A 282070-nucleotide genomic window follows, 5' to 3' on the forward strand; every position below is an offset into this window, starting at 1 on the left:
CTTACTCATTTTAGACATCTGGATAGAAACTGTACCAAAAAATCAAAGTGCCACATGCCAACTAATTACATTTCTGAGTAGCCTAAACTGTCCAGAAAATAAGCAATATATCACTTTTCTGGCCAAGACTTAGTGAATAGACCATAAGCCTGGAAATAAAATGAATGAAAAAGAGGTCAGGTTGATAAAGCCTGATTATTGCTGATTTTGCCTCAGTGGCTGATAGTGAGGAGTCCAAGAGGGTCTGTGAAAAATAGAGCAGATTATCATGATATGCAGCTCCATAATACCTAAGGGCCCATTTACCCTTGTCATTTCAAGGGTCTTGTATCCAGATAAAATCTAGATGAGATGTAACATTATTTCATTTACACTAAGCCTCATATATATCTCTGATGGCCATATCACAATTCAGATTGCATCCAGCTTACTCTTCTTTTTGATTGTTACAAAAATCTGAATGAGGCAAGCTGATGAACGGCATATTTCAACTGTAATCTGCAAAAGTCAGCTGTCTCATGTGTAATGTAGTCTTTCCACTGTCTGTTAATATTACAATATAACCAGACTGTCATCAGCTGTTGATCAGTGAGATTTATTAAATCAGACCAAAGCTAAATCATCTAAATCTAATCATCTAATCATCTCAGTTTATAGCACAATGGTATTACTGACAAAAGTCCTCTGACTTGGGAATATTGATGTTTCTATTCAGTTCTAATTTGACCCATTATTGTTAAGAAAACAATAACTTTGGGTTATTCATTGAAACTAAACTTTCACATCCACCTTGTTTGGTCTGAACCCTCAGACTTTTCGGTTTGATCTGAACCAAAATAGAAGGTTTGAAATGGTGCCTCAGATTACAGACCAAAGGACCAAAATTTAGTCTGTCCAAAAGAGGTGGTCTCTGTCCAGAGCAAACTCAACCATGATGTGGTTAGTTTGCCACATGAAACCATACCATAACCATAAAAGAAGAAAAAATGAGCCTTGGTAGTGCATAGGGAGAGGAGGAGACAAAATATTTCATTGTAATTTGGTGCGACAATGAAATCAAAAGGCAGCTTGAAAAAAAAGCATAAAAATGTATAAACATATAAGTTATCTTCGGAGACGATAAGTTGAATTGACAACATGCAGATGTCAGATGCATGCCTGTCTGTAAACCAACAAATGTCAAGTACAGGGAGATGCAGCACACACAGGTGATGGTGGCAGGATGAAGGTTCTTGCAAAATTGCAATATGAAACCAAAACTAACTGGATCAAATGTATACAATGTAACAGAAACATAAATCTTGGTTCAGACTTTTTTTTTTTTTTTTTTTTACATTCTTACCTAACCCAAATCAGATGCATTGACCAAAATGGAAAAGAGTGAAGACACTCCAAAACACCCTAAATATGCTCTCCATATACAGTTATGTGTCTATCATCATATGACAGTGTTTCTATCTAAAACTTGGATATAGTCTTCCTTTAGGTAATGTATTGTACTGTACTGTTATTAATGGAAACATCAAAGCACCCTGTCATCTCTAACATGATGATTTGACTAATCTCAGGCCAACTCCTGAGAACACGGTGTGTAAAACAGTAAATCAAAGTCTATAAAATCTGACAAACATTAAGGAGTCATACACGTTTACTGAGTAAGATAAATTAACTTTCTGGCACAGGGCCTTTGCAGTATGTACTCTCACTCTTTTATCTCTCCCGTTAAGTCAATCTTAGTGTGTGAGCGTGTGCGTGATTAAAAGGTCATCCTGTCACACCTGTGAGTACTACGTTCTGCATGCAACACATCTCTTACACACCTCTCTTGGCCCGTAGCCACATCCAGCTGAGGGAGATTCCTTTAAGTGTGTGTGTAAGTGTGTGTTTGTGTGCGTGAGCCAGAGAGAGAAAGAAAGAGAGAGAGAGGGAGAGGAAAGCACCTGTGCCGTATTTTCTTTGCATTTTGTTTTATTAAGGCTCTCAAGTTCCTGACTACGCATGATGTTTCCTCACACACACACAAATACACACAGAAAAATTAGTACTGCACAGAGTTGTACTCTTTCTCTCGCTGTCTGCCAGGTGTTAACACTGTCAACAGCTGAGTCAGTTCAATATGTGCCTGATCAGCTAACACAGGATCAAACACCTTCAAGTTTACTCACATCTATTAATGCAGAATGACTGAGAGAAACCATCTCACCAAGTTAACTGTTTTCATCTGGTTTTAGTGCTGTAATCTTCAAAGGTGCTACATTTAAGTTTCTTCTATGTAGCCAACATTAGCATTAACAGCTGTTTTCTTACTTACTAACCCTAAGCTAATGCTAATTCTAACCTGAACCCAAAAACTAAGTCTTAACCCTCAAACAGCCCTTTAAAGTTTTGAGGATCAGTGAAAATGTCCTCATTCCGATCTAAAACTCAAACTGGTCCTCACAAAGATAGTACAAGACCACACACACACATGCACGCACGCACGCGCACACACACACAGGCTACACCACACATGCCTCAGGGAAACATCTCTAAAAAGCATGCTCATGTCATTCACAAATACACCATAATTGGTGGAAAAACACATAAAATTGACACTTCTCAGAATGTAATTATATTATACGACCACTGTGGAGTAACAGTGTAGAATGCACTGAATGTAACCTACTGTTGCATTGTTTGTTATTTACTTACCTCATTGTTTTTTTTGATTTATGTGAAATGCCTGCTACAACACTGCAGTTTCCCTTTGGGATTAATAAAGAATACTATCTGTCCATTAAGGCTCTTTTATTCCTAAACATCTGACATTTACTGAGATTCTTCTTTTTAGTTAAAACCATCTTAAGCACTAAAATTGTGATGATAGGAAGTATCCTGAGTATTTCATCCGTCTCCTTTGACTCTGATTGTTCACACATATTTAAAATTCCTCTCTCTGCATAGACTGCACATGCATCTTCTTTCAGAAGCATGACTTTACTAGAAAGCTAATGCGGAAGGATCAACAATGGGGATGTTTTATGTGGCCTCTTCAACCTTCTCTTTACACTTTACACACAATAGTTGCAGCAGATTTCAGTCTCGTGTTCGTTCCCTCAGTCCATTTTTAATAATGCATTTTCAGGGGTTACAGTGCAGACAAAAATAAAATATCTTGCGTACAGGGGATAAATTGCCATACCTCACATTTTCCTTGAAAGTTGCTTGGCATGCTGAAAATCTCCCTGTTGTGGCTCAAATTGCAGATGTAGCCTGAAAGAATATAGAAATAAATGTAAATCTCTCCCCCTGTGCCTGAGGAAGCTCTATCTGTCCTTTGATTCCAGGGTGAGACGGTTGCATTTCAACACGGCAGCTAAAATTGCAGCGGTTGACTAAATATGGAAGTGCAGCCGCAACATTAAAGAGGGAGACATAATTGAAGAACATAACTACAGGACATCCCAGAATAAGGTGGGGTGATGGTTGTCGCGGTGACGAATCGGTCACACGATGGGGTTGGGGGGGGGGTCCTGCTCCTCTCTCTCTCTCTGTCTGAATCTCTGTTGCCCCATAATTTTCATGTCACTCTACTTCCATCTGGATTCCTCTCTCACTCTAGGAACCTTCCCAATACAGATGCAAACATATATGTTCATAGCAGATCAAAAATGGTATATCTTGCACTGGCCTTCTTAAAAAAAAAAAAAAAAAAAAGGTGCACCTTTAAAAAGTAGCATAACTGCCACCAAGAGATGCTAAAACACGTCATTTTATATCCTCTATATTTATCCTTCCTGTCACAGGGTAAGAGAATTATTAGACATTTACAGATGATCTAAGTAAACAACATTCAACAAAACTGTCAATCTAACAATGACAAACACACCATGAAAGACTGAAAAGTGTAGTTAAAGTTGCCAAAATTATCACCATGACACCAGTACGTTTAATATCACACTCTCCATTTTGACCTATTTATTGTCTCATTAAATGCTAATGATCTTCTGTTTGATTTGGAGGAAAAATAAAAGCCTTTTCTACTAAAAATCTCACTTGAATGTGCTAAGCTGCAAGCAAAATGCATCAACACTCAATAAATGTAACCAAATCCACATTCATGCAGTTCATGCACACAGGTTAACAATTATATATACATAATGCACAAATACATTTTTTTAATACTAGTGATAAAATCTAGAGGCTTGTCACTCCATCAGGCCATCTTAAACTTACCATTGTGCAGAGGAGTATTTATCCATCCATCCATTATCTATACCAGTTATCCCTTGAAAGTTGAGGGGGAGGGGTTGGAGCCAATCCCAGTTGACACTGGGCGAGATGTGGGGTATACCCTGAACAGGTAGAAGAGCATTTTCCTAAAGATAATAATAATAAAAAAAAAATCCAAATATAAGTTGGGCATGTATAAAATCTAAGAGGGCAGTCATTTCACCTAGCTAATTTGGAAGATGATCATCCTTTCAAGTAGCACTGTAAGCCAGACAAGAACCATGGCTCATTATTATTTTTCATCAGTGGCAGATAGAGGGATCAGGGCCATGTGATACTGCTGCTGAAGAGGCAGCGACAGTGGATCAAGCAGTTCTGATTGTGTGGTTAGTCGAGAGCTGATGAGGCTTATGGGAAATGATGAGTTGATACCTTCACAGTCAGTGATGACACCAATCATGTAATGGGTCCTTACTTCACCTAAGAAAAGGTAATACTGATCTACTTGATATATTGTAGATCATCTGTAATCAATGATAGCATTAACCTGAGTGGATAGCTAAATCTCACATGTTGAACCATGTGACCGGGCCAGCTCTGTGGAAACTATAACAATGCAGGTTAAAGCTGATTTGACTTCTTTCATCTCTATCACGGAAAAACACAAATTAAAAAGATATTTTTAACAGAGTTTCAAACACTCCATATTTACAAAATCAGTGCCTGCATAACTATGGGGATGTGTTTGGGCATGAAGCAAATTTTAGAAGCAACTAAACGGAAAAACCAGGTGTGAACAGATGCAAATCCTCTTAGTAAGCAAAGATGAGTCCAAATGGAGAATGTTTTAACTTTAACTAATCTACACTTCAACAATCAACAGTGAATTCTGAATGAATCTGCTTCATAAATATACAAAGACTTATGTTGCTAGCTAGCTACAGCAAGCGTCTGTAGCTGGTATATTGAGTGTTTTGAGTGAATACACTCAGACTGACTTAAGTAGTCAAAGTCAAAATCAAATCGAAACTGTTGCTTTTTAGTATGAACTTTATGTAATAGCAAAGCTGTTCCTCAGCTAAATATGTTCCAAACAGCCTTTGCTTTGCCCAAAACTCACTAAATACACTTCTTCTGGTAGAGCTTTGAAGCTATTAGAAGGTGATAGTGTGATGCAGATGTAATACATTTAGCTCTGTTGTGAAGAATCTGTGAGTGTAGGGAACATACTGAACTTACAGATCATCTGAAAAGAGCTCAGTTATGATGCAGGAGTGGTTTAAGGAATTTCAACAAACAGTTTGATTTTTTTGCCCTGACTCTGGGCTGCCAGTGGAATCCAGTGGAACTGTTGTGAACTCAAGTTGACTACAGTTGTCCTCCCATCTACAACAGAGCAAGCTACACACTTTTCAAAAGCACTGTTTTTGTCTACATGAGATGATTTTATTCTCTTCTATTTTATTCATAACTTCCTTTACTGTATATTAGGAAAGACGTACATTAGCAACCACCAAGATAGCTTCAGGTTTTTACACAAACTAAGTAACACAACCTAAATCTTAAAAAACTGTAATGAAAACTAAAAAATAACGCTCAGTAAAACAGTTTGTTCTTGAGTAACCTTTTGACCTGAAATTCAATTATAGTTAATGTAATAAATGTAATACTTTCTAAGGTCCTGCAAGCACTGTATGATTAGCAGGACTGGACATATTTCACTATCTTTGGGTACACACACACACATACCAGTATGAGTTGACCAATTGCCAGCAATTGCCACTGTGAGAACAGGAGAGACCCTCAGCTGTGTGTGTGTGTGTGTATGTGCGTGCGTGTCTGCGCATATTTGTCATAAATTAATAAACATATCTGACAAGTGCATTGCAGGCACCCGAGGGCATCATCATGTTTGCAAACAACTCCCCCTTAACCCCATTTACACACTCTCCCACCACTCACACACACACACACACAGTCACAAGCACACACACTCCCTGAGGAGTAGCGATTGTTTAATGATTCAATTAGCTGTGTGGCGTGCTGAGAGCTAGAGGCAAGATGGAGTGATAATTGATAAACATGTTTAATCCTGAGAGAAGAGAGAGAGAGAGAGAGAGGAGGGGTGGAAAGATAAAACCGGACAGATAGAGCATGCACACACACACACACACACACACACACACAAATGTTTTTACATCACAATGGGTCATTTAGTTCTGACTTATGTTCATAAAAGAGTGGTCTTGGCATTGAACCAGTTTAGGCTACATTAGGTACATCTCCATCCACCTGTTCTTATCTGCTACATAGAAAAAACTTGGAGAGTTGACATATACCATGAAATAAAGGCTGACAAAAACAGAAAATTGTTTTTTTTAAATATGGCTTAGTGGTGCAGCACCTGCCTCTACGTTTATTGAGGACCAGTCAGACTGTCACTCACTGTTACTTGCCTCAACTTCAGAAATCCCCCCAAAATAAAGAAGTGGGGGGTATGTCAGGGGTGTACATAACAGCTATATACCCTTGTTTTATTTCACCACCCTCTCTATCATGGTCATGTCTAACAAAAACACCATAAGTACATCTTGGTCAGAGGAGATGAAGTCATTCATTCAAAAAAAAAAAAGAGCTTGATGAATTTTGTGAAATATTGTACTGAAAACTACTTCCACCACTGACTATTGTCTTGTGAATTCAGAGTTGAACACTGACTTCATTCCTCAATTTATTTTCTCATACTCATTGTATTTAATTTGTCTTTCTGAAAAACTGAAATATGACCCTAAGGTTTTCTGTCACTTTACTTCTGTACTACATCTCATTTTAACCAACATAAAACAAAAATATTTTTCTTATCATTCGACAGCTAAAGCTCCCATAAGGCTTAGACAGTGTTCCTTTGTCTACTGTTACCTTCAAATGAAAGCTACACACATGGGAAGTTGAATACCCAAAATGCTTGGCATTCAAGCAGTATAAGTCATGAGAACACTTGCCTCGATGACTGAGACAAACATTGTCTTTATTCCTTTCAAGTGGAACATTTTGAGACTTCATATTTCTTTAGGAGTGAGAAATGGCAGACACAAAAAACTGATTAAAAAATAAAAGTAACTTCCTTTTGATCACAACAGAAACTAGAGTGGGTCTGTCAAATGGACTCTTCTCATGAACATGGTGAACATGACTTCAAGGACACATGTTTTTGATGTTAATAAACCACTGATTACAGTGGCTATAGTTTTCATTGAGAGAATTTAGAAAGATAACCTGAGTATCCAGGACATTGTTTCTAGACAGAAATATTACTGAAACATAAGGAGCGTTAACAGAAATCTCAGCAGCACATATCTTCAAATCCCCCAACACTGTAGTAAAACCACAGCATTAAAAATGATGACTGTAATTTAAGTCGTATCAAGTCAAGTTTTATTTATATAGCACTAAATCTTAACAGAACTTATCTCAGGGAACTTTGGATATAGAGCAGGTCTGGATCATTCTCTTTCCAATATTGTATACAGAGACCCAAAAATTCCCACCATGAGCAAGCACTTGGTGACAGTGGCAAGGAAAATAGATCCATTTAATTGTTAGAAAATGGTGGCACACAGAGTTGGAAAGCACTAAAATAGATGTAATGTGTAATAAAAAGAAAAGACAGCTTGGCTTAACTTTAAATTGAATGATAACAAATAATACAAAATATGATTTAGGACATTCAACTGCTGTTATGCACATCTATACCTATTTACCAACATGTCGTCTTATCCGCTGCAGCTTATTTTGTTGACTTGTTTCTGTTCGTGTTTGCAGCGAGGTTGGGTTGCCTTTCAGCACTGTGCAGTCTCAGTGGAAAGACAGTTTAAACAGCTGCTCTGTGTGTATGTTTGCCTATGTCTACAAGTGTCTGTATTTGTGTGTGCCCATGCATGTGTGTGTGTGTTTGCAGGGGTGGGGAGTAAACAGGGGAAGTCAGCGAGATCTTTTGTATTTAAGAGAAACGTTGACTTCACCTTCCTGGTTGGCCTTTGGCTGAGGGATTACGGTTAGAGCTCGTCATGTGACCCTGGGATCTCAAAGGTCACCAGAACCAAAATACTAATTTGTTGCCACATGAGTGAAAAAATATCTGACTTCCCCATCGTATTAGTAACAACTGAAAAAAAGGACTGTGTTGTCAGAGAAGACGTTTCCCTTTCTGAAACACTCATTTGTCAGGGCAACAAGTCTCTAATCCAAAAAACACTGACTGATTTTATCACTGACTTCCTCAACAAACCTTATGAGCCTCATTTGAAATAATTCAGATGTGCATCAGTAGACTTATTAGAGACTTTGGACAACAGGCAAAGATTGTAGTCACAGTTAAAAGAAACTAGTGTTGACAATTGGTAGTAAACAAACATTGGTTTGTGTTACACGGTCTGACACTCTTGAATCACAGATGTATGTACTATAGTGAAGAAAATGGCACTCACTTTCTATACACAGTACTGAATATTTTACTTCTGAATGTCACTATCTGCCAACCTCAGAAGCTAAGAGAATACAACTTGATATTTGTGCAGCTATGACGATTTTGTTTCTCAGTAAGCATGTTGTAACCATATTCAGACTTTTATTTTTGCTTGATATGCAAATTTGATTTTGACAATACATTTAAGAAAAAATGTCTTTAAAATTGAATAAAAAATAAATAAATTACTTACATTGGCATTAACATTACACCCTAAGCTGTTTCTATAGGTAAAGCATTTCACAATGAAAAGTTGTAGAATTTACATCTTCCCCTATCTCTATAAACTATTATATACTGTTATAATCAGGCAGTTCCACAGTTAAATCATATCACATCTCCATTGTTGCTGTTGTCAATGGGATGATGTTTATTTGGCTGTGGAAACACAAACTTTAAGACATACAGTATCTGGTCCACAGAATCACACTCCTGCAGTGACAGTGGAGCTTGTTGAGCTGCAGCTGAAGCTGTCTGTGGGACCACATTTAATCTACTTGTGACCCAAATCAGGGTCCCGACCCAGATTATGAAACACACTGATGCCGCTGATTAAAGGCCAAATCCCAACATGTCAGTTTCAGGACCCCGAGCCCCCAGAGCTGTGCCCACCCTGAAGAGAACCCACTGTTCAGACGGAGACACACTCACTTCACCCTATTAGCCCCCTCGTAGGAGAGAGAGAGGGATGTTTGTGTGTGTGTGTGAGTGTGTGTGTGTGAGAGAGAGAGAGGGAGAGAGAGGGAGACAGAGAGGGAGAGGGAGGGAGGGAGAGAGAGAGAGTATGTGTCCTGCTGGGTGGCAGAATTAAAGGAGAGGTCTGTTCGAGAAGAGCCTTTGAAATGGACACACATGAACTTGCTCTCTCTCACACACATACATGCACTTTGATAACTCCTGAAGCACCCTTTATTGACCATAACCATCTGGCCACCCTCAAAAGAGAGAGAGAGAGAGGGAGAGAGAAGAGGAGGAAAGGAGAACTACAGTACACTTGGCTTTAGTGGAAAGTTACTCTTCTTTAACTGCCTCTCCTTTCCTCTTAAGCAGCTTTAAAGCAACAAAATGTGACTTTGCTGAACAACAGTGCCCTCTGCAGCCACATGTGAGAATTAATTTTGTTGTTCTGTTCTGTAGCAGTGCTGTCACTGTAGCAAACATGTCAAACTCTGTTTATAATTCTTGATATTTTAAAAGTTTCCTCGCTGGATATAAGAAATCACCAATGGTTTTTAATGACTTCCAAGTATTTTTAGGCATGATTCTGGCAGTTTAAGCAGCTGACTATCACTCAGTTATCCACCTCTCGCGGGAGATTATACCCATTCACCATTCTCCCTATTACAAGTCAGTGTACTATCAAAATAATTTTGAAGCTGTTTTTTAGCAAATGGTTGCATTTTATTCCACACTGTCTATTATTATTATTACAGAGTATTTTGTATCATTTTGTATCTTTGCATTGAAGCTATATTATGTTTACACTGTGTGAAATATTCATAGCTAAGACTCGGCTTTTATGGTTGCACCTTTTGATCAAAACAGAAACAATTTTCACAAAATTCAACTTGGCATATTTGGTATGTTTTTGATCTCCACCTGAGGGTTTGCACAATTTTTGGCTGCACAGTCTGAGTTTGTTATCACTAACCTGATGGCAGGTAAGTGAGTTTTAATGGTTTAAAAACACTGCAAAAATGCTTGATATATTCTGATAATAAAGAAATCTACTACTATACTGGCTGCTTCTTACTTTACTGTTTGCAGAAACCCTATCAGACTCTCTAGAGGGAAATGGGGAAAGTAACAGAGGGAGATAAAGTACGAAAGAAGAAGAAATAGGCTTCATACAGGTCACAGTGTTTCTCAATATGTCAATATGTACTTGTTTCACACAACAACAACAAAAACTTGTTGTTTGACAGAATCTGAGTATTACCTTTTATCTGATAAATTTCAGGTAGCACAAATTTTCTATTTTGAACATGTTGAACAAGTGATACAGTTTTTACTTTAGCAAGACAGAGTATGAGGGATGAAAGAAGACAGCAAACTCGGAAGTGAAACAGGTTAAAAAAAGGGGGGGGGGCAAAGAGCAGGAAAAAAATGAGCACAGGATGGTTGGCTGAAAAAGAAAAAGAATCAAACTGACCCACCAGCCCCCTGTCTCTTATAATTGCAGCATCTCCAAAACAACCAAAACAAACCAAATCAGGCCTAATGTATTTCCCTGTCACAACTGCCTGGTGGGAGCCAAATAGCTGCTGAGAGAAATGTCTTTTTGAAAAACACCACTGGTAAATATGCCTCTCTGCATGGCAGATAGCAGTCTGAGCCCTCCCCCTCTCTCATCTCTCCCCTCATTTGTTCTCTTTCACTTTCCATCTGTTTATTTCCAAGGTAAAGAGAGATGGCACTCTGTAAATGTCAAAACATGCTTCTCACTCAGTCATACTTTCTGTCTCACTTTCTCACTCTCGTCATCTTTCATTTCAAACATTAATTTTAACTTACACGTAACACAAAAATGTTTTATTTAGCAATTTCTGCTATTTATTTCCATGTCTTCATTTCTTTGAATCATCATAACATCATTTTAAGGATGTTTATGATAACATCCTTAAAATGTTGCTTAATCATATTCACAGCACTTTCATTAGGTATTCATTCTGCTATTTAATATATTGGCTGAAATTTAACACAAGGACTGTTAAGTTTTGTGAATTATGAGCTTCACAAATCATTACTCAGTGTTAATGGAGTTCTAGTCTCAAACACAGAGTAACCTTGGTGTCTTGGAAACTTGGATTCAATGCTGTATAGCGTTTCCACTTTGTTATACATCCTCTATACATCTATACACATCCTTTGTGAGAGGCAGAAATTATATACTTTCTTGTTTTTACTAATCTCTGATGGCACGTTGCTGAAAATTGTCTTGAACAACAATAAATGTCATTAGTTCTAGGAAAAACATGTATTTGTTTTTCAGTGTTTAATAAAAGTTTAAAGGGATAAGCTTCAAAAATGTATTTCAGCCACATTTTTGCTACCACACTATTTTAAGTGGCTAAAAAATGTTTTTGCTGCAGCAGTTCAGGGCTAAGCCTCTGTGCCAGTACTCCTGGCTGCTTCTAGGAGCATGGTGACTCAGATCTACTACAGGCAATAAACTAACTATGTAGAAGTACCTCATACAGCCCCATTTCAAATAACCTGAACAATTACTTTAAGGCATTTAATTGAATTTTGCATGAAGGTAATGCTGTAGTTGTAAAAAGTTGTCCCAACAGTATAAAATGGTATCATCTGCATAAAGAGAATAAACAAATGGCATTTACAAAAAAGAAGCATTTTCAAATGTTTCTGAGTATCAGATTGGAAAATCTATTAATTTTGTGGGATACTGAGGGAAAATAATGCACCAAAGGGTTAAAAAAAAATCTGTGTACATTTAAATTTGTAAGAGGAGCAGTCAGTTAAATGCTTTTCCTCCTTGCTGTTGTCCTCCAAGGCTGCAGCCAACACAGAGCAAAGAGTGATTGTTTGTTAGCTAACAAATGCCTCCTCTTCAATTCAGATATTATTTGAAACATGGAGAGCACCACTTTCAGGAAAGTGACACTTTCTGGTAAGGCCTCTGTTCAAGGATAAGAGCTATGGGATAAAAACGTTTTTTAAAATATGTGATCACTTAAATGTTGGAGATTGTGTGCTAATAGACTTGGTGATGCTGGGGACATGAACAAGACAACTGCAGTTCAACAAACAGTCATAGTCTCGCTAATGTCAAGCTAATGGGGGTTAATGATAATACAAGAGGGTGGAAGTAGATTCAGGCAAATACTTCTCCCTTTGTATGAATTAGAAAATCTCACTTTTAGATACAAATTATGTTCTACAGCGCTAATCCTAAAAACAGTTTAGGAAATTCTGACAATTTGGTGGGATAATTTTTTTTATATAGATCAGTTTCTTTCAAACATTTTCCTCTAGTAATCCAGTAATCTAGTAATATATAGTTTTAAGGCTGTAAATACCCAGTTCTGTGTTTTCTCAAAATTTCACTCACCCCCATTAGCTCCCACCTCCAAACTAAAGGTCTAATGTTTTACAGAGCAGCTTTCAAGGCTGATTATGACAAATTCACCTGAATGACAGAGCACCTCCCTAATAACAGGCATACATTTTTGCATATGTGACTGTACGTGTGTGTTTGAAGACTGCATGTCATGTGAAGGGATTAACAGTATTTTAATGAGGGTTTAATGTTTACATTTGCTCAACTGACACAGGCAGACAGACATACAGTACGCTCAACTGATGACAGGTTTCACACACTCACACACACACATAGAGAGAGACAAACAGATCAGAGTGTTTTAATGCCTCTCAAACAGTATTAATGACATGACTAAAGCTTATTAGTGGGTTAGAGGATGTTAGCGAGTCACTCACACAGAATTATGTATTTGATGTATGTTGATGTAGCTAATCTAATTACAGAATTGAAACAGAACTCACTATCATCTCCTTGTAAAGTAAGTACATTTAGCTGTCCATCATCTTTTTTTTCCACTTTTAGAGTTTTAAATATTCCTACAAATGTTATTCTCAGAGAAGTTAAATTAATCTGCACCAACCAGTATGATTATATTGTTCTATTATACACATGCAGCATTATTGTGAAATGCTTGTTGTATTCTCTAAATACGACCAGCAGAATGTCAGTCTTGTACTCTCTGCTAATTTGTTAGATTGCTATTTTTTATCTTTAATGTTAAATTAATTACTTGTATCTGACTATTTGTACGCTGTTGTATTGCTAAGGTCTGAGTTCCTCTCCTGCCATTGTATACACCTACTCTACTCTTATCACACAGCCGAACTGAGCAGGTTATAGTGGTGGTAAAATTACATGATTAATATAGCAAGCTGTTAGGAACATGGTAAGATAACAATAATTTAGGGCACTCAAATCGTTCCTGTCATTTTGCTCAGTGTGGTTCTTGTGGTTGCCATGCTTACACATGACGGCAAGTTGAAAGAGGTTTAACTTGTTCCGGCAATCATGCACTTTATTTCATATATCTGTCATATATCCTTACCTCAAGGCTAAAAAACCATTCATCCAGGCTGCTGCTTACACTTGTTTTATGTAAATTTTGCTTGTCGTTACCATGGCAATCTTTCTCATTGGTACAGATTCTCAGCTTTCCTAAAATGTGTTGCCCTGTATCTAATGAAACTTTTTCTTAAGTAAAACAAAACACCTGCTGGACACAGAACAAAGCTATAACTAGAATGACTACTTTGGTAATATTTCTTTAAAACTGCTTGCCTTTCTGCCCCCACCCTCCCCACCTGACCAGGTAAGTGAATGTGGGCCACGCCTTAGATCAACCTCCTAATGCCTCTCACACTCTCTGTCTGCGCTGCAAACTGTTTCCCTGCTGCAAGAGCCAACCTGCCCCTTACACTTTGTTTTTCTCTGTAGGTGCGTGAGCGTGTGTGTGTGAGAAAGCGATGCAGGGCGTAGGGCGTTGCTCCGGCTAGTTTACTCTCACAGAACAAACAAATCTCTGATGTGTTTTTCTAGCCCTGATAGCTGTGGCTGACACCATGTCAACAACTGGAGGAAAAATATTTCTTCCTCTCCTCCTTTCTTTTCTTTCTCCTCCATCCCTCTATTCTCTCCCTCTCACAGTCTTTGTGTTTTATTAAGATCTTTCATTTTCAGCATTCTTTTGTCTGCATTCAAATCTTCCAGTTCCTCCCTCAACTCTCTCTTTCTGTCTTCATGCCGACTGCGATCCTCCCTTCTCTTTCTTCTTTTGAGGAGACAGAGAAAGCAGTAACCACAGAGAGGTTGTATCTAAAGGAAGTGGCTGAGCCCAGCTTTACACAACTGTTTAGTGATCTCTGTTGCCAATTTGTATCTGTAAATCTTTAAGGATCCTGTTTGTGTGTTTGTTTGAGCCTGGCCAGGTGTGCTGGATGCGAGCCAAGGCAGAGATTAAAACCTCAAATCCCATTTCCTATTATACATATTGCTGTTATAATAGTTTGCTTTGATGTATTTTTTCCACTTGAATTGAAAGTTTAGTTTGCATAGTCATCAAGGTGCTGAGTAGGTTTCGTGGCCCTAGGGTTCATGAAAACCTTTCAAAACAAAAGCGTCACATTCACTGATGCTGTGTTACATAAAAGGCTAGCTAACTGTGACCATCACACCACAGCAATAAGGTATAATATCAAAACTGGCAGCAACTAATTATTGTTTTCATTTCCAGTTAATCTGGTGATTATTTTCTCAGTTAGTCAATAAATTATTGAGTAAATAATACATCAGATAATAGTGAAAAAAGTCCATCAAAAGTTTCAAACACCCATGCTGACATATTCAAACATGTTGTTTTGTTGAAGCAACAAACCAAAAGCCAACCAAAAAATTTGCATTTTACAATGTTATAAACAGAGAGAAGCAGCCAATTACCACATCAAAGAAGCTGAAACTAGAGAATGAATGGAGTTTATGTTGTAGCTACAGTAATTGTTCTCTCTCTCTCTCTCTCTCTCTCTCTCTCTCTCTCTCTCTCTCTATATATATATATATATATATATATATATATATGTGTGTGTGTGTGTGTGTGTGTGTGTGTGTGTGTGCGTGTGTGTATACACATTACTTTTCAATTCAAAACACTATCCTACAATCTTATGGCATATTTTGTACCACTTGCAATAGCAGACACAACATCAGAGATATCCTTCACCAAAATAAAAGGTTGATAGTAAAATATATTAAAAGTAGGCTGTTTTGGCTTCAACTCTACTTTTCTTTTCAAACTTGTGTGTCATATGTGTCATGGTCATGAAATCCAGTGATTCAGTTTGGTTGATTTGTGTCTTAACTGGACAAAATATATTGGGAGACACTAAAAATTCTTACACTTAAATTCTCCCTGCTGTGTTATGTAAAGATTAAAGCTCAAGCAAATGTCTTGAGCTATAATTATGTTTACATTTTTTCACTACAGATCAAGGATTTAATTCCATGACTGAAATAGAAATGTAGAAATCCCATTTTTCCCACCAAGGTGGCTCTATCCCCATAACACCCTCCCCACTCATAATGCTGGTTGAAACCCTAAATAGTGGTATGTTAAAACCTTGTTTAACTGTTATGAGTTCTGAATCATACCCTCACTTCTACACACATGCACGCACATACACACTGTTCTGTGTTTGTGTTTTGACTGGTATGTCAGAGTTAAGAGATCAGTGCAGACCACCCCAGAAGAAAGGAGAGGAAAGGAAAGGAAAGGAGAGGAGAGGAGAGGAGAGGAGAAGAAAGGAAAGGAAAGGAAAGGAGAGGAAAGGAGAGGAGAGGAGCAGAAAGGAAAGGAAAGGAAAGGAATCAAAATTTTTAAGTTCAGGGGTACATTTTGGTGCAAAATGTAATACACATTGTTGAAAGGTATGGACAGATGGAAAGTTTTCCTTTACTTTTTTTTTTTTTAAATAGATGTTTAGGAACTAAACGCTTGAGAGACAATGCAAAAAAGAAACCACTGGAAAATGTCAAGAAAAGCCAAGGTCCTCCACTCTGTGATGAAACTTAAAAAAAACATTTTCTTTCTGAGGCTCCGCTTGGTGATAAATGCACCTGTGTTATTAAAATGTTGGGTATTAGTGGGTAGAATGGGCTGTAGAGAAGTACAGAAAAGCAGCAATGAAAGGAAGAATGTTCCTTGACCTTTTTACCCTGCAGCAAAAAGATGAATCAAACAGTTTTGAACTTTTTAAGCATTGTTCCCAGGCTTTAACTTCAGCCGTGAACAGCAGCCACTACATTAAAAGCTTAATCTGTGATCCAGTCTTTAGAAAAAAAACCTTAAACCTTAAACCTTTGACTTAGAAAACAGAAAATGAGACAACTGCTTTGTAAAGCTGATTAACACATTAAATACATAAGAATTAAAAACAAAGCATTTTTAGGAGAAGTTTACTTTCATATAGGTGTACAGTAAGTGGTCAACAGTAGACTGTATGTGACATAATATCAAAAGTGTACTGTTTTGCCGCTCAGTCCAGTTTGCGTCTTGTTTCCCCTGAGCTGTGCTAAGCCTGTCACTGTGTACCTGTGTTCCCTCCTGTTTAGTCTCAGGGCAGAGCCGCCCTCACTCTGGACAAATACCTTCCGGAGAACTTCCGCCCCTCCCCAAAACCACTTCTATCACGGGGCCAGACAATACACACTCACAAAGGGCTTGAAAAGGCCAGGACTACACACAAGCATGGGCACAGGTAAAATGTGCAAACATTGCACAAATCCTTTTTTTTTTTTTGGTAAAAGTAGAGATACCATTCTGAGATATGATCATATTTTCCCTCTTCATGAGATGCTTGTACATTTCAAAATCAGAAACGACCCCCACAGCAGTGCACCTGATTATTCTTCGGTCTCTACCTCTTTACCCAGAAACAACCCAAGGCTTAAGTCAAAATGTGAAAGGGCTGTTAGCACGAGGATGCCGACATAATGGAGAAAATTATGAGAGTAGCACAGAATGGCAGAGATTTTATCCTCCTTTAAGTTGTTTCTTAAAGCATACTTGTTGGAATATTCTTTTAATTATTTGTTTTAATATTTAGTGTGTTTTTGTTGGAATCCTGTTCCTAATCTTTTATCTAACAGAATCACAAAACACTGTCTTACTTTGTTTTGAAAGTCATACATTTGATATTGTATTGCCAAAATGTACAATTACTGTATTCATATTTTAACTAAACATAAACAACTTTTAAAGGTAAAGTGCTCCAAAGTGTACTTAGTATATGTGCTCAATATGCAGAATAATCTTTGTAAGAATGGAAAAATGATTTTATAAATTTAATTTATCTCCACATCTAACTACTTTTCATTCTTTCTGACTATTTTATAGATTTAACTCTACAGGCTACATGAATTACATAGACTTAAAGACTCAAGACTTAAATAGTGTTAAAATGCACTTTAAAAGACAGGCTTTTCAGAGTTTCTGAAATTGACAGTTTCAAGAGTTTTACCTTACAAAAGTAAATGATATTTCAAAAGCCTATCTCAAGTTGAATGTAATCTGTACAATATACCCCTATGAATTGTGGAAATTAATAAAAAATTAAAAAGCCAAGTACAGTACAAGCACCTTTAGAATACATTTGTAAATGTATTTGTATACTTTCGCTCTTTAACAGACACACACAGACATACACACATACACACACAAAAGCAAAACAAACAACAACAACAACAACAACAACAACAAAAAAAACTAAACTTGGAATGTGTTTACCTGCCTAACTCAACTCAAAACTCAACTTAATATCCAAGGTAAACGTGACAGATCCCTCCCACACCCCTTATCAATGTGTGCTGTCCCCCCCCCCACACACACACACACTTCCAGACCAGACAGTTTGGAATGAGACTGCAGTATGTTGACAATCACACCAGTGACAGACGAGGCTTTACGCTGACATCAATCTCCTCTGACAGCCCTGACCTGATCTCTGACCTGATGTATCAAACCTGTTCAGGTGCATTTATCAGTCAACTCAAAAGGTTCCCTGGCCGGCCTACCTGATACTTGGTTTCACTTGGCTTGTGTCCATGATTTCACTGTGCTGCATGCAGTCAAACAACTAGGGACTGGCAAGACATCACTCACATGCCAAAAATTTGATTTATATCACCATTGTCCATGTTTAATAGGCTGTATAAGTTGTTTAAGGACTTTGGTTTATTTAATGTGAAATGTTTTGTTGAAGATAGTTCAGAGTTCAGAGCATTCAGTCTTTCCTTTGGATGGAGAGGAAGAGAGGAAGTGAATCATTATAAAAATGGCTTATTAAATCAGCACCTCAGGTATCATGTCAACCGATGGTGTGAATGATAAACTCTAAATTATCCATTGTCACCATAAATTTTATCATTTGGTATGGCGTCCTAATTCAACACTGGTGATGTGGCCTCTAAAATTGTGGTTCTGATGATAACAATGTTACATAATCTTTATCCTTATCAGGAAACACACGCTGCTGGAATCTTGATGTGCATCAGAATATACCAGCCTTTGATTTTCTGATGTTGATGTGTGTCAGATCACCAGAGTAGCTGCAGTTTTATCATACAGTATATCTGCTCTACAGCGACTGTACCCTGATAACTTCTTCTATCTGTGCATAGCATCCTGTGTGTGCTATGGGTGTAGTACTAGTAACTAAAGTAGTCACCAGTTATTCAGGACTGCAAGATCTCATCTTCTAAATCTTATAGTCATCTTCTGTGTATGACTTGGTGCTAAGCTTCAGTTTCACCCTAGGGAACCAATCTTCCAAACACTTACAGTCCTTTCAAGATAAAATCCACAGGTGTACTACCAACACACACTGATAACTGACGTAACATCTTTAGTCTCTACATTCCCCAGAGTGCTGAAATGACAAGTTTCCAGTTTAAAGCAGATGAACTAAAGCACAATGTGGGTGATTATAGGTAAAGACACTTCTTGGGTAATTTACATGACATGATTAGGGTATCACAATAATTACTAGGGGGACACTCAAACCAGTAATGTCAAACTCTGCGTAAGTGTCTTGTAATAATGATATTACGCAATTGTACATAAGCTATTTTTGTTTGTGTTTTTTTTCACAGAACCAGCAGTGCGAGTTTGGTTTCTATGTCGGAAATGTTTCGCTTTGTTTACATTTTAATTACTGTCAGTTGTTTGTTTCAACCTGCCATCGTGCAAACCACAAACCTGAAGGGTGACAGAGTGTGTGGGAATATTTCTCAGGGTGAGACACTGTAATGCTAAAATACCCAAAGTTTCATTCATAAAAACAGCACCGCTAAAAAGGCAACATTTTGAAAACTAACCTTTTAAAAATGATCTCCTCTGTCCTTTACAGTTCAACATATTATCTGGTTGTCATTTTTATACCTTCAACTTTTCATCTTTAGGTTTGTTGTCTGGGTGCCAACTGCAGCTTCCTGTTTTGCCTCATACAGCAATAAGCTGAAGTGGTTCCTCAACTTCGAAGAACCCACCTCACATTTTGATGTCACTGTTGCACCTGAGGGAACTGTCAGAGTCAGGGTGGGTCAGGATTGGGCGTACTGAACCAGGATTAAAGTCTAAAATTAGGCTGAGGGCAGAGGAAAGTATCGGGTAAGTCTGAACCTTCTGAAAAACAATTATTATTTCCTGTCTGGGTTTGGCGTAATATCATTGTGGATGAGTTGACTTGAATGGAATGCACAGTTAGCATAAAGTTTTAAGGCTAGATTTGAATGGAATGCACTGTTAACTGAAAGGATTAATAAAAGATTTGACTTGAATGGTTGGATGATTTAAAGGAGAGGAAGAGAGTGACTCGTCTGGGAGATTCCTCTGAGGCTAAGCAGTGCTCACACACAAAATGCACACACATGTGAATGCATACACCCAAGTTCCCCATGTTCCTCTCTCTCTCTCTCACTCACACACACACACACACACACACACACACAACCCCGATTTCCTCCTGTTGTTGTGTGTGTTTTGTCAGTCTAATCTCTGGTCTAATCCTCACACTGCTGCCAGACAGACAGGCCCACCCAGGTGAATGAGCCTGAACTTAAGTATAAGTGTATGTGCGTGTGTGTGTGTGTGTATGTATGTTCGAGAGACACACGCAGCTGGTGGATGCCTCAGATCATGTGACTTAAGATGACACTTGATGGGGATGTGTGACATGGGGAGATAGAGACACAAAAACAAGCAACATAGAAATAAGTGTAAGGGAAGAATGGTCTGGTCACACAGATTCAAAAATGGCACAAATTTATGGTAAATTCAGTTCATTTGAGTGGAATCTCTACAATTCTGTGTATTGTGAAAAATCTAATGAAATCTAATGCTTGAATATGAATCTGCCATTAATAACTGCTCTCAAGGAAAAAATAAATCCACACAAAGTTTTTGTATTTAGTTCAGCTTAAGTGAATTCATGCTGAAACCTAGAGAGCTAACACTGGTACATTTCTGGCTAGCAAACATGGTCAGAGGTTAGCTCACGAGCTGCAGCAGTTCAACAACTACTTACCTCAGCTAGTAGTTGTTTTGCTGTGCCACTTTGTTGGGTGAGCAGGTCTCAGGGCATTTTCCATGGCAGTTGAACCTGCAGCCACCAGTCCTGGATACAGAAGCAAGGTGTGATTTTCCAAATGCATAGAGAGAATTGATGCTTTTTGCTTATCTGATCTACAACCACTGTTATTGATATTAATTTCTACTTTTTCAAAAAGAAAATTACATTAAATAAAAAAGGCAATATGATACTCACAAGGTTCATTTGTGCAACAGGGCCAGTGTTCACATGATCAGGCAGACTCTAAAAGAAGCAAACACAAACATATTTAGGCAGACTGAATTTTAAATGTCTAATAGAACTTCATAATGCATAGATAACAATGAGAAATTGTATACTTTTGGCTTCATTACCAAATCAGTGTTTTTGAAAATATGGTTTGACTGAGATTTGACTGCTGTTAGTTGTTCTGTGTTTGCATGCCTGCTCAAGAACATTATTATAACTATACACATAAGCAGGCTGCTATTAGTTTAACCTTACAGACATGTTTGTTTAATGTCATATTTTCCACACCACCTGAATTAAAATGCCATTGCATTCAAAAGGAGAAAGGCTAGAATAGGAGTTTGAACTCTTGCACTTTCAGGTGCATAAGTAAAGGGCATATTTTCCCTTTACATACATGAGAATGTTTGAATGAATAAATTGAGGGGTCAAAGACTGGGTGAGACAAAAGGAAGCATTAAAACCACTGATCAGTTTGTTGCATGTTTGATACCCTGAAACAGACAGACAGTCTCTACCTGCTCCAGCTGCCTGGAGTCTTGCTACACTGGGAAACTGTGGAACATACATGTTCTGTATGTCTGACATGCATAGAAAATACATTTCTAATTATACTGTGTCATGTGGTTATCTGGTGCTTCAGCCTCCCAGCTCCAAAATAATAATAATAATATTCCACAGTAAAGTGTAACTTTGAAGATTTTCTTTTTTTAATTTAATCCATGTTCTAGCCATTCCCAGCTGACATTAAAAGCTGAGTTGCATTTTATATTCAACTGAGACATGCTGCAACTATTCTATATACCACATATGACAAACAGCTAATCCTTATTTATGCCTTGCCAAGCCTGTCACATATTAAGCTGCAGTTGCATTATGGCCAGTGGCAGGTAAAGTACAGTAAGCCTGACTGGATTTGGCAGCAGCCTGAAACACAGACGGTAAAGAGTTTCCTTCCAAAATGAAAGATATCCCGTTTGAAAACCGACACCTTCTCGATTGTTGGCATGCAAGTAGCACTCATTATGCAGTGGCAGGAAGTCATAAGTTATCTTGAGACATTTGCTTACATCAGCGACAGTGGCACTGCTGATGTGATAATCCGTTGTAAATACTAATTGATCAAGTCAAGTCATGTCAGGCTGAAACAAATGAAGGGAAGGTAAATTTGGTCTGCAGCCAGGGTTTTAAACACCAGAATAACAAACAGCAGAATACAAAACAATAAAACTTTATCAAAGCAATTTACAAACAGTAAGTATCATAAAGTACCTGAGATGACAAGGTTTAGGATAAAGGGTTGGTATCTGTCGAAACAGGAGTCAAAGAAGACAGCCTTCTAAGTATACACACTGATCAGCCACAGCACTGAAACCACTGAAGTGAATAACATTGATCATCTTGTTACAAATACAATGTTCAGCTGGGAAACCTTGGGTCCTGGCATTCACCTGGATGTTACTTTGACACGTACCACCCAAATAAACAATATTGCAGACAAGGCACTTTGCACAGGAGGGTCAGAACAGCCTGGGGCAGCCTAGGTCATCCTAAGGACTCACTGTAAAAAATTAATGAACTAAGTCTGACTCAACCCATCCATCTACTATCTTTACTGACTATCTGTCAGTCCATGTTGAGATTTCGTAATCTGTCAAAAAGCAAAAACAGTTTGTATAAAAGTTGTAGAAAACAGAATCATCACCACAAGAAACATTAAAAGTATTAACTTTCCTCAAGAAGAAAACATGTTAGTTTCATTTTAGATTTTTTGACCCTTTATAATAATCACTGTGGGGTTGGTTGAAGACTTCCCAAAGCCATGACCTTTTTGCTACATTTAGCTGGAGAATGGACTTGTCACAGTGTGACAGGGAGATGTCTGGTTATTTTTAATTTAACAGGCAAGTTAATCAATAGACTGGTCTTCCCCAAAAAAGCATTCTTCTGTATATCTATGTAAAGATACAATATTAACATAGATACATTGACTAACATGTCTTATCTTAAGCTACATTCCTGGATGCACAGCCCCCACCTCCATTTTGCGGAGAGAAGTTTCTTGTTGAAAGCAGGTTGGACTGAAGCACTGTGAGGCTGATTGCAGGTGAAGAGGCCTCTTGGTGTGCTGGGTAATTTACATGACATGATTACTCCGGCAGCCCTTTCTTTGTGTGTGTGTGTGTGTGTGTGAGACAGAGAAAGAGAAGGAAAAAACTGCTCGGGAAACAGGGTTTAGTGGTAAAATGGTGCTAAACATCTGTGAGCTTGATGACACTCACTTAAAACAACGGGAGGGAAGGTGGGAGGTAGGTATGATTGAAGGAAGAAAAGAGGGAGGATGGGGAGGAAGATGAGGTGGGATTGAGAGATGAAGAGAGGAGAAGAAAAACAGCAAAGGGAAACAGGGAGCAAAGATGGAAAAGTAGTGATAGAGGGAGAAGCTGCAGAATTATATTCATCAGACACCTCCAAGAAACCAAAGCTAAATGTACAAACATCAAAGACAGAGAAAAGTGTGTGTGTGGGTGTGCATGTGTGTGTGAGCATGAGCGTGAGTGCATGTGAGTGTGTCGGGGGCAGACAGGGCAGGCAGGCTGCATGGTCTAACTTGCTGCAAAAGCACCTGAAGAAACAACACAAGACTGGCACGATAACATCTACCCTCACTGCCTTTCCAGCTGTGTGTGTATTTATGAATGTGTTTGTGTGGGTGTGTTCAGGAGTCTGACACTCAAATATACGTGGCTTTGTCATATCCTGCACTACGTCTAACCTTTTAACCTTGAGTTTTCCCCTTAAACTTTAAATTTCAGTGACTTTAAAGTAAAGAAAATGAACTTTACACCCTTAAAAACTGTGTATACTGTTAAGTGTCCTCTGTATCTGCTTGTTTCAATGTTTCACTGAAGCTTACATGGAGTTCACTGACATGCACATTAGTATCACAGTTTTGAGACTCTGGTTTTAATACCCAGTTTGGTTTCTGGCTGCCTGGAAGCAGCTGGTTTTGTTTCTCTATTAGATCACCAAAGAGGTAAGACCAGACTGTAGACTCAAAGATGAGAATGTAACATGCACATGGTGATCCAAAACCAGAACAGGTACTAGAGTACTCCATTTAACACTATGGAACCAGAATATTATGTTAATATAGTATTGCAGGATATACAGCAAAATCCCAATGAAAGCTGTGTTTCTATTGCATATTATATTATTATTATATTGGTTTTCTGTAGCTGCACCATTACATCAGATGAAACATATTAGGTTATATTTGTCATTCTTAGTGTCTTGAATCCACATAAAATCTGGATGTAACTTAATACACTTTCATACAGTATATGCAAATCTGTTGGTCACATCTCAAATCTTCATATTTGTGGACTACAAGTGAGACAAAAGTTTTGGCCATCTACAGGGCCGTCATTCAGGCAGCTGCATCATCCACACAGATCAATGCTCTCTCTCACCCTTACAGTTGTGGTATTTATCTGATCCATGATCAGTGCAACAGCTTTGCTTGACCGCATATGCACTGGAATGACTGCAGCTGCTTTCTTCCTGATGCCTCAGTGAGACAGGGAGAACGATGGCTAATTTCAGTGTAACCTGAGCTGCCATTATCGCAGGGGACAGGCTCCGTAGAAACTATTTTCACAGAGCACTTACTGACATAGTTACACTTGGGAGGAGTAAAGATTTAATACATGCATCTTACAGAGATGGATGCACTTACACCTTTCTGACAACAGGCTAAAATGCTTTTGAATTAAATTTCAGTTCCTCTTGATATCTGCCAGCTGTCTTTTCCTCCCAAGAAACATCAATGGCAAAATGTATGTATGTTCTAGATATCTTGTGTATCACACAATTTCCAAAAATTCAGTCAGGTATATTTGGTAGCTCATGGTGAATTTCTTAAGGTGTAAACAATACTTCACTGCACAACACACATTTGTAATGCAGTATCATTTAGTGACATCTTAGTGTTTAAGAAAACACTACTACACCTAACATCACTCTGCTCTTACTTCACCTCTTGCTCTCTCTCCTCCAGGCAGAGGTGGATTAGTAGAGTTCTGCTCCGTTTACCTCCACCTGTCAACGCTGCCAGGCCTTGTGTGTGTGTGTGTGTGTGTGTGTGTAGCTGTGCGCATGTGTGTCCTGTGCATTCAGCCATGAGAAGCTACGCTAAGACCCTACATCATGCATTCTGTGTGACAGCTAAACAGTCCCACCCAGGACACACACATATACACACACACACACACATACACACTTAATGTGACACTTTTAGACAGTTAAGCCAACTAAATGCTGTGAGTATCAAGTACTATCTGTGGCAGTGTCTCAGAATATGAAAACCTCATCCTGCTTTTAAGTTTCTTTTTCTACTTTCAGCAGCTGAGAGGAAAAGGTAGAGAGACACAGACACAGAAAAGGGGAGGGAGAGAGAGAGAGAGAGAGAGAGAGAGAGAGAGAGAGAGGGTTTGTTGACTTGTTGTGTGGTCCTGTGTGACTATGAGGGAGCTGCACCTCCATGCCTCACTGCCATCCTCCTTCCTCCTGCCTCCTCCTCCTCTCCCCCCAGCTCTCAGAGCCTGCTGTGGCCTGTTAGCAGGAAGTGTCCTTCCAGCTGACACACACATGCACGACTTTGAAATGTTGGCAAAATGCCCCGTGTCAGACCACAAGATGCAAATATTTCACAGTTAAAGTTGAAGATGTCCCAATATGTCTGCATTTGTTCTTGGAAGAGGGCATGGATGAGTGACTCATGAAATTTAAACTACTGTAGGAAATTAATGAAGTGAGGAAAGTAAGTTTCAGCAGGTGGTGCTCTTTTGTCTTTTTAGCAAAGGCCTGACACTGCCAACTTATATTTTTTAAATCAATAAACATTATCTGGCCAGGCTCAATAGGTATTTTGGTTGCGACAGATGTCCAACAGGAAAAACATATGCTGGAAATGTAGAATTTGTTTTAAAATACCCACCTAAAGCAGTTCCTGAATGATTATGAGGTAAGAAGAAGGCCATGCAGTTGCAGAAATATTTTGTAGCAACAAAACCTTGTTTAAATAGTTGTTCAAGGTTCACAGTTTGAAGGGTTCATGAGAAGCTGAGTCATATCGTTACTGAAACACTTCAAAGCAGTTTTCCAGTCATAGCAAGAACTGTTTGTAATACATATGCTGGCCTTTTGAGGCAAAGTGAGAATATGTATCTCCTCTATGAACTGAACAGCCATGTACGAGAGCAACAAACACTGGGGAAAGGATATGGGATATATAATTTCTCCAGAATATTATTGGTCATTGAAGTTCTGAATCCTACAGGACGTCAGGCAGGATCTTGCACAGCTTATCTTCTGACAAGATGATAAGATAATGCCGATTGTTAGCTTATTGGTTAATATGTAATTTTGGGGTTTTTTTTGCCCCCTTGTGGTCAAAATTTGCTTCGTGTAGCTTTAATATAAACTGTATTTGCTAACTTCTCTGCAAGAGCAGTGTTTATGGTGTATAAATAAACAGTGAAGAGCCATGGAAAGACAGAAACGCAAGTGCCAGACACTCAGCTCAAATACCTTTAAAAGTCCCATCACCTGCTTGTGATAAATTCAAACTGTGATGCTATGAACACAGAGTACATACTGTAGACATCAGGTCAGCTGAGTTATTTATTCATTTTACTGTAACTTTTCCCCTGTGAATTCAGTGACGGGTGGTTTGTCTAAGTACCTGAATTAGAGAAAGACACAGAGAGAGAGAGAGAGAGAGAGAGAGAGAGAGAGAGAGAGAGAGAGGTAATTAGAATCCAGTGATTAATGTTCTAATGAGTTTATTCTCCAAGGGGATTAACATGAAGGCTAATAGCAGCTGTGCTAAAAACATCCCAAAAAACCCAAAACACAGGAGACAAAAACACAGGCGAAGGATTTACTAGTCCAAGAGAAGAAAAACATTAGTTTGTTGTTGTTGTTGTTGTTGTTGTCGTTTATTTCCTATCAACTCAAGCAACCTTGGAATGACCTCAGCTCAACCACAGAAGTTTATCTTCAACTTAGCTGCAGCATTAAAGCAGAGATGAAGTATTGTGGAGAATAAACCCACTAAAACTTTTAATATTTATTTACATTTTTTTAAATGTGCGAAGCCAAGTATCCATGGTGAGATTTAACTGAATTTCAATTTCCTTCAAAATGTAAAATGAATAAAAAACTAGTCATAAACTCACATACCAAGTGATCCTCCATCACCTTGATGGTATGCAGAAGCTGTTGTTTCTGCTTTTTTTTCCTTTTAAATGTCTGTTTACCAAGAACTTTACTCAACTCGTTGATAAGAAATAAACAGGGGAAAGAGAGACGAAGTTGAGGGAGAGGTTAGAGGTGAAAGAAACACATACGAAGGCAAGAGAAGGGGGGAAAATATATATCCTTGTAACCAATTGGTTTTTGAAGTGATAGGGAGAGTGACATCCGGGTTGGCTTAGCCCTTTTCTGAAGGAAAAGGAGAGATTAAGACAATCCGCAGCGAGCCACCTTCCCTACGCCAAGGTGCTTAGGGACCCAGGGAGCAAAGAGGATTGTGGGAGAGAGAGGGGGTTTCTGGGATAGCGTTGCAGGGATCTTAGAGGGCATTAGCAGTAACGTACTCTACCTGAGATAGACAGAGAGGAGACCACACCACCTGCAGTGGACCCCTTTGTTGACTGGCTTAGTGGTCCTGTGGTACACAGTACACGCACACGCACACACTTGCAAATGCTAAAACACATTTATAATAATAGGCTATAGAATATGTTTTCAAAGGACAAACTCTAACTATTAACATAATTAGCGTTAATAAATAATAGCAGTTAAAATGCCTGCTAAATGGGGGAATCAAAACAAACTGTTACCACCCATATGAATTAAAATACTGTAAATGTGGAAACACCTTCAATGTTCATCAGCCTTTCTGACTTATGTATTAAGGTTACCATGTGGTTTATACATCAAACAGTCATAAATAATCAGCAATTAGATTAATCAAGGAGGCAAAGTGTCATGATATCAAGCTGCTGTTGGCATATACTTAGGTGTATTTTCACAGTGATTAAAGGGATGGAAAAACTGTGATTAAATACTAATATTTAAACATCTGCAGAGCAACAGATTCAAAGTTGTGCTCTGACCACTGACTTTGGCCCTCTCTGAATGGTTAGAAAGGTCAGGCTTACTAAAAAAGTCCAGGTCACAGAGGCTTTTGACAGCATCTTTACATATTAAGACATGTTTTGGAGCATATTTCAACATCAAAATGTTTTACAATTACATACTGTAGCTTTATTAGATTTATTTCATAACCTCCAGGCAGCCATTGCTTTTCATTCATTTCAGGACATTGTTGAGACTGATTTGAAGCACTGTCATTGTGACCAGTTTGTTGCCTATCGTTTTTAGTAAAATGTTTTTGGTTATTTGGTAAAAAAAAAAAAAAAAGTTGAGCATTAGAAACCAGTCCATTATTCTGACATAGTAAGAAAACATAAATGTCCTACTTTGGATCAGAAAATAATATATCTTCAAATAATTCATTGGTGACCTTCAACTGATATACTTTATAGCATGTGGATGTGTTGTATTTGGAAATGAACTCCTCATTAACATACTGCATGCACCTGCACTGATTCTACAAAGTACAGAAATCTCACAGGTAAACGTCAGACTAGTAAACTAGTGCAGATTTGTATTTAAATCCAACAACTTACAGTATATTTGTGTAGTCTGGTATTTTGTGTTGCATGCAAAAAATATCACATTACATTTCTGACGCTGTGTAATCACGTTGGATTTACTCACAAATCTGATGCAAAGGGTTGACTCAGTATTTTTTATCTTAATTTTTTTTCTGCTGTGTGTTGGTATTTTTTAGCACTGCCACGTTGCCAGAGTGCAACCCTAAATCTAATCTGGGTTCTGCTGGCTTGTACCTTTGCCTGAGACATTGAGGAATTAAGGTGGAGATTAAGGTGTGTCTGGTAATCTATAAGGATGTGTTGATTTGTAAGGTGGAAACAGGGATAAGTATTTGTGTGTGTGAGAGAGAGAGAGAGTGAGAGAGAGAGAGAGCTTGTGTGTGTGTATGGACTTGAGGGTTATGTAAGGAAGTTTGACTTTGGGAAGAGATCTGTCTCTTCTGAGTCAAGATGTGTTTACAACTGACACACAAATACGCACATACTGTACATACACACAAGTGCATATCAAGACATACACAGATGCTCTCTTGAACACTGCCATTCATTTACACTGTGATCTGTCTCGTCCGTTAAGGTTAGTTGTCACTGTCTTTGTTAAGAGGCTGATTTATGAGTTAGTTGTAAGGCCTAATTGCCTTCTGTGTGTGTGTGTGTGTGTGTGTGTGTGGGTGTACAGCCTCAGGGTAAAGCAGCACAACAGCTGCGAGAGGCCTCAAAGTGATACACCCTTCCTGCTTTTCTCTCTGTCCATCATCTCTCATCCTCCCTGTCCAAAATGTTAGAGTGATGGAGGTCTCTCAGTAGTGTTGCTTTGCTTAAAAACACTGGTTTCAGATGAAAGTTCTCCAAAGTGTCAAGGTGTCATCTCTTGATCTTGAGAAAACACAAACGTCAAACCTACAAATTGCCTGGTTGACATCAAAAGATAGAGGGTGTCGTACGTGAGCATTGTTTCTCAACCCGTTTCTAAACCTCATCAAAAAGGGTCAATTGAGGTTATTGTCACAACTGCTGAGCAGGGTACTGATTCTGGAGCTGCTATTCCACAGGGCCTTCTTTCTGTTTGCATTCACACTGCCAATAGGAACAATGAAATGATGTAAGCTGGCCCAGCAGTTGGTATAGTAACATCAAAATCGCGCTGTATTTCCCCTGTCCCATGTATATTCAATAAAGCCTGTAGAGTGTACAGTGTAACAGTATTTGTTTTGTTCCTGTTTTGTTCCTATGCAGATGATACTTTACACTGGTAAAGTGGTGGTTGCTAGTGATGCATTGACTTGTGTTTGACCAATGCACTCTAAGTTGCAGAGCAGACCCAATGAAAAAAGGGAGGGTCTCCTAGCTGTTAGAACAATGAAAAAGTTCATCTGATCTGAAAGTGTGACAAGATACTGACCAACATTTGCCTGTTCAATTCAATTCAATTTTATTTATATAGCGTCATATCACAACAACTCTCCCATTCTACTCTTGGAAACTCTGGGAACCACCAGTAAACCAGCATCTTGGGAGCGCAGAGTCCTGGTGGGATTGTAGGGGACTATAAGATCTTTAAGGTAAGATGGAGCCTGACCATGAAGGGCTTTGTATGTGAGGAGGAGGATGTTGAATTCTACTCTGGATTTGACTGGGAGCCAATGTAGAGAGGCTAACACAGGAGAAATATGGTCTCTTTTCCTAGTTCCTGTCAGTAATCGTGCTGCAGCATTTTGTTGACCTCACTGTATATCCTATTTATTCATTCAAGATTGAAACTGTCTTCAACAGGAAAGCAACATTGGCCCTTTACTCGCATGCCTGAAACAACCTATGTTTAAGTTCATTGGACAAAGAGTTCTTCATCCTTGGGAATTATGACCACAATCTTTCTCACACACACACCTGAGTCAGGTACCAACTTGAAGGCCTCTACCACTGGAGTTTCCAATCAACTCTCCCATTTCAATACCTGCATTTCTCTACTAGTCCACTCACCATTTTAAGTGCTCACTATCCTTCTCCAACCCTTTCTCACTCATCCCTTTACTTTGTTTGCCCCTTTACCTTTCTCCACCATCCTCTCATCCTGTGTCCTCCCCTCTACTACACTGTTTTATGTTTTGCTAGCTGCATCCAAATCCACCATCAAATTAAAAGTCTCAAAACAAAACAATTCACCACAGACTGTCTAGAAATTGCATACTGGATGTTTCTGAAGCACACAATTTACATCCAGTGCCAGCGTTCAGTGCCAGTGCAGGGAGTAGTGTGTCCTTTATATAATAAAATCTCACTGGGGGAGGTTGTGTCCTGCAGACCTGCAATTAATGTTGGCATTTTTTAATCAGAACCACAATCTTTCCCCAACCTTAACCAAATGCTTTAGTTGCCTAATTTTAGCCATACTGTACAAGTCATGGCCAGATTCTGTAGGAATAAATGATGAAAAAGTGCTGGCACAGAAAGTTCAAATTGTTCCTGAATATAATCTGGGTTTTACAGAATCTTCAAATATCAACTCTCTATTTTCAGTTTTTCCCACTTTAAAGACCTCTACTGTTTGATTTCCAGCTTTAGCAATGAAATGCATAATTGTTTGTGCCCAAGCAACTGATGCTCATGCAAACAATAAGTACTACCACTGTACCACCATTGTACCTCTACTGCTGGTCAGTGCACCTCTACAGACAGCACTGAATTATCTACAGTATACTGGAATTTTATCACAAAACTGGAATTAGAGCTCACACTTTCTATTGTATTTGGCCTTTGCCTGTCCTCACAGTCTGCATTTTGGTAGTGTCACTAATGGTCAGCCACTCCACAGGGTACCTTTAAACCCCCACATAAAAGCAAACCAAAACTGTGCTTTCTCAACTCTACTCGCTGTCTTTTGGGTGAGTTTTCTGTTATTTACATCCTGTTATATCCACTCTTATATAACTGTAACAGGTGGGCATGAAAGGGGGTCCCCACAGGGAGAGAGAGCGAGCCGAATGATGGATTGATGGTGGGCACGGCTGATGCCAACTCTCAGTGACAAGGAGAGGCAGCTGAAACAGACGGTCCCCTCCCCTTTATTTGTGTGTGTATGTGTGTGTGTGTTGTCACACTGCTTTGGCAGGGGTGGCACAACCATCTGCCTGGTCAGGGTGGTGTGTGTGTGTGTGTGTCTGGGGCATGACATGCCGAGATAAACGGGTGATTGAGTGTCCGAGGCTGCCTGGTGTAAGTGAATGGAGCACTGGCACTGGCAGCAACTAACACACACACACACACACACACACACACACACACACACACACACACACACACACGTATACTACATACAATGTGTGTACACGATGCTGGTAGGCAAACATGCAAGGGATAAACACTTGCACAAACATGTGCAAAGATACATTATTAAACCTAAACTTGGAAAAGATACTGTACATCTATAGTAACAACAATAACACACACACACACACACACACACACACACAGAGCTGTAAACAAACATGGTGCCCAGTCTGTCTCCAAGCAGGTCAACTATAGCCTAATGTCTCGTGCATACAGCTGACCGTGTGTGTGTGTGTGTGTGTGTGTGTGTGTGCTTGCATGTGCATGTGCTATGTGTGTCCCTTACACTCTTTCCAACTCTGTCTCTAGGCCTTGTGTGGTGAATAAATATTCCCTCTATTGAAGAGTCAAAGCGGCCATAACATCTGTTGTTTCTACACTAAAACTGTGTCACACAGCCAGAATTAGTTGTCCAGAGGCTGTATAATAATACTGCATGTGTGTGTGTCCCACTAGTACTTAAATGTAGGTATGTTAGGATAAAACAAGACTATGAGGAACAAGTACTAGGTACCTAGAGAGTACAGTACTGGGTAACAAAAGTCCTGTGCTTTTCACTGTTCAATTACACAGTATGAAAAAGATTGTAAATAAGGTTCCTTAACTTCAGTCTTACAAAAAAATACTTATTTTATAGGTATCTGATTCAATTACATTGATATTAAGTGTTACCAAATGATTCAGTGTCTAAAGATTGCTTGGAGATGGAGAAACTTAACAGCAAGTCTGATGTTTGACTTTGTACTGTAACTCACCGAACAGAAAGACAGAAGAGCACAAACAACTAGACTGTTCTTTTTATCTCTCTCTCTCCTCTCCCCCTCTCTTCATTTCTCCCTCTCTTTTTACTTCTTTCTCTCCTTTCCTACATCCCTAATTGAGACAAAGACAGAAATCACTCAGCAGTGAGAGCAACAGTATCTGCTGTAATCACACTTGTCTGTCTGCAGCCTATTGACTCTCTGGTTAACTGAGATCTGCTCTGTGTGTGTGTGTGTGTGTGTGTGTGAGTGTAGCATATACTGTATGTCCCAGGTCTAATACTGTAGAAAAATAGTTTTTAAATTGGTATTTGTTGCATATAAATACCTTTACATAGCTTTGATACTTATATTTTCTCTTAAATTATCATGAATACATTGGTATTTATGGCTGCAATTTAGTTAATACTTTCTTTTCACTTTACTGTCTAACCTACACATTTTCTTGAAAGTATTCTCTCATGACAAACATTTTCCAGAGGGATCATTAAATCTTCATCTTATCAGCTTTCATCACATATTCCCCCACAAACCTACAGTGCCAATACAGATGTAGTTAAACCGGTGATTTGGGTGTGTAGCCTGAGTCTCCACATCCTGGCCTCTCCACACACTTTGCCTATCTATCTGTCCCTCCCTCCCTCTCTCTCTCCCTTTGTCCAGCATCTCTCACTTATCTCCTTCCTCACTCCCTCCTTCCCTCCCTCCCTCCCTTCCTACCTGCCAGCTGCTGCTCCGGGCCTCCTGGCTCTTACAGTTCTCCCTCAGACAAAAGAATGGATAGAACTACAAAAAAAAAGAAAGAAAACGAATGACAGCTATGAACTCCTTTGTTCCCTCTACCACTCTGTCCTCCACATTACCTTGTTTTAGTCTAGTCCCCTCCCCCGTTTTATCCCTGAGGGAGTCTTCATGTGTCTCTAGTGTCTCTGCCTTGTCTAACGGTCACTCAGACTGTCTTGTCTGCACAACTTGAACTACAATGGACCACTTTCTAACACAGGGACAAACACAGGTCCAGCTGGGGCTTCTTCAGTCTTGTTTCCACTCTAAGGTTTGAAGAAGGCTTGTCAAGGTTTATTCCTCATAAACTTGATTTCTATCATAGGGCCAAACAAGACTAGAGAGGGCCAGGTCCATTTCAGCTTTCTCCAGACACCCTCACATCTCATTTCACAATGAGTCTTTTAACTGCATGAGCTGTGATATCTATATGACCTGGCAGACACTGGACTTGGATGGTGGGCTTAGCAACTGCATGACTTTTGAGACTGTCCTGTACATAGAGTGTTGATAGAAACAACAACAATTGACGGAAAACCAACAACAACATTAAAGTAGCTATTTGTATGTTTTGTTATTGCTACATTAAAATTACTTGCATTATTTGCAAAGAACTTTCTCTAACAGTGGAAAGCAACACCAATGTTTTGCTTCTAGTTCTCTCACTTCTTTTCTTCTACTGAAGTTAGCATGCAAACCAGCTAGCACTGGCCCGACCATTTTAAGTAAATAATAAAGTAAACTCTAATATGATGTGTAAATGGTATGATATTTGGTAAATATTAACTTTCAGGCAAAGTGCAAAAATCAGATCCTGAAAGTACAACATTTTTCTTTTTCACTGTATCAACTATAAACTATTGAACTATTGAGTTTGCATGTAATACAAAAAAATATGTGGGCTTTTTGAACTGTATAAAACCAAGACTGTCTGACAAGGCTACTGTCAGTGTTTGTCTGAAAATCAATACAGTCCTTTAATGGGGATTTGAGGGGATTTGATTGGTTGAAGGGTATTTGGAAGGCTTTCAGTGTCTTGAAATTGTCCTTGAGTTCTTTCAATAGTGGTGGTGGATATAATTACTTGGACAGCAACATATTATTTAAGAGATAAACACAAATAATACAAATCTCTCTCAACTCTTGGCTAGCTCACAAAGTTGGAGCCCAACTTACGATTCTAGCATATTCAACAATTTATGGTCATGTCACCCCCTAAGGCTGAGAGACATTTGTGTGCTGCGTGAAAGACAAGAGACAGTTCATATGTGATTTTTTTTAGGGATCAGAGTTAGAGAGACACTTGATCATAATAGTGGTGTCAGGCAACAGAAAGCACTCTACCTTAACCGTGTGTTAAATGTGTGTCCGATATCAGTATTGTCTCAGATATGGCAGAGCTGAAAACATCATGAAACATAGAAACACAGTTATTACATGCTACATACAAGCACTCTGATCTGTTAATAGGATGTTCTGTTATTCTGTCAGGACTTTAATTGAATTTTTATTTTACATTCAAATTAAGTGATCTCATACAAGTAAACAATTCAAAGCAGTTTGATAATCTGTTAACAGGACAAATTTACTTCCAATTATGTTGTTTTTCCTTCTGTTTGTATGGATACAGCAACATGGAACAGCCATCTTTGCTCATTTTGTCAATGGCTACCCAGCAGACTGAGAGCAAGCGATAAATCTGACCTGCCATTGCAGTCCTGTAGTCTGACCTTGTTTTTAATGTACTATCTGTACTATCTGGTCTGCAGAGTAATCATTGGACAGAGCCAGTCAAGCTGTTGCCCCTGTTTTCAAGTCTTTCTGCTAAGCTAACAAGCATGCTAAGCTAACAGACAGGAGAGTGGTATCGAGTGGTATATCTGCAAATGTCAAAGTATTTCATGTTTAGTGACCACAAATCAGTGTTGCAGCTGAGCCACTAAACCTCTAGTCCGCATCAAGTTTAGAATCCCCAGTTTGTAGAGTCCAAGTCACCGAATGTGAATGAGAGTTTGAGCCAAGTCTGGATTACCTGAGTTCAAATTCAAGTCATCCATTACTGGCTGGTGAACACATGTGCCTGCCCTAGCATGAAACTGAATAACATTACGATATTAATATAACTATTAATATTTTATGCCAGCTTATTACGCCCTATTACAAAACCTCATCTCCAACTTCTGAGTCCAAATGCAATCAATGCTCGAGTCGAATGCTACAATACTGCCACAAACAGGAAACAAACCTGTTCAAAATCTCTTTCTGCGTCTGTCTTTGTCACCCACACCTTCACCCTTTAGCTTGATAAATAAAATGACATCTTGCAGCTGGGAATAGCTGCATATTTTCTCACTTAAGTTCAACCATTTCTTCTCATGAGGATGTATTTACCTCACTTCACACCACCCAGAGTGAATCCATATCTGTTTGCATCCACTTACACAGCCATATGTATTCTGATTCACACTGCTTATAGGCAATTATCTGTTGTTTCAAAGGCACTGGGAGCCTGATGACTTATCAGATGACTAATCAGATTAATGTAATCCCATTCCATGTAATCCATTCCATCTTCCTGATTGACAAACTGTCTATATGAACTAAAAAGATGTTTTGAGGGAAAATATTTAAAGTGACAGATGAGTGCTGTGTGTATCTGTCTGACTTTTTGTGTGCACTCGTGTCTGAGTGTTTTATCAACCCTCTACCAAGTGAGATCTGATTGGATTTCTCACAGGTGAGATGAAGTGCATTGTGGGAAATGTTAATGTTTAACTCTATGTACATATGAGGCAACAGTGAGGTAAGAGAGGAAAGATAGACAAGGGAGGGTAAAGAAAAGTGAAGAAAGATGAAGATGAATCTATCTATCTATCTATCTATCTATCTATCTATCTATCTATCTATCTATCTATCTATTGTTACAGAGTTCCTCTTATTAACCTGTTGCCCTCAGGGATGTTAATAATACAGGAGGAACTAATTTTGAATTTGACACCAAGGATTACGGGCCTTTAGCTTTACAAAATACCTCCGCCATCAATTATTCAAAGAGCAAATCCAATATGGGAGGGCAGGCCGCACTGACGGACCGACAGAGAGACAGAGTGAAAGATGGACTGATGTGGAAGTAGACTGATACACAAAGAAGCAGACAGGCATAGGACACCTGATTTCTCGAGAATAAAGCTGAGTGAGACATTGTGATCAAGTTTTCCTTACATTTTCCCAAGGAATGTGCACTATTCTTATCTTGGACAGGAAGTTGAGTTAAATGGTATATGGTTAAACACCTGTTTTGACATGTTAACTTACCTAAGCAAAGATCAGTGCTGTTAGAAGAAGAAGGAAAAGGACAGATAGTAGACAAGGTCAGCTCCTCCAAAAACTCTAATCCAAGTCTCATGTGTGTGTGTGTGTATATATATATATATATATATATATATATATAGAGAGAGAGAGAGAGAGAGTTGGAGGTTTTTTTTTTTTTTCTTTTTTCATTTTTGACAAGGCTAGGCTAACTGTTATCCCTTGCTTCCTGTATTTGTGCTTGGCTAATGCAGCAACCCATGTATAACCAGTAAAACCAGTAGTTAAACCAGCTGACTGTTGTTGTGAATAAAAGGACGGATAAACCCTTCCTGAACTCAGTTACAACTGAGAGTTTGTAACAGAATGTGTCTTGCCAAATTGGGTCTCATTCAGTTTTCCTGTATTTCATGTAATCTTAATCTCAAAACTGTGTAGTTAGAGCAACTATAAAAGAAGATGGTGAATGGAATACCACATTGACTGATATTAAAATCAAGTGGGGCGTCAGACAACTCCTCACTGGCATCTGTCCAGCCTGGTGGTGCTCAATCACACCTGCCTAGTTCACCTTCAAACATGCAATTATCTAATTAGATAAAGCAAACAAGCCTGAGGTGCTAAAAAAGAACATTGTTGAAAAATAAACTTTACAGATCACTCACTTGCTTTGGTTGGAATTTCTTACTTGAGATATACTGCAGAGGATGTAGAATTAATGAATGCTATTTGCCAAGGCCAGTGGTTATTCTTCTTTTCTGTCTGGCACTGACGTAATGTAAAGTTTCTGTAACACACTGAAGCACCCAGCAGCCCTGGGTGCACCAGAAAGAAAGTTTGAAACATTCAAAAGTAAAGCCTAAAAATCAGTGGTGGGAAGTCAGTACAGCTACAATTTTTCGGTACTTTATGTGTTTACTCCACCTCATTTCAGATGTGTTATTGGTACTTTTTACTCCATTATGTTTACCTATTATCTCAATGCAGGACTTTTACTTGTAGTTGAGTATTTCTATGTTGTGGTATTTTTACTTTTACTTACAATGAGTAAAGTATCCAAAGACAGCTTTCATCACTGGCAAATATGGCTGCCAAGGGGTGGATTATTTACCCTGTAAACTCTCTGCTGGAATATTTTCCCAACTTAAACCCCCCAAGAGCAAGTTGTGAAACACTTAGAAGTGGGACAGAGGAAAAACTGAATGTGATCTGTATGGGACTGGTGCGTGAGTATGATGTGGTGTGAGGATTACTGGTGCTAATACCAGGTGTTAGAGAGCAATCACCCTACCCATACACATACACACACACACACACACACACACACACAAACACATACACGTCACAGCCCGTCTCCAAGCACCTCAGCTCTCCATCAGCACACAGATAAGACAAACACAATGCCCACGCACAACTGTGTGACTCACCTCACACGCACACACACCTGCGAGCTCGCAGAAACGCGTTCAGCATGTATGCATCATCAGCAGCACGCTCGTGCACACACACACACACATCACCGTGCATTTACAGGGCTGGCTGGCTGCCTAAGCTGCTAATTACAGCTGTGTGTGTGAACTCTCACTCTCACTGACTGAACAACCCAATATTAAACACTAGAGAGAGAGCGAGAGAGAGAGGGAGAGAACCTCAGGGTAGTTCCTCCATAATCCATATTTAATGGCTTATTATGGTACAGCTTGTGGTTGTGTTCTGCTTGTGTTTTCATTAGGCCGATTAAAGGGATATTTACAGAAACCTTCTGTTCTGTAAATAGTTTGTGTGTGTGTATGTATGTGTGAAGATGCTTTTCTCAAACGGTGCAGCGTTTGACCTTCATGCCCTTTTCTCTGTAATATACAGTTAAAAAGCAAGTTATGTGCAGCTAAAAGCCCTTAAGCCATAAAGTAGGCTGAGCAGAGCGGCTCAGAGGGCTTGGGAAAACACATTTTATTCTCTGCATCACACAGAGTGCGCAGATAATTCAATTTAACATTTCATTCCCATCAATGACCATCCATTTTTAAGAGGCTGGGAATTGATTACAGTCAGAAACTTATTAGTGTACTACCTGATCTTATTTTGGTTTTTAATACTAAACCACCCACTCAATCATCCATGCACCCTCCTCAGCAGAAGTACTTTTTGAGACTTTCTCTTCAACTACACATTTCCTCCTAAATTACTTTTGTAAAACTCAGTTGATTATTTTTTTCTTCATTGTCCCATACTGCAGAGTGCTGGAAGGTCTTAATTTCTTTCCCTTATTTTCTCTCTCGCTTCCTTTATCTGCTTTGGAATATGATGTGGACAAACACAGACGCCTCTAAATGATAAAGGTTTTCACTCTGAGTGCTCAGCTGCTTCTTCACAATCAGATTCATCGTGTGTCCAACCTCTGCGACCTCCACTGTAGAAACATGCTTTTATGAGGAGTCAGAAGAAGATGGGGAGATGTTGAAAGCCGAGGAGAGAGGAGGAGAAGTGGAGTAATTAAATGTGGTGCAGAAGAGAGGTTTATCCTTGAAGTCCGGACACAATAGCTGCATGTGCCTACTCTGACACCACAGTACCTAATATACCCTGTGCCCTGGGCCACACACTCAGTTTAGTAGAGATGCATTTTGTTATGCTTTTTTTCATATCAGTTAAATTTGGCTCAAAGCTCTGGATTTGAAAACTTTTCCTGCATGTTTTTTTTTTTTTTTAACCACAATTTAGGCCCAATGTGAAAGACTTTGAATGTCATTATAACCAGCTAACCCTGCAGAGGCTTAAAGTATAATGGTTTTCACTCTTCTCTCACAGTCTCTCAGAATCAATGAACTAATACAATCAGCAAGAATTTATTTTTGACACCAGTTACCATATATATTGATAAACTCATCAGCAACTTTTGTAAGATGTTCATTAATATAGTCTTCTTGGTTTAAACTAAGCACTGAGGAGCGTTCAGTGGCTGTATTCAACATAGTATCCATGTTTAAGTGGAACAAAAACACCAACAAAATCTTTTTCTAAAGTCAACCGTGGAAAATTTTTAAGGCAGGCTGATCCTTCACTCTATAATTTTATACAAATTATTACTGCAGGTTACTTCCATTAACTGCAAATTATGTATCACTGTTATGTACAGGTTTGTGCAAATGCTCATGCGTTCAGCAGCACACCTTCAGTTCTGTTTATCCACCTTGAGTGGAAACTTTAGTTTTTGTTCACTCACGCCAGTATTTCCTAATGACTTAGTCAACACTCAAGCTATCTGCAGGCTTGCCCTGGATGTGTGTGTGTGAGGGTTTGTGTGTGTGCATGTCTTACTGTGCCCTGGTGAGGCAGCTAAGCCTTCACTTTACCTCAGACATGTATGGAATTTTCCCTCTTCTCCTCCTCCTGACATTGTACTCCACTCCCTCTTCAATATTTATCTTAGTTATTTATGTAGAAATGATCTGACATTTGATGACCTTAAATTGTGTTACAGTAAATCCTTATGGCTGTACGATGTCCATCTCCCCGAAATGTATTATTTGGTGTAAAATGGCTATACGATTGAGAGAATATCTGTTTTAATCTTCTAACCCTGGTTTACACTTGAGTTTAAAGCATTAGTTTGAAGTTGAGTCTGTGTTGTTCTGGTATTCACTGAAGGAGAGAATGTGTGTGCCTTCTTGTACATTGTGAAGGCGGATGTGTCCTTCCTTCCTCTGATGCTCCGGTCTATGTGTGTGTGCAAGCATGCGTGTCTCCCGATTATACCTATTCTGTCTGTTCACCTGTGTGTGTGTCTATACTGTATGTGGGTGTGGGTGTGTGTGTGTGTGTACCCACAATACTGTTAACTTGAGGTGGTGACAGAAGAGGAAGGTAACAGTTGCAGAGTTTTCCAGATGACTGCATACAACTGATGTACACTGATGGCTCAGACTGATATAATACTATAATGATCAGACTCAACAGGACAGACCGTGTGTGGCATTACAACCCTGACTCTGATGAACTGATAAACTGAACTGCAACAGCAAGTGCATTTTGTAGGAAATGCAATTACACCTGGATTACATTTTCTGTACATGTAATGAAGATATGTTGTTAATTTAAAACTGTAATGTTTGCCCTAACTGTATCCAAAATGCTCCTGTTATCTACACCTAACAACACAGGGGGTCTCTGAATGGAAACTGCTCTTTGCTGGGACAGTCTTGTGCCTTGTACACCTGCCATCCACCTCTTGGTGATTCTGCTGCCATTAATAAACAGAACGCTCCTTCATTCAATCAAAAAAAGTTGCCTCTGAAAATAATCCAACCAGTGATCATATTGCCTACAAATGAATCTGAATGATCCTAAAATCTGCCTTCTAACAGCTCCAAATCTGTCTTACTTACATGTTATATCTTGTTATCCAGCAGGTTAGCCATAAATACATCCAGGACTCATCTCTGCGGAAGCACAGAGCAAATTCACTATAAGGACAAGACTTCTGAGAAACTGGTCCTTATACAACAATATTTCTCCTTGTTATATGTGCATGTGTTAAACACACTGCATGGGAACAATGTGTACATGAGACAGCCTGACTCAGTTTCCCTAAGTGGAAAGCACTTCTTCACTCTGTTACACAGTAAACATACAAAGTGCAAAACATCTCAGTGTCACAGGAATTTTCCAACTTCACAAAAGTGTAACCTGCCAATTAAGGATTGAACCTTTTGTGTTGAGTCCGGGCCAGCTGCCGTGAGTGTGTGTTTGTGTGAGTGTGTGTGTGTGTACATGAGGAAGTGATGGGGATGAGGCTCTGTCAGCAGGCAGGATTAGACCCAGAGCAGCAACGACAAGAAGAACCTTTTCAGTGCTTCTCATCAAAGAACCTCAAGACACAGACACACAGACACACAGACACACACACACACAGCCAACCCTCCTGTACTGTTTCACACTCTGTGCGAGTAAATCAGTGTTCACACTGGGCACAGCACACCTGTTGGCATGTGTGTGTGTGTGTGTTTGCGTCTGTGTGAACCCTCCTCCAAGCAGCAGGGTTTTAGCGAGTGCATTTAGAGATCAGAGGTTTCTCAGGGCGATAATACAGCAAACTCCACTCCCTCCTTCCCAACCAAACCAAACCAAATACACCTGAAAACACTCACACAGGTGTGTGTGAGTGTTTGTGTGTGTATGTGTGTGTATGAGAGACAGGGGGTGGCGGAGGAAAGGGGAGGAGAAGGGGTGTGGAGGGGAGGGGAAAGTGAACACACAAGCACTTGCTCTAATATATGAAAACAAACACATGCAAGCTTGCTCTCATATCTCATATTCTCTCTCTCTCTCTCTCTCTCTCTCTCACACACACACACACACACACAAACACAAACACACACACACTGATCCAGGGTTGGCAGGCAAAGGATTACGGCTCTGTGGTGCAGCTTAGCTTCGATGTGAAATGTGAGGAGGCCTTGGATTGAACTTTCAGACTAATTCAATAATTACAGCTGTTATGAGCAAGAGGACCAGCCAACCTGTCTGTCTCTCTCTGTACCTGTCTGTCTGACCTACCTGTCTTAACAACTTGTCTCTCTGACCTGTATGTCTGTCACTGTACATGTCTGTCTTCCTCTATACCTGTCTGCATGTACATGTATATCTGCTTTACCAATCTAGAAACCTGTCTGTCTTACCTGCCTCTCTCTGTACCTCTCTGTCTGGTCTACCTGTCCATCTTTTCATACTTTTCTCTGTCTGTACCTGTCTCTTAACCTGTCTGTCTCTGTGCACGTCTGTCTTCTGGTCTCCATGATCACCTGTCTGTCTTGACTAACTGGGCAACTCTCTTATCTGCTAGACATCCTACCTGTTTACCAGCCTGTCTTCCTGACCACCTGCCTAACTTCTGTTTATCTAGTTATCATCCGTGTAAGTCGGTGTGTGTGTGAGTGTGTGCATGTGTGGCCTGGCAATTATCAGGTCACACAGGGTTTAGTGGTTGGCTGCTAGAAACATAGGCGCATTGTAGTTGCTGTGGTAACATAATATGTAGAGCATGCTGAAGGTTTAAAGCCCCGCCCCCCTGCAGACCTCACCTGGTTTCATACTTTGACAAAGTTTGCATGTGGATTTCTGGCACAACCTCGTTCGAATGACATTTACTAATGACTTTTATGATTTTGTAACACCATGTTCATTTACCACACATGCAGTACAATGCATGCCAAGAAAGCTTTAGACAATCAAAGGAAGCCTTGATGACTGATGGCTTCTCAACCTTATCTGATACAGTAAAGGTCACCCACCTGGTTTCATCAGGGTAGATGTGGGTCCTTCCGCAGGTCTGCAGTTTGTACTTAAGTCTGTAAAAAGGGTTAAATGCAGCTCAATATTATTGTGTAATACAGTTTCTGTATTTCATTCTGATACTGTTATAAAAATGCTACTGCACAGAAAAATAACAAAATGGTTATTAGACCCATTCATAAATGACTATAATCTCAAAAATCCATGCTGCCAAACCCACACTAAGATAACACTGATGATATCATCAGTGTTATTTTCTCAGACTTAACAAAGCTCCTCCTAAGTCATTATAGAACAAACTGAGTAGTACTGGTACACTTACCTTTATGTGTAATATCTGGATGAATATTGGAATGGCATTGGTGTGAGTCTTCTGGATTTTCTTGGTTTTCTGAAACTTGTACCTGCAAATGAATGTTATTAAATTTAAAAATGTTAAATTAAGATTAATCAAAATGAAATTAATTTGAAAAATAATTAAAGCCTGACTCTGGTCGATGAATTTACATTTCAGAGCATTAAGCTGATGCTCTAATCCTGAGTGATTTGCAGCTAAACCACACCCCACCAGACCTAAACTAACCAACAGTAAAGCAAAGTACTTACAGCAGAATGGGTGTTTGAATTAAGAGCTGAATTATTTTTATTTATTACTAAAGTTGTGTTATTTTTTAAATTAAAATAAATACGTAATTAAAAACAAAAAACACTGTTAAGCATGAAAGTGTGAATAAAGTTTGAGAAAGAAAGATCGGCTTCAAGGCTTCAACAGAGCCTGTATTCAATATTCTACTCTACATCAAAACAGTAGTTAGTAGAACTTGAACTGAGGTCATGGAAAAGCTTGTACATAAACAACAACAAAAGTATAATTGAGCTCACATTGTTTGTGTTATTACAGCAGCTTTGTGGTCTGTGCATGTGTATGTATGTGTGTTTATGTAAGTGATTTCATACAAGTGTGGCTGTGTGTGTGTATACATGCGTTACCTGTGTGTCTGCGCTCAGCTCAGTGCATGGGAAGTGTGTGCATGTGGATGTTGTGCATACTGTATGTGTCTGTGTGTGTGTGCAGAGTGTGTGTGTGTATAAAATCAGATGAGCTCATTGTAGCACTATGAATGGTAATCATACAGCCCCCTCTCAGCAGCCGTGTGTAACCTACTGAAACCCAAACAAGAGATGAAGTGTGATAATACACACACATAGACACACACACACACAGAGACACACACACACAGTATGATAGGATATGCAGGGCTATTGTGGAACTTGAACCCTCATGTCTCACTGCCAGGTGATCTCATGTTTTGGCCCAAATAAGAGAGAGAGAGAGAGAGAGAGAGAGAGAGAGAGAGAGTGTGTGTACACTGAAGGAAACAGGGACAGTAATAAATACACCTGCAGTGATACTGTAACCTGATATCCCTTCTTACTGTTGCAAACGTATCTTCACAAAACTTGATTGTCTTTTACAAGCACTTGATAAATAATATATGATGAAATGAATAAATAAACATTAATATACATATCTGGCAGAGACGACAGGTGAAAAGCAGCTTTTAGTTTTATCTAGCACAATAAACGTATTGTGCTTTGTTCTTGTAAAAAAGTAAGTCATGATATATCACTTTATGATATTTTAACATTTTGACACAAACATTTTTTATATTACTGAGAATTCCTTTCACATAATCACCTGAGTTTTCACCATTTCATGACTCACCCTGTAATTATTACTGTCCATGTAGTGTTAAAACAACAAAATCAAATGTATCTACATAATCCAGCCAAAACACAATGCTTCATACGAAAAGTATGAAAACAGATGGACTGAAGGTACTTCACAGTCACACCCATAGTAAAACCCCACAGGTGTTTTCACTTACTTTGCCTGATTAGACCTCTTCTCCTTCACTCTCCTGTTACTCCTGTTGCACCTGTTCGGGCTTACACAACTTACGCCCTCATCATTTTCCCTGGTACACTGAGTTGGGTAAAACTTGTCACGTCTCTGCCCAATTTAAACCTGAGCAGAGATGCAATCATCCAGAATAAAAGAGTACACCTGTGTGGCCTTGCAGGGCCTACAGCCACACAAAGAAAAACAGATAAATGTAATAAATGAAGCTATATGTAATAATGATCATCATAATAAGCAAAGAAGTGATTTTAATCTACTTTCATGGGCTATGCTTAGAGTTCAGAGGTGATAAATGAGTCCTTCATCTGCATTTCTTTATCTCTAGCTCTCCCACTCAGTAAAACAAAACCATTTTAATTACATTTCCTGATGAAAAGCAAAAATTATTAAATTTTCCTTTTGAGGGAAAAACATCTGCTGCTACAGTAGATGGAACAAAAGCCAAGTCACGTTTTTGTTACATAATGGACACCTCTTCTGACAACCCCCTTACAACCACACACACACGCATTATGACCCCTGTGAGCCCCCACAACCCCTCAAGTTCCCTGCTAACCCTTGCCCTCTGACCTTAGGCTGTAAACAGGTGGAAGCTGGGGAAATGGCCGTGGCAAGGAGGGGGAGGTTGTTATTCGTTCTAATTAGTTTGGTGCCCTGGAAAAGCCAGACTTCGTCTTTGGTTCTTCCAGCTTTGAAAAATAATAAAAGAAATTTTGTGAACAAGATTCATGTTTTTCAGCTGCTTTACTAAACACTGCTGTGTCAAAATCTGATGACATCTCATTTAAAACTGGAATGAATAAAGTCCAAGAGCTTTACTGGCCCTCTGATACACACAATGCTATGAATGACATTTTTTGCAAATCAGTCATTTGCTAAAAATTTGCCTTTGACTAGGCAAAGGTAATGGACTGGAAATGAAACAAAGGAGGTCTTCTTAGGTAAATGAGTAAAAATAGGAGTTTGTGTGTAATTCAAGTTTTATTCATATCTAATCGCTACTGTTACCACAGTCTCACCCTCTCTAACCCTGACCCTAACTTTAACCCAACAAGTCCTCCAACCTAAATGACCATGCAGGTTGCTTGTTCCTACCCTCAGGAGCATGCCAGCCTCAAGCGTACAGGAGCTTCATTGTCATGGTAATAATAGTGAAAAAACAGTTAACGCTGTGGAACAGCCTCAGTTTGGTTAGGCTTAGGAAGAGATTTGGTGGTGGTGGTTTGGGTTAAAATAGTTGTTGAACGATCATCACTTAGAGAAACAACAATGATGGAGACCAAACAGTGTCTGTCTGTTGACCCATCCATCCACACCAACCTCCTTCGACCTCTGATTTTCTCGCTCTCTATATGGCGTCATCTACTTTGTTCCCTGTGGGCTGTAATAAACTGCTGCACAGATTACCTACAGGAACATTTTTTACAGGAGCACAGTCTCCTTTGACCATGCTTGTGTGGCATGCTTTTTGAAGACATTTGTCAGATAATCAGTAGTTATACTTTGCTGTGGTTTTGGTGGCAGTATGAATTTGCAAGGGATTATTAACAACATTGTAAGTTTGGGCTAAACTGTTCCTTTAAGAATAGAGAGAGGCACTGAGGTGAGAGGGAAGACGAGGAAAAAAAAGAGGGAGGCAGGGCAGGAGGGATGGAAAAGAGGGAGGGATGGAGGGCAGTCACCTGTGGTGTGGGAATGGAGCAGTGCTCTCCACAGGGGTTGGTGGTCCCCCCCACTCCACTTACCTCATCCCCCTTTTCACCTCCTCCTTTTTTGGGGGGGTGGGGGGTGCAGCTGCAGGGGTGGGGGTGTGAATGTGGGCGAAGTGGATGGGTGCATGGTGAGGGGGATAAACTGGCAGAAGAGTGACAAGAGACAGAAAAGACAGAGATCAGAATGGATGAGTGGATCAAGCAGGGGTACACTGCTTCACCTATGACTAGACTACACTGACTATGCATGTGTATTGTATTACAGAAAAACCTGATGCCAAGCTAAATACAGAATGTGAAATAACGTTTTTTTTTCTTAGTATGATTCTTAACTAAATAAAATCATAGAACTGTGTGCAGCTACAGAACCAGTTAAAAAAAATGTTTAAAGTGTAACAGTTCAAGATCAATTTACTCACGTGTTAGTGTGGCTAAATATGTTTTTTGTCACTAAGAATTGCAGCAAATATGTCTACAGAAATGTTGGTGACAACACATGTGTATGTGTGCTGCCCTCTGTCCCCTAGGCAGCTGCTTCCAGATGACCCCCAGCGGCGAGCTGTCACTGGACATCTACATCACACACACACACTCAAGTTTGTGTGCCTGTGCGTGTACATATGAGTGTGGTGGCCTCTTTTCTGCTTGGTTGGGATTCTGTCACAAGTATTTGAAGTGTCTCGTAGCCACACACACACTGACAACCACTGACACTAACCGCAGGAGATGGACAGACAGGTGTGTGTGTGTGTGTTTTGCTGATGTTAATGATGAGAGAAACAGTCCTGTTACTACAGTGCCGCCGAAATCACGGCCCATGACCCCTTATCAGCAGACACATGCAGAAATGTAAAAATTGTTGGAAATAACATAATAAAATACATATTTTTCTTTTATATTTTCTGCATCAGCTGCTGTAAACTAGATCTGCACATTGTATAAAACTTCAAGCACCCAAGTTGTTAGTGTTAAATAGTGCTATGAACTGAATCAGAGTGATTGTCTCACTTCTGATGAAAGTGTCCAGAGGTGCAAAATTGACAGAAAAATGCCAGAAATGTATCGTTTAATGTGGTTTCATCTTGTGTTACTGAAAGTGTAACACAACAATCTTGTTGTTAAAGTTGTCATTTAAGAGTTGGATAAACTAAACAGTACCAAGTACCGAAAGGGCAAATAACCACCAAGATTACAAAAATAAACACAATCTTTATAAAACTTACCATATCTAAGTTACATAAAGTAGTGCTATCGCTTGTACTGTACACTAATCATGTATTTGACACTTATACTGTTTAATTAATCCTAGTTTAGAAGTGTGAAAAGGAACAAGTGACTCAGCACTCAGCAGACCAAGATAATTTATCGCAGACTTTAACTTAAATGTATCTATCATGCCTTCTTTTTTTTACACCTCTAAACTACCACAGAAATGTGGTTTGTTTGAATAAATGAAGTCGAAAAGTCCATGATGTAGCTTGTTAACCAGACAGTGAGTCACAAGATGTTTTTTTTTTGTTTGTTTTTTTTTTTTTAGCAAAGGCATTTTTTAGCTTCAGAAAAGAGTTTAGAAAGATTACCTGTCCCTTTAAAATTACAGTGAATGAAAGCATGAGAAAGTCATCAGTGCAGAAAACAAAAAATAGACAGGGACAGACAGACAGACAGACAGACAGACAGACAGGAAACATTTCTTCCCAGTCGTCTCTGACTCGTTCTGCTGTGCACACAAGCTGCATGTCTGACAGAGTTTTCCGGCAATCTCTCTAATCTGTTGAAACAATGTGCTGAGGTGTGTGTGTGTGTGAGTCTGTGTGAGTAGGATAAGGTAGGGTAGGGTCCCACACCACCGTGATTGGGGTCAAAGTTCATCAGGGAACCAGGGAGCTGTCATGCTCCATTACACTGTGCTCTGGGACAGAACTAAAACCAGAGTGAAGCACACTGAAAACTTTTTTTTGTCCACTTAACAGCCCCATTTTACACTCATCTGGACACTTACAGGTTATGCATGACCACACATGCACTCACATAGTCACACAGATGCACAGTACTGTATATGCAGGGTTCAAGCTGAAGATGAAAACACAGATGTCATATTGCTGCTAACAAACAAGAGCATGCATTATGTGGGCGTACATAGTTACTTTTTCCAAGAACAACATTTTTGCATTTTTAAAAACTGATGCAGAGGCTATTTCTATAAATGATTTAAGTCATAAAACCAAGTTTCAGAAAGGGAAACTGCTCCGCTGCTCTCCTACACTGTAGAGGGCAATATGGACAAATGTATAGCAACAGGCTGCTGTAGAAGATGAAAGCAAAAGCTGAACATGATTATTTTTTGTTAAAACAGTTACAGGTTCTGTATGTCAATGTTGTATGGCAAGTGCTCTTGGTCCTATTTGCTTTAGTAGTATCAATAATCAATAAAGGATCAATAAATTAATTGGTTATCTGATTGTGTATTTTAAAGGAGGCGGAAAAAGAATGACTGGGTCACAGACCAATGAGATAATCATCAGTGGGGACAAATTTGGTGGCTGTATTTGTCAGTCCAGTTTTTGTGTTCCTGTATTCATTTATTGTCACAATACCTTTGGTCTAACTCACATACCTGTCACATACTTTTCTGATTTGTGACCCCTACTGTTGAATTTGTCGAGTTTCCATAATTTCACAAGTGCTTCCACAGAAGCCAACTCCATAGTGAGCACCTATACCCATGGTGAGGGCAGAAATGAGTTAGTGAAAAGGGATTAAGTATTACAAACCTATTTTCTTCTTTGACAGGAGTCTGTAGTGTAAGAACAATAATGCACTACAATGTGAAAAATTCAGTACTTCCATAGTGACATGACATTCCTGCCCTCCATCTCATCTTATCATCGTATCATCACTGGCACATATGTATACGCTATGCTTATGCTGACGGTTGAACCTACAATGCCATTTAGATAACTTTCTTTGCCAAATATCACTGATAGAGTAGTATGGTGGAAATTGCCCCACAATTTCGTTGTACTTAACTGTACAATGACAATAAAGCCTATTCTATTCTATTCTATCCTATTCTATGGTGACTGTTGCAATGGAATAAAACCGAGCCAAAAAAAACTTCCCTTTTTCACACTGAAGGGCTAAGCTGCACTGAGGATGAAATCAGAATCTACCAACTTCCTTTCTGATGCAACATTCAGCCTTACAGCACTGTACATGGAAAATGACCACTGAAGAATGCTGATTTGAAAAGGTTATAATGGGTTTGTCCCTTCTATTCTGAGACAACTTTCCACCATCTACGTACAGACTGTTTCCTTGACAGGAGGTGCTCTCAGCTGTCCACAGCCTATTCATCACTCCAACTGGCTGGCTGACTTAATGTCTGCTACCTCTGCAGAGAGACACATATGTGATGATGGAGCACACAGTTGGCCGGGGCAGCAGGTGTGTGTGGAGAGAGACACAGAGAGGTAGTCTTTTATCTTTCATCCTGTCTGGTAGATACGATCGATTGTTTGAATGACTGAATTTACTATTAGCAAAAACTCAGGAGTGGTAGATTTTGCAGGTAAGAGTGGTTCTCCTCACTGCTTTGCCAACGTTTGATTAGAGAAAATTGCCCTGTTCGAACAAGAAGTGCTGAACTGCCCCTCTGTGACATGTCGCAACTAGACCAACTAATGATATCTACTGCAGCTTTTCAAACTTAGGGTTTGGATGAGATTTATGGTCCAGTGAGGGAGGTACAGTGTAGTGCATCCAAATTAATGACGTTAAACTCCACGTTCAGTTGGCATGCTCCTCTTAAGACCAAAAAACATTTGCTTAATTGCAAAGAGTATGCTTCATATCTCTGAATATCTGTCCACAGCCAGCAGCAAGATAGCTTGGCTTAGCATAAAGACTGGTAACAAGGAGAAAATCCTAGCCTGGCTCCATCCAACACCAACAAAATCAGTCTACAACCACATCTAAAGTTCACCTACTCACTGTTATGTGCCACACTATTTCTGTCACCAGGCAACCAATCCATTACTGCTGACTTGCAATTGGAAGAACTCAACTTGGCCTTTAGGACTTGAGACTTTACTTGAACTTGTCCCAAAAGAACTAAAAACAGCCCTGCCAGGTTTAGAAACTCAGCCATCCCAGTGTCATCTAATGGTGTTGAATTTCTTCCTGTGTGTGATGCACTGCAATTCTGCAGCCAAAAAATTCCAAATTCGCACATTTTCCAAGATGTTACTTACAACATTCACATACCTTCAAACTCTTGAACAACATTGCCCTGTTGAGCAACTTTTGCTTGCGATAAGCGGACACAAAGGTCAAGTTGTGAGAACTGCTGTTGTTGAGATGTTGGGATTTCTGTGTGAACTGGGGGGTGATGGTGCAAGCTGCTCCTGAGCAAGCAGCTCATGTTTAGTCCCCGTCTAGTGGAAAAAAACCTGCCTAACCTGTCCCACACTCTCTCTGTTATGTCAATGTGTGTGTGTGTGTGTGTGTGGGCTACTTACCTCACTGGGTGCTGTAGGAAAAACATCCGAACATTCATCAAAACAGCAAATCACAGATGAAGATAAGACCGTTCTGTTTTTGTATGACAAGTCTGTTTTTGAGAGTGTTCCCCTCAGAGTTAAGAGAAAGAGGGTTTCCATATGCATGTGTGTGTGTTTGTGTGTGTGTGACAGAGAGAGGGAAAAGACACAAGACAGGACATAGACAAAGAGCAGGCTACAACTAGTTTTAAGACCATATGCTGCCACCAAGTCAAATTTCTGTCTTTGATTGGAGCTCTCCTGGAGACCAGATAAGAAAAACCTCAGCAATGTTGCGTGTACATGGTTTTCAAGCTGCAGCTTTCAAGGCATCTCATTCTCCCCTGAAGTCTGATAACACACATTAAAGGCAGTGTAGGTGGGCAACGCGTCCTAGCAACAGGGGACCAATATAAAGCAACAAGTTCTGGTTATACATATACATGTTGCATGTCTTGCATCTTGCAGCACATAAGAGGTAGCCATTTGGAACAGCTAACATTTCTGCATTAATCCACAGCTGAACGACACATCATATGAATTTGCTCTAAGCCTACCCCTGTCTTTAACATTCTTGGAGATTCTCAATCTCCTGCTAGCTTTAAACAGTTTTCTGTCTGTGTGCACAAATTACAGATTCACGTGCCCACATGACTAAAAGAAATTTCCTCTGACACCTGCCAGGTGTTGAGGAAAAGGTCCTTTTTTCAGACTTACTGTCAGAAGTAAAGAGCCATTCTGTAAGTTCACGACAATTTAATACTGTCCCTCTCGGCTCCTGTAATAATGTTGGTCTTTGACCAGCATAACCTCTCATCATTTCTCCAAAACAGTGCCCTGTATGTCATGGCCTTAACACTAATAGAACTGCAGCTTCTCAACAATCAACCAAATCTACCACACTTTCATGTTGGCAGAGCATTTCCAACTACGGAATAGTATTTAGTGAAGTGTGAGTGGGATTTTACATATCCACATGAACCCTTCTGTTCTTTTCATTTAAGAAAGCTAAACTTATAAGTGAGAGTGTTAAAATGTTTGATGAGGGATGGGTCCATGACTTTAAACTGTCTAAAGTTTTTTTTTTTTTTTTTTTTTTTTTTTTAAAGCCTTTCATCTCTCTCTCCCGGAGACATTTTAATATGTTACACATTAACTGTACAGATGGAGTCGGAGGCGACAGACCAACGTGTGCGTGGCAGAGGCGTGTAATTGTGCCGTCGCTCGACTCTGCGGTTTGTTTTCCAAGCTGGGAGATGATTGGAGCCGATAAGACGAACCTCTAAATATAAAGTTGTGGAATCATTAAAACCATGTAAATATTCCCCTCCAATCCCTTTACACTAATCCTCACCATGGCCAATGAAACCATTCATTAGAAAATCATCAGCTTTGCAACATTCCAGGATTTTTCACTTCATGTGTGAGAGCCTGTGCATGTGAGCGTGTGTTATGTAGCGTAGCTGCAATTATACATCCATTTGTGTGAGTATGTGTGTGTGTGTGTGTGTGTGTATATGCATGCATGTACTGCTTATTTATGCAAATTACCGTCATTTTTATTTAGGTATAACTGACAACATTAGGTCTAATCCTGTGTAGAAAATATCAGACATTGTTCCTGGTTTATTTTGCAGATTGGTAATCTGTAAACGAGAATTACTACCTGACAGAGTCTCAAGAAACTATTGCATTTTCAAAATCCAACAACTATATTTTTTATATACCTGATTAAAGTTTGTCTACAAGGTCTCCAGTCTTTTCAGGGTTAAGGTTGCTAACTAAGTTTTAGACTGAGGATATAAAAGCTTTGTGGCAGGCAGTGATGTAAGAACTACCAACACACTTGTGTACATGCACTGAGAATACTGAGTAATTGAAGGTAACTGGCTTAAAATGAAAAGTGAGGCAGGGCTACAACTATTTGATTAACCACTTGATTGTTTTGGCTATAAAAATATCAAAAGAGATAGAGACAGAGCCCAAGGTAATGACATTAAGTGTCTTGTTCAAGACATAGAAAATAAGCAAATTCTCAACTGTGAAGAGATAACATCTTAATAAAAATGTTTAATGCCTGTGTCAGTTCCACACCTGTTCTTGCTCTGTGTAACTTTGGTGTGTGTGTACGATGTTTTGCTTATTTACTTACTTACTTAATCAGCAACTTAAACTGCTGGAATCACACACATCAAGTTCAACAGTAATGCTAGACTGTGAATTAGTTACAAAGACTTAGAAGTCGTTAAAAAACAGCATTCATCTCCAATATCCAGCAAGGAAACTTAGAAAATATCAAGAATTCTAGACAGACTCTGTCATGTTTGTTAGAGCAACAGCATTTCCTGTTAAAGGGATGCAGCTGGAGCTCCAGTTAAGCGATCAGTAGACTTTTCTGTACATGAAAACCGCTAAAACGCTCAGACTCAGAGCCCAAAAGAATCATGATCAATGATCGTGTGTGGCTGTAGAGGCCACTGTTGCTCAGCAAAGTTACATTTTGTTGCTTAAATATTTCATGTGGAAAATTTAAAACAGAGCTAAGTTGATTGTGGTTTGGTGCAGTGCAACGGCAAACAGGTACACCAGAAACTCACACCAACCTGCCACCAAGATGGAGGAGAGGGCCTCCATTTCAGGCCAAGCAGTGGGTATCGGTGAACCTTCCCCCAGGTGTGAGTAACAGAAAGAGGGAGAGAGAGAGAGGGAGCTGAGGCAACCTCCTTGGCAGCCAGTTTGAGGAAAGATTATCTTGACAAATTGGATAAACATCTTGTGTGTGACAGGATGCTGATGGAGTGTCCGCCTGCCTACACACACACACAGTAATGCACACATAGTTACACACACCTGGGGTAGTTGGTTTGTTTAGCCACAGACCATGTGTGTATTTGTGTGTGAACCCAGCCTGAAGGCAGGTATCAACAGGTCTCCCTCCTCAAACAGCATGCAGGTTCTCAGGTGTGTCTGCCTGCTCTGCTTCAGTTACTCCGCCTCTTTACTCTGTGCATGTTTGTGTGTGTGTGTGTGTATGTGTGTGTTTTTGTGTGTGTGTGTGGAGTGGTACTCAACAGAGGGCTTAAAGTGACCTTACTGGTGTTTTGTTGGCATCTTACTTCTTGTTGTAATTTTCTTGTGAAATGTTTATTGTGTATTTTGTGTGTAACTGTAAAATCACTCTATAACAGTATGTAGATTTGAAGTATTGTTCTCTCCTAATATTGGTCTTATATTCCTATAATGTACTGTGTCTGTAGGTGTATTTACTATGACTGAACAAAGGTCTGTAGTTGAATTTGAACTGTGTGCATTAGTGGCCTATGTTTTAACTAGTAGGCTACCAGGAAGCCTGAGTCTATGAGCTAGCCAGCTGAACTAGTCAGACGTGCATATATTTTTAGTTAGCTCTTATGGGGGATTTAGGGTAGGTGGAATTTAGATACACACATGCATGCTCATACAGTATATGACCACAGACACTGGAGTCAAGGAGAGGTTAATATATCCACTCCCACCCTCTTTAAGTCCTACTTTGATGGGTCCATCTCTTTTTAAATCCAGGATTTGGCGATTCGTTATCGCTGTCCCTCTCTTCATCTATCTTTCCGTGGTTCTATTTCCTCTCTGCTCCACAGGGGGTTTGAAGCTCTCACATTTGGAGGATTTTCAGGGCCACTTTTGTCTTAATTAAACCAACAGCCTGGCTCCGAGCTTCACCAGAAGAACAGAGAGATGACTGTGGTGCACAGAGGGGCACTGAACACTATACATATGTGTGTGTTGTTTGTGTGTGCCTGAGTGCGTGTGTGTGGATGGGTGGCAGAGAGAGGTCACAAGCTTCACTGGTAGCATAGAAATGCCATCTTTGATGTTTATATTCACACTTTCCATTTTAGGCACTTAGCCAACACTCTTATCCAGAGTGACATAAAATAAGTAAAAGCTAACATTATAGTTCATCTCCTCATAGTAGCTGATAGTAAGTATTAAAATGCTACAAAACACAACATGACCAGCAAAACCAGCAGGGTGGTAGTTTAATTGGGGTAAACTGTAGTAGAAGTAATAACATTTTCATTTTATAAATAAATGTCAGTTTTTCTTGATCTTGAAGGCTTTTACATTTTAACAGTCAATTTTTAACAATGTAGCTGTTCAAATTAGCTTTATTGGCATAAAACACAATGGTGTCTGTTGTCAAAAGAAAACACAACAATACGTAAGGAGTATCAATAGCAATAGCAATTATATGGGCTTTGTTAAACAAATATCTGTGCACCAACAAAAGTTTAATCTATAGAACAAACATAACAAACATCAGCAGTAATTAAAACCTGGTGTTTCTTGTTATCAGACAACCATTAGTAGCTGTTCAGCACACACTCCCACACAACTGGAGAGGCCTGGCAAACCATTCTGTATTCTGTTTCTCTCCTCTCTACCATCTGGTCACAGTTACTATTTGAAAGTGAAGCAGCATTCGACTGCACGCTAATGAAGTCCGGCAACAACTAACAAACCAAGCACAAAATAAACCAGACAAAATCAGTCTGAGGAGTGTGGATTACCTGTCAAACTACAGCAAACAGCCTGTAAGGAAGAAGTGCTCAGGGAAGACGGATATCTATCCCTGCCAACGTCTTTACTGTGGTCAGTCACAGCTAAAGCTAAGCAGACGCTGCACGGAGTCAGCACGATTTTAGCTCATAGTTTCGTTATAAACTGTAGTGAGCCTATTTTAATATTACTTTGTACATGTAAAAGGTAAAAGGAATTTGTTAGATTACACACATCAAGAACTGGGAAGTTAGCATTAACAGCTTTAACAGGCTTTAGTTTCACACCTGGGAGACGCCAAGGAGAGCAACTGTGGAGATGATGAGTTGTGCCATTTGTGGCAGTCTTTCAAGGATGCATTGTTTAATTTGTTTTGTTTGGATTGTAGACTAATGTTTTGCTTTATAACAGAAGGTTTTCGCCCTGAAGGTTCTTTCTAGGGATGTGTAAATATAGCACTGCAAATGAATCTTAGTTTATTCCTCAAATATTTTGCATTAAGTAGATAGATAAGTTGGGTCACACTGAGTTATGTGTTAAAATGTCAGTGGGCCATGGGGAGGCTACAGACTGGTGGTGATAGGATTCTCCTCACTATAATACAGCTATTCTGGTTTTGGCAAGTAGTGATGAATGTAGATTCTCAACACACATATTCAGTAGTAAATTCACACACAAGTAGTGCTACTCTCTGTGTGTTTCACTCACACACACACTTACACACTCTAAATACAACCACTGTTGTCAAAACTACTCAATACAATGTGCCCAGTCTGTGCTTTGCTAAAAATACTCCAAGTGAACAACATAGTCTGTCTAGTGTGTGTGTGTGTGTGCACGTGTGTGCAAGTGAAAGAGGCCAGTAATCAACTAACAAAGAGGTTGTGGAAGAGAGAGGAGAGGAGAAAAGAAAGAAGAGAAAGAGAAGAGACGAGAGATAAATGGTGACAAAATGCTACAGAGGAAGGTCAAAGAGAGACAAAGAAGGTAAATGAATAGATAAGAGCTGGGAGCTGAAGACAGCAGAGTCATGATGAGGCAGAATAAATGGCATTTCTACTGAAGCACAACTTAAGTATATTTGAATGTGTACACTACATGTTGTATAAACAAGTAACTCAGACCTGAACTTCGTTTAAAACTGTTCTTCGAAAAAGTATCACAGGGTACACAGGGACATTAAACCCTGAGCTAATGAGCCCATCTTGGTTCTGATGTAAGTTGATGAGGTAGTTCTGTACGTTGAGTTCAGCCGGACTGTGGTACCGGGTCTGTTTTTCCCCTGTGGTACTGCAGGGCTAATTTACAGCTTACACACAGGAAATGACCTTAATCCCCTGAGCTTCCCTTAATCTGCAAACTCTTTCTGTTCTTCATGCTCCAAATGATCGGGCAACACACACATCCTCATACACACACCTACACACACACACATACACACAGTCCTGAGCTGCTCAGTGGTCAATGGTAAAGGAGATCCTGTTCAAGGTGATTAAGCCTTGTTTTGAGGAAAACAAAGAAATAATCCAAAACACTTTGACATTACGCCCACTGGGACTGATTGTAATATCTTAGCGGCTGCTGCTATTTACCCTCCAAGCTTAAAGTGAAGAGGGTAACCCACAACAAAAGGCCCATAAATATGTATCTTTGTAGAACTCTACAGGTTTAGCTTCTGTCTGCAACTGAGCCACTATGGTGGTGTTGTTATTGTTGTTGTTTGCATTGTTTTCTGAGATAAAAGGAGAAATCTTTCCGTTTATTAGGCTGCACCAGAACCATGCATATAAAATAATGTCTGGCTCTCAGCAGCATCTCTTTGTATCTGTGCCAGCTGATTTTTCGGATGTGGGCCGTCTCACCTTGGTGATGATATGGAGGATGCTGGTAAGAGCCAACAACACTTAGCTCTGAGCGCTGCCAAGGTACACGGTGTCCTCCTGTGAAATGCCTTTCGGCCTGTTTCTAAGTAGTTAATGTGGTGTTTGTTGCCAAGGCAACACAGCAGCCACCAAAATGATGTTTTAGATTTTGGCCAGCGCCTAACATCCATTTTGACAAAATAAAGCATAAACGTGCACACAGATATTTGAAGCGGAGCGGTTTGATATTTTCACACAGACACCCCCACTGAGACGTGAGACCACAACGCACACTGTTCAGTGTAGTCATGTGATTGCAGCACTCGTCCCAGGTATTATGGCCATTACAGCATTTTCACACATCAGCTAATATGTTTTTAATGGACAAATGTGCTTTTAAATTACAATAAATTCCTCCTGGCTGGCACAAAATCAAGGCAAATTTGTGAAAAACAGCTTTTCTGTATAATACCACTCAAGCACTTGGCCATGCTCCCGATACAGGCTGTCCTGTGATGGAGCATGGGTTAGGCATGCAGAGGCTGTATGATTTGAAAACTAGACACTAGTGGAGAGATGGGTGGCACTCTGCCATCTAATCATTTTATCTTCTTCCCTCTTTTTCTCCATCTTAATGTCTTATTATGATTTTGCCTGAGAGAAAACTAAAGAGATTTTACTTTCTCTTAGGCGGAAGCTTTAAACACTGTTTCACCTGTCCTCTTCCCAACCTTTCCTTCCTCACTTTTACGAATTTTCATTGATAATACATAGATTTTCTGTTCTTTTTATGTCCTTATGACGTAAGTTATTGTATGTTTACCACTGCAAAGCGACACTGATTGGCAACCTCTTGAAAAACTCATGTGAAATTTATTATTACCATTATCATCATCAGTTTACAGTATTGCAGGTCCTCTTGCAGCAAGCACATTTCGGAAAATGTCTCTGGTCACAGAGGAGATGGATCATCAACCAAATTACCTCAAAGTTAGTAAATACAGTTGAGCTACTACAAAGTGTCTGTGCTCCAAATGGTGTTTTTAAAATCTGATTTGAATGTGACTGTAATATCAAAAACTGAAAATAACAAGTCCTGCATGTCCCATATGTTTCTGCATCTAAAGAGGAAATAGATGGTGATTGTGAGAAAGGACAGCAGAGGAGAAGGCCAGAGGCCGGAGATGGAGGGCGATGGGAGGAAAGACGGAGAGAAAAACAGACATGTCTGTGAGTTCTTTCCCGTTGTGATGAGGAGAAAAGGGTCTTGTCTGCTGTTGTCTCTCACACTGAGACTGCATTGTGTTTTTATGTATGTGGTAATCAATGCCATCAACTCCAGTCACTGCCTGCACTTCATTAGGACTCTGTTCTGTTGCTCATTCAGCAAGGAGTGAAGATGAAGTGACATGACACAGTTTGATGTGACAAGATGTGAAATTGCATTAGTTTAGATGAGAAGAAACAACATGAGGTTATTTACTGGAGATGGGAAGAGATGAAATGATAAAAAAAGTAATGAAATGGGTTAAAATGGCATTAGATGGAAGGAGATCAATAAAGGAGATGATATCGGATGAGAAGAGAGGAGATAACAAGATATTATACATAAACAATATGTCAGCTATACTTGTGCCTGATTTCCAGTGAAACAAATATCAGCATTTACAGCACACATTTGCCACTTGGGACACAATATATGTACTTTGTTTTAATGAAGGTGGAGGGTGGCCAGTTATAAATATAAGATTTAATTCTTATATTTTTTAAACTAAAATCAGCATCTATCTAACTTGTCATAAGAGGAACAACTTTACTGGCTTTCTATTGCCTTAATTTTTCACTAACGCGTCATCAACCCAGTGATTTTTAAAGTTACACTGAAAATCAAACAAAAATAATATATTGTGCCTAAAATCTTGCCAGCACAGTGATGATATTTTGACCAAATGAAAGTTTTACAACTTTGTATGCATGTCTGTATGATGAGAGCTTTGAAAAAAGGGTGTGTGTCATCATTGTCTGAAGACACAGTCGTGTGATTCTGAGAGCTGGAAGCTGAGTGTGTAGCACCAATTCACTCTCTGCCTGTTGGGGCTATTCAGCTTTTTTCAAATGAGAAACTGATGACTTACACACACTCACACACTCTCACTCTCTCTCTCTCTCTCTCTCTCTCTCTCTCTCTCTCTCTCTCTCTCTCTCCCTCACACACACACACACATACACATGCATTTATCAACCAAGTGAGTAGGCAAATTTGTCTCTGTGTGGAACAGAGAAAGCCTGGGGAAGGCTTTAGAGAATATCTGCTATGTATTTGAATTTTACTAAAGTACTGTAGTAAAAAAAAAAAAAAAAGCCATTATTTACCATATTTACTACCACCATGAGACATGTGTGGACATATATTGTCACTCCCCAGCATCTGCTACCTTTAGGGAGTGACAAGATCAAAACCTAGAGGCCAAATATCAATACATCCTCCCCACAGGTCCCAAGCACCTTACTACGACCCACAGTTATGCTATATTGCTAGGTGGCATCTAACTCAATTGTTCAGCTCCATTTCTTTAAATCTGAAAAGCTTCATTTAAGGCTTTAAACCCCGTCTGAGTATTTGTCTGACAAAAAGGTTCTTAAAACAGCCTTTACATCTGTACAAACACTAATAAAAGCCAGTCGGCCGCAAACAATCTTACAGTATACTAAACTTGAATTTTTTTGGAAGCCACCAAAGAAACATGAAAATATTACAGTGATAGACTTACTACCTGTACTTCAGACTTATTTCAATTTGATGTAACCACTGTGCAGTCTCACACAACATACTGTAGTAGCTTGTGTTTTGAGTATTTTACTCAGGTATACAGCCTCAAATGAGTGTTGAAACAAGCAGACATACGCATTCTTATACAATGTTTATGATATATTGAAATTAAAATCATAAAGGGTAAATTAAGACTTTAGTCGTATAGACAACTGAAGGGTTTAGTGTCTTATTCTGTGTCTTCAGAGAAGAGAGGAGATTGTTTCTCTGTGTTACCGTAACCTGTCTGTCTGCCTGCTCGTCTCCCTCCCTCCAATCTAACAGATAATTAGCAGAAGTCTCCTTCAAGGGTGAAATCAAATTTTTAATTTTATGCTTTAGCTAGCCAGACAGAGAGAGAGAGCAGTGAGGAGTGAGAAAGACAGGTGCCTCCTCACTGACCTTATAGCTGAACTATAATAATGTTAAACCATTTTTCTCTTGCTTTCTCATTCTACAGTGTGTGTGTGAGAGAGAGGGAGGGAGGGAGGGGGAGAGAGAGAGGTGAGATGAAGAGAGTATTCCAGAGGGCTTAAGGGCATTTCACAATGTTAAAGGGGTAGGTTTTCAATTACAGTGTGTGTGCATGTGTGTGTGTTCACATGACAAACATCCAAGCCACCTATACTTCTGTGCCACTAGCCACCCTGCACAGTAACACACACTTTTTGTGATACCATAACTGACAGGATAATATACCACACTGTTTGTTTTTTTTTAAGTATTACATGAAATGTGAGAAGTCTGAGACATCAGTGTGATTACAGTAAATACAGGAGATCACCAAGAAGCTGGCAGTCTCTGCTGTCTCCCACACTGCATTTTACATTCTGTGCCACAAGGTCGGATATGGCAGAAAATCTGATGCTTTATGGAGACTGTCTTCAATAGAAAAACAACAGCACTAGTTTGTTAAATACTGGTTTTAGAGCAGGTCTTATGTTTAGTCATGGCATTTGAAAGAAATGCTTTGATTCAGATTTGTTCATTGCTAAATGAAGAAGTTTAACGTTAAAAGAAAGGAAAAAGGAAAAAATTGATGAAAATGAATAAAAGAATGAAAATGGATAAAAGAATGACAAGGAACAAATGCAATAAAACTTGAGTGCTTAGCTAGTCACTCATCAGGGTTGGTCATTTCAATCTTGCCTGTGTGGCTTAAAGAAAGGTAGGCTCACCCCTCTCCATCCAGACTTTGCCGCCTTCTCTTCTCTGGGGAGATTTTGCCAGAGGTTGAAGGTCTTCATCATCTCTCTTTCTCCTTTCCTGGATTAACCTGGACCGGGCCCCTTCTGAGCAGCTGTGGAGTTCTAAGAAAAAAAGGTGTTAGTTTGTTTACAAGCTAAAACTCCCTCATCATAAATAGGTAGACTGACCAAGACTGACCCTATATCTAAATTTATTCCTATCAAATATCTTCCCATCTCATATCTAGCAGTTCTGTGGAGGGGCCAAATATATATTTTTTCTATTGTAAGCTATAAGAGGATTTTATTTTACAACAGATCAGATTCTAGTTGATTTAAAATAAATTTATCCCTAGTGTGTGTGCATGTGTTTCCATAGTTCAGCTTACTTTTGACACAGCCTGTCACTTCTTTATTGAGGCTTAAGCTTCTCCTGTTCTTGGCTGGGGTGCTGTCATCTGATGTCATGTGGAGATCTGCGTGGTGACTTTGGTGGACTCGATTGCCCATTTATCTCTGTCAGTGTGGCAGCCAGGCATTGACTCCTTCTTTTCTTTGCTGGGGAGGAGTCTGGGCTTTGATGGCGATCAAAAGTTTGGAATCTGCATCTTCAGCCCTTTTTCTTTTTTTTGTGGGACTGTTTTCCCCGGTGATGATGGTTCTCTGGGGGACGGGATGCTCGTCGCTGCTCAGTCCACCAGGGTCGTCCTCAGCGGGGACGTTTTGGATGACTGGGATGGCAGTGCTGGTAGATGTCTCCTCAGTCAGGAATGTTTGCAGGGTCATCTGAGCCTTTTCTTCTGTATTACCAGAGCTCAGATCCTGGCACATGCACATCACCTCCATGCACGAGTCCACACTGGAAGACAACCAATCGCTGAGCCAAACAACTTAACCTCTATATCTGAACTTAAATATCTATCAACACAGAAATAATACACACAGCATCTAAGCAGACACTTACTAGAAGCTGTTGCTGAATTTGCCAGTGAAGTGGCTCACTGTAACAAATGGATGTTGAAGCAGCTGGCTTGGTGTAATTCTTTTCTGCTGCATCCAACATCAGCATCTGCGTTAAAAGGTCCATGAAGTTCACCAGGTCACATTTTTCAGCACCAGCTTCGTCTTCCGAGAGGTTACCAGACACTGTCATGAGATTGTTCAGGCTGGCAATCGTGTACAGGGTACAGATAAAATATCCCATTTCAGGTGGTGACTAAAAAAAAAGTTTTCGCTAATTTGTTCCAAAAGCAATGGACGTCTGAGAGGAACAACTGAATTGTATGTTTTTATTTACCTGATTACAGGTTTATCAAAGTCGTCCATCTAAACCAGTAAATGGGATCTACATTAAGCCACGCTAATTTGACTGTGGGGGTTGTGTGTTTGTATTCCGCAAAGGTGCAGTTGTGTATTTCCATCAGGAACAATGATTTTGCTTGTGTTTGTTACAACTTGACCTCTCACTCTCTGTGTCTCTCTCTCTCACACACACACCTGCACATAGGGGATGGTTCCTGAATGAGGTTGGACGTTAGTAGTTGGTTACACGTGACTAGTCATGGCTAATTCCAGCAACACAAAGGGTGCTCTGGATGCCAGCAAACACACTCTCAAACACACACCATGTCACTCAGATCATCCTGTCATCCCACTGGTCCAGAGACTGAAGTTAACTGAAACTTAAAGATATGTATTTGACTCTGGCTGTTGCTCAATTAAAGTGCGTTATCCACTAATCTTAATAATATCCAGGCCTGAGCTGCGCATGGTCGCTCACTGTCATTGGTGAGAGAGTGATTGTGAGAATAAGAGGCCATGGATAAAAACTCTATATAAATGCAGCCAGTCTTACTACACACTATATACTTCAGTCACTTTATCTATTGACCATGAAACAGGAAACAGATCTGCTGCTAGCGAGGCTAACTAAGCCTTCCTTGTTATATTGACACTGTTCATGTCCAGTGAGGTATTGAGGGACTTTTATGTATTCAGACAAGAAATGGCTTCCTACTGTTGTATAATACAGTGTTGCCTTAGTGGCTACATAGGTCTACAGCCTATATCTTATCAGGCTCCCCTCCATATCTATATATAAACATTATAGTATACATAAATCAGTTGCATTTTAGATCCTCTGTGACTGGACAACTCCTACTTAGTTTCTCAATGTGCACTCTGCTTCAGTTTGGTCCAGTTCTTTCATCATCAGCAAGGAGCACACATAATTATGGGAGGACATATTTATTTAAAATGTATTGTTTTATATTTATTTTTACATGTAATCAACAACAGAGCATAGAAACTGTAACAAGTGAATGGTTAAAAGTTAAAAATTTGACAAAATTGTCCTGGTGAGGCTTTTGAAGGTAAAATGTAGGTATATTTTTTATTAGTAGTATGTAGTCCTAAACATATTATATATGTCATATACTGTAAATGAGTGCTTGATTGATTGACTGATTAGTAATTACAGCAGACGGGTGTGGGTTAATAAAGACTTTTGAAGGACAATGTGACATCTTTTTTTAGTACAATAATGTCTTTGTTAGAGCTGTGTTTACAATGCTAATTATGCTAATAATAATAATAATAATACATTTTATTTATAAGCACTTTTCTGGACACTCCAGGACACTGTACAATATACAATAATCAATAAAACAACAATGGATAAAATAAAAGAAATCTAGGACGGTGAAGTTGCAGTAAGTATAGTTAAAATGGTTAAAATGAGTAGGTGATCTTAAACAGATGAGTTTTGAGTCTGGGTTTGAAAACAGGAAGAGAGTCAATGTTTTGGAGGGCTGGTGGCAGAGAGTTCCAGAGCTGGGGAGCGGAGCTTTCAGCCACTCTGGTGCTGAGGCTGGCAGAGGCCACAATGAGGGGGATCGAAGAGGAAGCTCTGAAGGAGCGGGATGGGGTGGTGATGTGTAGGAGGTCAGACAGATATGGAGGGGCAAGGTTGTGTATGGCCTTGAAGGTAAACAGGAGAAATTCAATTCATAGTTTAACCGGGAGCCAGTGGAGCTGCTGATGGGGGTGATGTGATGGTATGAGGGGGTTGTGGTGATAATACAAGCAGCAGAATTTTGGACCAGTTGAAGCTTATGGAGAGACTTTTGAGGGAGGCTAAAGAGGAGAGAGTTGCAGTAATCAATGCGGGAGGTAACGAGGCTATGGACAAGGATGGAGGCAGCATGGGGGGTGAAGGAGGGGCGGAGTCAGATATGCCACTGTACTGCATATGCAGCAACTGTTTTGATTTGGTCTTTCATGCTCATGTACATATTGTTGCTGCCATGTCTCACTGGTGTTTTTTTGATGAAAAGGTAAAGGTGATGCATATAATTCTTACATCATCCCATAGTGAAGGAAAACTGTATTGTCTTGGGCCATTAACACATTAATCACCTGAAATTTGAAAGAGAAATCTGACTGTGTATCAAATGTTTTTATCAGTTACCCACAATGAAAATAAAGCCGTTGTCACTGTGTGTGCGTGTGTGTTCACTTCACCATGTTTACTGATTAATCTGTCATCCATCACTATCAATTCATCTCCGCCCTGTAAACAGAGATATCAGTGATGGATCACTCTGATTTCTATCCATAGACAGGACCTAATCAATAAGGTTAAACACACTAATGTGGTTCTAGAGTGTGGGCAAACAAGAGTGTGCGTGCGTATGTGTGTAGATGGGTGGAGGAAAAAGGGCAGGCCCCATTGCCTGTTGATCTGATGTAACAGAGTCAGTTTCATGACCTGAGGCATTGATGAGGATGAGGAGGAGGAGGAAGTCAAGAAGAGACAGAAGGGAAGGGAAGCAACATGAAGAGTCTAAAATGACAGACACACACACATGCACACAGAAACACAGAGAGACTTTGGGTGTCAGCTTCCATCAGTAGCCTGTATGGCTGTGAGTTATGACCACAGCTATGCGATCATTTACACTTGCTGCTGCAGATAGCCAGGGGCTATCATTTGTGTGTGTGTGTGTGTGTGTGCTGAGATTACACACTTGCCTGAGTGTATTAGTGTGTCTGAAGCACATCGCTGAAGAAAAACCTAAACAGAAAGTTTTAATCATTTTTTTTTACATTCCAGCTATAAAGAAATAAAGACACATACTTTCAAAGTTCCAGTAAAGCTTTGACTGAATAGTTTCATCTTTATTGAATGTGTATGAAATAAGTTCAAAACAGCTTTTCACAAAGACACATGGGCAGCATGTGAGAAAATCCACTGGGTACAAACTTACCTGTTTGTTTAAACTAATTTGACTGATATTTAAATATTTGTGCATATTAGGAATACAAATACTCCAAATATGCTCAAATATTAATACCACAGTAATAACCAAGCTTTGTGTAGCTGTATTTTAATGCAGTTTTTAGATAATCTAATAAGTTTGGGAAGGATTTTGAAACAAGAGTGGTATAAAAGAGAAGTTTTTTGCTTGTAAACCTTCAACTTCACTGAATATGTAAAAATCAGCAAAGTTGAAGATGTGTGTGTTTCACCAAAAAGCAGTGTTGTGCTAGTTTCTCATGCAATTCTGGAACAGTCCTGATACTCTGTTCAGGATGCATCTTTAAACGTGTGAAATTTGTGACAAAATTAAAACTGATTTTAAAAAGCTTCATTTAAAAGACAAAGTGAGATATGTGACTTCCCCAAATCTCTATAATAAATATCTAGAAACTGAAGCAATTCTTCTGGCTGTGGGTAAAAGAAACTATAGTTACAGTGGCTTTAGACTTTTATTTTTATAATGTTCTTTACTCCATTATGACCCTTCATTGAGGTATATGGCATATATAAAGTTACATGTAAGAAATCTGGCTCTGTAGTGTAGTGAGTGAGACATCTGACCTTTGGTCACTGTTTTGAAGCCACAACGGACAATGTGAGAGAGTGAAAACACTGGCTCTCAACTGAAGGATAAGTCTTTAATGGATGGGTGCTCGTTGTTCTCCACTGATCGCAGGGTTTGGCGGTTTGGTCCCTGGCTCCTCCTGTCTGCATGTCGAAGTGTCCTTGGCCAAGATACTGAATCCAGAGTTGCTTCATCTGCCAAATTAGTAATTGTAAAAATAAGCTAGATGGACATTGGCACAAAGTTTTATTGTATTTTTGATTAATTAAGAAAATATACACAAGAGATTGATATTGTACAGTGTCAAAATCTGCAGTTGAAATGTTTAATTCACATTACAGAACAGTATATAAATGTAAATAAATACCACATATGATAAGTCAAGCAAGGAAACCCCCCAGAAACAACATGTATAAATGTTTGGTTTTCATCTGTATTATTTGAAGACATTCCTCTACCCTCTGCCAAAACTGTTCCCAAAACCTCAGAGAGGTGTGTGTCCTGTCCGGCTGAAACCTTCTTCTTTTCAGTTCAGTTCAGGTAATTCCAGTTCAGATCAGTTCAGCTTGATTCAGTTTAATTCAGTTTGCTTCACCTGGAAATGACTCACACCACTGACAGCAAGCTTTGGTTTACTGCCGTGTGTGTGTGCGCGCGTGTGTGTGAAATGTCAGCATCTTCTCCATCTCCTGTACTCCTGTTGGTTTTGGTGTTACACCATCAGCAGCACCTACAGGGAGACAGAGACGCAGGGTTATTGTACTTGAAGAAGAGACAGGGGGGCAGACAACACTCAGGTGTGTGTACATGTAATACCTCTGTCTTACTGTCTCTCACTCTCTGCCGTAGTCAGACTGCTATAATATGAAAACCACACACCTCCAGGATGTCTGCTTTTGAGGAATAAAGGGGAAAACTGGGGTGTTTCGTTAAATGTTTCTGTAAAACAAACATGCATTTTTAAAAACATGGAATGTTTTTTTTAGCTCGTGGTCATATTTTGCTTACAGGAAACTAATGAGTGCTTAATTCAGCCAATGACAGAACAAAAATACAGAGTGGTGGAGGTGCAGCAGAGGGATGAGGCACCCACACACTCACACACTCAATGACACACACATAGAAAATTCAATCATGTCTCTGCTGCTGCCTGGGGGAAACACACTGTGGAAACCTCACTATACTGGAAAATCACCTTTTCCATGTTATTTTACACAGCAGCACCCACACTACACACACACACTACACACACACACACAGTCTGGCTTTTACACAAGGAACCAAAAGATCTGATTTTTATTTTTTTTTTTAAAGTCTTTATGGTGTAGATCTCACGCCGTCATGCTCGTCTGAAGCAGAGGAGTCAGTGAGGAATGTGATTTTTATACAACCGTGAAAAAAAATTACATCTATGCCTCAAAGAGCTTAATGTGATCTTGTGACAATGGAGGGTTTGGTTTGTGTCATCATGTTACCTGATCTGACTGCCAACAGTGGCCTACATAAAAATATAACTGGCTCAAAGTGCAGGATTTAATACCCACTTCTGAATGATTGTTTGGCAGTTACCTCTGTGTTATAATGACAGTTACACAAGTACAGGGAGAGTAACTGTGATATTTTATTGTTAATTTATACATCATTTATGTATTATTGATCTTCCCATGAAACTGTTGCCAGGACATTTCATCATTACTGCACAAACCAAATCATAATATAAATAGATGAAAGTAACTGTGGAAAGGGACGTTAACTCAAATGTAACTTTAAGGGCTATGGGTAATGAAAGCAGCATACACCTACAAGCTAATAGTTCATATACATAGAACAAAGTCTATCAATCGCTCAGGTGACAAACACAATGTTCATTGAATGGGTTGATAAATGGTTCAATCAAAAAGGAAAACATACTGAACAAGTGAGTAAACAGAGACAACCCAATCGACGTCCATATAACCACTGAACTGTTTTATCAACTACGCTGTGGTGACAGTGTAATCACTGGCTGGATTAAGTTCTATTCATGGTTGGAAATTCGTTAGATGGTGGTTGAGGTGGATGAAGGGTATACAAAGCAAATGACAGTTACACCAGAGACTGAGGTTCACATTCAGAATCTCATCTGTGGTTAGGTTTGGGAAAGATCATGGTTTTGGTTACATGAAAATAAACATGACACTGTATTAATACAGATCACGCTTCTTCTTTAAACCTAAACAAGTGCTATGAGAGCCCAAACATGATCCTGAAAAAGTTTAATAATGTTGTTACTACAGGTGGATAGTATCATGACAGATTGAATATTTTGGCAGGAAACAAATGTGTTGTCTGTTAACATTTTACTGATTCATGTAGTGTCAAAGTATTTGTGACTTGCCAAATACATACATACAGGTCACAGTCCTCAAAATCTTGCAATAAGACAAAATCTCACACGATTGTAAAACAGACATGTTGTTAATACATGCTGCTATGAAGAAAATGCAAAATTTAAATAAGATAGTGGACAGAAAAATTTAAACTTTAAACTCTGCAAAAAGAAAGAGGATGACAAGAGGTAAAATAGTTACAGAGTAATCAACAGGCTGTTGAGGCCCTTTTACAGTGTGGAGTGAGGGGCTAACAGGTACTGCTAAGTGTCAGGCACCTTTGTAGCAGTGCTGCTAAGTCATTTTTCATCAAATGTTTGTGTTATTTGTCTGCAGCATATATACGTTGATGTAGTAAACTGGTCGATCTACCAAAAAAACAGCATGTTATTAGGACAAAGAGAGTTCACTGTTGGACTGTAGAGATGTGAACCATCAGTCAGTGGAGATCTGTGGTGTTCTGCTAATGTTACAATCAATTCAGAGGCCTGTGGTGTAATTCAAAGTGTCAGAGAGGAGAGAAATAACGTGTTGAGCATCTCGTCAAAATCGCTCCAGCTTAAACGGCCTCTCTCCAGAGTGTGTTTAGGAAATTAAAGGCCACTGATTTTTTTTTGCATAATTGTCTATTTTATCATTTTATTACAGCTAGCTTTCCCCTGATGGGCTCCCTTTATGATTTATCAAATACAATTACTGCGTGACTTATTTCAGGAGCCTCTCCATGGCTGAGGACCATTAATGTGTGTGTGTGTATATGTGTGTGTGTTTCAGTCTTGGTGTATTTAAATAGCATTAAGTAATTGGAAAAACAGGAAAAGAGGCCAGAAAAGCTAAATTGTCTTTGTGGATTTATACTCCCCCCCCCCCCCCCCCCCCCCACCCCACCCCCACCCCCCACCCCCTAATTTCCTTCTCTCTCCCTGATTTTCTCTCTTGACTCTCAGTGTATATTCCAGAAGCTGAAATTTTAAATGTAAAATAAGAGAAAATTGTGTGTTAATTGACACAGAGAAAGTAGTTTAGAGTAGTTTTATTTTTCTGCTACAAAGATATTTCTCAGGAAAGCAGAAGGAGAACGACAGAGAAAAGGAAAGAAACAGAGACAGAGAGAGAGAGAGACAAAGAGGTTAAATCCATACCTTCCCCACACCCTGTTAATGAAGTGTAGGTGGTGTCCTGGTCAGTGCCGCTAATTGAACAGTGGAGATTACAGCAGCCGCCTGCCCTCTGTGAAAAGAGGGCCATGTTCATTAGTCGTCGCCATATAATATTCATTCTCAGAAATATGTAGATAGTAATCTATGCAAAGAGCTGTGGGGATGATTTTAAAGCTCTCCACATGTACTGTGGTAGCAATAACTCAAACAATCATCATCAGAAGTATTGCAGCTGTTGGGCTGCTTATGTTCATCGTATCTTAACTTCCCTGCTTGAAGATAATAAATTGAGCTTGGTGTGTGTAATTTATTTTACTCTCAACATTTATAAATGCCTTAACCATCTCTTTTAAAACAACACACAGCCCTCATTAATGTTTGAGAATTCATGTGTGAAAGGGATCTTAGATCAAATTCATATAACACCTTGATCTGTCACAGGGTACCAGTCATACACCTTGAAAAAGAATATGCATTTATGAAAAGACCCATTATTTGTGCTGAGAAGACATCCAAATATTATTATATGAGTTATTTAGTAAATATTTGTATGTACACATACTGCACTCACTCTGACAGGGTGTGTGATATTAATTTTGAGGCATGTCATGACATGAATGCTTTTTGAATTGTAGCTCTGTGTTACATAAAATAGTACAGTATATGCAAAGCAGAGATGTCATCAAGTCCTGTCATTGAAAATTCAGCAAACCTGTAAACAAGATTTGGCCTCAGTACTGGCACTGAAAAGGTGCATAGCAAAATCACACAGGAGCCTTAAAGGTTTGCTGTGTTTATCCACAGAGCAGAGCTCTTACAATAAAGTTCAACATGTTAACGTCCCCTGCAACCCTTAACGGATAAGCGGTATAGATAATGAATAAATAAATGAATGAATGTTAATGTCTCACCAGACTTTTCTACTAAATTCTTGTCTCTGCAAGAATTTAATGGAAAAGTCCATTGTGTCTTTTATTCCACAATCGCTCCTCTGTGGTGTATAAAGACTGCTATCGTCACTGCACACTGAGTCAGTGATGAGTCAGTATGTATAGAATTGCATGAAGCACATTGGGTCAAAACTTAAATTAATAAACTGCTACAGTGTGAATCCTAAGGTATGCTTCTATCTAAGTACAGTGTAGACTTTAAGAGAATAAGTATGCAAAACAAGATTTCATCATTTAAGGAGCACCAACAACTGGTAAATGTTGGTGTTTCATTGCTGCCTCTGGCATTTCATGTTATGTACCTTCACACCATGTGATGCCTGTGTCTGTGGTCCTATATATTTTTTTTATATCTGAGGGGGGTTTGTGGTGAAGTGCAGGCATGTAATAATAGCTGGGAGCAACATGCTGAATCCTTCCCTGCACTGTCAGACATGAGAAGAAGTCGCAGCAGGTGCCTCAGCGTCTTTTCTCTGAATAAATAGCCTGCATCTGTTCATCAATTTTTCAGCTCAACTCGGGACATTTTTTAAAATGTTTATTTATTTTTTTTTAATGTCTGGGGTTTCCAAATTCAAAATGTGCTTGAGAACAGGTGGATTAGACCCTGGATAGGACAGAAAACAAGCAGGCGTGATGCTGATCCATTCATCGGGTTTCCTGACGCTGCAGTCACTGCAAATAGAGTTCAGTAGAAACCCAGCATGTCTTTATCAGGACAAAAACAAAACTCTTCTCTGCTTCTGTCACTTTTCTAACCCCAGCGAACCCCCCTTCACTCCCCTCTTTCCCTCCCCCCTTCAGTTGCCTGTCCAGCTCAGTGGGACCCTCTCTCTCTCTCTCTCCCCCAGTCTCTCGCTGTCTCTATGCCTCTCTCGCCCCCTCCCTCAGGGCAGAAGTAAACCACGCCTTGAGGCCCTGCTCCCATTGTGTGTCCTCTGCTACTTCTGTTTGGGGCCTTTGTGTGCCGCTAATCAGCCGTGGGGCCATGCTCAGCCCTGAGTGTGTGTCTGCGTGTGTGTGAGTGTGTGAGTGTGTGTGTGTCTGTGTCCCTTGCCCTCATTACGTAGCCACACTGGGAGGCCTGCATGGGAAGTTTCTGCTGCACTATACACCTCCCTCCATCCCTCCGTCCCCCTCCTTCTCTCTTTCCCTCCCTCTAGCTGTCCATCACTCCCTTCCTACCCACTCTCATCTCACCATCCCAAGACTTAAAGCTACACTGGCCATGATTTTTAAATAAGACTGCACCTGTTTTAAACTAAATCAAAGAGTGGTGCTACAACAGAGAGCATAGATTCTTTAGTCACAGAATATTATCTGTATTATTTTGGTCTTGGCATGGTCGCTTGCTTGAACTGCTGTAATTTTCTCCCGTAATTGATGCTAAATGTAATTCTAAAAGTTTAAAAAAGATGATTTAGCAAGAACCCTGTGTCGAGAAAGACAGACTCCTCCACCCCAACACACACAGGGGATTCTGGGTATAGAAATTCTCAAAAATGAAAAACTTTTTGTCTCTTCTGTCATTGAGCTTTTACATGCTTAGGATGAGTCAAATGATGATGAATAGCCTTCCATGTAAAACTGGTGGATGACAATAGCAATGTTGTTAGGTTGCCACTGCTGTACCTTGTTTTAAGTGAGCTTGTGTGGTAGATTTAAGCTTATGTTTTACATATTTTCATAGTATGTTTTATGTATTTTATTATGTTTTTAAGTTCAAATGTCAGTCTGTATTTAACCTGTATGAAAGACAAATTCCCTCTTGGGATCAGTAAAGTTAAGTTGAAAATGTTTCCTGTGGTGACATTTACCAGGCTCAGTTTTAACAGAAAGCTGCAGGAAACATCACAGCACGTGACACGTTTTTTTGGCTGGTGATCTTTAAAGAAATTTAACAGTAATGAGAGCTCAGTACCACAATGGAAGGTGAAGAAAAAACTGAAACATTATCTCTTAAATAATCTAATCAATTTCACCGTTAGTTAAATACATGAATACACTGGAGTAACTGAAGTGTCTATTGCTCTTTATGGCTCCCCTCTGTCACCCACAGGGTGCCCCCTAACCCTTCTGTTCCCTCCCACTCCTCCTCCACTTCACCTCCTTCTCATCTGTCCATCCCTTCTTTTCACTCTCTCAGCCTCCAGTCTCCCCTCCTCCTTCTCACATCCATGATGTATCACCTGTCCGTGTGTGTGTGTGTGTAGTGTGTGTTGTCTGTCTTGGTGCCCGATGGGGTTTTAGCCACTGGAGCTCTTTGACTTGAGGACAAGCGTTGTCTGTTCATCGCTCATCTAAACACTCTCTCTCCCTCTCTCTCTCTTCAGTCAACAGCTACACTGCTATCTCAAATTTCAGTGTGGGACTGGGAACATCTTTCTCTCTCTCTCTCTCTCACTCTCTCTCTCTCCCTCTCTCTCTCTTTCTCTCTCACTCCTTCCTCTCTTCCTTTAGAGCTCATTTCTTCCTTTACCGGAATTATCACAGTTTTCCTGTCCTGAGTTCCTCTCTTCTCTCCAACAATTTGGCTCCAGATCACCAGGTCTCCACCTTGACAGAGCAAAGCAAATAGCAAATTATGTCCAATTCAGTTACTTAAGAGCATCACTTCAAATCAATACACTAGTTAGTACAGTGCAAAGGGAGTCAAGTGCCTTTGAGAAAAACAATAAATCCTCAGTTTGTCCAAGTGGAGAAGTAGAGATCATCAGAAACCAACCTTAAGTAAGAAGTCAGAGAACGTAGATCAACTGATGCTTCCTAATCATCCCAAATGCTTCACACACTATGAAGCCAACAGAACTATATCATCTGCATAAAAGCAGAGCTGCAACAGAATCAGCAACATGTAATAGCCTTGGTAGCCCTCAATACCCACCAAGTACGTATTGGACTTATTGCCTATGAAAGGTCTAAGTGGCTAAGAGCAGCAGTACTGTCACCTTGTTCTCATATCTTTATAAATTTTCACCAAAGGGAGGGGAATGAAGAACCTAAGGAACTCAGGAGTTTTACCTGTGTTTCAACCAGAGGAACTGAGGACTAAATGTAATTCCTCTATCAAACTTCTAGGCTGCTCAGGGGGTGATACTTCACTCAACATTGTTCACTGATCAAACACAGACTTCACGGCTGCTATAGCTTGTGTCACTTCATTCACAATGGAGAAAATTGTTTGTTAAATGTTGCCATAGTTTTTTAAAAATTCATTGGTTGAATTTGCCTGTTTTCCAAATACAGTTTTACATAAAATTCCCCAAAACTTTCCTGGTTTTGTTCCTGAGTGTGTCCACCAAATACAAAAGACCTGGTCCACTTCTCTGTGTCTAGGGTTGAATGTGTAATGCTCATGCTGAGTGTTAGTTTTTACATCTCGTCAAAGCCTCATTTCAAGCACCCTTGCATAAGCTTTCCCAAGAAGGCAAAACAGTGTTATTAGTAAAATCTGTAGCAACAACTAGGGCTAAACTTAAGCTCTTTGAGTGCAAAAATAAGTTTAAGTCAAATGCTTTAAAGTACAAAATGGCTTTAATGTGGATATCTGCACTGGAAATCCAACACAGAGCCAAGAGAAAGTGGTATCCCAAAATAATGACTACGGTACCTGCCCCCTAAACAGCGACTATAAAGGATTTCCACTCACTAAAGCTGACAAAGCCACTAGGACCTTAAAATATCAATTAAATCTCTTGAGTTTGGTGCAGGGGGAAATATGGGAACTGTGTGTGTGAGTAAGAGAGGGAGAGAAAGAGAGGGAAATAGATGATAATTAGTGGTGACTCAAGGCTTCCCTGACCATAATCCCCTGAACAATCTACATTCATACAGGTGTTCACTAAATCCAATTACCAGAAAAGAAGAAGAGAGGAGAGTGCTAAATTATTATTATAAGTATCAAATAACAGTTCAACCTCTTCCTTTTCCTTTTTTTAGTTGGTAAATAATTCAATTGTCTGGTGCAGCCTTCATCTGGTAGAGTGTTGTAAATATGGCATTTTTCATTAGCGCAGGAAAATAGAGCAAAAGAAAATATTAGCAGGGCATCTACACTTCAATCAGACTGGGAATTTTATAGTGTTTTTTACATTAACAAGCACTTTACAGATGTTTTGTAGAATACGGTCAATAGCCTGAACAAAATATGGATTACATGCAAGAATAAATGATAATCTGTTGGTCCTAGAGCTCTTGTATAACAGCATCTGTGTTTACAGAACCCAACAAAAACAAAGCTGCCTATTTATGCCAGGAGAGCTTGTGTTCTTATAAATGGTACTTGAGCTTTGGTTCGGTGCATGGCTAATTACCTCTGTAAGACTGTCTCTGCTATGTCTTTTGTAGTCCTATGCATATCAGTTTCAATATGTAAGTCCAGATATTGTGTACAGTAGATCCAGTATGTGTCACTGTGGTATTGTGCAGACCTCATCCTCTGATCCCCTGTATGGTTAGCAGACCACAGAGCTCTGAAGGGGCTTTGCAGCTTATTCAAAGCAGTGTACTATTCTATGTGAGCTTCTGTTAGTTAGTTTAGCTTATAGTGGTTTGTAAGTGAAAATCCAGTCTGAAACTAGACAGAGTAGAATCAAAGGCCATCACTCCATGTTCTTATACTCTGGTTCTGGTGCTAAATATGACAAGCCAGACTGGCATGAAATGTTTGCCATTTTGGTATAGTTATTCACAATCCCCAGGAGGATAAGTCTTCATGATTTTGACTATTGACTATCTGATGTTTCCTCCAGAGGCACCATCACACATACACAAGATATCTTATATTCTAATAGATAGGTTGTCATGAAAGCTTTTTCTCTTTGGTGCCAAAGAGGACAAACTCTGTGGATTTTAATGATGTTGTTGCCTTTTCTATAGTGCCACAGACACCACTGATTTTGGTGTCAGACCATGAGTGGGGCTCTTAAAGGCTTTTAGCCATGCTGAGTTCTAAACATTTTAAAGTTGTATTAAAATGTTTGACATGTTCATTTTGAGGTAACATCAGATGTTGCATTTCAAACTAAAATAAGAGTTGTGTTCCCTACTTGGAATTCAGACTCAGAGTGGTTCTAGCACATTTTGGTTGTGACCTGCAGCCAGTATATATTTTATGACATCCTCTGAAATGCAGTGTACAATTTTCATGCAGCTGCCAAGTTGTTCAAACTTATACTTTGATAATTTCAAAAATTGCTGGAAAGTTGCTGCAAAGTGACATCATAGCAACCACTGAAAAACCTTCTGCAATGACTAATCCATGTTGTCAAATCATGTTTGATTTCAGTGTTTTATACTTGTTGGATCAAAGTGTGGTGTCATAAAAATGACTCTGCCTTCTTCTATTTTATAATTCCAGTGTATTACACACTGTTAAAAGTTGAGAGACTTTTGGAGAAGATGGAGGAGCAGAGGGAAGGTGAAGGAGACACACTGAAGTGAGTAGAAAGAGGAAAGAAGAAGAGGACTTGAGACTCTTGCTTCATTCCATCCAAACTTGTAATGGAGGTTTGATTAGCAAGCATGTAATGTACTTTACCCCCACGGCTGGAGACAGAGGGGGAGGAAGGAGGAGAAGGAGGGGTGAAAAGAGTCGAGGGATGGAGGGAGAGGTATAGCAGGAAGGAGGAGGAGTGTATATAGGCTGCCCTCTCAGCAGGTCTCCTCATCTCCCCTCCTCCCTCCACCTCCTCCACTTTATTCCTCCACTCCTTCAGAACAGGACACAAGTCCCCACCCCCCACCCCATTCTAAAATCTAACATCACCTCCTCTGCCTACACACTACACACACACACACACACACACACACACACACACACACACATCGCACCCCATAGCTGCACCATGCTGTGTATGTGGAGGGTGTGGGTGGGGTAGGATGGGGTTGGAGGTCAAAAGCAGGAAGAGTTTTAGTTTTTTGTTTGGCCGCCCCCGTTAACAAGCTGCTTGTCTGTATGCAGGAAGTTGTTTGTGCACAGACACAATGCAAGTTTATTTGAATCCAGCAGGGAAAAGTCGGTTGTGTTATCTCTCGGCTGGTTTTAGGGTTAAAGGCTAAGGAAAATGTTGAGGTAGCATCCATCAGTGTGTTGCTTTTACAAACAGGAGAGAGCAGAAAAGTCATCAGAAAAGAAAAGGGACATGTACCTCAGTCAAAAGAAATGTACATAACTTCCACCTTGTATTTATGTAAAAGTCTACTTTTTAACATCACCATAGATGAAAAACCAAATCAAAACCAGTAACTGTCACAAGTTTCAGAATTGTACTACGCTAAAAATCTACTTTCCTTCTCCAGAAAAAGTATTTGAATCTCAGTGGCTACACTTTTATCTAGAGGAATATTACATTTGTGACCATTCTCCTTTTGTGTAAAGCCTTTTTCAACATGAAAGACTTTAAATTATGGAGGCAAGATACAATCAAAATGTAGTTTTTTTGCATTAAGTACAACTTCCAAGACAAAATAAACAAGATACAACTGTACAGTCAATAGTCATTTAACCTTATAAACACTGCTAATAACCCACTGAATTTGAAAGGACTCTTTTTATTGTTAGGTAAGTCCACTCAATCTTTATAAAAATTAAAACATATTTTCAAAGCTTATTTAGTGTATGAACAATACAATTAAACATGGAATTTCTCTCCATCCGTCTGTGCCTCCCACCATGCCAGATCAGCATTTCTCTTTCCCCCTCTGCCTCGCTGTGCTGTCGGCTCAGGGTGTGAGCAGAACAACGTTAATGTGTGGAGACACCTGACAAGCCCGCTGGCCTTTAGGGCACAGCCTAATCACTCTGGACCCAAACCCATTGGGAATTAAACCTGCAAAACCAAACAGTCACTGTGGGAGCTGGCTGGCATCTGCTGGAACCACTCGAGCGGCTGCTGAGGCAAAGGACGTTACGGACGGCATGTCAGTAAAAATGTGCTTTTTAAAGTGAGAAAAATCTAAGCCCCAGATGGATTTATACACAAACCTGTAGTCCTTTCAATTCCCCCGGAGACTTTATCACTTGCATACCCTATTTATATGTATGTTGGCTGCATTGCAGTTGCAAGACAAATTGTTTGGAGGTTTCACTGAAGTAAAATGCATCACGAGGAGATTCTATTTCTTTTACTGTAGCTGTCTCTACTGGTCATTGATTTTTAACTGTGTCAGTAAATTTGACAGCATTAAGGTCTAAGGGTTGAATCCAGCACACATGCACCAACATAGTCACATGCCACTGTATTAAAAAATGTCCAGAAAATTATAATTCTGCATGACAAGGCAGAGTCTGATAAATTCTGGCATTTGACAACATAAAGGAGGTTTGACAGAGAGAGGCCAAGAGTCAGTCTGAAAATGTCGCTGTAATGTGTTTGAACTAACATTAAAGCACTTTTCCACCATTCAGAGTACAGTAGTGCGTTAACTTTAAAATTAATAGGGATTTTCCAGTGTTTAAAGTACAGTAGCTTGTTAACTCTGGTATCTGTTAAGCCACGCAGGGCCCCTCTCTCCTCTCTCTCTCCCTCTCTCTCTTCAGATGCCCTCATTAATTTTAGATTGGCTCTAAATGAGTCTCCTTCATCGTGGCTGTGGTTTTCTAAATTAGATTCATTTATATTTAAATTGTGAAACAGGCGTGGTTAATGAGAGAATCGTTATTTTTGGGGTTATTTCAGATGGGCTGATAGTTGGGCAGCTCAGTGCTGTGTGAACTGAAGCCACCAGAGGAGGTGCACATGATGTGAAGTGCACAGTATTTGGGCTTTTCTTAAATCACCTATTGACAGGATTTCAAAATAAAGCATTATGAGTGGAAATATTAATAATCTATGAGACCACCGTAGTAGCACAAATACTGCTTTGAACAGTTTAAATGAACAAAAAGGGAGAACAAATAAGGGACTGATGACTTTCTAAAAAATAAAACCTTTTGAATAAGGATATCTGAAATCTTTTCAGTGTGAAGCAAATAAATAAAATTGGGAATAGGGAATAATTTAATCTTCTGTAAGTTTGTTTCTTGAGAAATCAAATGCAAAACTGCTTAGAAAATATTTTTGTTTGTATTTTCTGCATCATTAGAAGAGAGAATATATACTCATACCACATATCCTTGTTTGTTTCTTTTGTTAACACCTAATTTAACACTTAAAACTAATGTGTCACTTTCAACACATCTGTGTAGTTTTCGGCTCCACATGTGCCAAAAACAAATTACAAGACACACATGTTGACTTAACAGGTGCCTCCATTGACACATGATGCCCCGACAAAGCAGCAGGACGCTTCTTGACCTAAACTGCTAAAATTGGAGTGTTGAAAATGTCACATCTGAGGAAACAGAACGTGAGGTGGAACAACAGAGCATCACCCCATCCCCATGAACCAATACATTCCTCTCATAAAAAAAACACAAATCACACAGCGCTTTACAGCTGTACGTCTCCTTACACGGCGTCTTACAGCTCTCAGCGTCCTATAGCAACCCCCAGCTTCTCCCCGCCAGGAATTTGACTGTTAGGAATCTAAGTGCCAGGCGTTTAAAACCTGAGGAATGCTATTGTTCTGGTCACAGCTGCACTAGCACTGGCCTGGCTACTGCTGCCACTGTGTGTGTGCGTGTGTGTGTGTGTGTGTGTGTGTGTGGAGAGGGGAGGTGGAGGAAGGAGGGCGGGAGGAGTCAAAGGTGTGAAAAAGGCAACTTTACGTGTTTCCAGTGCTCTGCGGTCTCATGACAAAGCAGCATATATCTGACAGCAAGCTGACACATTCCTCAGGCCTGGGCAGTTGCAAAGCTCTCTCCACCTCCCACCCTCTCTCCTCTTCTATCGCCTTCCAGCATCATATGTCCTACTTTATGTCTATCATTCTCTTTTTGTGATCAGATAAATGTACACAACACACATGCTAGGCATTACAAAACACACTGAGGTATGTATGCAGAGATGAAGGGGATGATTAAATCCACTGAAAGTTCAGTTGGTGTGGGTATGTTCATTGTAAATGTACTGTAGCTGAGGACTCAGTAAAATATATATTCTATTCACTGAAAATGAACAAAATAAAACATGTTAATATCAGCAACTGACCATTTTATTTTCTAATGTCATCAACACATAACCTTCAGCTAATTAAAAATGCCACTTAAAAAAAAACAAAACAAAACAAAGCAGGACCTTTCTTACCTGTTATCAAATGTGAACCTCATATACTTCCTACTACCCTCTAACAAAGGGCCTTTGGGTTAAGCTTTGGCAAAGCTGCTTTCATTTCCCCTCTGGTGAAATAACAAGATTGCATTAAAAACACTCAACATTAAGATTTAAAATGAAAACAACATCTTGTCTCCTGCACATTGTATTAGCTTTGTTGTGTTTGCAATCTAAACTCTATTTGATTGAGCATCTTGGGCTTTTATTCTCTCTCCTTGCACAATATTCCATGTGATTTTTAAAAATATTTTGTTCTTTGACTGGAGCCACAGTTTCAACGCATTTCGATCAACCACTGCACCACTGGTTCTGTACATGCAAAGTCCATCCTCTGTTGTCTGACTCCCAGCTCTTTTTTTACCATATAAATCAGTTTCCTATATGATACATGCACCGGGAGAGGAAGCACAAGCAACAGTAGTGAGGTGGCAGAGCCCCTCTCTCTCTCTCTCCCCCTCTCTCTCTCTTTCTTTCTAGTAATTACCATCCAGCTGCTTGGAGGAACAATGCTTGGCTCTCTTCCAGACGGCTGACTTCATACACTCTGTGCCACGCTCAATTTGGAGCGCAGCGGAAGCTGGGCATGACTGGCACCCTCCAGGGCATTGCTGTGTCTCTCTATGGGACTCACTGTGTGTGTGTGAGTGTGTGTGTGTGTGTGTGTATTCCCCAAACCTACCGGTCCCCATTTGCCATCCGGTTCATGCAGTGTCCTGGTCTCTTGGTTGCATCTTCACTCTTCTGTTACGTCACTGAGAAAGTAAGACAAAACAAAAAAATTTACTACAAATATTGCCTTAAAATTTTCTGATTTGTTTGCAGTATTTAGATGAAGATCTGGGTAGAAGCAGCAGTGATGGCCAAACAGCACAGGAAGACTGGCACCTATAGAAGCTCAGCCTTCTTTGATGAGTGATTGGCATTTTACTGAAACAAAAATAACCACAACATTATCCATTCAGTGTATTTTTAGTAGAACTGGAGTGGTTGAATTTATAGGAAGCGAATTAATAAAACACCCAGCCTTGGTGAAAAGCTGCTGAGACTTAAAGGTCATAGTTCACAGTGAATCCTTGTACACCCACAACAGTTCCCAATGCTGCCAGATGCAGAGTTGTGTTACCAGGCAACAAGTGGCTACAGTTCAGGCTAGTAACTAAGTTTTCTTCCCTTCTGATGCACTGTAATAAAATTTAGTTGCAGAAAGTTAAAGCCGACTCTGTGGTGTTGTGTTTAACTGATGTGAGGTTTGGCTAAAACTAATGTAGCAGCAAAACTACTAGCAGCCATCTGAATATGAAGAGCTCCCTCATTATAGGGGTCAAAGGAAGCTATTGTTGCCCCCCTTCCAACACATACACACATACACACACACACATACACACACACACACACACACACACACACACACACACATACACCCAGAGAGGATCTGGAAGAGGGATGAGGGTGCTCAGATAAAATCCATCCCCCTAAACACGCATAGTGGATGTATGCATCTAAACCTCCCAGTAGTTGTTGTGAACTCCTGAGCACCAGTGCATACATACAAAAGCATGCATACAAACAAACACACATAGTGCCCCCCCTCATTCCAAACTTGGCTGAATAGAGCGCAGTACGACCCAGCTCTTCCTTCCCCAGCACAATGAGGACCTGTTTGGGTACAGTATGCCCAGTTACCCCAATCTCACTGCCCAAAAAAAGCAACACACACACACACACACACACACACACACACACACACACACAAACACACACTACCAGCCCTCGTCTGGCTCTTACTGTTTCGGACAGAAGGGCATTTAAAGAGCAGAGAAAAACAGCAACAGTTGCTAATTGTTGTGTAACAGTTCGACAAGGAGATAGCTGCATTAAACTTGCCTTCTTTCAGATGGTCACACCATCCAGCTGACATGGTGTGATCCAACTCTAATTTATGACAAGACACTGATTTAATCTACAACAGAAAGCTGTTTAGATAATACACATTAGTACCAAGGTTTCCATTTTCACCATCAGTTTTTATTGTAGGTCATCTACTATAATGAATAGTATAAACTAACTCCACCATCTGAACATTTACAGATGAACAGAACTAATTCTGAGTTTGGATGAAAAGTAAACAGATTATATCGATTTTTGTTCAACAACACTACATGAATACTACTATGTTTTTGGTGGTGTGACTGACACAACAAAAGTGAGGTGTAGTTAAGAACCTTTCCGACCAGGACTTCTAGCCTCTTCCTTCTCTATCATTTAACTATGCTAACAATGATCTTCCATATTTCACAAAAAGGCATAGGTACAAAAACAAATGTATCTATTAGCAGTAGTGGCAGTCAGTGAGGTTTAAGAGTTGCATCCCCTTGTACAGCAAAGTAATATTACTTGACTGAAAAATGTAAGGGTACACTTACACACCTACCTCAACCTAACAGTGATGGAAGTAAAGAGAGTGATAATGAAAACCTGTAGAAAACCAGTGTTACAGGTGTTGCCAATATGTTGTTGTTGTTTTCAGCATCTGAGTTTTCTGTCATCAGTTTGAGCTGACCGCCTAAAGATAACAACAGCCTATGTTATGTAATCTAAACACATTATCATATCTACAGTATATTAACATCTGCCTCGGTACAGTCACTGTATATTCATATGAACTCCACCACGAATACAATAACAGTAATGTCATCCCCCATTTGCAAGGCATGCAGTTGAGGCTGGTGCAGCGTGGCAGAGGGCCAGGCCAAAGCAAACAGAGGTGTGTTTCTGATTTGACTGCTCACTCGCTGCTGTTACAGAGTTAATACAGTGACATAGCACAGTGTCCAACAAAACGGTTGTCGGTTTGTAGGAACCAAATGAGAGTCTTAATGACTTATTCCAAAGTTTGTGTCTGTTTTGCTTTTCTAAAAAAAGTGTTGAATGCTTGGTTTTGAAATATTAAATGGTTTTACTTTCCTTAACAGTACATCGCTTTACAGTTGGTTTCAGTTTAAGTTTCCAGTTGGGTTTACAGTTGGTATTCGGTTTGTATTAAAGACAGCTACTTTTACCTTCATAAAAAATACCTCACTTTACAGTTGAAGTTTCAAACTGTATTTTACAGTCGGGTTTACTTCAGTGTAATTTACAGTTGTTTTTTAGTTTCCTAAAAGTACTTTCACTTTCTAAGTTGGAACATGTGTACAAACCAAATAATCCTGTTTTATTCCAGTGTAAATGTATATGTAGAAAGACTTTTGCTTATACAAATGGTGGCTAAAGAGGTATACACTGCATGACTGTATATTATTATACATATGTCAATGTATAATTGGGCATATGTATACATGTACAGTAGAAGTGAGTGTACGCTACCTATACTATGTCCATGTGTGTATGCATTACATGAATGTGTTTACCAAGCTTGTTAACGCAAGTGCATATGTGTTAATTTCTGTGTGTGTGTGTGTGTGTGTGTGTGCATGTGAGAGAGAGAGCTTGTGTTACTGTGGACGTGTATGTGTGTTAATAGCACAGGGCCCCCAGGCAGGGCCCCCCACAGTGTCCAGGGGGATTGTGGGTAGTTGGGAGAGGGTTTGGATTCTGGCTTTGTTTGTCTCTGTGTGCTGACATCACTGTGCTGATGGCACCAAATCCCCCGTTCTACTGCACACAGCACTTTCTATACAAAACACCAACACACGCACACACAACCTAACACACACATACACACACACTCAGTACAAGTTATGCCAACTTGGCCAAAAAAAGTGCTTTCTCTTTTTAACACACATGCAGACATCCATGTTTGCACATATGAACACAGACCGGGGATGAAGTGCGATCATATATTTGGTCTCCTGCAGAAACTTAATTTGACAAATGTATATTTTCAAATACACATTTGACATTGTCTTCCACCTGTTGATAAAGTTTTATGACCCAGTTACGCCTTCTCTTATCAACATCAACAACTAGAAACTCAATCAATCACTCTATATATTTATATATTCATATATACAGACCGGTGATAAAAAGGAAGGAGGAAAAACCAACATGTGCCACCAGAACAGTTTTAATGCTCCTTGACATTGTGGAGGCATTGTCATGGTGCTTCTCCACTCATTTTTCAGGATTCTCCTTTAATTTGTCTGTATGTATACACATTTTGTTTTTAATTTTGACCTTATCAGATATAGTGTAACTGATACTTCAAAAGTACATTTATTACATCATAATTCCCACGGTCACATCTACAGGTAATACACTACACAGCTCACGGTATTTAATCATATTATATTTACATGTTTTTTCTTTGTACATAAAGAGTATTTCACTGTCTCTTCAGAGCTGCAGTATTTCCATACGTGTTGTCCCACACACATACGTCTATTTGCTAATAAGCTCAGTTATCTGACTCTGTCTTTACACAGCCTGGTTAAACATTAACTAGGAGCCTTTCTCTTCCCTCCAGTGCTGTCTTTGGTATGTATGGAGTTCAGAGAAGAGCGGGAGTAGTCGGGTAATCTGGTTGACGACACTTCCTGGGTAGTGATTTTTCTTTCATCACTGAATTGTTTATTGAGAAGCAAGGACTTAGTCAACCTTTTTCACTGAAGAACTAATGCACTTTCAGTCTAGCAGCAGCAGTGTTTATAAAGAAAAAGTTTTCAGAACAGGTAAATGAGGACACTCAATAGCATGTATGAAGCAGCTGTAGGTTGTTATGTTAGACGTAGTCTCTTCTTTGAAAGGAGCAAACACACTGTTTATAGTGTGTTTGTTGTACAAATATAGTATTATTTATTTACTATCTGGGGATAGGGATTTAATGTCTTGCTCAGGGGCACTTTAGTAGGGCAGTTGCTTGCTGAAATAGTTTCAACCTGCATTCTCTGTCTGAATTGCAGTCTCTAAAACCACTCAGCCTCCCTGATGCCCTGGTATGGTTTTGTAGTTTGTAGGGCATACAGGGACTTAATATGGTCATGCAGGCACCTATCTGCGCGTAGAAATTGCAGAGACACAGAAAAGACATGGGCAACACGCATACATACACACACAGAAACTCACACAACCCGCTGCTCCTAAGGACCCGGGAAAGCTGATGGGATGGACCCAGCACTCAGAGCCACTCAAAGCCAATCAAAGCTGATGATAGTTCAGACATTTACACCATCCATCCACTGCGTCTCTCTCCCTCTCTCACTCTCACACTCACATGCACACAAACATTTTATAAAAATGTCTTCAGGTGATCGCCATTATCGTTACCGTACCAGTCACACAAGGAGGGAAAGGGAGGGAAAAACGAGAGAGGCGGCAGATGTAGACAGAAAAGGGAGGAAAAAATGGAGAGGATATGAACATTGAGCTCTGTGAGGATTTGAACAAGCGATTGGTGGTAGAATTTGAGCAGCAAACTGAAAGCTGACTCATGTTTAATTAGATGTGTTGTGAGTACTTCATATGAACAGATCCTTATGGTGCATTTGTTGTGTTGTACATGACTGTCCATACAGGGCTCTGCAATTATTGTATCTACACAAAAATAAGTTATATTTCCACAATATTATCATTTTAAGTAAACAACTTTGACATGCTCAAGTGGCTCCTGAATTTTTGCACCACAAAACATAAACAGACAAATCACTGTCTTTTAACACTCAACTGTCTGCTGTACTTTTGGGGGTTCAGTTGACACTTTGCTGTAAATCACTCATAGGCTCAAAAAGACACAAGTTTAGTTGAATGAATGATGGTAAACACAAGTGTCATTAATCAACTTGACTCAAATTACCTCCAAGTAGCTGTTTAGTGTCTCCCAATAATTTCACTCTCTTGTTTTAAGAAAATTGTGTTTAGTAAAGTGTTTTTAAGGTCTGTTAGTAATGACTATTGATTCAAGGTCTTTATTAATGGGTAAGAAAAAATTCAATCATTATATATAATGCTGTGTGTCAGATGAACAAATAAGATCATGATGTTTGAAGTTTTTGAAGAGACAGGGTCTGTTTTCAGTGCATTTGAGTCAAACTGAACTATCAGTTTATTCAAAACTCAAAAGGTAATTACAGTAACAAAACAGTTCATTAGTTGACTCAGAGAAGACTAATGAAGCCAAAAACTATTTCCTAAAAATCTAATGTATAATTAGTTATTTCAGAAACTGTCTTGGTGATGTTTCAAGTCATTTTTAGGAATGCTAGCATTACCAACTTACAATTTTTATTTTTTGCAATTTATTATAAAGAAAAATACAGAAGAATCTGTACAAGTGATTCAAAATGGTCTACATATACATCATCCTGATTAAAGATTTATCATCATTATTAGTTAACTGTAATTACAGTTATCATATAGTTATTATAGGTGCCTGTAATAAAGTGAAAATTACTTCTATAGTACTCCTGCTTTCACTCAATGCACATGATCTACCACCTCAGGGGGTGACTTGCTACATTTCCCAGAATGCTTCTAAACAACCTGCAGAGAATGAGCCTGAAATATTTTAATTTATCAACTAAAAAAAGCAACAGTAATACAAAAAACATACAGAAGAGAAACTGATAATGTTTCTGAGGTGAGGAAGCAGCTGTAGTAATGAGCACGCCCACAGACACACACACACTCAGTATACACAATTGCATCCATGCTCACTGATACTCCAACCCATTTTCCCAACGGTTGAAAACTTTTTAATAAACTTTTAATGACCACTCCAAGAACACACCCTATCCGCTGAGTACTGCTTCTCAAATGCTTTACTCTCTCTCTCTCTCTGTTACTCACACACACACACACACACACACACACACACACACACACATAGAGAGGGTCCTGTCAGGGCTAACTAAGCAGAGTGGCGGGCAGGGCAGCGTTTGGATTGGCTGGACAGGGGTTGCCGGGGGTTACTGTGGATTTGGTGGACCACCTGCTGAGACTCAGCCGCCAACTGACTGAAAACATTTACATCAGAAACCACCTAGGATAGAGACGGAGGAATAGAGAGAGAAAGGAAAAGAGAGAGAGACAGAGAAACTATGAGAGAAAGGAAATTGAGAAAAAAAAGACTAAAGACTAAAGTTTGTACTAAATATCGGAAACGCTGTTTTCATGTTTAGATAACCTGATTTCCTCTTCCTGTTGCCTCAGAGCTTAAATAGTATTGATGCTGCCATACTGGCCTTTAAAAACAAATAATTCATATTTGGCAGTGGGGCAAGAAGAACAGAAACTTAATTTATGATCAGTTTCCCACAAAAACCCAAAGAAAATGCTAGAAATCTTTCTAACGTTGGTATTTTTGTAGTACAGAAGAAGGTTCCAGTAGCTTGTTGTTTCATAGACTTAAGCTCAGTTTTTACAACCTGCCTACTTAGTTGTGTTTTACAACATGTGGGGCTGAGGGGGCTGCACCTGCAGTGGCAGTGTGGTGGCAGTGGAGGACTTCATGTGTTTGCTCGTGGTGCAGCAGCAGTTTTCTGAGACTGATGAGCTGAAACTACATTCCCAAAGCTGGGGAGTGTTGTTCAAGGTGTCCGTGTGAGTCGAGTCTACACACAGCCAGAGCTGTTTATGTGCCCAGGGAGTGTTTGGCCCACAGTCAAGGCAACAACAAAGTTTCATTGACAACAACACAAAAGGTTTGGTGACCGTTGGGCCTTGGCTGGGCCAGAATTAATGTTTTTGTTTTTTGGGGTGCTGGTCCTGTACCAGCTTCTGTGTCGTTTACTTCCGGAAAACATAACTGTACTTGCTTTGGATGGATTGAAGTGTCAGCTCACTGCCAAAACGGATTTAGGTTCATTCTCCAACTTAAGCATTTACTTCTGCACATATATTTTTACTTTATGTTACATTAATAATATAATACATTTTACTACAAAGCATCTATTTGATTGTTTCTACACAGTTACTAAATTTTGATAAAACAAAAGTATATGAAGTACTTTAAATAAGCTTTACTTTGACGAGCTACAATGCTAAAATTTTGCTAACATATTCATATAAAGGTAATTAACATCACCAAATGAGTCATTATGCAAAATGAGCATTTTTACCATGGTAATTTTGTTAACACTACTGTAGTTTTTCATCAGTAAAACTTTCAATACTTGTTGCCTTTTAGAAAATTAAAATCTACTGAAAATTAAAGAAACTTTCATGAAAGTAAATTTGACTTTAACTTGAAATATATTATTTAAAACTGTGGTATTGACTCATTTACTTTACTTTCCCTTTCTTTAGGAGGCACAGTTTTCTTTCATGTTATATGAGCATAAAAGCAGCAGTCACTGAGGTTTAAGTTTGCTGATCATCATACTAAAGGGATGGAAATGAACACCAGAGTAACTGAACTGCAAAAAATCCAATTATAACAAAGAGTAAATCCGAGTCAGATATCGCTCATAATCAGCTTAATTTCAATCCCAGAAATTGAAAAAGTTCTGGTACCACAACTGTTTTAGATGCAGGGCTTTGCAGTGGCCCTTTGCCCCTCCAAAAACATCTATTCCCCCACCTCATCCCCTCATGTATAAGGGCCCAGGCCCATGTGGGGGTCCCCTCAACACCCCTACTCTCTGCTTAGGCCCTGTGTTTGTGTGTGTGGTGTGCGGTGTGTGTGTGTGTGTGTGTGTATGTGTGTTTGTGGGTGGGGGATTGGGGGGGACTTACTCTGACCCGCAAACTGACCTCCTCAAACTTCAAACTGAATACTTCTGGCAGTTACCACGACGACAGAGCTCTCCAAGCCTTATCCTACTTACTGAGACGAGACGAGGAGCGAGGAGGAGGAGGAGGAGAACAGGAGCGAGAAAGTAAAGAAGAGAGGGACAGAGAACGGTGTGGACAGAGAGAGAGAGAAGAGAGAGCGACAGAGCGAGAGAGTGAGAGAGAGAGAGAGAGGTGGGGGGGCACAGAGGGAGGGCAGCCAGGCAGAAAGCGAGAGTTGCTGCTGTTGCATCTCTGTGTTTTTCATGAGTAGACAGTTTACTGGGAGATTATTCACAGTCTGGTATTTAGCCTTATTAGGCCACTGCTCCCAATACAGACTTCCCCTCCCATCATCCACGGCCACACTGAGGCTTTTTATGTTCATTTGTTTGTTTGGAGATGATATGTATTTTCATTTTTCCTGTCTTCTTAAAGTATATATTAAACTTTTATTCAATGCACATTGTGTCCTTCCTGCTGTTACCTTACAATAGAGTTGCAAAGTGGGGAAAAAAGTTATTTTGGGCATCCGCAGACCCTGAAGTAAAAGCCCTGTTCAATTTCTCCATAGACAATGTGTGAGTGACAGGCAGTTGGAGCACATCCAAAACTTGGACGGACATAAAACTGTTCTGGTTGTATAATCACTAGTAAAGATGAGCAGCTGTGTTAGTAAATATCTGATAAAGGCCTCACCCTGTGCACATAAAAACTTGAGGAGAAAAGTCAGCTATGACTATTACTACCCTAAGAGCATTTCAGTGGGAAACTTCCAGTCACAGACTTTAAAGTTCTATTGCATGCTTTGCTAATGGTGAACTGAAACTACAAAGTACGCTTACAGTTTAACATCACACTGTTTCCTAATTTTGCTCCTGCTTGACAAGGGTTACGATAGCTACATCCACTCAAGGTCTTTGGTTCCACCATGAACTCTCTTTTTCCTTGAGAGACCAGGGTCATTTTTTGATGAATTTGGAGAACTTTATGCCACAGTTTTTGTTCCTAATTGTAATGACAATTTCTTTTGAATTTGCTACAGCTCTGACTGGCTTCTTCTCCAAAGCAACCACTTCCAAATCTAATGGGTATTGTAGTATTAAGTGCTATCTTCCATACCAAACTGACTGATAAAACATTTTCCCAGAAACAAAGTTGAAATATTTATATAAACACAAACCCCATGCACTGTTATTATCCGGAGGATAATACGTCAGAGTTGAGGAACACTGCAAATATCACTGAAAGAAAGCTTTGACATTGGATTTTGTAGGAGAAGTTTACTCAGATCAGATTAATAAGATTGGTTTGCCTTGAATTCACATTTCAATTTTGCCATTTATAGAAATGATGTTTGTTAGATCATTTATATCCACAGTATTTTTCAGTAATTTTTAATATTAACCAAAGAGTTTTTCAGGCTGCACCTCTTCACGAGTTGTAAAGTATTTAGTATATGACATTTTATGGTTAACAGCTTCCTTTAAGTGCCATAGAAACCTCCCTCCTTGCTGCTAAATATCCTGTAGCCCTGTTAGAAAACATGGCCAGAGGGTCATTCCCGCTAACAGAGATTCACACACAGCAAGAGTCCTGTCAACCAGACTAAGTGAGTGCATGTTAGATAGAGACAGTGACAGAAAGAGAGACAGACAGAGTAAAAGAAACAAGGCCTCTTATCATTGTATGTGTATATGCAATTGTGAATGCTTGACAGTGTTGACTTGAGAAGAGCAATTCAGTGAGATCTGATAGAAGGCGACTTGGAATCAATAGTTTCCGTGTGTGCTACCCGAGGCTAGCTGTCACTCACCGGCCCCGAAGACTGAAGTGATTGATCCATCTCTGCTTTAATCGGTGCTCAACAGCCTCACCTGGCTCGTTCCCAAGGCCACACACTCTCTATGTCCACAGGACGAGCCAAAACTCTCAGTACTGGGACAGTTGGGAGCAGTTAATGTTGCCAAATGTCCCGCCTGTCCCCGGTACTGCCAGTGCTGTTGACTCACCACAAGCATAGGCACATAATGCAGCATGTCCTGTCCTTTTCTGCACTGACTTATTCAGTCCTTTCATGTCCCGTCCTTCATCTCCTGTCCTATAATGCGATTTTGTCCTCTCTTGCAGTGTCCTGTTCCGTATTATCTATAACAGCTTGTCCTGATATATACTGTTCTGTCCTTCCTTTTCTCCATCATGTCCTGTCCTTTCTTTATCTTTCTTCTCATGTCCCGTCTCATCCTGCTTGTTCCACCCCTGTCCTGCTCAGTCCAGTCCTTTGTAGTCCTGTCCTCATCTGCCCTGTCCTATCATAACCAGTCCTCCTATGCCGTAATATCTTCTACGTCCTGTCTTGGTCTGTTATATGATATATTGTCTTATCGTGCTTGTTCTTTTAAGTCAAGCTTTATCTTGTCCTGTCCTCCTCCTACCATACTGTTCTGTTATGTCTTGTCCTTTCCTTTCCCGTCCAGACCAGTACATGCTTGTTTTGTCCTGTCCTTCTCTGTCCAGCTGTCGCTCTCCTGTCCTGTAGTGTCTTATTCTGTTATGTCCAGTCATATACTGTCATGTCCTATACTGTAGAGGTCATGTCCTGACTTGTCCAGCTTGTCCACTTCCTGCCATGTCCTTTCCTGTTGATTAAGTCCACTTCTCTCTCCTCCTGTCCTGATCTGTAGAGCCTGTCCCCATGCTATATTTGTGCACTGACAATATATAAACCATTTTACTTTCAACATTATTAAAACTGTGCTTTTAAAATGAAGGATGTTAGTAGAATCTTTTATAAATATTCACCTCCATTAACAAGAAACTGAGACCCAACAGGCTGCGACGGTGAGATAAAAACCTCTAAATCAAATTTCCCATTTTCTTTTTTGAAATGTACCTTCTTGTCACCTCAGTTCAAATAATTCTTCACAGTCTTTAACAGCATGTTCTTATGAAGACATTTTTCAACACAATTTTCTGTGTTGAATCTTGCTGAATAAAATCCTATATGTGAGAAGGAATCATTGACCTGTGGCTCTAGTTCTTGCTATATTCACTCCATTTTATATGCTGTACCAACCTTTCCCGTCTTCTTATATTTTGATTTTTTTTAATGTCCTAATTCATTTGTCCGTTCCATCCTGTTCTGCCACATATTGTCACATTTCATCCTGCTTTGTTTTATTCTATTCTTTTATATAATACTTTTATATACACAATATATAATACTATATAATATTTTTTTGTATAATTTTGCACTATTCTGATGTATTTTTTTCTGCTGCGCTTTGTTCGGTCATATTGTCCACTGTTGTTCTACTGGTAGCCACCCACAGACTCTGTGTAGGTTGTAAAATTGTTTACTGCTTCTATTTTAATATGTTTTTAAAGAAAAGGCTGCTTTAACAACCTAGTCTAATTTGGTTTTTACAATATGATACAATTTTACAAAGATAATTGCTAAAACTGAGTAGAACTGACTTCAGGTGTAAACTACAGAAATTGTGGCCAGAAATAATAGTATTTAACCCTCTTATTTGTTTGGTACACAAACATGACAACCAGCACTCACTTAAATCATTTTTTTAGACCTAACATTTTATTAGTACTAGGCTGTGTATCATGATGACTTAATCTGCAGTTGGCTTTTGTATACAAGTTATTGTATTGATTGTCCTGACATCAAAAACGAGCAGCGTAATCTAATGTGCGTCCTGTGGGGTCACAGTGGGAGAGAGAGATGATGTTCACATTAAAGCAGCGGCTATGAACATCAACTGTCCGGGCTAACGGGCCTCAAACCTCCCTCAGGGCTGCGTCGCACGTTTTGAGCTCCGTCAGTTGGTAAATCGGTAAGTGATCCTGGCTGTCATTTAATCAATATGAACAGGCAGCAGCTGTCACACATCATCGTCTACCCTGGGGGTCATTCTAAAGACGCAACATAACAAAAAAAAAAAAAAAACCTTGTGTGTGTATGTGTGTGTGTCTCTTTTCATGTTTTATTTGATCCATTTTTCATAGGCCTTTACTGTTACAACCAGGCTATTGAAGAGCAAGCTCAGGTTTCTTTAGTGTTATGGTCGAAGTACAGGGGGTTATTATTGAAGTTAACTACTTATATATTAAATTAATTCATTACGTATTAAAAGAAGCACTTATTTCATTTAGAGTCAAAATGATTGACTGATTAATTGTTCATGATTTAAGAAACTTACCAAGCAAAAAAGCCAAATATGTCCTGTTTTATATCATTGTAAATTCAATATATCGTGGACTGTCAGTTCCTTGAGTGCTTATGGAGTTGTGATGTTCATTTTAAACAGTTTCTGACATTTTACAAAATTAATGATACATTTTTAAAAATGAGAGATTAGGTGATGGTGAAAATAAAAGAGCAGAAAAGTTGCCCTGTCGTTAAAGGTAAAACTTAAAATTTAAGATAAAGTCTTGACAGTTTAACAGAGCACTGCATAATCGTTTAACCATGAGAGCAGTATAGAATAAATAGAATAACATGGCAGTAAACTTTACCTTTCTCTTAAAGATATATAAAGACATTGGATTCTTTTAAAATCCCAAATGATTCAAAGCATGCAGCAGTAAAGCATTCTGTGTTTCCCTGCATTGATTCTGGACAGACAACTGAGCTGATGACAGGAAGGGTTTCAGGATGTTATAGCACTGCAGGGGCTATTCCTCTCCTCTTTCCTCTTCTCCTCTCCTTTCCTTACTTTCCTCTCCTCTCCTAACGTGAGACAGTGAAATCTCATCCAGCCACTCTGCCTGCCCTTATAGCCAGCAGGGAGGGACATGTCATTTCACTTGTGTGCATGTGTGTGTGTGTCCCTTACTGTGCAACACACAATGACGAGAGCAGAGGGAGGAGGCAGGTGGGGGGGTGACAGGGCTCTGATCTCTCAGATAGGGAGATAGCCACCTGATTCAAATGGCTCGCTTGTTCCCGGCAGTCACTTGATCGGCGTGTGAACTGACTCCTCTCTTATTTACAATCAAATGCTGCTACACTGACCTGCCCAACCCAACCCAGGCCAGACCTGTCTCCTTCTCTCCCTCTCTCTGTCTGCCCTATATATTATATTGCCATGTCTCTCTCTTTCTCTCTCCCTCACTCCCTCACACATATACACATATACACACACACACAGGCACATACAAGTATACTCAGAAATGCTGTGAAGGAAACTTCCAGAGATGAAGCTTGTTATAATCACACAATCTCTTGAAATACAAGACTAAAACTGGGAAAATGCAGATCTTTCTGAGCATTTGACATCATGTGATAATAATGCTTCATGATTCATGCAGTAGCAAAAGCATTTTGAGAGTAAACTGAGGGAAAAAGTGAGTGGTTATGGTGACAAGAGAAATTAAAGTATATAGATTACTATATGAACGTACTGATCAAAAGTCACAGTAACACTCAGGCACATCACAATTAGCTCTGATCTTTGATGATTTCCCTGAAGAGAAAAAAAAAGAAAAAAGAAAAGTTTGTTTTGTGATTTAAGATTGAAGACAAAGTTCAATTCATATTTAAGTTTCTGTTTTACATTTCTAATTACTTGGATGATTATAATAATGGTATTATGATGATGTAAGAAGTTATGTTGACACATTGCACCACTGCAGTGCTGCACTGCTGTGTCTTATGGGCACATTGATGTGCCAATAAATAACTAAGTACGCCATAAAATAAAATAAAATTTGAAGGGTTTCAGTGAGTCTAAAACTTTTTATACTGCACAAATATTCTTACTTGTAGCTCCATTTATATTTGTTTTACTATAAACATTATGGAAATGGTTCTATTTGATGTTCCTGTACTGCAAGAACCCAATTTCCTCACTCGTACTATTGAGACTTCTTGTTATCTAATCTAATCGGCGTTTTAATGTTTCATGTCTACTCTTAAGATGATAGTGAAGATTTTGCAAAGACTAAAGTTAGTGTTATGCATTCCTTATCCATAAGTATAAGTGGGAATTTCGTCATCAGAGGGTGTATGCAATGCTCTGTGCGGATGCAGCCACTGCGTTACAAGGGCAACAAGTACATATGTGCTTCTCTGAGTGGACCAGAAAGTAGTACAATAACAAAATCTATGTGTCCACAAAGAAGCAAAATCACTGTGTTGCACAGATTAAACTGCAGACAGGATTTAAAGACTTAATGTTCGACTTTGAAGGGGGGAGGAAGTGGAGAAAATAATACACATACAATAAAAATGTAAAAATTAAGTTTTTTTTTTAACAGAAGTATCTGGTGGACAATCACAAATGCCCATTTAAAATTCTTCCAAATGTGTCTTGGTCTGAGTCAGGGAGAAACAACTTGCATCTGCCTGCCTGTCTGTCTGCCTGTAACTGTCCTGTCTGATTATCTCTCCCAGTTGGCCCCGAGGGGACACCCACACTGAAAGAGGCCACTCTTCCATTCAACAACAGCTTCTGTCAGAGAGACTAGAGAGGGAGAGGGAGAGGGAGAGAGGGAGACCTCAGAGTCACCAGCTCCAGAATAGCCTGATAGTGACTGATGCAATCAATCGAAATCTACACTACAGTCAACACGATCGACTGGGAACGAGGTTTTACGCATAATAAAAGAAAATTGCTCTTCATACAGTGGGAGCTGAACAAATGCAGAAATGTTAAGATGGAAGGGTCCGCACAATGTTTTCATTTTTAGTTTCAACTGTGCACATCCTCTGTCTGCATCTCAGGAAAGCAGCAGAGGATGAGGGGTATATTATATATTAACACAAAATTAGATCACATACAATATATAACATAAGTGTTTGACTCTTATCAGCCACAGCAGAGTCTACACCAGTCAAAACAAACTGATGTATAGATATTTAGTGTCTAAATGAGCTCTGTGTTAGATTACAGATGTGAGATACGCTATAATCTGTAAGATGACAAGCTGTCTGATTCCATTACAGCCTTAATTATGATATTATGATGACATTATTATCATCTTAAAGATTGATAGTGCCAGTAAACTGACTGTGTTACAGCTTTCAGGAGCTGTGATGTTAAATGGTCAATAATTAAGAGGGAATTCCTTCTTGATAACATCTCAGCTGTAGGTGTGAGTTAGTAAAATGTATTTTATGAAGAGAGTTCACTCATTAAGTTTCATTAATCGAGCTTTTTTGAGAAAAGGTTACTTAGAGAGTGAAAAAAACGGAGTTCAGTCAGGTTTCACAGCTATAGATTCTTCATTTTTGTGAAAAATACATAATGTTTAAAGAAACCTATGACCCATACTTTTAAAAATTTCAAAAATGCTGGGTAGAAATGGTGATTCACTTAGCGAACAAGGAGAGTGCAATGTAAGTAAAGCAGCGAAGGTTCACGGGTCAGATGAATAATTCACCAGTGAAAGAGATATGGCATTTCCACATGGAGAAATGTAATCTGGGGTGATGTTCTGTGTGTCAACATGATTTGTTAGAACAGCCCGGGTGTCTCTGCACTGAAGGGTCTAAATTCATCAGCATGTGTCTGTTGCTGAGGCCCATGACACAAAAACATTTGGCAAATGACATTTAGAGGATGCTTTCATCCACTGAGCACGGATGCATTTATCTGATGTGCTGATTCCTGAAGAGAGGAGAAAATAAGTGGAGAAAACACAAGTGGAGAGTGCTGTCTGAAAGATGAGCTTGGCCTACATACTGTATATGTGTAGCCTCTGTGGTGTGTGGTGTGGTGTGTGTGTGTGTGTCAGTGTATGTGAAGCTGAAAGTGCTGTCATGTTGATGTCAGTGACAAAGCCTTTGAACAACTACACTATCTCTGTGACACCTTGTAATGTAAGCCTACCCTTAAAACACATTAACACCTTGTCCTGGAGATCTGCTTTAAAACACACACACACACACACACACACACACACACACACACACACACACACACACACACACACAGTGCCGACAAACACGTGGAAATGTAATCTCCTCTAAAACACTCATGCTTCCAATTCCCAACAAATTAGAGTGGCCTTAATCGTTTATTTAACGTGTTAGCAGCATTGGCTGGCTTGGCTTTAAAGTCTATGGAAAAAATACACAGGATCAATAATGATGAACACACTTTGTTTAAAGCGTTGGCACATTATTAAAGGACAATTATATGTCTGTAAAGTATTTTAAAATCATATTATGAAGACAACCAGTTTCAAAAACAGCATAATTCCATATAAGCACATTATCAATATAAATGAAACTCCTTAAAGTATTTTGTTAAAGTTTTAATTTTGGTAACAGTGCCTTATTCTGTAAAGAGACAAACTATAAGAATATTTTAATGTTGTCAGGGTTCTGTCTGTTTGGGATCCTGGAGACAACCAGCCCTCTTTGAAAGCTGCAACAACATACTTATCATTGTTTTATCTGTTTGTACTTTCATCACTTGATTTTGAACTGATGACATGTTTCATCACTTCTCTATGTCAATTTCAGAAACTTAAGAGGCCCACTTTGATACAAAACAAAGGTCATCATTTCTGTGCTTTTACTTTGCTACACTGGGTTTTAATAACGTCAGAGGACAAGAAAAAACCATTTGAGGAAGAAAAGATTGATTTTGTAATTATTAGTATCATTATTATTATTTTACAAGAAGGCTACAGCACTGGGGTCAGTTGGATAAAGCCAATGTTAACAAAACACAAACACACACTTCCTCACTACTGTTTTCTTTAATTAATAAATCCATTCTGTAAATCTCATTTGTAGCAGTGTAATTCTAAGCACTGCTGCATAAGAAAATTCATACAGTAGTTTTAATTAATAGTCCAGATCAGGTCAGATTAGATAGACAGATAGATAGATACACTAACTAACACATACACACTCTCACGAACACACATTCAGTTTCTCCAGCATCCATTCAGAAGGCTCCCGCATGTCCCCGAGGGCTAGAAAGGCACGCGGGCTACGGACCCCCCCTTTTTTCCACTGCTGCACACCATTTCTAAAGCTTTTATTCTGAAAAGCAACACACGCAGTACAAGCGAGCAAACTGTGGCTACTGTTGGCACAATATAGGCCTGCTGAAATATGCTGAAATAATAAGCGCAATGTTTATTCTAAACTGGAATCATTTATTCCCTTGGGATATTTGTTGAACTATATTTTATCTTAAATTAATATTCAATATTTGCGAATTATTTGTTTTATTTTAAATCTCTTTTGGTCCATTGGTGTGAGTAATCCCCCACCCCCTAGAAATGTGCCTCTAATCGAATAAAATGCTGAGCAGCCACACCTTTTCAGCCAGTTTAGACCCACTTTTTTTCAACACGCATTTCTAGATGTGTCATATTCTAAAATAGGACAACCCCCGCCGTCCCCCCACCTCCCCGTTTAATGTGCGAGTGGAGTTGTTGGTCAACAGTTGGGTCGGGGGGCCAGGCAGAGGGAGGGAGGGCCGGGAACAATGGACTGTGCTGTTGTATGCTGGAGTCGGTGGAGGGAGAGAGAGAGAGAGAGTCAGGCTGATGACAGAGTGAAAGAGGTTAGTGTCTATGCTGGGAAATGAGACCAGAGGAGGGGGGTTCCTGTGTCTGTTGGCTTGTTAATGATGATTCAGTCCCATCAGCTCAACAGCCTTCTCTATCAAGGAATCTCTGAATGCCTACAAACTGCCTCCAGCTCAGCGGTGCCATCACAAAAAATACATTCAATCACATATTTGTAATAGTTAAATTATAATTACAGCAGTCCACTCTGACAGAATAAAAACGTACATATGCAGAAATTAAAAGCAATGGACTAAGAAAGATAAAACAGAATTCCTCTGATATATATCCTGTAAAATCGATCAGCTATTGCATTTTACAACTGTTCATAAAGAGAAATTGTCTTACACCCTTTCTACAGTATCATATATTGTAGAAAGTTCACAATAAGGGAACAAATACGCATCAAATTTCTCTGCTTTTCTCGATATTTCAGAAAATGATAAAGGGTTAAGCTTTTAAGTTTCGTTGGCAGACTGTATTGTGAAACGAGAAACGAAAAACGGCAGTATTTATCTAATCGCTGAATCCAGAGGCAAAGAAATCGAGACCTCCGTTTTTTAAAATCATCCTGATTCAACAAGTGACGGTGCCGAAAATCAAAGCTGTTCATGGGCCACACAGCTGCAAAACCTGCAGCCAACTGGATCGAAATCTGCAACCGATGTGTGTGCGTGCGTGCTTGCGTGTGTGTGTGTGTGTGTGTGTGTTAGTGGGAAAACCCAGTCACTGCAGCGTTTTAGACAGTCCAGCAATGATCGCCTCTTTCTGTGTCTCTACCAGGCATCCCACCCGCGACCCCCCTCCCCCCTTCCCCCCCTCCCGGAGCTGCCAGGCTCCTTGAGCCGGCCATGGGTGGCAGTCAGCCGGGAAACCCGCTGATATTGTTCCAGACGAGCGACTGGAGGCAGAGAAATTGTTGTACTGCTTCAAAGTCTAATGAAGAGGAAACGCAGAAATAGTTTTGTTCTGTGTCTATCGCCTGGACTTTCCAACAGAAACTATTATAAGCAAGTGCATTTAATTTCTGTATCTGATATCAAGAAAGTATTGGATTTGATCTTTTTCTTTTTTACTTACACTGGATCTACAGATTAAATACTACCCCCACCCCCCATCTCCCAAGGCCCGAGGAGGGACATCTGTAAACACACACACACACACACACACACACACACACACACACACACACACAGTGTCCAAATTTCCGGACAACAATAGACCAGCAGACCATGCAGCACTTTCACTTGTAGCTGCGTGATGGGCCGGTCCCATACAGTCACCTGTTGCTTCAAGCTGCCTCAATGAGCTAAAAGGCCGAAAAAATCCTAAAGAAAACAAGAAAACGATTTAAAAAAAAAAAAAAAGTGAAGATGTTGGCGTTGTCTAAAAGTGCCTTTATTTTGATTTAATGTAAAGATTTTGATTTTATTTGAAGCTAAAAGGCCTCTCTGTGCCTTTTCACCTTCAATCTGTTCACATTTCTGGCAACTGCTTTAAAAGCCTCTGTCCTCTTCTTCCCTCTGTATTTTTTTTTCACTGACCATATAGCCCATGAGTGAACCTCCTGAATTGGAGCTGCATTGTCCTCCTCGCAACAGCAGCCAGCAGGCTCAGCAGCCAGCACAGCCAGCCAAGCGTTTGACGTTATTAAATAATAAAGAGATGCTGATCTGGTAGCATTGTTGTGAAGGAAAAAAGGCCAATTAGCGTGCCGTTATACTGTCATTATGGCTGTATTAACTCGAATTAGTTATAAGACAATGCGCATATTGACACTTGCATTTTTCCATTTCTTTGACTATAGGGAAAATTAGTCTGTACAATGAAATAACACCATGTAATTGTAACAGTGATTGTAATAGCCTTAATAAGTGTAATGGCTTTCAGTCTGAATATTTAGGAGAAACACTCTGATACTGGCCCAAAAAAAGGTTTGACAAAACAAAAAATGAAATAAACATTCTATAATTAAATCATTTGTTTTATATTATCATATTTGAATATTAGATTGAAAATGATGGCTGAGTACAAGTTAAGTTATGGAGTTTCTAATTCAATAAGAAGCAAACTAAGTGGTCTAAAGAAGTAATAATAATATGACTTAAAAATTAGAGAGTAATAGCAGCTTTTGAGCAATGAGCTCAACTGATTTAAAAGCGATCCTGTTCTTTTTTTATGGCAGAGCTCAGATCAGTTTTAACACAGAGCAGACGGATTTCCCTGGCAGGCTACAGTACAAAAGGCCTTATATTGTTGTTTGTCGGCTCCTCTCAGAGAAAAATCCCCCTCCACTCCCCCCTCACCCCTCTGTCTCTCTGTCTCCCTTCCTTCTCCCCTCCCTTGCACTTTCCCTTGGCCTGTACTAATCTCCTCAAGAAGCAGAACAGACACATGTTCTCATCAGAGGAGTGAAAACTCAGCTTTCATCAATAATCTCTATTAGAACTGATCTTAACTATTTTACTTAATTTCAGGACACCTCTGAAGCACTGTTCATCAGATCACATAGCCCAGTTATGACTGTATTAACCTACAATGCTGTCTAAACTGTGCATTTCCAATAATTATTTTTCAGTTTAATTAGTGGTTGTGTGGTGGGAACCGAAACAGTAAACAAGCCAAACGAAGTGCAGGAATAATTTAAGTTTTATGCAGCCACATCGGGGGAGAAAGATGATTTTATAATAGTCAATCAAAGCCAAGGACCACAGCTTTCAGACGTGACACAGAGTAAATAATGATACATGAATCTTCTCCTCAGAGAAAAGGGGAAAAAGTGAAATAAATGTATGTAAGCGGCTGCATATAGGCTGAACAGTGGTTTATACAAACATGTAACCAGCATTTTACTGGTGTAGCTGGTGCAGGTGGAGCTAAGTCTACTATAGCCTATGTTGCATATAGTTTCTAGCCTATAGGCCTCACCATTAGCTATTTACACATCATGGTGACTTATTTGACACAGTGTGCCAAATGCTGTGATATGAAGAAGAGGTTAAAAAATAACTTACAGTCTACAGTATTTGAGTAAGTTACATGTGCTTTGTTATATCCTCCTCCCCCTCTGTGAGCTACAGTTACATTAAAAAGAAAAAGTAACAACATTGTTGGTTGTTTTTTTTTCTGGAGTCGTGATCCGCTGCATTCCTTTAATGATGGCCTCTATAAAGCTGTCAGCATCAATGAGCAGAAATGATAAACGGAGCCTGAGCCACTGGTGATGTGGGGGTGGGGGCGCAGGATGGTGGAGGGTAGTGGTGGTGGTGGTGTGGCAGAGGCCTCGAGCCTCTGAGAATGCAAGCAAAGAGCAGCGCGAGGCTGATGGCATGCTGGTCTGTGTCAGTGTGTGGTCCTATTCAATGGAAGTGAGTGTGTGTGTGTGTGTGTGTGCGTGTGCATGTGTGGATGAGAGAGAGAGAGAGAGTGAGGGAAAGAGAGAGAGAAACCCCCTCCACACACACGCACACACACACACACCGCCCGCTTCCCTTCTCTGCACCTGCGCTAGATCAGCAGGCTACTGGCTGCCATTCAGTCCCTCTACGCTCCACACACACATTGAAACACACATACACACACTACAACACACATACACACGACAGCTCTCTGCTCTGACAGTTTTGCTATTCAACTATTCTTGCAGTCTTTCTCTGTGATGGAGGCAGAGATGTCGGGGAGACTTAAAAAAACTTCTGGGTTGCAGAATAATAATGACACAAGAAGGAGAAGAGAGGAACATAAACACTGTGAGGGTGATTATTTTTAGAAGTTTTCACATTTTATTCATTAAGCACCAGTCCTACAGGAAGGTTCATTGTACTAACTTTTTTCCCTTTAACTTGAAGACCACTGTCATGAGTCTACATCCATTAAAGGCACATTATGGTAACTTGTGTTAAAGTATGTAGGATACTTTAAAGACCTAATCTGCATTTCACACGTTAAAACCAGACATGGTCTTTTTTCACAGAATGGGAAATTGTGGAAAACAACATGAAAACACCTGACTGAATTTTGTGCTCAGAGGTGAAATAAATAAATGAATAAATTAACAGTTAACTGCGTCTGAAAATGTATTTAATCGCTTATTCGTTGTCTAGTTTTAGTATTTCTACAAAAAGGCCTATCAGTCAATAAGAGTGATACGATCCTGTGTTTTAAATCTTGACATATTGTGTCTTTAATGACAATAAATAGCCTTAACTAGTCTGAAAATGCTAAAATAAAAGTTTTTGAAAATATATAAATAAAGGCCTATTTCAGCTATTTCACTCCGCTCTAACAGGCCTGTTAGACACCAGCGGACTTAACGAAACATCTCCGTTTTTATGTTAATAATTGTGTTAGTTTATTGCAATTAAATACAATATATAGGACCACTGAAGTAAAACTATCCAACGGAAACACATATAAGGACCAGTGGACCGCTTTATCTGAGGGTGACGTCATGCCCCCTCCTCCTTATTATCCGCAACGTGGTGAAAAAGGAAAGTGGCTCTCGTAGGATTACAGGGCCACTAAGCTCGTCTTGTTTGCTTGTGTGTGTGTGTGTTTGCGGGTGAGGGGGGTCATTTGACCTAATTTTAAAAATCATATAATCTCAACAACAAACATAGGATTTGGAAAGCGGCCAGTATAAGCTGTGGAGCGACACACCTAACCATGTCCTCACACTGTGACTAACAGTATCTTCATTTTTTAATTGAAGTCAGTGATGTTGCTTTATTTTATTCTTTTTACTTGTTACCTGAGGCCTGATAAACTTCCCAGCCTTGTTTCATGTTTAAAAACGGTTCGTGACCTGCTGCGACCGACCCAGATAAAATACACTTATTATATCTATATTATACCATGTGGAGAACTAAGTTTTAGTCGCCTACAATTTCAATAATTTTTATACTTATGTAATGAAACACTTCAATAGGCCACTTGAAAGCGACAGAGGCCCGAGCTCTCCACACACACACACACACACACACACACACACACACACACACACACACACACACACGCCAGGTTATCATAGATAACATCTGGGAGCTTTTCTCTTTTTTTTAAACCGGGGGCAAAACAAAAAAAGCAGAGGCGCGCGCTTACCACCTGTTGCAGTCCAAATATCCTCGAGCTGCGACAGCCAGACTCTGCACGCGAGCAACAGAAGGGGAGATGGATGGTGGATGGATGGATAGATGGATGGATGGATGGATGGATGGGTGGATGAACGGACGCACGGACGGGTAGATGGATGGATGAAAGGAAAGGATGGAAGGGGAACACCTTCACCGGGCCTCACAGCTTCTACCTATATCACACAAAACACACCTGGTTGTCCGCGCTGTAAATGAACATTTACATACCCCCCCACCCCCCCACCCCTCCTCTGCCTCCAACAGCTATGGTTTAAACCTTTGGCTTGATAGAACAAGCAGAAACATTTAGCTGCGCCTCTTACCGCTCCTTTATTTTTTAAACCAAATGGGTTTTACAGAAAGTATCATGGTGGATTCAGGTCGCCGTTCACACATTATCGCCGTATGAGGTGTAACATTTTAGACACTTGATTCCCTGCCTCACCGGCAGCGCTGGCTGTGCTGTGCAGCGCCTTTATTTAATGTTTGAACAGGAGCGCCAGTGAGCTTAAAGCACCTCCGAGATTAAATCACATTTTGGAAAGCACAGGGGCTAAATGCGGGCTAATATTTTTCTACTGAGATAGCGCGATATCAGTGTTTTCAGAGTGAACATTTACCGTGTCCTAGTTTGTGACTGAACTTGGCCTCACTCACATGGGAAAGAGCTGTTTTATAACGACTGATTTATTTTTTTTAAACAAGAAAATACGAATAAAGAGTTTAAAAATGTGGAACATGAATCAGCCAAAACATCCTCTCCTCCGGTATCAAATACAACAGAAGAGTGAAATACTTTCGCTCTGGTTTTGTTTTTAACAGCATGATCGTGTCAGCATCCGTCTTTACAGGCGTTACAAATAAGCCACAGCGTTTTTTATGACACTCCACAGAAAATATATAAGTTGATCTTCAAATACATCAAGTATTCTCTGCATCCATTCAAAAAAACCTTTCCCATCACATCAAAGCTGCAGCTCTCAGCCGGGAAAAAATAATAATTTCGCGGGGCCTCGGGGCCTGCAGGGGCCCGGTGTTCATGGAAAGAAGAGAAGGGGGAGACTTTAATGCGTCTATATCCGTCCGACCTTTAAAAACTATTTGTTTATCACCGATGTTCTCGGCTATTACAACCAATTCAGCTGCTCGGATCAATAATTAATGGGGCAACCAACGATCCCTTGACCTCTTGAAGGTCCGGCTGAGAGAGGGAGGGAGGGAGGGAGAGAGAGAAAGAGAGAGAGAGAGAGAGAGAGTGGATGGATAAATACCGAGGGGCCTCTTCAAATATTCATCTGCCGGTTAATGTGAGCTCCGCTCCCCCGGGACCCAGCCTGCAAGACACAACGGCCCTAATCTATCTCTCTGTACACACACACTCACACACACACTCCCCCCAGATTTAAAACCGTTAGTTAAATTCAGAGCGAGCTGTTAGCTCATCATAAGGATTATTATTATAGGAGGGGGAGAAGCAGCCTGGCTGGCACAGAGATGCATGGGAACGGTGTTGTTTAAGGGCAGCAGGGAGAGAGGATGTGGTGGTGGTGGTGTTGGTGGTGGTGTGCACCGATTCACCGGAGAGCTTGAACCGTGAGAACCAGGGTTAACGGGAAACAGCAGGGTCCGTTTGATTAAACATTAAATTAAAATGGCCACACTCGTATATGGAATTATTACATCGCGGGAGAAAAGCATCATGGACTGGTTCCGCACACCTGGCTCTTTTCAAGAGGGCTCACCTTCAATTTAGAACTAATTGAACATTTAGGCTGATAAGCCAGCTCTGTGATTTGGAGAGGGGGAAAAAACAGCAGAGGACGCGTCCAAAAAAATACCACATCTTATTAGATAAAACTTAACAACAAGAGGAAATGTTACAGCATGAAAAAAGGCCTGAGCTCATGATATTAGGCTCATAAATACCCAGATATGCTGCTGTCACAGTCAAGTGTCATTAGAGAATAAAAATCCACCAGTGACATAAATTCTCCTGTCAGTTTACACAAATCCAAAAGAACTGTGAGTGAGGGTAATAAATCTGATTTATGCCTGTTTATAGACAAGATATTAGTATCAGCGCTGCCTGATTATTCCTCCCACTGCCCCCTGTCCCATTCAAAACCAGGCCCAAAATACTTATAAGTCTGCAAATAATGAGTAATGCATTTTTAAATACTTAAAAAGAAATATTTTAAAATGTAAACTGGGCCTCAAGTGCAAAGCTGCTTGTATTTCTTTTTTGGATTGATAATAGAAGAGGAGAAATGACAGTCTATACCTGGGGATGTTGGACATTTTGATGGAAAAATCTTCCCCCTTTTTAGGAAACAGGCAACAAACTTTGGCTTGATGGGGCCATCCGCAGGCACTAGAAAATAGAAACGTGGTTAACCACGACGCACAAGCTTGGATTATTTGATCAGTTCTGAGTAAAGGAACAAACTCCCCCAAACTATAATATTTGCAAGCTTAAGTCTAAGTAAAACTTTGTATTCATAAAAATGTAAGGAGTCAGTCTTGAATTTACAGAGAAGAATTTAGAACTGCAAAAAAGACAGATGACAACTCAACATGTGATGACTGCCTGCACACACAAAAAATGACTGAGAGAAATAAAATCAAAACTCATACAATTTCAAGTATCCAAATTTCCAAAATTTATTCATTTCAAACTGCATATTGAAAAAAAATATACTCAGCTGAAACTGTAACTGTTATAAGGATGGTATTAGTTCCGGTATATATATACATGGAGTGGTTGGCTTCTGCGTACAGGCCACAATTTTTAAAATACAACTACGGGAATGAATTTTGAAATAAAAACTTAAAATATCACAGTAAATATACAGAAATTGTACAAATCAATTAGAAAATAAAGAGCACAAGCGTCATACCTCTAACAGATGAAAAGTGGGAGACGGAAATATAAATTAACAACCTATATTTTAAGCTGTATGAGAGAAAAAAGTGTCTTATCTTTTTTTAAGAAATTAAAATGTTTAGTAACATTGACCTTAAATGAAAAAAACAGTATTACCTGCTTCGTTTTATGTCCCTTTTCTTTCCAATGTTTGCAGTAATAAAGGAGCATAACTGATCGCTCCATATAATTCCAGTTCTGCCATTTTCACGTTTAATATTTTCTGCAGAACTGGCGTTGCTTTATATAAAAAAAGAAAAGAAAAATGCAACCTCTTGCAGTTTAACAAACAATTTCATCTGATTGTAATGTTTCTTTGATAAATACTGTACAAAAGGTGATTGCAATAATAAAACATTTGATTGCGACTCCCACTTTCTAGTCTTCCAAACTTCATCCACCAGTGAAGAGGGGGATCTCCTACCGTTTCCTCTAGAGCTTCCTTAGAATAAAATGAAAGAAAAAAAGAGTCGTGTGTCCTTTTCCTGGAGACTTCTATACAACTTTTCCCACCCCGAAATTTTTCTGTACAAAAATAGTCCAACGTTAAGTAGTCCACAGTTTCTCTTATAAAAGTTCATTTTTTTCTCTCTCTCGCTTTGCTCTGTGTCTCTTACATGTGTGTTAACGGCAGCGTGCCGTTGATCGTCGTCCCGGGCACGGTGCTCTGGTAGTGCCCGGACATGTGTAGCCTGGTCTGGGCGGTCTGCTCGCTGACCTCCGCCCCGGGCAGGTACATGCTGATCATGTCCCTCAGGTCTCCGCTTTGGCAGCCCGGGGCGGCCCGGTGGGACGACGAGGTGACGACGGGCGGGCTGGAGCTGCTGGACTCGGACTTCACCACCGAGGAGGGCCCCATGGAGCCCAAGGCGGTCATCCCCGGCGTGGTTTGCTGGGAATAAGACATGGAGTATGTCGGGGAGCCGTTCATGTAACTCTGGGAGCTGGTCATGGTGTTGTACTGCAGGGCACTCATGTCGTAGCGGTGCATGGACTGCATCTGGCTCGGGTTGTGCGCGTTCAGCCCGGGGTGCTGGTAGCTCAGCTGGTCCTGCATCATACCGTAGCCCCCGTTGGTCCAGCCGTTCATGTGCGCCGCATAGCTGTCCATTCGCTGGTTCACCCCACCGCCCAGCCCGGCTCCCACCCCTACACCGACCCCAGTTCCCATACCGTTTCCTCCCGGAGCCAGCAGCCCGCCGGGCAAGGTGTACTTGTCCTTCTTCATGAGGGTCTTGGTTTTCCGCCGGGGCCGGTATTTGTAATCCGGATGCTCCTTCATGTGCAGGGCCCGCAGCCTCTTGGCTTCGTCGATGAAAGGTCTCTTCTCGCTCTCCGACAGAAGTTTCCACTCCGCGCCCAGTCTCTTGCTTATCTCCGAGTTGTGCATTTTGGGATTTTCTTGGGCCATCTTCCTCCTCTGGCCTCGGGACCACACCATGAACGCGTTCATGGGTCTCTTAACCCGCTCCGGACTGTTTTTCTGGTTGGTGCCAGTGCCGGACGTGTTGGTGTTGCCCGTGCCCCCCGTGTTGGTCTGGGGAGCTGGGGGCTTCAGTTCAGTCTCCATCATGTTATACATCAGGAACAGCTTTTAGTTGGAGCTCCCGAAGCAGAAGGAAAAAAAATACACAGAGACAAACTCCACAAGCCAGAGGCAGGACAGTGAGGAGCGCAGGGCTGCAGCTGCTAAAAGTTACCTGTCGATTTTCTCTCTGCAACTTTTTCTCTGGGCAAAAAACAACAAGCACCAAGCCGCGTCTCCACACACTCTCACTCTCTCTCTCCCTCTCTCAGTGAGTGTGTGTCAGAGTGTGTTGTGTGAGTGTGTGTGAGACAGAGAGGCTTCTCCCAATAGGTCCCTGCTATGTTGTGTCCACAAAACTTCTCCCGTCGCTTCTCCGAAAAAGCATTAACAAACTGTACTTTTTCGCCTCTGTCCGCCTGAGCCTTGACAACTCCAGATAGTTTTTGAACAAGTTAATAGACAACCATTCATGTGACGAGGCTGTCAGCGAATAAATGGCTTCGACCTGGCCAATCAGAGCCGGCCTGCTCCCCTGACACACCAATGGGAGACCTTAATTAGCATAAAGGGGCGGGGTCTGCCCTGCCCCGAGACACACACGCATACACGCACAAGCTGTCCATATGAGCCAATACAAAGTACATATTTACTATTTCCAGGCTCATGGAGACATTTCTCTGGGAATGTATAGACCTAGATATACACGGTGGCATTTTATGAACATTTTCTAGCATTAAAAAGAAGAAGAGGGAGTTGCTGAGGCTTGCTGGATGCTGTAGCTTAAATTAGTGTTGTCTTGCAAACTTTATGCCTAAAATGAGACAAAAAAAGTTTCCAAATAAATGCAAAAAACATACCTAAGAATTTCTAATGAGTAGGTCAATTTATTTATGTTTTGGTCATTTGTTAAAATGTGTAGCCTGAGCCACAGCAAAAAAGCAAAGTGCCACAGGTAAAAAAAAAAATCATAATTAAGTTGAATAAAAAAAGAAGTTTAATAACTTTCTTACTAATGTTGTCGTTAATGGTGTCAGTGCTATCTTAACTTGAAGGTAACAGCATTGTTCTGACATAAAGTCACGGCCCACGACACTATGACACTTCTCTTGTTCAAAATCAAAAAGTCACTAATTCCCCCACTTACGGCCCCAATAACATAACAACACTTAAATAAACTTTGTTAGTTAACTCAAAGTGTTGAATGGAGGTGATGTGTGTGTGAGTTGTGTTGGGGGGGGGCACGGCTGGTTTTTAACGTTGAAAAGAGGAAAGGTAATCCAAGATGTTTCCCCCTAGTCCTTTTGTTTAGTGAAGTTGAATGCCAACACACAGAAGGCAGACGGGCTCATCTCAGCACAAATAAGCGGTTTTTGTTTGGGATGTTGTCGCTACATCTGTCCGGACAAAGACCCAACTCCACTCCACTTCCACCGCCACAGTGGACTGCTGTTGTTGTTAGGGGCTTTGTAGTGGGGAGGGTGGTGTGCGGTGCTGGGGTGTGTGTGTGGTGGTCGTACGGCCTACCGGGGACACGAGGGGAGGAGAAATAAAGGTGAGGAATATTTTAAGATAAAGTGTGTTTACACAAAAGGCACAGCTCATTCATATAAGCCTGAACAAGCGTGTCAGCCAATTAGTGTGAATGAAAAGCGGCCTCCACCTGCTTCACTGTATTATTACGGATCAAAACCGACCGGACCCGCGATTATTATGATATGAAACCGGCATCACGCACTTTAAAGTCCAAATAATTCACTCATGCGCTTTTAATGTCCAAAACGGCTGAAGTTTTGTTTTGGTTGGGAGTGCTGGTGCCACTTGTTTTGCTTTTTTCCTGATTGTCCATCTGAGAGCAAGGCGTCCTGTTGCGTGACACCAGTGCCGCCTACTGGACACAGGCGGAACTACAACCAACTCCAAAAGCCTAGGCAGGGATTTGTCAGAGTGGAGGGAAGGAGCAAGGGGTGGTTGTATTTAGAAGTTCAGTTAAATATATAAGAAATGCTAAAAATATTTTTTAAAATTATATTCATTACCCAGCAACAATCGGTAGCCTGAAAATAACTAAAAACCACTGAAGTATTCAATCACAACACAGCCACTGATCTGCCTGTCTGGATCTGCAAGCACAGACAATCCCAATAATTAAAGATAGATCAAGTACATACACCTGAAATAATTTAATTTAAATGCGTGTCTCCAGATTAAATCGTAATTGAAAGTGAATAGATCAAGCCATATTATTTTGTTTTAGTCATTTGATAATAAATGGAGGAGCGGAGCCCCCGTGCTCTAATTATGCCGGCCCCGGCAACCTTACATAAGATTCATCTTGTGCGTAATAGGCTGCGAGAGGCGACACATGCAGCTCGGTCCATTATAATGCAAGGTTGAAATGGGCCGCTCGGCTGTTATCTGCATCTGAGTGTGTTCCCCGCTACCTCTAATCTGCTTATGATAATAAAGGAACAGCGGGGCCCTGCAGCTCTCTGAAAGCAGGCCCCATCCAGCCGGGAATGGCCCTGCATCCACAATCATCCTGAATTAAAGCCGTTGTTTGACAAAAACCAGGAGAAACTAGCGGGGCGGCTCCCTCGGACCACTTGTAAGCCCCCTGCGACACCAGGTTGGGATGGATACAGCAAATATAGCGCGCGGCACGCTGTGATATCAAAATACTGTTTTTGTAGTTGCACAATTTCAGGTGATAGGATCTCTGCAAAAACAAGCGACAAAAAGAGCAAAATAAAACTGAGATATTATTCCAACAGCAGCCACGCAGGAGAGACCTCCTCTCTGAAGTCTCATGAAAAGTAAAACTAAAATCTAAAATAATGTTTTTGGTGTGGTGATCGCTTTGATATTTGGACACGTCAATTAATCCAAATAAAATTTAAATTTCCAGACGCCAAAATCTATAAAACGACTAATCCTGTCAAAGCGACAAAAATGATAACCGTAAATGGCACTGAGACCCATGCAGATTTCAGGTGAAATGGAAATAAACTTGTCTGTTCTTGCCACTAGGGGCCGTACCAGGGGCTGGAGACGCAGCCAAGAAAATACTTTATCAAAACATTAATAAGACCTGCCTGAAAATAAACGTGGAGGACATATATAAGACTTTTTTCTCAGATAAATGAAGGAATAAATTAATTTTTGAAGACACAAATAAGGCTTTAGACAAGATGCTTAACTTATATGGTTTGTTATAATGTGACTATATTTTGTTATGTACTTTCTAAAATAGATTCGGAGAATATTTATTTGGTTTAGTGCGATGATAAACTATAATAAATTATATTATAGCATAGGGCACAGAGGTCTATCAGGCTGTAACATTGACAGTATCTAGTTCGAAATATTAGGCTGTAATGAATTCAATTATAGAATAAAAGTAGTAAAATATAATTAGAGAGAGGAAATTAAAGCATAATATTCGTTGGAGTGTAATAAGATTTTTTTTCTAATGGTCTAATAAAAACGCATCTATTAAAGTAGGCTAAAATAATCCGGAGGGTTCTGTTAGATTTGTAATTCAACCGTTGTATAATTTAACGTTTTTGAAAATATTTAGTATAAGAGGAAATAAATAAATGCTATTAAATTACATTAAGAAAACTAATGTCAAATTTGATGATCATATATGGCACAAATGATTCCTGTGTATGTTGAGTACAGAAAACCAAACCGGCCAGCAACTACTCAGGCAGTCAGTCAAGCTCATGATGCCATGCGGTGTCATTCCACAACACTGCATGTTTTACACACACACATACACACACACACACACACACACACGCACTCACACACACATCGACTCAAACACACACTAACATACACACCGACACACACATAAACACACCCAGGGCTTCTCTCCACCGCACTCCAACTTACTGCCAGTTTGGGAGTTGTCTTCCTCTCGTGTTGAAATAAAACAAGATGCTGTTTCTCTCAACCTCCTCCACATCTTCCTCCCGCTTCGCCCCCCGGTGAAGCTGCCTCGAGCCTGTCCGGGGGTAGGCAGAGCTCCATGCGCCGGCCGTGAAAGAGTCCAACCGGCAGCAGCCTCCGCATATTCTTCCCCTCCTCTCGGTAGTCCGCGCGGTTTCGATACCGCAGCCGGCGCGCTTTGGCCGGCGTGCAGCCCCGCGGTGCCCCGCTGTCTGTCTGGAGCTCCGCTGTCTTCTCTCCGCTAGCCCTGCAACAAGAAAAGCCGTTTATGGCGACACACAATGTGAAAAGGGGGCCGATTTAAAAAGGAGAAGAATGCAAGCAAGAACAACAAAAGTCAGTTATAGCAAAGTCTATGCCTCTCCTCTCCTATCTTCCACCCCCTAGCTTAGCCCACATAATGAGCAGGAAAAAGCTTTATATTTTGTTCACTGGGTATTCACAGATAATTTGAAGCCATTGTTTCTGCCACAGATGGTTCTTTTTAATACAATAACGGTGCTCTTTGTGAATAGCGAGCCCACAATAAAAATCTAAAGCGTCCTCCTGAATAACCATTTTGTTCTCTCTTGTATAGGCCGAACAAAAGCGCCAGTGAGGTAATGGCCTGCCTTATTGAAAGCCTCAGAATGGGGATTTGATAAAGATTTTTTTCGCTTCTTTTTCCTTTTGCACAAAGTACATGGCAATGTCAAAGAGAAACTGACACGGTATGAAAAGGAAGGCTCGAAAAAGTGCTTGCTTTTAAAAGTTGCAAGATTATTATTATTATTATTATTATTATTATTATTATTAGAGTGTCAACGTTTCACAACTTTGTGCAAAAGTCAGAGGTGAGAGGTTGTTTTTGGGGTTGCAGCAGAGCAGGTCAGGTGCAGGCGTGTTATGGGTTTTACAATGGAGCTTAAATCCAGAATACATTAGCCTCCAAAGGTCTGCTGTGGATTTGGCACAGTCTCATAATTTTGCATAGGGTGAGTCAAGTTGTGCTTGATAAAATTAAGTATTCAGGGCATATCCTTGGTGTCTCGCAGAAACCTCCTGTTTCCAATTCTAGTACCCTTTTCACTACAATCACCCAGAAAATATTGCATGCCCCTAAAGCATTGATAAGGCACTGTGAAATGTCATAAATGCATGGGTGTTAATAGGGGGGAAATCAGGTAGACTAATGTAACCTGCTAAGGTTGAGATGTGCTGCCTGCAGGTGTGTGTGAAGTCAACATGTATTAGCTCCTCCAGGATGGATCCTGCAGCCGTGTAGGAGCCACCTTACTCTACCCACGGTTGATGTAATTTGTAATTAACTCATGGCTAATCAATAAAGCGTTTAACAGAAAGCACAATGGACACACAGGGGATGATCCCAAGCCAAACATATTGGATGTCAGTGATCGTTACAAGGTAAGGACATCCTGTCTATCACAGGAGGTTGGGGGGGTGTGGGTGGGTGAGGGTGGGTGTGCAGCAGTAAAAGATAGGAGCAGTAGATGAGGGGATGCTGGGTGAGGAGGAGAGAGAAACGAAGGCAGGGAAGGAGAGAAGGGCAAAGAGGAGAGAGGGGATAAAAGGGGGAATAATGGAGGGCAGGAAAGATGAGGGGAAAAGAGCAAAGAATCCCATTTCAACTTGCCTGGCATAGTTCACAGAGCTACACACACACACACAGAATCAGTTTCCCTCTGTAACCATTATCTCTCAGCCTTACACCAAACACATGTATGTACAGTATATCAACACACACTGGATTATGGACAAGGCCGCACATCCTACAACAGCCTTCATCACACTGGAAGCATTAAAAATATATATCTATGTATTTGGCAGGATTGTGTACTAAAGTTGAATCAAAGAAAAATGTCCACACCTGATGTTACATGAGATTCTTCAAATGCAAAAATATCACTTTGTTTCATGTGCAAAAGTTGACAAAATGTGAAAAAATCTTGTTGTTGTGAATTAAGCATTATTGTCAGCAACTTTCTGTCTTTGTGCAGGCTTTTTTCCTGCACTATGGGACTGTTTGCTACAAACACCAAGTCTTGAAAAGCCTGGATTCAAGAGCAAAAGCACTTTTCTCCATGTCCTTGCAAAGATAAAATACAATATAAATAATTATTAAAGTTACTGAGCATTTTGATACAACTGACAATGACAGGGGTTTTTAAAACAGATTTTTTCAAAGCAAACAATCTGCATTATTTCCATAAATACGTGCCTATTCTGTTGAATTTCAATTTTTTGCAAATTATTTATTGCCGAGCAGCGTTTTTCAGCAGCACCATGATGACTGAGTAGAAAATCATAAGAGCACCACCTATAGATACAGAAAACCCATGAGAAAGACAGACATATACTGTATACTCTAGCCAATGCTGACCCATCACTGAGCTTATATGGGAACTACGTCTACATCAAACCATCCAAAGACACAGAGCTGTTGACAGGTGATTCCTGGACTTGTAATGTAGAAACACAGCAGAGACCACGCAGGACCACTATAGCCAAGTCAGAGTGAAAAAGGGGGAAAGAAAAAGCAGCAGAATCTAAGTGCTTGAGGAAGATTTGAAGACTCAGAGACAAACACAGAGGCAGAGAACGAGGGGGAGGATGACAGAGAGACAGGCAGAGAGAGAGGGGATCAGTGCTCTCAGTGTGAATAGGCTTAGCAGTAAAGAAATATGACCTTGGCTCTTTATCTGATCAATCTGTGCCATATAGTCTAAACCACAGTTATACCACTCATATTAGAGAGCTGGAGCACTTTTAATTAGAAACCCATCCACAGAGGCCAGAGAATATGATGATAGCATGTTGAAAAAAAATGTGGGGAGAGAGCAAGAGAGAGAAAGGGGGAGAGAGAGAGAGAGAGAGACAGACCAGGGCACCATGAGAGCCTTTAGAAGGACCAGCAACATGACTGAATGCTAATGCATTTTACATTGAAGTTGGCCATTGACTCTCTCTCTCACACACAAAGCATATTTCCACACACACATTCATATTACACACACATTAGTATTTCCATATGCATGAGAGCGGACACATTTGCTGCGTCTGTTTTGTGTGTTTTCTCGCAGCTCAGCCTGATGGGAGATCCACAGTGGGCTCTATTCCCTTTGTGTATCTGCATAGCATTGTGTTAGTGTGTGTGTGTGTGTGTGTGTGTGTGTGTGTGTGATGCAGACACATTGACACAGTAATCAGTGAAAAGGGGGGCCCTGTTGAAGGAGACATGGCCAGCCAACTGTCAATCATGTCAAACACACAAACATTACCACACACACACAAAATATTCATTCATTAACACTGCTACTCTCGCCTTTGAGCAGAAATAGCTTCGCCTAATGGCTGTTTTGAGGCTCATGCTGGGGCAGTATTAAGGTTCACAACATGAGTGTCATAAGTATGTCCAATACAGTGAGTTCAAATCTGCTTTTCAGGCCACGTTTCCTCACTCTCACCCATCCCTCCTGCTTTGCAATGCATAATCTTAAAGGTTGATCAGTATTTGTTTTGCTGAGGGACATTCCAAGTTGATCTGCAAGCAAGATATTGGCAGATACTCAGTATCTAGATTTGGCAAATTAAAATGTTTTGGAGGATCGTTTGTTTGGCTTCTCCTTATCTCTGGTTGTTGTGATGCTATTGTAGCAGCACTCTTTTCTGTTTTCCCAAAATCCACCACTAGTGAGTTAAATGCCTTTGTGAAAGCACTGAATCTGATGCAAAACAACCCTTCAAAAGCCAGTAACTTAAAAAGATTTACTTTAAAAAAAAATACTCATCTATTGGCCACGAAAACATCAATAGGAATAAAGTAGCATGTCAAAATGGCAACATTTTAACTACTACAACATTAACAACATGAATCAAATACAAAATTTTCCTGAAAAGACAATAATACAATGTACAGTGGTAGCATAGAATTTCAAAATGTTTTTTTCTTGTCTTTATTAAAATGGCTCTTACATTAACAGTGATATAAGCTACTATCTCTTTTAAATTTTGATGAAATATTGGAAATCAATTTAAAAACAACTTTTCCTCAGTAAATTAAGTCAATATTTTTCTCCTCAGTAACTGTGACAATCACAAGTAGTTTTCTTAGTACAGCAGTACAGGGATTACTGTCCTTTTTATCTGGCCTACATTTATAAACTACAATCAAATCCCTATTTTATACTCTTTAAATTGTCTGACAACAGTAAAATATGCAAAATTCAGAATTTGGCCACACTGAAATAAAGAATATGTCATGATGGAGAACAGTAAGTGACAGAGTTAAGGGTTTTGCTTGCTCAGCAGAGTAACCGGCCTGTGACTGTCCCACTCTACCAGATGATGTAATGCACAGCTTTGATGTTGCTTTACGAGTTTCAGCGTGGACAAACTTTTCAATAAAGACTAGAAAATGCTAGAGTGGACACAAATTTCCATATGTAAACATTTTTCAAATTTATCTGCTGTAGTCCGGACATGGTCAGATTCAGAAAAGTGCAGGACAGACACTGTAAAGTTGAGGATTAGAGCTTTAAAAGATACTAAAATGCTGACCACCACCAGAGTGGAGGTGGTTGGTCAGTCCTGCCAGTCCTGTTTGTTCAGGAAGCAGGCAGGAAGAAAGACACGCAGACACAGCTGTCAGATATTTACAGAACAACACTCTCTGGTGGGATCACATTAACAAAGAATGCAACATAAACAGTTCAAACAGAGCAGATAGAGAAAGTTTCTGCTGGTCTTCTCTTTTAAGTTACCGTGCTTAGAAATAGATTTGACCCTAAAATTATTATTTCCCACCCATGATAGTGGTGTGGCTCTTAGCAGTGTGGATCTGGTGCTCGGTCAACCATTGTCATAGATTGTCATGAATTTTGTATGGCCATTCATGGTCCCCAGAGGATGAATCCTAAAAGATCTGCATCCACATTGACATGTCTAGGTTGTTCATTAGGCTACAGGCACAGCTGCAGTGTCCTCCTGATCTCTGTAGTGACGCAGCCAAATTCACCATGTAGTTGTTTTCATTCACATATATTTCCATTGCTGTTGTTCAGACAACTGAACAAGTGTGAAACAGTATCACTGACCATAAACACTACATGCTAACCAGCATTCATTCCGAAGCTGCTGCACTGCAGTGATAAAATCCTTATTTCATAATCATGAGGGCAAAAATCAACATAAATACAGGTTTATGACAACAGCTTTGTCGTGCATTCAGTCACAGTATATTGGCCTTTACAATGGACAATCACAGTGAATGTTAGAAGCGACTAAAGGTCGTCTTAACTTTACTGCCACACAGCCCCCAACCCTCACATGACTGACTTAGGTCATCATTTTGCAAAATCTCCATTTATCCCATACACACTGAAATATGCTGGCATTTTCAGATTTACAAACTCCAGAGGCTCAGTCTGTTAGGAGAAAAAACACAGTTTTAGTCTAGATGGAGGGTTGAAACGGAGAGAAAAAAAATGCTTTACAAGCTAAATGTGGATGTATTCCAAGATGGTGAACATGGAAATGTTACACCTGCTAAACATCAGCATGTGAGCATTTAGCTCAAAGCACCACTGTGTCTATGTACGCCCTCAAAGAGGTGCTAGCATGGCTTTAGACTCTTGATTTTGTTTCTAAATCATCTTTGATACGGTTAAGTTTCTCAAAAAAGCTCAAATAGATAAATATATAATTATGACATTAGAATAATGTAATAAATGTCACTAATGAGCTACTCATTTTCATCACACTCAGTGTCATAATCACCATCTTCAACAAAGCCATCGTCTTCACTGTCATGAAAGTGGATAATTGTGACAATCTTACACAAAGTTTGGTCAAGAAACCGACAGAGAATCACGTCGACTATAAAACATTAAGCTGACTTCATGCTTGTGTTAATCACAGCCATTCCATATACAACTGCTGCAACAGTGGTATGTTCTCAGATAATGATAAAATGTTGCATTTTGACAAAGAAGCCTTCATTTACCTTCTTTTACAGTGATTAAGCAATCATCCCCAGGTGTGTGGGGAGGTATGAACAATAACCAGCGACAAAGAACAGGCACATTTCATCGAGAAATTACAATGGCACATTCCATTGTGAACAGAAACGATAGAAGATATTTGTATATGTTTTCTACACATAGAGTTCAGTGATACTGTTAAAATAAAAACCAAAACACCAATTTAAGAACCAGCGAAACATCACTGTGTAATGAGAAAAGGTTAGATTTAAGATTAAATGTGAAATCAAGCAGGGTGGATGAGTGAACACAGTAACCACTACAGACTTTGATGATGATGAAAATGTCATGTTTGTAGATTTAGTAGTTATTGATAGTTTTTATAACATGTAAATACTTTATTACAAGTTAACTCTCACCATTTAAGGCTCACGTCATGACAACCAAACCATTATCTTTGACTGATGGTTACTAATGCTCAAGTCAGATTATTTGACCAACTGCATGACTGACATTATAAACTAACATAGTAATCATCATCTTTGGACTGATCACAAATACTGATGATCAGATCATCTGAATATTCAACTGACATCATATTAAAATTATGATTTATATAATAACTCAGTTTATTTGATTGACAGCTAATAATGATCAAAACCAATAACAACCGATTACTTAAAAGACTGACAAGAATCAGAAAAAGTGACTGACTGTTAATGTGCAAGAGCATTTGGTGGCATTTTAAAGCAAAATTAAGCCCAAAAAAACTAAAAATTGAAATCGAAACATCAGATCCTCACATCAGCCAGATGAAGAAGCCTACTTTAAAATAACTTATTCACTGAGCTGATTGATGGTTGTTAATGATCAAGTCAGATTAGCAGAGGGACTGAAAGGACGACTCTCCACATTTGAGTGACTGTTACAGTGGCTGCATCCGCCACACTGAAAAGGGAAGAAAATGAAAACATCTGAATCTGGTTTACAGCCATCTGTCACGCCAAACAAGTTGACAGACTGATATTTGCTTGACAGTGCACACACACTAAAGCAGGTTCGCAGTGCACAAAACACAGCAACTTCCCAAGCAAGTGCAGGTAAGGATATATGTAAATGCTTCAGCTAAATAAAAAAATAAAAAAGTGCATTTCATCCTTGATTTGGTTTTGTATGTCTGTTTGTATGTAGTTCTGAAACTTGTGCCTCCACCCCAGTACAAAGGAGGTGAAATGCATTTCATCTGTGGAAAATTGAGCAGCAACATCCATTTCCTGACACAATGTCTCAGTTACTCTAAATTAGTGGTTTCAAAACTGAAGGGCTAAGGAGGTGGTTGGTTGGGACAAACATGGCCAAAGAGAAAATGTGGAGTGAAGCTAGAGTTCTCTTGACCTTTTACACAGCAGACATTCTGACTTATCCAACCACAGGTGTAAGCAATATCACTATTAATTGCTGCATTGCATTGAAGTGGAGCTGAACCATCATTAATGTTATTAGCCGTCAGTGCAGTCAGTTTTACTGAAAAAATATTCCCCATGAAACATGCTATCCTGGGACAGTGACATGCTACTGCTGAACTTTTAAAATGTTATTTTGTGAAAGAAAGGGTTCAATTACCACTTAAGACAGGGAATATCAGAGCTGCAATATTTCAGACATAGATCTTTGCCAGGTATCAAATTTACAATAATTGATGACAACATCTTTCTACTAGAACTGTGAACTATTGTGAAAATCTGCAGAATATATTATTTTGTCTGGCTAAGTACCTGAGCATTAGATGTGTTGTCTAATGCTAACGCTCAGGTGAAGTTTCAAGCACCAAACCTGAAATTCCATCGACCCCCATTGTCCTGGGGTGGCGCCAGAAGTCTTAGCCGCAGATATCTCAAAACCTGAACTAATAAAACAAAACTATGTGCATGGCTAGATACCATAAGTAAGTGAGATAACATGCTTTTTAATCATTTTAAATATACTCTGGGCTCAAATTCAAACTCTCAGTCCACTTCTATGCCTCTCTCTCACACACCCTTTGATTCTGAAGCATCTACCCCTGTACGAAAACCTTCTCTAGGTCTCAACACACACAGACACAGATACACAAACTGCAGTTATATTACACATGTATACATAAAAGATATTTCACACTCACTCCATCATACACTCATCTCTCTCCTCTCTCCTCTCTCATCTCTCTCCCGGCCACCGCTGGTTTTGTTTACAGGCCAATTTGAATGAGAATGAATCTCTCTCGGATGTTTCTAGAAAGCGGTCTAATCCGCACAGGCTGCTGCGAGGCCCCAGCCCTTTGTTTGGGATTACTGCAGCTTAGCGCTAGCTAACAATGAGGAGATGAGCAGCTCACCTCGTCGCCACTAATGAAGTGTGGAGAGTCATTTAGCCGCGAGCTAGCTGCTACCGAGCCGGGATGATACCTTCACACACGCCTGCACACACACAGATACATACACACATGTTTGTATTACTATATACGTGAGGACACCAACTGATGACATTTATTCTGAACTATTTATCCCAAACCGTTACACACTGAACCACTTCAACTCAAGTGTTGACCTTAAATTTCCTCTTAAGTAGCTTCAAAGTTGGAAAAAGTGTATTATCGCACCGTGTATGACAGTGTTCAATTCATAGTCTGTATCATACATTTGTTTAAAAGCTGAACTGAAAATACAGTGGGTGTATATAATAAAAACTCCAACGTGTGATGCCAATCTTACTGGCTGCAAAATTTCCCCAGATGGGAAATTTCATGTATTTAGCACCATTTTGCTCTGTAATTCAACCCGACACAGTGAATATCTGTAGAAGATTGAGCACTTGACTACACTTGAATAAACTACAATGACAGTTTTGAACTTGTAGATGTGTAGTGTCTGTGAAACTGAAGAGGTTAAAACTTTTATTTCTGATGGAAAGTGTAGTCCCAACCCTAAACCACAGTCCCAGTGCTACAGTCTTTGTATTTGGCTCTTGAATGATAAACCTTGTGGACTTCAAATTGTTTTCTTTGTAATACAAGTTCTGTGTTCTCTAAAAGTACAAAGATTAGATGATACCCACTTCAGCTGCTGCTCCTCAGGCCGATATTAGCGATGATTTGAAACAATGCCTCACATGACTAAACATTTGCCCCAACACAATGCAGTGTAACTACATTGGCCAATTAACGCATGCACACAGTGTAATTTGTTTATCTTGCGATCACTTTGACATTAGATGGAACTGTGGCTGTGGTAACTTTCCATGCAAAATCTCAGTCACAGTCACTGCTGTGCAGTCTTTTTGGTGTTACTCAAACTGGACTTCCTGGATCATGTTTCATTTTCTCCTGTACCCTTTAACTAAGCATTACTGTCAGTCTGAATGCCCACTCAGACATGGACATGGACATCTGAGTAAAGTGCAGCACTTGTGAAAGAACCTGAACAATACTTTCAAACACAAGTGTCTGATGCTGTCAGTTCCAACCAAACACATTCATGTTCAGGCTTACTACAGTAGTTTGTATGTGTGTGGGGGAGAATATAAGCCATGATCACCAGGGTAAAGAGGCACAGAGGCAACAGGAGAAGCAGGAAGATTTAAGCTTGGCAGAAACACACACAGATAGCAGTGGTCCACACTGAGAGTATGTTGGCTAGTCTTCTGACAAAGTGACTGAGCCTGGTGTCTGATTAGTGAGGACGGAGGAGAGGAGAGGAGTTTTTGATATTTATCCAGGTCTGGAGATGATCATGGCAGGATCAGACCTCTGCGATGGACTTGGATGGCTAGCAAGGGAATGGCTCTGCTTTGGTAACATACCAGGACATTCCCCTGGCTACACACACACACTGAGACACACACATATATAGGTACATTGATGCATTCACTCTGTAGCTAGGTTCATTACGTTTCCTCTCTTCTTATGTCATTTTACTTTTACTACCATTATAACAATGTTTCTGCTGCAATCTTCACATATAGTCTTGGGAAGAAGTAATCTGCGCTAAGGGTGCAACTAATGTTCTTTTTCATAACTGATTCATTTTCCAATTAAATTTCTCAATGAATCACATAATGGTTAGTTTCCTAGAGCCCAGAAGGATGTGAAATGTCTTGTTTTGTCCAACAAAAAGTCCAAAACCCAAATATTTTCAATTCACTATAATGTTAAAGAAAAGACAGTTGCCAATTAATTTTCTTTCTTACTCTTGCAATTAACTAATCAACTCATCACAGCTCTAATTTGCACACAACACAAACAGAAGAAGTTGTACAATCTGTGCAAAGGAAATAAATAAATTTAAAAAAAAACAGCAGACAACAAAACATCTGGAGGCTGAACACAGTTCACCTTTGCCACCAGTCATCTGTCGGTCTAAGTCGTCTATTTACCATCACAGTCTGGTGTCATATTTACTGCAGGACATCAGCTTGAGAAACTAACACTCCTTACATACATGTAAATATTTGAGGTTTGCTCTGTTCCCCCTTTTTCTTGTCTATTTAGCAACTGTTTACAAAACAAGTTAAACAGGGAAAGAAAGACCTCCAAGAATTCACCAAGAGACTTTGCTGACTGCACAGAGAGAATATCTTTAGGATGAGAAAATAAACTGTTTTACTTCTTTTTTTTAAAAACATATAATGACGTTCAAATGGTACGGTTTTCAGTCTGAGACCAGCAGTCATGAAAATTCACCTTCATTCAGGCCTTCACAGACCTGCTTTTGATAAGCAAGTTCAGACACTACTTGATCTGTCAGAGTCTAGTATTTCCTTGGGTTAAGTGGAAAACATTTTAAAACGGAATCCAACAGAGCTCATTTCTGTCCCATTACAATGAATGTTTTGGTAAACCTTCAGGTGTACAAGATCCAGCCTGTAAAAAAATCACACAATACGTAAAACACAAAATTCTCAGTTACTGATAGAGTGAGAATATTTGCTTTTTTTTTTGCAATACCTGTCTACATGCACACACACACACAGTTATTTCATCCTACAGTCTCTGGCAGGCCCTCAGAAAGTCTAACAGTCAGAATCACAGAGTCAACAAGCTGTAAAGTGAAGAAGTCATAAATGTTCAGTGTTTATCTTCAGGCTGAGAAACCTAGCACCTCACTGATAATGTGTGTGTGTTTCAGGACAGCCTCAAACACTGGTCAGAGCAAGTCGTGACTTAACACTCCCTGAACACACACACACACACACACACACACTCAGACACAGACACACACTCCCGTCTCCATCCTATTTAAACAGCACCTGTTGAATTTCACAACCAGCTCATAAAGGACGTAGAAATGCGTTGGGATCCACGAGAAAATAAATCAAGACTGTTTGCCTAACTCTGTGTGTGTGTGTGTTCTGTGTGTGTATGCATGTGTGTGTGAAAGGTCATGTCAGAGGCCCCGTAGGAGTGTCCATACCAAACATGTATGTGCATTTGGAATTTGTGCATTAAAAGCTTTCATTTGTAAATTTATTATTTATTATTATTTATTTGTAAATATCAGAAATAAATACTGCAAGGTTTTTATAGGTTTTTTGTTGGTTGCCTGAGGTGAAAAAGTATTGATTACGAGAGGATGTGATTAATGGTGATGTCAAATATATTTTCTCTAGGTAATGACACTGCAGGACATGCTTTCACTTCTGCCTCCACCTGACAGAAAGCACACAGATGAAAGATGAAAGGGATGGCTGACAAACTAAAAATTTAGATTTTTTAAACTCACTCTTTTTCACAGGAGGATTTTCACTTGTAACAGTTGGAAAATCACAGGTGTAAAAAATGAAATTAATGATGGCTGAGCTCCATTTAACTGCTTCAGTTTCCTGTCACACTGTCATGGCTTATTGGGATACTTAAATGGAATTAAGCCAATGTTAATGTCATTAGTAACACCTGTGCTTTTCCCACTACATCAAATCAAAATGTCTGCTTTGAAAACAGTTCTGTTATGTTACTGTTTTACACTGACTGATTGGTTTACTTTTGCCAACGTTTTGGAAAATTGCTTAAAATTTCAATAGCATTCGGATTCAAACTGATATATTTACTAAAATATTTTCCACATTATAACTTTGCATGTAAAAAATGATGCAAGCTTTCTTACTGAGGATTAAAACACCCATCAGTATACTCAGACTCAAGGCCAAGATATTGTCTAAAATGGACACATACACACACGCACACATCTGGTTACCGTATACTTGGTATCTGTAAACTCTGCGTTTACCACACAGGTCACACCGTCATACACTGTGGGCTGTGGACGGTGAGCAACTCTCACAGGCATGGCCAAATTTACAACAAAGCTGTGTAAACGAGGAAGTACAATCTGGACTTCACCACCTCAACCAGCTACATAAAACTATCATTTACAGATTAATGCATCAATATTAGATTACTCTAAAGGAGCCAAGCTCTTATACTTTGATACTTAATATGCTGCATATTGCAGCTGATACTTCTCTACTCTTACTTAAAATAAATTAAAGGATCGTTTCTTATAAAAAAGTATTTTCTGTTAGTGGTTCTGCTGCTGTTATATAAGCAAATGATTTGAGAGCTTCTTCAACTGGCACATGAAACAGTTGGAAACATCTCTATATGCTGCATAAATGTGTATGGGTGAAGGTGTTATTCACTGTTTGATACATACAGTATTATAATATGAGAATATGTTCATACTTCTGTGCTGGGTTGTATCAATTCATGTCTGCATTCCACTGATGATCATCGTGTGTGTGTGTGTGTGTGTGTGTGTGTGTGTGTGTGTTTGCCCCCAATGAAAGGCTCCAAGCTGTTATGTTTTAGCCTCCTACAGTTAACATCTGCTGCATTTAGCGCTGCCATGTCGCTCAGTGATACACACACCATCTAATAGAATCAAATGATCACTCGCTGCCACAGTTTATCATGTACACACACACACACACACGCACACACACACACACACACAAGCTCATTATTCTGTCAGCCAGTGTACCAACCAGTTGCTATTTTTCTTAACCACTGATACCTGTCATGAAAATACAGCACTCAAATATGAAACATTAAATTCACTATGAAATTAACCATGGCATTCTATTAAAAAACACGAGTGAATATTAATGCCACTATTCGGTATGTTTTTCACTTTCTAATTTATCTATTTTGGTATTATATGTGAGTTTAATGTGTAGGTCTTGTGTGTAAATCCACATGTACACACTGAGAGTCTCATTCACCAATATCTCTGTATCACTATGACCCATCTGTTCATTCTGGCTCTGATGACATCCAGCTAACAAGGCTCCACAAACAGTGAAATAGCTTTTGGGATGACTTTGCCGTTTCTTTTTGGTCAATTTAAGGGCTTCAGACTTCAACACAGCTGGACTCTTTTGGGCTGGAGACTTCAATAATTTCAGAGTACCTAAAAATCATTCTGCTCTCTCTCTCTCCCTCTCTCCCTCTCTCTCAAACACACAGACAACCAAAAATCCAATCTTCATAACAGCTTTACACCTATTAGCTCTGATGTGGAAAACTAGATGACTCCACCGATGTTCACATCATCAGCCCCAATACCAAATATTTCTGCGCTCCCGAACCCAAACAATGCCAGCATCTGCTGCCAGACCAATTCTTTAATGGAAAACTCTCTCTCTCTCTCTCTCCTTCTCTGTGTCTGTGTCCTTCGCTCGCCCGTCCAGGCACTAATGTAAATGAAAAGCAGTGAGGACAGGGTGTGTTGTTAATGTGTGGACAGGGACAAAAAGCCGGGGCTACGGGGGTATTGTATTGGCCCTGTGACACACATCTCCAATCTCAACACACACACTTACACTTATACCCCCCCAACTCCTCCCCTCTCTTCTATTGACGGCTCTTCAAAATCAATAAAAATGATCTTGGAGTCCATCCACCATTTGGCTGCATCATCTTGGAAGTGCCTTCTTTTGAATATAGCAGCCATACTGTACAATGGGCCAGGCGAGCGCGTGTAATTTGCCATTGATTTCCCCTCCTCCCCCCCTCTCTTCCTGACTCCTTAGCCCCTAGTCACTGCACACAACACAAAAAAACTAACTTCATCATATACCCTGTTAATGCACACGCACAATAACCCTCTTTTCTCCTGCCCTCTGGTAATTTCACTCTTTCTTTATCTTTTTCGCTTTTTCTCTCTTTCCTCCTTTATCTCCTTCGTCTTCCCCTTGCTTCGTGCACCGGCCCTATTCCTGAAATCTCTTCACAGGTCACTGTTCTTTCACTGCAGTAATGGACAACCTGTGCAAATGTTGTGTGTGTGTCCAACCAGTTTTCTTTCCCCCCATCTCTCTACCTCTTTTCTTTTTCTACAGAAAATATTCCACATATTGATGTTGTCAACCTCCTGTCTCTCAACAGATTTGTGCTTTTATAAGTAATATCTTATTTATCTTATCTTTCATTTTCACTGTATACTGTCAACTTTTTCTTCAGCATAGGTCTATATTTAGCTTTTCTTTGTCTCAGATTTCTTAATCTCAATTCATCATCTAAAGCATTTAATCTGGTAACATTTATGTTCCTCTCTTCCTATTACAATTTACCATTATGTCAATATGAAGCTTACATTCTATGACTTATGATGTACACATATTATATTTTGACTCTTACCAATGTATTTGTCACAGTGTTGAACCAGTAACCAAATGTCAAAACAAAAGCATTTTTAGCCTAGAGGAAATCTGTAAAACTAGTAAGCAATCATGCTATGTGGCTCATTTACAGGTATATGAAGCAACAGTTCTTGCTCTGAACATTTTTAAATTGACATATACATATATCTCTGAATGAGGGCATAATGAAACCAGTCAGCAGAGAAGGTGCATTTAATACAACCTGTGATTAAAGCACAATGCAATATTGCTCCATGATTTTATGATGTTTAACCAAATTAAACAATTAAATAAAAGCTGTGTTTTTGATAACAAAACCTAAAAGTTTGATTATCATCTGTCATACCTGAATCAAACAGCCACTGCAGTATATCTAGTTCATGATTGACAGCCTTTACTGAATCCAGCTAAAATCATATTTTAGAAGCTTCTTCATAAACCCATGTGACTCACTGTAGTGTCATAGACCCTTCATATTTGGCATTAACATGCGACTCCAGTGGCCACTTGTGATCTGATTTCACTTCCCTGCTCTATATGAAAATAAACGCATGCATAATTTCTGTTTACAAAGACCAAATATGTTGTTGTTTTTAACCGGCAGGAGGCAGAAATGCACCTCCCGTACAGTCTGCTGGAAATTAAAAGAAGAAGAAACCAAAACAATACAGAGTGGGTCTATTTCTGGGCGTGTTCCATGCAAACCAAATCACCCCTGATGTTTGATGCACTCTTCAAAATTTTAAGACGGACTAAGCCAGCTAAATCGATTTGAGAACTAGTAGAATGAGTACAAAGAAGTACAAACTTCCATTTACACAGAGGACATCAGTTGAATGCATCAGTTCAGTGTGGCCAACGACACACTCACATATACACTGCTAAAAGAATGGGGCCATGTACTGTCCAGACTACCTCTGAGTGATCAGATCTCAATGCGTCCTCAGTGCATCTTGGGTGCATTTACATCTGTACTTAGAGCTGGAGACATTGCTGCAGACGAATGGTATATACCCCAGTCATACTAGTTCAACACATGTTTCTGAGGTTGAAATCAGGTTGAGTTATGCTGATAATTCTCTGATCTCACAAAACTGATCTTTACCTAACATGAACAATAAAACTGACCATGTATTTGATTACAAATCAGAATTTGGGAATTCCTACTTATAGAAGAAATAAAAGAAAACAAACTGCCTTAGTCAAGCGTTTCAGTTTGGTCACACCCAAAATATAATGAGATATCGAAGGAACACGATTCAATCAACAGTAAACCAATATTACTTTGAGGACTGCAACTACCAATAATTTTCATTACTTATCAATGTGTCAATTATATTACTCTGTTAATAATTTACGAAATATCAGACAGCAGTGAAAAAATGGCCATCATATCCTCCAATATATATATCATCAAATGTCTTGTTTTGTTCAACCAACTGTCTAAAACTCCCAAAATACCTGCATTTACTAGAATGCAAAACCTTACATTTGTGAACCAGGAACCATCTGATTTTTTACTTTAAATTATTAATCTTTTATCAAAACACTTGCCAAGAAATTTTCTTTCTATCCATTAATCAATGAATCAAAACTTTGTTGTGGTACAGTACATTTGATGTGTCAAAAAAGTACTGGTATTAAAACTAGGAAATGGTTCAAACATTAATGTTGTGAAAACAAACCTCAGATAAATGAAAATACTGACATTGTATTTAGAGTTCACACTTTAAATTGTTTCTGATCATGTCATTGCATTTCCATTTCTGTCATTGCTGATGTTGTTTCTAGTCATGGTGGTGACATTTTTGTCACAGTGATGATGCCTCTGTTTACAGTGATGACCTTTCTAAAACTTGGTGATGATGTTTCTCACCAGGGTGATGAAATTCCTACTCACAGAAATGACATTCCTCTACTTAGTGATGATGTGTCTGAGGTAATTGCTCTATACTTGATTAAAACACTATTTGCCTGCAGGTTTACATGCCTGGTGTTGGCCTTTCTGGGTTGGATGACAACATTTTTAACCTTATAGTGAGAGACATTTTGAAGATCTAGATCTTATTGTAAAACCTGTTGTACGTTGGGACAAAGAACCACACATGTTCACGTTCCACCTGAATCTGGAGAGCTTGTTGCACACTGAATCACAAGCAACGCTCATGTATGCACACATACATACTGTATGTTCACATCCGCACACACACAGACAGCTGTCAGTCAGTCTTTAAGAGCAGTGTGTTGTTTGTTAAGTCTGATACTCTGCCTCAACTGCTCTAAGCCTATTACTGTATTCTTTCTCTGCTGTTCACAACACACACACACACAAACACACACACACAGTGTTGCTATCAGTAAGACCTTATTCAATAAGCCTAGCATATCCTCCAGCCATATCACACATCATTCTCACTATAAACACACCCTCTGTCACACACACACACACACGATATCTGAATCTTTTTTTTTCCTGGTGTTGTCGTCGCTGTTTGTTGAGAGTATCATTTACAGCCAAGGTATTTGAAGAAAGACACCTCTCCCGTGGCGTGGTGTGTGTGTGTGTGTGTCTCTTTAGAGTGGGGCTTTGCTGCTCCTGACACCGTTATCAGCTCTAGTCGAATGTATTTCTTATCGAGGTGGAGGTGTGGAGGGAGCTTGGAGGGTGGAGGTGGTTGGGGGAGGGGGGGGGCGACGACCGACAATACAAGCTTATCAAACGTCCTCAGCCACGATTCGGGCCTGTCACTCAAAACCCACGTGCACAATTGCACATGCACATACACACACATACACATATACAAAAACACACAGACAGCAGGACCTTTTTGATTGATAGATGGCTTTCCCAACAAATAGAAAGCTGGGATCAACATCCTTGTTGCCCCTTTTTACTTTACACACACTCATGTGGTAGCATAACCTATGTATGGATGTATGTGTGTGAGTGTGTGTGTGTGTATGTGTGAGAGACAGAACATTCCTGAGTAACAAAGGTGGGATTAGGGATGCATTAGTTGGCCATGGAGCGAGAGGCCTGTCAATAACAGCAGCCAGAATAAACCCCGAAACCTCGATAAGAAGACAAAGGCCGAGCCAGATAGCAGCAAGCGGGGAGAGAGAGGGAGAAAGGGCGGGGGGGGGGGATCAATAGAGGGAGAGAGGAGGGGCGAGAGCGAGAAATGGATGGATGGAGAGGGAGAGCATGGATCAATATCAAGAGAGACTAGAGAAAGTTTTCACAAAGACAACTGAGAGGGAGAGGTTGGGTGAGGGTGTGAGGGAGCTGGGACCTAGGTAAGAAGAAGGTTTTGACTGAAATGGGTCGATAATGAGAGCAGTAATGTTGCACCACATACTGTTGCAGCCAAAAGTTATTCTGAGTATATTTATTGACACATTTCTCAAAAAATAATGCATCTGGCAGCCTGACCAAACTAGAAGTTGTTTAATAGTGTGTATGAGAGGCCTTGTGATGGATTGGCCACCTGAGAATCCATTTTCCTATTACACATCTTCCTTCACTTCACTTCACTTTCAATGACAGGAACGATAAAACTACCAAACTATACCACAAGGCTGCTACCATTCGGGTAAAACTTCATCCACCCCAGGAGCCACCAGTACAGAATTTACAGTAGATGAAAGGGTGGACATTTATCGTAACGGTTGGTTGACTGGCCAAAAATAACAAGATTGAGGTAGAGAGTTTGTAAATGAGAGGAAGTGACAAAAAACTAAGTTTATTAAATAAATAAACTTAGTCACATTAGCTTAGTCACATTAGTATTTTGAATTAATAATCTGCAGTAGGTTTGTTAAATTCTTAACTCTTCTTAATTTTTTTTACATGAATACCATGCAGGTGGCCTTAAACTAACCTGAAAGAACCTTATTATTTGTGCTAAATCAAATAAAATGTCCATCTTCTTTGAGCTGTGTGTGGTGAAATAGCAGATTGGGAGATTTCAGTAAAAGCCTCCTCTCTCCATTAACTCACCAGACCTCCTTCAAGGACAGCACAGAGAAACGGCCTTCACCATCAAACAAAAGGATGCATACACAAAGTTTCTCTTGTTTGTACTTGAGACTCAGTGAAGACCAAAGTGGTGAGAGTTTGAAGCAAGGTCTGTAACTGCTGGTATTGTCAGAAAATCAATCCAAAAGCAGCAGATGGTTCTCGCCTAATATTTGTGTTTAAATGTGAAATCCCCAAAACACAATCAGTGAATTCACAGACCCAAATAAGACTATTGATCTCATTGTCACCACTGGTGACTTTCGGGTTAACATTAACAAAGCTACGTATATAATATTTAATTTCTTCTCCAAGACATGCAGTAAACAGCAACCACACCATTTAACAGTACAGCTTTTCCAGTAATAGTATATCAGTATACTTAGTAAACCCCAGTATTTAATCCAGTAAATGTTTTTTCTTTTTCTAATTGCCTCCTCTTCTTTTGTTCTAGTTTTTTCTTTGTGCTGTAAAGTTCTTTGGATCAGCTATGTTTGTGTGCAAAATGGTATAAGAATAAAGATGAGTTCAGTTGGATGTGAGTTCATCTATGCAGGTTGATTTATTTGACAATAGCAGAAGTTTCTGATCATGTAAATAATGACTACGAAGAACACAAATATTTAGGATTCAATATCTAATTTTTTATCACTGAATTCAAATGCAGTTTTAGTTAAGATGAATGTAGGAGCACTAACGGCATTTTTAATCAAGACATGAAACTATGTCACTTATGCAGAAGTGGAATTTTCCATCGTCTTCACAAAAGCAACATTTTCAGCTATGTTTCTGAATTGTTGAGATCAATATATATATTGCAGACAGCAGACCAGATTATCATAGTGCAAAAATGGTTACACAAAAGAGATTCAACATCAAGTCGAGCCAGAATAAAGTTGACGTGCAGCTGCGGCCCGATGAGCTCTGTTCTGATGGAAAAGGAGCTAAATAACTCGCCTGTATGCTATTTATCATCCTGCCAAAGAGATGCCATCTTGAATTGGTGGTTGAAGACTGGCGGGCTCTTAGTCACAACAATCCTACAGAGGCTTGAACCAATGACAGTAGGGCGGTGGGCAGCGGCGGGCTGGGAGGGGCGAGTAATTGTTTCACCGGCTCTCATTAATTAATTTCCCTCCTTCATTTATACTGGAAACACTACATAGGTCTGGGAGGTATAGGTAATGATACAGAGGGAGAGACATGCATACAGAAAGAGAGAGAGAGACACAGAGAAAGCAGAAAGTGAGAAAGAGAGAGAGAGAGGGAGAGAGCATCCTGTTCCCATCAGCGTGGCAGCGAGCAGCTAGCTGTCACACAAAGACACAATGAGGCCCGGCAACAAACAGCCACTTAAAAAACAGCCTGGCAACAGAGAGCAAATTCAATTAGAGAAGTAATTAGTAGATACAGGGCCAGGCAGCGGGCTGCGGCGACGCCACAACACAGGAATTAATAGGCGCGGATAGGAGGAGGACGCTGTCATAATTAAGAGGCAATCACCTATGTCAATGAATACCTAAAAAAACACAGCCCCCCAACGCAAAACTATTAATGCAGTGATCAAAAATATTTCAGGAGATGATTAATACAGCAAATTCATTTTAAAAGACTAATTTCTGGAAAGATAGCAAGACAATTGCACATAATGTTCTCCGCCTGGCATTTATATTGCTAATTAAATTTTTTCTTTCTGATAATTTGTGGAGGGATTGCTCTTCCCTCTCTGTCTCTCCTCCTGTGTGTGTGTGTTTGCTAGAGTTATGAACCAATGGAGGCAGTGTTGTAGCAGTAAATACACTTGAACACACTGCAGAGGCTGTCGAACAGAGCTGTGTCTTTGAAACGCCTCCCTGCAAAGCACCGCCATGCATGGGCGAAAAAAACAACAGCTACACAAAACAACAACACAAAAACTTGCCGCTCCTTCTCCTTCCTCAACTCTGCAACATCCCTCCACCCTCGCCTTATTTATCGTCCCCCTCAACAACTCAACCCCCCCCCAAACGACTCCACAGATACAAAAGACCCAGCAATTAAATTAGATGATAAGGACGTGAAATAAATCAGCAGGTTATTGATTGATTTGTTTCTCTTGGGGTGGGGGTGGAGGGCGGTGGCAGCTATATTTTCACACCAACGGCTCCTCTATCACTAACTAATTACTCTGTTTCTAAAATCCCTCAGATGAGACACTGGGGTTTCAAGCAACATACAGAGAAGCATTGAAAAAAAAAAAAAAAAGAGAGACAGAGGGATCTGAAGGATTAAGAGAATCATCAGAGAGTGTAAACAACACGAGAAATGTTTCTGCAGGGTGGCCTTGGTATCTAACAGGCAGTAAGTGACGGGATGTGGCCTGATGTTGCTGTCATCCCTGTCAGCGTAGGAGACCTGATGCTGTCGGAAAGTCATTAGTCTGAACAATAACATCCCAGCAGCAGCCTGGAGAAGCTGCAGGGTCAATCTAATCCAAGGTTTCAAGCGAGTCTCACCATCTGAAAGGAGAGGACTTGAATGCAATGAAAACTCAGTAATAAACATATATGCAAGCTTAGAGGCCACACAGCTGCTGACAGAGGTACAGTAGCTCAACATGAGAAAATAAAAACTGTAACTAATGGGGAAAAATCATAATAACACAATGTTGTTTTTTTATAATCCAGAAACTAAACTTGATTTAAATTTGTCTGCAATGCCCTTCGGAAAAATGTGAGATGCACTGCAGTCACTGAAACCTCTAAAATATAGCAAAATGAAATTTTTATTTTTGGTGTCCAAGGTCAAGATGAACCCTCACATCTAGAAGAAATGTGACAGCACAAAGTACAAAGGGATTTATTGCTTTTATTTGAGACATTAGTTTGAGACTTCCTGACCATTTTAGAGGAAATATTTTGAATTGTGAGACCTTAAAATGAAGCAGTCTACCTTTGTCACACACTACATAAAGTATGTCTTTGAGTTGTAGCAGCTCCACACATACTGATTTTCTCCTCTAAACTTCTTAGATAGTTGATAGATGAATATTTTTTGTTAACCAGACTATGTAAAAAAACAACCAAAAAGTAGATATTTGAGATTTTTTCATTCCTTTTCCATTCAACAGACCCCTTAGATTGTGGCCCAAGTATTGATCTGATGATAAACAAACATTAAGACCCTCAAACCATTTTGCACCAAAATTATCTCAAGGTTTCAAACCAACTCTTCAAGGCTTAAAGTAAGAAATTAAGTTAAGAAATAAATCAGATGCAGTTAGACTCATCTGCATTCTCATTTATCTATTTTATGAATACTCATGCAATAAACAGAAGTGAAAGCTCTAATAGAATTAAACTGAAAGAAAAACCAAAAACTCCTGAAAGAACACTAAAGCAATAAAGATGTGGAAGAACTGCAGATGAAACTATTTGCTGTTGCCTCAACAGTCTCAATTTCCACACTAGAGAGAAATACCTTCACATTTTATTTTATCTTCTATCCAGAAATGAAAAGCAAGGCCCACGTTGAGGAGGGGGGTAAGGCTGTGATGATGAGCTGAATTTCCACATCCACATCTTTAAAATACAGATTTAGTTTCTTGGGCTTGGTTAAAAAATGGAGGGAGATCTCCATACGCAGAATTTACATATTCATCTGTGACAGTTGGGGGTTATTTGGAGCCCCATTTTGGAGTGATGTGAGAAAAAAATATCCACTTAGCCATATCATCTCCAACGATCGGGACTCATAAGCCTGGCAATAGGCTGAGAGGGGAGGATAACACTAATATGGCCTCAGATTTCTATGCAGGACTAGTTAATGCTATTTACTGAGGAAGGTAGATGATCGACTGGAGAGCAGAGAGGAGAAGGGAGGGAAGGAGATGGACATTAAGTGGCCTTCGGAGTCTGTGGCCGCTGCTTTAAGAGCCAATTACCAGGCTAATGGAGTTAATGCCAGAGATGAGATGGGCTTGGGAGATGAGAGAAGAGAGAGGAGAGAGGATAGTGGGGGAAGCCTGACACGGAGACAAACTGCAGCAGAGAGAACGATTAGTGTTTGTTAATCTGATGGGCAAATCATAAAGCATCAAGCACACTGTTACACATGAGGAGGGAAACCAAAACGGGACGGAGGGGCAAGGAAACACGCCGCGCAACACACACACGGACGAGATCTGTCTCGGTTTCATGATCCGTCATGTTAGACTGCAGATTAAAAGTGTGATCTCCGGGCTTATAAACGATTTAGCCAATTACAAACGTTATCTAAAAACGCTTTAATTTGCCATTCAGAGCTGCAACAGGGGCCCTCAGAGTCGTCAATGAGGGTGATTAGAGCCCAGATTGCGGCTTCGAAAAGGCCCCAAACATCTGCCGTCAGAGTGACTTGGAGACGTCAACGCAGGAAAAAACTCCTCTTCAGTGCCTGGCATCTGATTAGTGAGGAGAAGGAGAAGACAGGGGGAGAGGAGAGGAGAGGAGAGGAGAGGAGAGGAGAGGAGAGGAAGAAGGAGGGAGGAGAAGAAGAGGGTGAGATTAGAAAAGAGAGGAAAGAAGAGGTAGAAAGACCTGAGTTGGTCGGCTGCCAGCTAGCTCAGTGTGACAGGGAAGGCCCATCTGCGCTCCCCGACACTCAAGATGGCAGATGTAGAAGCAGATTGATTTTCATTCAGCTGTCATGATACACAAGTGGGAAAAAAAACACTTGCACACACACAAACACACACATACACACAATCATGGTGTTTGAGAGCTCTGTCAAGTGCCTGGGCTGCTGTTGGCTGTCGGTCTGCCAAGCTGTTTCTCTCCTTCCTGTCATTTCCTCATTCTCTTTCCCTCCCTGTCTCTCCCTCTCTCTTCCTCCCTCTATCTCTCTCAACGAGCACTAGCAGAATCTAAACGCCACATCTGGCGCTCAAATTAAATCATTTACAGTCCATAGAGAGAAGCAGCATTTAGTGACAATACAGCCGGTGGGGAATCAGTGTGTTTTCTCTAAGCTCTGACACCAGCGTCTCCTCTGGCATCTGATTAGATGTCATCGCGGCGCTGTTCAGATGTGCGAGACGTGTTTTCTCGCCGCACGTTATAAATCGGAGGGGTTGAAAATGTCATGGAGGGAGCTGATCATCTGGTGGCGTCGCCTCTGACACCTGCACTCCTTTCTCTTCGTGTCATGGCTTCCATCTGCGGGCCTCTTAACTTCAGCAGATTTTATTTTGTTTGGGGATGCATAACTGCGCGCCTCAAGGTTACTAGAGGAAGAATAATGAAGTTGTTTTTTTAAATCTACTTCCACAGCTGTTTACAAGGCCGCTAAGGTGTTGGCTCGCACTGATTAAACACCAAATGTGTGAAGTAATTCAAAGTGATCTGCCTAAACACTGAAATTCAAACTGCAGGTGGAGCTGGGGGCTGTACTGGTCAGCTCCCAGTTAGGATGTGTACAACTTCTGAAGCAAAGTGCAAATTAGTTGTCATTGCCTGTGCGAATACATGGGAGTCCTTACAGGTCCAAAATTTTGGATTCAGTAGGAAAGAGAAAATATGTCTGCACCGAAATATTTAAGAAAGAGGCCTGATCCGAAAGGGATCAAAGGACAGTCAGGCCCTGTCCTAAGAGACCCAAGGATAATTAGATCTGATCTCAACTGCAGTCAACCCAAACAGATCCCAACAGAGAGACAACACCAACACTGGAAACAGCATGATGCTACACCATTTAACAAGCTCCCACAGTCAAAAAGAGCAGCTATACATGTCATTATTGCTCTGTATCTGAGTGGACCAGTTATCATGTGCCACTAGATCAGACCTGGAAACCAGTTCTACTACGACTACAACACTATCTCCATCTCTTAACCTCTTTTCAAACAGCAGTTTCAAAAACAAGAGTTATGTATGTAACTATGGCTCTATGAATTCTGGATGATAAAAAGAGACAGGACTTTGATTCCTACCTGATCTGTGGTGGTCAGACAGAATGTAACAGAATTGTTCACGCTGCAAAGACAGCAAGACATTTCAGTTTTTATCAGCCCAGTATCTGCAGGAGTTACAGCCATACTGGACAATTCTACACCTCACACTTTACATCCAAAAGCCAGCATTCAGTGCCAGCGTGAGTCCTAGAGTGGGCAGGGTGTGGAAGTATGAGAAAAACCAGAGTTCACATCCCATCACAGACCTGTAATAAATGCTTTTATATCAACGTTAATAACTATTTTCTATTATCTAGAGGACAGAATTGCTCTACTTTATCTGGAAAAAGGCAAAGAACTGCTCTTGCAATGACTGTACAGAATGAGGCCACAGTCAAAATGATGGTATGATAAAGTTCCCCTATATCTATATATATATCTCATCAGCTCAAAAAACAGATTTAATGTTAAGTTAGTCTTTTAGAAAATCCTTAAAACCTGGATTGGATAGCAGGAAAGCTAACAATGGCAACGGGTCTGGTACACTCTAAAATAACACCCAACATTACAAAATTAAAAGCTGGAAAACATTCTCCTAATGTCCTTTTTTTGTCTTAATGACTGTAAACAAAGGACATGTGACAGGAAATGAGGGAAGACATGACATGCAACAAAGGTCCCTGGTCAAACAGATAAGAGCATTTTAAACCCCCTTGACCACCAGTGCAGGCTTGGCTTTTCTATTTGTTGTATTCCAGAAATAGCCAACTGGACAGAATAATGGCAGTTGCTGCAGTAGTACCACGAAAAAATACCTTTTATTATTATTTATTATTATTAATATTATTCCAGAAAATGCTTTAGATAAGGTGATTTGATTTGTGATAAGTGCAATAATACCGCTCCATTGGCAGCTTTGCTTCAGCTTGTCTTAAGAAAACACAACTTTTTGACTCAGATAACAGACTCAGATAATAACAGACCAAATGACTTGTTAAGACAGAGATTTACACCACAAAAAGGTATCACGGTAATGTACTCTCACTAAAAGCACAAAACGCACTTTCACATGACAACTGCTGTGCATAATATGTCCACACAGTCCCAAAAATGAACAATAGTGACCACTGGGGTTCTGTCAATCAGCCAATACTGACACTAATAAAACATTCCACTCCCTGCTAATCACATTCAGCTGTCATTAACTGCTGCTGTATCAATGGCTGATTCAAGCCCTAATAAAATCATAAAACATTTCTCTTTTTTTCTCAAGAATTCGGAAACATGTCATTTTAGAGATTGTGGGAGCGCTGATAGAAGGCTATTGACTTGTAGCTCAGCCTGGGAACAGACTGACTCCTGTGAAATCCCTATAAAATATGAGACTGGTGGTCATCCATCATTCTAGTCAGACGTTACAGGCCTTTGTTTGTCCAGCTCTGGCCTACACTGGCCTGCATTGGACTGGTCTGGCTACTGGAGAGACTGTAATATATATGTGTGTGTGTGAGAGAGAGAGAGACAGAGAGAGAGAGACAGCTGAAACAGAAAGCAGTGTGTGTGTGAGTGTGTGAGAGGGAGGCAGTTGACCTGGTGTCAATTAGGAGCCCATATCGTTCCATTCCCCCGGGGGCGAGGCCGACTCTGAAACATTAAATCATTTCATTCACTTCAAACCGATCCTGCTGTTTCACCCCTCACACACTGCCTGTGTCTGAAAGCTCCTGCTGCCTGCTGGTCTGACGACATTTTCACTAAACTGTGGATGAAAGTAGCTTGAATCTCAGAGGCTGTGACACTGGTTTATCAAGAGGAGAGGTAAAATAACAAAAATAATATACTGAATGGATACAAAAATGTTCTGGCAAATTAGTTATTTGATCAACTTACTGATATTTCTTTGGTTCTTTTAGAGGACAACAGGGGGCACGAGTCAGGTTTAAAGACATTTCCCTGCAGAGTAGTTTACCCAGGAAATATTACCGACTCCCCTTTAAATCTAGCATAAAAAATAACAAGTCAAATTCGTGTATTAAATGATATGTGACTGATGAAAAAGGCTAAATGACAAAGGATCTTTGAGGGAATAAACCCTAAATGCTGCACTGCTAATTAGCAAAATACCATAAAAACTAGTGCACAGCAATGAAGCGGGATGACAGAGGAACAAGTGACTTATTATGGATCTGTATCTAGGTTCACACACTGATCCAGGCAGTTTTTACAATATTTCTATCCTATGTTTTCTTTTGTTCAATTTTGAGGCAGATTAGAATCCAAATTCAGAACACATTGTTTTTAAGATAACAAAATCAGTTTGGCCTTACTATGAAGGAAGGATATACAGTAGTTTATTTCCCAACTCATATAGGCTGATACCAATTCTGATATTAAAGCTGACAACTAAGACTGCATTTTACACTTCTTGTTCTCTTTTAATCATGATCAGTAAAAGCTAGAAAACTAAAAACACAAGACTCCAAATACTGATGTGTTGTGTGGGTTAAATGTGTTGAGCATGTGTACTGTATATCCTGTTCAACAGCTGCTTCTGACAGAAATGTGTCATTACCAGCACCTGCAGAGTGTGAGGGGCAACACGTTAATGTGTTGTAGCTGCAAAAGTTTTAATGGAAACCCATGTTTACACAGCCGGAATCATTAATAATGTAAGGACATGACATTAAGCACACACACAGGAGTTAGTGCAAAGTAGTTAGTATGAGTATACTACATGGAAGAAATACTGACACAGTGCTCATGCATCCAAACTAAAATAACTTTTATATCATGTTTAATTTGCATGAACACACACACGTTCACATTTAAAAGTATCACACACACTTAGGCGTCATTAAACTTCGTACAAATTCTCAAACTGATTTAGTAATAAATCCCATATTTCCGATCGTTGTTTGTTGGTGGCAGACTCCAAATCAGCTTTTCCATAAAATCCTCTCTGACAAAATGTGACAAACTATTGTTGTTCTTTGTCTCCATATCACTCTAATCCTCTTTCTCTCTCTCTCTCTCTCTCTGTCTCTCCATCCCTCCATCCACACTCCCCAACCGCAGGGAAAGGCCTCAGTACTGACCGCTGTGAGCACACACACACAGCTATGCCTGGCTCTGTGGGTCTTACTGGGAGGCTAAGCTGTGTGGTCACATTTTACATATGTGTGTGTCCGTGTTAAATGGGGAGTTGGCCTGGGTGTCACTGGGTTTTTGGCTGATGGGCAGTGTGTGTGTGTGTGTGTGTGAGTGTGTGTCTACAGTAGATGGACTTGGCCAGACTTAGGAGAGGGCTAGTCGGATTTGGCTATTCTGACACTGAGTGTGTGAGTTATTGGCACGTGCTCAAGTTGATTGGGGTTGCTATATCCATACATGTGCATGCCTGCATCCGTGTGTGTGATTGTGTTTGGCTGTTGTTGTAGGTATGCTGCAGATCAGTTTAAGCCTTATAAAACCTATTGTTGTGCAATAAACCCATCCTCTCTCATGTCTTATAACCTCTTTGTTTGACAGTCAATCCATGCTTCTGCTAATATGCAACACACACTGAGGTCTAATACTCCACAATACACTGCTGCAGGCAGGTCTGTGCTCAGTTTTCAAATTAAGATATTAAAAACAACAAACAAAACATACACATTGATGTTACTCAGGTTTTTCTTTGGTTTGAGTGATGACACAGGGTATGAACTGTGTGTTTGACACGTTCAAATGAGACTCCTGTCACGTGTTAATTTCTGGTTGGTACGTTTCTATACAACTGCAAAAACAAATACATTTAGTACAAAATCTGATTGCCATCAATTTATATTTTCTATTAATATAATGAGGACAAGTCACAAATACAAGGGGTGGATGAAAGGGGTGTGGTCCAAGGTAGAAGGGGATGACTTAAACAGGTCTTGTTACATGCACATGCAGTTCAACTCTTTGAGTGATTATGCAGAGTTTGAACTTCTGAAGAATTTTAATGGAAAATTGCAAGTCAGCAGCACTGTCAGAGAAATGGTCCACGGCAACAATGACATCATCATCACTGTCAAAATGGCAACCACTGAACTCCCTCTTCATCTTGGGAAGAAGTAGTAGTCTGAGGGGTCAAATCAGGTGAGCAGGGCAGGTGTTGGATGAGTTCAGATCCACATTCAGTGGATGACTGAACAAAGGCTGGTGTTGTCCATTTTCTCACATCAAGTCACATGCAGAGAGCTGCTTAACTCATCTACTTCTACCTTGGGCCACAAATCAATCATTCAAAGGTTGATGCTGAAAATGTGTAAAATATTTGGTTTTGCATCAAAGTATCAAATTTTGCAATATAATATCCACTTGTAGTGTCCAAAGCAATAATGAACTTTTTAGTGGTTATGTTTTGGCCCTCTTAGTTCACCTTTAATGAATGAGCTTGTAGCCAGAGTACAATCTTGATCTGTTAAATTGTTTCTAGTGAAACTTTAGCTTCATTTGTGTTTATTGACACAAATACAAAAGTGTCAGTAAGTCTGTGTTTATTCCCCCGACACCTCAGAAACGTCCCTGAGCTGTGGTTGCTGTGAAGTCTCCTCAGTCAATAAAATAACGCTGCGCTGATTAAAGCGGATTTGGAGCTTGTTGCATTTGATCAGAGTCCAGCTGATATCAGAATCGCAGACCAGCTAAGCTCTCAGAGCCAAATCCATAATAATACTCCTACACCACCCACAACAATGAGGCAGCCGATGCAAGTAAATAAACGTAGGCAGAAAATATCATTTGAAGACCCCTTACATCTGAGTGAAGTAATACCACCAAATACAAACTGCTATAATTGGTCTGAGAATTAGGCTGATAAGGGATGGGAGTTGGACAGTAAATCCATTCAGCTCATCTGTTTGCTATTAAAGCTTTTGAAGAAAAGTGTTTGTCCTTGATGGTGTGTCACAAAGATTAGTGTCACAAAGAGTTATAGATTTGTAAAATTATTTTTGCTTTATTTTTTTTATTGATCTGAACAAAGTAAAAAAGCTTTATGTTTCTGACCAGATACAAGTTTGATTGTGTTTGCATATTAGTGTTTTAGGACAGTGAGTTTATTAGCTGAGCTGCATCTTTGAAAGCAGTTTTATGAGACCTGTGAGCAGCACTTTCAGCTCTCTTAATGTGCTGCGTCCAACTTCACTGTCAATATTTTCTCCCTTAACATTAACCCTGACAACAGCTGCACAGCAGGGACGGTGAAACACTAATGTATAATGTCTTAATAGAAGAGATGCAACCTCTAAAAGAAATGCACGCACATACTCTTCCAGCTCATCCACATGTTTGCCTCTCTTCCTCTTAGAGAGCAGAAAAGTTTTCTCCATCAGCCTTTTAAGTGTCTGGCCTTCAGCTATATTACCCTCTTTTCCTCATCCCTCCACCTATCCCTCCATCACATCTTAATGTGTTTGATAAAACATCAGGCGTAGCGGGAAGGGCACAAGGCGGATGATGTGCTTTTTTGGCCAAAACAGGCATCAGCGAAAGGATGAGGATAAAGGGCTGAGTCTGCTCTGTCTGTCTATCGAAGTCTGTCTGTCCACTTGCTGCATTAAGAAGCCGTCCGGCTTCTTTTCAAAGCCAGCCACTCTCGTCGGACCGCTGCATCTCAGGCCTTTTGTCCCCCCTCAATCTCCCCATCCCACCACCGCAGCCACCCACCCCCGCCTCTCAACCCCGCCGCTGAGTGTCTGTAATGGCCCAGACGTGGAAGGGGGGGGGGAATTAAGGAAGTGAGAGAAATGGAGGAATGGAGCGAGAAAAAGAGAGCAAGAAGAGCGGGAGGAACTGGAGGGTGAAGGAGGGAAGGGACAAAAGGAGGAGAGAGGAAAGTGATGGAGAGAGTGGTGGTGGAGGAGAGAGAGGAGACACAGGAGTGAGATGCACGGGGGGAAAGGAGGCCGAGTCTTTAGGAGGAAGCCAGGCGGCACTAAGCGTCTCTGTCGCTGCCCAGTCAGGCCTGCCTTCCCTCTGGCCACGAAAACCTTCCCTCCTCCCCCGCACCACATCCCACCCTGACCACACTGCACTCCTCTCCTTCTCTGTTCACTTCATCCTCGAATCCTCTCACACTTTCATTTGGATTTGCTACTCTTGTAAGGACTTTGCATTGGATTACTTTAAACCTATCGAGTTTGAGGCTGTCTTTCATTCTTTATTTATAGGCTTATGGCATGGTCACTACATGTCCCAGGGAGACAAGTTATATGTTGTTGTAATGAGGACAAATTAGCAACTCAGGAATGCCTTCATTTTGTATCTGAGAGGTACTAAACAAACAAACATATTCTAGAGTACATTATATGAATTCAATCATAAAATTATAAGTACTTTATGTATTTATGTAAAAAGTGTAGAACCACTTTTTATTAAAGCATTCTGATGCAGTTGTATCACATTTTAATTTGTAATTGTCCCAGATTACCTCTAAGATTTATGGACAATAAGCAAAAATGTGAGTACTTGCAAAAAGAGCAACAGCCTTCACACTGAACAATTTGGGATTTGGCTCAAAATCTCTACATTGCTTTACAACACACAACACTAGGAACTGGGTACTTTTCTTACAGTGTAATTGTAGATTCAGTTTTTCACAAATGGTTAAAAAAGCCAGAGTGAGGCAAGTGACAACAACGCTTCATGAGGTAATAGGTCATGAAAACGGCATCTTAACTTTGATATTTAACACAGACCAATTTGTTTGCAATAATTACACCAAGTTAATAACAGTAACCAAACACAGATAGATTAATATTTAAAAAATCTACTTATAAGAGGAAAGAGCAAAATCTACAATTAGTTGTTTTTGGTGCAAAATCTGTATTACTTTACAGCACAAAATCAGAGGATGGTGCTGTTCTTCAAGTGTAAACAGAGGTAAAGTTTCTCATAATTGGAAAGATATTTTAAAAACTGACTAGAGAAAGAAGGACAAGAAGGAGAAGGAGAGCAGCAAAGTGGCAGCATCCTCTAAAGACGCTCGGGGTAAATGCAGTCTTAATTTTGAGAAACCCTTCCAGTGGTGTGAGGATAACAATCATCTCTGCCTTGGACTAATTTGTTTACAATAATTACGAGAAGGTAAAAATATTAATTTGACAATGACATATTGATGTCTTCAGAGACACAAATGAAGAAAATGATTATTTGGCTGTCACCAACTTCAGTCTTCCTGTTTGGTCCTCACAAGAAGTGGAACACAAAGAGCATACACACATACACACACACACACACACACACACACAGCCTGGCCTCAGGACTAATTGCTAGATTGGAGCAGATTTTCTAGTTCAGTTCAGGGCTGTAATTGTGAGGAGAGCAGGGAGGAATGACAGGGCTTCAAGCTGAGAGGACAAATCACCAGGGGCCGCCGATTAGACTGCACTGATGTTCACATGTCCGTGTGTGTGCGTGAGTGTGGGTGTGAGTGCACTGGGGGTGAGGGGTTAAGCCAACCATCTCTCAATTCCAGGTTTCCGTGGCACTGACCCCAAACTGCCACACACATGCACCATGTTGACCCCTATAGACCTCACACAAGCCAATGAGAAGTGTCAGAAACTACTTGTGTTACACTCACTGCAAAAGAAAAAACTCCCACTCCATTATGAGTGCTAATCTCTCTGACTGAAAATGAGTATGAGGCATTAGGAATCCATGAATGCCACACATTTGTTTATATATTCGGCTTGTGAAAATAAGAAAAGGATATTTACTGAACTACAGAGGAAGTTTTAGGTTGTTCCTAACCTGTTAACTGTTTTATCAAATTAATGTTTGACAATTAACATATATTCAAAGTAAAATATTTCTTAATTCCTCTGGAAACAGGTCAGGGGAAGTAACACAACAGCCATTAAACTTGTTAACAGAAAAATGAAATGAAAGAAAGAAATTGCCAGTTTACTTTGTGTATAGACTGATAAAGGCAAAATGTGTGCCTTTGTGGCATTAGACAATGTTGGTAAGTTATAGACTGGCCACTGTTATACATACTTGTATATTTCAACTCTTTTAATATTTGTATTTTTGAGTTGTTGTTGTTATGTGTGTAAATGAACTGAATCTGTAACCAGAGATCAGTGGTTTAAGCAAAAGAGAAACGTGACCAAAAATGTGTCTCAAAACCATGCGTGTGTAATGTGTAACAGGAGGAGTCATTCTGAAGTCAAAATTTGATTGACATACGATGGGATTGAATTGTAACATTTGGTGTTAGTGTAACATGATAGAAAAAGTGACTGCAAAAACACTATTATAATATATACTACATATAATATATACTGTATGACTAATGACTTTGTCTTCTTTAAACAATCAATGTTAATGTGCCCTCAAGCAAGGCATGTTTTCATCCTGGTCAGCTGTGTGAATGTTTGCAGGATAATTGTGAAGTTTGTTCCAGGCTTCTTCTATACTGTAAATCAGCTTTAAAAAAATGAAACACAGATATTTTTTTTAAAATCCAATGCTGCATAAAACACCTAAATTAACACAATGTCACTCTGCTCTGACTCCAGGAGGAACATGAGTCATCTGACAGCAGTCAGCTTCAACCATGGGGTGAAAAACCTTGTATTGACTTCATCCAATCTCTGTCTTTCTCACCCTCTCCCTCTATCTGCAGGAGCCTCATCAGACACAGCAGGACAGGAAGGAGACACACAGAGAGAGACCACAGAGATGGCAACACATGCACACACACACAGACCACAGAGATGGCAACACACAGACAGAAACCTCACTCTAAGCAGCACTACAGGCATTTTGCTACTAGATAAATCCACATGAAAACACCAGCACAGCCAGGAAGGCCTGTGTGGAAACACTTCAGTTATTCCTCACACACTCTACATCTGCACCCACACCTGGATTTGTTCTTGGGATAGCTTGCTTCAAGAAGAATGAGGGAGAGAGAGAGAGAGAGAGAGAACGGTTGAGAGGACACTAAAACTACTCTCTGTCACTCAATCGGTCAGTAACACAGTCAGTCAACCGCTCAGGCAATCTTTCAGTCAGCTTACCTTGCAGTGATGTCATGGTTGTCATTATGACAAGGCCTGCAGTCCTGTTGTCTGATTGGACGTCACCCGCTGCTGTCCAAACCAGCATTACATCCATGGCAGGAAAAGGAAAACGGACCCTCCAACAGACTCCTACTGCTAGAAAAATGCTTTTCTTTGAGCTTTTTCTGTTTTGCTCTGTGGTTGTCTTGCTACCTATCTTTTTCCCTCTTTGGCCCCTGTTTAGTCTAGTTTCTATGCCTTAACCTAACTTTTAGACATCATCCTCAGTTTAAATACTGTCTTTTCCTACACCTAACCACCATTTCTAAGCGGGAAAAGTAATATATTTCTATCCTTTTCAACCCCTTGGCACCCTAGTCTCAGCTGACTCTTTCTCCCAGTTCCCAGTTTTTCTTTGCTATCACCTTATCTTTCCTACCTGGCCTTCTTCATCCCTCCTCCAGCTATAGTATCTTCATCGTGGCCTCTTCTCAGCCTCCACCCTCTGCACCTTTCTCCCACCTTAGCTGGGTTTCCCTGCATGTGCCACCCTGCCATCCCACCTTCACACTTCCCCCCTCACCCCCCCAGCCTCCCCCAGGCCCCGTCATTCCCCTAACCCCCCGGCCTCAGAGCACCCTACCCCGTGCCCGGCTCTCCCTCTCCCTGCCTCTCCTCCAGCCTGCCTTTCCCTCTACACTGCCTCCTTCAGCCCCAGCCTTCTGCTCAGTGTTCAAGGGGAGAGCCAGCTAGGAATGCTGTGGCTCTAGACGTTTTGTCCAAGCCCTAGGTCTCTTTCACTGAGGCAAGATTAGTTCATACAAAAACTCAACAATACACCACTGAAAGCCATTGTTGATATTCAACATTTTTCACATAGCGGAGCAGAATAGACAATGCGGCAGCCGGGAAAGCCCGAAGCGGACTAGCAGGGTTGATGGCTGATGGTATCTCAGCTGAGCGAGGGCCTTAATCCCTTTTATACACATACACACACACACACTCAGACAAGTACACACACTCTCAAGAGCCTGGAGACAGCAAAATCAATACTGTTCTCTCTCCCTCAGTGTCTGCGTGTGGATCAGTGGGTGAGTGTGATAGGGAGAAAAAAAGAAAATACTAATGTTTGTACCTCTGTGTGTTTCCATGTGTGTGTGTGTGTATGAATGTGTAGTCTGTCTCAGCACATAAGCATTGTTAGATCTTTGTGTGTAAATTATATCTGACTGTTCTCCATCACAGAAACCGATTAAAAACAACTTCACTTCAAAAACGTATTTGGTGAATTAGAAATTTCAGCTCCTATTAAAAGTCTGCAGAATTAAGGATGGAGTCCATGTTTAGTAAAGTAACCCGTAGTCCTAACCCTAACGTTTTAGAAAACAACAAAAAGTTTTTAAAAAATTGTTTATGATTAAAAAACTTACAGGGTTAAGGTGTGTTAAGGTTTTACTTTTCCATGTGGAATTTCTGAAGAAATTAATTTCAATGAAACACAGCTGACTGTATGAAACATCTATTCATATTCTGTATTCAATCTATTACTAGGGTAAAGGTACAGAAGTATTATCTCTGTACCTTTAGGCAGCATAAGGTTTAAGTATTATAGGTTAAAATATTAAATAACAGAACAGACCCTATTTGAATTACATTACAGTTTAAAATTATGTTATTATTACTGCGTAAATACGTAAGAAGTCTTTTTTGGAGCTGGAGCTAATTTCAACTACTTCATACACTGCTAAGCAGTTTAATCTTTACTACTGGATCATGTTTCATAAAGTGATCATATGTTTTGGAGTATAAAATTAGAAATAAAATAAAACCCAAAATATTCCAGTATAAGTAGAGTTAATCTACTTTCTACTACTACGTCTGGCTACCACAGTCAGTGTCAGATGTTGGTAGAGATTGAAAATAAGTGAAAACAAGGTCTTCAGTCTAACAGCCTACAACCACAAAACAACTTGGTAATTATACACTATAACACAAACCTAAAAAGCAGTTGAAATCTGACACACTTAACTCAACGATTATTATTATCATGGGTTTTTTTTCAGTGGTGTACACTATAATCTTCTAAAAATGAGAACTGAGTCAGCATTAGAAAATTTACTTTGGCACTGGAATGTGCTGCAGAATGTAAACTGCATTCCTGGAAGATTAATAGCTAAGGAGGCAATAAAATGACAAATGATTGGATGGGAGGAGAAAGCACCATCTTAAATAAACTACTTCCCAATTTTCAGTCACAAGGATGGTGCAGGATTCTGACATTAGGAATCAGTCTGCAGCAGCCTTTATGATTACAGCTGGTTAATGTAATGAACGCCATGTCATGTAAAACTCATAAATCATGTCACGTCGGCGGAAACATTTCATAAAACATGATTAAAAGTGTCGTGTAACATTGGGAGCGACGGTGTCAGAGTGAGACATGTTAATTGTGCACTAATGATATGTAATGAATGTCATCAGCCCTGAGGCTTCGGCTAACGAGCTAAATGAACTGGCACTAATGGGCCTGTTAGCTTATCTTAGCGCTAACATTAGCTAGCATAATAAAGGGTTCGTCCTCTGCTGACAGCAGCCAACATTTCCAGAGGTGTCATATTACAATTAGATGCTTCTTTTAAAATTCTTTTTGACAACAACAACAAGAAGAAAACAAAGACTCAGAGGGCTTCTTGTCACACAGACAGCGAATCATGAGGACTCAAAAACAGAGTGTAAGAGACTTATTTTTATGCATTTTTATAACATAACCCCAGATCTTCCCCCTGCCCTCCACCTGGACTCCAGATCCTGATCCAGATCCAGGTGCCGGGCTTTCCCAGGACCCCCAAGTCCGCTAGGTAGCAGAGAAGAAGAAGGAGAGAAGGGAGGGAGCAGGGGCCCTCTCTTTCTCTCTGTATCTTTTTTTTCTTCCAATTGACCAATTGACAGCTGATTGATGGCTATCTCCTCAGCCCGACAAAGAGCAGCATTAGCATAACTAAAGCAATGTACAGTAGAGTGGGGCAAACAGTAAATTACATGTTACCCCCCCACTTCCCTCTCTCTCACTTTCACCCTTTTCTCCTTACCTCTCTCGCTCTCTCCCTCTCTCTCTCCTCCACTCCACTCACTCCCTCATTCAGCCGAACACTACGGCAGGCAAACAAAACAAAACAAAGTATGCTTTTTGTCCCTCCTGTGAGCCCTTAAACAGTACAGCTTGACAGCTTCTTTAGAGGGAGACACACAAAAGACCTGACACAGAGAGAGAGAAAAAAAAAAGAGAGAGAGAGAGAGAGAGAGAGAGAGAAAGCACACACACACACACACACACACACACACACACAGTATCACTTCAATAAGATACTGACCTTGGGGAGGGTTTCTATGGTGTGGTTTGAGATTGTTCTGCTGTGCATGTGTGTGTGTGTGTGTGTGTGTGTGTGTGTGTGTGTGAGAGAGAGAGAGAGAGTGTTGGCAACAACTGGGATTTCAGAGAAATAAAGAACACATCAGGGGTGTACAGAGGGAAAGATACGAGAATTATTACAGGCCAATCAAACCAGAACCCCGTTCTTCATATTCTCACTTAACTAATCAACATTGACTGTCAGTAGCAAACAGGAAGCGAACTGCAGTCTATCGTGCCAAAGTCACGACTCTTGTACCCAACAACTTTACACTACTTCCTCCTCCAGGCATAACTGCTATAGCTTCTTCTGGCTTTTGTCACTTGAATGTAAACATGCCATTGTTGGTAAATGGATACAACTAATGATGTTATCATTTTTTAATAGTTCTAGCCACGATTTCACCAAGAGACATGACCTACACTGGACCATGACCACTTAACGCTTATTGTATTTCCTAACTTGCATGATGTACACATATGTCCAAACCGTGCTTCCATTGTCTTCATACACGGTGTGAAACTAGAAATTGTCATGCTCATGCTCCACACTCAGTTTTGTTCCTGCCTTTGCACCTGCAGGTTGGGCTATCATTGCCCTGATATTGAGTAGTCTGATTGCAGCTTTAATCATGGATGTAGTTATATCAGAAAGTCGAAACTATAATCAGCACTTATGAGCTTGGCTGGTGTGGCTCTACTGCAGACAGACACAGCTGCTTTCGATTGCAAGTAAGCAGCAAATAAACTGTGAATAAGCCTGTAACTTTTGCAGGAATTGTTGTTTTTTATTTTAACCATTTGCGCATCAATAATGATCTTTTTTTTTAAGCAATACACAGGGCTTCCCTGGATGGATGGACAAACAGAGTTGTGACCACATACTGGCCTCATCTCCTCTCTCCCTGTGTCTTTTCCTGTCTCTCCCCCACTCAGGCCGGCAATCTGTTCTCTAATTGTTCATTCATGGTGTGAATCTTTAAATAGGAGGCCCAAGCCTGGCGCTAAGATAATGACTCGCTCTGTGTCGTTAGCTAGCAAGGCTAAATTACGGCTCGGTGCAGAGTTACCATGGAAATAGGCCACAATGAGAGTGATTAGTCTTGTGTCTTTTACACACCGAGACACTTTGCAGTTCAGCAGGAAACGTGGAAACCCTCCTTCGTTTCCTCTCTCTGCCTCAGCATCTATGGCAAATTGTATTTTCAGAGTCAGTCTCTTTAATAGCATGGCGAGTATACTCAGGTTGCCTTTTGGAATTAATGACAATTAGCACAAACTGCACAAAAGTGCAACAGTGTTCATGCACACTGACAGAAAGATTTTTTTTCAGCTGTTGACTGGGTTTTATCTTTTCCTTATCTGATTGGTCAGGGACGCCTGTCAAATACACATCAGATAAGGAGATAGTCAAGGCTTTATATATAAGGATATCGGTTTCATCTTCAGTTTTGTTTTGTTTGCAGTGTCAACAGACACTTTCACATGCTTCTTTCTCACTATGAGTTTCTATGACAACCTTTTTCAATTACCAAGTCACAGTGTCTGATCCTTTGTTGAGGGTTTTCTTTTCCTTTACTGAGGCGAGGACTTCTTCTAGATTTTAGTCTTCTGTGGAGATATGTAGCAGCCCACTGTGTGTATTAATTTACGTATTCATTTATAACATTATTGTGCTATGTGTCTTTTTTTTTTTTTTTTTTTTTTGCTTTCCTTTGCCTCTGCCCCACGCCCTCCACCCCTTTTTATGCATGATTGTGTATTTGTTGCTCTTTTTCCTGACTCTCGTTTGTTCCTCTCCTTTATCTCATCTGTTCTTTTCATCTGTTGCTCAACATATGACTCTTTCTATGTGCAGGTGTGTTTGTGTAAATGTGTGTGTGTGTATTTGCTCATCCACTTGTGAGGATCCTCGTGGTGAGTGTGAGTGGCATGCCGCTGATACACAACGGGAGAGTATTCTGCCCACCTCCTATCTGCCCCTCTCCCAAACAGGGGAGTGGAGGCAAGAACAGGCGAGGACAGGCGAAGAGAGGAGAGATTATCTGCCTCAGTGTGAGGTTGCCAGTCAATGTGAACATCAGGAGTAGAGAAACCGAAATAGCCATCATTACCTGGTCTGCTGCTGGCACCCACTGAGAGGTCTACATGTGTGTGTGTCTGCCAGTCAAACCAGTGGTCTCCAGAAGACCAGTGATCATAATATTTCTCACCAGAGGAGGACGGATGCAAATCAGTGGAGTGATATGATGATTCAGCCCATGAATACATACTGTAGAGCTTGTTGTGATCAGTGTTATCTTAAAATATTTCAGAGTGACTAAAGGTTGCACTGCCACCCTGAGAGTAAAGTTTTAATTTTCCCATTTAAAGAAAAACGTAACCACTGCCTGGATTGTTTTTGTTATTTAGCTCTCAAAATTCATAGGGAGGTAGTCCAGCTGCCTTTTGGATCTTTCAAAATGTATCTGCTGTTACAAATTAGTAGTATATAGATGCAATTTTAAGCTGTCAGGGTTGTCATTAGACAGCTGAAGCAGCCCTTAGAAATATGACATTTTATTCAAAGTACAAAAATTCCAGCAAAGGCAACAAACCCTTTGTTCATTTAATAAAAAATTATCAGTCGGCCAGTAAATTATGACAAATTTCAATCAAATTGGGCCCTTTGCTGAGAAGAAGTTCTCCAATTTTTAGTTTTCATACCAGAAATGACACAACAAAGAGATTCTGTGAACTCTAAAGTAAAAAGATGAACCACACTGACTGATTTTCAGCCTCTAATGGCGTAAACAGACTAATGTTTTCACACTACTGTGTCTAAATGAAAAAAGGCAAAAGGCCAGTATATATATGTAGTGAACTATAAATACTCTAGACAGATTTAGATCGATAATGTTAATATACTTAATATCACACAGAGGCAGCTTGATCATTCAAATAGTCTTCTATCTAAACCTAATTTGAATCAGAATGTGAAATATGTCAGAAAAAGAGTCAAATTTTCTAACCTGGTATTCACATTCTCTCTCTGTTACCGTGACTTCTTTGCCAATCAAGTTCACAATGTAAATTGTATTACTCTGGGTTAAACAAAACTGAATTCCCCATTCTTATTTTGAGTCAAATTTCGCACCAATAAAATTTAACCTCCTGTTTGTCAGAATGCCAGTGAGGCCAGTGAATTTTGGCTCACAGTTGAATTTAGTGGGTGAAAACCAAGGTGATGCACGGCACTTTCAATCACAAAAGCAGTTTAAAGAAGTTTATCCACATTCTTTAGATGGCCTTCCTCTGTACAATAGAAGGGGTGTAATTATAAGCACAGCACATACAAGTGCAAGGCTATTAAAGAGTCAGCATCAATACAAAAAAGTAAGCCAGCACACTGACTCCAAACCATAAAACATTGCCTTTTTTTAAATTAATTCTGCGGCTTGGATTCAATGTGCAGGTGTTACCTTTTTCCTTGATGCTTCCTCTGTGCAATCCCATGCCTGCACAAATGAAAGCCAAGTTAACATGTTTGTTATGTGGTCATGTGAAAAGGAAGATGTCCTTCAGTTTTGAGTTCTCTAAACAGTGAAAGCAGACTATTTATATTATAATGAATATTAACGACCTATTAAAATGAACAACTTCCAGTCAAACTGTGAGGTCAGTGAATGCAAACAAGCATGTAATTTTCAAAACTGATGAAACTCGTGTTCGAACAACATGTGCCCACGTTTTGAAAGAGAAACAATAGTCATCAAAATCTCAGCTGAGTCTGTTACAGATTTCTGTTTCCAGATTTTAGATAAGCTGATAAAGTCCACTTTCCTCTGCTGTTTCACTACCTCTTGGACGGTAACATTCAGACATGTATGTAACAGACGTAACTCTCAGAACAACGGTCCCTGACATACATGAGTTTTATTCAGCAAACTTTTTAGTTTTTTTGTTACTAACAATTTTATTTAATTAAGGCAGTTCCTGGTTATTGTCTGTTGTTTTTTAAAAATCTATTACCCACCAAGGCTAATGCTCTTAACACACATTACTAGCAGTAATCCTCATCTCCAAGCTAAAGCTGTTGTGTCTGGACAAGTGAGTGGGACTGCAGCAGTGACAGCAGGTGCTAAAGCCTCTGCTAACCCTGGCTAATGCCGCCTGAGCTCTGTAAGACAGGAAATGCTGGGAGGGATACTTACCTACTTACAGAATTACGTACACACATGCATCACACACTCTCTCTCACTGACTCACTCGCCTTCTCTGTCCCACACATGAGCACACAAAGGGTGTGGACTTAAAACAAAAGGTGTCGTGCTGAATGGAGGAGATGATCGTTGGGTCACATCTACATGACAGTGATGCACTGCAGGAAAACAACGGGCCTTCCTAAACCCCTGGAAGGGCTACTGTTAGCCCTGTCAGCCCTCAGGCCAGTATTCTCACACTGTAATTGTGTGTGTGTGTGTGTGTGCGTTAGCTAAAGAATAATACATTTAAATTTCTAACTGCCTTCACTGTTGAGATTAACGCCGCATAAATCACTGACATTAGCACCTAGTAAAACTTTAACATCTGATAAAAAGGTGATATTAACTGTTAAACAGCTGCTAAACCTCAAACATCAAGAGAGTCAAAGACTAATGTGCTGCTGTATTTTGAGCTGTAACTAATATTTTCATTATGGGTCTGTTCTCAGACTCCACCCTGACATCTTAAAATGTCTTGTTTTATTCAATAAACAGTCCAAGAAGTAAAAGTATTCAGTTTGCAAAGATATAAAACAGAGAAAATCCGAAAATCCTCACATTTGAGAAGACACCAGATAATATTTGGCTTTCTTTAACTATTTTTGCTTGTAAAAAGACTAGAGGGAGAGGTGATGATATTTAATGTTTAATGTTAATAAATTTAATGAATCAGTGAGATCTTTTCAGAGCTGAATATTCAGATATTTACTTTCTGTGTAAATATGGATTTAAACAAAGTTGAGGGAGAGAGGAAAGTCTGTTTTTAGTGTCAGTTAAAGAAGCCTGGTTTTCCCCAATTGTCTCTCTATTGTTCTAAAAAAGTCCTTGCAGTCATAGTAATATAAGAATAAAAACCCAATTGTTCAAAACTCCAGCTATGTCAATTAGAGTGCTCCCACTATATTGATTTGCTCTGTCAGAAATGGTGGAAAAGGTTAAATTATCTGAGTTTGGAACAAAAAAGTCAAATGACAACCTGTCAGCATGACAGGAAAATTCATGTGACAGTAATTCCAAGAGAGCTGAACCCAAATATGCAACAGAGGAAACTTCACTCAGACTTTAGAAGCAAGAACAAGAGAGTGAAAATTATTTTGCAAACCCTGTATGTCGTAAATCTTTATCATGAGGAAACAAGAGGACAGCTGATAAATCTTGGTAATAGTTAGGGAAGGACTGTCTATTACTGTGTCTATTTTCTCGATTCTGGTGATGAAGTTTAGACCTTCCACATCAAATCCATTTTTTCTCTATAGTTTATGAAAGAGCATAGGTTTGGTTTTAGGAGTGGAAGGAAGGAGAAGATGGGAACACAATGAAGTAAAATAAAAACTACTCATGTATGACAAAACTGGTTATTGTGCTTTCCATAATTAACTGAGGTAAGAAAAAAAGAGGAATTCTATGTAAACCTCTGTATTGTTATTGCACTGACCTTACTTAAAATTATTTCCAGTTTCATATATACTGTATATTGTACCTCACATTTTACTTCAGCCAACAAACTGTCCTTGTTGTAGTGATGTGTTTTGATGTGGCTGCTTATTTATTTATTTTGTAGTGAAGTAATTTGGCCTTTCAGGATTTCATTGTTTAGTTTTATGTCATATGTCTACTGGGGCCACAATAACATGTTATCCACTGTTTCTTATGCAAACCAGAAATAAAATCATATTATACAGTCAGATCATATATCTGGATAAAGGAAAAGAAATATTGTAATTCTAGTGTGACTGGATAAAACAGAGGCATAGAACTGTGCTCTGTGCAATGTGTATATTTTGGTAAAATTGTATCTAATATGTCCAACATTACTGCTGCTGAATGAAGATGAAGAAACATAACCACAGCTGACTCTAACAACAATGTGCTCTTTACTGACCAAACATGGAGAAATATAAGCAATGAATAATCATGGAGCCTACTGCCAGGCAAATACTGTACCTGGTGTCCAGGTAAAACCAGATAAAACAACAGTCCAACATAAACACATCACAGCACAGGAAGAGACACAAGCCTGCTGTTTTTTGCTACAACCTCATCACCACCTGCCAGTGAAAACAAGAAAATAAGGTCTGAGCTATTAGATACTGCCTTGATTCCACTGATGCAGATGTGACAGATAAAAACATTCCCCAAATATTTCCTCTTCATGCCACTCTGAATTTCAGACTTTTGGGAGAGGATGTTCTGACCTCTCTTTGTTGGAGGTCGGACCAATTTCTTTGAGGTGAAACTACCTATCAACATATTGATTAGCACTAATTAGGATCAATCCCACAGTGTTTAGCTCAGCAGGTGAAGTCTGCTGTGTGTGTTTGACCAGTCATGCATGTATGTGACTATGTGTGCGTGTGTGTGTGCATGCGTGTGCATGTTTGCCTGTATACATTCCTTTGACCGTGTGTGTGTGTGTGTGTGTGTGTCTGTCTGTCTTTGTCTAGGCTGTCACCCTGAAGGTTATCTCCGTGGTGGCAGCATCGTCAGGTGACAGCCGTATCCCATGATGCCAAGCGAGACGTCAAACTGTCCTTCCAACCAGGGTTCCCTTGACGACTAGAGTAACACACACACACACACACACACACACACACACACACAAGCACGCGGGGTAGACACAAACCCAAACACACTCCTCTAGTAGTAGGTGAAAGGTATATATGTGTGTGTGTTTATGTGAGTGTGCGTCAGTGAGGCAGAGGGGCTGCTCAGACTTTGATAAGCTATCACATGTCCCAGGTGATGGCCTCTAACAGCACATCAGTTCAAAGGCACTGCCTGACAACCGAATCAAACGCACCCAGACCAGACACCCTGGCAACCTAAACCAAACAAACCCAAACTGACAATATATATTATACATACATTTCTCTCAAACGCATTTGCAAAAAGGAAAGCCCTTTATTTGTGACTGGTTCCCCAAAAAGGAAACATCCCTGATAAGAAAGTGTATTTTCAGGACACGCTGGTGGTCCAGTTTACTAATGTGTTCGCATTGTCAGCCAGGAAAACCACAGGAGGGCCTTATAGTGCAGCAGGCCATATTGATGCAAAGCCCTCTCTGCTGCAAAGTCTCTGCTCTGCACTTCCTAATCATCCCTTCTCAGTCAAACATTTTGGCATTTTTTTATCCCATTCTTTGGGCGGTGTTCTTATTTATCAATCTTACTTATCAATATTTTTTAGTTAGTTAGTTTTACAATTAGTTTTTGTAGCCTGGGTCATCAATTCCAAGGAGAACCAAAGTCATGATACAGTCTCTAAAGGTGGTACTGCACTAATGCTGTTGTTTTAGGGGTAATTTGTAGATTCAGGTAGATTTACAGGTGTAATATGGATGTATTAAAAGAGGAAGCTGCATATGTAGGGTCCAGTTTTTTGTGCTACACCACTGTAAAGAAACATCACAGATTTCTCGTTTGAGCTGAACATTTACTTTGTGTTTCAATGCCACATAATCAAGGGACATTGCAGAGAATAATTCACACCTAATAGTATAACACAGACACACACAAACACACACTCTCAGCATGCCTTGTACAATTACAGAATTACAGCATCTTGGAAATGAGACATGACAGAGAAAGCATGCTAGCACTGTAGAGAGCTGTTTTCTCTCTCTCTCTCTCTCTCTCTCTCACACACTCACACACACACACACACACACACACACACAGAGCTATCCAATAATGAAGTGTTTCCCGTACGTGTGATGTCAGTGACACAGGTTCCATTACCTGGCCTGTCACCACGTCGCCGTGGTGATGGCCTGTCAGATACTGTTTGGTTGCCATGGCGAGAGACATTGAAATCCACATGATTCAACAATGCAAGGCTTTGATTGGTTTAGCTGTTGAAAACTATGCAGCCTAAAGTGGCATGTGTGAATGTGTGTGTTCTATTGAAATTATACTCTTGGTATAATTTGAAAATGTCATTATTTCTCCAACAGCTTACTGCTGTATGGGTTTGGTCAACATTACAAATGGGGTCTGGTCACATTATCTCAACATGTCTGATTCACACTAATTAAATAAATCAAACCCATTCTACTAGTGTTAGCGGAGATAAGGGAAATCACACACTACAAGATTCCTTCAGCTCTGTATGGATCACTGATAATGTTGTTGGTCTTGTCAGTTCACAGCTTTGATCCAGAGTAAAATATCAACAGCTGCTGGATGGATTAAGAAGGAAACATTCATGGTTCCTCGGCGATGAAACCTACTGACATCAGTTACTTTTCCTATAGCACCACCACAAGGTTCACATTTTTGGTTTCCAATTAACTGTCTTGATAACTATTGCATATGGACTGCCAAACAATTTGATGCAGATGTCCGTGCCCCCCTAAGGATGAATTGTAATAACTTCACTTTTCATCTTGTGCCATCATAGGTGTGTGCAGTCCTTGTGGATTGCCAACAGTGACTTTTTGATCACATTTGGATGCCGGTCAGATGGGTCAGAGAATGACTTGGCAATAGTTTAATTGATTTGTTTCCATTTTGAGAACCACAGTCCCAAACAAAATCCAGACGTAACAGAATCTGTGTTTTTCATCTCGATATCATCAAAATGAAGCACCTGGGATGTGCCACGACTAAAACCGAGGCTGAAATCTGCAGCATCACCCCAGCTTTCAGTAACTTTAAACCCAGGGGAGTAAAACACATCCATGTTTGCATTTATGTTTATGTTTATCGCTTTGATTCAGACAAGTATAAATGTGTCAAAAGACCATTTATGACATGGAAAACTGATCTCTCTCTCTCTCTCTCACTCACACACACACACACACACACACACAGTACAGAGGGTAATGAGCTCTAGATAAGAGAGGAGGAGGAGTTTTGGTTCCATTCAGTTGAGCTCTACAGTGGCTCTTGTGTTTTTTTTCCCCCACCGGAGGGAGAAAATAAGAATAATTGATTTCACTGTTTTCTTCTGGTGTCAGATCTGCTGCCGTTTATCATCATCAAATCTGTCCCTCTGTCCTTCTTCTCCCTCTCTCCATCCCTCTCTCTCTCTCCCCTTGTTTGTTCTGCTAATTAACTTTATTACCCTGATAGCTCCCCACTGCCTCTGACGAAAACAATTACCATCTCTCCCGCCTCCACCTCGCTCTCTCTCTCTCTCTCTCTCCATCCTTCGCTCTTTCTCTTCTGGCAGAGAGCAGTAATTAGTCCTGAGGCTTTGCTACACTTACTATCTGTCTTTCTCTCCCAGTTATTTCCACTCAGCTATCAGGAGAATTTTTGAAAACTTCAGATATGAGAAAAAGTTTAAAACAAATTAGTTTTGTTTGGTTAAAGCAAATACACTTCTAGGAGAAAATATACAGCAAGGCTTTGTACAAATTACACAGAAAATAGAGACCATGTTCTGAAAGAGTTATTTGAGTTTAGCCTGTCGTGTTGAATTTTTGCCAGTTGTTTCCAGAGGAATTGCTCCATTTAGCATTTCCCTTATTATTGTGAACTTTACTCTCTCTATATGTTTAATTGTGTGCTTGCCTGAGGACGAATTTCAGTTTTGCAGCCTGAACACAGTATGAACTACTGTGCTCAGACTAAAATACACTAGCACTTTGATTGGAATTGATTAATTGGAAGAGAACCATTTTCCCTTTTTAATTAGGACCAGATCACATGATCCTCCCCAGGAACCTTCCTATGAATTAGAAATAATACATAAAAGTTTCAAAACTACTTCCTAAATTCTAGTGGTCCAAAAACTACAGACGACCATTTCTTTAGCAAGGGGGGAAAAAAAAGTAATACCCGTTGAACAAGATCACTTTGCAAGAAGCCCAGTTAGCAAGTTCACCAGAAACTAGCCTACAGGTGGCAGCAAATGCACCTTTGGTTGTTGAGGTTTTGCTTGTTGTAGCAGTTTAGTACGATCCACAATGCAGACAAAATCTAAATGACAAGAACACTTATTAATGCCAGATATGAATACTAATGTCCATGATGAGACATCACTGTCCAGATAATGTATCTAGATACAGATGGCATGTTAATACCAGGCATAAATGGCTTCTTGATCATTGACCTTTGGTTAGAACTGTTGCTGTATGAACTCAACTTATTTTCCTTTTGCTGAGGAAGGGGTTGTTTTGCCAGGCTTGAAACAAGAGGTGGCATTGGCCAGATTTTCTTCTGCAATGACACTAATCTGTATTTCTTTTCCTTACCTAGATGATGTATCCAGACTCAGACAGCAGGTCAATATCAGGTGTAAATGAGATAAATGTGTCAAATTCAATTTATTGCATAATTTTTAAGCTTCCATTTAAAGGATACATCTAAAAACTTTTTTGTAACATTGAAGAAATGATTACATTTTCCATTAAGGTTTCCATTAAGCTAAATCAATGCATCATGATTTGCATGAAAATAATAATTTGCATGAAACCAAACTACTTTCTGTGTCGCGCACTGTCTGTTACTCCCTCTCCCGCTCTCTTTCTTTCTCTGTCATGTCCTGGCAATCCCTCTCTCTCTCGCTCTCTCTCTCTCTCACTCTGGTGGCAGACAGGATAGCATTACATTGTCAGTGGTAATTTACCTCTCATCTGTCTTCACTAATTATTGTCACATTCATCAGATTCATCAAGGCAAGAGGGGCTCTCGCGGGGATTGCACCATTTGCCGTTAATACAGCATCAACTGCTATTAGGCCCGAGAAGCTGAGAGGTGAGTGTGAGTGTGTGTGTGTGTGTGTGTGTGTGTGTGTGTGTATGTGTGTGAGACAAGAGGGACAACGCGTATTCATCTCTAATTAGACCAAGCTGTGTGATTAATTATACAGTCCGCCTTTTTTTACTCCAAGGGCTGAGGATGATGTTGTTGATGGGAGGAAAAATAAATATAGAAGAGGGAGAGAGGAAAAGATGGAGGGAGAGAATATGAGGAGAGAGGGAAGGAGGGGCGATGGAGATGAAGGTGTGGGCAAGGAAATGCAGAGAGGGGAAACGGGACGCCGACATCAGAGGGAGGGAGGAGAGAGAGAAGAGGGAGAAAAAGAGGCAAAATCCAAAGGGAGAGAGAAGAAGCGAGGGAACGAAGCAGAGAGGTGAAGTGTTTTGTCATGTGCTCTCAGTGTAATTCCCACCTGACAAAGAGGCCTTGAATCAGGGGGGAAATTGCAACTTGTCACCCAGCAAATAAACTGCCCTGATAACTGATTAATAACGCACACCTGGGACAGCTGCACACACGCACACACACATACACAGATGCAGGCACACGCTGAGACACTCTTGTAAACAGAGTAAGCGCCAAAACATCTCTCGTACGATTTCCGTGCATATGTTAGCACGTGCACACGTGTGTCGGTGAGCACACCGACACACAGTTTGCACACACACACACAAATATGCACATTCAGATTTTTTTTTATAGGGAACCAATCATAGCCACATATGACTGGAAACTAAAAAGTAATGTGATGCTAATTTAGCAATCTTTCAGAACAAAAAATAAGAGATGTGAAGTATTTCAAGATAAATAAATAAATTAGTATGTAAAATATATGTGCTTAAATGATAGACCTAAGAAAATCCAAACCCATCTTAAGACAATACTTACATGTACCTATGAGAGTTACAGGTCGATTTAATCATCCCTCTTTGTAATGTGACTACACTGTGAGAAATGAGGGACAGAATCAACAGTGCTAGTTCTGGTAACTAACAACAGTCTGAGTTAGCAAAATCAAATGGGTTCAAATAGTTGAATGTAGATTTATTGTTGACAGTGCAACAAACAGGACATGTCCCCAGCTGTAAAATCAAGTGGACTTGGGGTTTGGGCAACTATGGAGGGTGTTATTCACAACTGGCTGAAAACTAATCGAAAAATAATTACCATGAGAAAGATGCAGCCTTAATTACTTTTTGTTTTTTTTCTTCTGTTCAAATAAAGATTTCAAGTGCTTGTTGCCTGTACTTCTTCCCTGTGCCTCTTTTTCCTACAACCACTTCTCTGCTCTGTGAGGATGGCAGGCAGCACACATCGGACGCACAACACTAACAGAAGACATGGCTCACAGTACAGTAACTGAGATGTGCCGATCTGGGCAGCAAAAAGTCATAAAATTAAAGTGCATCAAGACGCTACTCATGTTGGACTTTACATAGATAACAACAGGTGTGGGTGCTTTGAAGCACATCATACATTGTCAGCTGAATGTGATTACAAAATAAGCTTTGTCATGCTCCTCTTTTAATTGTTTGCTGATGTGGCTGCAGCAAACAAAGCCCTATTTCTAACAGTGGGGAATTTTTTCATGGCTAATATGGGAGAGGACAAATGATGACATATCCCTGTGAGTATGGTGTTAAAATAGGCTTGAAAACATCTGAATCCATCCTTGTGTCACTGTGGAGCGTGGGATTTTTTTTTTCAGGTCATTTGACCTTCACGTCAATAGAAAATATATGGGATAAAGTGCTGCCAGGCTATTTTTGTAATATATCTGTAAGGTAGAACATAGAAGCTGTATAAAAGCCCCACCTGAGAACAGAAAAAAAATAAAACATCTGACCATCCAGTCCCCAGAGACAAAGACAACAACAATGGGAGAGGGAGAGAATTCAATTATAGACGGATAGAGCTTCTGATAGACTGAGAGGATCAGCTCTGTTCCTTCTTTTCCTTTTTCCTCCCCTGAGATGATACACAGCCTTCCACACATATACACAAACACACACAGTCACACACATGTCTGTCAATACTGGCACACAGTGACCCACCCAGGAAAAGCCATTTAGAGTGACATCTACTCTCAGTGTTTATTATACCCTTACACCTCTCTCTCTGCCCTCATACCCCCACTGTATTTCTAAATGCTTGCACGTTCCTGGCCTCTGATCCTTGCTGTGATTGGACAACAACAGTGGGACCAGGACAAGGCCAGGCCAGGCCACACTCAGTGCCCCCAAACTCATACACCCCTCACCCTCCCTTCACCACACACACACACACACACACACACACACACACACACACACACACACACACACACACACACACACACACACACACACAAGGCTGGGCCATCTCCTCCAAACAAAACCTCTTCATCTACAGCACAATGGAGGCTCTCCTGAAAGCCTATCATTTTCACTGGCACTGGGTCGAACAGTGACGGAGAGGAGGAGGAGGAGGAGAAGGTGGGAGGGATGGAGGACAGGAGGAAAGGGACAGTTTCGAAAATTGGATCAGAGCCGAGTGTTGTCGTTTGGAGTTTTATCAGTGGAGCCTGACGCCCAAAAGGTCATCTGACATAATGGCTGATGAATTTAAAAACGCACTGAGCAGGATTTTCATTTGCAGTTTTCAATTTAGCCAGGCGGAGCCTCTCGCAGCAGCCCTCTCTGATAACCGTCTCCAGTCTGTCAGCGCTATCGCACTGCCTGTCACAAACATCAAGCAGCTGTTGCAACCAGAGAGGGACTTATAGAGAGATAGAGACAGAGAGAGACAGGGAGGGAGGACAGACAGGTGAAGAGGAAAGAGAGACTGCCAAATCAAGAGAGATAAAGAGAGAGAAATAATAAATTGTTGATGAGAATATAAAGATACAGATAGGTTGGCAAGGTCAGAAAGGTTAAGTAGTAAGAAACAGTGAGGGTGTATCAGTCACTGATGCCTCCGTAGCTGTTGTCATATCCTAACTAGTGTGTGTTACATGATCTACAATAAAAGCAAGATTAACAAATGTGTACAGTGATTTATGGGTAATCTGTTTACAAATGCACTGTCAAATCCACCAACACGTCCCAAACAATATGAACAAATACATATATACTACGTAGTTAACATATATATACTCAACATTAAGTTCATGAAAATCATCATAAAAATCATACAATTTCCTTTTGAACAGCTTCTTTTGCATATAAATACTGTGTGGTACTTCTGTAGGAGTTGTTTTGAGTCCCTCTTCACAGTTTCTGATCAACAAATGTATGCTATGTTCAAGTGCCAGGGGAAAACTTGGACATCTGGCTTTAATTCATGAGTAATTTCAAAATGAGAAAAGCATTTTATTTACAAAAACTTAAATAGCTCCTCACCTCGTGATTAGACAGTAAGTGAATATTTCTACACTGAATATTCTGGTGTCATGTGGCTTGAACTTTAGCTATTTAAAATTCACTGACCCATGCAGAACTTTGGTGGAAGCTTTAGAAAAATGACTGGCCTGGATTTGAAGTTGCCATTTTGCATTTTTTTTAGTTCATCTAATATGTTTTGAAGGGGATTAAAAGTAATGTAGACTTGTAAAAGACTTGTACAATCTGATACAATCACATAAAACAGCCCTTTAACTAATAGTAATGATATGAGTGAATAATGAATAATGTTTGGGGCATTGGCTTTACAGTAATCTGCATCTTTAAACTGAGAAATCAGCTGCCCTAATAACCTTATACAGATGTGTTTACACATCTAGCACTTTCTAATGATAATAATTGAGGTGTATTACAGTACCTCAAACACCAGTTGTGCCTTAAACCTGCTCTGGTGAGAGAAAGATGAGAATTTCCTCTTCCGATGTGCCATACATTATCAGGCCCTATTGTGCTTTAATTATACACAGCTAACCATTTATGTAAAGCCTGCTACTGAAAACAAAACTACTGCTGTTCAAAGGTGAAATAATCATGTTTATGTTAGGCCTTGTTAAATTACAATGTATATAAATCTGATATAACTGAAAAGGGGAAAATTACTAGTCTTTCTTTAAATTGCTTTATGATGTCTCCAATTTCAACAATCTTGGTTTTGTTCATAGTACATTCTTTGTTAATTGTCACCTAAGCATTCTACGGTGGCCATTTCAGAGGACTGGAGATGACCACGATCTGCCCAGACATTTAGTTTGTATCCATGCAGGCTGGAAGATAAAATCATGGCTCTTAAACGGGCTTGCTGTGCAGGGAACTGGGGCCCAGAGCCAAGGTTTCCACAGCAAACAACCTCACATAGCTGCTCCCCATCACTGCCTATTCATCCCTCTACATCCCACCTGACAGAAAGAGAGAGAGATGCAGACCAACAGAGAGAGAGAGGGGCTCCTGGCAGTGAATCCAGGCCTTGCTGGGCTCAGTGGAACAGCTGTGTCTAATAAAGTGTCTCGCCTCAAAGAAAAAGGGGGGAAAAACGGAGTACTTCACAGCAATCCAGCGCTAAGAGAAAGACAGCAGAGGAGGAAGAGGGGGATGAATGATGGAGAGATTTTGTTGAAAAGCTTAAATGACAGGGGCCAATTTCTCCTAACCAGGAGGAAAAGGTACAATGAGTCTACTGATTGGTGGATACTCAGGTTTAAAAGCTGACTGATTGGCTCAAAGAGGATCCTCCTGTGCCCGTTTAGATCGATAGCATGTCGAAAGTCCTTCCATCCCGCATCCTACCCTGCATAAGGACTCCAGGATTTGAGAATAAAATGAAAACAATGCAGCTGTATTGCGAGAAGCATGTGGGAAGATGAAATATTGTCAAACCGGGATAATGACACAATGTAGTGTACTTCTGAAGATGAATCATTTCAAGTCACAAATTCTGCTGCTGGAGAGATCTACATGCTCTAAACCTGACCAGAGAGAACCAAGATAATTCAATATCTATTGCTCTACATCTGCTGTGTGCAAAATGGTTATTATTAGGTACCAAAACTATACATGATTTGTGTATATAAGCACAAGGCTCCAGCAAAAATCAACACACGAAAAGTTCCACAGCCACGAAATCCTGTCTCAAAGTATTCTCAATCTCTCTGCAATTCTTTGGTTTCTAATAAAGCTTTAAACTCAAACTGGATTATGTTTTTATATTGTCTCACTGGTACCTGAAGCAAACACCCACCCCACCATTACAGGACTATTTTCAGGCTGAATGATGCTGAGGACAACACGAGCTCAGCATTTCTGACTTCATCATTCCTAATTGAAAAAAAACTAAATGCTAAAAAATCCTCTAGTCACGTGGTTTAAGTGCAGTGTAAACAGATACACAGGTTCCTTTTCTACTTTTGCATTTCTAAGAGCCCATGAAAGGCAACTTTTCTGCCTCCAGTGTTCAAGAACCATGTCATTAGGAGCTTGGTTTCAGGGTTTTACACTGTTTAGCTGTGGAAAGACATTTATCAGTCTTATTTATTTTTAGCTTTTGATTTTGGATTCGATGATTTTGGATGATGTAATGATTTTTTTTCCTTTTAACTGTCCACACAGCTGCAACAGTGACAATTTTCCAGTCAAGTCTTTGTCATGATCATGGACTCATATAAAAATAGTGTCTCACACAGAACTAGATTTGTTGTAATCCTCTACCAAAATCAGGAAAACCAGGTTTCTCGTGTTTTATTAATCTAGTTACTGCAGTAACCCAGCAGTGTGCAGGCTATGTGAGTTACCTGCTGGACTCATGCAGGTGTATCAAGCTCTAGAACATGACTGGATACTAAAGTTACAATGGATTTCAAATGCAGACTTGAGTTATTCAAACTCTCTGGGCTGTTATAATCAAAAATCCCCAAAACAATAAATCTCAGCATAAAGCCTCTGCTGAAATGAAGCACACCTTAGCAGTTATATTTGACCATTTCATATGGATAAACTGAGGAGAAACCTGGAACAAAGTGTGAATAAGAGCTGTTTCATTTTAAGGCAGAACAGGGGAGCAGGACTAGAAGAGAGAAAAACAGCACGATGGCCTTGAGAATATGGATCCTCGCTTCCCAACACCTTTGTTTGTCTCAGAGCACCACAAGAGAGCCCTGCATGTGTATGTGTGTGTGGCTGAGGGGCTTGAAGGGTGGGGGGGGGGGGGGGGTGCTGGGCTGTGTGACAGAGTCTCTCTCTGCATTAATTGCTTAAATTGAAGCGCTGCCACGTCTCTGTGAGAGACGCTTTGATATGATAATGGCAGCCTTCTCAGCACAGGAGAGGCCTGCTTTGTGTGTCTGTGCATCTGTGTGTATGTGTTTGTGTGTACATGTGTGGATGGTAATTTGGTGGCATGCACCTGCCAGCACGCTACTGTCTCCTGTCGCCATCAACACGGCCAGGGGAGACAGGCAGAGTCACACAAACAGAATCAAAGAGAGAGAGAAGCCTCAGCCATGTTCATCCGGTTTTGGTCAAGACGATGATCAGGACAAAAACGATGATGGGTGATGATGAAGATGACACTGAGGGTGATGATCACGTGACTGCTTCCTGTGCAGTACAGGCCATCTATGTATTTTTAGGCTGTTTTTAATGACCTAATTCACCTTAAACACATCACAGGCTGAAAGTCGAATTGTCACTGAACCTGAATTGAAATGTAAAAATAGCAACATTTTGTTTCAGCTGGGCTCACTAACTGGCAATGAGGCTATTAAACACCTCTCACAATTCCATGTAGTGTTCAGCATGTGATACCAATTTTTTCATCCTAAAAAGACTCAATATATCAGTTGCTTAAACAGCAATAATTTTGGGGACTTGTTGTGATGCCTGTGACAAATAATATAACAGCCTCATCATAAATGAAGTAAATGAAATTAAAAACATCTCCATGACAGCTCATAATTTTCCAGGGCATGTTGCATCTGCAATTTTCTGTACTTTTCCATGACTAAATACCTATACTGAAGGTTTTCCAGGATGTGTGAAAACTCAGGCTCCGGTGTGTGAAGTACCTGGGAGTCACAGGTTAATTTTGCCTGGTATAGATAGCAAAGCTGTTAACCCCACTGAAGCACAGCTGCGACCTCCTCACAGCTGTCTGAAATACTAAAACACTCTAAAGGCGAATCTTGGCTCATCACCCTGATGTAAAGTGTTTTTACAACTTTTATTACCTCTATGTGGTGAAAATCGCTTAAGCTCCCTGCACTTTTTCAACAAAAGTATTGCTTCAGGTCAAATACAGTCCTCTGCTGCAGCTCTACTGAAGCAGGAAGAACATTCACTGCCACAAAACTAAGATTGTAAATAAGCAGATATGGAAGACAAAACAGCCGGGCACTGTAGCTGAACTCAACAGGAGCTCATAGACATGTTTTTAACTGATGAATTGGCTATAATCAGGCTTATATCACCAGACCTATCCTTGGAGACCTGGCCCTCAAAGTCCTCAAATTCTTTTAGCACACCATTCATCGATGCGTCTATTCCAAAGTGCTTTAAAAAAGTTTTAGATACTTCCTTTCCTCTTGTATGAAACTCTAACATAGAGGTATGACAGTTAATCAAAAAATATCAATGTACTAGTCTTAAAAACAACCCACACTGTTATTTAATGTGAGGACTGTTGGGCAACTAGTTTCTTTAGCTGCTATTCAAGGATTGTAATTCTGTAAAATTTTACTTTTATCTTAATCTAATTAGAGATTATCAAAATAAAATAATCCTGATGAATAGTTTTTTTTTAAATGACTGTCTTGTTAGAAGGTGATTTGTTGTTTGTTTATTTATATTTATTTGTTCTTGGTGTGTTTTTATCTCGAATCATTAATTGTAAATTTTTGTTTTTGCTTATGTCCTCCTAATTATGTCTGTTTTTATTTGATTGTAAACATTTCATCTCTACGTAAAGCACTTTGGTCAACATTTTTTTATAATCTACAAATAAACCAACTTGACTAGTCAGTAAAGGTTTATTTAGGACGTTAATTCTTACAATTTTAAACCAGTGGTGAATGATGTGCCTTTTTCTTTTCTTTTAGTGACTTTAATTTCCAGTCATTCCAGTTTACTGTGTCATTCCCACAGTTACTGACCCAGTCCATCTCCTGCTAGTTAACAGCAGACCTGCTCATCATGCGTCATGGTTACCAGAGAACCAATCAACTGTCAGATCGCCTGATGATGTCACAGGTCAGCGGGCCTGCCATTAAAACACAGAGGAATCGTCATGGTAACGGTGAATGTGCTGCCATGGTGGTGGTCGTGGTAGTTGTGGGAGAAGGTTTACTGGAAGGGAAGTGAGTGTGTGTGTGTGTGTGTGTGTGTGTGTTATTCAATGGTGTCTGGGATGCCCAGTTGAGTCAGCCGTTACCCAGAAGCCATTGCAGTTTCAGGAGGAGAAAGGAAGCACTGTGTCCTCAAGTCTGACACATGCACATATACACACCCACACACACACATGCAGAATGGCCTGATCAAACACACACCACACACAGACCTCCTGGTAGCTTGCTAAGCCAGCTGACCTTTACACAGCCCACCCACAACTGACCCGTCCTCCACCATGTGACGGGGTGGGAGGCCGAAACTACTACACTGTCCCATGGTACTACGCACACACATACACACACACACACACACACACACACACACAACAACCCCAACTCCACCCATAATTGTTTCACAGCTGTTTCAGATGGTAAGACACCTTATATAATACAGCCAAAACAATGAACAGCAAAGTGTAAAGTGCTCACCTACTGTTGAGAGCCGTAACAATTGTCATACTACAAAAACAGCCACGTCCATAGCATCACAACAAGGCACCTGCCACTGTGGGTTATGGTGTCTGCAGGGGCTGGCAATACTGGTTCTCCTGGGTGATGATTATGAATTCTTTATTGCCACAGAAGTTTTGTCAGTTGACAGGAATTAAAAACATGCATGTAAAAACATGCAACTCAATTTAATTCTGTTCCCAAGGCCACAGTAAGGGTTCTGGGTTTTGTTGATTGCTCAGTATGATGTACCATCTATAGATTAACAGTCCCACGCAGGATTTTAGGTTTTGTTTCATTTCACTAGATTACAAGTAGGTCTACCCGACACATACCATACAAGGATAACTTATTCACCTTGAAAATGGCATAAGAAAGAGGGTGACATCTTGAAACCTTTATAATTTAGATAGGATGAGAGGCCTTTTGAGGTATTTCCACCCATGCGTCCAACATCTCACAAACTGTCAACCAATGAGAAGAGTGGGAGAGAGACAAGACAGGAGCGGAGGAGTGGAGGGAAACTTTGGGATTCACCCAAGTGCTCTTGGGCCATAAACACATTTATAGTTTTCAGCAGACTGTGTGAAGCAGAGAAAGTGCACATCAGAAAATATGTATTTTCAACAAACACTAGCACTGACTTAAACTGTCACATACTATTAATAGATGCTGGGGTTGTGTCACTATGAGTTGCTCCTCTTGTTCATACTGTATGCGTGTCTTTAGTGTGTGTGTGTATGTGTATGTGTGTGTGTGTTCGCCTTTCCCTTGCTGCCAAAGGCCCCATTCCCATCCCTTGATCTGGAACAATGTGCTTCAGTCAGAGAGAGAGACAGAGCAGCCTTAGAAACAGGGGGCCCCTTAACACACACACACACACACACACACACACACACACACACACACACACAACCTAGCCAGTTTCAACCCACTCAAAAAAACAGCTGAGTAGCACTCCTGCATGCAGTCATTAATAAACCTAAACATGAATAGATTCCAGTTTGCCATAGAATCACAGTATAGAAAGATTCCGACTCCCAGCTCAAACACTCAGACACACATTTTCACAAACAGGGTCCCGTCCCATGAATAATAAGTGTCCAGCTATGCCAGAGGTCACATCCACGCTCCACTCCCCACAGCTTTCCCAACCGACCCCCTCATTAGGGAAATGTTTGTCCCAGTTGGGAAGGTGGGATGGGTGAGAAACAGCTGAGGAAAACAGGGAGGGAGGAGACAGGGAGAGTTTTGAAGCCCTTGCTAAAGAAAGTTAGGATGTCTGAGAGACTTCAATGACTAATTGCAGTTGAGTACTTTCTTGCGTCCACAAAAGGTTGAAGACTTTTTCAGTAGTGAGAGAAATTCTAATGAAAATGCGAGTTCTCCTTCCAACTGAAAACTACTATTGCAGTTAACAAGTCTTATTTCTGTGGGAGACCATGTTTGTGCTCAGTCATATTCATCACAACACACACAAACAAATCGACAGTCAGCAGTTTGCACTGTGTTTGCAAAATTGGGCGCGTTGGCAAAAAATGTTTACCTTTCAGAGGGACAGCAGAGCTGCAAAGGCAGGAATGAAAACACACACTTGAAAAGCTTGTATGGATGTGCCAAACATTTACATTTAGCAATCTAACAGTGAGAAATTAAATGAAAGTGTTATTCATGGGTGTTCAATTTAAAGGGACAGTAGTAGTTCAGGTGTTTCTCGATGGCACAAACAAGGTTCAGAAATGCAGGTCAGCACATAAACTCAAAGAAAGGAAGAGGGAAAGAAAGAAAACCTGTAGCTCTCAAGCTGCAAAGATTAGAAAAAAATTACATCTATAATTCATAATGAGGGTACAGAGGAGCTGCATTTTGTTTGTACAGTAAATAACCCTATTTCTGTGGTCTGCCATTCACAAATAACGATAAGTAATACAATGTGCAAGCATTGATAATAATGTCAGATATGCATTACAGTAAATGTACAGTGTGTATCTGACCTGCTAGGAAAAAATGGGTGTTCTGGTTTAAGCGCCAAGTCTAGATAAACTTTGCTTGGTCTTTGGTTGGTCTGAGTTGGCTTGTGCTAGTCTGAGACCAATAGAGCTAAGACAATTAAAGGATTAATTGGTTGATTATTGATTGGCTATTTTGCCAAAACATTACTGGTTCCATCCTCCATTCTGGTTCCACATGGAGGCCTTGTCAGGGTCTTTGGGTTTTGTTGGACAATGCAAGCAATCCAAACACATCTACTTAGACTTAAACCATGATGGACATTTTTTCACTTTCTGGCGGTTTATTGACAAAACAATTAATCCATGAAATAATCTAAAATGAATCTATAATGAAAACACAGCACTTAATTCCAGGTGCTAAAATGGTTCAGGGACTGACGACTGACTGATATGAGTGGTGAAGATGTACAAGAAGATAGCTTTATCTCTAGTGGACGTGGACACACACACACACACACACACACACACACACACACAAACACTCTATCCTCTGTCAGTGGCTCCTGCTTCCATTGAATGAATGAAAGCCTCTGTTCTCTGTGGCTCTCGGCCCTCTTCATGCCCCGCTGCTGACTGGCAGATTGGAAGTAACAAATTGCTGCGTCCTCAGAATGATAATTAGCAAAGCCATGAAGGCGGTTTTGTTTAAAGGCGCATAATGAAGCCAAACTTTCTAGTCTTTCTGGTCACCTGATTGACTTCTGATACCCTGAAACTTTGCAAACACAGAATTCAAACTTGAACTTTTAGGAGGTGTTTGCCATTTTCGAGTGCAAAAACAGTTACAGTATATTTTTCACCACTGTCCCACGGCCGCCTATAAGTCACCAACATCATAAGCTATATCTGAGCCACATGGCAAAGGTCCAGGATTGTTTTAAGTCCAGAAAAACCTTCCATTGATGTCTCTGAGAGAAATCTCCATGGCACATATATTTATTATCTTAGGTGTGATGAAAACAGAACTTGGAGGCCTTTTAATAATCAGGTCTCTACAGTGAAGAGAGGGAGTCTCCTCCCCTCCACTCTGCTGCCTTTAGCACAGCTCCAGCATCTCCATCAACAAGTCAATAGAGGCTCTGGCTCGCCGAGACATTAGCTAGGAAGCTATGGAGGTGAGCAGGGCTTATTATAAGCCTCTTAGTGATTCTGCAGGAGGTGAAGAAATGGTCTCTGTTAGGGGAATCAATCCCCGGGTAATTACCCAGCCACACTGCGGGCTGCTGAAGAGGACTAGGACCGAGCTGAGGCTGCGAAGGCTAGTGAGCTTCAGTTCAATAAGAGCCTTTTAGGAGAGCCCATTGTCTCAGACTTAAGAGAGGGGAGCAGACTGATAATGATAATGATGATGATGATGATAAATACACACCCAGTAATCAAGTGGTGTTTGACACACACAAGTGCACAGCAGGGCTCATCAGAGTTTGGCGGCACACAGGCAGCCAATCTATAATCCATCTATCCTCAAGACTCACTTACCCTGTTCGAGGTCACTATCCCAGAATGCACTGGGAAAGAGGAACAGAAATACCTTGGACAGGCAGGCAATAAAACACAAAAATATTTATGCTGCATCCCATTTCTTCACCATCCTCAACTTTCCTCATCTTTATGAAATGGCATGGTGTCCCAAATCATATCCTTTGTCTCAATATTATGACTTTAGCTTCTCTATTTCAGTTTTTTACTGAAAGGACAGTTTTTTAACATCACAGTTAGTGCTCTTACGTACACATAACAGCTTGCAAATAGCTCTAGAAAAAACACAAATAATAGGGGTCATTTAACTGGATACAAAAAAGACAGAAAATGATGCAGCTCCATTCCTCCACATCTGCCTTTGAACATGGCTTCTATTTTGTTTCAAAATTATCTTCACAAATCGTGAATGGTGTCCCATTTTACACTGAAGTTACTGTACCACTGTACCACTGAAGTTACTGCACCACCACACCAAAAGCAAAGCACCACAATAGTGGTGCTTTGCTTTTGGTGTGTGACACCAAACTGGCTGAAAGTGATTTCAAATATGCAGAGAAAGGATTACAGAGAATTGTGACAAGAATGGATGCACAGACTGCCTCACATGTCTGCTAATAGTGACAAATATTTCTATTCTCAGGTCAGACCTTCACCATTACTTCTTTCTATGTAGCAGATGTTTCCCTAAGGGCTTGACTCTGACAGAGTGCCCCCAAGAGGTAGAGGGACCAAACAACAGCCTGCGAATCCCACAGTTTTAACATTTGTTTTTACATATTTTTGACATATGTTTTATATATTTCATTTTGAGTCTATGTTTTCCCTGGCTGCAAAGGCAAAGGGAAAATTAAGTTAAGCTAACACTGCATAGCAAATTGGACCAAAAAAAGACAAATTAAAGATTGCTGGTTCAGTGGCTAGTACTACTAAATCGAATCTAAGTACATATACAAATATCCTTAGGCCAGACCACTCACACACACACTCACCTTCTTTTTTTCTTCCTTTTCAAGAGGTGGTAGGTATCTCCAGCAGGTATGGACTCTGTGTGCCTCTGAGTGCCCCCATGAGGTCAAGGTACAAAATAATTATCTACAAAGGCAAGTATTTTGGATTGATGAGCAGATTAAAGGTTGTTTGTTCAATGTCTACCTGAACAGGCTTAAAGAGAAGAAGAGAACTATTCTGTAAGTTCATGCTAAAAACATTTGCTTTAAAGACCTCAATGTGTCTCTATTTGTCCTAGTCATTACTATGACATAAATATTAAAAAGATCCCCATCTTTATTTGAATATATTCAATTCATTCTCATTTATACTTTTAATTTAATTTTATCTAATATTTTTGTTCAGTAAACAACAAATATAATCATGCTCAACTGGCAGACAGATTGGTTAGCAGAAAGATAAAAAGAAAGTTAGACAGACAGGCAGACAGAAGGACAGAAAGACAAGTACATAGCTGAAGCCTTGCCACTCTGACACCTGGGAAGCTATTTGCAACAACACTCGCAGAAAGGGGGATATGAAAAAAAAGCTAAAAGAGAGAAGCTTGATAAAGTAAAAGCACTCTTTCATATGAAATCAAGAGTTTAGGGGGCAGAGTTCAGCCATAAGTGGCGCTGCTACAACACGGCATAGAGAAAAATTAATTTCACATTCTTTAATTTTCAGAATAAAATGGCCAGCCATTTCAGGTCGAATAATTGTTTGAACCAATGATTTTATCATTAATCCGACAGCGGCCCCCGAGAGCTGGGGGTCACACCAGAGGTTGATTAGGTACGAGGCTGCACAAAGAGCCCTCCAGTCGATGCCATTGAAAAGGAGCAAGTCATTTAGATTGTGAATTGGTCCCGGGGCTGCGAGGCTCGCTCCATTACAGGCCATTTTCAATTTCAGCCTCACAATAAACATCAAGCCGGGCCAAGGAAATTACAGCATCTTGGAGATGTAGCCGAACAGATAGGTGGGGTACGGACAAGATGACACGGCTGGAGGTAGAGGAGGGGTGGGTAACGGTAAGGGCTGGAGCGAGAGAGAGAGAGAGAAAGAGCAGAGATTATCCAAAGAGGAAAACTGGAAGAAAAAAGAAAAGAAAAAAATCCTAACCTCTCTGACTCCGACAGAGTCTTACATATAGTGTATGCATATACTTAAACACAAGACTTTTTTGTCCTTGCATTAAGATTCTGTTGGGCTGAATATAAAATGTCAAACTGTGGACATGCATGCAACAAAGACTTGATCAATAACTATTCCATTTGCTTCATAAATATCAATAAGTCTCGCACTTACTCTGTTCTGGTACAAGCCCAATTAATGTTGGACTTCAGAGAACAAAATGTAATAAGCACAGGACAAAGAAATACATTTTATTATGCCAACCAAGGACTTACCGTCATCTATCTGCCATAATTTAATGTTGCACAAAGAAACAAATAACTATTTGTCCCTCTAATGGTGTCAGACTTCGGTTCACACACAAGTCCACAATCTCAAAGCAGGCACATGTTGATCACGAATATATCTTTTCAGCATCATGAATACAACCGCAAATATATTTCTATAGACTATTCTGAACAACTTTAATTACATTAGTTTAATTTGTGCTCATGCCTCAAATCAATGGACACAATTTCACTGCTTTTTGTAACAATGCTCTTGTTTACTCAAGGTGTATATAAAAATCCATATGAGATTGAAATTAATGGAAAATGCACCATTTCACATAAACACTTTGTGTTCTCAAAAGAGAAAAAAATGTATCGTCAACATTTTTGTTTCATTTCCCTTTCTATTTTCTGTGTAAACAAATGTAACAGTGGTTTCCTGACTGAAGACCTCTCTCACCCAGTCACATATTCTACTATCTAATCTAACCATGGTGACTCGCATAATTACTTACTGTAAGGTAAACTAACAGACTTAATAGACATTGTTGAAATGGAAATGCTCTCAGAGTGGCCTTAGGTGTTGCAATAGTCTCCTCATTCAGAGAGCCACAGATCATACTGTAGTCATTCAAAACTTTCCATTTGCGTTTTTTGTCTAACCATCCAACTAGTTACAAATGTACTGGGATCCTCTGAGATGGGTGGAAAGTTCAGCGGTGACATCTGTTGGATAAAGCATGAGCACTCAGAAAGGTCAGAGATCCGTGTTCTTTTCCCTCATTGTGCATAGTGACATTCAAAACTTGATGTTTCCAACTATTAGAACCTAACGTTGCCTAGTAATCTTAGCTAGCTAGCCAAACAGTCAGTAACTCAGATACTTCCTTTGTGATATTTAGGGAGACTGTGAAGGAGGAAAGGTTAAAACCCCCAAAAAAAACTCAGAAAGTTTTTGCTCTACCAAGTCAACAACGTTAGCCCAGCCGCAAGTCTAGAAAGCGGGCTAAGACTGTTAAAACAAGAACTGCCAACTAACCCTCTAACGTGGCAAACACATTAGAAGCCTGCAAAGCGAGGGTGCACAGATTCACATGTGAGTTGTCTACAGCTGCCCAGGAGACCACAGAGTCAGCTAAGCATCCTTCGTAAATGACCCCTAAAGCAGGAAAGAGCTGAATGCCTTCAAGACACAGTAATCAGTGGTCGATAAGTTTTATCCAAAGCTTCCCTATCTGTGCTGCATGAACCTCTTGTCAGAGTAATACACCAGGTACTCCTTCTCTAGCCTAACAATGGAATAATTAAGCTGCTGGCAAGAAACCAAATACAAACAGCAGACATCTGCTTCCACTGCACTGGTTTTCACACAAGTCCCAAGACCAGGCAGAAGACAATCAGGTGGTTTGTCTCAAAGCAATTATCCACATCACCTAACTCCCACGGGTCAATCATATGGAATGTGCATGGAGAGATAATCTTAATATGACAGAAAGCTAGTTGTGGTGGTCTGTATATTTGTGTGGTTGAATGTATTATACATCAGAAGAGGCCACAACTGTCAAATGTTAGATGCTGTTGAAATACAAGCTGTATAAGAACTCTGTCTGGAAAAAAAAAGTCAAAAATTTGCAAAGTTTTGATTTAGATTAGGATCTAGTCGATCAGCAAATAAAGAACAAGATTATCAGTCTGACAGCTCTTGGTACTTAACAGTTTTCAGCACTCTTAATTGGTACCAAATAGCATTGAGGTATGATAACCTGCCCAACCGCAAACACAATCTCAAAACACATATGAAACCACGACATGTGATGCCAAGTTTGCTATATGACACTCACATACTTACTTCATACAGGAGTCAAGCCAAAAGCCCAAAATCCCACATTTGCCTCACAGGGCTTTACTGTACACAGCATCAGATACCCTTTATCCTTAGATAAATTACATTATTTATTATGATTTTTGTGATAAAGGAGCAGTTCACTCTAAGAAAAAAAAATGTTCCCACACATGAAAAAGTCATTATCTATTCTCCCAAGTGTAACTGGAGGCTCCCTTCATGTTGATTTGACCCATAAATACACAGCAGGTGAGCTCTTGTATTTGCAACTTTTGTGCTGCACTATGAAAGGTTCTTTACAGCTCAGCATATGACTATTTCCATTTTCTTTTGTAGCTTAATTGAAGGGTTTTCTGTCCAAATGATTTCACTGAGTCCGAATTGTCTACCATGTGTAACCGTTACTCCTTATACATGTCTAAGAGGAAAAATGAATTGACGGGGGGTTAACTACCATTTTAGTAAAACATTAGAGAATAATAATTACTTTATGTGTTACAATATTTTTGATTCATGGAAAATAAAGAATAATCTAGGTGCAGTTCCATACAAGGCCATGAGTATGGGAAAGAGGAGTAGCTAAACAAAAACCAAGCCAATGAAAAAAATACCGTTCTCTGTGGTGGTATTAAGAACATTAAGCACCAGCGTTTTTTTCTCCATCTGTGGCAGAAAATCAATGGTCGCGGCCCGCGAGGACAGCCGGAGGCTAATTTTACCCTGCATTTTCTCTGGCGGCTAATCCCGCGGCCAGGAGCTAAACCAGGGAGAGCAAGACGAGGAAGAGGAGCAGAGAAGAAAAGGCACAGAGATCTCCCTCCCTAAATGAATATTATCAGCATGAAAACAAAGTGACTACCTGAACAAAGTCCATTTTACAGAACAACTTCAATAGATTTCACCCTCATCTCTCCCTCTCTCTCCCTCTGTGGGGTGACTGGGGGTATATATCTGTATATGCACTCCAAATACCAACCACCACCTACCTCCAGCCACTCAAAAACCACATACACACACAAACAAACACTACATATGGAGAGCAGATACATACAGACACCCAGATACACACATGCAGACAGCTGTAATGGGAGAAAACGCGATCAAAGGAGCCCCTTGACAAAAGCAATTTGAAGACTTAAGAGAAACTTTCTGATGTGTTTCCACTGAGGATCCACCTATTTGTTATATATGTACTTCCTATGGTGGTGTTTGGCAGCTGATGACAACAAATGAGGAAACCCTGCTTGCATTAGCCTTATCAATTGCATGTGTCCTCAGTTTAATTCTGTACCTTCAGGTCAGTCACCTGATTAGTGATGTAAAGTGCAGAGTTTAAATGCGATATCAGGAGAAAAGTGAAAACTGCTGATGGGATACTGGTCATTTATAGACAGACTGCTCTAAGCCAGGCCAGTCTGCAACAGTCCAGTACTGTCTAATCCAAGTAAGTGCACAAAAATAAAGACCAACTAATTTTTTGTGTTTGTCAAAAATCTTGTGAAGTACATGCACTCAGAAAAGACAAGAGTCAGCGCAGTGACCCTTTAAATTAAAAACATGCTTTTTCCTGCTAAATGCTAATTATAACAAACATTTTCCCAGATGTTTTTTGCTAAAAACAGAATTGAGCTTGAAGTGCTTCCTTGATAGACATGTTTTAAAGCTTCTGTCTTAAAATAGTCAAGGAATCAGGTAGTTTCTGTAAATGGTAGACTGTGGTGCAATGTGTGGTGAGGCAGCATGTAACAGTGGGTGGCAGCAACACACTTAAGCCTTGTACTCCTGGAAATAAAACTACAAGAAGAAGACATCACTGTTTATTAAAAAGGCTGCTACTTTCAGCCTTTATTGCATCCTCTTATTCATCTACATTATATTTTCTATTCAATCCAAATGTAAAAATATTTGTATTGAAAATGTGCATAAAAACAGATGAATGGAAACATACTTCCCGCATCACTGTGTGTGTCTATGTGTGTGTGTGTCACAGCTCTGGCTTACACACAAAGAGAAAGAGGAGGGGTGCTGTTTTAGTCATTAAGGAAATGAACTGAGGGGTGAAATCTACTGAGGGAGATAGATTTCTATAGAGTCATGGTACATGCTCTATCACAGCAGGCGCAACACACACACACACACACACACACACACACACACACACACACACACACAAAACAAATCAAATCTTTCTGCTCTGCTACTGATCCACTCTGCACCGTTGCATGGGAACAACGTACTCAACTAGGAGTGTGTGTAATTCTGTGTGTATTTGCATGACTATATTGATACATGTGTTTATGTACAGCACTGTTACCAAGTACCACAGACAATGACAACACACAAACACACTCAACAACTTCTGTGGGTTTTATATTTCTATTTATTTCTAGTTTTTGGTTGTTTTTTTTTTTCGTATCATTTTTATCTTATAATTTTGACCAAGATTATCTTATGAAATTGACAGATTGACATTGATTGACAGTTGATCAAAGTGGAAAACAAAATGTTGAGGGTTTCTGCAGATTCACTAAGTTAAATTTCTGACTTTTTTAATACCACATAGAAAGTTATTTAATACCTGCTTCTTGGTCATGCAAGCCAGAGTATGAAAGATAGAATGTTAAGGCCTTGAATCAATTATCAAGTGCATGACATTTATATTACATTTGTCACTCATTCCCTGCTGTACAACAATACTTCCTAATAATATTATTAATTGATCATTAAACATGACCTGAACATGGATTAGCGGCAGAAAATCGATGTACAGACTAACCAATCAAAAAAATGTCCTATTTATTCAAGGTCCACATGTTAACTGAATAAAAGATATACTGTGTAAATGAAATTTAAAGCCTCTTTTCTGACCTGCAGATACCCTGAAAAGAAACAGTATTTGGACAGTATTTGTGACTAATATTTTTATCACAATGACAAAGTAATACTCTAATATCTGGTCAGATATCAGTCACTTTGCCCCTATGAAGAAACTGAGTGTCAAATGATATAACGTGAAGAGAATTCTTCCCTCGTTACATGACATGATGCAGCAAAATGAATGCATGAGATCATAATTTGTGAGCAGGTAATGACTGGTCTGCAACCTGTTAAAGCTGAAAGGGCAGCCTGTAAAATTAGTTACTGTCCTGTATGTCTGTTGTGACCCATCCAGGTGGGCTTAACTTAAAAACCTCAGCCAGCCTCACAACAGCTCTGCTCATTTATGGGCATCTAAAACCCCTGAACCTCCCTGGCTGCTTCACACACTTTAATAGGAGGATGATACAGAGGGAGAGTGAAAGAGAGAGGCACAGGGTGGGGTAAATGGGTTGAGGGAAATAGACAAAACAGGATGAAGAGGGGAGGATAGAGAGAGAAATGAATGGAAGGGGGAGAGCAAGAGAGAGACAGATAGGATAAGAGAGAAAAGAGAAAAGGAGGGCAGACGCCTCTTCCACATCACTGCCTTCAATTTAACACAGGTGGTAAAGTTAGCAGATAACACTGATAGTTTCACCACGGCTTCGCATGAGGAATGATACACAACGGACACACACAGATTTCTACCTCATCTGGTATGAAATGGGGGGTAGGAGCAGCGATGGAGGGAGAGATGCAGGAATCCAAGGACAAAAAAAGAAGGGGAAAAAAGAGGAGGGGCTGGAGAGAGGAAAACCTTCAGAGTCTGCCTATTTCTGTGCCTGTGTGTGTGTGTGTGTGTGTGTGTGTGCGTGCGTGAGAGTGCGCACTTGTCAATTACACAGAACTGAGATAGTTTATTAACCTCTCAGGCCTGTGAGTCATCTCAGAACCACAGGTTAGGACCTGCAGGTAATTGATGAAGTACCCTTTGTCACATTGACCACATCTCCACACAACTGTAACACACATGGACACAAGGCAGATTTTCCCTTGAAATAGACCAGTGGTTTATATAGACACCTTCTCACAGGCTGCAGAGGCCCAGAGGTCTGAAGCATCATCTCAGAAAAATCAACCTGTTCACCAGCGGCATTATGAAAACTAGTTGGATAATAAAAAGCGGTGTCTTGCCAGTATTTTGCAAAGAAATATGAGCACTCCAAAAACAGCTCATAGCATTATTTGTCTGGCATTTCTACTCTTGAGGTTTAGCTAACCTGCCTTTGCCTTTGCTACTTGAAAGGGTCCAAAATAAAAGCAGACATATTGTTTTAAGGAGCAGGTTTTTGGAGAGGACAGCCTCCCTTACTACTTCACCCAAGTGGTAATTTCAAAAAAAGGTCTGGTGACAGGTGCATAGAATCATAAACTCATAAGCTGAGAACAAAAGGCAAAAATCCTGCATACTGCCCATCACTTTTACTCGCTTTATTTAAGATGTTTTGGTCCAAAACAGTGAATAATGTGAGTACAAGTGATTGACAGTATGCAGGATTTTTGCTTTTGCTTTCAGGTTTATACATTGCTACTGCATGCTAAAGCCCTCTCACTACGTCTATCCAGCATGGCTATAAAACGAGGAAGATGCCATTGTCAGCAGCCTCCAGTTTCTCACCTGTAGCTCTCATTTTGTGGCTAAACTCATCTTCCATCCTCATGAGAAGAAGTTCTGTGTAACAATAAGATGGTGGAGCTGCAGCGTTCCCTTACAACATGTTGAAAAAAAAACTGCAGTGATGGTGTGTGGCAGGTAAGGCTGTCCTCCTCCTAGACAATCAACGCTTCCCTCGTCCTCATTAGCAATAAATCAAAGACTCTGAAGAGACGAAAGACAAACGCAGTGACTGTCACAATATCCCTCTTTTGTTTGAGGCCACTGCGTTGTTCGTTAAGGTGCAATCAAAGCAGCTTAATGATGAGCAGGGACGGCACACACCTTAATGAGTGGCGGCAAAAGAATAACTACTCTCTTGTGGATATATTCAGTACATTCATATTTGCTGCCGTTGTGTGTCTGCGAGCTACAAAAGAGTGTATGTGTGTGCAAGTGCATTTGAGTGTGAATGGAGGTAATGGGCAGTGCAGCTGGCCTGCGCTCAGCTTAAATGCTGCCTGATTGTTTTAGCTCATCCTGGGTTTGATGATGGAGATGGTGTTGTTGTTCGAACAAACATACAGCGCAGCGAGCGCACATCTGTGGGGCGCTAACAGGTGTGGAGGAGACAAGAGGAGAGATGGTGTGAGAGCCACAGAGAGAGAGAGAGAGAGAGAGATAGAGAGAGAGAGAGAGAGTGAGAGAAAAGTGAGTTTTGGAAACCATCCCAGTGCCAAGCAGAAGCCAAATTAAAAAGAAAATCAAAGCCTTTTTCCTGTCCACTTGAAGATGATAGCGCTTGTAGTATATGAGAGACAGAGGCGTACTGTGAATCTGCATTATATCCACTGTGTTTAAATCACCTAAATATGGGCAGATTCTGTTTAGAGAAGCCACAATCAGATCATCACAGCAAGAAGAGCAGATGTTGGCTAGATGATGGGAAATACACAACATATGATAACACTGTTTACAACTGTGAGTCACACAGTTTATCCCAGTGAAAGTACACTTCATGGCCAAATGTATGGTGACAGTGGACATCCCAACAAAACCATCCTCATTTATATGCAGCTGTAGCAGCCTCCAGAAGACTTTCCACCAGGGTTAGAGTCATATAGAAAGGAAGATGAATTACTATGTTACTCTAAACCATATGAACATCCTGAACAGAATCAAAAAGGGATAAAAATACGACCAGGACAAGAATGTATGTGCACACACTGACACATGACATAACTGGAGAAGCACAGTTTAGCAATGCAGTAAAGCACTTTAATCTTTGTGTGTGTGTGTGTGTGTTAGCTGCTCAGTGACCACACAGCAGCCCTATACCAAAGATGAAAGTTTGCATTTAATATCACCCACAAACTCCTCCTTCCTCCTCATCTTCTGCCACTTTCCACTCCATCCATGCCCCAGCAGGCCTCTCTCATCACACAGAGCAGATTACTTGCGCCGCTCTGAGCTGTCGCGCCGCCACAACGGACGACGGCGAGCTCTAGCCGTTCAAAAACTAAGACATGTTTAATTTCTTACTTTTTATCGTAGCCACGCAGACCACTTTCAAACTACTTCCCTTTCGCCCAGTTCCACTTCCAAGCCGCCCAAATCTGCGCCTCTCCCGCCCCAAAATCTTCACTGCCCAACGGTCCCTGGATGACCTCCCCTCCCTGAAATCTGGCTAGAGCTCCAATCTTGGCTTGATGGTGTGCGTGGAATTAAAAACCAGGCAATTACAGTGAAAAAATTGAAATCTTGTGTTTTGTATGGGAGTGGTGTGCCGAGGGGGGGAGGGGATTAGGCTAAAGCTGGACTGGTGGTTGAATGGTGAATGAACCGAAGAGTCCCTGAAAGACGGCACTTGTTATTAGAGTGTGTAAACACTGCCAAGCTGCTGAGAAGCTGGTAAAAACACATCGGACATAAAGACGCTGCCTGTGGACACGTTGTATTATCCCTCAGTACATTAACTGGCTGCTAAATACTTAGCTTGAGGATTCCAGCTCTCCCCCCCTCTTCCATCTCTCTCTCTCTCTCCCTCTCCCTCTCTCTCTCAAAGTATCTCCCCCACTGTAATCTTTTCTAGACAATGAGTGAGAGGGAAGAGATATACAGCAAGCAAGAGAGAGAGAGCCACAGAGATCTACAGTAGAAAGTCTGTTAGGATTGTCGGGTTTATCTCTATCTAATACTGTGGACCAGACACTGATCTTAACTCACATGAGAACAGGCTTTATTATTGGAAGGCAAATATAGTGTTAACAAAATTAACCCATAAATAAAAGAAGGTTCAATTTCCATTCAAATTATCATTGGAGCAGCCACCAAGATGCAGAACAAACTCAGATAAACTTCAACCAACCAGGAATCCCACCCAAAATAAAATGCACAACTTTATCCGAGCTGTCAGACCATTCACATTATTCCTTCAAATAATCTGGTGTTCTTGCTATAAAACCTTGGTATCTGATTTGTTGGTGACCAATATGGACGTTCCTAACTACTAATTAACTGGTCTATTACTCCACGTTGATTAAATGGACATTGAAATTTACACTAGCTGACTAGTCTACAAGTAAGAAAACACTAAGAAGACAGTCAAAATTGAGTACAATTTTGCCATAATGAGCTGCCTTAACTTTCCAGCCTGAGTAAGGTCACATAGTCTGCAGGTAAAAGATTGACTGGCATGTGTGGCTAACATTAGCAGCTAGCACCAGTAGCCTTCTTCCCTTGCAGGTTAACATCCACATGCCTGTGCTGAATGTTGTCATGCTCTGGCTGGGTGATTATGTGCCACGTTTATTCTAACACAGCCTACATACAATCTTGTTTCAAATTTGAGATCAAAATACTGCTCTACCACACTAGATTTACGACAGTCACCTCTCCCATATTGATAATTAGTTTAAACAATTAATATTTCTGCTGCCAGCTAGTGAGGGTAGCAATGTTTAATTAATGGTTCAGCTAATCACACACATCTCTGTTGTCCAGTGCCCATTAATACAACACCATTCAAATGCAGAATCTATACACTAACTGAATCTAACTGTAAGATCTACTGAAATCAAAGCCTTTGGACAAATAAAGTGTCTTTTAGCATCTTTATCACAGTTTATTTTTGTTTGCATTTTTATTGGCAACATAATCCAGCAAACTCATTTACTTTGGTTTAATCACAGGGCAAAATGTCCTCTGTGAAACAGCTCAACTGACACAAGTCTGACCTTGGTACATTATATAACAGTTTATAACAAAACTATGGGTCAGAGAGAACTGGAAGAGGATTTAGCAAAGGTCTCACAAAGTATGCTGCTTATTTTTAATACAGGCATCAGCAGTTCTACTTCACTTATGCCTACACATTTTAATCATACATTTGACCGTGAAAAATGATCGTCAACAGCAGGTATGCTGTACAGTTTCTTATGCCAATGAAAAGAAAACAAACAAACAGTCAAGGCAAAGATTTCTCACTCATGCACATCTGAGTTATGTTCACGTTACAGCTTTTAAACTAGAAACATCATGATTGCCTTTATATTTAATCAAAAAAGTGTGTATCTAATGCATCTTTCTGGTGCAAAACACCAGTAAGACATACAATCTCTTGTATGATTTTGATACAGTAACAGTATGGCAGTGCAGGTGAAACAGAGCTGCTGAATACCACAGATTCTGTGGAATTTCCCTTTTTACCCTGCTGGAGCAGTGTCACATGTGCCTGCTGAACTACAAGACCATTATTCTTCATCATTTTCACACTCCCATGATACACTGTAATTTCACCTTTCTCAGTCTGTGCCATGTGTCAGGGGGTACCATTACAACAGCACAAACCAGAGTAAGCCTATATTATTCTTAATATATTGCAACCTATACTCTTTATGTCATTACATCTCTCCCCCACTCCCCCGCTCTGGTGAATGAAACCATCTGCATAGTAAGATTACGCCTGTAATTATACAGCCAGCAGCACATGCATTGTCTCTATATGTCTCAAACACACACACTCATACACACACACACACACACTCTCTCACACACACAGCAAGCGTCTGGCCCTGGAAGGCCATTATAGTAAACCACGTGACCAGCTCCTATTCACAGCTTGCTATTGTTCAAACCAAGGTAAGTGGGGGAGCCTTCAGACTGTAATCACCTGCACGCACACACACACACTCTCACTCACTCTCACACACACACACACACACACACACTGATGTGGAAATGAGAGGAAGGAGAAAGTGAGAAAATAAATATTAGGATGGAAAACAGCTGCTTGTTAGATGTGTGCATGCATGTGTGTGAGAGTCTGCATTTTCCTAAAAATTACATTTGCTACGTATAGTAACAAGGAATTACATTTGCAGCCACAAACATCAAGTCTAATTCCTTCACCACTGTGATCCACAATGATTTCCCATTGTGATCCACAATGGTGGAAATCACAACAAGTCAGCCCACCCAACACTTTGATGGTATGTGTGTGAAGATGCATATGTTTATCTGTTTTAATTTTTACTCTAAAAATATCACTTTCACAAAAACAATGGATTTTAACACATCTAAAAACCTATGGCAGTTTACAGTGAGTGAGGTCCTATTGCAGAAAGCACAGCTCATGATAGCTTTATACAGAGTTACATAGGATTACAGAAAGTGAAGAGAAAACTGTGAAGAAAACAAAGGTTTTTCATGAAATGGGCTTGTGGAGAATCTACCCAATTACCTTTCAAAGTAAGAGCAAATCTGAAAGGGACCAGCAGATATAAAGCCCTCTCCAAACTTGACTCGAGAACAATTAGACCTGATCCAGTACATGGTCAGCCTGAACTGAAGTAGAGACAAAACAACACTGGCAACAGCATGATGCTTCATGAGTTCATACTCTGCATCTCACACCAAAATTCACATTATTCTCCTGTGAGGATCATGACACACGGCCCATTCAGGTCACAGATAAACCGACCTGAGACCAGTAGAACCCTAGTTTAGGTGTCTGTTACTAAAAACTGATAGGACACATGAAGGGTAAAGCCCATACAGTCAATGGGCAGGCCTGCATTAGCCAGTATTGGCTAATTGCAGATACAGTAGCATCGGCATATATGCCAGCAGACAAGGAACAAGAAATGGCAAAGAGAATGTTTCAGAGAGCACAAACTCAGTACATAACTTGGTCAAAACTAAAAAAGAAAAAATGTAAAAAGTAATTTCAGAGACCCTTATCAAAAATGTTTAGCATTTACTTTAAAAAAATCATTCAATTCACTTAATCAGTCAATATTATTATTAGATTTTTGTATCCAATATGAGTTTGGCCTCAGTCTAGATTCCTTCTGTGTAAATACAATAACAAGAAATGGTTAAACCATAGAGGTTTAACTATGGCTTAACCATTTAAATGCTCATTTTAAAATTTGGTTTTTGCATTATTGACCTTTCCCCCCCTTTATGGTATATGCAGGTAAAAGCACTGGAGCAATATATATTGTGTGAAAACTGACTAATATATTATATTCGCTCCAAGTCTAAGTTTAAAGACCGAGGCTCTGCTGGTGTGAATGTCTAGAGGTGAACACCATCCTTCTTGAGAACCTGAGCTGTGGTGAAAGCAGCCAGTGACAGAGTCTGTGTGCACGTGACAGATCCCCTATAGCCTGACAACAGAGAGGGATCAGAGAGGATAAGCAGGCACAAAACAACCTCTAGAGGATCTATTGCACATTTCAAACACACATGCACAAATGCAGAGCTATTGGCATCATACTCAGTTAATACTGCATATATCCCTCTAAGGGGAGTGACTGAATATTTTAATGCTACCTGAAACTGAACTGAAATGGAAATACGAGTCTAAAAAACAGGCCAAACAAGGCTAATGAAATATTTTAAGTTACAAATGGGCAGAGAAGAAGAAAAAACACCAGGAAATGGAAAGGTGAGGGGTACAGGTCCACCTGTGCTTAGTAAAGTGGATACAATAAAAAGAAAACATCTTTTGTATAATGTATTCCTAATAACCTCTAAAAGGATACATATTAAAGAGAATTAGAGGGAAGAGACATTTTAGGTACCTGGACAGCACATGTTGTCCTGCTCATGTTGTTTGTCTATATGAGAGTAAACATGCCCAGCTCTGAAAGTACCTTGCACGTTTCAGAAGAAAAGAGCCACCCAACCAAAACTAATGGGTCAATATTCACAGGAATACACCTCCTGCGGTCTCAACTGTCAACACAGAGGAGTCTGATTTTTAATTTGCAGGGAGAGCGATTTTATCAGAACAAATACAGAGAGCGGACTGTAAGGTAAACGGACGGTGTTGAAACAGTGAGACGTTTAAGGTTAGAGTCCACCTTAAATGGAGCAAGTCGCATTATCTGGGCCAACTGGTTGTTAGGAAATCAAAAATCAACAACACGAGGCATCATGGGACAGCAGGAAAGACAAAGTTTGGAGACACAGAACAATTTGATAATTCGCTTGACATAAGAACGGTTGATGTTTTTGTTGTTTTTGGAGTAACGATGAAACATGAACAGCTCAGTACTACTGGTGACTGTTTTTTTTTCCCCCAGAGATGTCACTGTATTCTTAACAACTGCTTTGGCAGCTACACTGTTAAAAAGGATCACCCACAAATAAGATCCAGATTGTAATAAACCAGAATTTCCCTTTAATCAGTATCACTTTCAGTGTTAGCTGACTGATTTCATTGCATTTCATTATACAGTCTATTAGACTGCTCACAGCAGGAAATCATGTAACTCATATTTAACTACTTATCACCTGTTTGAAACACAGGTATTTGTCTGGATTAATTCCACTTTCTAGTATTTCCATCCACCCCTTTACTCCAAGCATCTCTCTCTGCCTGACATGTTTTTATTAGTTCAGTGTGGTGTTCATTAGAAAAACATACAGGTAGCGTAACCTCCACGCCCTCTCTCCGCTCTGTGGCTGTGGGAGGCAGCAGAGCGAGGTGGGCTGCTTTTTTTTCCTCTTCTTCCTTTTTTTAATACAAGCAGAAAATTGTTTTGTGGTGTTTCACGGCTGACAGGTTATGGTAATCCAGGAGGAGCACCGGTCTGGAAACTAATGAACTCAGAAAGAGAAAGAGGGAGAGAGATGAGGTGGCGGTGTATCACAGTATTGGGAGCGGAGATGTTCTTGTATCATTGATGCTTTATTTTACTCATTCCCACAGATGGAAAGAACTCGCACTGTGCTTAATTAAAGTGCACTGAGCTCTGGGATGATGTGTTACTCTGAGTGATCGCATGACTGACTGACAGATCATGTGGGTTTGATGTAAGAAATGTGAGGCAGTTCAGAGACAGGCACAAAGCTAGTACTAATAACCATCTAACACTTTCCTTTTAGGCAGCATCATAAACTTTGATAAACCATCCTTTCTGTACTTTTTGAGAATATCACATAACATTTCCTAGATCAACATGTTCTTGTGAATCAGTGACACTAAATCATCCTCAGAGTGAATTAAATATTAAAATCCAAGGTGGTCATTTTTTGGCTAGTGATATTTTATGCACGATTTTATGGCTATGTCTTGAAAAGTAATCCTAAAATATTCAATACTTTTGGAAAACTATCTTTGGAGGAAGGCAAACTGTGATATTGGTCTGAGGGTTTGAACAAAGCTTGTGGCAGACAAAAGGTCAATGAGATGAAAAAGGTAATTTAGAGCAGCTCAGAAAAAGGCAAACTTTTAGCTTGATGCTGCATTTAGAGAGAAGCAATATATAAAACTAACAAGAGGCACAAACTTGTCAACATACAAAACAGACCTGGACCACACAGATTGATACAACAAAAGTTTAAAATCAAAAAAATGTAATCTAATACATAAACAAATCAGATGAAAAGAATATGATAAATGAATTGATGACAGAATAATGACACCAGTAAACAGTATGAAGTAAAAAAAACAGTAAAATAGTAAATAATAGTATAAACTCAAAAAAAAAAAAAGACAGAAAAAAAAAAAACAGAACAATACAAAACTAGATTGAAGACATATCAAAAAATGAACCCTAATAGAATTGAGACACCAGCTTTATCATGCTTCATCACGAAGGATTGAAAAGTGCAATATCACCAATCATAAGATTGATGAGGATATGATTGTTTAAAACTGATGTGTTATGTGATTTTTTTCTAGTGTTCCCCAATGCACTCCTTCTTTCCTCCCCCCACCCATCAGAGAAAACATATTTCCATTTTAAGGCCTTAAACATGATCAAAGGATCGGCTTAATATAATCAGTCCAAAACCCATTTATTACTGTCTCCCTCCTCCCCCTTCCACCCTCCATGGCACCCCCCCCACCCCACCCCGCCCTCCTCCTGCCTTTTCAGTCACCCTCCTCTCTCTCCATCCTTTCCTCACCCTTTCCTGTGTCCCTCACTTCATGCCCTCCTTCCCTCTGTCTTTTATTTTCTCCTTTCTCCTCATCTGTCCATTTCTGCCCTGCCTGTGCTTTACCTCCCCCCACTACCTCTCCATTTCATCTACTTGTGTGTGTTCAGAGTGTGTGTGTGTGCGTGTGTGTGTCTGCCCCCAGCTCTATCTAGCCTGAAACAGGTGCCATATAATAGTAAATTAATTAGACGGAGAAGATGCGCCTTGTTCACCGCAAAGCCCCTTGTGGCCTGCCAGGGTCCCACACACATACACACACACATATACACACACACGCTAGAGCACACAGCCACCGGGAAAAAAGCCATCTGGGCAAGGCGAGATCCCATGGGAGGGTGTGTAAATATGTGTGTGTGTGTGTGAGAGAGAGAGAGGGAGGGAGAGAGAGAGAGAGAGAGATTTTGAGTGATTGGCCGTGAAGTTGACTGCAGTGATGGTTTTACATGACAATTAACCCTATTAGCCCCGTGCTCACTTGCTCAAAGTGTGTGTGTGCATGTGTATTTGCCTGCTGATATATAGAAGTAGCCTCACACAGTCTGAACACATCTCATGAGTTTCATTGTTGCAACCATTAAAGAACTGAACTACAAAATAACTTTTGCAGATAGGAAAGCTCAATTCTGCAAATGCACCTTAAGCTGACATTTCCAGAACAACCACCACACTTTTACAGTTTTAGAAGAATACTCTGTAGTATGAATGCTTAACATCTATAGGCCTTGACAAGTGGCTCAGCTTAGATTCACAACAGTTATCATAGTGTCCAATGGACCAACTCATCTGTCTCACTACATTTTGTAACATGTAAGCTGTGACTTGCACCATTATCATACTTGAAACATGATGTTTCCACTATTTAGTCACAAGCCACTTAAGTTAGACAGGTCTTAGAGTCACAGCAAAAAAACATGTAATGATAAATCAAAACATTCATAGAAGCTTCTGAAAGCACTCCTGCAGAATACTCACCTTCTCCACTGATGATCAGCATTTGTTCCAACAATCTTTGCTTTGGCACTAGTTAATAGTATGGCAGAGGAAGAAAATTTAGCAATGTGCAGCTGCAGCCACCGAGGAGGAAAGCTCACATTTTTTCTAGAGGCACTTTCAACCCTACAGGTACAAGAGTGTTTGATACTGGAAAGATGGATCTTAAAAGAGCAGTGACAGGTCAGTGAGTGCTGGGTTTGTCCAGTCTGGTACAGGAAGGAAGTCTGAGTCAAGGGGAGAACTGTCAATCATTCACTGTACAGTCTTGACTTTAAATTATGTCTTTCCAAGTTCATTTATCTGCAACCATGACAAACGACAGTGAGAGAAGATTGTGAGTGGCATTTCCAGTGTAAGAGGTTTCACCACCTCAATATCTGTCCAGGTAATTTTACGGACTGTTACAGACTATTATTACTGACTGCTAAAGCCCTAACTAACAAGACTGACTGCCTCTAAGCAAGCACACATGTATATACACATACACAAATGCAGACACACTGAAACACAAAACATAGCTGAATGAATGCAGAGCAGCCCAGCACTGTTCTGACAGCCAAGCCTGAAATCAGCAGAGACAGAGACAGACAGACAGAGATGTGAGAGACAAAGCAGAGAAAGTGACAGTTGAATGTTTGATTGACAGGCCTGTCTTTTGACTTTGGGTGTAATTACTGAAGGGGGGTTGGGGGGTGAGGGGATACAGGAATACAATAGAGACTTGAGGGAGGAGGGGAAGGATCCGGGGTTTAACCGATGAGGGGTTTTAAAGGGTGATGCCAATTGTACTGGGTTGAAGCTGGCAAAAGCCCAGATTTATCATCTTGGAATTTGACTATTTTTGTTCCATTAAATATGGAAAATAATTTAATATTTCCCCTAGATTTCGACTCAGTGTTTCTTTGTCTTTAATTGGATGAACCCAACCCAACTGTCTCATAAGAAACATTTTCCTTCCTCCTTTCAACAGGTGAAATGTTGACTGGCTGTAAATGCAATGTGCAGAGACTCGAACAGACACACAAGCCTAACCTGCAGCTGTTTATGTAAAATGATCTCAGCTTTTCTGTTAAGCTGAGTATAAAAGTTTGAGAATCGGCTCTTTTCTCACCCTGTTCTCTTGTTCAATCAATCTGAACCGCAAAGAAACCTGCCAGCATCATTCAGTAGTCACAATACAGTCTAATATTCAGTATACAGCAGTTTGTTCCCCATTTTGACAGAAAAAAAATGTAGATTTAGACAGCTAAATTCACACTATACAGTACAGAATCCTCCGTATACTATAGCATAAATGATTTCTGAAATAGTTCCAGTGTTTGAGCAAATGTAAAAGATTTAAAACAGTGATAGTACCGTATTATTAAAACTACTAACATACTCTAGATTACCTAAACTGGGTGTTTATTGTCACAACATAACTTAACATTAGAAACTAAAGATAAGGTGCCAACTATGTCCCTTAACATCCCTGGCTCAGGTTCAGCCTAACTGCGAGTCATTCTCCATCTCTCTCTCCCTTCATTTCCTGTCATTCTCTACTGCCAACTTGGAAGTAAGTACTTTAAAAATGATGAATGACTATTCCCAATGCAGTGTTTTGATTGTCGTTCTGAATACCTGAGGTAAAATAAAATTCTGTGCTCACCAAAAAAAGGTGAGCTTTGAGAAATGACCTGTCCAAGGATGTTGGGAAACAAGTTTTAGACTCTTCGAAACATTCCTTTGAAGTGTGAGCGTCACTGAACAGAAAGGTCAGAGGTCAACATGGGTGAGAGTGTCTTATAAAGATGAGATTATCACTGTCAGGTCTTCTACGGCCACTGTTACCAACCAAACACAATGCAACAGCTAACAGCTTGCTAAAGGGATTAGCTGTGCATTTCACTTTTTTCTAAACACACACTTACACATATTCACACTCACACACACACACAGTTCCCTGGCAGAGTCTCAGAGCCTTGTCCATGTGTCACACAGATTTAGAGATTAATCAAACAGAAAAGCGACAGAGGGAGAGAGGGAGAAGAAAGGAAGGAGGGAGCAGAGCCAAGTGCGAGGCCCCTAGCCATGCAGTGTGAAGGGCCTCAGGAGGACCCCAACATTGGCTCTCTGGGGCCCTCGAGGAGCCTGCTGGATCACACACTCAACAAATATTGGGATTGGAGCTCCAAGGCAGTGAAATGTGTGTGTGTGTGTGTGTGTGTGTGTGTGTGTGTGTGTGTGTAAGCCCCTGAAGCAGATGGTCGGGGATGTTCGTTTAAGACAGACGATTGATTTTAGGAAACAGATATCCAGCCTCGTTAAGCAGAAAGCACCTCTGGGACCGGGTGAGGGAGGGAGGGAGGGAGGGGTGGATGGAGAGAGAGCGTGCTTGTCTAACCTCTGCCACTGCCAACTGTAGAGAGATGGAGGGAGAGGGAAAACGAGGAAAGAATAAGCACATGAGAGAGGAGAGGAAAACCGCACCTATTGAACTTCATTACTGCTGTTGGAAAGAGAGGGAGGAGACAAAAAAATGGAGAAGAGAGCGGGGGGAAAAGAGGAGAGGATAATGGGGTTAATGCCAGCAGACAAGCAGCAGTGGTGTTGGGGTTAATAACACACACACACTCAGTCTCTCTGGGGAGCGAAGTAGGTGGGAAGCCTGTATTTGATCTGCGGGTAATACATTAAACGTGTATGAGCACACGCTCGTGTAGACTGAGAGAGTGTGTGCAAAGAGTGTATGTGTGTGTCTGTGTGTTTACAGGCCTGGTTTGAGGCGGTTTTCTTACATAAGCGAATCACCAAGCAGATAGAAATCAGAAATCATTTAATACACCTTACCTGAATGTAGCTCAGGCTAATCCAATTATCTAACGTTGATATATCATCATAAAATGACTCCTTTTGCCCCCAGTTCCTACTGAAGATCGAAATCTTTCATAATTTCTTTAAAGTAAAGTACTGTGATCATGTTCAGGGTAATGAGGGAAGATGTCAACCAGTGCAATCATGTGAATCACTGCTGAGTTTTATATTATTTAGTTATTAGTTTTTATAAAAAACAATAGAAAAAGAAGAGCAGGACTACCTGGGTGCTAAAACAAGTACACATTTTTTAACAGGCATTATGCGTCGACCAGGAGATAGTGTTTATTTGTCTCTGTAGCACAGTCAGTGAGGCAATAATGGCCTGCCCTGGGGAGAATGAAAAGAATGTGACAAGTGAGAAATCTAAAGCCTCTCGGGATGGAGGGATCGATCACTGGATGCAGGAAAAAAATTACAGAAATGCAGAGATGGAAATAAGATAAAATGGATAAGACAGATATAAATGAGAGTTTATAATCTGAGGCTTGATGATGAAGGGACAAGAATGGAGAAAGCGCAAGAACAAGCAGACTGATTCTCCCTTTATTGTTTACTCTCTGTTTCTTTCATTAAGATTGTATTTTTGGAAGGAGCAAAGTAAATTGCGACAAGAGCGGAGATCAAAAAGTCAAATTACCAATAAAGACTACAGGGGGCTTTAACAGTGATCGTATGGCATCAGATCTGTGATGATATGGTTGTGTTGTGAAAGGCACACTGATGCACGTGTGCCACTAACAGGACGATTTATTTAAAAACCTTTCATGTGCAGTACATTTATACTTACTACATATAAAAAAACATCTCTACTACTTCATTAACTTGGCACAAAAATGGACACTATACATTAAAAAAATGATACACCAGATTATCATAGTGGCTTGCAGTGCATATTATTGCATGTAAGAAACCAAAAGCAGTGTAAACATCAACATTTACAATTGGCTGAAAGATTCTTGGGACCTGTTGACTGTAGGAAGAACTGTATCAGTCAGTTGCAGCTGTTTATGTAAAATGATCTCAGCTTTTCTGTTAAGCTGAGTATAAAAGTTTGAGAATCGGCTCTTTTCTCACCCTGTTCTCTTGTTCAATCAATCTGAACCGCAAAGAAACCTGCCAGCATCATTCAGTAGTCACAATACAGTCTAATATTCAGTATACAGCAGTTTGTTCCCCATTTTGACAGAAAAAAAATGTAGATTTAGACAGCTAAATTCACACTATACAGTACAGAATCCTCCGTATACTATAGCATAAATGATTTCTGAAATAGTTCCAGTGTTTGAGCAAATGTAAAAGATTTAAAACAGTGATAGTACCGTATTATTAAAACTACTAACATACTCTAGATTACCTAAACTGGGTGTTTATTGTCACAACATAACTTAACATTAGAAACTAAAGATAAGGTGCCAACTATGTCCCTTAACATCCCTGGCTCAGGTTCAGCCTAACTGCGAGTCATTCTCCATCTCTCTCTCCCTTCATTTCCTGTCATTCTCTACTGCCAACTTGGAAGTAAGTACTTTAAAAATGATGAATGACTATTCCCAATGCAGTGTTTTGATTGTCGTTCTGAATACCTGAGGTAAAATAAAATTCTGTGCTCACCAAAAAAAGGTGAGCTTTGAGAAATGACCTGTCCAAGGATGCTGGGAAACAAGTTTTAGACTCTTCGAAACATTCCTTTGAAGTGTGAGCGTCACTGAACAGAAAGGTCAGAGGTCAACATGGGTGAGAGTGTCTTATAAAGATGAGATTATCACTGTCAGGTCTTCTACGGCCACTGTTACCAACCAAACACAATGCAACAGCTAACAGCTTGCTAAAGGGATTAGCTGTGCATTTCACTTTTTTCTAAACACACACTTACACATATTCACACTCACACACACACACAGTTCCCTGGCAGAGTCTCAGAGCCTTGTCCATGTGTCACACAGATTTAGAGATTAATCAAACAGAAAAGCGACAGAGGGAGAGAGGGAGAAGAAAGGAAGGAGGGAGCAGAGCCAAGTGCGAGGCCCCTAGCCATGCAGTGTGAAGGGCCTCAGGAGGACCCCAACATTGGCTCTCTGGGGCCCTCGAGGAGCCTGCTGGATCACACACTCAACAAATATTGGGATTGGAGCTCCAAGGCAGTGAAATGTGTGTGTGTGTGTGTGTGTGTGTGTGTGTGTGTGTGTGTGTGTAAGCCCCTGAAGCAGATGGTCGGGGATGTTCGTTTAAGACAGACGATTGATTTTAGGAAACAGATATCCAGCCTCGTTAAGCAGAAAGCACCTCTGGGACCGGGTGAGGGAGGGAGGGAGGGAGGGGTGGATGGAGAGAGAGCGTGCTTGTCTAACCTCTGCCACTGCCAACTGTAGAGAGATGGAGGGAGAGGGAAAACGAGGAAAGAATAAGCACATGAGAGAGGAGAGGAAAACCGCACCTATTGAACTTCATTACTGCTGTTGGAAAGAGAGGGAGGAGACAAAAAAATGGAGAAGAGAGCGGGGGGAAAAGAGGAGAGGATAATGGGGTTAATGCCAGCAGACAAGCAGCAGTGGTGTTGGGGTTAATAACACACACACACTCAGTCTCTCTGGGGAGCGAAGTAGGTGGGAAGCCTGTATTTGATCTGCGAGTAATACATTAAACGTGTATGAGCACACGCTCGTGTAGACTGAGAGAGTGTGTGCAAAGAGTGTATGTGTGTGTCTGTGTGTTTACAGGCCTGGTTTGAGGCGGTTTTCTTACATAAGCGAATCACCAAGCAGATAGAAATCAGAAATCATTTAATACACCTTACCTGAATGTAGCTCAGGCTAATCCAATTATCTAACGTTGATATATCATCATAAAATGACTCCTTTTGCCCCCAGTTCCTACTGAAGATCGAAATCTTTCATAATTTCTTTAAAGTAAAGTACTGTGATCATGTTCAGGGTAATGAGGGAAGATGTCAACCAGTGCAATCATGTGAATCACTGCTGAGTTTTATATTATTTAGTTATTAGTTTTTATAAAAAACAATAAAAAAAGAAGAGCAGGACTACCTGGGTGCTAAAACAAGTACACATTTTTTAACAGGCATTATGCGTCGACCATGGAGATAGTGTTTATTTGTCTCTGTAGCACAGTCAGTGAGGCAATAATGGCCTGCCCTGGGGAGAATGAAAAGAATGTGACAAGTGAGAATCTAAAGCCTCTCGGGATGGAGGGATCGATCACTGGATGCAGGAAAAAAATTACAGAAATGCAGAGATGGAAATAAGATAAAATGGATAAGACAGATATAAATGAGAGTTTATAATCTGAGGCTTGATGATGAAGGGACAAGAATGGAGAAAGCGCAAGAACAAGCAGACTGATTCTCCCTTTATTGTTTACTCTCTGTTTCTTTCATTAAGATTGTATTTTTGGAAGGAGCAAAGTAAATTGCGACAAGAGCGGAGATCAAAAAGTCAAATTACCAATAAAGACTACAGGGGGCTTTAACAGTGATCGTATGGCATCAGATCTGTGATGATATGGTTGTGTTGTGAAAGGCACACTGATGCACGTGTGCCACTAACAGGACGATTTATTTAAAAACCTTTCATGTGCAGTACATTTATACTTACTACATATAAAAAAACATCTCTACTACTTCATTAACTTGGCACAAAAATGGACACTATACATTAAAAAAATGATACACCAGATTATCATAGTGGCTTGCAGTGCATATTATTGCATGTAAGAAACCAAAAGCAGTGTAAACATCAACATTTACAATTGGCTGAAAGATTCTTGGGACCTGTTGACTGTAGGAAGAACTGTATCAGTCCTCCGAGACAAATGGTGGCCCATCTAAAACACTATCTGTTTGCCTGCTTTTGTTTTTTTAAGACACTGGTGGATATTTGTTCTATTGACTTGGTTAATTCTATTAATAAAGGTAATGTAATTCTGCAATATGCAGTAATATTCTGCCCCTGTACTCCCTTTAATTTGTGTTACAGTGCTTTATTCTTCTTTCTTAAAAAGTGCTCATGTAACTATTTAAAAAAAGCCAGATTTCAACAAACATTTGTTACACATTATAATATTTTGCAGTAAGTGAAATATATAAATTATAAAAGGAGGGGGAAAAATGTGATCTGGAGCATGTGCTTTATCTCCACAGTGAGAGAGCTCCCACATGTATATTACTTTCTGTATCCATGCCGAGCAGCCGAGGCCATGCCTTAACCTTTTGGCTGAGCGGCGATGTTAGCAGGATAGCAGATGACACTGTTCTCCACACTCTCATCTAAAGGTCTCTCTCCTTCGTCTCGTCTAGTATTATACATTATTCCAGATTTTCCTCTCTGTACTAATCAGGGATGTGACATTGCTGTGGAGGTGCATAGCAAAGAGAAGATTGGTGTATTTTTTCTTTCCTCCACGCATGCAAAGGTGCGACCTGTTAGTGTAAAATCAAGCCTCTCTCCCTCCCTACATCCCTTTAATTGGCTAAAATGATAGCCTTTCATCAATACTGCCTTAAAAATGCTTGGCACCGCCGCTATTTCTCTCTCTGTCTCTATTTTTCCCACTCCCCCACCTCCCGCTATTCTCCCCCCCTTTTTTTTTTCCTCTTTTTTTGTTCCTTTATTCAATCAAATCATGGTCAGTGCGGATCTTCGCTGAGGCCACACTGCAGCCAAGTCTTTGTGTTTCAGCATTAAGAAATTAGGATGGAGACTTCACCACAGAGAGGCAGAGAGGAGAGGTCTCATTAGTCCATAGATCACAAAGAAGAAGATTATCAGTCTGCACACAACAGTTAGAGATTTAAATGACATTAAAGGACATTAAATGGAGCAGCTGTCGTTTTGATATGATACCTCTATCTAAGGGAAAAAGACAAAATCCAGCGGGGAGCTTTCACCTTTTAAATATTACAGTGCTGCTATGTGATACCAACATCAGAGGCAAATTACAGCCGTACAAAAGCTGACTGTTGTCATTATTTAAAAGAAAATATGCCTTGATGTATTTTTTAGTCTCTCTCTACAGTATTAGCGTGTTGCTATATATAGAGAGAACTAAAGTGATGTTCAAAATAGTAGATTTATAATTTAAGCTACAGTAAATAATTACTTATAACAGTACACATCATTAAAAATATAAATCATTACATTTAATTTCTTCTTTTCACATGTAAAAATAGATAAAAGACAAAACAAACTGATCAAACAGGATGTTTTTATACTTACAATAAAATGAGAATTCCAGTATTTTAGATGCAGACTTTGAAGATAACAAAAAATCTGCATTTCTGTTTGTGTTTGAATATGAGAAGGAGGAAAAATAGAGAAATAGATATTTGCCTGTGTTGGTTTTTTCTCTGTACATTCCCTTGCATTTGCTCTACTTATGCAACCAAACATAAATTCATATCACAACATTCAGCTGCACTGAAAGTCCACACGGCGCTCCTTGCCATCCACATGTAATTTCTAATGAATCTGTTTTTTTTTTCTCTCTCTCCGTGCTCTGCCTGTTTTAGGCCACAATCATTTGTCATTTCAGGAGCCCTTTTTATACATTTGCTGTAGAGAAACGCTCCATTATCCGAGCTGACTATCTTTTCTCCTGTCTAGAGTGTCTGCACGAAACAGACCAGCAGGGGATTCACACACACAAAAACACATTACAGTCAACCAATACACACATATCTTCAGTTGAAAGCGAAAGCGACAGATTTAAGGATGGCTGCTCTGAAGCCAAACTGACAGAAACGCTTTTTTCATGTCAGCCAAATAATATTATTTTATGTGAGCAGCAAGGTGCTGATGTTGATTTATTGTGCGGGCCAATAAAAACCTATGTTAATTCCCTATAAAACAGTGCATTGTGGGACAAACGAGGGCGGTATAATGGAGTGTGATTAATCACATTACAGAGACATGGTGTGGTGACATGGCTACACACACACACAGGTTATAATTCTGAGTCATAACTGTCAGCAGTACAGTGGATCACATTGAGTTACAGGACTGACTGGCTTCAACAGGCCACGCTATAATAAAATAATACTCAAATTAGCAGTGAAATTATACATGACATTGAGTCATATTTTTTGTGTCACATCCAATGAATTCACCGGTTTTACTTATGAAAAATGAGCTCCAGTAATACCTAAAATTCCCATAATAAAGCTTTTTATGAAAGTGACATTTTCTTTAATGCAGAGGAAATGATGCAGGTTTTAAAACACAATAATAAAGCATTCAGTATAAACAGATTTGTCTATCAAATGTTGTGTCTTTTCTATCCTGAAACTGTCTTTGTACCAGTATGCCGGCAGTCAAGAGAGGCAGAGAACAGTTTGCTGTACTTTCTGTCGCTACAAATAACAGTCTAATACAAATCTGAGTGAGAATCAATGCAGCTATATTTGGCATCTAAAATCAAATCACATCACAATGTATTCAATCTCTACATCAAATTTCTTGGCTTCACTTTTTAAGAAATAAGCCAAGGAAAAAAAATTTGTAATTTGATGTTTGAACACTATTTTTGTTTTAGTTTATTAATGCAGTCCACATCCCAGGTTTGGCTCACGGCTCGTGAGCAGCATCTCACCACAGCACTGCAGAGAAGAGCAGAGCAGAGCAGAGCACAGAGGATGACTGAAGTCTAGTGCTGTGATGCCATCTATTGGAGCCCCGGCTGCCTCCATAACAGGACACGACTGAGAGGAGAGTCTCCTCAAAGCAAAAGCCACAGAGCCAGAGATACCCTGCAAAAAGCAGCTACAAAGCCTCGTACTGTTCAAAAGAAACAGAGATAATGGATGCGTAATGGGTAAATTTTAGCTGTATAAATAAAAGGTGAGTAAATTAAACTGATGGCATCTCTTGACAAATTTTTTAATTTCTACTAAATGTATGTGAAATCTAAATCAGAACAAAATGGGAATGAAAAATGTTAATATTTGTATTGTTTGAATTAATTCTGAGGAAAATTTTCAGGAGATGATCACTCCGTGTTTTTGTTGTTGAAGACAGTGGCAGTAGTGGCAGTTTACAAAACACACGCAAATCATTGAGATGGAAGCAAAGAGACTGTACTGGATGAGTAAAGTCTATATTGAAACGGACGAAAATAACAACTGACATTTAAGTCTTTTACCTGTCTCATTCAAATGCAGGCCAATGCAAACTGATCTTTTGGTTTGTGAGGCAGGATTATGAGACATAGAAGAATTCAGGATTACACAAGAAAAAAAGATTTTACCTTCTTTTAGGCTGAGAACAGGACTTCTGTTCTCAGCCTAAAAGAAGGTGAAATCAACTGCATTAAATGGGTCACAGATTTTAAATATAGGCATCCCTGTAAATATACTTTTACACCTGCTACCATCTGCCACACACGACCGATGCTTTGACTCTGTCCTTGTCTCTTCCGAGTCACACATATAAACCTACAGACAAAAATGCATATAAATCAGTGTATGTTCAGCTCCCAGCAAAATCTGTACTGACAAAATTATAAAGTGGAATTTATTGTCTTTTTTTATTACCTTTTATTATCTTAAAATGAGCGTGTTTTATGTCAATTAAAAAGCAAAAACATTTAGTGTGGAACATGTGGTAAACGCTATGAAACAGCACTTAAATCTTCACAAGACAATAAAAGTCTTCACTGAAACTCAAACTAAAAGCAGCCCCTCAGACATACAGCAAGACCCACGCACCACTTAGTGATTATAAAGACTGGACTACACTAGGGCTTTATGAAATAATTCAAAGATATCACTGAGCAATCAAATGAATAAATGAAACAAAAAAGAAAAACATCAACTGCAGATACCGGTTTTTCTGTAATTGTGTTTGAGAGGAAATACCAACACTGACTAACAGATATCCTCTATTTAAAAAGACACTATTGCCTCGTATTGACAGTGACTCTTTGTTTTCATTTCAGTGTCTCACTAACAATTCACAAATATAGTGCCGCTGCTCATCTGGGTTTATACTGATTTGTATTTGAGTGCACATATAGTACATTATGTGTTAAAAGAAAACCTCAGAGTGGACTCGGTTTGTCTATTTTTTGTGCGAGTGATGTACATTTCCAGCATGAGCTGCAGCATGGTTTGTATATTACAGATACCTCTGCACACATGCAGGATTCAGTCTTTGGTTATAAGACCTCTATGTTGCATGAGTGTGATTAAGTTCCTCTGTGTGCTGGAGATAATGAAAACGATCCTCTTGTTCTCCCTTCTCTCGCTATCTTTCCTCTGTGGTGTCTCTCTCGCTCCCTCGTCTCTTTATTCCCTTTGGTTTTACTGCAGGGGGCACTGATAGCACACTGCTGATACACACACATACAACACACACACACACACACACAGTGTACACGTGTGCACACAAACAAACAAATGCTCACATAAAATCAGGCCAAAAGGAGCAAGTTGCAAATGCTAGATGCGTCAGGACAGTGAGCATAGAAATATAGAAAAATATCACACAGATGTGAGAAACCTGAAATGGGAATAAAAGCTTGATCCATTTGGTTCCCATCTACATGTTTACTCCAACACCACTGTAAACCTGTTTCACCTGTTTAAATTTCCTGAAAAACCATTATCCACTGTGTTTTGTTTTGACACAAGCATCATATCATCATTCACAAACCCTGAAAAGAATACACCGTCAACACTGAGAATAATGGCTCCAAGAACTGTTCATAGAATTGACATCTAACATAACTGCAACTGTAAAAATCAGTGAAAAAAGCCTAATAAAGGTGAAGAGCAACATATTTCTAACAAGAACAACAAAGGGATAAAGAGAAGAGATGATTAATCAAGATCAATTAAGACCTGTTAGAGGTCTGATGTATAGAAGCGGCTGATTTGACTTTACATAGACGAGTATTAACCCTGCACTGCAAGACATAACAGACTGTATTACTGCTCCTCTGATCTCATTTGCTCTTGTTTCTAAATGATGTCAATTTGATCTACTTCACAAAATGAGCTGCTTATACATGTTTTCACCTTGATGCTGTTGAGTGTGAGTTATGACCTGTTCCCTGTGTTTTGTTTATGTTCGTTGTATGATAAAATCCCCAAGATTGTCAAAACATCTCATAACTGAGACTCTGTATTGGAGAGAATGTGTCAGCAATTTGGAACTTGTGCAGATATTAAGGACACTGTGCAAAACAGCCATTTGCCGCCATTTCCCCCATGTCCTTATATCCAAAGATTCAGTGAGGAATGTGTGGACTTCCTTGTGGACCCCTGAGATGCAGTGAAAGCCAGGGGCCTCTTACTATCTAACATGGTATCGTCATTTTAAGGACAATGTTAAATATTAAGTCTACTACTACTAATAATAATTATAGTAATGATAATAATAATAATCATTACTAATTTCTTAAAATGAGTAAAGTAAGTATATAATATATAACATTTATACATCAGTTTGTGAGAAAGAGAATACAGTGCTCTTACACCAACAATGTCAACTCTATCAATGGGGAAATTGGTGAAGTTGCCTCTTATTACAAAAAATATAAATTTAAAAAAAGAATTTAAAAAAGTATAAATCAATCCAATGTGGCCACTGTCATGCCACCAAAAACAGGAAATGGCCTTTAACTTTAACTTTTTTCTGACTGTTTACATTAAACAGAGGTCTGGTGTTATTCCTCATGATGCCAGCTAATGTTTGTCAGATAGTTAATGTGATAGCAAAATTCCTTGTAGTGAAATAAACACATTTTGTTTGTTCAGTTGTTCATATTTATGAAGCTTATATTACTCAAATATAAATATAAATGTGTTGCTAAAGTTTGCCTGAATAGCAGCCTTGTGTTCAGGACCACGGACAGCAACTACAGCTGAAAACCCCCCACTTTTGCTTTAGTGGAGTCACCTACAGGATCTTTGTATGTAAAGCACAGACAAAAAGGTTTGCTAGCCATGTTCTTATACATGCAATTTTTCATTAAAAAAGCCAAGCCTTCTTTTAAATGTCATTTACTTCTCATAAGAGGTAGCAGAGTAGATGATAAGCTTAGCAATACTCTATATATTACTGCATGCCTCCATACCAGGTATGAGGGGTAACTGAATTGTTTGAGAGAAGTGAAAACTATGTGAAATCAAACGTTATTGCCTTCTAAGTCACCAGATCTGAAATAAACAGACACCTACAGGGGTTTGGTGTTTCCAGTGTGTTAGACAGCACCCCCCACCACCATCATCAAAAGAGCAAATGAGGGAGAGTTCAAGGATTTGACTCCTCTTGACTCTCTTCATTTTTCCATATCTGTATGTAATTCAATTTCAAACCACAGCACAACAACAGATTCACAGATGTTTTGTTGTAATCCAGGCAAATAGTGCTTCAAAATTTCAGTGTGTCTCCTATAGCTTAAATGGGCTACAACCACACCCTGTCACTGTTATAGAATTTAAAGAGTTGTACTGTACATCTGTTCATATATCTGTTCCTAGGGGCGCCAATCATGTCAGTTTGTGTGTGCACACACAACATTTGCCTGTGGTATCTCAGCTCAAGGCTAAATGCTGAATAGCACACATGAGGCTTCATCATCAAGCCCCACTGCTAGTCAATAGGAACACAACTCCACTGACCTTGCTGCAAGGCCACTGTGCTCTCTGTGGCCCCTTCAAAAACTTCCCCATTGCCATCAAGTGTGCTTTATAATCTGCTTCACTAAAAGGACCTGCTACACTGACATTATTTTTGGAGATAATAAAAAGGTAAATATGTGTTAGTGTGGATTCAGTAAGTAAGACTATGTCCAGTGGTGAAAAAACACAAATTTTGGTCATCATGTTTGGTACAGTTATGGTATGGATAACGTAACTAAAACTACTGTTTAAGATTAACAAATGACTAACAAAAATGTCAACATTGAATTCTATCAGACCAGATGTGTATCTGTCACATTTGAGTTTGAGATTTTTTTTTCACTTCTATTTCCATTTTCCAAGAATATACAGCCCACTGATTTCACCCCTTTACTTTTCACTGTTACGGATTTGCTCATCAGGTCTTAGTCTGGGGAGTATGGTTTCTATAAAACAAAGTATATAAAATGGTTTGCATGCCCACACAGCTGCTTGCTGTTTAAACAGAATGTTAACCAGACTGTTACCGATTGTATTACAGTCCAACAGTGTCATTTCGATGTCTGCATCTATACAGTGCTTCTTCATAATTTCACTCTCTCTCACACACACACACACACACACATTCATGCACTGACCATCTGTAGCAATTTGGGGTTCAGTGTCAATACATTGTGGACAGGAGAACCCGAGGATCAAACTGCCAAGCCTGCAATTAGTGCATAACAAGCTTTATCTCACATAACACTGGGCAGTGGTCCTAGAGGTGAGGTGAGGTTGAGGTGAGCTGTGGTGAGCTGCATTCCAGACAATTTAATTTGTAAACATCGATGGGATCCAACAATCTAACTTCACACAGACTCAGATTTCTGACTTTGCATAAATGTAGCAGTGCACAGGAAAAAAGGACAAGCTCTCTATTAATGATGAATAATCACATTATGGTTTTAAGAATGCCAGATGTGTCTATTGTTCACTGACTTGATTAGATAGTTTCTTATGACTGAGATGTAAAAACCTACACAAAAAGTTAAACATCATCATTACTATTCACACAAGTCCTTGCTTTAGCTAGCCGGACATTTTGTTTTTAGTTTATGGTTATCTTTGTAATAGTGATATTGTGTACAGTCAAAGTCAGTACTATACTGATATACTGAATCTCAGTATATCATTGTTTATAGATTATCCTTTATATTCATAGTACTTTGTGCATTTTAATGTTTTTTATTGATATGATGTGTTTGTTGAATATACATATGTATGTATATATACACAATCTGTCCCTCACAATGAGCTCACCACTCACCTTCTTCTGGAAGCACGTCCTCTTGTTCAGTCTCTAACAATAAAGCTGATCTAGCAAAAAACACCTATGTGACAAAGTCCATTTAGGCAGACATCTCCATTTTTATACAGTCCTACCCTTACCCTGCCCATCTTTCGACAAAAGGACATAAAGAGGCAGAAGAGGCTACAACACGATACAGAGCGTACACACCGAACTTAGTTGACTAAAGCACTTTCAGCAATTGAAACCATCATTTTTCTCTTTGGGCCTCATTTAATCTTCCAGTTGTCCACTTCTGTGTGCCGAGCCAGTGTTTGAAACTCACTTGTGTTCTGTATGAGGGTGATGGCCGTGGACTGCGAGGCCACTAGGTCTATCTGATAATTGACTGCCAAATAAAGGGCTGTTCCTCTCTGGAGTCCTCTCTGACACCCACATCAATCTGTCTTCACTTAGAGAAGGCCTAGCCCAGTCCTTCACGACCCCCCCCCTCGGCCCCCCATCTCCTCTTCCTCCCCTCTCTCTCCACCATGCCATTCATCCATCCACCACTTCATCCCTCACACCCCCCTCCCTCTTTTCCAATTATCTATCCATCTATCTATCTATCTATTGGCCCTGACCATTTATCCTTCAGCTTCTCATCCTCCTTCGCTCTATCCCATCAACACCACTTCTCTTGACGTGCTAACAGCTGTTTGACAGTAATGGCTCTAAAAGCAGAGCAGGGTGTCAGTCGATGTGTGTGCGTGTGTGTGCAGCTGTGTGTGTCTTTGCATGTGCGTGTATAGACAAGGAGCCTTGAGGCCTAAAGAGGCTTGAGCACGCTGCCATCAATGACAACTGTACTCTCACACAGACACACACGTTCAAATCAATATTAGGTGTAGGCCTATTCAACCTCACTGCTAGCATGTCATTGCAAGAACTGTTTATAGAAATGATAAAAAAAACTCTCATATAAAAAAGGCTATACTTTTATATATTGTGTATATATATAATATATATATATATATATATATATAATACACTATCAACATTCACTCAGATGAAGGACTAGAGCTGAAAAACTGACATGCATGAAGCTTGTGTGTGTCTACAAGCAGTTTTTGGTCACTGGACGACTGTTTATACACAGCACCAACCCCAGCACTTGAATCAACAATGTTAAATACCAGGCTAGCTCTTTACTCAGAAACCCTTCATTACTGGGAAGAATTTTTAAATTTTGCAAAATCTTTACGACATTTAATTATATTTACATCACTTTGTGTGTGACATTGAATTTGTGTGTTTTTATGTGTGTGTGTCTGCATTCTTGCATGCGTGTGTGTGCGCACATGTTCACCCCCAGTAGCTTGTCCCTCCCCTCCCTAGACTGTGTATTGTGATGCTGTCAGCTTGCTGTTTGATGGATGGCTAACGATTACACCAGGCCTCATCCTCTGGCTCATCATCTGCACCATTAGTTATAGATCCACACCCACATACACACACACACACACACACACACACACACACACACACACACACACACACACACAGAGTTCTGCTGCTGCTTATCCAGCCAGCATCTTCAAGGCAGCACACACACACAAAGATAGTAATGTTTTTGTTTGACTGTGTCTTGGTCAGTGATGCTCCTTTCCTGCTCTTCATTTAAATCTCACACACTCAGTTAATCCATTACACACTTAAATACTATCCCCTTTACTTGCTAAAATCAAACATTTCTACAGTGCTGAAGCTAAAAATGGGTGAGAGCCATAAAGATTTAAAAAGAAAAACTGAAAAATAAACTTTACAAAGAGACATAAAGCAGAAAAATGGAAATCTAAAAAAAAAAAGGTATGGATCCTGCCATTCTCTTTCCCCTAGGTCCCATCCACTTCACCACTCTCTGAGATTAAATGTGTGCCCATTATGGGTAATCTACTATCCACATTGTTGTTGGAGTGTCGAGTGTTGCAGCAGTGTTTCCCAGAGCATGTCTGCAATAACATGCAGCAGAATATGGGAGATAATAATGTGTGTGAAATGTGTGTGTATTTATGTATATGTAAAGGGGTTTAACATGAGAGAAAGCAAATGACACCTCCTTCCTGAGGAAACTTTTACTTCTTTTGTATTTTAGGTGTATCAGCAAATAGCACTGTAGTGCATGTTTTAAAATAACTGCAGACACTGAAAGAACAGAGGAAAATAAACTGATAAAGATTATCTCAGAGGAGAGAGAGACAAAAGACCGGCAAGCAGGAGAATAACATGTCAGCAAAAGACTGCAGGCGAAACCAGAAAAATATTTTTACATTTTATCCTCAGTTTACACAAACATACATACATATAATATTCGTAATGCTAATACTACAATCTGAGGTACTTTCCCTTGCATAATTAACCATTGAAGAAAATCATCAAGACATATAATTGGCAATAGTTTACATATATACATATTTAAATCTGGTATTCTACATCTACTACAGTTTGAAATATTATATATTAATATTAATATGTCGACAAAGTTACTGCAAGTAGATAATTTTTTGGCACAAAAAAAAAATGATTGACCACCTACAGTTGTTCTTGATGCTTGTTTTGAGCAGTTTAGAAAACTCTCTACTCTCTACTGGATAAAGCAAAATTCACAATTTTCAGCTGTGGATGCAACATGATTTTTTTAACATTGAAATAACAAATAACACACACAAGCCTGGTCCTATCACATTTAAATAATCAGTCTTTGTCTTTGCTGTGGTTTTGGCTACTGAGACTAACAACTACAGTGCAGAGTTGTCACATCAGAAAAACTACAGAAAGTTCAGTAAAGCTTGAAGTTTTATCTCCACACAACAGCACCAAATGAATGAGGCAATGTGCTGCTTGACAGCTGAAATGGAAGGGCATGGGAAATAAAGTTAACATCAATAAATGTTAATAAAAAATGTCTGCTGTTCACTGTGTATGAATAAACCCCTTTGACCACAGATGATCAAGGTAACTGTATAAAGCTTCTAGCTGCATTTACCTGCTTTGTTATTTGAGGTAAAATTCATAATATAGGGGTTACATTTCATTAACTTTTTAGACTTCGTCCTTCCCTCATAACTATCTAGACACTGACATTCTTCAGATGTTATTGATGCTTGTGGGTCATATAAAGAGATATGGCTAAACAGAATGTGACTGCAGCGTCAAGGTAATGTTCATAGTTTTGAAACTAAGTTTACTAAAACTAAAAACATCCCCAGAGTGAGACTGTGGCTGGATAATGTTGGAAACACAGTTGGAATCAGATTACATTTTCTATTAATATAATGGAGGAAATATTGTTAGAGTACAAAGTAGTGTATGTCTTTGGCAGGTCACAAAGATGTTGATGCTGAACATATCAGTAAAATATTCACAGGCAATGTGAATAAAAATCTGGTCTTGCAGTACAATATCTACTTGTAGGGTCTACAGCATTATTCAACTGTTGTACAGTTATGTTTAGTTTTTAATATAGAGCAAAACCATCATCTTTCCACAACCTTAACCAAAAATTATACATGCAAACCCCAGACTGGTGTCACAGTCATGCGCTTTATATATAATAGTGTAATTGGGAAAACAATTTAGTAATATACAAACAGAATTTCTAGGAGACAGGCTTGTCTTTTAAGCTGATATGGCAAACTTGATGGTTAAAAGTTGCTTACTTACATATCCAACAGTTAGATAGCGACATCATCATTCATTTGGAGTTGTGTTTGTTTGTCTTTTACAGCTACTAAATGCTCAATTGTGTTCACTAGCTAGTCACTGACCGTCTGCGGTTCGGGGCTGGACAGATAGTGTACAGTAGGTTTTTAGAGCTTTTTCACTAAAAAATAAAAAAATATTGCTGCAGCTGAAAATGGCACAGAGCAGTGGGAGTAAAGCCTCAGGCCAGACGGCAAAACAATGAGTTGACTCTCACTATAAAGTTCTGTAAAGCCAAGGTGAGCTGCAGATTAGGCTGATAAATCTGAGTGACCCCTTTCACATTCTCATATTGTTTTGATGTTATTTAATGCACTGTTATTATACAAATATTGATTATACCTTCTGTAAAGAGTGACTGTAATGTGTGTGAATGTATCCTTTGAGATACCAAGACTGTCAGCTGGATGACTAAATTGGGAAATTTAGTGTACCCTGTAAAGCAGTTGGCTATAAGTGACTGTACTGAGTCATGTAATTCCTTAAATATAGTCATCTTATCACTAATTCCAAGTTGCTACCTTAATATCACATGAAACACTACAGATATACTGTTTTCCTGTAAAAGTATGCAAGAGGAGTATCTGTATACTGGGACCTGGCAGAACAATTTTTGGCAGTTATTATAAATCTCTAGTCCTGTGAGAATAAATCTTTCCACTTAGTACCTTTTGACTTTGACTGTGCCCTCCCCTCTCACCTCTACTTTATCAGTATGAGACAACTCCTGGTTTCAGATCAACACCTGGAGCTGAGAGCTGCCCCACAGTATCTAACCAGGAGGTATAACAGCTTGACTGTCCCTAGTTCCTCTCCGTCCACTAATGCAGCTCTTAACACTTTCATCACCCCTCGCTATAACCCTCATTAGCTTATCAGGACAAGACAAAAGGGAATATTAACAGTGCCTAGACTGCTCAGGGGCCAAGCTGAGGTGTCACATCTAGATAGTAGGTATTGCTGTGCAAGTCCTCACATCCTCATCCACCGCTACAACTCTGTAAGCCTCTCATTGCCTTATCATCTTAAGACAATACCCCTGATTCCTGCCCCTCTACCACAAGAGTTGGTGTATTTATTGAGGTATCCACTGGTCATCCATTACATACGGCACCTCAGACTCAAATACACGACCACCAAACTTCACCTTAACCCCTCTGTATCCTCATTACCTTATCTCAAGAAGACAAGGCAGAGTGAAGGTAGCTTTACTTAGCTTAAGGTCTGACTGATTGACTTTGCTAGCTTTTGGATTAGCTGTACAGCTAACGCGGCTCCTGCAGGCCAAGGTGAGGGCTGCCTTAATGTAGCAGCTTTGGGGTAGAAAGCTGACTAATTTCAGCTTCTATCACTGTTAGCAGGGCTTCAGCAGGCTTCCTGAGAACCACAGTGAGTGGCTGCTAAGACAAAGTAGCATAAGGTTAATCCCAGCAGTAGAGAAGTCAGGAGGTATTAGTGGATATTTAAATGAAGGGACCGATTCACACCTGTTTCTTCAATGTGTGTGAATATACATTATTTCTACAGTAAGTTTTCAAAGACGAATATGCAAGAACACAAAATTCAGTAACAAAGCAACTGTGCAGTACAGTGTATGTCAGAATTAAATCGGGGCATATTCATGGGAACATGACAGTGGGGAAATGTAGCTTTGTAGGAAAAGAACCAAGTTAAAAAGAGACCATCCCTGCTTAAGTTTTGAGGGTGTTTTGCGTCTACATTTCAGGGTAGGTTTGGTTGCATACATTCCAACTTTTCCATTTTCACTGGAAGTCTATCTACCTATATTTTCAGGCCATCTATCAGTAATCTTCTTATGTGTTGTTTTAAGGAAAAATACATTTTTGAAGACAGACAAGTTCCCATATTAGTTGTTTACCTTTACTCACACCACACACGTTTTTCCCCATTGTGACCTGCTGACCTGAGAGCTGCTCACAAGCAAAAATACTCCACGACATATGAAGACTGTAGAAAATGTAGAGACATAATTACAAACTTAAGTACATTTTCCCAGGAAATTTGACTACACAGTTCATAAATCCTCCTCACAGTGTCCCATTTATAACACACTTTAATTCTTTCTCAGGCCATCTTTACAATAACAATGTTGACGTTCAATTCAAGCTACACAGACATCCTGTAATATGAAGCTTTTTGAAAAACCTAACCAGAGGTAAAAACTGTTGTAATTTTAATTTTGTCACTTGGTCAACAACAAAGTTCAACCATACATACAACCATGAACTTTCCAGCGCAAGAATCTGAAAGGCAGACATAACAGATGTGACAGAATACATTGCTTGGTTTCAGCAAGTGAAATTCTAATACAACCTTTTTATGATCACTCATGCTGTATGTGAGTATACTGCAACTGATAATATGCAGTTGTTCTCACTCTCCATATTGTTTTGTTTATGCTGTCAGGCACCTGGATGCGTGCAGATTTTATTATAGGTCTCATTGGAACTACCCTGGCATTACTGTCAGTCTTGAAGAAGTCAGCATTTACAGCCTTTGATCATCTCAGTATGTTAGATTTATTCAGTTGCACAACAGAAACAGGAAGACATATCAATGAATGTGCTCTATACTAAAGTTGCTCTTGAAACCAGGAAGAAGAAACACTTTTCCTACTCTGAAAACACAACAGTGTGCAGAACCCTACTTGACATTTTAAAATTTCTTTCACCCAATACACACATCACACACAACAGTATCCATTAGCATACACATATATATGGCAACTTTCAATAGACCTCCTTTCCTTCATATTTTAATCTGTATATCGTGAAACCCGCTATATGCAGCTGTCCACTGCTTCCATGAACACATTCACAGACAAACTCCTCATGTGAAGTAACCGGGGAAATCAGAGTTCATAGGTTAAGTACAGAAGCTGTCCAAATCAGTAGGTCAGCCAGTTGACAGAGGAAATGACGGGCTTAATGACTGGCTGCTGCTGCTAATGACTGCCTGTACACAGCTAGCTGGGTGGAAGGGGAGCCCGATTGACAGATGCACACACAGACACACAGGTGCACTCTCGCACACGCACATCCACAGATTACAGACGAAATCAGCCCTTCGCCCCTCCTGTTCGATGAGCTGTAATTGGTGGTGAGACCCAACCATCCAGTCCTGAGCGGCGGAGGCCCCACCCACTACTTTAACAGCCCATTAGCAGCTATTAGAGGGTCCTCAGGGAGCTGTACGGGTCACATCACGCAGCTAACCTAGCTGAGATTAATAACCCATGAGATTTAATAGAGACAATGCTGCTTCGATTAAATTCAAAACAATTTATGACACTGAAGTGGGAGAAACTATGACGAAAAGCAGCTGGAAATAAAGATGCACCATTTATTTTGATACTTACAGTCATACTTGATGTTTATTGGCCCCATTACTATGTGAATGTCTTTATAAAGGCATTCTTACTGCTTTACAGGTTTATAATAGATTTTAAAATGTTGCAGCTAGTTTATTACTCACATTACTTACTCACACAACAACCTAAAGCCAAAATCCTTTTTGATGTACTTGAAGAATTTAAGCTCAATAGGCCGCCAAGATCTTTAGGAAGATGTCAACTGGTAGCGCCTCAAGTCAGAACCAAACACACTGAGGCAGCTTTCAGCTATTGTGCTGCACACAGATATATACAACTACCTGATGATCAAATGCTCTCCAGCACTAGCCACTGTCAGATCCTAATTCAAACATCTGCTGTTTTCATGTGCCTTTAATTACTTTCTTTATGTATATGTATTTCCTTTGCTCAGTTTATTACTGCACTACGGCTGCACTACAACTGTTCTTCTGGTGTATATTATTTTGTAATTTATTTTATCTAATGCTACTCTATTTCAATTGAATTTATTATCCTTTTAAATGTTGTTCTAATGCATTCCTTTGAATTATGTAAAGCACTCTAAATTGCCCTGTTTGAAAGACACTGTACAAATAGAGTCCTCAAAGAGGAGGCCGATATCCTGTAAAAAGAATGAGATTCACACACACACATACTCTTTAATGAATTAGTGCATCAAAAGAGCTCTAATTCAGATGAAGGGGACCTCAATGTAGTCAATGTACAGAATCTATGAATGTCTTGACTACCAGAGCAGTGTCTGAGATTCTCCTTTTTTATTTAATAATGAAAAGCCAGAATAGTGCGATGTCAACATCTATACAGTTACTTTGGTTTCAGTATATAGGGTAGCATTGAACTGGGGCACACTAGAGATATAAGATTTGAGATTTTTGTTTCAAAAGTTAACTACATGAAAAGAACATTGCAAATTAAAAAAATAAATAAATAACCTCAAACCTCAAGTTTTCAACTTTCAAAGTTTATCGCTCTTAAATAAAAATACTAAAATCGTTGTTAGATTATACTCAGTAAAATGGAGGTGATGGTTTTTTATCCCTCTCTTTCTCACACACACACACACACACACACACACACCTGGACTGGGAAGCGAGGGGTTGAGCAGTTTGTTGGTAACAATCTAAGCAGTGATGCATGCTGTGTGACTAAATGACTGTAACCCTCCAGACAGACTGAGACTCTGCCTGTTAGTATGTGGCAACACCAAGATAGCTCATTACCCATTCTGTTCCAATTGAATTTTAACCAGCGTTTTTGTTCCAGTGCAAATTCTGACATTTCAATATGCCAACTGAGAATTCAGCTCATTTGAATATAGCTCGCTTGTTTATTGTTCCCTGAATGAAAAAAAACAGGAGGAAGAAAAGTGTGAAACTTTACTGATAGGGTGATGGGTACTCTGAGCAAGATCAACTTTAACAGGGTTTCTTCACATTTATATCACATATTCATCAGTACTCTCCGACTGTAGGTAATAATATTATTACATACATATGCCCATTATGAGCTGAGGAGCTTCTTGGCAATTGTAGCTAGCAGAAGTGACCGTGTTTGCTACAGGTCTGATTGTGCTGACAGAAAACACTACAGAAAAGGATTAAACAGCCTTCTGCATGCACAACTCAGCACAAGTGCTCAACTTTATGGAGCAACAGAATTTCTATAATAGTCAACATTTCAAATCAGTGCAGGTAACCATAGCAGCAACACGCCAGTGCTTCACAACTAGCTGGTAAAACTAACATAACAATTGGTCAAAACAACCACACACAATACAGTAAAAATGTCTTGATAAAAAGAACCAGAAAAGGTGGCGGTGAAGACAGCATTTCCTACCTTTTTATTTCTATAGATATCTCAGTTTAAGAACCACAGAAAAGCAAAGTATGCTGTGTTCAAATCACAATCCATCTTTAAAGTTTGTCCCTAGTCATTTTTAGTTAAAGTTATTATTATGCGTTGAGCAGAAGACCTGTTGCTATGGTTACTCACAGTTTAATATAGCTTGCACACTGATGTAAAAAGGTGGTTGAACTGTTGATCAGCGTGGTGACAAAAATCACTCTCTTGTTCATTCAGTTGCTACTCCTCACTATAATAGACCATCAGTAGTTGAGTCTGTAGTGAGCAGTGCATTTCAGATTTTCATTCACATTTTGCATGATTACTGACATGTAAAATGGCATGACTTCAATTTTTTATTGATCTGTACAGAGGGGTTGTTAGCAGAAAGTAGTGTACATGCCATGGAAAGTGTGGGCATTTTTGAGTATTCATTTTGAGTTGAAACAATTAGTTGATAGAAAAATAATCTGCAATTAACTGATTGTTTCAGTAACTTATCAAGCAAAAACTACTGGAAAAAACACCACATGGTTATAGTCATGTTATGAAATTTTAACAGAAACCTAAAAGCCAATAACAAACAAGCATTTGTTATGGCATGAGCGGCATAGCTAAGACGTAGTGGTTATGGTAGGAGTTTATTAATTGATGCCAAGTTGACCTGGCTCATACTGCATCAGGATACTTCATTGTGGATGATCTCTTACATGCTGTACTGCTCATTTAATTTGTAGATTTGAAATAGTCTGTCCTTAAGTGATGACACCATCTAGAAATACACCCTGAAGCTGCTCTATGTGTAAAAGATGGAGAAACTGTTGGAAAATTATGACAGTGGCCATGGTGGATATAATAGAATATAATTATTACAGAGCCCCAACATTCAATATAACACATTTGAGTGCAATATCTCCAACAATAAACCCTCTATGTCAGAGTCACAGTTGACTGTCAATTAGCAAGATCATCTTAAGATTTCACATATTCCAGTCTTAACACTGGTTCCAGACTTAGAGGAATTGTCTGTGTTCAGTATATACCGGGGATTATTTTGTGATAATGTTGTTGTTTCTTTTTGGATGTGTCCACTTCCCAAGAGCCTGTATTACCTACATCTACTTCATTTAATCATTTACCCCACATCCAAGAAAAAGTTACTACTGTATTTCACTGGCCAAATTTAGTTCCTGTACACTGAAATATCCTTCATACAAAGCAACCTTTGAGGAGTAAGTAGATAAAACAAATAGCAAGTTACCCTGAGATCATTTTAACTTCAATTAAAACTGTTTTGTTTTCCTTAATGTGTTACTAAATCCACTTTACCAACAACAGCAGATGACTTCTGCCATGACTGAACTCCATCAGACAACTTTTAAGAGACTGTTCATACCATTTATGACACGTTGTAGGAGCCACTCAGCGCAAGTAAAACTATACTGTAAATGCATTCTGTTTCATCAAGAGGGCATGAGGCAAGGAATGAAAAGTTATTTGTCAGCTATTGCATTGTACTAGAATAGAAAACATCTCAAAAACAATCCAACCTGCTGAAAGCCATGACTGACAACTTACAAATACTGAAGAAATACTGATACAGTGATGACATGAGTACTGTCCCAGTATTCACAGGACCACAGTGTTGTACCACCACTAACATTTGGCATCATGGCATATGACATCATTTGCTAAGTTTGAATGAAATGTTCAACTGTGGAGAAGATTATTTCTATATCCACCTGTAACTAACAAAGACCGACTCAAGTTCTCCTTGTGCAGTAAAATCTCTGAATTTAAGACAAACAAAACAGATAATAAAAGATTTGAAGAGACATTCTTGCAATGCAGGAATAGGTTTGAAGTTAAACGTGGCCAAGCAAGAGAAGCATCATAACTATTAACGCACATGTATACATAGATAGGACAACAAACTTAATTTGGTGTATTAGAATTTCACTCATGGTTTTAGATAGAAAGACAAGACTTCAAGCATATGCCCTAATATAATTCAATTCAGGCACTTCAGATAGCACATGAGATATACAAGAAGTAAGAGCGAGCGAGGCTGTAACTAAGAATTACACAGACAAACAACTGAGTTACGGGTGAGGCAGACTGACAGTGTGAAAGAGATATAGATGCTATAGGGTGGATTTATAGCATGTGTGTGTGTGTGTGTGTGTGTGTGTGTGTACAGGAAGCAAGAGACAGAAGACGGTCTATATCTCTAATATCTGATGATAAAAATTGTCCATAACTCACCTGACTCTTAAGTGCAGGAGGAGACTTCAGGTAACAGTCCATTCACTGTAAACCAGGGACTAGTCTGTAGGCCAGACACAGACACGCTTGATATTAAATGCACCTTAATGACATGTTGTCAAAACTAATTTAATAATTACAACTTCAAAAAGGATTGCCACTAATTTACAGCATTAGAACTGGAACTAATATAAGTGAACTCTCCCAGTTAAGCCTGTCAGTGTCTCAAACATGTAACAATACTGTCATTGCTCTGACTACATCTCAGGTGAGCTGGGTAATTGACCTGCTTGTAGGTGTCATGCAATGTCCGTAGATTACATTGAGTTACTCTTATTCAGCAAGTCAGTTGACAAAGTTTATTTGCACAAATAGAAATGTACTGCTATTCCAAATGGTCTGACCTGTAATAATCCACAACAGCAGTCTGCCCAGGTGTCACTCAGGTAATAATCCCTGCAGGTGAACGGCGAGTGTCCTTCAGTAGTCAGGTGCTCTACTCCGAGATGCTGGCGCAGAGGAACAGAAGGATGAAAACACTCAACTGAAATCCTCTTCCTGCCCCTCGTAATCCTTCAGTAAAGTGATCCCTGCAGAATGTTTCTTCTCCTCCTCTGCATCTTCATCTCTTCACCAGACTCCTCTACCGAGGTGTTACACCTCCGAAATGCAGGGCTGGCCAGACGCACCTGCAACAGGACAACAGGTAAGAGGATATCATCAGCCTTCAGTGCCGGTGAAACCATTCTTTCATCCCTCTTCTCTCCTCAGCATCGACAACTCTGTCTGTTCCTCGGAGTGTCTCTGCCAAGAGTAGCCGGGCACAGCCGTCCTGTTTTGCCGCTCTTTGCCAAACACACAAACACACACACATACACGCACATACACAGAGGAGAGTGTTGTGTTTTTTTTTTTTTTTTTCAGCAGCCGAGCTAACCCTGAGCCGGGGCCCGGTCTGCCTTTGAGATGCTCTCTAGCCCACAAACACAAGACGGCTTTCATTATCTTGCCCGTCGCAGCGCAAGGCCTAGCTTCTAAAAGCTACTGATTTCTTTCTTCCCTTAGCCCCCTGCACAAAGGGAGGGCATTTTGTAAATTACTTGCTCGTTTCAGACCAACAAAAGGTACTTTCATTGAACCCTCCCCCCCCCCCACTGCTCTGCCTCTATCCTCCCGCCATTTGATTTTGCTCAAATTTGATTACAAGGCTTGAAAAAGGAGGGGAAGAAAAGAGAAGAGGAAATAAGAAAGCCCCACAGATGGCGTGTTCATTCAGTGCTGTGAATGGCTTTATATGGGCTGCCTTTATACATGTGGCAATCCAAAGACGCTTCAGCCGCTCCGCTAAAAAAAGAACTTGACAAAATTATTGGTTTGGCGGCTTTCTTACACAACTGACACGAGGAACTCTGAGAAAGAGAAGACTGCCTTCTCTTTCTTTCTTTCTCTCTCCTTGTCTCTGCACCTCGCACTCTCTCTGGGTCGTACACCTTGATCAAAACAAACTAAATGAGGTGTTTGATTGCGAGAGAAAGAGTCTGTTTGCTTGCATGTGTGTGTGTTGTCATATTAATAACTGTCTGCCCTGGGCCTACACTGGGCCACATTCCAAGACAACAAAGTAGTGTATTCAGCAGAATGCACAGGAAGGGAATTGATGAAATGAGACACACTCTGACCATTACATTTGATTATACACAGACACACACACATCCAGCTCAAATCAAACAGCTCAGATTGAACTTGAAAACATAAGCCAACACAAAGCGCAGAGCGTTCTGTTCTCTCACAGGCTATAATCCTGTTTCCACAATGGACCACTCACTCTGCACTTGTTTTCCTCAGGAGGATAATTATAGGTCTGTAGACACACACACAGCTCCACAGCTCCACAGCTCTCTTGCTTTCTCTCTAATACACATACAGACACACACAGAGAGACATACACATACATGAAACAGAATGAACTGTGACTTGTTATCCCATTACCAGATCATCACATACTACAGAACGTAGGATGGAGTGATGATCTGGGACCTGGCATGGCCACTGGTCAGAGAGACTAATGGACAAGAGTCACTTAATTCCTGGCTCCAATGACGAGACATCAGAGTATAGGTCGTAGGCTGTGTCATTCCATCAGTGTGATAAAACGGTAGCCATCACTGAGGTCAGTCGCACAAAACAACTGGACATCTTTCACAGGCAGAAATTCAATCATTGTCGGTCCTTATATTGTACTGCAGCCCTCTCTTAGTTTCCTTTCTTTCTGATATAAATAACATCTGATTCACACACTGAGCAGCTACTGAACTGTCCTGTGACTCAGGATTGAACAACTGGAGAGTCTACAGCCATGCTAGCAGCTCTGTGAGGTTGTATTTCAGCAGAGCTAAATGCTAAGGACAACATGTTTTTGCAAGATGTTCAAAATGACTATACTGACATGCTGATGTAAAGCAGGTATAATGTTTACCATGTTCATCATTTTAATTTAGCATCACAGAATGATAACCTTTGCTAATTAGCTCTTAAGAACTGGCTGATGGGAATTTCAATTTGTCCAAACTAAAGTATTAGACAAATTGAAATTTTCACCTAATCATGGTGCTTAATGAAGAAGTAAAGCATTCAGCAAAGTTATTAAAATTAACTCAAAGGGGGACATGAACGTCATGGTGGTCATTAGAGGAAAAGTCAGGGGTCACCAAAGGATATCTGTATCAAAATTTCACATTCACATTCATTCAGGAGTCACATAGAGCTAACACACACAAACACACTCCCACGTCAATGGATATGCCATCAGGGCTCTTTATCTTGCCCAAGGATACTTCGGCACACAGACTGGAGGAGCCAGGGATCGAACCACAAACCTTCTGATTGGTGGACAACCTGCTCTACCCCCTGAGCTCCAAAGAAGTCTTCCTACTAACAAGTATTGTCTGACACAGGTTATGTCCTCTGATGTAGGTTATGTCCATAACTTCTAAAAAGACATAAAGGAGCCATAGAGACACATCTATGTCAGATATTCCATAACTACGATGAATTATATATACAGAGAAGAATGCTTGGCTTAGGTTATGTTGTTCAGGACATGAATTAAAGGAAAGTTTCTGCATTAAATATTATACTGGTAAATGTTCAGCCACATGTGCCAACATTGTGTCAGTTTTGAGTTAACATAATATATTGTATGTTTTTGCAGCTTTAGTACCAAAAACTCAACTCGTCCTTAAAAACTAGTTTATGTCCACAAAAATAATTTCATCTGAAAATACTGCACTTGCTGAAATTAAAACCAGTGGGAAATACTGAATGCACCTGAACGCATCTGAAGGGGGAAAAGAGAGAGAGAGAGAGAGAGAGAGAGAGAGAGAGAGAGAGAGAGAGAGAGAGAGAGACATAAGCTCCTTCCAGTGGAGAATATTGTTTCTGTGCAACAAAAACCATGGGCTGCACGTACCACCCAAAACCTTCACACACACAGACACACAAAGAGCTTCGTAGAGCAGAGATATAAAGCTGTAAAATGCTGACAGGACATAACAGCAGCTCTCACAGCTTCCATATCTACCACTTTAGAGATATTAGTACTACCAGCCATCATCACCAGCTGACCCACATTACATTTTCCCTCCAACCTGCCTGACCAAGGCTCACCACAGTGGAAACACACTTTCCCAGAGATGCCGTTTTTTTTTTTTTTTTTCAAATGAGGACAATTTAATTCTGTTATTACTGATGAGGGCAGAGATTCCCTCGGTGGTCAGAGAACATTCAAAATCAGCAGTTAGGTCTCCATCCGCAAAGCTGAAGTAATTATTGTCTCAAGATAAAAACGGAAAGCAGGGGTGATTTTTTTTTTTTTAAGGCGAAAATAAACTAGTGATAGAAATGACCTTAATATTATTTCTCTCTCTGGGCATTTCCAAGAAGAGTATTCCATCGGAGGGTTTGATAAAAGGATTATGCAGCCAGCTTTATGCGGCTGGAGTCAAATCTGGATATGGAAGGAGAGCTGTTTGATTGAATAATTCTTGTTTCCTTTCTGCCAAGCTAGCAGTCCTCTTTGGGAAAAGTAAAAAATCAGCATTATGCCAGATTTATACATGTGCTGTGACTGTCTGTAGAAGTCAGTCTGCCTATACCGTATGTTTGACCACCAGCCTGTCTGCCTATCTGTCTGAATGTTTGACTGCTTGCATGTCTATCTGTGGAGATGTAAAAACACACTCTAGTGCCTAACAAAATAAACACATTCATTCTGTATTTCTGGTTGCTGACTATATTTTAAGCACACTTCCTTACATAATATCACGCGGACAGGGTCCACAAATTCTGAAATGGTGCTTGCTTCTCCCAAAACGACCATTTCTTCAACTGTGATCCTCCTTCTTGCCAGCATCTAACCAGGTACATTCAAGACAAGAAGTCCCAAAGCAGTTACCTTGTGTGCACAACATCTAAATCTTGTGCACAAGATTAAAAAAGTTGGCAGTTTATTACGTACACCTACCAAAATCCAGATGTCACCAACCGTAATAGAGCAAAAGGTTATTTAAAAGGTTAAATTGTGAACTTGACCAATTCCTGAGTTGAGTCTCATATTAATATTCCTAGTTCACATTTGTTTTAGCTGCTAACTCTTTCAATCATGTAGTAATAGTTTCCCAAAGCATATGTTCTGTAGCCAGCAGTGTCACTGCTCAAAAGTAGAGTTCCTCAGCAATAAATTCACTGAGATCTCCTGTTATGTCTGTTTGAGCTTACTTCATTACTTTATGATAACACTCTTAAATGTGCAAGTAGTACCGTAGACTTGACCTGGATGTCAGTCTACCAATCAGTCCAACATTATGGGAAAAACATGTAAACTGTCACATTTTAGGGTTGATTATCCAATTTGTCAAGTGTCTTTGCATGATAATAAACCCTGTTAATCCACTTCAAAAGTATCTACAAAAAGGAATTTCCTAGTTAACTGAAACAAAGATGAAAACTAGGTGTTGCTAAAAAATGCAGGACATGCAATATTATTTGCAGTTTATACTTCCCGATATCTGCACATATTTACTGTTCTAAAATTGCAAGCTAAAATAAATATTTAAAATTCTACCACTCTGAATGGATTTTTTTATTTAAACTGTTAAAATAAAGCATTATTCACCTGCTTTTATCAGGCATCAGCAGCAGCCAGAGCATGCTGCCGTTTAGGCGTTTGACCTCAGTTTAGTTATCATAACAGGGTTATGACCCCATCGACCTGCAGTCATTACTGCCGTCTCCTCCAATCAGCCCTCCAAAGCTCTGATAAAGCCCTCTGGGACGAAACAGGCTGCTAGAATAGAGGTGACATTAGATTTATGTGTGTGTGTGTGTGTGTGTGTGTGTTAGTAATGCTAGTGTGCAATGTGCATGCACACTTCTCTAGCATGGTTCTATACTTACAAGGACCAAAGTAAGCATATTTTGATACACCTCTCTATAGGCTTAGTTTAGGATTAGCGCTTTGGTTTAGGGTTAAGATAAGAATTAAGATGAGGTACAGGTTAGGAATGAGTTTAAAAATGAAGAAAGCTTGGGGCAAGAACTTCAGTTTAGGTTAAACAGCTAATACATCAGCTGACAGACTGAGCACAGAGGAGAAGGCTTGGGATTGACAAAGTTGGAGTAAAGGCAACATACATTCTTAATTTCCAGTGGAACAGATGTTAATTTACAAATTCAACCCCAGTCTTTCTCTGACAGGTTCAGAATGTCATTGAAATCCTTTTAAACAAACATGAATCTCAAGTACAAACATGGCTGATTTTTTAGGGGGGGGCAAGCATTTTGCCTTTGTTTGTGATATCTGGTAGAGTTAAAATAAAATGAAGGGGGGGAATGGGAGGGCAACATGCAATAAAGACCCCAGTCTGGATTCTAACTAGGAATTTTGTTTACATACTATACATCTCATAACCAATAACAGGACACCACTTTAGTAGAACTTTTGACCTTAACCTGTTCTGTAAGAGGGGATCCGTCCAGAGCCAGATATGATTTAGACCAAAGAAATTCCAAATACAAATAAATACAGTGTATTACAGAACATTGTGAACTTCTGTATCAGAAGTTGCAGGGTATTATAATATGCAATGAATGTCTAGAGCACATAAAACTAAATGCGCACATAATGTTTTATTAAGTGCCGCTGTTTTATCACAGTGTATCTATTTATCAATATATAGTCAAAGATAAAGGGGATCACATCAGATCATATGTTCTGTGCAGCTTCTTAAAGATTTTCTCTCTGAAATTACGTCTGGATCACACTCAACCTTTAGTGCCCTCCCCATGAGAGATCAGTGACTGACCAGACCGCCTCTTCTGTCAGCACTCACTGGAGAAAGATTAAACACAGCTTGAACAAGACCAGTTTTCCTTATTATCAACTGGACAGAGCCAACAATATTTGGTAACAGAAAACTTCATAATATAACATGTCTCAGGTAAGCCACGTGTAGCTTTATTTTTCCTAAATATAGTGCTTTACTGGAAGAATGAAATACTGTCAGGTTTTACTCTAAAAACTAAAACCAAAGTGACTGAGTCTTAATAGTGTATGACTGTAGGACTGATGGATAAGATGTAAAAAAGTGGATTAACTGATCATATTAAACTTCATATTTTTGTGGTTGTCCATGTGTTCATTACTCAACTATTTGGCACTTACAAACCAAGACACAATATGACTTGTATGATCTTGTAATTTGAAATCCCATTCTGACTTGGATTCAGTCTGAAACTCTACATCTGTTTTTAAACTATATCAAAAATTCAGTCATGTCATGTATGAATGTGCAGTGGGACTCTACTGAGTTTGTAATTGTTTTAAATTGATGCACTAAAAACATTGAGGATAAATACGTTATGATGAAAGTATTTTCCCATAACACTCAGTCCTGAGGCAAAACATGAAAAAAAAATCATTTTTGTAGAACCTGAAAAAACATTAGAGATTAAAGCAGAGTTTCAAAGGAGAAAGGCTAAAGGGCACCACCAACCACTGAGATAACACCAAATGATATAACATGTTAATTTATAATACAAATAAAAGGTGTATTTCCCTCCTTAGTGCACTTTGCTGAACTGGAAATCCATGTCATGATATCGCTACATTTTCCTCTTTTCCCTACATACCAGCTGAGAATTTCTCCAATCTCTTCATCCTTTCTTGCACTGTATGATAACTAGGACTCTCCTCAGAAGCAGTTTTTCAGAACAGATCATTATTGATCCATAATTTAAGACAGTTAGGGGAAACTAGCAGACTGAACAGCAGCAAGTGAGTAATTTAACTTGTTTGGAGGGCCTGTTGAACCCACTGTCCATACAGAGTCTGCAAAGTACCAACCTCCTACATTAATTTTGTCTCCTACATCATTTTGTCTTAATTATATTGTTAGCTGTATGGTCTTGTAACATGTACTGTAAGCTTTTCAATGAAAATCAGAGCTATGTCCAGATTTCACAAATTAAGACATGGTGGTTTGTCATGTGACCATTTTTCTACTCTATGATTTCAGTGGCAGAAATGCTCTCTAATGCTGATTCTTACTTGAGTAACTTTCACATAATTTGGAGGGGAGGGGTTATTTGACTGAGGTGACTGCTGTAAACAATGCTGAGGCTACTGAATGCTCTGACAAAATAAACTCAACAACTCTTGAGTTTATTTGATTCCAGAGAGAAACTGAAATAGTTTGTCCTTTCTCATTGCCTTTAATGTGTAGAGAAGTGGAGAAGACAGTCTCTTCAAAGAAAGTGAACCCTCCCTTTCAACAAAATATCAAAACACTGCTTTTCATTTTTCACCTTCTGCTTCTCATCTTGTTACAAAATCAGAATGTATTTGACCAAACAAATTAAAATATTACAAATAAGCCATCAGTCCTGCAAGACTGTTTTTATACAGATGTCTCTAATGAATATTAATAAAAAGATACAGAGATTTCTGTCAGTATCAGTACCACTGAGTCATCTTTAAAGAATATTTTAAAGTTATTTGTATAACAAGAAACCTAGCTGCTAAACTTATGTAACCAAACCATTAAGTATCTTATCAATTTAGATGATTTTTAAGTAAGAAAGGATTTTGTCAACATGACTGACTAAAACATAATGTTAAAGAAAAAGCAGCATAAACAGACTCAAGACTGAAAATAATTCTCTGGTGAACATGCTCAAGGTGGTAAATTAAGTATTACAATATATCAAAAAGCCACATGCTTAAACGTATCATGTCAAAAAGCCAACTGGAGTACCACACCTACTGACAGAAATGAGTCGATCTCATGAAGTCACCCCAGAAAATGATTGGTCAGGAAAATAATCCACTGGCAAGAGGTCACAGCCCCAACCATCAAAACCTGACTCCAGCAAACTGCTTCTCACTTAGGACAAATTAAACCAGCAGGGAGATTGTCAAGCCTTTTGTTATTTCCTTTTCTTTTTCTGTTTTAAATTAAACAGAAAGTGTTTTAGAATAAGTGAAAAATCAGAGGATGACAGCTTCACCAAACTGCACACAACAACCATGTCTTTGGAAAGGGACTCTCAAAAACTTATGATCAACTTACGGCAAAACTTTTCTCCTCAGGAAAAGGTTTGTATGAGGAATCAAAACATCAGTACAAACCTCACTTTTCTATCAAAGCATGCAGGTCACCTTGGTCCACATACATTTCATCCTCCTCAGTGCACAATGTAAATGCAAAGTCCAACTGAAACTCACAAAACACAATCACATGCAGCCCTGCATGGATCAAAACTTAATATCATCTCTCACAGTCTACCTCCTGAGTGGGTGAAAAACCCTCTCTGTCCCTAAAGTATCTTATTGTCATTCCTAATCACTCCTCAGAATCATAAACAATCACACAACTTTTTTTATATTCAGCCCTCTCTCTGTTTATGCAGTTCCCAGAAGGCATTGCCTTTTAGAGTCTCCCTCTCCGGTGGCAAAGATGTCAGGAAAACAAATAACGGCAGAAAAGAAAACAAAACAAAGTCTCCTGAAATACCTTGTGGATGCCCAGAGGAAGGCGCTGGACAGACAGATGAGCAGATAGGTTTCCTCTGTCCTCCTCTCTCAGGCTGCCTCCTCTCTCGGCGTGCTGAGGAGAGTGACTGCTCACAGCCCGCCTGGCATATCTAATTAGAGCCAGGCTGTTGCCACTATCGGGCAGAGGATCTACCTCTCCAATCTCTCCTGACTCAATCTTCCCCATCTCTGATTTTCTTTTATATTTATGCTGGAATATTTAATTGTAGACAAAAGGTTACTCTGGGCTCTATTCATCGCACACAGGCAGAATAATCTCCTTTAAAAGGCTTGACATTTCAGGCTTTTCAAAAGGGGCTGAAAAAATTATATCCCCGCTTTTGTTAATCAATGAAGTAGAACTCCCCCGAACAAAAGAATTAAATTGCTTGGTTGGGTTAATAAAACACACAGAAATAGCTGCTTCCTGTGGGCTTTTGTGCCTGCCACTGGCTCCCCCCATATGCAACCAGCACTGTAATTCCATATGATTTGGGGGGCAAAACTCTCATTTCTCCACACAGTTGGCTTTTTAAATCCTATTGAATGAGCAGTCTGTGAGACTGGCTGATTGGGACCTCTTGCCTGAGCCTGGCTGCCTGGCTGCCTGGCTGCCTGGCTAGCAGAACAGGCTCTCTCCATTTAAATATGACTTCCACTAAGGAGAGACAGCGGGTCCACTACAATTTACAATTTCTATACTGCCCCTGCCTCAGAAAAACATTGTAATTATGCAAATGATAGGGGCAATAATTAGGCCCTTCACTGTCCCATTGTGTTGGCTGCTGTCGTGTTTCGGTCCAATGCTAGGAGAGACGCAGCAGGGCACGTTCGGGTTTAAATTGCTCCTTACAGACAGCCAGCAGATGTTCACAGCATCCTCTGTCCTATAACTAGCCATCAACTGAGCCAAGGTTCCCCCATATACAGTATAACACTGAAGCGACAGACTCTGGTTTAGCTGTCTGAGAGCTAGAAGCCACTTCAGCATATTATCTGCAGGCCTGCTGGTATGTGACACACTCCACTGTATCCCCCATGCTCTGTTTTACATGTGAAAACTACCTACACTGTCATGCCTGCTATGTGAGTAGCTTTATTACCCAGACTATCATCCTGCACTGTATGTGCTCTACTGTAATCTGTATGAAGAGGCACAATTAATTGTTTAAGTCGTTTAAAGGGGAAAAAAGCATTTACTAGTTCAAGTTTCTCAAATGGCATAATTTGTTTTTCTCTGTTTTACATCACTTTAATGCCCCTGTAAACTTAATGTCCCTATTTTTTTTTTGTACTTTCAGTAAATCAAAAACAAGAAATGTGAAGATGTCACTTTGAGGCTAGGAAATAGGTATGGACTTTTTTCGGTTTTCTGACCATTTATGGCTTCAGTTTATGAAATTAACTAAAAAATAATCAACAGATAAATTAATAATGAAAATAATCATTAGTCATATACACTGTAACCACACATATACAGTATGTAAAAGCTTATAGAAAAGACACGTAATGATTTGTTTGCCAGCAAGCTCAAGGATGTTAATTCACACTGAACTGCTGACATTTTACTGGACACTTAACAGAGTATGCAACTCTCTTTTCTAAGTAGAACAAAATGTCAGGCTGCAAACAATGCTAATAAGAATTAACAGTTTGCTGAGGTTTGAGAAGTCAGATTCAGTGGCGTCCTGGAGGCCTGAGTCACCATTAACAGTTCTGAGTATGTATGTCCACCACTTCACTGGCAAGAACCTCAAACAGCAAGCAGTGAGCACTGAGATGTCTAGTTTAGATTAAGACTGGGCTCAAATCAATATCTTTAAGAAATCTTGGTTATGAATGCTATCTTAATGATTATATTTGCTGTTAAAACAACACACCTCTAAGTCAGCTAATCACTCACCTACACAACCTTTGCAACCAAAAACCTGACAGCAGAGTCCTGGGTGTGAATATTCAGTCTATCCCTGCAACTCTCCTCTTCTTCCAGTGCGCTAACAAAAAAGCATTACACAATTTAATTAACATCAACTGACTTATTCTTAATTGTGCTGACTTGAACGCAAGACTAGAATGTTTGAAATAGTAAACAACACTTTTCCTCTTTCAAAGTTCATAATCTACAAATAGCATTTCAGTACACACAGAGGCTTTGCTGCTACTGCTGTAGCTAAAATCAACTTACTAGCCATAGTTTCCAATTCATTCCAGTGTATTATAAGACTGTCAGATATAAAACTATAAAGAGATAAGGTAGTGGGATGCACAGGGGAATGTAGGAAAGAATGTGAAGGAGACAGAAGAATAGGTTCGACAACAACAACAGCAACAATAAAACATATTTCTAAAATACATTTTTTAAAGTAAATCTTCGTGTTTGGCACATTCTTTCTAAGCTGCTGTTAAAGTCATATTAGATACTAATCACTCTTTTAAGGTCAATGTAATATCAGGGTTAACTAACATATGAATAAGCTTTTAAAACTTTAAATGCATTCAACAGACATGATATTAAGTCCAGCCTAGCCAGTCAAACTGTGTCCTTCTCACATCATCACTGAATTCACTAGTAACCATTTACATGAACATATTACAATGTTGTAATCCATCAAAACATATGGGTAGGCAGCACCTTTTCTCTGTTATCATGTTTGCTTCAGGAGATATGGCGCAATATATAGATATGACGGTAGGAAAAATGGCTGCCACTGCATGGAGGATGCTAGCAATAGCATCTACCTTGACCACGTGGAAACCTGCAACTAGTTTAACTAGACACATTCTTATGCCACTGCAGTTAGTTACCTTTGAAGTCAACACTTTTGAAATAAAAGATTTATAATTCTGCTTTAAAACTACCATGACAATGTTATAGTGCATCCACCGCCAAAAACGTCGTGCAAACGTCCGACAGGGGTTACCTTTCATATGGATGGTTAGCAGGCAGGTCAGGTGAGAAGAGGTGCAGTGATTTGAGGGGGCTTTAAATAGTCCTGTAGGCGGGGCTCGATATTCAAATGCCCAAAGTCCGGTGTGATTTGTCAGTTTGACCGGAGGAGGAGGGGCCAGCGATTGACAAACTTCTAGGACTGTTCGTCTGCCCAATCTGGCAACATTGGTTATCACATACACCTGCCGATGATATCTGTCGCTAGTGTATGTGAAATCATAGCACAGACAACTCCAGAAATTGCCTGAGAATCACTGCATTTTAAACTTTTTTTCGGCCTCGATGTAATTTATTGATAGTTGTTAATATACACAATAAGACACAGCCAGCACAAACTGCCTGTAACTAATTCGGCATATTTCATTTTTCAAAATGTAAACAAATATAGGCTTAAAAATCAAAGGGCTCAAGTCGCAGTCCACATTGTAACTCACTGAGTTCATGGTAACATTATACTATAACATATACATTTTATTGGTGTAAGTTTATCTCTACGTGTAAATGAAAACTTTATACAGTATCCATAAAACTTTGAGACGAAAACAATTCAATTATACCGATTCTGAGTATATTTCATGCTGTTCTGATTGGAGAACTTTTTAATCAATCAAATCTGGCAACACTGTTTCACGACAGTTCTCTGCCATTTCCGGCATAAACACATGAACGCCCGACCAAGGAAAACATGAGAGGTCAAAAGTTATGATCCTAATCTTCACCAGACACGGAACGTAACACACAGACATGGTAGGTCGGACTTGTTATTAACTAACAGGAAGGACAATCTGAAGATGGTTGCATGCTCAGGAGTCGACCAGGACGTTAGATAACGTTCATTCTAAATGGCTAAGCTAACGTTAGCTTTAGTCAAATGTGCTTTATCCGAGCACAACGTGACCTAAACCCGGACAACGTTTGGTTTACCGCTTACATGTTAACGTGATAAGTGGTCATTAAGAGTGGTTTGAAATAAATCTAGCTAATGTTAGTTTGCAGTTTTTTAAGTCGGGCTTTGCAATATACTACAGTTTCATCATGTGCCATTTGTTTACATTGCAGCTATTGGACAGTTAGCTAGTGCATACTGGTGATTTTCTGTGAATCCTCCCAATGTCGCTGTTACTCTCACCTCTTTCCTCCCTCTGTCTTTGTCTCTCTGCAGGCCAGTTCCATGGTGGCAGTGGGACTGGCTCTGGCAGCAGCTGGATTTGCTGGTAAGTACCTAAGCTAACTTAGAAAGGGGAGATCTACATTATCTGGTACACTCACAGGTGTTTCTATTATTTTGGCCATCCCCTTTTCTATATATGGGGGTAGATTTAATGACAAAAACGCCTCTCTGTCTAATGCAACACAGGTCAGCAGCACCACAAACGGCATCCTTCAAAATTACAGTAAATAGTTATCACTTAACGGTCCTTCAGTACAGCTCACCTTTCATAAAATTGTTTTCTTACATTAGCCAAATTTTGATTCTAATAGTCTGCATCAGTCTTAAAATATAAATATTGGTACATCAACAGAGTTTAGGTAGGTTTACTCTTCATGACCACTGCTCTTCTTTGCCTCCCAGGTCGTTATGCCATGCAGGCCATGAAGCAGATGGAGCCTCAGGTGAAACAGGCCCTCCAGAGTTTCCCCAAGACGGTAAGAAGGACAACAAGCACACAATAAGTATATCTACAGATGCTAGTCAGCAGACCCATCGTGGTGAACTGTTACCTGTATATGTGGTTGCAGGCTTTTGGAGGAGGGTACTATAGAGGTGGATTTGACCCAAAGATGACCAAGAGAGAAGCTGCCCTTGTTTTAGGTGTCAGGTATGTGAACACTCTTCCCACCACCAGTAACCCCTTCCACTACCTACTACCACTAATATTCATTCTGATTACACATAATAACTCTCTGATGTACCACTGTTTTTCAGCCCCACAGCAAACAGGAATAAGATCAGAGAAGCCCATAGGAAACTGATGATCCTGAATCATCCAGACAGAGGTGAGTGGAAGCTTTTTAAGCTTCCGATTAGTTCTTATAGGTCTCTGGCATTAGCTGAGGGCTATAAGAACGTACTCAACAGATGTGTATACACTGTCCTTGTCTGCTTTGCTTCAAGTTTCTATTTTGTGGTTAGGGATGATTTGTTATTCAGATTATTTTATTAGAGTGCCCAGCAGTAAATGTGGAGGCTGCAGTCATTAAGAGGTTTTACAGTCAGTTCTGAAGGGGGGGTGAAGAGAAATCAAGATGTGTTGGTGTAAACACTACCATAACTGCAAAGGCTGTTTTGTAGTTTTATCCTTACACAGGTTTAGTAAAACTTAATGGACATACATGTGCGTGTGTGTGTGTGTGTTTATGTCATAGGTGGATCTCCCTACCTAGCAGCAAAGATAAATGAAGCAAAGGATCTGATGGAAGGCCAGACAAAGAAATAGCACTCAAGACCCTGATGATTTCACCCTGCTCTCACTCATACTGTTGCTCTGACAGAGTTGAGAGATTACCAGACTTTTCTTACTGATTGTTCTTGAATAAAATCACACTGTATAAATTCGCTTTCTCATTATTATCGTATACTTTCATTTTAATTTTTCAAGCAGTGTTAGATCTAAAGTGGTTTACCACTTATACTCTTATTCCCACATGTACATCAAAAAAGTTTTTGTTTGCTTTGAATTTTGTGCTTGAAACACTACAACTTTGTGGAACACATTTACATAGAATGAGGACTGTAGTTTTTGTTCTTCTCTGAAAGGGAGCATTTTTGTGACCAGTTGATGAAAGGCATAGTTCTAGTGTACATATGGAAATATGAGTATTGTTTTTCAGACACACCTTTAAAGTGCTCTCCATAATTCCAGAGAGACATGACATAAATGTACTACTAATCATTTTTCAATTTCAAGCTCAACTAATGTAATTACTCAATGTAAGAGAATCAGATGCAGTTGGGTTTTAGATCTACACGGAAGATCAAGTTTATTTAAGAACTACCTGCATACAAAACATATTGCACATCAACCAACCAGAACGATCCTTAAAAAAAGAAGAACGAAAACATACTGGATGTCACAACTCTCAGTAGTCCAAATTGTCATTTTTCTCCAAAATAACCCCTAGGTAAAGTATGATTTAGTGTCAAGAAAACTTAAGAGCCTCTCATTTTTTTTCTTTAAATACTGTACATTTTTTAAAAATAAATAAACCAAATAAATTTCCTTCCTTAATGGAACAGTCATGACCAGTTTCCAGCCAGCCAGTCTATGGAAGAACCATGAAAATGACATTGTCGTCACCTGGGCTTGGTTTTCCAGAAACATCTCAACACCAGGGTAGTCTGGTTCTTAATGCGCCAATCAGACTTCTCCAATAGTGGGCACATAAAAGGGGACATTAACCTCAGAGATACGGCAAATGTGCTTGCTGGGAGGAAAGTGTCCCTCTTGACATGATGAAACTGTCCAATGTTTAGCAATGAGATGTTTCCAGGAAACCCAGCACTGATGGCTACATCTCTGTCCAGCGCTAAACAGTAACAGGCCAGTTTCCAGACTCAACTACAATCAACTTTTTAACAGAAAAAGGTTATGTTTCAGTGCAAAGAAAACAACTCTTCTATTGTTTGTCTCTTTTCCAGATACACCGTAATAACATTTCTTCTATGACCGAAGTGGTTGCATATTGAAAAACAAAGCAGCTAATGTCAAACTCCTCAACAGATATATATAAAGGATAACTGGACTCATTTGTCCCACAAACATTAAGAATAGACACACCTGATTTTAAAAAGATATGCCTCTGAAATCCTTTCAGGTCTTTCAGTGTTAACCTGCACTTGCCCACAGTGCCATAAGGGTACGTATAGCACAAGGAGACAGCTCATCTTGCTTCAGCTGTGGCAGGTGAAGGCTGCCAAGTAACACAGAAATAAGAGAGGGGATTTCAGATGGTGTGCAGAGTCGGGCAACAACATGTTGAATCTACTCTCAAGGCACAACAGCTGATCACATGTATGTCAAACATACTTGAGTTTCCAACAAACCTATCTGCACTGTGGTACTGCTCATGCAGAACATTTAAGTTACAAACTACTTCAGATGCACAAAACATCCTGAAAAAAGGTTGTGGAAGCATCTTTCTGTGTCCACCTGGTAAAAGGCAGACTTTTTTTTTAATTCTAAAACCCTGCTATGATAATATTTATACCAATAAAAAAGAACTGCTGCATTCATACCACAGTATGGGTTTGAGTGGAATCCCTGTCTGCATTTTATAAATACTGCATTCAGTCCAACCTCTCCCTGAGCTCTCAATGAAGAGTGGACTGAAAAGTACAGTTAAGTAGAGATGTTTGTAAGTCTGTGTGTGTTTGACTATCTTTGGCAAGCTCATACAGGAAGAACTATTGTAAAAAAAACTGTAATAAAATGGATAGTTGGACAGAACATGTGTAAAGGGGTTGTTAAGGTTCAGACCTCTAAAACTTGCGCAATGAAACAGGTTTCAAATATTTGTTAAGTAAAAAAAAGAACAGTGCTTGTTGTATTTAAAACGCTTCACCTTTAAGGCTGCTCTAGAGACAGTGAGATTCAATTAAGTGCAGCCAAAGAAGTTCAAATATTTGAAACCATTTCCTTTGCTGGGGTCTGACTAGGAGAGGCCGTTAACAACAGGCTGTGGGTTAGAGTCCTCCTTGTAGGAGACTTTGGCAGGCCTCTCAGTGGAAGACCTGGGAGCTCTGGTGGTATTGCCGCCCTCACTGTCGCCAGCGTTGTTGTTGCTGGAACCATTGGTGGTTGCCGGGACAGACTGCGGGCTGTGCTCAGCGATGGCATCCACCTGACCCTGAAGCAAAATGTGGGACGAACAAGTAATGCACTTCAAATGTATTCAAACATATCCATCATTAAGTAGCCAAGAAAAAAAAAAAATAAGGCCTCAAGAGCAGACAGACATAGAGGCCTTTTATGAAAAGAGTCTTAAACAAGGTCTGCCAGCAATTTCTAAACACTCAAAATTTAAGTACTAACCACAACGTTGTTTTTCTTGGAATCCTTGGTGGTCATCTGTCTGCTCTGAGATTCAGCCCTGGATATGTAGTCAGCCACAGTCACTATTCAGACACGACAAAAGAAAACCATTGATAAAATAAGGGAATGAGAGACAAAATGCTGACTGTCTCATCAGTGCTGTGGAACTTAACAAATCTGTCCCAGATAGTTCAGAACCTCATCAAGATTTGAGCTGCACATATTACACTCTCTGTGGATTAGTAGAACACAAACAATGGTGGCAGCTGCATGTGAGAATTTCCTCCCACCTCACTAATCATTGTGAAAAGAAAACATGGTTGTCACTTTTCAGAAAGTTACAAATATTGGGCGACTGACTATCTGAGAGGAGCATCTCACTAAGCGCTTACACTCAACACACATTACAAAAAATGTGTTACAGTCAGGTTTACTGTGACACATCCCACAACTCAGGAGTGCCTGGGGCCAAGGTATTAGTAGAGAATTATGGTGCCTCCGAACACCAGACACAGGGAAGATGCATGCTTATTCTCTACACCACAAACAGGCACTCTAATATAGCTAACTTTGTTAGAAAATGCTGTTTTACAGTATTAAGATGAGAATTCCCATAACTGTACATCTCATTATAAGCCAGTCAATCCACCAGCCACGTTTAATCCTTTAGCGTAAACCAACGAGGACAAACAACACTCAGTTACCAGATAATTAAGTAGATCTACAAGTCTCTGTTTAGTAAATAGGTTGCACACAAACAAACGTGAGACCTGGTGCACAACTTTTTAGATAAGCCGTTCCAAGCAATGACCAAGGGGAGGGCACGCTGGAAGTTGCCATGGTTACCTGGCTGCCTCTCCTCAGGCAGGCGAATGCGGCGACGTCGACTACGGTTACGACGCTGAGGTTTAGCCTCCGAGTCATCTAAGAGTGTTGGGGTCATCACAAAGAGAGTGATTTGGGGCTTAAATTTCCTTTAAACTAAACTGGACTCTTTCACAAGTGGGAAATGATGCACTGCTGTGTATTCTGGACAGCTCTGACAGCAACAACAGCAGTTAGCTTTAAGAAAAATACTTTAGATAGCCTTGGACAATAGAATAATTTAGACTTTCTGCAGAAGGGATTTGAAAAAAAAGCACTGTGAACTGTATGCACTGTTTGACTATATGTGGGTGTGTGGAGTGTGTGTATGTGAACAAGCTTGTAAAATGATCTTCTCAAACCATATGATATCCATACCTATTCCATTTTCACTCATTGAGGCATTGTCTGACTCGCTCATGCCATCCATCAGTGTGGCGTCCTCATCTGTTCTGCGTCGCCGAGACCTTCTGCGGCGGTTGGCAGGCAAGTTGGACTCGCTAGCATCTGTATCGGCCGTCTGGTCTGTCTCCGTGTTTGTCTCCAGGACTGCATAGGCATGGTTATCCTCGTGGTCATGAGGCCCTGCCGCTGAGTCAGGGTCAAATTGACAAGCAGGTTACAGTTAGATCTATGTTTGAATAAAACCTACTGTTAAGACTTTACAAGAGAAAGCTCTGTCTTTGCTCCTCTCTGTACTGTGTCCTCTACTTGCAAATTTTACCAGAACTGTTGTTGTATCCTCTTCCTCCTCTTCCCCTTCCTCCAGGCCCTCCACGGCCTCTGCCAGGCCCTAGCCTCCTGCGACCATCTCTAGGTGGCCGTGGGCCTCTCTCTCTCTCCCTGCAAGTCAGACAGTCAGCAAATCATTCAAAATGTAAGGCTAAACATTTGATACAAAAGCAAATGAAATATACAGCAAAAAAATCCACTGCCAAATCAAATGCTATGTGACACATTGGGATTGAAGGTTAGCATTTGCATGGGGACAACACAATTTCCATTAATAACAAACATGTTAAAAATATTCACCTGTCCTGGTCCTCTCCGGCCAGGGACCAGTCACTGAGTTCATCCCTGCGCTCTGAATCAGTCTCAGAGGCATTGGACTGCTCTGAGTTGGTACCTAAAATCAAGCAGACGCACAAAAAGACAGAGAGACGGCCACGAGAAAAGTTAGGATAGATGCCGACATACTAGGGCACTGCTGGATCTTTCTTTTTGTCCAGACACCTGCACTATAATGTTTCTGATTTCTTGCAACAAGTATTTTAACACAATATATTGCAGCATATATGTTTATTTTATATTTGATTTTAAAGATCCCTACCATATCCAGTGCTGTAGCTGTGGCCTCTGCGTCCACGCCCACGACTGTTGTAGGAACGACTGCCATGTAAGGAGGATGAGGAGGCATTGGCACTGCTGTCTGGATTATACCCTCCTCCCCTCTCCCCCCTCTCCCCTCTCTCCCTGTCAACTGGTCGGTGACCCTGGGTAATCTGGCGTAACTGTTCATCAATCTGCATCCGCTCCAGACGAAGCTGCTCAACCTCCTACAGGGGAAAAATAGGGCAAATGGTAAGAATAAAGAGAAAGAAAACTAGACAAAGGAAAAGCAAAAAACAAAAACATGTGAATCTCTGAGAAATGTTTTTTTAAAGGGTCATCACTGGATACACATGCATAATCATCATACACACATCTACATCACATCCAGTGTGCCTTGTGTTGCTTATTCTGAATCTTGCTAGGCTGGTTCCCTGTGTATAATCCACAATCTGCCTCAGCTCTTCCTCTAGCTGCTGGCCCTCGGCAAGAAGCTCCACCATGTCCTACACACGGTGCAAAACAAACACACACACACACACACACAAAGCACCAACACAGCACAGAACATGCAGACAGCACAGGACAAACACACACATACATATAGAGTGCAAAGTGTATACACAGCAAAATACACACCAAAGAGTAGCAAAGTGATTATCTATAAAGATGATCATAAGTTTGATAAATCTGAAAGGCATTCACAATGAAAATAATAATAATAATGAGTAAACAATAGTCAGTTATTTCCACAAGGAAGTTTACTTACTTTACCAGAGGTAAACACCAGAGATAAAGTAACAAATATGTCAAGCTTTTCAGCACTGAAAACTGGCTGGCAATGATCAAATTTCAAACTAGCTGCAGTGAGCTGAGTCTGACAGATGCTGATGCTTTTCATCTTGTTTGTAATTTATTGACTAGATTATGGCCAGGGACAGTATCCCAGCTATTAAAAAATATGGCTTCTGCTTTTCCTCGACCAAGTGAAGTAGTGTACAACATAATGTTAGCTGAGGCACTCCTTATTTCAGGTAGCCAGCCTCCACTATGAGGTACTTTGTATCCAATCCTTGTATTTACTGCATATAAACATATAGAAAATATTTTTGCATTTGGCACAAGGTATCATAATATGTTTATTATTCATACTAAATTATATATTTATTTACTGATTAGTTTATATACCATCAGGTATCACTTTGAGTGCTTGTACAGCATAAAATGAAAGCAGTGTTACTGTTAAGACTTTAGCAAAGCCAAAGAGGTGCTATAGACATGCTGATAGCCAAGTAAAAAAATGTCATTAGGTCTTATGTATGCAGATTATTACAACATGTGTCTATTTCATGCACCATTTCATGCTGCCAAATGAATGAAACACTGGTTGGCAAGGACGAGCATTAAAAGCCTGCCTGAAACTGAAGCTGTGGCATCGAGTGAAAGCAAAGGATTGGCAAAGACATACACTAACATACATCACAAAGCCCTTTTGCCCAGTTACACAGTGCACACACACACACAAGTGCACTTACATTGAGGTAAGAGATGTGGTACTCCAGCAAGACTTGAACATTGCCAATACTCTCCTTAGTGCCAACAAAGGTGAAGGGGACCATTCCCTGTGTCAACAAAACACAAAAACACAGCACACATGTTAGTATGGGACTGACTAAAACAAGGGGGGGTCATCTGTATGTAGAGGTATAAAATTGGTGACTCAGTACTCTAGAAGCAGCTTTATCAGCTTCAGTAAAAATGTTGCAATAGCAGGCTTACTTCCTGTCGGGGCTGCTTGGTGTCATTGTCTCCTTCTATCCTGACTCTCACCACGCCAGACTTGTCCACAATCTCCTGGATGACTTTGCCATTCTTACCAATCACTTTGCCTGGGGACACACAGCAAGGAAAAGATAAGGGGACAAGTAACAGTGAAACACAGTTGCAAGTCAAAAGGCTGATGAACTAGTTAAAGTGAATGCACTTTAACGCAGAGTAAACTGCCATATATGAAGGATTCACACATTATTTGTTGTTATTTACACAGTTATTTTACACAGTCACACAGATAGTGTCATTCATATCAAATGACAGTCTTGCACTGTATCACACCTAACACTCAGTAATGTGGTACAGCCACAAGTAAACAGAAGTTTGGGGGATTTCCAAGCTCAGGCCGGAAATGTGTGTGTCTGCATACCAACAAGGTTCCTTGGCACCTGGACAGAATCCTCCAGAAACTCAAGGTAGCTCCTGGCCTTCTTCACTGCCTCTGCTGTCTAAAAGACAACACAGGGTTACTTTATCTATTATACATTCAACTAACACACTTGCGTAGTCAACAGCAAGCATGTTCCAGTTACAACAACCACAGTCAGCCTTTAAATACAGTCATTTAATTGTGATGAAATATTGGTCAAATCCACGGGAAATAACAAGACTGCAACATGTACACACTCTCCTACATATAGATTACATATATATATTCAAATATCTACACAGTTTCTCTCACTGATTGAAATTCATTAATTCCTTTTCCTCATCATGGAAACACTTGTTTCCAAACACTTGTTTCCAGCAACATTCAGGCACACACCACCTTACCTCTCCATAAATCCTGAAAGTGCCAGTCTCCTCATCCAGCTCAATGGCAGTGACACCTGGGACTTTACGAGCCTGCTGGATGTTGCTGCCATGACTGCCAATGGCCAGGCCCATCAGATCGGGTCTCACCATAAACTCCTCCTGAAAGGATGACACCAGCTGCCTAGAGCTCTAGAAAAAACAAAACAAACAATAGAGACAGTTTGATTTGTAGTTAGTTAAAAAAAAAAAAACCTTTTATTTCAATGCAGGGACATATTAGTGTTTTGCTGTGAAACTATTACAAACTCCACACACAATGAACAATGAAACCATCAGGATATTTTTTACTTCAAACTCCTCTTTCATCTGACAACCAAGCATTAAATGCTCTACCTCACAGGTAGAGCATTTAATGTGGTACATCATGTGGTATATGACCATAATATAACTAACTGCCCTTCATATCACCATGGTGAATAACTGCCATTTAAATTACATGGCTGACACTACCATCGGTCAGCCCCTCCAAGGATACTAAGCTGTCTATGCAATCGCCACAGGTAGGTCATCACAGTAACTAAACCGTGGTGTTCCTGTTACCAACTGACCTCCAGGTGTTTTGTAGCCTCCTGGTTGCGAGACATTAGCAACAGCTTGGTCCTGAGGCTGCGCAGGTGCATGTCACTCAGCAAAGACACGCGCTTCACTGTCGTCTCATTGGTGGACTAAACACACACAACCATGACATAAATTAAAGCATTATTAACATTAGCTGAGCTGCTCCTTTGTTGATGATCTCTACAAAGAAACAAATAGCTGAGTCACACACTATACAAATATAATGACCACAGGAATAAAGCACAACAGTTACCACAATCACTAGTTGGCTGGTCTCAGGGCAGTATGAGATGCGACAGGCTCCGACGGCTTTTTTGAAGTCCTTATGGGCATTCTCATTCTGGCACCTATGATACAAGATGAATTTAATTTTAAAACAGTCCAATCCTTAATTTAAGAAGCTCTTTACCCCCACATCTGATATACAACTGACAGGGGTTGGAGAAATCTTAAGGGAGATGCAAAGCTATATACAATACAGAAGCTTTAACGTATGTATCATTGATTGTAAGGGGGACAAGTATGTGACTTTATGATTACTGTTGTTGGTGTAAATGTGCTGTACGTACGCTTCTTGTAGATCCTGAGGAACAGGGACATTGCACTTGTGAAAGGAGTTCTTGGTAATGGCCTTGTTGGTGTTGACTGGACGCAGACGCTCAAAGGTCACAATCTCGTTGTAGGTGGCGTCACAGGCTGCATACTCAATCACATAGAACTGAAAATATAGACAGGTTCAGTGTGGAAAATAACCTACACACACCAAATTAATGAATATTAGTATGTTGACTTAATAAAACAACAAAAACATTACTTTAGCTACAATACTGATCAAATTAAATGAGTGATAACTCTAAAATAGAATTTAACATTCTTAGCTCTAATTTTCACATACATTTTGAGTGTGTAGTAGAAAGACTTGCATTCATAAGGAATAATACTTACATCTCCCTTCATCATGCGAACTTTAGCCAGCCACCAACCACAAGGCTCCTGTTCATTGGCTCTAGAGAGGATCTGCCAGGAGATTGAGACAGAGTAAGACACAGACAGAAAGGGACAAGGGAGGAAAAGACAAAAGTGGACTATATGTGTGTCCTCCTCACCTCCACCTCCTCACCCTCCCCAATCTCCTTCTTGGCGTCAGCGGGCGGTGGCAACCTGACATCACTGAAGGGCACCTGGCGTTCTGGCTGCCAACTGAAAATAAGACAGCCAATAATATCTTAGTTTGTTAAAACATAGTGGTCCTACATTTGACACCTTTTTCTGACAGGTTTTGACAGCAGGGAGAAAAACTCACTTATTCTCAAAGGCAATGGTGAGAGAGTCATCGTGGATATCTTTGACAAAGCCCTAAGACAGACACAGACAGACAGGGATAAGCATGTAAGAACATGATAGCTGACTGATAGGAAGAGTAACCTATTCAAGTTACACTGACTACACAGGACAGAGAGAATACATTCTTGAAGAAAGTTCTTAACTTTGTACACAAATAATTTACACAAAATAATCTGCACATACTGCCAGTGTGAGCTTTAGGGGCAAGTCCATTAAAATATCTATCTATCTATCTAGCTATCTTGCCTTCATCAGGATGGTGTCTGAGGTCTTTTCCAGTTTCCTTATAGACAAAATACCATATTTATTCTTAGCTGAAATCACAGTAAGTATATTATTTTTTTAATGATGAGTAAATGTGATTTTGTAGAGCCACAACAACACAATAGTCAGCATCTATTCTGATGATCAATTAACTGGCATATTTGCTTGAAAAATGACTTAAACATTCACTGGTTCCAGCTTCTCATTTGCAAAAATGTTCTACTTTTATAACTTTGGGTTTTGGACTGGTGTCTGAACAAAACAAGACATCTGAAGACATCACATTGGACTGCAGCAAACTGTAGTGATCATTTTTATAATTTTGTCACAGTTTACAAACCAAACTAATTAATCTAATATTTTAGAGAATGATCAAAATAAATTGACAGTCAAAATAATCATCAATTCCAGACACAAACTCAAACACCACCTTAGTAAGCATGATGTACTGAAGAACAGCTATGTAATGTGTTTTTTAAAGAATGTAAAACAAAAAAAATTTAAGAAAGTAAAAATATCCAGACATGTTCACTGGAAGAACAGAGCATCAGTTTATACAAGCTCAATAGCACATTTTAGTACTGCAATGTTAAGTGCACACTAATGCCTTGATATATCCCGTCATTAAATCTTGTGTCTTAATGTATATTAATACTTAATAGTGGTTTGGGCCCACAATTTACCAATGGTAAAAACAGTCTCAGAGTAACAGAGTGGCCAAAATATTGTTTCTGTTAACAGTTGTCATTTATCAATGTTTGGAGCACTATGAATACAATTCCACTCACATCCATTTTAGCTTAAGGAGGTGGAATAAGTCTCAGTGGTAGATATCTCAAAATCTTTGCAAATAAACTAAAACTATCTGCATGGCATGATACCGCTGAGGGACGAGGGAATTTTTAGGGGTAATGTGGGTGTGCTGTGTCGGTACAAGCCATGTGTAACATGCCAAAAGTGGCTTTACTGGTATTTGTAATTCAAAGGCACGCTATTAAATGTCAAAGCATGCAGCACAAAGGAAACAGTACATTCTTGTCCACTTTTTCTAACACATTATCAATTTTTGTTATTGCTTGGGAATGAAAATAAGCAATTTTAACAATTTCCTAGGATACTCTGGAGCCCAAAAATCATGTTATGTAAATCTTTTAAAGAACAAAGCTGGTTATATTTTATTTATTTTTCTTATTGTCAACTAATCCCATAAAAAGAACAAAGAGCAACAGTGCATGTTTCCTACTAACAAGCTTCATTGTTCTCCCAAAGCAATTAAAAACACATCAGTGAGCCTCACAGTTGCACTGAGTGTTAATGTTTCCCTGTAACTATAAACGAACACACACACAAGGGCAACAAATATGTACTAATTCACAGCGAAAATTACCAACCAGAATCACTACTTACTCCTACTGGAGTTATGTCCTCTAAAAACTACAGTGCAAAGCTGTTTTAAGAAATTACTGAACCTTAAAAAAAAACTACAATCTGTGACTCAATTTTCAAGTTTCATGTCCTTGCAAGATACCACTGGGTTTGATGTTGAATGCTAAAGACAGGGTTGGAAAGTGGGGAAAAAACTGAACTGAATTTGGTGTAATATCCTTTAACAGATCCACGGAGTTATACAGTCCCATAACTCCTGAGTTTCAGCCCAGGCAACTGGCAACTAAGGTTGTGGACAGAGTGAGTCATGAGGGTTGAATTGACACAGAGAGGCAGGGAGGAGCAGTCTGAAGCAGAGAGGTGAGGCGAGGAGGAAGAGGGAAGAAAGACAAGAAGGAATCCGTTCAGCGAAAGAGATGAGAGACAGAGAGAGGGGAAGATGGGATGTAAAGGAGACGGGACTATAACTTTAGGCAGCGAGTCTAGAAATAGCTTTTAACTCTGCGGTATCAGTGACCCTCTCCTGACATGCCAGCCGGTCGGGATTGACAAGGAACAGCTGGCTCACACATACACATACAAAAAATAGCTTGGGCATGATGAAGTGTCAAATAATAGACAGCAACAGACTGGCAGACGTGCAGATCAACGAGAAATCACTATCGTAACTAGCAATATTGTGCCTCTTAAATATCACATACTTCAACAAGACAGCTATATGATCACATCCCGAGAGATTAACATATCTTAAATAAGAGTTACACAACTCAAATAGCCGAATAAATGATATAGTTATTTACTGCTGCACAGTTTCACTTTAGCCACATCTTTTGACGTCAACTAGCAAGTTAGCTAACTTTCAGCTCGGTGAGGCTGCAACCAAACGTCAAGTAAAATACATAACAGCTTTAAATGGTTTTATATGCCAATTGTAGCTGGCAAGGTCGTGTTTCCTCCACTCTGGATGTAACGAAGGTTCGCAAAAAAGAGACACAAGGGGAAGACTAGCGAGCGATGCTAGCTTAGCGAGCTAACCCTGGCTAGCTTTGCTAGTAGAAGCTAATTGACAGGCAGTTAAAAGGTTTCGGAGCAAGACGGAACATGTTGCCATAGTCCATGAGACTTCAACTAATATACTGTATCGTGTGGCAGGTTATTGTGTTCCATGCTATGTTGATAAGCCGGTATTTACCTTGTAATAAGCCCCGTTGGAGCCACGGACCTCCACCGCCAGTTCTTCCATATTGGACACGCAAAGGATGTTGGGACGACAGGTGCTCCTTAAAGTGTCAAAAGAGAAGTCTGGACAGGTGAGGGATGGCTGCTCCAGGGTGGATTTAGTGATGTGTTTTCCGTTCCCAGTCACAATATAAATGTGTAGGAATGACAATGGATGTTTTAAAAGAACACTACACCACTGCTAAGAAGTATTCAGATCCTCACAGTACCACACTGTAAAAGTATTCTCGCATAATACATAACATGTCCAACAAGTCATATAGTCAAAATCAACCTCCATATTTTTTCATGAGTAAGATTTGGATTTAATTTTACTGTTATTTGATTTTTGAGTATACATCTTTTACTGTTCTGATGTAAGACTGATTTGATAAACATGATTTGATATAAATCTCTGGATTGGTTAACTGACATTATATACTTAATGTGTTAATGGTCATTTTCAAACTTAATACACACTCTGTGGTGCAGTTTCCAGTGTTTAAACCTTCCACTGCACCTTAAAATACAACTTCACAGGTGATTTGAGACAAAAAATATGCTTTTACAAATCATCCTTCATCCTGTTCTGAAAGGGCACTTGCTGTGCTCAACTAAAATTAAAAAAGAAAAAGAAGATAGAGTCCTCACCTCATTTTCTGTGAAGGGTTCTGCTTGCTCTGGTCCATTTTACAGGTGTGGATCTGGTCCAGTGAATCCCTTCTCAGTCACAGTTTGACCACTGTAAAATTCAAGTCATGGTCAAAGTCTTACTGAGTGATGACATTTGTCCTACAGTGAAGTATTTTTGTCCTGATGAGAGTTCAGTCTTCCAGAATGAACAGCAACAGTGGTCACTGAATGGACTGATGAGCATGAAAACAGTGGAGAAAAAAACATCAGAGCCACCAGATGTAGCTGGACAATAATAATAATATGAGATTCTATGTGATTCTTGATTAATCAGAATTCCAATTTATATTGACTACATCTTTGCAGTGGTAGAGGAGGAAGTATTCAGATCCTTTACTTCAGTCAAAGTACCAATACTAAACTATAAAAAATGTTACTCGAGTAAAAGAACTAAATTATTATTAGGAAACTGTACTTGAAGTTTCAAAAGTAAAAGTACTTGGTGCAGAGTTGATGTATTTAGTTACTTCACCACTATTTTGCATCATGGTTTCAGACACTTGTAGCATCTGGACTGAGACTCACTGGAGCTGTTCTAGCACACTGTGGAAATGCACATAATTTTGAAATTTCTCTTTTTATGTGATTGACATGCACCAGTGCTGATGAAGAGCCCTATCACCTTTGTTAGCTGGTGTGTTGAAACCAGTAATATCTGAAATTCAAACGGAAGGTTAACTAGTTCACACAGAGAAGTAATTTCATAGTTGCTATTTCTTTATTCTTTTGTATTGTGGAAGAGAAGCAAACAGAAACATTTCAGCTGAATGTCTTCCTCAGTGTGCAGGCTAGAGTAATGTAATAGTCTGTGTTAATTTTTCTTAATGCTAGGGCCTGTTTCCCAGCCAGTTTACTGATAACATATTTACTTTATTAAGAACATATCTGTAAAGTTGGGTGTCAGATTTATCATGACTGGTTTATTCCACACCATTTTAGCAAACTGTCACTCATCCTGCAGAGGGGAAATATAGGGGTGCAGTGTGATAGCTGTGAAACATAATGCAACAGTCTTAAAGGCTCAAACTTGTCACAATATCACATTTTCAGTATGAAAAGTATTTGCATGAAAATACCTTTACAGCTAGTGCACAGGTGATGCCGATGGTTTGTGATTCCTAACATTATTCTACATTACTTCATCGTATCACACGGTATACTGTAGCTCATGAATAGTTGGAGATTGGTGTTTGTCAGAAACAGTTTGTTTAGCCAGGTATAGTGTTCACTTACATTGACAAGCTCTTTGACAAGACTGTTTTGCAAGTGTTTAGATTTGGTAGACGATTAGACTCTACACCGAGTGTGGTAGTCAGTCAAACAGAGAGCAGCCTCTGCCTCATCTTTTAGAAACAGCCACTGTGACACCTAGTGGCCGACCGTTATCCTCCTGGGGACTTTACTCTGCTTTACAGAAGATATTTATTCTGATTTAGCACCACCATGAGACAGCAGCAGAGATACACTACAAAGCTTGATGTTAAAATAAACCTCAATAGGGTATATCGCTGTAAAATCAAGCTGGATATAACACTTGTCTCTGAAGGTTAAGATCCAACCCAGATTTGAAAATTTTAACAATAAAATGTTATCAGCATTTTATTACAAGAAATAACTGGAGCAGTTTTGGATCTGGTTACTGCTGGGCTCAGAAAAGCTATCTGTCAGGCTGGGCTGAAAACTGATCACACCAAGTTCCTGTCATTTGCAGTCATGAAATCAAAATAAGCAGTTACTAAATTCATTGATCTGGAGGATGTTTCCCCAGGTATATAAAAAATAGCCTCCAACACCAAAATTCAGAACAATTGACTTTACACAGCTATGTATCACTCCAAAATTAATGTGATGGGTCCAAATCTATTAAGTTATTTATCATTACTATGATGCTGTGAGACCTTTCAGCAGTTAAAGTTTAGATTTTCAATTACGGTTAAGTGAAACTTATTTTCCATCTGTTAGTCAAACTCTCTTTAATCATGTATGTGATTTAACCTGTAATTTATAAGGAGAAAAATCACTGACTGGACCTATGAGACAGTTTACTCCATACTGTGGTGTTGTTTAACACTTCAACAGGTACTGTCTGATACAAGACAAGTATTTTGTCTTACTTTTTAAATCAAAGATAACATGAAGATGACAATGATAATGTAGTTTGGAGAATATGAGAGATTATGACATCCACTTCAGACATCAATATTTTCTACATTACCAAAAAACATCTCCATTATCTTAGACTTTATTCTCCAAGTGACCATTCAGCGAGCTATATGCACAGTTACAGATGTAAGAAAATAAAAGAAACTGAAATAAAGTGAGCGGACGGTGACACTTTTTGTCTCTTAGATGAAATCCAGCTGTGGGCAAATATGACTCATTAAAGAAAAAAAGAATATAAGTAAATAAATAAATCTACAAATTAGCATACAAGATCACTCTGGGGAATATTCAATTCAATTCAAAATAAAGAAATTGTTATTTTTGAATAAGGCACAGATATTACACTGTGCTATTAAATGCAGTGGAAAAACAAGTATACAGTTCAGTTCAATTCAAATCAATGTATGTAAAAAGCATAAAAACAGACTTAGAAAACTGCTGCACAATGAAATAAAGATGAATTATTGCACAGCAAAAAAAAAAAAAAAGTCTCTTTAAAGATGTTTTGATGTGTTCTGACACTGTGATGAGGCAGACATGGAGACAGCGTGTTCCTGTAGTGTGGTATGTGTGTGTATGCGTTTGTGTGCGGCTCTGTGGTGAAAATATTCCTGCTTGGTCTGAAGACATTACCACAGACCCTCACAGTCTGTCTGATAGTCTGTCCTCACGTTCTGATTTAAACCAGTTTACCAATTCCATTATGCTAAGCCTGAACACTGGTCGGGAAATGATGAACGATTATGTGAAACACATAATCTCCCTGCTGCACCATCATTGCAATATGACAGCCAAATTTCATTCATCCTATCCAATTTCTTCCTTATTTAAGGAAAGAAAATTACTGGTCCCAGTAATCAGATATGTAGCAAGGCTGTGTGCAAGAGTTAAGCCCACTCCCATTAGGCTTTCTTTCCTTGCTTCTGCTGTAGTCAAATACATGCACACACACAGGCAGACAGATACACATGTTCCACATGTCTGACCCTCCTCAGTTCTCACATCCCCTTTCACCCGTTTCAAGGACTATTATTGGGCCTTGATATATTCTCTACAACATCATGCGTTAGCGATGCCAGTTTGAAACACAGTGTCCCTTAAGTGGTTTAGAGAGCTGCAGACAGGCAGTTCTCCCACACATACGCACATACATACACACACACAAACTATGTTCCCCTCTCCTCTCTCCCCTCTGAAAAAGGCCTGCACAAATGTTCTTTCTCCAAACAACAACATCATTTTTGAAATTAGGCTAAATTAGATAAGAATGCAATTTTGTCTTTCTGCCCGTGATTATCCTCTAACAAAAAATCAAATGTAATGATGAGACATTATTTGGCACCAATATTCATTTGCCGTCTTTCTCTCTGCATCTCCGTGGAGCAAAATCACCAGCGAGCTGCTATATTAAACACCATGTAATTTATTGCTAATACACTCTGGATATCATAGGCTCTTAGAAGGCTCCAGTGTCACAAACAGAGCGAGGTGTATTGAGCCTATGACTGTTTGTTCCCCTCCACACGTCCAATTTCTCTCTCCAATCGGGAATGCATTATAGGTGTAATTGAAAATTAGTAGTACATCTTTTTTTTTTCGGGGGGTAATTTATCAGGCCTCATTGTTCCTGTGTGACACCTCCAGGGCCTGTTTCTAACAAGGAGCCTGGAGCACCGGGAGGCTTTCTGCTTGCCCAGGCCCTGCAGCACTCTTTCTGCTTTGTCACTAATTGTGGCCTCCTCTCCACTGAATTGTGATTCGGGTAAAAGAGCTTGTTGGCTCGATGCGATGAAGCTGCCGGTGACGCTCTCACCATTATCAAAGATACTCTTGATCTTTTCAAAAGCAGGAAATAGATTTTTTTTCCCAAGCCCCTGTTCAATCACACAGGGGGTTGGTTGAGGGGGGGGAAGTAATTTGCAATGCGTCCATTAGTTCTTCATTAAAGCAAGATTAAATTGCACCTCAAATCACATCTGCCTTTTCTAGAGTAAAGGGTGACAGTTTTAGGGCCAAAACTAATTACTAGTGCCAATGAATGAGAGAGGAAAACAGGGCTGTTTTTACATGAGATAGTGTGGCCTGTCATTATATTCAGACTAATTCCACTCTGCCTGCTCTCTTAATGAGACCAGAACGTCCTCACATCTCTCTCTCTCTCTTTCTCTGTATCTGCTGCGCGCTCCAAATGTATAATTTTGATAGCACTTGGAGTTTGCATTAATTAATTTTTCTGTAAAACCTGCTACAAGTGCCAAATCTGTGATGTTCGGCATTATCATTTAGAGAGAAAGAAAAGACAGACGACAGAGGCAGACAGACAGTGAGGGGGCAAAGAGAGAGAGAGAGTTACTGAAACACTGAAGGAGAATAAAAGTGAGCTGTGACTGCACATACCAACTTTATATCTGCTTCAGTTCTTCTTCATCTCCTACTTGCTTGCTATGACATGTTATGTTAAGTTTCTGTAAATCTTGTACTGTAAATTAACTCACAAGTGAGTCAAGTATCAGATGTTTGGTGTCTTTTGTAGTAGAAACAGAGTGTAAAAGATAAATAAATGCAGTCACAATCATCATTTTGCCTTATACAAACAAAACAAAGTTTTAGACTGCTACTGTAACGGCGGGCTTCGATATATTCAACAAACAAAAAAGAAAGGAATTCTCACTCTGTACCATTTTAGATTCTTAAATCCATGTAAGTTTCACATTTTCTCTCATTGTTGCCTTTAGAGGAAATAACCACTGCATTCTCGGTTTTGGTGACAGTTATTGTTTGGCAGCATTACTTTATAATGACTGTATCATGTTATCATTTAGTGATGAACATACACAGCATTGTGATGCTTTGATAAACTTGATGCACCTACTCTGACGGTTGTTTTTCGTTTGGATGCTACAAGAGGTTGTGAACACAAAATTCGGAGTCTATCGTTTTCTGTGAAGCACACTGAATCCTTATTGAAAACTGAGCAGAAGCAGTTATTAAATACTACAACCCAAACAGGGCCAAAGTGATTGACTGATTAGTCTATGCACAGAAAATTAACTGGCAATAATTTTGATAATCAATTAATGTTTTAGGTTAGTTTCAGGTGTGAGGAGTTTAAATTTTGTAAATGTTATGGCTTTGGGTTTTGGATAAGACATTTGAAGACATCACCTTTGTTTTTTTCATCTTACTGATGAAATGATTAATTGATTAAAGAGAAAATAATTTGCAGATTAACTGATAATGAAAATAACTGATGACTGCATCCCTAATTTAATCTTGAAAAGGGGACATGAGGCTGTCATACAATGGCAATGATATGCATTTATTCTGTCACTGGAGCTCATGTCATCTCATGTTAGTGTAACAGGAGCAGGATACAAGATTTTGATATAAAGGCAATCACATGAATTCACCACAGTCTCAGGTGATGTCTGATAATGCAGGAACACTATTTATACTAAATGTCTAGACTTCACAGCATTTTGGCTGCAGGACTTTATCACTCTACTGTGTTGGTGACATATTAATAGTGGAGAGAGGCTTTGGAAGAATCCAACAGAGGCCAATTTTTACACTTGGATGATCTGAATTATGGAAATGAAAACAATTTCATTGTCCTTATGCATTTAGTACCAAAACTGTCATTAATATTTGTTTTGCACCTCATCAGTTACCTTTTATGTACAGTAATTTGACTTTTTGATTTTAGTGTATTTAGTCAATATTCTGCAAGACACACCTGAGTTATCATCTACACCTGTATTGATAACTCATGTAAAGGTACTGCAAAGTTCTGTAAAGTTCTGTTCAGAACCATTGTAGAGCAGTTTCATTTCAATTGTTATTGCAACCTCAATACTATTACAAACTTCCAGCATGTTGTTTGCCCATCAGATGGTTGCTAAGAGGGAAATTATCATTGCACTTTCACTCTCTGTTTTCTTAAACTGATGGCAAAAACTTGAATTTAATGTCGATGGTTCAACGCCTTTTCCCCCTCTCCTCTCCACCTTCCTCTCTCCTCTCCTCTCCTCTCAGATCAGACAGACGCTGTTCTCCTGCGCTCGAGGTTGAGGGTGGTTAGATTGGTCTAAGAGCTGAGAGCAGCCAAGTCTCACAAACAGGATTTAGCATGTTGTCTCACAGTGGCAGCACTGCCTGGGATCACATGGTACTGATGAGCCCTGGGGCATAACATGCTTATGGCAGATACACTGCGATTTAGAGAGACAGGAGAAGTGCAGAGTACACCAACTTAACATGTGTGCATTTGTTAACAGTGCACAAAGTTGAGATGTTGGCATCTTTAAATGAGTCAACAATGTTGCGAGGCTTTACCTCTGCGCTGTGTATAAATCTCTTAATGCACATTACAGGCTTTTCAGAGTTGCCAGCTGATTAGCCCTCTCAAGACGATTTTTGCCATCCTTAAAATATTTTTTTTCTTACATACAGTGCATTTTTTTCCCCACACAAGGTACCAAACCTCCTTTCCTTGCAAAAAAATATATATGCACTAGCACTAATTTTTTAAGCAGAGGAATCACCCCACTGGTTTCTGCTGAAGTGAGATTTGGCTGCAGAGACCGCGTTGGTTCCAGAAATTCAAACCTCATACCATTCCAGGCTGGGCTTATCCTAAGCTTGTTAGTATGTGTGATGCCGGGACCGATAGGGACCTCTACATTACCATAACGCTGCTGAATTAACTATGATCTTCCACTGCACCGGGAGAAAAACTGGCCCACAGAAGTTTTGCAATATGCTGTGCAGGATATTATGATAACATGCTATAATAAATGTTTATAATCTACTTAGTGGAGGACCAGGGTTCAAATATGTTTCTATATTAGGCTTATTAATGCTCCCACAGATTTTCTGTTCCACCATCAGAATGGGCGAGTGAAATATGCACACTTAACCAGAAATGGAAAAATAAAAGGTCTCAGAGTGATGATTAATTAAAGTGGAGATTGTGCAGTGATGCTTAACACAACTGGGAGAAATGCTGCAGTTTTAAAATGTAGTCTCTGCTGCACTAAACATAACCATTGAGGACACTGAGGACGTGTCCACATTATAGTCTCCGGGAATGGGGGCTGTAGGGAGTTTACATTCTACAGTTTTACATAAATTACACTTGGTGACTTTTATTTTACAGCTGAGTCTAGTATTTTAAATCAATATTTCTACTTTCTATTTTCTTGCTTTGTTTCAGCCAAAAAATGAATTGGAAAATGAGGATGAAGACAGCATTTTAACCATCATGTAGGGGGAAGAAAAAAAGCAAGAAAAATATAGAGATGTTTAAGTACTGCTTTAGTCCAACTCTGATGAATACTCTACATGAAATTCTCAAACCCAATACTTCACGATTTTTGTGGTTATGTCATATTTGATATTTTTTGGAAAATATAAGCATCTATGCATTTGGACAATGCTTGACTGCAAAGTATGAGTGACATTTAAAGAAATGGGTTGATACTATTTAATTATCTTGTTGAGAATTAGATGAGAGGGTTGATGTCACTCTCATGTCTGTTTGATAAACATGAAGGCATACTGGTTTAACTTTTTGACAGAGCTAGGCTAGCTGCTTACCTGTCTTTTCAGTCATTGTGCTAAGCTAAGCTAATGGACTGCTGAGGATAAATGGATACTTACTGTGCAGATAAGAGAGTGGTATCAGTCTTCTCATTCAACTCTCAGTGAGAAACTGAATGAGAATATTTCACAAAATCTCAGACTGTAGGTTTCAAAATCAAACAATGGCACTGCTCCGTTGCCTTATTTAAAAATACTGTACATATTACATTGCAAAGAGCCTTATTTTACCTCATCGTTATTTTGTCTGTAAATAAATTAATAATCAATCACTGCAGCGGCTGAAAGTCCTCCTCTGACCTGCTCCGTTAATCTGACTGCTGGGTGAATGTTTCTGTAGAAATACCATAAGGCCTCAGCACATTCGAGACGCATTAGACGATACACTCCTAAAGGATCCTTATTATACTGCTCGTCTTATTTTGATAAACAGTAATTTGGTGTCATGGAGGACAGCGAGGAGTGAATGGGACTTGTCTGTCTATCTGCCTCTCTGCCATTCACACCATTTCTCTGTTGGGTTAAAACTCCCCTCTCTCCCTCTCTCTTTCTCTGTGTTGACACATATACATATCACACACCAGGATTAGCATGACGGTGACTGTAACAAACCTCTTTTTTTGAAAAAAAAAAAAAAGAAAGAAAGAAAGGGGGGAAAAAGCACCTTATTCTATAGTGGAGGTGCCCAGCCAGAAAATAGCATACTTAGACAACAATGGTGTGGTAAGTACCTTAGCAAGGATCAGCGCTGGCAGAGTGAAACACATTACAAAACAATGGCTGACTGCCTGCCTGCTTGGCTGCTTGGCTGGCTGTCAGGAGCTGTGGAGCTGCCATGAGCTGCCATGCTGTTATTTGTCAGGGGAGAGAAAAGGAGACAGAGACACACATCATCATCTCGCGCCTCATCGCCGTAAACACTGGTGTGAATGACTGGTCACAGCGAGTCTAATCCCGCCTGCAGACGTATCTCCCATGATCCCCCCTCTGCAAAGTGTGGCGTGTGATGTTGTTCCACTACATGACAACAACATGGATGTGGATGTAGAGGTAACAGGAAGGGATATAAAAGTCTGGCTCACTTATATGTGGTTGATCTTGAGCTTAATATCTTGTTTGGATTTTTTGTAAATATATATAATCAATAATGATAACATCAGTGCACTTTATGCAGTGGTTTACTGATATAAAAACATATACAATTATATCGTAAAGACTAAAATTGATGATAAATATTAAAGTTGCAGATATTAGTCAGTTAATCAGCAACTATTTTGATAACTGATTAATCATCTATGTTATTTTTTAAGCAAAAATGCCAAAATTTCACCTGTTTCAGCCTCTAAAATGTGAAGATGTGCTGCTTTTCTTTACTTTATATCATTTTAAGCTGAATATCTTTAGTCTTGGCTCTGTTGGTCGGACAAAATATATTTGAAAACATCACCTAGAACATTTCTTACATAATACAGATCAAATAATCGAGAAAGTAATCATAAAATCATGAAAATAATCATTAGCTGCAGCCTTTATATATATATATATATATATGAACTAGAAACAGCTGTGACAAAGCAAAGCAATCCAAAGCAAATTAAAAAGCACAATCCTAATTTTTTAAGAATGACAAATAATTCTGCTGTTGAATTATGCTAAAATAACACAGAAAATATCCAGCAATTATTAACCTCCATATCATGCATTCAGAATTACACATTTACATTCCAATATTTTGATAGGATCTAAATCAGGAAGTCAAATATATTCCAGTTTTATTATTGGGCCAATAATGAGTAGAGATTGTTTAATGCCAGTTAAAAGAGGAAAAGGGCTTCTGTAAGTAGAGGGGGGGAGGGGCGTTACTAATGATATAAGAGCGAATGTTGGAGCATCTCCTGGAAATCTGGCAGAAATCCTAATGTCGCTCCTGTCCCCCCTTTAATGCAAACCAAATGAGCCTGCACTGTAATAAGAAGCTTCCCAGAATTAGTTTCCGTTTGCAGAAAATTGCGAGAAAAAACCCCTAGTACTTTTATCTATGAATTTCACTCCAGCATAAGCAAAAAAAAAAAAAAAAAAAAAAAAGGCAGACCCTCCTCCGACATTATTTGGATGACGTTCCATCAGTAGCAGCAGCAAGAAATAACATTGTGCAAATTCTATGCATGTTAATGATAAATAGGAATCCACCTGCTCACAGATAAAATGAGTTTAATTTCCCCCCACCCGCGTCCATGTGCCTGCCTGGCCTTTTAGAAATTACTTATGCACAGCTATTATTAAAATAGGGCCAGAGCAAATGAGAAAGAAGTGCTATCTCTGGAGAGAGTGGCCGGGTTTAGACTGCTGCTGCTGCTGCTGCTGCCAGGACTCTCTGCTTCACACAGTCAGCATTTCTTCCTCTCTCACACACACATACATGTACGTGCACATGTGCAAACACATCCAGACTGAAGCTTGTGCACACACACCTCACCTCCTCACAGCTCTTGTGGCAGCTCTGACCCTGTGTTTACTAAATTAATCCAAATCCTTTTTTTAGGGTGGCGGGGGGAGTTTTATAGTGTAATGGAATTTGCAAGCTTTCTGAGAACATCTATTTGTATGAAAGTCTATCTGTGTGCATGTGTATGCTAATATGCATGTGTGTGTGTGTTCCCACGTACATTTGTACACTTGGGTGTGCGAGCTTGTTTTGTATCCAAGTGTAATTTTGTTGTTGGGAGGAAATTTCCTTTGGGTGTACAATGTGCTTGTCCCTGCATCTTCAGAGTAGCTGAGGATGTAACAATTGAATGCTGAAGGCTTGGAAAGTATCAGTCATAGGTGGTGACTAGAATATTTAAATATGCATGGACAGAAAAAGGAGGGAAAAATGAAAACTAGGAAAGGAGGGAGAGAACGTAGGCTAGGTGTAAAAGAAAGAAAGAGAAAAAAAGAGGTCAGAGCAGGAGTGTTTTTGTACACAGGGTGCTGCGTGCTGCCACCTCTGCTCCATTAGCAAATCAACAGATTCCTCTCATCTCTCACTTTGGCCATGAACACTTCCAGAACATTCATCCTTTTTATCCACACAAGCTGAAGGATGTTCTCATGGCTGACTGTGCAGCCTCTCTCCAAACATGAACTCCTGCCTCTTCATTGCTCTGGTTCAACACTGAGTGTATGGGGAGAAAAAAAACAACATCCAAACCAGAACTTATTAGTGGAAAAAAAAAAATCTAAATTGGAACTGAATTGAACACTCGAAGGTGGCATCTTGACATTGTGTGAAATTAAAAACTGCCTGGCTGCTGGCAACGACAGAAGACAGGGTTCATGCACTGATAATAGAGCTGTCAAAACCATATGGCAAAAACAATGTTTTAAGATTTGCGCATTCTAGATTAAAACAAACAAAAAAAAAAAGATCAGTACAGTGCAAAGTAAGAAATGTTGAACACTGAATGCCTCTCGTGAAGAGGAAAGAGAATTAAAAGAAACATTATGCCATTAGGCTGTGAGGAATAACTCAGAGGACATGCAGAACAATGATGTGCAGACTTGTTTGCATTTTGTCTTGGGGCCTCCTGCTGTGTGTGTGCTTTCTAATGACTGCTCGCTGGGAGGAAAACAGCCCCTTGGGGACGTTAAGACTCTAATAAATGAGGTTCACTCTCCACTTCACACACTCTCAGAGCAGCAATTATGTCAAAACAGTGTTTATAGTTGTAACAGTAAAGAATATTTCTGTCCTGTGAAAATGGGCCCTCCTGAGCCTGGCAGGTTTTCTGAAGTTGAAATTACTATGGCTCTTTGTGATGATGTCACTACATTATGTTTCTAAATGATATACTATAGTTTACAAATACTATGGTTATTGTTATTACAGAGGGCGAAGACCGAACAAAAACCCTAAAGACATACTATTTTGTTGACACAATTCACCATTGGTGTCTGCAGCATATAGTTTAATAATGAGTAGTACATATGTATACGGTATATTCTGTATACTGGTATACTGTGGTATAGTGTGTAACAAACCACAGTGGATTTTATTGCACATTAGTCAATTAATCCATCAGTCAATCAAGAAAAAATGAATTGACAACTACAATAATAAAAATAAATGAATCATTTGGGTAAATTCTAGAGAAAAAATATAAAAGATTTCCTGGTTCCAGTCTTTCAAATGTGATGATTTTCTGTTGTTTGAAAGACTTCTGACAAAATAAGTCATATGAATATGTCACATTTGGATCTGGGAAACTGTGATGAGCATGTTTCACTAATTAAAATAATTGGCACATTAATGGGTATTGAGAATAATCGTTAGGTGCAGCCCTACTGGATTTACTTTGTAAAGGTAGAAATGAATTCAAATTCAAGGTGGAAAAGTATCAGTTCTGATGAAGCTAATAGGGATCGTAATGAATGAAGACAAAAGCCTGTGAAACAAACTGTACAGTGTCTTCTGCAGCTCTGGAGGTGTGTTACAAATTTTGAAAACATGACCCTGATTTGCACAGTTTCACTTCACACCACTCACTACACTTAGTCAGAGGCTGAGCTGAATACAGACAGTATTTTCACTGTACTGTTGTACATGCTACTTTATACTTCTTCTCCACTGCAACTTAGAAAGAAATATTTGACTTTTTGATGATGCAGTACAGCCAACATCTGTACAGTTGGTATATTGACTGTTGGTAAATTCACTTCACTTTCTCTCTGACGTCAGGATATCTCAGCCTCCACTGCTTCTGTTCTATGATTTCTTTAAAAATCAATCGCTATTAAGTTCTCTAAAGTGCAACACTAAATCACTGAAGTGCCTCTTTAGTGTAAACCCATTGACACATAATGAAAATGGGGCCTTTGATGGTTGGGCATTGGCACACACCATGCTGTAAAAGTCAAAACCACCTGATTAAAGTTAGCAGGATGGAAACATGGCACACCTTGCTGGATTAGCCGATGCCCATAACTGCTCAAGGCCAGTTCTGGATGACTACAGAAATTATTTTAGGAAGTTTGAGCCTCTGTGGAGTACTGTGACAGCGCTGAGACGAGGGCCAGTGACAGCAACAGGGTGAGAGCCTGATTGAATGGCAGCAGAGGACCGTACATCTTTAAATTCCTCATTATCCACTAACACACAGACACCACGTCTGCTCCTATTCCATTACTTACTCCTCCGTATTGTCATGCTCCGAGAATTCAATGTAGTACCTTTTATTGTAGAAAATGAAAAATGTCATTTTCCCCTTCTCTCTCTCTCCCCCTCTCCTAACACTAATTTAAAATGTCTCATCTCCCTCTGCGTGTTCAACAGTCTGATTGCCTCAGTGCTGAAGAAAGAGGCCTAAGAGGAGGAATCCCCTCTCTTTGTGAAAAGGAGTCCAGGTGGGAGCAGAGGAGGAAAGGGAGGAGGAAAATGGAGTGGGATGATTCATGAAGGAGAGAATCTGCACCTTCATCAGAGTTGGTCAAGCAGGACAGCTGCTGCCTCTGACCTCCCGAACTAGCAGAGAGACCCACACCTTCAAGGACTAAAGGTCTCCATATTCTTTTCCCCCCAGCAGTCACACCACTCTCCCTCCTCCTGCCATTCTTTTCTTTCTCTGCCTCTTTTTCATTCCCAGCTTATTGCAACGGTGCAGGGTCAGGACTTAACCTCCCCGAGAAATAAAGTCCTTCGGGGGCTGCAGAAAAGGATGGTGATGAGGTGTCTCTGTGACTCAAAATACAGTATACATGAACATGTGTTGATGTGTGTCCCTAAATGAGTTGTTTATATGTTATTCGTGGGATAATGTGGTAAACAGAAAGATGACGGTGGCCTCCTTCATGAGGAAAAAAACAGAAACTAAAAATAGTTGAGTCTATCTTCAAGAAAGTATTATTTTGCTTTCCTTAAAAACCCCTCGTCTTAAATACTGACAACTGATTACTATGATCTATAGGAAACACATTTGCTGTTTACTGATGCCTAAAAGGTGGATAACCTGAACTGATGCTGGTCACTACATTCATATATGGGATGCCTTCCAAAACTATGGCTGTTTGTTGTTTTGTGTATTATCACCATTTGATTCTCTTAAAACAATAAAATGTTCCCATAAATATATATATATATATGTTCTGTTAAGTTTGTATTCAAGTGATCCTTCTGGTTAATGTGAAGATTTTCTGCTGCTCTTCATCTTACGTGATGATTAACTGAAGATCTTTGCGTTGGTTGGACAAAAGAATTGAATATGCCACCTTTAGTTCTGAGAAATTGTGGCGGCCATTTTTCACAATACTTTGACATTTTACTGACAATACAATTCATTTATTGATTAGGAAAATAATTACTAGTTGCAGTCTTTGTGGACTCTCTTTCTCCGTGCCTATCATTATGTCCTTACCTAATGATTCTCGGTTCATTGTTTGCCACTCACATATTTTTTATTTCATGTTTTATACTGTTATATTTGATGGGGATTTTTTTTTACTAGCACCAAAAACTACATCCTTCAGAATTATCATAAAGTTTAATCAACGCCTTCCTAAAACAATTTCCATACAAACTCAACATTATAACCTTTGTGAAGGGAGGATTTATCTATAATTTCATTATTTACTGTTTTATTAAATTGCATTAGTTTTAGCTAGATGTACCTAGCAAACTGCAAACTGAGTATGTATAAGGTATCTGGTTGAGGGAGCCAGATTTTCTCACAGCACCTCTGCTTATGATACCATAAAGACTACATATTTATCAAAACCAGTGAAACATTGTTTATGAGGTGCATCAGTCTGTTTCAGACTCACTCACAGATCAATCTCAATGAAGAAAATAATGTTTATCTTATAAAATTCATTCCTTACTCAAACAAAGGCAGACAGCTGCAGTAGTATGGGTAAGGGGTACACTACTATGTTCTGTTCTCTTTACTAAAAGCCACTGCTGGTGTCCACAGACACAGTGTTCCACTGCCCTCCAGTGGAGAGCTGCAGAACTGCAGGTCTCATGCACCTGTGCAATGATCAGGGATTTGTTTGTCTTTTGGCCCAACCTGAAATTTAAGAAAAGATGGGGTGGGGTGGACAGTACCTTGCTCAAAGACACTTGGAAGAATGGATGAATGCCACAGTACAATAACAGAGGTTCTGGCTTGGATATATTTCTACAGGTACATTATCTATAGTTGGTTGATCCTCTGATATTAAGTGCTGTGCAAAAGTGTAGATGTTTAGATTCTTATCCTGCATGCAATATGATAAGGAGAACAAGGAGTCCTATTTTGCTCCTATCTATGCTCTTTTCATACGTGTGTTTTGTCAGATGTGCATTACAAAGAGTTAAAACCAGACTTTCGCTCCCAGCAGTTATTATGCAGGGTCAAGTATAAAATTCTTGGTTTTCATATGAACATATTAAGACATTTTATTGGACTAGGTGTGCAGGCTGAAGATAATATTTGAATTAATGGAAAAAACATTGGACAACTCCTAATTGAAAGTGTGCTGCAAAATCAGGCTGGAATCCATATACCAGTAATTTTTAGGATGCATAATAGCACCAGAATAATCCATGTGCTCAGTGATGCGTCATGCTGAGGACCAAAAACTCCTCCAGTGCTGCTTCATGGGTCTAATGATGGCCCTCTGAGTAAGTGCTCAGTGAAACCAGCTGAACGACTGCAGCATCTCCTGGAGTCAGTATTTATAAAGATTAAGATGTCAGGCGCCTGAGACAGAAAGGACAGGATCAGGAGTCTGTGTGTACAGTATTAGATGAAGAGGCTTCTTTGCTGCCTCTATATTAGTGGTTAATCTGCCCTAACAAGATAGACTGCGACATGTAGCCTCTCTGCTGCATCACTGATGACGGGAACAGTAATGATTGAGGAGGAAAGCGAGAAGTTGGCAGCTAAGCCTAAAGTAAGCTACTTTGGCACAGGAAGACGCATGGCTGGTCACACAGCCACTGGAGTGTGTGTGTGTGTATGTGTGTGTCCAGTTATTAAATCAAATATGTGACACCAAGCAGCTTAAGGCATAAATAAGCCACAAGGCCACTTTTGGTTTAATTGGCTAAGTTGAAACATGAGAGATAACTAGATGTGTTAAGTCATTGCATTTTTAGGGCAACATTGGCTGGGAAAGGAAAAGGAAAAGGGAAATATACATCCAGGAATAAAACTCCACTAACATCAGCATGCTTAAATGTTGATGCGTGGCATAACATGATACTTGGATGGTCATATTTTTACAAATCATCCTTCGGTGACCACTAATATCTCAAATTTTATGGCAGACCATTCAACAGCTGTTGAGATATTTCAGTAGAAATAAAAAATGTCAACTTACTGGTGGTGCTAAAGGGAAAAGTCAGATGATCACTAAGAATGTCAATACAAAATTTCACAACAATCCATCCAGTAACTGTGTATTTCAGTCTGGACCAAACAGCTGGATGTACAAACTGACAGACAGATACTGCATTCCCTAGAGCTGCCAGGTTGGCTAAATAAGTTAAGAGCACCTTGTCTTTTCAGAGACAATATTCCTGTTACTACTTCCTACCAAAGAAATACTTAACTTAAGCATCACAGCCACTATTGTATATGGGTAGAGACACAAATCTCAGAGATGAATATCTCCAACAAGAGCAAATAAAACCAAACTTCCTGCATGCCTAGATACCACATGAGATACTATGAGTGACATTATGTTGATATTATCAATTGTGTGAACCAGTCATTTGACAGATCGGTGCAGTGTGATGCTCCTGTGTACTTCCTCTTTCTCTCACTTTTTGGCTTGTCCTGATTTTTTTTTCCCTGTAAAGTTTAGGTCAAGTAAGAGTGGGTGGAAAGCCACACAGGCCAGCAGTGCTTGCTTTTACTTAGACTTCAAACAGGCCAGTATACAGTAGCTTCCATGCGTGTTCAGGATCAATATCCTGCTGGAAAATGAATCCTCTTCCACACATATTACTGAGCCAGAAGGGGTGGCATGCCTCTACACATATACAGTGGTATTTCTGTCTGGCAGGTGTGTGGCTGATCCTGTGCAAGTCACTTGAAACAGCCTCACAGCTGCATATTTCCACCACCACGTCCGACTTAAGGTTTTCTGCACTGTTGCATTTATAATATCATGGGACTGTGTCCTCACATAAGCTCTTTGCAAATGTCAACTTAAAACTTTTACTTTTACAGTGTTTACTTGAGTTGTATAATAAGGTAACTGCAGAAAAAACATTAATTTATATATACATCATTTTTAACCAAATTTTGTCTTTTTGATTTTGTCTAATTAAGCTATGCATCCTGAGTTACACAAACCACTGAAAAACCCATCGGAAACCCAGTCTTAGCACATAAAATTATGACAATAGAGAACTATTATTAACTTATCTATTAAATTAACTGCATAAATAAAATCAAATATCTGATATTATTACTTTAAGGCCTAAATACACAAGTTAAATGAAACATGAGAAACTGAGTGAGCCTTCTCCAGTGACTATAAATAAAGCATTCACTATATTATTCAGTTTGATAGTACTGTTTCATGAGCATTACTCAGAAATATAATTTATTGCTTCATTTCTAAATAATGCAGCCTTGAATTATTATTGTGTTTTCATCAGACTGTTGGTCCCCATTCACCCTGGCCAATAAAAGGTTATTTGATGTCCCTCTATGTTGCTTCCAAGCTTTGGGATTATCTATAATTACATTTTGTGTAGCATGCATTTTCCTAGAGGTTGCTTAAGGATGCTGCACACCTGTTAAATTAATTTGTAAAATATTAATGGGCAATTATTAGCATGGTGGGAATGGCTGATATCTGTTCCAGTAACAATATATTATTGTACTTCACCCCTCAAACTTTTACCATGTGCATCTTTCACACAAAAGGCAACAATGAGAAAAAATTGTCCATCACCTTGAAACAAAAGAATATGACCAGTAGTTTTAAAGCATTTTAAATTGTTTATTGATTCAACTGAATTCATTTTACAACAGGAGAAAATGTGCTGGAATACAACTGGAACTTCTGCATTGTATAAAGCTGGAAAAAGTACCGAGGAGCTAACAGTCAGGTTGTCCAGGAAGAGATTTTAACAAGCCACAGAAAGAATGCACAAACTGGCACAAGGCAATAAACATAAGGCAACATCTTCTCAACAGAAAAAAAGTCTCAAATTAAGATGAACAAAAAACGGATATTAAAGCCTGTAGCAACTGAATGGCCAAATAACCAAATAACTTGTCAAAATGTATTTTTTAATAAGATATTAATAAGTAGAAATGAATAACATTAATGGTCACTGGTAAAAATACTAATACAGTGTTATCACATCATTTAGGATAATATTTTCATTATATCACTCATAGTTTTGATCCATTCAGATGAATATTTTATTACATTTTGACCAGCTATTTTCCAGCAATTATTGCAGCTGACTACAGGCCTTACATCTACCATAAAGAATTAGACATTTCAAAGTAAAACAACTAATTTTTTTCACTGAAGGTAACTCTCAACAACTTGGGACATTCAGTCAGCAACACATTTGGCCGTTTCTCTCAGGAGTACTATCTTGATGCACAGTCCAGAGGATGAATTGATGGCACTAACATCCATCTCTTTTCTGCAACACTTGTACTGGCATATTCTGGGCTTTTGTTTTGGAGTTATTTTTTTGGCCTGACCCCTTTCTCTTTCTCAAACTGAGCAATCTGATTGAAAATATCTAGCAGGTTAGCAGGAAGGTCTTTTTTAGGCCTTTCACCTGGCACTGAGGTCACACCTCTCTGTTCCTTATGGTTTCCAGCACTTTCTGATCTTTTACAGAGTCCTCTGTCTGACCTGCTGCTCTCCTCCTCCTCCACTCCTCCCTTTCTACTTTCCTTCTCTCTTTTCACATCTTCTGCATCACAAATTTCCTCCCTCCCTCTGTTCTCATACCTACCACCATCGAAGGAGTTCCTCTTCGATGAGTCACGTCTCGCCCTGTTCTCCGGGTGTTTGGAAGCAGAGGCAGAGTATCCTGAATATTCAGATCGGATGCTTGATTTGCGTGAATACTCGGAGTCAGCTGACGAGCAGGATACTTTTCGCTTTCTGTTCTCATCTAAGCTACTTCTCCTATTAGAGTCACTGTTTCTCCTGTTATCTTCCTTCTGTCTTTCCCTGTTCTTATCCCTCCTTTCTCTACTCTTGCTCCTCCTCTCCTCTCTTTCTGGGCTCCTGCTCAGACTGTTTTTCCTTCTCCTTGTCCTGCTTTCCTCTCTGTCCCTTCTCTTTCGGTCTCTCTGCGAGGAGTCAGACTCTTCGTTCTCTGAGGCTGCTGACAAAGAATAAAGCTGACTAATCCTTCTTTCCTCTGCATCCTTCTCCTCTACCTCCTCATCATCCTTCTCTCCAAACACTGGGCCTCCCTTCTGGTTGAGAAAGGTGGCAGAGGTGTTGGGAGGTGCAGGATACCACTCCACCTCATCCTCATCTTGCTCCTTCCTGTCTTTCTCGCTCTTACCCTCCTCACTCCTCCTGCTCTCCCTGGAGGAGATCCTACGATGCCGTTTACTGCCACGCTCAGACCTCCTACGCTTCTTTTTCTTCTTTTTGGATCTCCTGCGAGAGGATGATGATGATGAAGAAGAAGAGGAGCTCCTGGAAGAAGTGGACGACGATGATGAAGAAGAGGCTGACCTCTTCCGTTTTTTCTTCATCCTGAGGAAAAACGACATCCACTGATCTTATTCTGGTGATTTTTGAAAGTTGTGAGATGCCTTTACCAGCAGTGTATTTGCCTGCCATACCTTCAAAAGATCAGAGCCAACTCACCTCTTCTCCTCTTTTAGGATCTTACGCAATTTCTCAGCGCTCGTCTGGCCACTCTTAGCTTTCACCTGCTCCTTAGCTAGCGCTTCTTCTCGCAGGCGAATTGATTTCTTTACGGTCGCCGAGCGAAGCAAGGCAAGGAATGACAATGGCAGGCAAAAGCCCACAGAGACATATTCAAACACATATACACCATGACCCAAAACATGCAGCCGAGACCCCGAAAATGGCAGTCAGTCAGTCATTCATCCATTTATTTATTCAATCATTCATGTTGGAGTAAGACAGTATGGGGAGGAATCGGAAAGTCAAACGTTTAAGGATAGAGGAGCGTTGCAATCAAAAACCATAGGTCATGATGGAGGAATAAACGAGTGTCAGATATTTACCATAGAAAAAGTGGTGTGATCCAAGAACAAGGTAGTTGGCGTAAAAGCAGATGGAAGGACAGAGGTGCATGCAGAGAAAACAAACAGCATTTGTTCGCCATTGAGACAGAGAAAGTTTCAACGTTACCGTATTGGACCAGACGCACAGCACCACACCCAGTGTCCAGAGGAGTTGTAGTTGTCATTGTGCAGTTTGTTTTTTATTTTTCACCCCCACAATGCAGGTGACAAGGCCGTGGCAGTCAGAGGGTCAAAGGGCAGAGTCCCAGGGTTGCAGACACACACACACACCAAAACACTTCATCAGTATTACAAACCACAGCACCATGAGGGTAAATGTGTTTATGCACAAGCCATATTCACAGTGTAAGAGGACATAGTCACTATTTATAGTATCTGCACGTGATATATGTTTATGCCTGTTTAAATGCTCTCAGACATGATTCAGCACACTGACAGCACTTTATGGTGTTCTGATTCAGTTAAAACCCGTACACACCCCTTGTGTACACACACTCACATATACATACACACACATACACACGCACAAGTGTTTTCACTTATTTGCTTTGTTAGGCTGCTCTATTTGAATTTATTCACCTTAAAAGCTGCATGGAGAATAAGACACTTTGATGAAACACTTTTTAGCCCACATCCTTTGGTCCCTCTGTTTTGTTTAATCAGCAGAGGCATTTTAAATTTGATTTGTTCGACATCCAACTTTTTGTATTTCATACATATACGTATATGTTGATAAAAATCTTTAATTTCTTTTACACTAACTGCTATTTCCAGGGAAAAGTATCACATTAACCATTTAGATAAGTGACACACTGTATATACACACAAAATGCTGGTGGTTTGATATAAATCTTTAACCGACATTAAGTAGTTAACCTTTAGCAGACGCACTGAAGTTTCGATTCTCAGTGTTAAAGCATGACATTTTTTCCTATGACAGCTTAATGATCAGAGAGTGCAGACTGGCCAACAGGCTATGTCTGTATAAAATCCAAACTGTTCTGTTCTTATCTTCTGTAACTGTCAAGAACAGCCAGTACAGGAAATGTTCTTTATTGATCTATCTGCTGAAGATGTTACACCCATGCTGCCTCTGTCATCCACCTGTAAGTCTATATGAACTCCTGTAAGGTTACAGGTTTGGTTGGGTTTAATAGCCCTTAGTGTGATGCCAGTTTGGCATAAAAGGTACAGCATCATTGTAATACCATCTTTTAATTTAACTCAGGTTGTGAGTCTGCTGAATGTTGGTCAGCATACACTTGGTATGTGATTTTAAATCTGCAGTAACTCACATATTATTAACGTTTTAAGTTGATTAGTTAGGTGAGTGGTTGCAACCAGTTGTATAAACCTATTTACGCTGAACCAAACTGTTGGGCGCTGGAAAACGTCAACAGTGAGGCTTTAAAGCTTAACAGAGCTGAAGGAAACTGCAGAGTTGAATGATGAATCATATTCAAGTTATTACATGATCTATAGTTGATAAAAAATACTGATTATGGCCACTTTAAATAAAAGACTAGACCTCTGTGTCACAAACAGACAGATGTGACAGAAATACAGATTAAAGGATATCTCAACTGTTTCTATGACAAACTAATCTGACACTGTCAGTTATTTTTACAGTTTAAACTGGCTGAGAATCTGCAGCAACACGCAGCTGCTCAGTATCTGATTATACTGTGCTGACATACAAACATCAAAAAAGCCACAAACAACTGGACAGCAAAAACACTGAGTGATATTTACCTATTTCCTTCATCTGCTTTATTTATTTTACTAAAGTTGTATGTGATACTGCATTTAAATATAGACTTAACAAAGCTTTGATATGCCCATTATTGTTAGCATGTGCTTTAATAGTTAAGTCTAAAATACACACACATACATGCCAACTTTAACCAAACCCTTTGTGTGTGTGTGTGTGTGTGTGTGTGTGTGTGTGTGTGTGTGTGTGTGTGTGTTGTGGCCCGCTCACCTGTATTGTGTCTGTGATCTTGTTCAGGGCCTCTTGTGCCTCAGGATTTGAGTCATCTAGAGACAAAGCTCTCCTGTACAATCCCTCCGCCGTGACTAGTTTCTCCTGTTCTTCAAGCCTACACACACACACACACACACACACACAAATACACACACAATAGCCATCTTAGTTAATAAGGTCAGGTCAATTTTATTCAGTAACAATTACTACATGGCTGTTACCATTCCGGGAACAAACCAGACCAGTAACCTTTTATAAAACAACATTTCTGTCATTTCTTTCTGACATCAATTTAGTATTGCAGTGGTGCTCACTGAACCTAGGAATGGCCAGACCTTTTTTTAGATTCTCCTGTCTACTACATATAATTTTAATTGCACACTAGTGTAAGAAGTTTTAAAGGGGAAGTACTGACAAGAAGAGGTATGACTCAGGTTTTAAAAGATGCATTTAGAGCCAACTCAGAAGGCATTAACACAAGCAAAATTTCCCACAGCTGTTTTACTGGTTTATTTCTAAGCGTCATATGAAGGCAAAATAATTTTCATGAGGTTCTTGAAGACACAAATAATGACAACAATGAAGTTGTAGAACTTGGCATGTTGCACAGTCTGGACTAAGTACTGTCTGATAAGCTCTGTTTATGTCAAGAAAATCAAGTAACCCAAAGTTACCTGAGATGATTCTCTAGCTGTTTAACTACCTGTCTTGAACTTAGTTTAATGCTCCCAGCTGTGCCATAAATAGACAGGACAGTCTATGTCCAGATCTTGTGTTGCTGCACTGACTTAGCATGTCCATTATACAGATCACAGTGAGTGCTCATTACCATGCAAGAAGGCAATAACTGAATGCTGTTTTGTTGCTCACAAAAAAAACCTAGGCTTACCACCTCAAGGTTGTATGCCTCCACCAACCAGTCCAGCTGCAATTAATTAGCGTGTGAATTCTTGAGTTATGGCCAAGAATGTGTTTTCTGAGGTCAAAGTGACATTGACCTAAATTCTAATACTTTCATTCTTGAGCCTGAGTGCTGTTTGCAGTGTTAGTACACAAAATAAAATGCAAAACCGCTTACTGTTTTCCTCTCTCCTACCAGGGTCTGGCAAAGGTACTTCTTGGCATTGCGGTGATCTGGACAGCTCTCCAGGGCCAGTTCAAAATCTGTTATAGCCTTCATGATGCTGCCCTTGTTAGCATACCTGAGCAATTATTGAAAAGACACAGTCAGAACAAAAAACATTGAAAGAAAGAATACAATCTAACTATTTGCAGTAGTACGGAAATTATCAAAATGACTGACAATTATGTTCTGAGAATATTTGTTTTCATTTTCTTTTTCAATATTTCTGTTGCACTGCGTAAACCTGTTCTTCTGGTATAACTTACTAGATTTCTAACAATATCCACAGAGGGAATACAAATTCAAAGCTGCAGTTTAAATGAGTAGAAAAAACAATAATGTGGACATGTACAATAAATATGTAACATTACTGCAATTTTCTGCATTATTCATCTGTCATGTCATTTATAAGGGAATTACCTTTCTGTTAATCCAAGACATAAAAGGCATGTGTTTGTCATTCTAATGAGCAGGCACCAAGCCAAAGAAAGCTCTTACATAACAAAATTATTACGGGAATTGGTGTGGTATTTGAAATACTGTTCCTCATATTTTCTTCCAAAATGATTGATGTTTACACTTTACCTACCACTTTTTTCAGTTTCATATACAGTTTAGAAAAAAAGATCAACCATTTCTTTTAAAAGAAGACTGCAACTTTTCTTAATATTCACCAAAATAAAAATACATAAATTAAAAATTATACAATGCTCGAATGTCTCATAACGAGAACTCTTGTAGAACTAGTAAACATCAGAAATTATAACACCAAACCAGGACTTTATAATTGTATGACTTAAATTCATAATGTACTTACAGAGCTCCTCGTGCCACCAGTGCTTCTACATTATTAGTGTCAATCTCCAAGGCTTTGTTGTACTCATTCATGGCTTCCACGTGACGACCGTGTTTGAAGTGATCCACACCTGCACGTACACTGAAAAGACAAAAGAGCGGATATATAAGAATGAAAATAAAGGTTACTTCATTACTTACTTTCACTTTAATGTCAAGTCAGAAAGACAGAAAGACTAGATGCAAGGTTAAATGGCTCATCAGTGAGTGTGCTGTGGTCAAAATTAAAAAGTTTAACATTACCACTTCAAGGCCCATGATGCAGACTGTTTCTTTCTGATTGCAGAGGCAAAATCCTCCTCTTGGAAAAGTTTACTGTGGAGAAAGAGGCACAGGTAAGAATTCTAGTGATTTAAAGCATTTCTGTCTTAAAGGGTACCACTATTTTCCAGGCTTCCTACAAGGGAAATGCTTTTATCTTGGACAGAAAAGTCTCCTGAAATGCAAGCACTTAAAAGTGTCAAAATCATATATGTATCCCTTAGTAGATCACTGCCTCAGCTATTCCATGACATTTCAATATACAATTAACTCTGCTGTATGAATAGTATCTCAAGAGTAAGGAAAATAACATTTAGCATCTGTTGATTTTGTGAAGTTAACTGTTTCTATTCACATAAAAATTATACAAAATGATCCAACTCACTCCTCCTCCTTTGTTTTGGGTTATTATTTTCAATTAAGAGAACCACAGAAACCAAAAACTTAAACTCAGAAAACAAGAGTTCAGCCAGTCAACATGTTTACCTCTGTAATCCTCTCATCATTGATGGTGGGTGGGTGTCACTAATTCCCACCTTCTCCAGCAGGTAGTCCACTACAGAGGGGTTGTGGTAGCCATGGCAGCTCTTCAGTATACACTCATACGTCTCACTGGAGTCACTGGCTGCACGAATGCTACGACTGAGAGAAGAGACCTTGGGATTTGGTTCTTATCATTCAGAGTTTATCTGATAGAGGCCCATGCTGGAACTGAATACTAATGGGATCTGTGCATATCTGAAAAAGAATATACTAAACAAAAGTTAAAGTGATTCATGCCACAATAAGCTAGACAGGTGTTTTATCCTTTCTACCAGTCACAAAAAGCTAAAAAGGTTCACAAAGTAAAAGTCTGCAAGAAAATGAAAATAAAGCAGACCTATTTAAAATATAAAAACAGTTAGAATGTGCAGTACATGACAGGGTGATGTGCTTGCTATGATCAACAGAGAAATCATATAAATCTTATTTCAAAAATATTTACTATTCTGATATGACAATTTATTTTTTTACTTAACTGTGTCCCACATCCCATCATCCTGATATAAAGGCTACAGAGTTTAGAAAAGGATATAAAACTTAGTGAAAATAGTTAGACGTTATTCTCTTTAGTAATCCTTAAACTACCATTACAGAAATTATGCATAAAGATATTACAATTAACTTTACAGTCTTTAAAGTTAATGTTCATTCTTCCAAGTGTTTCAATGTCCAGTTTTTTATTTATTTCCTTGTTTTCTGTCATACCATGTTGTGATGTTACCTGTAGTGTATGGGCAGCTCCTCCCGGGTAATGACTCCCAGTTTGATGTGCTCTAAGCTGGGAGAAAGAGAGGCCTGATGGAGGGACACTGTGATTTTTTCCTGATAGCGGTCGATGTCTTTCACTCCAGCTACCAGAATAATAAAGCACAAAACGTAGGAGAAGATTTGCCTTATTTTCATCTGTCAGCCATGTGGATAGACAAAAACACAAAAAGTCATAGAGGAAATAAAGTTATGTTGTTCTATGGGTGATATTTCTGGTGTCCTAGTTAACACTTGGATTTCAAGTGGGCAAGGTCATGTACAAATAATCTATTGCTGCTTTTCTTAAAAATGAAGTCATATGTAAAAAAAAAGTTTGGTAATAAGAAAGAGAAATCACTGTCATCTAAATTTCTAGTAAATTTCTAGTGACATAATCTCCACAATGCATTCAAGTTTTGGGTTAAACAAATCATACTGGCATCTTACAGTGAAACCAACCAAGCGTTCATACTGAAAACAGCCCTATGTTATAAAACACTGAACTGGGGGCATGTTGTGGATGAAATATGATCCAGGAAGGTTGATTTGAGTAACAGATATGGGTTTGAAAGCTTATCAGATGCCAAAACACTGCACACAGTTTATATTAGTAGGGGGGAGGATTTTACACGGAAAAGGTGGCAAAGTGGAACTGAGCATACAATCTGATTAGACAGTGCAGTTGTCCAATGTCAGATTATGTCACACTGCACTGCAGTAAAAGTTGACCTTTTCCCTTCTGACAATAGCATTACTTTGTTTTATCTCGTTTCATTTTTTGCAGCAGCATCTACCATGTGACATAGACCTTGGGCAAAGCTAAACTCTGACCAGGACCACATAGCATCCACCTGGTTGTTTAAGACAAGGCCAAAAAACACCAACCTCTGATGAAGTCCCCAATCTGGTAGTAGGATAGAGGGTCATCGTGGTTGCCAGTGGAGGGAATTTCTCTGATGTGACACAGAGCCTGAAAGTAGAGAGGAAAACATGTTTAATTTTTTTTGGGTGAGGGGGCATTTTAGTCCCTTTTGGGAGGAGGACAGAGGATGTCAGGTGTTGGACTAGCTTGAGAGAGGAAACAAACTGTTTACATAGCATTTGTTTGATGGGAATGATGGACAGGGAGCTGCCACTCACTCTGATCACTCTGAACCTAAAGGGCAAATGTAGGTTACAGCATGTCTACACCACAGTATCGATAGCTGAGATGCATTCAAACCATACATGTCAGTCATGATACTTTTTAAGCTCAACCTGCGCGGTTCATTAAAACACACATTGTCTAATTCCACTGGCAGTCATTCAGGAGCTCACAGAACCACATGGTTGGCATTTCCACTGTGGCTGGCTAACTGAAAATTCAAGATTTTCCCATCTACAATGGTTAACTAATTACATTTTTGATCTGTGATAAGATTTGTGACACAGTTCATGTACATTCAATTAGTTTAGCTTGTTGACCTACCGACAACTCTAGGTCCTCTATGTCTCTCCTCAGTCCTCCTGCCATGCACAGCAAAGTAAGAAAGAAGCCATATTCTCTTATGTTGTTGATCCTCCCCACCACAACGTCTCCTCGCTCCAAGTCCCTGTACAGCATGGATCTTCTCTCCTCATATGATACCTCCATGAATAACTCAGCTGGAGGCATGATGGCATAGGGCTCTGAGGGAAGCACCAGCAAGAAGTCAACTCAAACAATCCCTAAATTTATCAATTAATGAAGCGCCAGTCACTAGCAACTATTTTGATAAATGACTGATCATTTTTGTCAATTAAAAAAAAACTTGTTGGTTCAAGCTTTGCAAAGATGACGATTTCACCATCTGTTAAGGGACTAAAAAGGAGTTAGTATACAATTTTTCTATTGTTCAAGTATTTCACTCTGGACTCTAAGATCTTTGAAAAAAGTGACACATGAAACATTAGTGTGTCTGCATGTATTATTATGTTGAAACAAAAACTGTATTCTAAATATCTGACAGCTTGGTGTGGATGAAGCCTGAGATATGTGGTCTAACCAACACTGACCTGCAGCCTCCTCCTCCGCCTCGTGCTCCTCTCCTTGAAGAGTGGCGGTCCTCCATGCTGGACAGAACAGGATGTCAGCCTTCCTGGCTATGAACTGTTCCACAAGGAGGTTGCCCTGCTCTTCACCCCTGCTACACAGAAAACATAACCATTCAACAGTGGCTCTTAAAATAAGCTTTTAACAAACAAGTAAAAAATGCCATATATTCATTGGTTCCAGCTTTTCATATGTGTTTTATATTACGGGGAGCTTTAGAGAATTATTGTGAAAGCAACGTGTAGAGCTTCAGAGTCATATCTTTCTAACTTACCTTTCACTCGTGGCCTTGCACAAGTCAGCCACCACGGCTTGAAAGTCTGGGTTTTCTGTTTGCTCGCATTTCAATTTATTAAACAAGGATTCTCCATGATACGTGAGACACTGTCTCAATAGGTCCCTGTCCATTCTCTCCTGTTTGCATAGGGCAGCAGTCAGTCACATTATCGAAAAAGTTAATGGTACAATTTAGCTGTTAGCACCCTTTAGGGAATGTGGTTTATATCTTGCGGTAGAGACATTTTAAAAAATCTGATCTGTGTGCAAAGTCGCGAAATGTTAAATTATTCGGGAAATACGGAAACACATTTTAATGGTCTTAAGCCAAATAACGTTGCTCAGTGTCGTTGAGCTAGCTGGCTAGCAAAACAAGCGCTAGTTAGCCTTGCGAACACACCGGTACTGATTTTTTTAGTTTGTTATCTTCGTAAAAACTCGCAATATTCCGACAGTTTTAGGCATGCCACGTCCACCCGTTCCTTGTGAGACAAGACACAACTACCGTTTAATTTGCACAAAGTTTAGCTTCAGCTGCAAAACCAACGAGTGAGCCTGCGCACGGTGTGTTACACTGAAGCTGTCCGGAGAAACAAGTTCCATCTAGGAACCATAACTGAGTAGATTGATTAATAGCGTGCTTATTTTTCTCTGAACCATACTATATGAGTGTTTGCCTGGATAATGTATTTTGAATAGAAGAATAATCTAGCTTGTGACCGTTGTTGATGCACATGCAAGAGAGTTAAGAGGTGATTTTCTTTCTTTTTTTTGTGCAAGTTAATGTAGTTTTAAAAGCATTTCAGGTAAGATTTTCAAGTGTCTGTGATGCCAACTTGTGATGGAAATCTTTTGAGCTGCTAGAAGAAGTGTCAGGGGATCCAGATGTTTTAAGCTGAAGCATCTATTGACATTTATTTATTGACGAGGAGAGAAGAGACCAGCACAATGCTGTGTGATACCACCCAAATCTGAACGTTGCTCTATTTGCAGGGTGTATTTAAAGCCAAATTAAACTCACATATCACTACTACATGTCTCAGCCTTTGATATGTTTAGGGCTCGGTGCTGCAACCTTGGTTGCACTGAGAACTGCTGTTGGGATCTGAGCCAACTGGATTCCATCAGTGTCTTCTCAGCTCTCCAGACTATTGATATTAAGGCCAATGTGTAAGTAACCTGTGGAATCATTGTCTAACAATACCTGAAACCTACTGAAGCAAAAAGTCCTTTACAGCAATTATATCAATGGTATCCTATTACAATAGGACTGCAAACAACCTTTACCTGGCAACTATGCTTTCACAGGCACAAAAAATTGATGTCCAATATCAGTGACTGTCAGTGACCTTACTTATGCACTGCAACAGCAAAAGTCATCAGGAATAAATAGTTGCATAAATATTTATATTCAACACAAATAAGGCCTCAGCTCAGATGTTTCACTGTTTTGATTGTAGAAAGAATCTACACAGTTTTAAATAAGAGTTGAGTTTAGAGTTCACTGCGTGTTGATATGATTAAAAAAACAATAACAGTAAAAACAAAGTACTAATAGGAAGTAGTAGGGTTTGAACTCACATACAAAAACTCTTAAGAGCAGAGGAGGAGGGGAACTGCATGACATAAAAAGAAGACTGACAACCTTGATGATGGTTTTTGGTAATGGTATGGCTTTGGCAAGTGCCCATTAAGTCTTACCATGCTGATGTACTGTCCCACATATTAAATTCTAGTCATTTGACACCAGCTAAAGTAATTTGAAAACCACGAACACTCACTGTTTGGCAGAGGTTCCAGCACCATCAGAAAACATTTTTATGCAAAGAAAAAAATTTAAACAAGAGGCTCACAAGCTCAAGTTGGACTCTTCTGAAGCAGTGAACTAGTTGCACTACCTGCCCTCTCTTTGGAATTTTCTGATCATGAGATACAGGTTATCTATTTTAAATTATTAATTTAAGCTCAAAGAAAAGCCATATCAAGGTCTTCTATATTACATCAATACTTATGTGGCCAGAATAACCTCTGTGGGGGCCCTAAGACAAAAATTTGGTGTTGTGCCCCCATTGACCCCCACTGTTAATGGCAGTTTCATTAATTCCAGAGGCACCCAAGAAACTACATACTGCTCTTAAGGTTAACACAGTTTCAGTGTTAACCAGAAATTATGTACTCTGGCTAGACATCTCCCATCTTGGCTACAGCTCACAATATGAACTCTCATCCTGAGAAAAGAGTCATTTCACTGATGAAGGACATTCAAACAAAGACCTGTTAAGACTATCCGATCTTACCAATCATGACTCACAGAAGCAATTACACTAATTGCCAGTTATTCTTGAAGAGCAGGATTGTCAACCTAAGGTCACTACAGAGTTTTTTCATTTGTAACATGTGTGTGTTATGATTCAGCTTATAGTGTCTATAGTGTATATTTTGTAAATATACACATCCATGAACTCACCTGGTTTTTCTGGTTATAAGAAAGTGGCCTCTATCACCAATACCTTGTCACTCTCTCTGTAGCTAAGAAACAAGCAATTCACAAACTAAGCACAGTGTGTGATCACAGAGAAAATACCTGTATGTACCTGGAGCCCTGAGGAGTAACAGTGCTCATCATGGGGGAAAAAATCCTTTGTTGGATATTTTTGCTTGGATATGCATCCTCTGGACAAGGTCAGTATTCATTGCAGGTTTCTTTAGATTTTAGAATTTTTTGGCTTTCGTTGATGTGATTTGGATCAGAGTATACGGAACTATCTCCAGAGCAGCGAATATTCAAACTGTAGTAAAATACAGAAAAGTAAGTGGGTTTTGGTCTGTGTCAATAAACTTGAGTACACAGTGTAAACAGTGCAGTGCAGCGCACAGTACTGTAAGCAAGTTTGAACAACAGTTAGACAATTAGAAAATGGGTTCATTTGATGTTAGAAGATACAACACACTGGATGATTATGGGCATAAATATGTGTGTGACTGTTAATAAACCATTTTAATTAATCTTTAAGATTGACAAAATCAAGACTTGACTGCAGAAAGGAAATAAATAATTAGTTAATTAAAATAGGGTTGGAATTGGGCTGATTCATTAGCATAGGTTAATTATTAAGGGGGCATTTAATGCTTGAATAGCCCTCTGTCAAGGACACTGGAGAATCACAAACAAAAGTGCAGCCAGCAGACAATATCAAGCATTTGCACTTCATGGCAGTACTGGTTTAAAAGCAGTTTGTATTGTTAATATCACAAAAGGTTAAATCGTCATGCGTCATTCCATAATGTATAGTGAAGCAGATCACGTGTACAAACTGAAAAGCACATGAACGTCAGTCAAGATCCGAATGTTAGTATTGATACTGCATCAGTAGTCTGTTCAGATATAGGTTATTAAGTCAGCTTAATTGGTTTTAATATGATTACCTTCCTTACAATCCACAAATGCACGTCACCTGCTGTCACAGTCACAACTGTAGCTCCAGCTACAGGAACTACACACTCAAAAACAACTGTAACAACCACCACTACTACACCAACCACAACTGCTGCCCCACCTACAACTGAAGAACCAACAACTACTACTACTGCTCAAACTACTACAACTGCTGCACCAACAACAACTGCTTCACCAATAACTACAACTGCAACACCTACGACAACAACTGCTGCCCCCACAACCACCACCAGCCCATCAGCAACGACTGCTGCATCAACAACTACAACTTCAGCCTCAACAACCACAACTGCTGCACCGACAACTACAACTGAAGCCCCAACAACAACTGCTGCACCGACAACTACCACATCTGCCCCCACAACCACCACCAGCCCATCAACAACAATTGCTACACCGACAACTACAACTGCGTCAACAACTGCTGCACAGACAACTACAACGGCCTCAACAACCACAACTGCTGCACCGACAACTGCAGCCTCGACAACCACAACTGCAGCTCCAACAACAACTGCTGCGCTGACAACTACAACTGCAGCCCCAACAACAACAACTGCTGCACCAACGACTATAACTGCAGCCCCAACAACAGCAACTGCTGCACTGACTACCACATCTTCCCCCACAACCACCACCAGCCCATCAACAACGACTGCTGCACCAACAACTACAACTGCATCAACAACAACTGCTGCACAGACAACTACAACGGCCTCAACAACCACAACTGCTGCACTAACAACTACAACTGCTGTCTCAGCAGTCACCACCACCCCATCAACAACGGCTACTGTCCCCACAACCACAACTTATGCACAAACAACTACAACTGCAGCCCAGACAATAATATCCACCACCACAACAACCACAACTGCAGCACGAACTGCTACAATTCTAGCACCAACAACCACAACTGCTGCCCTAACTACTACATCTGCAGCACCAACTACCTCAACTGCTGTCCAAACTACTACTACTCCAGTCACAACTACTACAGGTGCACCATCAATCACTGCAGCACCAATTACCACAACCCAAGGAGCCACGCCCCTAATCCTGTCCCCATTCACTTCAGCTCCACCTCCAGCTACTACAACCCTTTCAAATGAAATAACTAAAGGTATGTGATTCCAGTCATTTTTGATTACAGTAAAAGTATATAAGTCGTGTGTGGTCAAACAAATTAACTAGGGTGGTAAATGAAAGATGAAATAATCCTTTATGACTCAAACCAGTGATGATTTTTATTTCTATTTCTAGATTTATTTTTAGTCTTTATGGACATTGGCCCTGTAATGTAAAGAAAGGAAACACATTTGGGTAGTATCCCAGAAATTGGGAATCCCTACTCTTTCTTAAGGACCCACTGAGGGAAAAAATTGAGAGAAATGCTCTGTTTCTGTTCATCCAGAGAGAAACAAATTCATGGATGTGCTTTTGTAATGTCTCACGCACTAATTTGAAGGTATGATGAACAAGGAGTTTTGCTAGTTTAAACATTCCTCCAGGTGACTTGTCATGCCACCAGGTGCATGATTGGACAAGATTGTAGATATAAAACTGTGAATTCCTGCCACTCCCACTGGTCACTCTGAACCTATCAGGCAGAAGATGCTTTGAAAGCAAATGTGGGCTAGAACATGTGGTTCATTAATACACACATTGTGTGATCCCATCACCTGTCCTTCAGGAACTCACAGAACCACAGTGTTGGCACTTCCACTATAGCTGTCCAACTGACAATCCAAGATTTCCCCATCTACAGTGCTTGACTAATTTTATCTTTGATCTGCGACAATTTATGTACATGTTTCTCTTGTGTTGCTAAAAAAGAGTATCTGTGTCCACGGGCAAACACAATGCCCTCCACTGTTTAAATGATAGTCATGCTATCATGCAATTTGAAAAGCCCTTAGAGACAAATATCACTCATGATAAATCCATCCATCCATCCATTATCTATTCCACTTATCCGCTAAGCATCCTGGGGGGCAGGGGCGCTGGAACCTATCCCAGCTGACATTGGACGAGAGGCAGGGTACACAATTAACCTGCATGTCCAGAGAGAACACAGGCAGAGGGAGAAGTGGAATGTTTGCACTCCGAACCTTCTTGCTGTGAGGCAACAGTGCTAACCACTGCACCACCGTGCTGCCCACTCATGATATGTACTACTGAATAAAAATCAATATGTACCACCTTCAAATAGGAGTTATGGTTAAGAATGTGGTGTCTTATATCTTCCTGGTGCTGGAATAATTGTTTAACTGTATTGAAATCTAAACCCTTATTCCTTAGACTGTCACTAATGAAAACTAAATCATGTACTTTGTCTGAGCATTTCCCAATTTGGCTATAACTAACAATATGAACTCTCATCCTGGAAAAAGAATCATTTCACTGATGAAAAACATTAAGACAAATGTGTTGAAACAATGTGATCTTACCAATCATGACTCACTGGAAGCAATCACAATAATCGCCAATTATTCTTGAAGAAGTGGATCGTTAACCTTAGATCATTGCAGATTTTGTCAGTGGTTTGTTGATTCAATTTGTGGTGTCCTATATTTTGTAAACATGTGTGTCTGTGAACTTAGCTGGTTTTTCAGGTTACATGAAAGTAGCCTCTATCACTATGTCACTCCCTCAGTGACTGAGGGAGGAGCACTTCACAAACTAAACATAATGTGTGCAGTCACAGAGAAAATACCTGTCTGTACCTGGAGCACTGAGAAGTAACACTACTCATCATGGAGAGAAAAATCCTTTGTTGGCTATTTTTGCTTGGATATATTCATGCATCCTACGGACAAGGTCAATATAATTACAAGTTTCATGATAAGTGATAAATTTATGGCTTCAATTGTTGTATTGTATGATATGTAATTTGGATCAGAGGAAACAAAACAGTAGTAGCAGACAAGAGTTTCTCCAGAGCAGCTAATATTCAAACCTTAATATAATATGAATGAGTAAGTGGGTCATTCCAAGTATATATATTAAAAAAACATGTATTTGTGCCTGCTGTTGATGTCTTCTTCAAGAACTATTAATTGTTACAGAATGGAATAAAGTAAAGTAAATTCCACAGTGTAAAGCAAGATCAGAAAACAACATGTATGACTGTTAGACTAAACCACATTTAAAGTTATCAAAACTTGATTAATTTACAGAGATAAAATAGATAATCATGCAATTAAAATAGAATAAATTAAAATGGGGTTGAACAGAACTGATTCATTCATGATTAGCTTAGTTTTATTTTGATGAGGGTATTTAATGCTTGTATGGCTCTCCATCAAGCACATCAGATAATCAAACAACATCACAAACATAAATCCTGGCTGGCAGACAGCATCAGGTGCCACTTTCATCTTGAGTTCAAAAGGCTGTCAATATCACTTTGTGGCAGTATTGTTTTAAAATCATTTTTAGACACTTTCTCAAAACGTTATACTTGATTGTAAAATCCAGAAAGCATTCATTCCATATTGAAGGTGATTATATTGCAACAGATCACAAATAAAACAATAAAACCCCCATAGGTATAATGACACACTATTCAGTATTGATAAGTATTAATATACATATAATGTATGAGTAGTCAGTAGTGTGCCATGCAGAATACTACAGAAGAACTTTGGCCTGATTTTCACTGTCTAAATAAAGGTTGTTGGGTCTGATAGACCATTAAGGAATTTAATGCGATTGCTTATCTAACATTTCTCATTCAGCTACAACTACAGCCCCAGTCACAACTGCCATAACCACAACTACAGCACCAACCACCACAACTGCGGCCCCTACTACAACTGCAGTACCAACAACAACTGCTGCCCCAAGTACTACGACTACAGCACCGACACCCACAATTGCTGCCCCAACTACTACAACTGCAGCACCAACAACCACAACTACAGCACCAACAACTACAACTGCTGCCCCAACGACTACAACTGTAGCACCAACAACCACAACTGCGGCCCCAACTACTACAGCACCAACAACCACAACTGCTGCCCCATCTACTAGAACTACAGCACCAACCACAACTGCTGCCCCAACCACTACAACTGCAGCACCAACAACCACAACTGCTGCCCCAACCACTACAACTGCAGCACCAACAACCACAACTACAGCACCAACAACCACAACTGCTGCCCCATCTACTACAACGGCAGCACCAACAACCACAACTGTGGCCACAACTACTACAACTGCAGCACCAACAACCATAACTGCTGCCCCAACTACTACAACTGCAGCACCAACAACCACAACTGCGGCCCCAAGTACTACAACTACAGCACCAACCACAACTGCTGCCCCAACCACTACAACTGTAGCACCAACAACCACAACTGCTGCCCCAACCACAACAACTATAGCACCAACAACCACCACCAGTGCCCCTACTACTACTGTAGCACCAACAACCACAACTGCAGCCCCAACTACTACAACTGCAGCACCAACAACCACAACTGCTGCCCCAACCACTACAACTACAGCACCAACAACCACAACTGCTGCCCCATCTACTACAACTGCAGTACCAACAACCACAACTGCGGCCCCAAGTACTACAACTACAGCACCAACCACAACTGCTGCCCCAACCACTACAACTGTAGCACCAACAACCACAACTGCTGCCCCAACCACAACACCTATAGCACCAACAACCACCACCAGGGCCCCTACTACAACTGCAGCACCAACAACCACAACTGCTGCCCCAAGTACTACAACTACAGCACCAACCACAACTGCTGCCCCAACCACTACAACTGTAGCACCAACAACCACAACTGCTGCCCCTACTACTACTGTAGCACCAACAACCATAACTGCTGCCCCAACTACTACAACTGCAGCACCAACAACCACAACTGCGGCCACAACTACTACAACTACAGCACCAACAACCACAACTGCTGCCCCATCTACTACAACTGTAGCACCAACAACCACAACTGCTGCCCCTACTACTACTGTAGCACCAACAACCACAACTGCGGCCCCAACTACTACAACTGCAGCACCAACAACCACAACTGCGGCCACAACTACTACAACTACAGCACCAACAACCACAACTGCTGCCCCATCTACTACAACTGTAGCACCAACAACCACAACTGCTGCCCCTACTACTACTGTAGCACCAACAACCACAACTGCTGCCCCAACCACAACACCTATAGCACCAACAACCACCACCAGTGCCCCTACTACAACTGCAGCACCAACAACCACAACTGCTGCCCCAAGTACTACAACTACAGCACCAACCACAACTGCTGCCCCAACAACTACAACTGTAGCACCAACAACCACAACTGCGGCCACAACTACTACAACTACAGCACCAACAACCACAACTGCTGCCCCTACTACAACTGTAGCACCAACAACCACAACTGCTGCCCCTACTACTACTGTAGCACCAACAACCACAACTGCAGTCCCAACCTACTACAACTGCAGCACCAACAACCACAACTGCGGCCCCAACTACTACAACTACAGCACTAACAACCACAACTGCAGCCCCAACTACTACAACTGCAGCACCAACAACCACAACTGCGGCCCCAACTACTACAACTACAGCACTAACAACCACAACTGCAGCCCCAACCACTACAACTGCAGCACCAACAACCATAACTGCTGCCCCTACTACTACTGTAGCACCAACAACCACAACTGCGGCCCCAACTACTACAACTACAGCACCAACAACCACAACTGCGGCCCCAACTACTACAACTGCAGCACCAACAACCACAACTGCGGCCCCAACTACTACAACTACAGCACCTACCACAACTGCTACCCCAACCACAACAACTATAGCACCAACAACCACCACCAGTGCCCCTACTACTACTGTAGCACTAACAACCACAACTGCAGCCCCAACTACTACAACTGCAGCACCAACAACCACAACTGCTGCCCCAACCACTACAACTGCAGCACCAACAACCATAACTGCTGCCCCAACTACTACAACTACAGCACCAACCACAACTGCTGCCCCAACCACAACATCTATAGCACCAACAACCACCACCAGTGCCCCTACTACAACTGCAGCACCAACAACCACAACTGCTGCCCCAACCACTACAACTGCAGCACCAACAACCACAACTGCTGCCCCAACTACTACAACTACAGCACCAACAACCACAACTGCTGCCCCAACCACAACAACTATAGCACCAACAACCACAACTGCTGCCCCAACCACAACAACTATAGCACCAACAACCACAACTGCTGCCCCAACCACAACAACTATAGCACCAACAACCACAACTGCTGCCCCAACCACAACAACAATAGCACCAACAACCACAACTGCTGCCCCAAGTGCTACAACTACAGCACCAACAACTACAACTGCTGCCCCAACCACTACAACTGCTGCACCAACAACCACAACTGCTGTCCCAACTACTACAACTACAGCACCAACAACCACAACTGCAACCACTACAACTACAGCACCAACATCCACAACTTCTGCCCCAACTACTACAACTGCAGCACCAATAACTGTAGCACCAACAACCAC

At 39.9% G+C, this 282070-nt stretch overlaps 5 protein-coding genes and 1 long non-coding RNA gene across 13 annotated transcripts in view; 2 read left to right on the plus strand and 4 right to left on the minus strand.

Moving 5' to 3' along the window:
* Positions 1-66110: 66110 nt before the first annotated feature.
* LOC127143480 (uncharacterized) lies at positions 66111-217565 on the minus strand. 7 transcript variants are annotated; one of them, XR_007814933.1, is made up of 8 exons: positions 145956-146678; positions 112266-112569; positions 81216-81288; positions 80510-80601; positions 73801-73877; positions 70354-70441; positions 67659-67735; positions 66111-67572 (listed from the first exon to the last, which is right to left on the minus strand). It is a non-coding gene; the product is annotated as an uncharacterized LOC127143480 (long non-coding RNA). The 7 variants fall into 7 exon arrangements; XR_007814935.1 differs by lacking the exons at positions 73801-73877; positions 80510-80601; positions 145956-146678 and adding exons at positions 216777-216840; positions 217181-217565; XR_007814936.1 differs by lacking the exon at positions 73801-73877 and having other exon boundaries at positions 145956-146677.
* sox2 (SRY-box transcription factor 2) lies at positions 106554-108864 on the minus strand. Its single transcript, XM_018687200.2, has one exon. The coding sequence runs from the start codon at positions 108420-108422 to the stop codon at positions 107454-107456; it is 969 nt and encodes a 322-aa protein (XP_018542716.1). The 5' UTR covers positions 108423-108864; the 3' UTR covers positions 106554-107453.
* Positions 217566-229441: 11876 nt separating the features above from the next.
* dnajc19 (DnaJ (Hsp40) homolog, subfamily C, member 19) lies at positions 229442-231371 on the plus strand. Its single transcript, XM_018687199.2, has 6 exons — positions 229442-229564; positions 229980-230031; positions 230391-230464; positions 230558-230637; positions 230745-230815; positions 231185-231371. The coding sequence occupies exons 1-6, from the start codon at positions 229562-229564 to the stop codon at positions 231253-231255; spliced, it is 351 nt and encodes a 116-aa protein (XP_018542715.1). The 5' UTR covers positions 229442-229561; the 3' UTR covers positions 231256-231371.
* Positions 231372-231768: 397 nt separating this feature from the next.
* On the minus strand, positions 231769-243519 carry fxr1 (FMR1 autosomal homolog 1). Of its 2 annotated transcripts, XM_018687197.2 has the most exons (18): positions 243434-243519; positions 240551-240603; positions 240354-240447; positions 240193-240264; positions 239817-239965; positions 239501-239594; positions 239238-239354; positions 238648-238818; positions 238244-238322; positions 237823-237932; positions 237579-237665; positions 236045-236270; positions 235747-235840; positions 235439-235557; positions 235093-235305; positions 234697-234774; positions 233851-233933; positions 231769-233665 (listed from the first exon to the last, which is right to left on the minus strand). In XM_018687197.2, the coding sequence occupies exons 1-18, from the start codon at positions 243482-243484 to the stop codon at positions 233471-233473; spliced, it is 2085 nt and encodes a 694-aa protein (XP_018542713.1). In that variant the 5' UTR covers positions 243485-243519; the 3' UTR covers positions 231769-233470. The 2 variants fall into 2 exon arrangements, with proteins under 2 accessions (XP_018542713.1, XP_018542714.1); XM_018687198.2 differs by lacking the exon at positions 234697-234774.
* Positions 243520-261870: 18351 nt separating this feature from the next.
* On the minus strand, positions 261871-272608 carry ttc14 (tetratricopeptide repeat domain 14). The gene is given in 13 exon segments (XM_018687202.2): positions 261871-263634; positions 263749-263855; positions 266137-266254; positions 267218-267231; positions 267233-267341; positions 268080-268199; positions 268361-268432; positions 268865-269020; positions 269643-269772; positions 270554-270638; positions 271137-271336; positions 271703-271833; positions 272014-272608. Coding segments are annotated over 13 exon segments (2415 nt in total). The 5' UTR covers positions 272148-272608; the 3' UTR covers positions 261871-262595.
* A 6462-nt stretch (positions 272609-279070) lies between these two features.
* LOC108879530 (probable serine/threonine-protein kinase clkA) overlaps positions 279071-282070 on the plus strand; it is a 14778-nt gene continuing 11778 nt past the window's right edge. Inside the window, exons 1-3 of the mRNA XM_051077262.1 lie at positions 279071-279081; positions 279213-279320; positions 280035-280312. Of these exons, the coding sequence (XP_050933219.1) occupies positions 279071-279081; positions 279213-279320; positions 280035-280312 (397 nt within the window). The remainder of the gene's footprint in view (positions 279082-279212; positions 279321-280034; positions 280313-282070) is intronic.

The sequence above is a fragment of the Lates calcarifer genome, linkage group LG17 (assembly GCF_001640805.2).
Source record: "Lates calcarifer isolate ASB-BC8 linkage group LG17, TLL_Latcal_v3, whole genome shotgun sequence".
Classification (NCBI taxonomy): Eukaryota; Metazoa; Chordata; class Actinopteri; family Centropomidae; genus Lates; species Lates calcarifer.

What these genes read in the sequence shown, in the direction of transcription:
- sox2 (XM_018687200.2), bottom strand. Translation starts at nt 108,422, where the DNA reads ATGTATAACATGATGGAGACTGAACTGAAGCCCCCAGCTCCCCAGACC.
- dnajc19 (XM_018687199.2), top strand. An exon ending in TCCAGAGTTTCCCCAAGACG is followed by an intron (nt 230,465 to 230,557) that starts GTAAGAAGGACA and finishes ATGTGGTTGCAG; the next exon opens with GCTTTTGGAGGAGGGTACTA. An exon ending in CCTGAATCATCCAGACAGAG is followed by an intron (nt 230,816 to 231,184) that starts GTGAGTGGAAGC and finishes TTTATGTCATAG; the next exon opens with GTGGATCTCCCTACCTAGCA.
- fxr1 (XM_018687197.2), bottom strand. Translation starts at nt 243,484, where the DNA reads ATGGAAGAACTGGCGGTGGAGGTCCGTGGCTCCAACGGGGCTTATTAC. An exon ending in CCAACGGGGCTTATTACAAG is followed by an intron (nt 240,604 to 243,433) that starts GTAAATACCGGC and finishes TGTCTGTCTTAG; the next exon opens with GGCTTTGTCAAAGATATCCA. An exon ending in CCAAGCAGCCCCGACAGGAA is followed by an intron (nt 237,666 to 237,822) that starts GTAAGCCTGCTA and finishes TTGTTGACACAG; the next exon opens with GGAATGGTCCCCTTCACCTT.